At 43.1% G+C, this 205,756-nt stretch overlaps 1 protein-coding gene across 3 annotated transcripts; it reads left to right on the top strand.

Moving 5' to 3' along the window:
* The first annotated feature begins 8,690 nt into the window (after positions 1–8,690).
* Bcl2 (BCL2 apoptosis regulator) lies at positions 8,691–179,974 on the top strand. 3 transcript variants are annotated; one of them, XM_027417862.2, is made up of 2 exons: positions 8,691–10,467; positions 86,846–86,944. In XM_027417862.2, exons 1-2 carry the CDS (start codon positions 9,706–9,708, stop codon positions 86,879–86,881), a joined length of 798 nt encoding a protein of 265 aa, XP_027273663.1. In that variant the 5' UTR covers positions 8,691–9,705; the 3' UTR covers positions 86,882–86,944. The 3 variants fall into 3 exon arrangements, with proteins under 3 accessions (XP_027273663.1, XP_027273664.1, XP_027273662.1); XM_027417863.2 differs by lacking the exon at positions 86,846–86,944 and adding an exon at positions 19,248–19,692 and having other exon boundaries at positions 8,692–10,467; XM_027417861.2 differs by lacking the exon at positions 86,846–86,944 and adding an exon at positions 174,763–179,974 and having other exon boundaries at positions 8,702–10,467.
* Positions 179,975–205,756: the final 25,782 nt, after the last annotated feature.

The raw sequence follows: 205,756 nt of genomic DNA, 5'->3' as shown, positions 1-205,756 counted from the left end.
CTCTTTGAATTTTTCAAGCTCTTGAGTTTATGTTTTAATTAATAAGGCATTTAGTGGCTCCATCTTTATCAAGACCTGAGAAAAACATATTTTAAATATAATTACAGAGACTTTATTATGTGCATTGCTTGTCATAACTTCATTCTGTGGAGAGGAATAGGTAGACAGTGCCAGAATAATTTCAGGACCCCTCCAGTCTGATCTAGCCAAAGTTCACAACTTATGTCACATTGGACAGTTGCTGGGGTGGAGCAGTGGGGATAGGTTCCCAATTCACAGGAAACAAACACATCCCTATGTGGACAGTGTCCAATTTTATTTTCTTAGAAGTATTCCCAGACAGTTCGTACTTTCTACTATTATCTGCTAAAATCTAGTCCAATGTGGAGCCTGACAGAGTACAATTAACTTTTTTCATTATCCCGTTTTCAGACAGTCCTCAGGTAGAGAATGGCTATGTGGATAATGCCAGAAATAAATTGAAAAGCCTTGTTTCATGGTGGGAGATGCTAACCCTATCCCAGTGTAAACTCAGGTTTGCAGACCATGATGCCACGGCATAAGTCTTTTTGTGCAAGATGTTAGTAGAGGCCCCAACATCCTCACTCACAAAAGCTCGGAATGTGCTTTATTTGTTTCTTCTAAAGTTGATACCATCATTCATTTGTCTCATAAGAACTTGAACTTATGAGAGGATTGTAGTTTTTATCCATGTCATATCAGCATCATGTGCCTGTTTGTTAACTTTACCAGACTCCATGCAAATATCGTGGGTATCAGTATGCTTTGAAAAGTCCAACAGACATTGAACTTTGAAATGTGCGTTTGGAATGCAACATTAAAGCAGTGTCCCACAAAACTGTGATTTCATTCGAGATGTGGAAATGCTACATTTTTTCTGCTCAGGAAAAGAATGGTTTGGCAGGGGACAGTCCAATTGTGTTAGGGAAATTATCTGCTTTTTTTTTTTTTTCTTTAGAGTTAACCACGTGTCATTTTTTACTGAATGTTAAGGCAGAGTCCCATCACTGAGTTACTAAACCCAGCCCTAGGTTTACAGGTCTGCTGTAGTGTTTCCTCTGAGTGACCAAGAGCTTGTGGGGTTTCAGTTCTGAATGCCTGCTCTGCTGGCTTGGGTTGTATTATTTTATTGTAATGCATCCTGAAAGTTAATGTCACTCTGCTATGTAAATTCCAACATTAATTTAGGGACCCTTCATAATTGACAATGAATAGGAAACAATCTCCACTTATTTATTTAAAAAAAAGAAAAGAAAAAGAGTCAGGGACCAGGGAAGTGATGGAGTGGGAGAACACTTATGTGCAGGCCTAGGTTTGATTCCTCTTAGTTATTCCTTCCTATAATTTTACAATTTAATAATTTATACAGTTGATTATTTAGAATGTTGTGATCTCTTTCCGCTAATATAATTTAGTGGTATATATTTTTCTGGATCTGTTAAATCAGATATTGATTCCTGAAAGCAAAACTTGTAGATGACTTTCTGGTAGTTAGAAGATGAGGCCATTTCTGTAACGGTTGCTTCAATTCAAACAGTTGTACGCATTTGTTTCAGTGAATTACATCCGTCAACATATTTAAATTTATTATATTGTGTTCTAATTGAAAGATGTCTCACTCAAGGCCACAATTAATACCCATATGTTTTGCTAGAAGATGTGTTGTGTCTCTTATTTCCCTTAATCCTTAGGACCCCAGCTTTCATAAGTTCCTGCTGATTGCCACCCTTCAGTTCTGAACCAAATCCTGCTGTTCTAATGGAGGGCTGTGGGTTTGATATTTTGAAAAGGAGAGAGTTGCCATTATATTTTATACTTGTTTAAGGTGAGAACTCTTAAGACATTTTTACATTGACAAAGAACACATGGCTATTTTGATACATTTTAGGAATGGGTTGCTGCTCTAGAAGCTTTTGTGGCATTACTGTAAAAGAATTTTCATATCTTGTATTTCTGAATTATACCCACAAAATAAATGGGGAACAAGCTTTACTGATCTGAGAATTTATTTTTCTAGAAATTTGTCTTTTTCAAGATACTACTTAGTCAAAATATTAAAGTCTTTTATAGTGTTGTTTCTACTGGGATTCCTAAGCATTTCATAAAGCCTGATTCTTATTATTTTTAGGAAATACTGTTACAATATATACTTAGGAGTCTGAACATTTATTTCAATTGTGCTCTGTTTGTGGGAGTAAAACCTTAAGAAATAAGGAATTTAACTTTTTGAGCAGTTACATTTCATATATAAATAGATATTTTTTATCTGCTTATGCTGTGAACTAAGCTGGGACAGTTAGTAAACAGTGACATGGCACCAGCTGTAAGTAGAAGCGTTTACTCACACTGAGGACAGTCTTTGAACATCTTGTGAGTTGTAGGTTATCCTTCAATTCTTTTCCTTGCTCTTAGAGGGAAATGTGCAACTGTTTCACCAGTCTATATAAAATTAGTTGTAAGATTTTCATAGATTACATTTCTTAGGTTGACAATATCTCCTTTCCTGTTTGCTGAGGGTTCTTCCATATTTTTATTAGTAGGTATCTGTTAAATTATATTATATATTTTCTGCATCTATATGTTTGTTATATGATTTTATTGTTTATACTTTTAAATTACTTTTATTTGTTGTACACAATGATGAGTTTTATAAAGACATTTCATTAAGTATATCATTTTTTGGGCATCCTGAATTGCAATCTGAACTTTCCTTTAAATTTGAGAAATTTTATTCAAATGGCATATGATATCACTTCTATAAATTGTATGTTTGGATGTTTAAAAGAAAAGTTATTTCTTGATTTCCATTTCACTAATGATTTTATGTAAAGCCCCATTTTTTCCTTATTTTGCATATATTGGTTGAATTCCAATGATGAGCCTGCTTGAAAAGAAACACAAACTGTACACAAGGTGTGGTTATTTATGGTATATTATAAGTGATAACAATGAAGACTACGTACACGGGCACTCCGAACCGCCAGGATCCCAGATGCTTCCAGAGACCTGGCTGAACCCCGAGAGAGAGCGAGCCTGGCTCTTCCTCGCCCTTTATCCTACCCTTCAGGATCAACCAGGTGTGATCACTGGTACAGGTATTGGGGTCACTCCCTACACCTGCTAGCTCCAGAGATAAAGACCTGTGTACTTCTCCTCTCTCTCCTGGTGACTTCAGTCCTTTCTTCTTTCTTTTCACCACTCCACCCTTCTGTTACCTTTGCTATAACATCTTCCTGTAGAAAGAAACCACCACCACTCCCATCCCTCTGCATCGACTCATTTGGCTAGAGGCCTTTGAGTTTTATGACAGAAAGATTTAAATGCCAAGTGCATTTGTAGGCAAGGAGTATGCCCAAGACAAATGTAGTCTCATCCCTCAAATGGTTTATAATCTGGTAGAGGATAGCCAGAAAGTCTAAGTGTACCCTGATTGACAGGAGGTCAATTGACTAATACAGAACAGATAGGTTCAAAGCACCATTGGGCACTTTATATCCTTTAATGCAGTGAAACCAAACATGCATACTGTACATATCAGTCTCTAAACCTCTGTTGATGAATGAGAGAACAGGTACAGAGAGGTTCATTGACCAGCTCAAGGTCACAGCTGTCAAATCAGTGAAGCCAGGATTCTGCTCAGGCTTCGGGATTTTCATCTCATAGCCTCCAAAATAAGCTATATCTAAGCAGTACAGGTGGGGTCTGCAGGCTTCCTGGAGAAGTCAAGGCTGGTCTCACAGAAGGAACTGATAGGAATTGCCCAGATGGAAAGTTGGCTGTGTTTTAGAGAAAGGAACAGAATGGGGGGTAGGGAGGGGGCAAAAGATGTTAAGAAACCTGTTTCAGACATAGCTCAGTGGTAGAGCTCTTGCTTGGCATTCAAGGGGCCCTGGGTTTGATCCCTTGTACTGCCACAGGAAAACTAAGAAGGACAAAGAAACCAAGAAAGCCATCAGAAGTTAATGCAGCTATGAGAAAGGACCAGGGTTTTGCCAGATCACATCAGAAAGGAATGAGGGCCTTTGAATTCCCTTAAGCAGAAATGAAATAGTAAATTTCAGTTTCAGAAAGGTTGTAGTAGCCCTTAGAGTTCAGTTTTAATGTTGCCCTATACCTTAGGGATTGCAGCAAGCAATCACCCCAAACTAGCAAACCAGCCACCCCATTAGAGACACACTACTGGTAGAAATGTCACCTCAAAAGATGTTGAAGTGCTTGGCCTTGGGAAATAGGGTTGGTATTGGTGTCAAGTGAAGACATGGTTATTAGGATGGAGCCTTAAACAGCATGACCAATGACCTTATAGGAAAAGGAGAAAAGAGAGCTACACAGGAAGGATGGCATGTCTTATAGGAGAAGCAGAGATGGAGGGATGACAGCACAAGGCAAGAGCATCAGTGTCTGTCGGCCACCAGCAGACCAAGAAACAGGAAAAGACTGTTCAGCCTGAGTAGTATGCCTTGCTGCTTTGGGCTTTTGCCCTCCAAAGCAAAAGCAGAGGAGGAGTACTTGAACCTGTTCTAAGTTACACTGAACACAGAAGCCCTATGAAACAAGCATTCTAACACTGATTATTCTGATTATTTAATTTGCAGTTAATATCCTGGAGACATTGTAAGCTCTGCTAAATAGCAAAAGAGTGTAGTTAGTTATTGCATAGAGGAATGTAAATCCTTCTACCCCTTTGGTCTGGAGGGTGACTTCCCACTTGTTTGTTCAACCACTGCAGTTTCTATCCAAAAACAAGCTGGCTTTGAAAAGTGTCAGACAAGTTCCTCTCCTTGGCCAACTTCGCCTCACACGCAAAGCCATTCATTTGAAAGGCAGAAAAAAAAAAAAAGTGGGTAAAAGTGAGAACCATTTATCCATGTCTTCATTGCTGCTCTGGAGCTGGGTCTGAACCCAGAGCCTCACCAAGGCCAACCCACTGTTAAATTTACACTTCACTGCAACTTATTTCTAGTCCATGTCTAGTTGTAGAGTTCGTGGCTTCTTGTTATAATGTCTTTTCTAGGCTTAGGATCCACCATAACTAATGAGGTGAGTTTCCTGTTAAGGCTAATTTGTTTAGATCTGGTGAAAGTGTTTCCCAGTTACGACAAGAATGGCTGGATGGCGCAGAACACACACTTTCTTCATGGGAGCAAAGATCTAAGTCAGAATGTCCTGGAAACACCAGCACTGGGGCGTATGCAGTGCTTACACACGCAGCCATTGCATTGCTCTGCACAAGAGTCCACGATGCATGCACTTGTGAAATTGAAAGCCAGCACTTTGGCTTTCATTCCAGGCCTGTGATTGTTTCATTTTATTTAGGTTTTATGGAGTACCAGTCAATCTCAACCTCTGTCTGTCTCTGTCTCCCTCATTCATCCATTTTGTTTACAGATTTATTTCTACTCCATTTGTGGTTACAGTTTTTAACCTGAAATAACCAAAAGGTTTTACTTAAAATTCATCTTTCTATTATTTTTTTCTCAGTGAAGGGTTTCTCCCCTGATTTTCAGTTAAAAGTTCCATAGCTGGAAAGATTTGGTATAGACTTACTTTAATCAGTGTTATGTTCATTCTAGAATATTCTTTCTCAATGTCATAAACTTGGGGAACTTTCACATCGATCCTCAAAGGAACTTCCTGAATAATGCTGTGAGGCACCAACCAGCAGGTGGCGAGCATGGCAATGACAGCTTTCTGGTCAGCCGGAGACCAAGGGAGAAAAACAACCCTTCAGATACTTGCTATAGCTCCATTCTCTGATTCTGACCCTTTTTCCTTCTGGTGGGCTGCAACCAGACAGACATGGCAAAGGTTGGTCCCTGAACTCCTAGGAGGTAGGAAACCACCTTGTGAAGTGAAGAGGCCATGATACATTTGTCCAGAAGGCCTCAGTCACTTGTCCTAGGCAGTTATATGGTCAAAGCCAAGATGTCATAGAAGGACCCAGTGTGGGAAAACTGCTAGGTGAAAGTCAGGGAGCATTTCTTTCTCTGGGAATAGGAGATCCTTTTGTTCTGGCTGTCCCCTTAGCAGAAGTACAACCAACAACCCTTCCCCTTGCCTTGTCCTCTCGTTTCCTCACTCCAGTACTGGGTATTAAAAGTGCAAAAGCTTTCAATTCCTCTTAAGTGATTTTGGGGGATTAAGACATGAAGCTCCCTAGACTGTTTCTACTATTTCTATGAGAAAACATACCTCAGTGCCTCCCTCCAGTGGAGGCTACCTCTCCAGCAGTGTCAGAGACATTTCAGAAACAGACTTGTATGAGGGCACCTATTCTCACAGGACAGAGCGTGGTCTGGTGGCTAACAGGGTGAGATAAGTGACCCCCCCCCCAAATGTGATGTGCTGTATATATAATGCGCGCGCGCGCGCGCGCACACACACACACACACACACACACACACACACACACACACACACACACACTTTGGGACCTGAGGATGTAGCTCAGTTGGTACAGTTTACTACCATGCTTACCTAGCATGCATAAAGCCCTAATTTTAATCCCAGCACCATACAAGTGGGTCATTGTGCATGCCTATAATCCTAGCACTCTGGAGGCAGAGACAGGAAAATCATTAAGTTCAAGTTTATCCTTTGTTACATAGCAAATTCAAGGCCCACCTGGGCCATATGAGACCGTACCTCAAATAAATAAAGGTGGGAGGGGGGAACAGACTCCACAGTGTTGTGCTCTGATCTTCATGTATGTATGCCATGGTATATACTCCCCACCACCTCATACATGTACACGCCCACAAAACTTTAAGAACTAAATAAATCTTTTAGACTTGGGAGGAGGAAAAGCTGATATCTGAATGTGTTTATATACTTCATAGGAGCCATCTGTCTTGTTTCTGTAACAATAACCCAGCAAGCCTGTTTGTCTACCCAATACATGCCGTTTGTCCTTAAGCCCTGTGCATCTGTCTGCAGAGCTGTGAGTGTGCAGTTTTTCTTGGTGCTTTACTTATTTATCCACTTGATATCTTCTCTCAGCTGCTCAAGATGGATAGCACTCCTGGGGGGGGGGCAGCCTCCACACAGTGCTAAGACTATTGGCAGAGGAAACAATGTTACTGAATTATTATAAAGCTCTCAACACATGCTGCTCTTCACTGGTCCACTGAGAGTTAGGTCTGTCCTTGGTCACCAAGATGGCCTTGCAGAGATGCAGGTTAAAAGGGCATGGGTGCTCATGATGTGTTCTGTTTGGAGACTTCCACGACATTCAACATACCACTTGGGATTTCCCTTGGCTATTCTTTAACAAGCCAAGGAACATCAATGACTGCCGGCTACCAGCAGACTAGGAAACAAGGGAAGCATGCGTTGATGCTCTGGGCTTCTGCCCTCCAAACCAGAGGAGTACTCAAACCTGTTCCAGATAATGGTGTCTGGACAAAGAAGCCCTAGCAAACAAGTATTCTAACTTTGATTATTCTGATTATTTATTTCATTTGCAATTAATATATAGGAGACTGTGCTAGGAGTCACATCTCTTCGCCCAACGGCTGCACACTGGTTCTGGGGTCAGTAATCTCTCTGGTCACTGAGAGCTGATAACATAGTGTTTTTGTTTTTGTTTGTGTACACTGCACACATGGTTAGCTACGGGTCTGTATGATTGTATACACTCACTGCATGTGGCTGTACACACTACACATAGTTTAAAGGGGCCATGCGATTGTAGATACACTACACACATGCTTGGAGTTGCTAATTGTGCACACACTGCACACACATTTGTAAGGGTCCATTCAACTGTGCACAGTTTTATACACAGAAAAGGTCCATGTGACTATTAACATATTACACATGCAGTTAGAAAAGACTGTGCACACCCTACACACAGTGATTGTGCACACAATACACGTGCATTTAAAAAAGGGTCCATTGAATTGTGCATATCCCATGCACGCGGTTAGATAGGGTCCATGTGACTGTGCACACATTCCACAGAAAAGATTCATGCGATTGTGCACATAGTCCACGTTAGAAAAGATCCATGCAATTGTGCATGCCCCACACTCGGTTAGAAAGGGTCCACGCGACTTGCCACTTGCCCGGCCCTCGCTATGGGCGCGCCCACCCAGCAGCCAGTCCGGCAGGCCCGAGGAGGCCCCTCGCATACCCACCGCGCCGCGGCCGCCCGGGAGGCCCGCGCCACCCACCGTCCCGAGCCCAGCGTAGCCGCGGGTGGCCGCCACCCAGGCCAGTGTCCGCGGCTCGGCGCGCGCTCCCCCGGGCGGCCGCGGCGCCTTTAACCCGGGAGGCGGGCGGAGGCGGCAGGCGGGCGCTCAGAGGAGGGCTCTTTCTTTCTTCTTTTTTTGAATGAACATGACGTACTACAGGAAACCAGGCGCTCCGGCGGAGAATGAAGTAAGAGGCCGGGCCCCCAGCCCCGCGCCCGCCCCCTTCCTCCCCGGACCGCCCTCCCGCCCTGCGTCCGGGTCCCCGCCGAGCAGCCGCCGCCACCACCGAGGTGCCCGGGCCCTCCCGGCCGCAGCCGTCACCGCCGAGCCGGCTGCGCCGCGTGAGCCGGAGGACGCGGCCGCCAGCACCGCACGGAGCCCAGGAGGAGAAAGGGTGCGCAGCCCGGAGGCGGGGTGCGCCGGTGGGGTGCAGCGGAAGAGGGGGCCGGGGGGGGGGAACTTCGTAGCAGTCATCCTTTTTAGGAAAAAGAAGGGGGGGCTAAACCCTCCCCCACCACCTTCTTCTCCCGCAGCGCACCACACACAGCGCGCGGGCTGCTCGCTCGGCACCCGGCGGCCCCGGCGCGTCCCTGCCTGCATTTATCAAGCTGCTCCCCCCCACCCCATTTTTTTCGGAAAACGCATTGGCCTTTTGGAGTTTAATCAGAAGAGGATTTTTGTCCCTGTCCCCCCCCCCCTCTCTTTCATCGTCCCCCTCGCGTGTCTCTGCCGTGGAGGGCTTAAGCAATCCAGTGGAGACGGATCCATGCCTGCGCTCGAGCGTGTGTGTGCGAGTGTAAATTGCCGAGAAGCGGGGGAAATCACAGGACTTCTTCAAATGCTGGACTGAAAATTGTAATTCATCTGCCGCCGCCGCTGCCTTTCCGGCCCCTCTGTCGTGCTCTTGAGATCTCCGGTTGGGATTCCTACGGATTGACATTTTCAGTGAAGCCAAACCGTGGGGACGGGACGCAATCTGGAAACCCTCCTGATTTTACTCTACCTAGCTCTCCCCCACCTCCTCCTCATTGCAAGTTTCAAAGAAGCTTATACCAGGAGACTTCTGAAGATCGATGGTGTCGTTGCCTTATATATTTGTTTGGGTTTTACCAAAAAGCAAAACAAAAAAAGAGGGGGAAACTTGACAGAAGATCATGCTGTCCTTTAAAAATAAGTAAGTTTTTTGCACAGGAATTTGGTTTAGTTTAACTTTCAACGGACGCATTTGATTTTTTTCTTTAAATACATTCGAGCAAATTTAATTTCCAAACAGTTTAATGCAGTCTCTTTAGTGTGTAACTTGTAGCGGATATGCCCTTCCTCCCCTGAGTATATAAAGAACACACCTGTTTTTAACTTGCCAAGTCGTCCCTCCCCTCACCTTTCAGCATTGCGGAGTAAGTAGACTGATATTAACAAAGCTTAATAAATAATGTGCCTCGTGAAATAAAGAACCGAAAGGAATTTGAATAAAAATTTCCTGCATCTAATGCCAAGGGGGAAACACCAGAATCAAGTGTTCCGCGTAACTGAAGACACCCCCTCATCCAGGAATGCAAAAGCACATCCAATAAAAGAGCTGGATTATAACTATTTTTTTTTCTTTTGGGGCTGTGGGGCGGGAGTCAGGACGAGAAGTGCTGTTGATATACCTGCAGCTTTTTTTCGGGGAAGGATGGCTCAAGCTGGGAGAACAGGGTATGATAACCGAGAGATCGTGATGAAGTACATCCATTATAAGCTGTCACAGAGGGGCTACGAGTGGGATGTGGGAGATGTGGACGCCGCGCCCCTGGGCGCCGCCCCCACCCCTGGCATCTTCTCCTTCCAGCCTGAGAGCAACCCAACGCCCGCTGTGCACCGGGACATGGCTGCCAGGACATCGCCACTAAGGCCCATAGTCGCCACCACTGGGCCTACCCTTAGCCCCGTGCCACCTGTGGTCCACCTGACCCTCCGCCGGGCTGGGGATGACTTCTCCCGTCGCTACCGTCGCGACTTCGCGGAGATGTCCAGTCAGCTGCACCTGACGCCCTTCACCGCGAGGGGACGCTTTGCTACGGTGGTGGAGGAACTCTTCAGGGATGGGGTGAACTGGGGGAGGATTGTGGCCTTCTTTGAGTTCGGTGGGGTCATGTGTGTGGAGAGCGTCAACAGGGAGATGTCACCCCTGGTGGACAACATCGCCCTGTGGATGACCGAGTACCTGAACCGGCATCTGCACACCTGGATCCAGGATAACGGAGGCTGGGTAGGTGCATGTCTGACTGAATGAGTCTGGGCTTTGCTCTCAAAGCCAAGATGCAGAGAGGCTGGGGACTTAGTGGATCCTGGGTCAAAATGAGCCATGAGCCAATGAATGAAAATCCAGTTTGTAGCTTTGCTCCCCGTCCCAGTCCCTTTCTCTGGTCAGATCACACCCTGCCAATACTGTGCTAGCTCCTGCCTGCAGGCTGTAAAAGAGCAAAGGTCCAGTATTTTTGATCCAGTAGGATCTGAAGATAAATGGTATCCCTCCAGTGAGTCCCAGAGTTACTTGAAGTCTGAGTAGCTTGTTGCAGATGTTCTGGTTCCTGGGTAGGAACCAGACCTCCAGCTTTCTCTGCATCTTAGGCTACTCTGTTGGACTAATAACTGACAAGGTCCAACTAGACAAATAGGCTCCACCAGAGGACGCAGGCATACCTTTTCTGACTCACTTGGGAACATTTTCCCAAAGAAAAACAATACAGCCCCCTTTCCTGAAAATCATAGCTAAGCTTGTAAAAAAAGGCATGCTGTGTGTGTACATTGAAGAACAGACTGTGAATGCTCTGTTCCATCGTGAGTTTGCAGGGGCTCCAGACTGTGTTCTGTAACTCATGCAAGATTCAGAAGTTTACATCCCCTTTAATGTCCTTTACTTATCTATACCTACAGTCTACATTATTTTACGATCTCCACTGCTGAATGGATTTGCATTTAGGTAACATGTAGCTGTAGAGTGTCTGGCCCTGATTAAGTTGAAACGATTAGTATCCATAGCTTTGATGAGCATCTGTGGGGTGATAGTTTTCTGGTATCTTGGGAGATCAAACTTCTATTATTTTACCATGAGATTTCAGCTTTTCCTGGTTCTTTGGGGGATGGGGAGCAGACTCAAGGCGTGTTATACCTAAAATAATTAAGTTATAAAAAAGCAATAATTATTGTCTGACATTTTTTTAAAGACTTTGTTTTAATGAAAAGGGTTTTTATTTTAGTCCTGCTTTGGATAGTCTCAAAAGAATGACTAATTTTTTATAGCACCTAACAGGAACAAAAAGTCTATAATTGACCACATGTGAATCAAATGTCTAGAAACACATTATGTTTTTACTACAGATTGCAAGATGTTTGCAATCTTTATTTATAAATCTAATATTTATGGACCCCAAAAAGAAAAAAAGCCAAGAAAAATAGATGATTGATGTGAACATCTGATCTTATTTGGCCAAAGTTGACAAAATATTGATGGCACTATTCAAGGTTTAAAAGTAAAATTAATTCAAATGCCCGAGCTTACATGCCTGAAATTCACATGCTCCCTGTGAATTGCTTGTTTGTTGACATCCCACATGATCAGATTGTTAGAGAGGCTGGGAGAATTGGCTGAAGGATGGAAACTAATTTTGTTAGATGTTCCGTTAAGTAGGTGGGCTGATTTTTTTTAGCCACTTTATTCAGAGTTGGGGACTTCAAGCTCCAGAAGAATCATTTTAAAGCCAAAGTAAAACAATTTAATAGTTTTATTATTTCATATTTTTATGAAAAAATATAAATTTGTTTCTTCCTACTTGAAGGAAATCCAAGGCAGTAAGTGTGTGGTATTCACTATCAGGTTGATAAAAATGTGGGAAATGGGACCATATGTTTCTGATGGAACTTCAGATACAACTTGACCTCTGTTGTCGGGTTGCAATATGTTGACAAGGCAGACCACTGAGGTTTCTTTTTAAATGAGGCATCTCTTTTTCCTGTGTTCGTCATCAAGTTTTTGTTGCAGGGCCTATCTTTGTGGTCAGCAGGTATCTGAGGTTGATAAATGCATAGGCTTCATGTTATGAAGCCGAACCGCAATGGCATGCTGGAAGAGATGATAAAAACCATAAGTCATAGAGAACCACAAATGGCTGATGGTAAATAAAAAATTGTCTAATAGTTTTCAGAACAGCCCATAAATGGATGATGGTGCAGGAAAAGAAAGGAATTGACAAGAAAGAGTATGAAGCAGAAAATAGAATCATATGTAAACACTTTGGAATCAAAGTGGTAGTATTTGAGAGTTCTTAGTGATTGGTCTATCAGCCTGCGGTCTCAAATATGTCTTAGTAATTTAAATGTTTATTTTAGGCATTTGGTGTATAGATTTCTCTTTAACTGTATGTTAGTCAGGATAGTATCTCCAGTATGTTGCACATTATAGTGACTTTTAATAACAGAGTATTTTATCTAAGTTTCAGCAGAGAGTTTATTTTCTTGATGTGAGAAAATGACGTGAATGGTGGGAATAATTCCCCATGGTCGGTGGAGCAACTCATCTATAGAAATATATAGGACACTTGGAGCTTTAAACGTGAAATCACTCTTGTCTTCTGCTTCAAAGGCAGAGTACTCCAAGGCTGGGGAAGACTGTGTCCCATGTTTTATTACAAAGAAAACAGCCTTTGGAATGGCCAGCTCCTAATAGAGAGTCCCAGAATCTGCAAATTTAACAGAGAATAAAGAAATAATTGGGAACAAGGCAGAGTATGGCTTATCCCTAGGCCTGCATAAGGGCTTGTGTGCTGTCCAGAGAAAGGCAAGAAAGCTAGAATAGGGAGACAGCAGCAATTCTAGAAAATGTCTGAGACCCTACAGATCAGTCATCTGGGACCTTCTTGGACAGAGACTCACCTTCACTCTAGTGCCACTGGGGTATAATCTTTGGTTTCTCTGTACATTAAAGTCAGAGCTGCTGGCTACCATGCTTGATTCTTTCTGGATGTGGGTGGAGTTTTTGTTTGTATGTTGCTTCTTATTTTGAAGGATCATCCTGTGACAGATTCTATAGCCCTCTTTCTGGTGGCCTTCAGGTTAGAATGTTGCCTAGAATCATGCTTCACAAATGTGCACTACAGCAATTTGACCCCCAGAAGAAGCCGAGAATAAAGGCGAGAGAAACATTAAATAGACACAATTCTACTCTCAAGAATGTTTTTCATGCTGGTTATGAGTGTGTATTGGCATTTTTGGCCTCGTTTAAGTGAGATAGCTTTTCTTCTTCAACTAAAGGGAAACTCATTTCTATGTGCCCAGTAGAGGCCAGCTTCCTTTTTATTAGGTAGTTAGCACATAGTTCCCCCTTTCTGAATACAGTTCACACCCACCAAAACATTTGACTAACTGGAAAGCATTACCATTCTCATGACAGTGGATGATCTACATGAAAGAACATCATTTTTCTAGTGGCCCGTGTCAGCTGCCATGGCCAGTTTTGGCAGCAAAATGATAGGATTAAAAATAGCATTATGATGATCCAGTCTTAAATAATACATCCCCTGATGAACTTTCCTTGGGAAACTGTGTATCTCTATCTGCTAGAAATCCCGTGACCACTTTCAATAATTTATTTTGTAGAAAAAAAAAAAACAATGTTATTGGTCTTAGAGTTTTTGGTCATGTGCTCTTGAGTGATTATGTTTCTGGAACTTCAGACAAGTTTTTAGTTCACTCAATTCTCTTTTCTGTGTCGGAGTTTTTGTTGCTAGTTAGCATCCATGGAAAACATTTCTTTTGTGTGCCCTATTCTTTTAGTTGTGTTTTCAAAAAAGAAAAGATTGCTTATTTTAACAACCCTTGATTGAACTGGTGCATGTCATATTGTTTCAACTCCACAGGCTACATATACCTAGCACATAACAGAAATCCACAGAGAAAGGAGGGAAAGGCAAGCCAAATTCTTGTCATTCTTTTTTTCTTTTTCTTTTGTAAGTCTCCTTCTTGTCCTTGTCCTGTTTTGTGTCTTGGAGGGATGATAAATCCACACAAGCAATAGCATGGGCGGCTCTCCGAGTGCATTACAGTAGGGGTGTCTCCCACAAGTTGCACTACCTCAGTGGCTTTAAGGACACTGACTGTGTCTTCGGAGCAGGTCAGCAAAGGAGTGCATTTGTACAAGGAAACAACACTGCCTTTGTTGTGTACAAGTTCGAAGGTTTTTTCCCCCTAGAAGTTTGAGAGTCAAAAGTTCTGTTAAACCTTTTTAAGGTAATCTGATATTACCCTTTTCAGGTATGGCAGTGCCCTTTCAATCTGGTCACCCTGGCCTCTGACTACATATAGAGACCACTCTGACTTCAGCTCCCTGTGAAGTTTGTCTTCCATTCTCAGTTTAATTCAAACACATTCACTCATCCAAGCAGGTGAAAAATTGTTCAAGGACTAAGTGTCCAGCAGACAAGATGGCAAGTTTCATGAGGGCCAGGCCCTGGATAAGGTTGGGTACGTGTGAAGGAAAGCTAGCCCCAGGCTGGATAAATCACAGGCCAGGGCTTTCTGTGTCTTAGTGAACTTAGAGGAACCAGGAGCCCCGGAGCAAGATCCTGGGCTAAGAAGGAAAGACAAGTATGTCGTTTTACATGTGCTTCAGCCTGATCTTAAAGTTATTTCTAGCCATATGGTTTTTCATGTGTGCATCAGGTGATGTAAACAAGGGGCCAAATGCAGATAATTTGAAAAATAACTAACACAGATATAGGATTAACAGAACTGAAAGGTGGGGGGAGTTCCCTTTTTAAATAGTAACTCACAAAACACTGTTTATGCACATTGAGTAGACTTAATGACTGCTAGTCTACAGTTTTTAAAGAATTTCATTAAAATGTTTTAAGGAAAAGACAGTCAAAGCTAGCTCTAATTAGAACATGGTAGTTTGAAGAAGTGTCTTAAATAAACCTCTCTCATGCACAGAAAGATACAAGTACATTTTGAAGCAGACTAGAGACCCCCCCCCCCCCGGCCTTTGAGAAAAAGAAACGCTTCTATTTTGCTTTGGTTTCGGTCCTAGTACTATGCTGTTATCAGATGTTTCTCTTTTGAAATGTGATTCACAATTTACAGGAATTCGTACTCCACTCTCACTGCGTTCCTAAGCAACAATGTACGGTACCCATGGGCCTCTTTCCTTAGATGCAGATGGGGAAAGTTTTAACATTAAAAGGTACTTTTCCTTCTAAGCTCTTCTGCAGGTGGCAGTTCTGAATGGCCAGTTGTATAGTGCCAGTGTTGACCTCCAGTGAGCACAAGGGTTTAGATGGTTCCTGTCTCTAAGGCCTTTAGATTTTCTCATAGATACCCCAGGTATAGCTAGCTCTTTGTCACCATGCAACAGTTGAAGGATAGGATTCACATGGAGAACATGGCATTGTATCCAGATTCTTCCAGGAGGTAGAAGACAGTGAAAATTCACCAAAGCCACCATGTAGTTCACCAGACCCTGATCTTGCCATAGGCAGGGAGGCAGGTAAAAATTCCATTGACAGGTGCTGTTCCTTCCCTCCAGAGATCATAAATTCCAACTCCAAGCCAAGAAGAACATTAGCTGGTATAGTTTTTACTTGCTGGGATCCCTGTGGTGGGTGACTCCAGTGGACTATTGAGCTTTACAAATGCCTTAACTACCTAAAGTAATGTGACCTATTGTAATGACTACTTCCCCAGACCCACTCTTCTACTTGTTTGAAAGGGACTCTCACTGAAATGCTGGTGTGGCCACTTTGGTTTGGCTCCCTAGGTGATGTTCTTGGGTGATCCAGCACATTCCATGAAGAGGTTAACCATGGAAGTGAACACACCTTCTTTTACACATCACACACATCGAGCATGGACTTCAACAAGAAACCATCAGGAAACCTTGCATTTCTCTTCTGCTGTTTGTTTTGCCTTTAGAATTTTGGGGCCAGAAAGAATTCCCTTTTTAGTTAATAATCTGCTCTCTGGGGTTTCAGCACATGAGTCAGAGGCTTATGACTGACTCCCTCCGCTCTTTATTTCGTCTCCTGAAAACAACTGGAGAAGCCACTGTGTCAAGAGAGCTTTAATTTTTCAAGGGAGATTTTTTTTTCCATTGAGACCCATATATCTTTTCTTGTGACAGTCCCAGTTACTATATTTTTTCCATTTTAAGCTATCAAAAAGGCAGTTAGGCTACAAAAGAATAATGGGGGGTTTACAGGTGTTCATGTATAGTACCCCAAACAAGGTCTGCGTTACAGGTTGTGTTTTGTTGCTCCTTTTCAGCTTTTCATAATAGATGCTAAGACTGCTGCTTTGCAGCATGGTGAATTTTATATCTCTGGCATTGAGTCTGAAATTGAATTTCAGCCAACCCTTCCCCTCTCAGCTGCATCTGAAATTTCCAAAGAAGACAGGACAAATTCTTAGTTCTCTTAATTCAGTGCTTATCTAGTACGTAATGCACATCCTTATTACAATTAGGATAGAAATAAAAATCAACTGAGAATTGTATTGTCAACTGTACAGGTTAATTTATCAGGGTGGGGAAAGTTGCTGTAATTTATAAGAAGCGGCATGAGAGAAGAAGACACCATGTGACAGACTTCCAGTGAAAGGGTTTTTTATTAGGAGAAAGGGAATAGGAAAAGGGGGGAGGGGATGAGGGAGACTGGCCTCTGGAGACAGAAGCAGCAGAAGAGAGGGGCAGAGGGAGGGAGTAGAGGGGGGGTGGGCAGGGTCCTTTTAAAGGGGAACATAGTGAATATGCACAGGTGGTGCTCTTAGTGGCTGCAGCTGAGGGCATATCCTGTCAGAACCCCAAGGGCAGGCCAGTACAGATGCCTGAATACTAACAAAAATAGTTCCATACAGGATTGAAGCTTCAGCACCTCTAAGTTTAAAGCTTCAGGGCCATGGCTAGTTATTTCCTTTTTGGATTCTTGCCAGCATTTTCTTCTTCTTTTTTTTTCTCCACATTTTTTTTCTCCTCTTCCAAAGAAGAGGTTTGAAAGTATTTTATAACAAAATTCTATATCGAGTATATTGAGGCAGAGCCACTTACTGAACATTGAGATGGTAGCAGCACAAGAGTAAGACCATCTGAGGAAACATTAAAAAAAATGAATAGCTGTCAATGAACCATAATGTCAAGTTCCCAGTATCTAGAACAATGATGGGCATGGAAGGATTTAAAGGATCTTGTTATTTAGGAAAACATACATACTAACTTTGTTTTCACAAAAACAAAACAGTTATTGGATACCTACATATAAAAAGCTCAGTGCTAGGTATTTTGGTTAGTAAGTGGTTTTATTGTTTTGTTTTTGGTTTGTTTGTTTGTTTGTTTGTTTTTCGAGACAGGGTTTCTCTGTGGCTTTGGAGGCTGTCCTGGAACTAGCTCTTATAGACCAGTCTGATCTCCAACTCATAGAGATCCGCCTGCTTCTGCCTCCTGAGTGCTGGGAATAAAGCATGCACCACCATGGCCTGGCGGTTAGTAAGTGTTTTAAAGAACAAACATTCAGTCTGGGGTCAAATCTGTAAGTAGCTATAGTCCTTGACATTTTTAGCTGACAGAGATCTACTCTAGTTAGAAGGCACCACAGGCACATAGATAGTTTCTTATGAGAGAGTTTTGAAGCAAACTTTGGAGAAGAGATAAGACATATGGGGAGAGAATATTTAAGGTAGTGGAACCCAGAGCTATCAAGCAGTTAGGGATGTGTGAGGTCTGTAGAGAATTGGGAGGTCTGGCTTGATTAGAGCATCATGAACATCCCAGGAAGAACTTAACTTGAGAATCTAGTCTTTGGTCCTAAACTAAGAGAGTTGTGTTTAATTTGGTGGATGTTGAAATGATCCTGAGGTAGAGCAGGATGTGTATGTTAGAGAAGATTGATGATGGTTGAGGCTAGACCAGAGAGACCAGCTAGGAGTATACCACATTAATGGGAAAGGGGTTATGTAAAAGGCTGGGTGGGTGGGAATTGTGTAGACATAGGCCTAGAGATTGGAATTCCATGAAGAATAGTGGACAGAAAGAATGAGAGGACTTGAGGTGTATATCCCTGGCTCAAACAAAACAAACCCCCCTGTCTTCCAGAAAATGGAAGCCCACTTGCCATGGCAGGTAAACATAATGAGTTTGACTTTAGACTCCTTCATCTTAGGCCCTTATGAGGTTATTCAAGTGGAAGAGCCAAGTAAACAGTGAGACCTAAGGATCAGGCACTCATGGGAAAAACTGAGGGTGAAAAATTAACTGTCTTCATGCCTAAGCTATGTGGGCTTAGGGGAGCTTTGCTCCCCTCAATCCCCAAAGTTGTCCTACATACTACTGCTAAACATGCCATCTTTGATTCCTGTTATTCACATGTCAGCTTTTCCCAGCAGTCTTTACAAGACTGCTGTGGATTGGGTTTCAGGATCAGTCCAAAGGTTACTTTATGAGTTTGTCTTCCCATTCTCAAACAGTAATTGAACTTGAGCTTAACTAGTGCTGTCCTGCTGGGTACTTAGGCCCTCCATTAATGATCTAACTTCAAGGGACTTTGGGAGTCTCTGGGACTTCTGTGTGAACTATTTTATCCTATTAAATTCAAGATGGCATTTTGCATATATAAACAGCAAGTGTTTTATAACAGAGATTAGGTTTATGAAATGAATGAATTAATAAAATTATTATGTTAAAGGCACTTTGGATGTTTAACTCATTCTAACTGACTAGTGCTGTCTTAGTCTCTTAGTGAGCCATTTGTGCCCAACTGTCACATCCTACTTTTTAATTACTACTTACGAGAAACAAAAGAAGAAAACATACCTATGGTTTCCTTGTTACCTTTTTCTTTGAGTTAAGAAAGTAAAAATAGATCCTCTGAATTTTGCATTAAACATTCATCAGATCTTACATGTCCAATGCTGACATCACCGATGGTCACATTCTGTCTGTTGATGCAAAGGTGACATGCCCACAGAATACAGACATGTGCCTTCTTTCCTTTCCCTCTCGTGTTTCAGATCTAAGCCAGACTGCGAAGGTCTTGATGTATGAGATTATTCATCACCTTATCTTTAAAGAAAGCAAGGCTTGTGCAAAGTTCTCACAGAAGGACAAGGTGGATTTTAGCTCTGATCAGTGTGGTAACTCAAATATTGAGAGAATTGTACTGAAGCCATGAAGATAAATGATCTTCTCTGATAAAATCAAGCAGTCTACTGAAGCTGGAAACCAGCTCAGGTCAGCATTCTCAAAGATGAGAGAACTTAAGATTTCACTTCCACAGACACTGACCAATAGGAAGATCATCAGGACTGTCACTGATAACACTATTGGCCCAGTAGCTTTGGCTACACTTGTGTTCTGGTTCAAGCCAGCCTCACAGCCTGTCTGTGGTTTTGAGAACTGGAGGAATTTGTGTTTTGAGAACCCTCATCTCTTGGCATAATGCAAATTTAAAACCTTGTTGCTCATCATTTGTCATCTGTTTGAAAGATCATATGATTTGTTTACTTGTAATGAAGGTTGACCATACTTCTTCAGGGGCTTTTAAAACGAGGGATGTGTCAACTTGCAGATTTGTCCCCATGAATGAAACCACAAACAAATTCTCTTTCTGTCTCCCCTCCCCCTCCCTCTCTTCTTCTGTGGCCATCTGTGCCTCATTCCCATTGCCAGCCCCTCTTCAAGTGGCTTATCTTTGAGTGAATTCAGAAACTTCAAATTATAAAGGACACCCAGATAATTGGCCTGGTCTCTAAACTATCTGTCCCCTGTACAGCTGCCAGATTCCTTCTTAATGAATACATCCACTGACAGAGAGATCTTGAGCTTGCCCATATCCGTGAGAAAATGAGCTCCCCTGCTCTGCAACAGCTTGCAGCACAGGGGAAGCAATGACAGCCATTGCACAAGTTTTCTTTGAATGTAGTTTTCTTTCCCATAAATGATACTTTGAGAATACAGTTAAGGGGTTATTAGTTTTCTATTTCATGCTTGGCCTGTGTGTGAGAATAACACAAGCTGTCACTGCAAATCAGTAGCTTTATCTGGTTAATGTGAGTGTTTAATATTTGGCTCGATTAAAAATTAACTGATGAAAGTCCGTGTCATTGGAATCTGAAAATGCCTTTTGTAAGGACTATTTCAAGGGCATGACCAATGAGCAAATTAGTGGTTTAAAAACATGGAAAATTGAAGGGAGGGGTAATAAGGGTGGAGGCATTTGACTTTGTCTTAAAACCTCTACATGTTTGGGACAGTAAAATGTTGGAAAGGACTGTCCTGGTTGTTGTTGTTAAGGACCAACTTGCAGTTTTGCATTGGGCATTAACTGAACAACTTCTAATTGACCATGTACTTGCTGAGCATAGAACAGTAAATCAACTATTAATTTATATGACTTCTTCACAATACACTGTTAATTATGATGGCTGTATAATGTTGACTATGATACCTGACAGAAACAATACAGGGGAGGAAGATTTGGGGCAGTTCATGGTTTTAGAAGATTCAGTTTGTGATTGATTGGCCCTAGGTGCTTGGCCAGAGCATCATGGTATGGAGAGTGTATGGTGGATACTATTCTTAACAGATGGGGGCAGGGATGAGATAACCTCAATAGCTGACCCATATTATCTACTTCCTCTAACTAGGGCGCACTTGCTGATGTTTCCAGATAGGGACCAAGCATTTAAAATGTGAGCCTGAGACTGAAGAGACTGCTCTGTGGTTAAGAGCACTAGCTTACTCTTCCAGATGAATTGGTTTTGGTTCCCAGCACCCACAAAGTGGCCGACAACTGTCTGTAATTCCAATTCCAGTGGGTCTGATATCCTCTCCGGGCTTTTTCTAGCACTACACATGCAAGTGGTACACAAACATACATGCAAGTAAAACATTCATACACATATAAAATAAAACAATAAAGTAAAACAAATGTGAGCCTATGGGGAACATGTCATATTAATATAAATGATAACATGTGGATAAGCCAGGTCTGGAGCAAGATATCTGACTTTCAGTCCAGGGGTGTGGGGATCCAGAGTCATCCAGGGCAGATAGGCTTGAGGGGGTAGAGGGCAGCCACAGCAGAGGCATTAGTTAAGCCAGGAAGGGATTCCCAGGGAATAACCGAAGACTAGAGGAGGAGCCTAATGAAGAGGGGAATGTGTAACCAACTGACAACACAGGTTGCAGGGACTGAAGAGTACAGCCTGGTTAGAGCAGAGGTCACAGACAATGGGATCCGAGAGCCAATGCTCAAGACCACACACACACACACACACACACACACACACACACACACACAATGCAGTGTCTTGCTTCTGGTTATTTCTCCTCCTTTGGTTCTGTGTTCATAAAGTTTGTTTGTTTGCTTACTTGCTGCAGAGGGAAATCTAAGTGTTTGCCATTTGATGTTCATACATGAGCTCAAGACCCTGTAGGGACTAGTGAGCCAGGTGGTCTTGATCATGTGGCTCCTAAGAGAACAGTTTTAACAGAGTAATTGGAGATCTTGGTCTTATTCCATGAGACAGTTCTATAAACCACCCACTCTGTCAACACAGAGAGAGTGGAGCCTGCTGATTACTGCAGATGATAGCTCTAGGTTGTCACTACCTAACCAGCAGTTGTGTTTTTATTTACTTTTAAAAATGAGCTCCTCTCTAGGTAAACAGTAAAAAAAAAAAAAAAAGGCATTCATTAAATTAAAAAAAAAAAGTGGCACTTTCGGCTTTCATCCTCAGGGTCACATTGAAGTGCATACTGATTCTACTTCACTCATTCAACAAGCACGCACGGATTTAGTGCACAGATTTAGTGCACTACAGGAGTGTTAGCCCAGCAGCATGAGGGTTCTACCTAGAGTGTGGCAAATAATTCTTACTGTTGGGTGTGGTAGCTCATGTCTGCAATTCCAGCACTCAAGAAGCTGGGGCTGGAGAATTGCTGGTTGTTAAAGGTCAGCCTGGGCTTGCAGTGCAGACCTTTAATTCCAGTACTTGAGAGAAGCAAATGCAGACGGGGCTATTTTGATTTGAGACTGGCCAGCATGGTCTACATAGTGAGTCCAGGACAGCCAGAGAGTCACACAGCGAGACCTTGTCTCAAACAACAAAGCAAACGAAATTGTGTACCAGGCACTCACTGTTCTAGGGGACTAGAGCTGAAACAGAAAACACAATGCTCAAGGACTCTCTCCTCCACCCCTTGAGTCCTACAGTGTGAGGGCATCAGAGCAGTAACTGTGGAACTAGCAGAACAGCAGGAGAGCTGCAGGATGAGGAAGGCTATGTGAAGTCGGTGCTCTGAAGGCAAGGGGAACTTGTGTGTCTTGGGGTGTCGCTGCAGTTCACACAGCAAAGAATGAATGCTTTTGTTCACAATACACTCCAAATTTAGTGTTCTCCCCTTAACTTTCCCATCAGTTTGAAGTCAGCTTCTGTGCAACCCAGCATCAATTAAAGAGAGGTACTGTTTTTAGATTATGTGCTTGAAACAGCTCTCCTAAGTGGAACCTCTGATTCTCCTCTCCCAGTTGTATTTATTGCAACTCTGGCCACTGGCCTGGGCATTAAGCAGCAGGAAGGAAGGAAATAAGAATTTATTGAACTCCATAAGTGCCAAACACCAGGTTTAGCCTCAATAACCCCCTAAGAGTGGGAAGCAACATCATAGCCATAGAAACACGGCTGACTTCTCCCACATATCCGCAAGCCCTGGCCTTACATTCAGATAACCCCACTGATAACTAATGGCCTCTGGAATATAGGAAAAATTCAAACATTTAAACAGAGACTTATTAAAAATGACAAATTGATACATGTGGGGTTTTGTTTTTGTTTTGTTTTCTTTGAGATGTCACTTAGTCATCTGTAGTTCAGTAACAAAAAGTCAAAATCTTTCTCACATTATGGGTTCTAAACAGTCTTTCGTAGCTAAGAAAAGTGAACCTCCTAAAGGGGTCTCTTTTGTGCAGTTTCTGTGCAGCTTTTGGAAAAAATAAGTGGTCACCATTGCTTCATACAGGGCCAGACACCTGACTGCTGAGACTCCCAAAGGTCAGCATATTCAGACTAACAACCCCCCAGTACTGTCCTTGATCCAGGCGGTGACTTCACCAGCAAATTGTAACCTGCCTAATGCCTTTAATAAAAAGGTGGGGAAGTCTGTGGCTTCACATCCACTGTGCTCCTGACTCCCCTGTCATTCTTATTTTCGGCATGACCTTTGTGTTTCTTCCCAGAGTCCAGAGATGGAATGACATGTTGCTGAAGTTTACGGGATGATGATGTATCTCTTTTTGGAGTGAGCTATAAATTTTGTTCTACTCAGAAACAAGCCCACCTTCAGCCAAGATACCGTTTCCATGCCTGCATTTTAATTTAGGTGTTTCAGCCCAGAATGGGACAGTGTTTCCATGACAAGGCTTGGACAGGATGCTTGCTGTGTGCTGACTTACAGGGCTAAGGGGGTCCCGAGTGGGCCAGGAAACTCCTTTCTTCAAAGAAATGTAGACACCAAATTCTGACTGGAGAGGAAACTCTTCCTACTTCCTTATCAAATGGCTTTGTTATTGTTTGAGATAAGGTCTCAGTATCCAGCTCAGACAGTCTGGATCTTGTCGTGTAGACCAGGCTGGTTTCAAACTCACAGAGATCTCCCTGCCTCTGCCTCTCTGGTACTAGGATTAAAGGTGTGGATCACCTCACCATACCACACGCGGCCAAATGTCTCTTTTCTTCTCTACTTTTTTATTAGTTGATTTATTTCTTCATTGCTTAGCATAGATGAGTTAAATATTTAATCTATGTCAAGTTCACATGCAGAATGTAAAACTCAAGTCAAAAAAGAAAAAGAAAGAACCACATGTGTTGGGTTTTTTAGTAAAGCATAGATGAATACAAACTTAACTGTTTTTCCCAAGTATAACACATTAACAACCTCTAAGAGCAGGACAGCAGAGTATTTCATAAGAAGCAAAAAAAAAAAAAAAAAAAAAAAATTAAAAAAAAAAAGAGGAAGAGAAATCGTTATTCAGGTCCAGGGAAAATAGTAACCTTTCATTAGGCAAGACACAGTTCAACATGAGGCTCCCCAAATGTCCAACCTCTGTGGTAGTTGACTGAACATGCCAACTGTTTATTCTTGTTTATTGACCGGTGTTTAATTTATAAGGAACAACTCAACAGTGTAGTATTGAAAAGGCTGATGTATTTTTTAACCCCTAATATCCTAGTAAATCCACACCATCAGTATCTTGTTCTTTTAGTAGATTTTGTGTAACAAGTGTAGCTTTTAAGACAGAGGAAGAATTTGGCTTCTGTGTGAAAAGGAGAAAGCCGTGCCCCTTTGACCTCAGTTTTCTTGGGTGTTCTTCCTACTGGCCCTGAGAAGCAGCAACTATTTGTCATAAAACTGTAATTTGTGAATACAATAGTATCACAACTATAAAACACATCAGAGATCTTTACTTGATGATGGCCAATCCACACAACAGCAGCTGTGCAGGGTTTGTTGCTAACATTTACATCTAGAGCTACCGAGGGTTCAGCCACTATTTCCTAGCCACCTCAATAAGAAACAGGTGTGTATTTGTGTTTTAGAATATAAACAACAGGCTGGGAGGTGGTGGCACACGCCTTTAATCCCAATATTCGAGAGGCAGAGGCAGTCCGATCTCTGAATTTGAGGCTAGGCTGGTCTACCGAGTGAGTTCCAGGACAGGCACCAAAACTACAGAGAAACCCTGTCTTGAAAAAAATATATGTATATAATTTACTAATTTTAAACAAGTTTTCGCTCTGTACCTTAGGTTGTTCTGGAATTTACCTTGCATCCAAGGCTGTACTTGAGGTTGCATGTACCCTCTGATCTTTACTTCTTTAGTTCCCGGATAACAGGCATGATTCACCATGCCTACCTAAAAATCATATTTTGTTTGTTTTTGTAGTCCTGCACAAGTACATTAAGTGCCTTGGTTACTATGCTATTGCTGTGAATAGACACCATGACCACAGCACAGCAACCTTCATAAAAGGAATAATTTAATTGGGAGCTTCCTTACAGTTCTACAGAGCTAGTTCAGCAGCAGCAGACAGGCCTGGTCCTGGAGCAGCAGTTGAGAGCTTACATACTGATCTACAGGTAGCAGGTAGAGAGAAAGAGAGCCACTGGTCTTGGCTTGGGCTTTTGAGATCTCAAAGCCCACCCCCAGTGATATAGTTCCCCTAACAATGTTACACCTACTCCAGCTAGGCCATACCTTCTAATCCTTCTAATTTTCCTCAAGTAGTTCCACCCCTGCTGGCTAATAAGAACCCCTGGGAGGCATTCTTATTCAAACCACTACAGTAAGCAAGCCCTCTACCACCGAACTTTATCCCCAACCCATTTTAACAATATTGTTTTCAGTGGTGCACAGTTGTCACCATTATCTCTATCAGTAGAGCTTTCAAGATCCCCAGATGGAACTCTCTTCTCATCAAATAACAACCCTGAGTTCCCTCCTTCCCTTTAGGGGAGCTGCTCTTCTGCTTTCTCTGTCTATAAATTTGACTCTTCCAGCTACCTTATGGCAGTGAAATCACACAGCATTTGTCCTTTTATACCCAGCATATTTTGCTTACTGTGATGAAGCATCTATGAAAATACCAGTCGTTTTCAAGGCAGAATAATATTTTAGCCAATTTGCATTTAAAAGACATTTTCTCACAAGATTGAGTATTGACTTTTTTCCATCAGCCAATCGTGGCAGGAAATACATTAAATCAAAACTGAGTTAAATAATGGAGACCTGAATATTATTAGAAAAATTGTTTTAAAATCTGATTGTTATTCTTTTGTTTAAAAAGAAGAAAAGAGAAATATTGAGACAGACATAAGATTATAAGTTTATTATAAGGCCCGGTAGAATGGGGAGACTAAGAAGAGGAACAGGGTAATGGCTGACCGCCATGGCCGGTCGCCATAGAGAGACAGAGCGGGGAAACAGAGAGAGGGGACAGAGAGCAGGAACAGGGGGAGAGAGCGAGAGAGCGCGAGCGTAAAGGGGCAGAGAGAGAGAGAGAAAGGTGCAGGGGCCTATCTTTTAAAGGGGTCCTCTGCACCTGTGTGCAGACTTCTTTCCCATGGAACCTTGGGCTGACCAGGGTATTGCCTGAGTGGATTCCACCAGGTAACAGGGGCAGGCCAGCATAATGCCTGAACCTTTCACTGATGGTGTTTTTCTTGTCAGTGTAGCCAACTATCTAACTATCTAAAGGTGGTGGTGGGGGATTAGTTTTATTTCTCAGGTTCAGAGTTCTTTTTTTTTAAGATTTTATTTATTTATTACATATACAACATTCTGCTTCCATGTATATCTGCACACCAGAAGAGGGCACCAGGTCTCATAATGGATGGTTGTGAGTTACCATGTGGTTGCTGGAAATTGAACTCTGGACCTATGGAAGAGCAGTCAGTGCTCTTATCCTCTGAACCATCTCTCCAGCCCCAGGTTCAGAGTTCTTAAGTCTACTGGTTCTGGGCTGGTGGTGAGATGGGACATGGTGACAGCAGGAGAGAAGAGGACAAAGCTATTCACCTTGTGACAGGAATCAGAATAGAAACAGGAAGAGGTCTGGCAAGATAACTTTTCAAAGACACACCCTCAGTGACCCGCTTCCTTCAGCCAAACCAACCTTTCACTATCTTCCAATAGTCCATTCAGAGCTTGAATCTATTAATGGATAAAGTACTCATGAGGTCAGAACCCTCATGCTAAGATTGTCTATGGAAATGTTAGATTTTACAATAAATTTTTCCGCCAAAAGCTGCCGAGCCCCACCACCACGTGTGCGCTTTACGCCAGCTGCCCACCTGAGTTAGGGCCCAAATTAATACACAGAAACTTGAATTAGGTTCAAATGCTGCTTGGCCAATGACTAGGATTCTCATCTGTTATCTCAGTCTTAATTATCATAAACCTATATATTTTATAAGACTTATCTTATAGAGGATGCCTTTCGCTGGCACCCTCTCTTGTTGGTGGCTCACATGGCGCCGCTGGAGGAAGAGCGGAGGGGAAAAAGGACACTTCCTGTTTCTCCTTGCTCAAATATGAGTCTCCTTGTTATGTCACTTCCGGCCTGGATCACCACTTCTCTACTACATTTCCCAGAATCCTGTTTGACTCCTAGTCCTGTCTAACTTGCTGTTTCATTGGCCAAACAGAACTTTATTTAACAATCAATAAGATAAACACACACGGTACATTCCCCATCAGTTAGAGGTGTGCTTTGATAAACTCCTGGGCACTTCTCAATCCAAGCAAGTTGTCAGTCAAGACTGATGCCACTGTGCTGTGAAGAGCAAACTGGGAGCTGAACAGCATGATCTTCTGCAGCTCTCTGTGTGGAGTAGACTCCAGGGCCTTAGGGGTCCTTTTGGTCACCCATCTGAATCAGCACAATACTACCCAGACAAGGGGATTTCTCATAGCAACAGTTAGAGAATCCAGGAAAAGTGGGTAATGATTTGCAGAAATATCTCCATTCTAAATGGTTAACATTTTTTGAAAGTTTAGGCTTCAGCCATCTGAAAAATTCACTTAGTGAAATGATTCATTCCAACCCACCGTGAAAGAGAAGGAAAGCAATAACAAAGTTAAGACAGCATTTGTCGACCAGTTCTATTCTTCTTTTCCTACCTCACTCTGGAGGGTGGAGAGTTGGAAAGAACTCTCAAGTGGAAACAGAGTGGTTTTACTACGGGAATTTTGGCTTTACCATTGAGTCTACAATTTTGTCTGTGTACAAAGTCAATAGCACACACACTTACAAGAGTCCCTGGCATTCTGTCAGCTAGAGAGGCTCTTGGGAGACTGCTTCACACAGACTGACCCTTAGCCACCATTTTGTGCAGTAGGGTGTGATGGCTTGTTCATTCTGCCCACATTCTCAGTATTTACTGGCTTTCTGGACATGATCTCTGGCCTGGTTGGAAGGCTTGCCTCTGATGGAGAAACTAACACGTAGATTACAGCTTGTGAGTTGTTCCTGAAAGGAACATTTGGCCTGGCTTTTGGTGGATAAATAGCTTTTCTTTTCTTTTCTTTTTTTTTTAATAAATGGAGTTTGCCATATGAGGATGCAAAAGGATGCCACGTGTATATAGACATTTGGAAGTGTCTGCCAAGTTTAGGAACGGTAAACAGAGCAAAGTGACCAGAATAAGCTGAAGGTGGAACTGAGAGGTCACAAACCTGAAGACAAGACTAACCAAAAAAAAAAAAAAAAAACTGTCACACCAAGTTACAGTCATGCACCATGGTGAAGAAAGCTGTTGATGGCTTTTAGATGGACAGTGAGGGAGCTACTAGAAACTTCACTGACAACAGTATTGCTGACTTTACTGTTTTGATGGGTAGAGGGAAGCAGGAAAGACAGAAAAGTGGGACAAGGGTCCAGAATGAGGTGCTAAACAGCCTGAGCAGTCTGAGGAAGTTAGAACAGCCATGACAAACAGCCTGAAAGGTGTTTCCAAGGTATGCTTATGAAGATGGTGCACAGGGGTTGAGGGAGGTAGGTATGCATGACCAGCGCTGATTGTACATGTTCAGTAGATGTCCAATAAACATTGACTGACGGGACAGCTGGACATGTCCACATTACAGTTAATTGCATGCAAGTGTCCCAGGACACCCCCAGCTGTCTATATGGCAGTAGCAGAGCAGATGTCCTTGGGATGGGTTATACATCTTCTGTCCCTGTTACTGCATTTCTTTCTTGCAGCAGTCTGGGCATGTTGGAGTGGTACATATATCTGCCTGGCAGTGACAGCACTGAGGCTCAGAGAGGTGACTAATGGCAGTGATCGTATGGTGAAGCTGTGTTTGAACTTAGCCTGTATCAGAGTAGTTGGTGTTCTTGAAGACAGAGCCCAGCTGCCTCTCCAGTTTTGGAGTTTCCAGGCAGCTGCTTCTCTCAAGGCTCTGGATGTTATGACTCGGGGCAAACATGACAGCCACAGGATGCTGGGAAGCTTGTTAGGAAACCATTTATCTCACGTAGACAGAGCATCTGAGATGACCTTAGCAGGAATAACAATGGTAGCGATAACAACAGCACAGTCTTTTCCCTGGCACAAGAAACCAGTTTTGTAATGAAAATGGAATTTCCCTGGGGAATAGCCTTCGAAAGAAATGGGCGGGTGAGATAAAAATAACAAAATATAAAATAGTATCTGATTGTGTTCTGTTCTCTCTTCTACATTTGGCCGTGAGTGATTTACTTTGTTCAGCTGTCATGTTCAGTGTCACTCCATTTTACACATGCGTCCCTTGGTCCAGAGGAAGAAAGACGGGTTATCTGGGTTCAGAGGTTTTTAGGTGAGTGTTACCTTGAATTTGCACATCAGTACACCTGGCAAAGAGGGGCAAGTGTCTTTTAGGGTAAGTGTTTGCCTTAGGGATGGAAGCCAAGGATTTTGTGGAATGAGGGGTGATAGGCTTGGTTTCCCACAGTGAGCTCTCTTGCATTCAGGTGTGTGTACAGTCATGGGTCATTAGAACCTCAGCTGAAGCCGTGTTTTCTTGCCATAGGTCAGAGTCTTGTAAATAAAGTCTTGTCATAACAAAGGATTCAGCAGCCAAATGACATGGCTATGCCCCCACTCCCTTGCCAGTTTCCAAGTGGGCATGGGGAGGATTCCGTTTTTATGTTGACTCTAATTGGGGTCTGTCTTGCTGCACCACCCTGGTAAATGGTGATAAACAGTGGTGGCCGTAGCATCATCGTGGTGGAGAAAAGAGTGAGCCTTGCAAACCCAGCCAAGCTCTCTTGGCTCCAATTTTATGCAAATTTGCCTAACAGAATGCAAATGATTTCTCAGTAATTCGGGACCCAGGGACACATGCTCATCTGTTTTCAGCGGTGTTCCTAGGCATTTTGGTGTAGTTACTTTGGAGGCAGGAGGCATATGCAGTGGAGCATGTTAAAGAAGGCTGAGAGGACCTGGCTTCCTCCACCAGCAGATACCATGTCTGGGATTGCATCCTGGAGCAGCTTTTCCACCAGTGGCTACATACTGGCCATACATGTCTGGGGGGACAGGAGAAGGTCAACACAGACAAATGTATTTCCAAAGTCTTTTATTTCTGCTCTTATCCCCAAAAGGTTTCAGTGCCACAGTGCATATTACTTATTCATCATGCACATAATGATTATTTATTGGCTACCAGCATTGCATTAGATATTGAAAAGAAATTACTATGTCCTCCTAAATGTGAAATGTGGCACTCTGTAGCTCTTCCACTGTCCAGCATGATGACTGGCCCCTGTGCATGCTGGGTGTGTGAATATGGTGCCTCTCATTCCAGATGTGTTGAGAATGTAAATCATGTGCCAAGTTTCAAAGATACTTTGTATCAACAAATGCATTCAGAAATGTTTCGTTAGTAATGTTCTTATTAACTACATTTAAAAAGATGTCATTTTGGACATATAGGTTTAAATAGAATACATTCAATGTAGCCACTAGAAGAATTACAATGATATGCATGACTGGCATTGAATTTCCGGTGGGCAACACTAGTGGAGGAGTTGAGCACCTTAGCATGATATAGTCACCTTTTCAGTTTTGTGTTTGGGAGTTATATAGAAAGGTGGAAGAATCTCTTTTCTGCCCCCCACAGATGTGCTATAGTTTAGATATTTTGCAGCATCCTGTATAACCTATAGCAAACTATATCCTATCTATATTTATCCCACTGTCTGTCTACTGAAGTAGTCAAGCAGGCTCTGCCTTATCTTTACAGAGGAAGATGTGGCCTGGGGGTGACTTGCCAATCTGCAGGATTGGAGTTGAGTTTGGAATGGAATTCCAGCCTTTGACTTTCTCTGTTGGATAGAAGATGGTTGGAAATATCCTAAAACTTCTCCAAGGAAGATTTTTTCTCTACCAAAGACAATAGAATGCAGTGCATTCAGAAGAGTGTATGCCAGTTTACACTTAGCTAACATCTATCAGACAGATAGATGTTATATATATATATGCTATTCTACTGCTGGCTAATATGAAATGTTCATCCAAGGTTGTAGCTGATACTCAGTGTCAAGGGTACAATCCCTGTTGGTATTTTAGGTTCGTTAGGAAAGAGCCAGGTAAGGTTAACAGGTTCATTGTTACTATTAGCAGATATTTCCTTCTGTTGGAAATTAGTGACTGACATGTCAAGTTTTTGCCATTATAAAGCAAGGCTGAGACGCTCTGATTGAGGTTCAGTCATCCATGAGATAAAATGAGAAGGCAAGTTCTCTGGAACTTAAGGCAATTCATTGTAACCAGAAAGTCATTTGACATGGGAGGTGGCTTAAACACAGAAAGGTGCAGATCTGGGGAAGAGAAAGGCTGTCTGTCAAGGCAGATGAATGTGGCAGGCGAGAGGTGTGTAGTTGTTGAGGGTACCAAGGACCAGGACATTGGGAGTGCCTTTCTAGCCTCACCAGATCCATGCTGTTGAAGCATGTTACAGACTTTCTGTTTCTTTATCTTCAATTGAGGAAGTTAGATTAGAGAGTGCATGAGTTTTGAAGGCTAGAGAATCAACAAAAAGAATTGTAGTAAGCTATCAATCACAGCACAGAGCTTTTGGCTTTTGCTGCCCTTCCTTCTGCCATCTAGCAGAGAGATGTGTGGTACACATGACCATTGGCTTGAACTGTGCACATGGACCCATGGAACACAAATGTATGCAGAATGACTTTATGTCTGTGACCAAAACATAGCAGTTGCTGTGTGAGACCTAAAAGCATGTTTCTCTGCCTGTCTTTCTGAGCTCACCCTGATCTTCTCCTGACACTTCTGAGTTCAAGTTATTTCTATCACATGTCATTAGTCAACTGTAACACAGGTTCTAACCCCCACATGTCATTGGTCTGCTGTAACACAGGTTCCACAGGTTCTAACTCCCCCCACCCCAACATACATTGATCATAAACTTTAGTAAACCACATCTTGTTCTTTGTCTAAAACAATTTCTCCTACCCTCTACTTTCTACAAATTAGAAAGTTTTCCAGCCAGAGATGAATGACAGAAGGGTTTTCCTACTCTTCCTTCTTAAAGGCAATCTTTTAATTGCTTTTCCTATGTTCAGGGCAACAAAAGCCCTTGGATCTTAGGGTAGCTTTGTGTTGTGGAGAGAGCATTGTCGTCTAGGGCACATTCCCTCAGTGAGGGCTGCAGTTATTTCTTCTGCCTCATTATACTTTGCTTAGCACTGAGAAGCCTGGCGCACTTTCTATGGGAATGAAGAGATTGGCAGAGCCACCCTAGACAGCAGCACCGCAAAACACTGTGGCAGAAGGTTTGGTCTACATACCAAGGCAGCCAGAGTATTAATTGCATTCTGTGATCACAGAAAAGGCGCTGAGTTATGCTCTTCATGTTTTAAGAAAGGCAGGTGTTTGCTTTGCCGTCTCTGTACACACTCCATCACACGGAACAGAGAAGCCAGAGTTCAGAAAAATAAATAGATAAATGAAAGGCATCAAAGCGAAGATCTCTGGTAGCCAGCTAGCTCTTTAAAGGGATCCAAAGATGAACTGTTTCATGATTGGAACCTGGAAAGATCAGAAGTAGGATGAGGAAATGTTTCTAGAAATTTCCATAGTCTAATTAAAGCATATTCCATTTGGAAATCTAATTTCAATTTTGAAATCTAATTTCAAGTTGCCCACTATCATTTGATCCCCTTCCCTTTTGTGTTAGAGTATATATAGGAGAAAAATTGGTCTGCTGTTCCTATATGTGTGTTTCTTCTATGGCCCCTGATAAAGACACCCTCCAAGTGTCCACAGCATTCCAGATTCTTTATGTTGCTTTTCCCTGGAGCCTATTGTTCCATCTTTCAACTATGTACACTCTTCACAACCCAGAGTCATGTATATACCACCCAGTATATCTTTTCTTCCTGACCATCCCTTCAGTCTCTTTATCCATAGAGAGTGGTCCCTAAAGAATTCTGTGTGATTACTTAGCTTGCTTGGGAGAATAGATGAGGCAGATGTCAGCCACTGGGGATTCTCCTACCCTGGGTGCTGTTATGCTGTGCAGCACTATGTCCTCTCTTCGAAAGACTGAAGAGGGGAAGTATTGCCACTGCTACTGTTGAGGCTTTGAGCTGGCTTAATCGTGATTTAAGATGTTAAATGGCTCAGGGAAAGTTTCTTCTGGACAGGGTGTTCCCTGCTGGAGCAGAGTTTTGACTCCATATTAGACGGCATTCCCTGTCACTGTTGTTTGGAAATGTGGAGATGTTACTCTGACACCCTGGCTGGGAGTGCTGCATGAAGGCTGACTCTGTGCCAAGCTTACATGCTGCATGACTTTTCTGGATTGCCCTGTCAGAGCATGTCCTCCAGAGGGAGAGGTCAGGGTTGCCAGGTCTTTGGGTTGAAAGCTAGCTAAGATGCCTTGTTCTCAACAACAGAAGAAAGAAATTCCAGATGCTTGCTGCACCCAGGAGAGCCTCTAAATTTCTTCCTTAATGCTAGGAGTATGAAGATGCTTCAGCTAGTGAGTTCTATGCAACAGTTAACCTCCCTGAGAGCCCTGCCCCCATGCCTCTTGCACTCACAGACTTAAAGTGAAATGTTATACCTTTCCTCTGTGTTCTACCTCTTCTATTTTTGGTTGTGAGCCTAGCCTTCAATGGCTGAGTCATCTCTCCAGCCCTCTATGTTGTATCTCATAGCTGAAGAACCCTCTATGCCAGATGTTGGTCCGTTTATGGAGCACTTGGTTGGCGTCTCACACACACACACTATTGTTTTCCCTATGTGTGGAAGCCCCACCTCTTTATTATCACAATGCAATCCTAATCTAAACTGCTCAGAATGGAAGCTCTTCTGGCAGTGCTTTGATTTGATATTTTCCTTAACCTATTAGATTGACAGTCTTAATTACCAGAATGATTGTATATTTTACTATCTAGAATGGGCGGTGTGGTTAAGCCTGCTCAGAAGTTTCTAGCCTTCTTGGACTCTGTTGGAGCTTCTTTCTAAGCAAGTGTCTATTGTAGTGAGCTATCCACCCCACCCATACCTGTAGCACTGACTGGGAGTGGTCACAAGTGAGGACCTGATGGAGGAGAGGACTAGATATGGAGTCCCAGACCCGAGAGCTGTCTCTTGCTGCTGGTCAGGTAACAGGGAACAGCCTGTGAGGATCCTTGGAGTGGAACCCGTGGCAGTCACCCACTTATGTAGGTGCATTCTCTCTGAATAAACTTCACTTAACCTGTACAGAGTCTAGTGAATCTTGATTCTCACGAAACAGTCTGTTTCCTAAGTTATTTTTTTAAAACTGTTATTTGTAATTATGTATGTGTGTGTGTGTGTGTCTTGCTGGGTATGTGCACATGAGTGCAGGTGTCCATGGAGGCCAGAGGCATGGGATGCCCTGGAGCTGGAGTTACAGGAGCTGTGAGTTGCTTGAAACTGAACTGGAATCCTCTGTAAGGTTCATAGTCTTGTCTTAACTGTTGAGCCATCTCCACAAGCCATCTTCTAAGAATGTCTTTGTCTAAGAATATAAGGCCTCAAGAAAAGTCACAACTGGATACTGATTCTATCTCCACCTTCCTGGATGAAAGAAACAGGTACATCAAAAATACTCTTTCGTCAAGTGTTTCCATTTTATTGAGAAAAACAAAGCAACAAAATCCCAGAGAATGCTCATGTGTACACAAGGGCCGTGTTTGGTGCTGTAGCAAGTAGCCAGTTACAACTGGACTAAGTAATTCCGTGTAGCTGTACTTCTGAACTCTCTGGAGCCTTCCTGGGCATACTTCTAAATCAGATTAGAGCTTCTTCCACTAAATAGCAAACTCCCAACAACAGCTCTGCTTGGTTAACTTTCTCTGCATGATCCCAAGGGCACAGCTGTGGGTCAGTGGATGCTTGGTGACTCCTGGTTACCAGTGCTGGTGACATTCTTTTGGGGAGCAACAGGCACCTTGTGTCTGGGCAGATGCTGAGTAGTTAATAGTCCCATGTACTCCATATTATCGAGAAGATTGATAACTTTTTGAAAAAGAAAAAAATGTAGTTTTCTTTTTTTTTTAAGTTGTTGTTTGTTTTTGATTTTAACCTTGAACTTAAATCACTCCCAGTCAAAAGCCTAGTCTGTTCTGGGAACATTTTAGAAATTTACTGATATACAAGAGTGGAAACCAAGCATGCCTGCATGTCTCAAGGACTCATATTGGAATAAAATTAGCTTTCTCTTACTAAGGAACTCTTGTGAAAACCTTATCCAGTTTTGGCTTTTTTTTTTTTTTTTTTTGGCACTTTTCAATTGAAGCTAAATTAGGCCACAGGAAAAGGACAGTGTACCTTCAAAGTGCCAGTGGGACTGGCTGTGTTCTTTCTTGACAAACAGCTGTGGGTACCGGGTGCAAAAGTGAGGCTTTTGTTCCATGCAAAGGTGGGAAGGATGGTGTTGCGATCTCTCTGCTGTGGAGCTGTTCAGTTTGCAGACTCAAGGAGCTTTATCTGCGCCTCAGAGACGTTTGAAATGTGTCCATAATGAGCTGGGAAAAGAGCCGCTGGGATGAGGGTGGGAGGGGAAGCACCCACCTACACAGAACGGCTCTCTGCTCTTGTTTGTGTGTCCATGCTGACTTGGGTTACTTTTTTCCATCGCCTTCTATGAAACAGAGGCTCACCTTGGGTTGTTTTTCTGTTCAGTGAAGCGCAACCTGGGTTTAGGAAAGGAGAGCTGTGCCTGGAGGCCATGTTCCCGCTTTCCATGATGCTGGCTCTCCCACATGAAGTTCCCACAGTGGGGTGGGCTCTTGGCTTTCCCACACAGCATGGCGGCCATGGTCTTTATTGTGAGTGAGCTGAAGCCGTGCTTCCTTCTCTTTTTGCTATGAAAACTATGGGAAAGAAACTCATCTTCGTTCTGTTCAAAAGATATGTTACGTTATTATTATTCTTATTTATTGTTAAGAGGTGGGGGGGACCACACATGGTACAGGGGAGTGCCTTTGTCATGGCATGCAAGCAGAGGTGAGACGAAGGTTTTATGGAGTCGGTTATCTCCTCCTCCCTTTTCATGGGTTCTGGGGATTGAAATCTGCCCATCAAGCCTACTCAGCATCAAGGGCTTTTATCTACCATGCCATCTCGCTGGCCCCATCATTTCCATTTTTGTATAAGTTGAGTAAGTGATTTGGAAGTTTCTTGAATAGTGTTTATTTGGACTCATTCTCCCTACTCCCCACATTTTCCCCTTGACTCTCGGAGAATGACCCCCTCCACTTCTGTAGCTTCATTATCCACTAGTTGTAGCTTCTTCTGCAAATTCTATTTCATGCTCTTTCCTGGTGATCCTTCCTTTCTGGAGTTCTTGTTGGCAACCGGAGTTAAGCATGCTATCTACCTCCTCAGCCCAGTGCTAAACTCACCCATTGTCCCCACAAAACCTTTCTTGGACTCAGCACCTTCTCTTCGTGTTACTGCCGTGTTCCTGATCTCCCACGCTCAACACCAGCCCATGTGTTTCTTTGGCTGCCTCTACAGGAGTCAGGAGGCTCCGTTGGCATCCCTTGACACTTCTCTGCATTCATCCCTTCCTCACAGTCTTACTGCAACCTCCAGTCATGCTTGTGTCTTCATAAGCCCACTCTACTTGTTCTGCTTTATCTCGTGCCTTCAACCGATTTGTTGAAAATTCTAGTTTGATTTTCTTTTAAAGCTCCAAGTCGCCTACAAGGTCAAGTCGGTATCACCCGTAGTGTGCTGCTCACACCTGCCTGCCCCCTGCTTCATTCCAACGCACCTGAAGTGGATCCAGCACCACTTCCTACTCCTCTGAGCCAGGTGGCCCTTTCTTGAACCTCTCTCCTTGTCACCTCTGTTTTGGAGATTTTTTTTCCCCTTCAACTTGTATATCCCAGAACATTGTGCTTCTGTCCAAGTGTTCTAAAATCCCCATCCCTTCTGACTTGATATATGAAAGCATGGGACTGGCTTCAAAATCTTTGCCTCAGGGACTTCCAACCTTTTGATGTCACCCTGCCAAGTGTGGTCACATGCTGAGTGATATATGCAAATGCTTTCTATACTTTCCCTCCCACCTCCCCTAGGTGTGAAAGTGTTGGAGACTGTGTCTTATGTGTTAAAAATGTTTAAAAATACAGATTTGGACATTAAGCGCTCAGAGGTGTCTACTGAGCGAAGTACAGTGACTGCCAACTTTTACTTTATATTTCCTTGTTTCCTTCCTTCTTTCCTCCTTCCCTTCCTCCTTCTCTCCCTCTCTCCGTCCTCTCTCCCTTCCTTCTGCAGTTCTATACTATAAGTCTACATGTGTCTTGCACTCCGCTAAACATGTGAATTCATTCACTTGCACGCTTACTGAAAGTGCACAGATATTTTTAAATCATCTTAAGACCCACCATATTTTCCAATACTCTGCCTAGCTCCTAAAGAAATAATAGGCAGTTATTTTAAATGCTGTCTGTGTTGTATCTCTGTAGCTTTTATCTATGATCAAACTTTGCTTCCAGAACATCATGTCTTCTCTGTAGTTTGAGGTTCTAATTTATAAGATTGTTATAGATCCAGTGAGCTGCACTGGAGAAGATTGAAACCTGTATCCCATTTTTGTGTTCGTGACTACTAAATGAACCGATTTTCCAAGTTTCTGTGAACTATAGTCAGTCTCCCGATTCCAACCCAAAATGCAACGTAGAAACATTAATCAATGTCTGTTATTCCTTGGATGATTTACTTTATTATAAAATAAAATCACAGAACAAAACAGCAGTGATTGTTACTGTCATCAATAAGAATGGAAAACAATTAGTTTTCAAAGTTTAGTTTCTAAAGTTATTGACAAAGAGGAAAAAGATTTTGTATAGCTAGCTACATAAAGTAGTGGAGAGTTGATGGCAAGAGCATTAGTGGAGAGCATGTGGAGAATTGTTCCTGGCTCAGTATCATTCTCCATGTCAACTTTTAGACTTTGGATGAGTGTCAGTCACAAAACAATGACAATATAGAATAGTCTCATGTGCCATCCTCATGAAGGACTCTGGAGTCACAGCTCCTCTGTTCATAGAAGCTCCAGTGAGCCCGTGTTTGTGAAAAGAGACTGCTCTCAATGCCAAAACCCAACAATTTTGTTTTCAAATTCCTCAAAACTAAAATAAGAAACCTTGGTGACATAAATGTTCCAAATTCAAAATATCCAGAAGTGAACTCATCAACTTCCTGTTTGAGCCTGCTCCTCCTTGTCTGTCTGTCTGGCTAATGACATCATCCATCCAGCGGGACAAAGCCTAAGCTCTTAAACGTTTTCCACTGTTGTTTTTGCTGCCAGATGGAGCTTTCCTGGATGAATTGTATGGTCCTGTTTGACACTGAGCATCTGGATGCTCAGTCCTTCACCCTTCCTCCTCATCTGAACCCCACTGTTTAAACCTCCCAGATCCATCCCTGTTTCTTACTATTCTTGAATTGTTATGGCATTAACTACTCATTTGTTTAGTTCCCTATCTCATCTATCTGCCTATTTATTCATTTATTTAATGATTTATCTATTTATGTGTGTGCTTGTGTGCATGTGTGTGCTTGCATACCTTGCAGTGTGTGTGGCTGTGTGCGTGCGTGCGTGCGTGTGTGTGTGTGTGTGTGTGTGTGTGTGTGTGTGTGCGCGCGTGCGCGCGCACGCGCTCTGTGCATGTGCACATGAAGGCCAGAAATCAACCTTGTGTTTTGAGACAGGACCTCTCAACCTGGATACTGCTGATTTGGCTAAGCTGACTAATGAATGGGCTGCACACCCCCAGCATTGAGATAACAAGTATACACTACAATGCTAGGCTTTTGAATATGAATTCAAAATCATATTAGGCATTTGTGTCTGTATGGAAGTACTTTACCAACTGAGCTATCTCCCTAACCCCAGTCCCGGATTCTTTTTTTTTTTTTTTTTAAAGATTTTATTTATTTATTATTTATACAACATTCTGCTTCCATGTATATCTGCACACCAGAAGAGGGCACCAGATCTCATAACGGATGGTTGTGAGCCACCATATGGTTGCTGGGAATTGAACTCAGGACCTCTGGAAGAGCAGTCAGTGCTTAACCTCTGAGCTATCTCTCCAGCCACCAGTCCTGGATTCTTAAAATTATTTTAAAATTTATATAGTCCAATGCACCATTTTTGTGACTTTGAGGAATAACATGAGCACACTCAGGAGAGGCAGCTTCTCTGCCACTTCTTAAATTCCTTCCTGTCCCCCTTCTGTGCTCACATTCTGTTCTGTGAATGCTGGTCTCTGCTCTGCCCACCATGTTTTGTATTTCCCAGTGTGTCACAAACTAGTCTCCTCATCTTGGAATACTGCCATCCACATATCCTTTTGGCCAGTGCCATAGAATGCTGTTATCACATCTCTATTGTATGCATTGGGAAATGCACAGTTTCTCCAAGCTTAAGTTCCCTTAGTAGTAAATAACCTGCAAGAATATAAAACCAAGAACGTAAAGAATTCTGACATTTTGTAAGGAGGTTGGTCCTTGAGGAAAACCCCCTTTATCTTGCTAGTCAGGATGACTGGTGGAGACACCAGAAAAGCAGTCAGTCTGATGGGAAATGGTGGCTTAGGACTAATTGCAAAGAAAAAAAAATCCAGAAATGGGTAGGAGAGAAAAAAGAAAAGGAAAGAGGCCTGTGAAGATGCTGTGGCCTCATGACACTGCCACTGTGTAGTATGAGGTGTCTTTTGAATGGTCCTTCTATCGAGAAGGATGTCAGAAAAGCCAGGCCTTGATGGGGATAGTAACGTCATTCCTCTTGTCTATCAAGAAGGCACCATGAGGCAGTGCTAGCACCTGGTGTGCCTGGTAGAGTTTGGGAACTAAGGAAATATTGACTTCTTGCCATGTGTCCTATGTCCTTTTGAAGTTCACCCTAAAACCACCCCATCTTTTTAGGCTGATTTCCTCAGTCTTTTTGGTACCTCCCTACCTCTAGTAGGCTCTGTTTTCTTCAAATCATGCCCCTGCCCCACCTGTAACCCAGCAGAATCTCATTTCAAATACAGCCAACTCTCCTTCAATCAAAATCAACATTATTTCTGCATTTCTAAGAAGGGCAACAGGTTTTGAAATTGTTTATTCTTGTTTTTGAGACAGTCTCAGGTAGCCAAAGCTGGACTCAGACTCATTACGTAGCCAACAGCAAATTTGAACTTCTGATCCTCCTGCCACTGTGCCTAGTTTATTCAGTGTTCAAATTGAACTCACGGACTTCTGCATGCTAGTCAAGGACTCTGCCAATTGGACTACACCCTGAGGCCCACACAATAGGTTTGTAGTGTAATTATTCATACATGTCTCTAATGTTCCCTGAACAGTGTAAATGGTGCTCAATTCATATCCGATTAAGAGAACTTTGTAAGTAGTCATGGCAATTCTGAGGACAGTGAGAGGAAAAGGGCATTCATCTTACATGGTGCTCACACACCCTTGTACCTATACTTTTCACTTTACAGGTTTCCTCCACTTGTAAATGTTCCCAAATGACTGTCACATGATCAAAATTCTCATGGTGATGTTTTTTATGAACACACAATCAGAACCCAGGCTAGAATTAGTGAGGGCATGGGACACCTGACTGACAGCTGATGGAGAAAATGAGAGAGAGGATGCTTCCATTTTCAGGAGGGAACTTCAGCCCTCCCCACCCACTCCTCCATCACCCGCAGAGTATATGTGCTGTCAGGTTTAAGTGGCCAGCAGAAGGCTGGAACCTAAAGCCATGCTCATGGAAGCTGAATGAAGAGCACTTTTAGTGCTTCCACACCTACTCTGTGGTGAGAGCTCCCCTCTCCCATGCCCACAGGAAAGCTCCCACCACCTTCACACCATCAGCATGCCCTGCACAAGCCCTGAGGCGAGAGCAGATGGGCCTGGTTATGAAACTCAAGCTTGGCATTCCATTCTTGTGTAAGAAGTGTGCCACGTGACTGACATATGCTCAACTTGTGGCCACTTAGACCATGTCTGGTGCAGTATCTCAGCAGTATTTACCCATCTTGTATTTGCATATGTTCCCCTTTCTCAGATTGAGAGGTTGTAGTCCCAGCTGCCTCGGGTACAGCTCCCTCACGGGCCAGACATTCTTGTGGAGGTGTAAGAAGAATCCAAGGGCCCTTTCCATCCCTGCAAGCACAGGGCCATGGGTCATCCAGACAAAGGACCAGTGAAGACAAAGCTCCCATTGATGTTTTCTTCCCATGCACCTCGTCTCCAGGGTAATGGTCCTTAGTGGGAGTGACAAACTTCTCATTCCTTATGTACAGAGCAAGTGCACACAGGACTGCTTCTTGAGTTTTATTATTCCTTTTAGGTGGGCTCCTTCCTCCAGTTCCCCTATCCCCCCACTGCTTCACACACACCCCTCCTCAATCCCTCTTTCGATGTGGGTGAGTAGCTGTGGGTGGGACCCCAGTGGCTAGACATCGGCTCCCTGAGCTGCTCTGATCTTCTGGTCAACAAGTCTGACACCTGACTTTCTGGCACCCATACTTGAGGGAAACCAATGGGAGCCAGGCTCTCCAGGGCTGCCGTCTGGGGGCATAGTTACATGGGTCTGACCTGGTCCTGGGGAGAGGTTAGCTTTGAATAAAACACCAACAACCCCTCAATATACTTATTGCATCCAAATATTTTTCAATTGTGTGTGTGGGGGGGCACATGTTTGAATGTGGCGAATATGTTTGCATGCATATGTGGAGTCAGAGGCCAATGTTGGGTATCTTCCTCAGCTGATCTACACATTATTATTTGAAGTAGGGCATCTCACTGAACCTGGAGTTCACCAGTATTGCAGAAAAGCAATACTAATTGGCCAGCAAGCTCTGGCCTCTTGCCTTTGCCTCTCCAGTGCTGGGATTACAGGTGTGTGCCATCACATTTGGGTTTGGGGTAAATATTAACAATTAGAACTCAGGTCCTCATGCTTGTACAGCAGCTCTCTACTAGCTGAGTGAAGTCCGCAGCACCCCTCATGCCATTTGAAATAAGATACTCAAACTACTCCTGGAGCCATGGAGTTGATGGTACTGTTTTAGCATTCAAAATTCAAAATAGTGAGCTGTTTAAAGTTCCCCGTTGATCCCTGGGGATGCTTAAGTATTGCTGCATAGTTTGCAGAGGTTGTATGGGGTGTATGTGTCCTGGGCCCTTGCACTGAAGCATATGAATATGGCCCAGAGCACACCCAGCCAAAGGCTGTCTTACTGTGACTTTCAGGAACCCTCCTCAGATCTAATGCAACTCTGATCCTGGAGGTTTCATTGCATCAGCTCCCCCTGGAAATCCCCTTGAAAGGGAGGAAGGCTTTATGAGCTCCCACTCAACCTTCCTTCTTCTGTATCTAGGGGTCTGTATTAAATCCACCAAACCCATGTTATAAATCCCACAGCTAGAGCAATTTAGTCAAGATATCCAGGGACAGGGAGACCCAGAAACTGGTATTTTTAAAGTTCCATTAAACGCTCCCCAGGCCATGGATTCCAATATCACATTCATCAGAGCACTCAGTGGCACAGCGGTACCATTATGTTGTCCAATGCAGTTAGGCAGCCGACGACGCTGAACTGTTTGTCCAGAGGAGTAAGGCTCCTTAGCTGGTACTTGGAGTCTGAGGTCAGATTTTCCTTTGTAACAAGAGGCAAATGCCAAGTTTATTTTAAAAGTGTTCTTGGTCTACCTAAAACTAGAACTTATTCATAAAACATATAAACTTATCCTCACAATGTAATTTGTCTTTGCTTCCTTCAAACCAAACCTTGGATTTTAATCTGTACTCCTTAGGTTCACCCCACGCCCTCACTTGACAGAAACTGGAGACACCCGGGATGAGTGGGGCTCTGCTGAGAAATTTCCTCAGAAATTGCCTGTGGGCATGTCTGTGGAGCATTTTCTTGATTAACAACTGATGTGGGTAGTGCCACCCTTGGGTAGATAAAACTGTATTGAACAATGAAAGCAAGCAGATCAAGCCAGCTAGCAGCATTCCTCCATGGTCTCTGCTTCAGTTCCTGCCCTTGAGTCTCTTCCCTGACTTCCCTCAGTGATGGAATATTAACTGAGAGTATAAGTTAAAATAAAGCCTTTTCTCCCTATCCTATTATATGAAGGTGCCCTGTTGACTTATTAGGAATATATCTGAATTTAAAAAAATCTGCAGTCATATATGAGAAGGGAATTAACCAGTTTTAGCAACATGGGAAAAAATAATTGGGAGGTAGGCTGTAGTGCTCTGTGCCAGGGGACAGTTCCTAGCTGACTTTGTGAAGTGATTATCTGTTTAGGACTTGAAAAGAGAGAAGCAGCTACAGCATCTCTCCACTCATCGAGCCGTGCGAACATTCTAGGCTAAGAAATAAGCAGTTAAGTCATGGTTTGTTCTGTTGTCAGAACAACAGTTTCACAGTCAGAGAAGTGTCTCTTTCCCACACAGGAAAAGGCTAAGTGTTTGTCAAGAAGTTTAAAACTCAGAGAACTTGCCTATCAGTTGAATTTTCCTGAGATTGTAAAGATCCATTTGAAGGCTAGTGACCAAAGACCCCTAGAGATGACACAGGGACTAGCTTTGACTCAAAGGGATGGGCTACACAACTGGACAGATGCCATTTGTTTGGCATTCGGTCCCTTTGCTGTCACGTTTATTACTGCTAGTTCCTAGTGGGAGTACATTCCTGTTCCTAATTAGCCAAAAGGCAAGTAGAAGAAAAAATTAGTTGAATTTAAAACTAAAAGGGGAGAGAGAAAATATGTCTTGAAAGTTCCATTAATTGCAAAATGATGCTAAATGGAACATTCAATAAAAATACTTCTCGGAACCAACAGTCTTCCTCAGAAAGGAGCCATTAAAGCTGGGCTCAAAAGCAGAGTGAATCCTGGGAACAAAACCAAATGCCTGGGAATTGAGTTTTAGAAGAATTTTTGCATTGGTCCTACTTAGTAATTTACAAAATGGGATGGAATCACTGAATTATCTCAAATCTGTTCAGCTGACATGGGACAGTAAGTTCAGTATTCCATGCACAGTCCACTTGTCTATTATTATACTTTTTAGTGCCATTTATTAAGCCATTTTCTCTAATCATGGGCCTAGGATTCCAACTTTTGTAATATAGCTTTGGAAAATGACAAGGACTCTCTGTTTTCCCCAGAAGTTGCTAGTATGTTATGGGAGAGCCATGGTGCCGACTACTGTTTCAAGGAGCTAAGGTTTGTAAAGGCATTTGCAATGATATTCAGACATATGTTAAAGCCAACCTTGAAGATAAGATTTCCATCCCATTGATATTATTTAAAAATTGGACTTCCACTTAGTGGGGGAAAAAAGGAAACTAAATGAATCAACTTTCCTCATTGCTTAAACTGTGGCTAAAGTTAGTGTGTGTACAGAAAGCCTACTGCCTACAAATAAGCATTTTTGAAACTGGGCAGAGGTTCTTATAAGGGTAAATTCTAATCCTTTGCTAAATGAGAGAAGTAATTACTAGCTGCAATTCATGCATTGGAATTGCTGTTGAAGAAATCTGAAGTAGCACTCAGGCATCATCAAAGGGTGACCTGTACCTTAACTTTCTAAATTATACAGGTCAAGAACTTGAGATAACAGTCCTGACTAAAATGAGTGATTGAGTCAAGGCCCTTTTAATCAGTTACAGTCTCTACCTGATCAGCATTAAGCTTGCCTTTGTTTGCAGGGCTATGAACTACTGCCAAATAGAACACCTACAAGTTTGATAATAATTGTTACTACTATGAGACAATTATAGCTAATTTTACTGTACAATATTACTATTGGTATGTATTTTTGAAAGATGAAATTACTAAAGGAAATTGCTCATGGAATATCAGAAATATGACAACATTATAATGATAATAACAAAAATATCAATAATAATTAAACCACCACCAACCAAACAAATTATCAGTCTACAGGGGACACACTGTCTTTGCTGTGTTCTACACATGTTATAATGAACATTTTGATTGGTGGAGGTCCATAAAATAATAATTACTGCTATTCTTTTAAATATTTTTAAATTGTGGTAAAATTAACACACAGTTTATCATTGTAAGCATCTTTAGGTGTTCAATGGCAGTCAGTGCTGCACAATCTGCCTTCAAAATGCTTTTCATCTTTCGGAACATGAGCTTAGCACCTATTTAGACAACTCAACGCTGTTCCCATTCCCCCTCCCCCAGCTGCTAGCTGCTGGCAAGCCCCATGCTGCCTCTATGAATGTGACTAGTCTCAGTGACCCATGTTAGCAAAGCCACACTTGTGAATGTCTTCAAGGTTTATTCATGTTGTGGCATGTGTCAGTATTTGCTTCCTTAAAACCCAAAAGTATTCCACAGTCTGCACAGATCTCAGGCTGCCTGTCAATCACTCACCTGGGGAACTGCAAATTTTTTGTTACTGTAAACAAGGCTTTGGTGAAGGTGCTCGGATTTTTAGATTCTGTACCCAGAAGTGGGGTTCCTGGACCATACGGTGATAGCATTTTTAACTCTTTGAGGAACACCATGCTGTTTTCCACAGCAGCTGTACCATGTTACATCCCTAGCTGCTCACAGGAGTTTTGGCTTCCTTACCAGCCCTCATTACTTTGTTTGTTTGTTTGTTTGTTTTGGACTTCAAATAATGTTTATTTGAAAACATTCATTGGCATACATGATTTTACAACTTATTAATGATGGAAGCAAATTTGCATGCTAATGGGCTGAGATGAATGTGTTTGTTTTTCCATAAAGAATTACATTTTGATTCAGTATTTGGTAGCCTGTCAGGGATCACAGCCCTAGAGAAAACTGGCTCTCCCTCCCCCAACAGCCACTCATCACCAATAGCTCCTCACAAGAAGTGACATTTCAGTGAGGCCCTTCCTCACTCATACTGAGATCTTGCCTGCCTCAGTCTTGTGCAGGTCCTGTGCATTCGGTGTAGCTATTGTAAGTTCATGTTTATAAGGGTCCTGCCATGGCCGACAAATACTGCTTTGCTGCAGACGTCCACTCCTTCTGGTCCTTAGAATCTTTCTTTCTATGAGAAGGAAAGAAGAGAAAGGATGCAGAGGTCATGAGAGAGCAGAAAAGTTGAGTCAGGTGAAGAATAGAAGAAAGGGTAAGTGATAAGTAGGGTCTTAGTTGGGTGGGGGTGGTAGGGGAGGACGGGAGGGAGAAGGGAACTGGGATTGTCATGTAAATCAATCTTGTTTCTAATTCAAATAAAAAATGATAAAAAAGAAATAAGGTAAAGAAAAACATTGAAAAAAAAAAAAAAGAATCTTTCTTTCTGCTCTTCTGTGATGATCCCTGAGCCTGGAAAGAGGGTTGAGATAAATGTCCCATTTAAAGCTGAACACTCCATAGTCTCTTGTTCTCCCAGTAAATTATTTTAAAGAAAACACCTTGCAAGCATTACCTGTGTTAAAGAAACAGCATCACCAGCTCCTAGAAGCCATCCATATGTCCCTTGACAATCACAGCCCCCTGCATCTCACCAAAGGGAAAAATTACAGTAGCTTTCGTCGATAGCTGATTTCTTTCCTTGCCTTATAATTTTCCCCCTAAACATGACCACATAAGTGACCTAAATAGTTGTGTTTATGATTTAACCTTATATACATGACATTAGTATTTGTATCTGTGTGTTTAGGGGCTTGTTTTGTTCACAGTTAAGTTTTGTGAATACTGGTGTGCTTGGATTTTTCCACTTTCCTTCTTGAATTCTGTCGTGAAGTCCTATCTAGTATGTAACACCATCCTGTTGTTCTAGCTATCATGTATAATGCTTCTGGGAACATTATAATGCTGTCCTTTGGTACCCAATGCATATATTTATGTTGGGTACCTGTCAAAGAGAGTTGTTATAGATATATTACCAAACAGTTTTCCAAAATGGTTGTTATCAGTTTACAGTCCCACCAGCATGCATGATTTTGCTTTGTATATATTCCACATTTAGAATTACTAGTCTCTTTCATTTTAGTTATTGTGAGTTTATTGTGCAGTTAATTTATATTTCCCCAATTCCTAATTGGCATACTGACCTCCTTTTCAGGTTTATTGGTTAACCTCTTTTATGGTGTACTTACTCACAACTCTTTCATGGTTTTGGACAGTTGTCTCTTTCTTTCTGTTCTTCATCTATAAGAGCTTCATGAATCCTATGTGTTGTAAAAATCTTTTCCCTGCCTGTGTCTTGCCTTTGTTATCCCTTTGGGAGGAACCTTTTGATGAAAAAGATTTAATTTGAATGTAGCCTGATTTATCACCTTCTCATTTAATCCTTGTCTCTTGTTTCCTACCCTAAAGTCATGAAGAATTTTCTCCTGTGTTAACTCCTAAAAGTTGTAGCATTTGCCTGTCATGTTTATATCCATGAAATGCACCTGGAGTTGAGTTAGGTGAGTGTTTTGAACTTGGGGTCAGGTCATGTTTTTCTTTCTCATAGATGGATATTCCGTTGACTCAGCCACATCTCTAGTAGGGAAATATCTTTTTTTCTAATTCTCTGACATGTTAGATTTGAAAGAAATTAAGTCTCTATATGTGGTAGGGTGGAGTGTGGAAGGACTCTTCATAGAATCTCTTTTCTATCCCATTAGTTTCTAAAACTACATGTCACAGTGCCCCTCTCAACTACAACTTTATAATAAGTCTAGGTATTGTTAAAGGAAAAGTAACTTATGATGTATACTAAAGATGTCAGGGAGGAGTTTGTTCAGTGAGAGGCCATTGATTGTAATAGGTACAGGGACAGCAGCAATGGAATCTTGCTATGTGGGAGAGAAAATTGGCTAGATTCTGACTCCAAGAATACATGGTAATTTATAGCCGGGGAGCAGGGTGGGGTCAGTGTGCAAAAAATAAATAAGAGACATCAGAGTTCTTGTTAGAGCCACTCAGGAGAATTCATGTTGAAGGCAGGCCAAGATGGTAAGATAATGAAGATGAAGGGGGCAGATAATAAGGATGGGAGATTTTGATTCAATTGATTTAGTGGAATTCTCGCTCACACTTGACTCTCTAGGACTGAGAAGGTAGCAGGAGACTGGGGACTATTCAGAAAGAAGAATCAGTGAGATGTGATTCCATTTTGGCCGAGAGAGCATCTTTGTTAATGTACAATAAGTCCTTCACTACATCCTCCTTTCAAACATGCCTTAGCTGAACTTGGCCTCCTGGGTTTCCATGTCACTTTTAGTTTATCAAAACTGACAAAAAATGTTCCTTGAGATTTGAAGTTGAATAGCATTTCTTCCTCATGATTTGTGCATGAAATTCATTTTGAGGAAGTAGAAAAAAATAGGAAAGTCATACCTTTGCCAACAGCAGCCAGTATTTAGTGATTTCTAAATATGTGTGGCCCTAGCTCAACAAGACATTATTTAAGCTGGCTTTTTTTCTAAGGGACTGTACCTTCCAGATTCAAACCACAGCCTTTGTGAATGGGGCAGAGAGGACCAGAACGAGAACACTGCTGAGTGTGTCCACACAGCTGGTTCTAAGGGCACAATCATTTCTAAATGGGCCCTCTGCCCTTCATGAGTCTCGTTGTCCTTCAGTGTTGTTACCTGGGGAAGGGAGATACCAGAGAATGTGGTGGGCAGAAGAAAAAGCAGACTGTGAGCCTAGGATAGCCTATTCTGCTGCTGGTATCGGGGAGAGAGCAGAGATGCTGCTTCCCTGCAAAGCTGAGCTCCTTTCAAGGACCAAATAGTAGCCATTTGCTTGATTGTACCGTTATTCATCACTAGATGTTGGTAAGTACCTTTCTGTATGAGACTCTTTTCTGGTGCCAGGAAAGAAGAAGACCAAGTCCTTAGTCATATGGAACATGATTCTACTCATGGAGTCAATACCTAAAGTACAATATTGAATGCTAGGCAGCGATACATCCTACATAAGAAAAGGGAGGATGAGCGTGTAGAAGGGAAGCAAGGAAGGGAGCTGTGGATGTCTGGAAGACAGAGGGCAAGTAGGAGGTCTCAGAGCAGGAGGTGGGGTGGTGGGAGGAGGATCAGAGCTTGGCTGGATCACCCATCCAAGTGCCTCTCAATGGTAGGGCATCCCCATGGTGTCCTTTTACAGTGCCCCATATCCGTCACAAGACAGATGTTTGCTGTCACCTCAAGCAGGTTTTAGCCACCATTTCCCCCTCCCCAGGACATACTCCCAATCTGTTTTGAACTCCCCTTCCTGTAATAAAAGACAGATTTATGCAAAGTGGCTAGAAGCAGTTTTACAGTTAAACTTCACACTATGGATATTTTGCCAAGAGGTCTCCCCTGGAACATAGCCCTCTTCCAACATCCTAGAACCCTATTGGATCCGCTGCCCTTTACTTCAGGCTTTGCTTGGACCCGTAGGCCTGCAGGTTAGAAATATTTCCTGTAACTGGAATCTTCTATGCTTGGCCTTCCAGACATTGACAGACAATTGGATGAACCCTAAGCTGGGAACTGCAAACACTGAAAAGAAAACTACACACAATTGAGAGTGTGCTGCCTCTCAGTAGGCAGCACATACACAGAACAACTTCAGCACGTCCTTTAGTCTTTGACAACCGGCGAAGCCCATTGTCAGAGTGGACTTCAGGAAAGGGTCAAGGCTCGATGTGTGTTTAGATGCAAAATGGGAATTCAGATTCCAAGCTCTACCCTGTGGCCACCAGCAGGTTTAGGAGTGTCCAGAAAAGTTGGGGTGGTGCTGCTATAACTCGCCATGGCTCACTGAAGGTGTGGTGGGAGTGAAGAGTGTTACTGTTGTAGTGACATTATTTTTGTCATCCAACCTTCAACATGGGCTCATAGCTTAATAATCTTCAGAACATGCAAACTGTAGCAGTCACTAATTTCCCGGGGCTGGGAAGATGGCTCCGTGGGTAAATTGCTTGCCAAGAAGGACAAGAGCCTGAGTGTGGATTCCCAAGCATTGACATCAAAAGCACCTCACTGTGTGCTGTAATCCCAGTACTGGGAGACTAGACAGTGTTCCTCGGGGACCCACTGTCTAGATGACTGACCAGCATGCCTGAGGTTCACTAAGCAATCCTGGTTCAAAAGATGAGGAAGATGCCCAATGTCAGTTACCCAGTGTTGGCTCCCAGTACATACAAACACCCAAACCCCACGCAGCAAACGGATTATTTTTCAGTTCTTCATATCAAAGGATGTTGGAGCAAATGGAAATTGTGTATACCGTAGTGGCCAAATAAATACATCGTTTTCAAAAGATGAGTAGTGACTGAGGAGCAACACACAGCATTGGGAAAATGGAATTGGTTTCTGACCTCATGTGCTCAATGCGATGTTCAACTACAGCGCCACAGTCACTGCACTTTAGACCTGAATCTTCTTTGCTGTGAAGTAAAAGTGTTGACTAGGGACTGTGTGGTTCCTTCCAGATCTAAGTGTCCATGGTTTATGATCAAAGTTGTGGTACTCTTGATTTCTAGGAGACCTGGGTTAATACCCAGCACCCATTATGGCAGCTCACAACCATCTGTAACTCCAGTTCCAGAATATCCAATGCCTTCTTCTGACCTCCTTAGGCATCAGGCATGCACATGATGTACAGACACATATGTAGGAAAAACTTTCATACACATATTATGGTGGTTTCAATGAGAATGGCCCCCGTAGCCTTATATGTTTGAATGTTTGGTCCCCAGTTGGTGGAACTGTTTGGGAAGGATTAAGTGGTGTAGCTTTGTTGGAGGAGTATCACTAGAGGGTAGCTTCGAGGATTCAAACACTCAACCGTTGCCAATGTGCCTCTCTCTACTTCCTGTTTGTGGAGTGGATGTGAGTTCCTAGCTGCTCCAGTTGTCAAGCCTTTGTTCTGCCACAATGGATTCTAACACTAAGAAACCATAAGTCCAACTGAACACTTTATTTTACAAGATGACTTGATCATGGTATTTTGCCATACCAATAGAAAAATATTAATAGATAAAAACTCTTTGTGTAATCTTTCAGTAAATTTGAAATATACAATTTAGCATTATAAGGACTGTCACAGTGCAGTGCAGTGGTATCTAAAACATATCCATCCAGTTTGAGACTTTGGTCTATTCTGTCATCATCTTTCCAGTCCCTGGCCCCTCTATGACCTTAGTGATCACGTTTTTACTTTCCATAGCTAGAAGGATGGTTTAAGCTACATATAATTGAGCTTGTTACACAATCGATGTTATTCTATGACTAACTAGTTTCACTTAGTATAATTTCCTTTTAAAAGTCATGAGACATTCTGCCATGTATTTGTTTTTGTTATCTGTCTATGCATGTAACTTGGGTTATTCTGTACCTTAACTATGATGAATAGTACTTGAAAGAACATAGGAGTGCAAACATCTCTTTGACATATGTATTTCAGTTGTGTTAAATATATGTTAAGAAGAGGGCTTGCTGGACCACCTAGCAATTCTAGTTTTAGGTTTTTGAGGAACCTACATTTTATTTGCCGAAGTGACTATTCTAATGTATGTTTTCACCAACAGTGTTAGAGGTTCCTTTTCCTCCATACCCTCACAGGTAGTTGTTGTCATTTGTCTTTCAAACAGGAACCCCTCTAACATGTTTGTGCTTTTAATTCCAACCAATGTCTCTGATGATTAGAGATGCTAGATATTATTGCCATGCACCTATTGGCCATCTGTATCCCTTCTCAGAAATGTCCATGTAAATCCTTTGCATGCTTTTAAAAACAAAGTTATTTTCTTGCCATTGAGTTATTTGGGTCCCTGGTGTATTCTGAATAGCAGCCCCTCATCGGGTATATGATTTGCAAATATTTATCATGGTCAATTTATTTTCACTTGCCTTTGACCTTCACCACCCCAGCTGGAGAGCATAAATCTTTGATGATAACTTGCTTTTCTTGACACGTTTGTAAGGGACTCTTTTCAAGTAGTCAGTGGGGTTTTATGAGGGAGGAGCATTTTTGTATTCCAAGACTCAATCCAAGAAGGCCTTGGAAGTTCTCAGTCGGCTGACACAAGGCAAGGCCCAGGCTTTGTATTTGAGAAGTTCACATGATGCAATTTTTCATGTATATTGGCTGATTAGTTTTGCTGGTAAAAAAAAATCTCAGGGAAAATGTATTCTGATTCTGAAATAACCTGGCTCTTCACCTTGTACCATCCCATCTCTCTGTAATATCTGCCTCTTAGGAGCTCTTCTTTTATGGAGAACAGTCTTGAAGGCTGCTGTTACTACATGGTCAACCCCAAATAGTTGAAAGCATATTCTTATTTGGTTCCTGTCTTTCCTGTGCTTTTAGGCTAGGTTGTAAACAAGCTATAATACAAAGAGATGTACAACAGAAGCCGCCTTGGAAAGAGAAATTGAATTTATAGGCAGCTAGATAGGATAATTAGTTTTTATATTTAAAAATACCCTCCATCCAGAGGACTCAGCTGTCTCCAGTAGAAAACAGCATGAAGTCTGAATCCTAGTACCTTGAATAATTTCAAGTAATGTAGTGGCAACTGCTAGCTGTACATAAATTATGCACATAAATCTATGTGTAAAAACACAGAAAATATGCATACACATGACATGTATGTGAATTTAAGTCCCACAGCTCAGATTGTGCTAATCCTGTATACTTAGAATTCTCAGGCTTAAATGTTAGTGATACAGCATAAAAATAATCCAATTAGCCCTATGTCTGCCCTTTTTTCTTTCAGTAGTTATTTGGACTTCAAAAATAAACAAATAAGAACTTCACAGCTTCTGAGGTGGAAAGCAACAACTGTGACATTTTGACAAAGCTCATTCACCATGGAATGTATATTTAAAAGCTCAGTGTGGGAAGATAAAGGATACAAGAACATCACCTTCAGCCTGACCTTCTCTAACAGCCAGCTCTTAGCCCTCCATCTCTATCACTCTCAGCAGGCAGAGAGCAGATGGTGGTTTTAGATCTTGAGGGTTTGGGGGAAGTGGGGCTTGCATAACCACTCTTGGGAGGGCATCCTGTCTGAGATGTGCTGTCTACCAAACCTGGGTCTGTGAGGACAGAGAGGAAGAGCATCTGTCAGCCATTCTGAAGTCTCCCACATCTGGAGCCAGTCACTGGGCCCTTGTTTCGGGTTCAGCTAATAATACTGCTGTCCTTTGACCACCCTTGTTTGTGGAGAAAAGCTAAGAACAGGATGAACCTGAAGAGCAGAGCAAATGGATTTGTTCCTCTGCTTTCTCCTTCATGCTTGAGGGAGGACTCATGGGAACGAGCCCTCATGCATGCTTTTGGATCATAGGCTTCATCGACTCTTAAGACCTTTTCCAGGTTCTCTGCCTCCCTTCCTAAGTTTCTGTTTCACAAGTGAAGAAAAGAGATTGTCATTAAAGCATAAACCTGAAGGTCAGCTTTGCTTACAACATGTTCCAAGATCATGGCCAAAACCTTTTGTTGAACTGAAATGCTAAATTGGTTTGGTTTGAAATAACTAAACTATTCATGGCCTAAGGATAGGAAAACTTTGTTGTCCAAAGGTGGTTTGTGGTGTATGGATGCATTTCCTTGCATGGAAAAATGGGATAGATTTGGAACAGCATTTGTGTTGTGGGGGCAGAACAAAGAAAACAGTGACATCCAAAGCACCTAAAGCTAGAAAAAGTCACATGGGCCAGTTTACCCATGCACTTCAGATCACCCCATTCAGAAACTATGCCATCCAGCAGATTGAAGCTTGCAGAGCCAGATCAAGTTCTGCTTTTGGTTCCCCACTATCTGATTTTTGTTTGCCATTGCTGACTCTTGCTTACCAGTGTGACTCAGTGTTAATTAGGACATGTGTCTCTCTGTCATTCATCTGGGGAATCGGATAATGGTGATTTATTTCCTTTTCATTGATTTTTCTCCAAACAGCTATACTTCATTTATAATTACTATTTTCAAAGATTTATTTTTAAATTTTCATTTACTTGTTTTATGTGTATGGACAACATGCGTCTGTGAACTGTATGCATTCCTGGCATCTAAGGAGGCATTGGAACTGAAGTTACAGACAGTCATAAACTGCCATGTAGATGCTGGAAATTAAACCTGGGTCCTCTGGAAAGCAATCTCACTAGCATCCTCCTTTAAAGATTATTATTGTTTTAAAATTGTGTCTGTGTGTGGATATGCACACATAAGAGCAGGTGCCTGCAGAAGCCAGAGGCATCAGATCTCTGGGAGTTACAGGTGGTTGTGAGCCACTTGATGTGGGTGCCGGGGACTGCACTTGGTTCCTCTGCAGGAGCACTATGCATTTGTGGTCACTAACCCATCTCTCCAACCAAGATTTATTTCTATCTTTGTTTTATTTTATGTGTAAGGGTGTTGTGACTACATGTGTGTCTGTGCACTACCTGTGTGTCTGGTGTCACAGAAGGGATCAGATCCCCTGGAACTGGAGTTACTGCTGGTTGTAAGTCACCATGTGGGTGCTGGGAATTGAGCCTGAGTCCTTTGCAAGAGCAGTCAGTGCTCTTAACCACTGAGCTATCTCTACAGCTCCTTCATTTAATTCATAAGAACTCTAGACCTGGAATGGGGATTAGGCTTGTTCTTTTTATACTTTTAGTTAACTGTATTGCTTTAAAGGAAAAGCTCACTTCAAATGTTTAAGATATTATTCTTTCATTTTACCATTGAAAGGTAACATATTTGTAATGAACTTTCTTGTTAGAAAATAATTCATTAGTTACTTTAGTTATTTTAAAATAAGTAATATGTTCCTGAGTTCAATATGCAAGGCGCTGCAGCATGAGTGTGGTGATGCACACCTGTGATCCCTGTGCACACAGAGCTGAGGCAGAGAGGCAAGAATTTGAAAACAGCTTGTTTCAATAAACAAATGATTAACAAGTTCAAGTGGTTCCAAAGGACATCTAGTGAGGGCTTTTGCTTAATACTGTCTCCAGACAAATTTTTTCCCCAGGGATCTGTGCAATCAGGATCTTGTGGCACACACACACACACACACACACACAGAGACACACACACACACACACACACACACACACACACTTTATGTATAGATAGATGATAGATATAACTGGAAACACACACACACTATATATAGAGAGATGATAGGTATAGCTGTCTACACACACACACACACACACACACACACACACACACACACACACTTTATGTATAGACATGATAGACATAACTGGATACACACACACACTTTATATATAGAGAGATGATAGATATAGTTGTCTACACACACAGCTTTTCTCTTTTTGTGCAGAATATAGAGTCCTTTAAATTCATGTTAGAGTGCAGTACATTTCACTGTAGCTTCCTCTCTTTCTAAGAGAAACTGTGCTAGTTGTTCCATGACTTATACCCAGTCCCTTCGTAATCAGCATTTAGGCTGTTTCTACTCTGTGCTAGGATGAACATTACTACACAGTGAACAGTGTTGTGTTGCCTTATTTCGTATAACTCTAGGAAAAAGATCCTCGAAGTAGATTTGTTGTAGCCAAAAATGAGTCCGTTCGTCATTTTGATTGATCCTGTCAATCAAATAGAATGGAAGCTAACCAAGTATAGTTCTATCAGCAGCATGAATAGTCACCTGTCTTTTCTATACTTGTGAAAATAATAAGTATCTGTCTCAGCTTGTGGTTAGTTTGCCTATCCTCTTATTCCAAGTTGTGTTGAATCTAACAAACCCTTTAGAGTAAGAAGATATATTCTTGTAGTTAGAGAAAAGTATGTAGATATATTTCAAAGATCTTTTTGTTTTGTCTTCTACTTTGTTAAAACACCAGCAAATTACATCTGCCTCCTACAGAGTTAACTAGTTTCTATATGGCTGTTTTACTTACAGTAAATAGGCTGCAAATGTTGGACATTTACCCTGTCATATGATTACCAAAAAATGTATTGCTGAAATCTGATTTCAACTGAAGTTTTTTTTTTTAATAATGCATTTCAGATTGACCTAATCAGGTTTTGATTTGTAAGGGTACATCACATGATATGTTCTGAGAGACGATAAGTCAATTAAACTCTGACATACGTTGCCTTTCACAAAAAGTACACAGAAATCACATTGTGACTAACATGATAGAAAAAAGTTAGATAAAATGACTATCTTCTGGCTATTTGTCTTTGTATTGAGCAGTAGATGAAAATTATTGGTGGCTGGTTTTGCTTTTTTGTTTTTCTGTGTGTGTGTTATATGCATGTTCTTGTGCAGGGAGGGGCCTGAGAGTAACTGTGTGTTTTCCTCAGTAGATCTCCACCACATTCACTGAATCAGAGATTCTGTTTAGCTCAGCACTCACTGAAACAGTGAGTATACCCAGGCAGCTTGCTCCAGGAGTCCCTGTTCCCATCTTTTGAGGGCTGTGATTACAGGTGGCTCACTCTTCTCACCTAATACTTATGTGGGTCCTGGGTCTCTGAACTCTGGCTCTCATGACTGTGTAGCGAACACAATAACTACTGAACCATCTCTCTAAGCCCTTTATACTTGAGTTCATCTGATGATCCCCTGTCAGAAGTTAGTAGGGAAGGGTATCTTTTATATGTTGGGCATCTTTGTTCATATTTATTTGCCTGCTCTGGCATCGGGCACATGAGTCTTCATTGTTCATTTCTCGGCAGACTGAACTTTCTATCTCATACTCTTCAAATATAAGCCTGTCATTTACATCACAAAAAGCTGACAACACAATGACTCGAATGGCATTTCTCCCCCCCCCCCCCCGCCGCCCCATGGACCTCCATCTATAATTTCTCCAGGTCATGAACAAAAGGGGGGCTTCTTGGGCAGGTATGAAATTTGAAACCTGACAATATGTCACATTATAATAGTGGATATTTCCCTTAAGGATAAGTATATGATCGTTGTAACAAGTTTGTGACTAATACATGGACATCGTTTCTATTGCGTGGTTAAAATATTCACATATTTCCAAAATGAAATTTCCCTGTATAGCCAATGACAGTTTTACATTTTTGAACTATTCCACACTGTCAAGGCATGCATTAAAAATCCTTTTGTGAAACAGGACTTAAACAACCTTAGTACCAGGAGATTTAGAGATGAGCCTGTTAGCATAAAGTTAATCCTGATTTTATAGGTGAGAAACTGAAGCTGAGGGGGTTTAGAGTCATTGACATGAGTAAGAAAGCCGGTCTTCTTGTTAAAATTGTTTCAGAGATCTTGCTTACATGTGATTTTGTTTTGTTTTTAATTCTGGAAAGGAAAAACGTATGTCCTTTAAGACATCAGTTCTGGGATCTTTTACCCCTTCATGCTTAGGGAAAAATTGGTTTGTTGAAGATTCTCTGAAAACTGCACCAAGCAAAAAAAAAAAAAAAAAAAAAAAAAAAAAAAAAAAAAAAAAAAAAAAAAAAAAACCAACAACAACAACAAAAAACACCTCACCAGTCTGTAGGCAAGAGTCTCCTTCTATGCTGGAAGTTAACACCTCTCTAAAATAAGGGCATCCAGCACCACCATGATCTAAAGGAGCCCTGTGAGTTGCTATAATCATCTCCAAGTGGCCTCCACCACCTGCTCCCCACCCCCAACTTGCCCTGCACACTAGTCAGAGAACTGTTCTAGAAAAGCATGTCTGATCTTAGAGTCCCCCTGCCTAAATTGTGCACCCATAGCAGAACTGCTGAACAGCCAGCCCCCTCAGGGTGTCCTTGGGTACAGGAGGGCATGCCCACTCCCTGACTACTGCATGCTCCAGTCCTGCTTTCCCTACCCATCTCTTCTCTTCTAATTCCTACTTAGCCTTTCAGAGACAGCTTCCCTGGATGACCACTTAACAATCATGTACACTTGTTCACTCTGTGCCTCATTCTAGGATGCTAAATATTGCCCAATTCATCCATCAAAACCCCAAGAAGGAAGGATATTATCCCGATTATACGCTTGCAAAAACTGGAGTCTAAGGTCATACAGCCCTGAGGACCACAAGTCACTTTCTACTTGACACTTTTTTTGTCTGTGGCATGCACATGTGTATATGTATATGCATATAGATGCACATGCATGCATATATATGTATAATTTATGTTTGAATAAGCATATATAAAATGTAAATGATACAGAATATAAGAATACCTCCCAGTCAATTCTCACTAAAAGCATCTTCGTATATCTTTCTTTCCATGGGTGCATACAAGCATATAGGATTTTATTTTTCCATTTGTAATGACATTTCCAGTTTCCATCTTTCATTGGCTTTGTTTCCTTAATGGTGTGCCTTGGGGCTTGTTCCATGTCAATGTACTGAGAGCTTCCTCTTTTCTTTCATGCCTAAATAATAGGCCATGATAGTGATACACTGTAATTTATTTATTAGTGCCTTTTTGTTGGAAATTTAAATTGTTATCAAACTTTGGCTGGTACAAAGAGTGTTCAAACGACAGGTTTCCTTCAGACATAATTGCACACACTTTATGAGTTTACTTGCAGGATATAGTCCTAGAATTAGAATTTTGCATCCAAGGAGTATATGCTTATGACTTTGATACGTATTGATAATTTGTCCTTCATAAAGGATGCACCCATTCCTTCTTCTCAGAGGAACTAAGGAAAGAACCTCATTCCTCATATCCACATATCGTCTGCATATGAAAACATTCTGTGTCTGTTGTTCGGATGTGTTTAATGTGCAGTTCTTTTACAGTGTCTCTCAATGTGTTTCTGAAGTATGTGGAGTCTCTCTGTTAGCCGATTGTCCTTTGGGCTTTGTTGGCTCCATTTTTTGGGGGGGGGTATTGATTTATAGACATTCCTTACAGATTAAGGAAATTTGCCTTTTGTCTGTGATTTATGTTCCAAATAGTTCCCTGATTTGTCACTGGTCTTTTGTCTTCGTTTATGGTGTTGTTTCCCATGCAGAAAATTGTTATTCTCATGTAATCAGATTTATCAGGTTTCCTATTTTATGGCCTCTAGGGTTTGAGTCATCGTTAGACTGACCTTCCCCACTCTTAGACTATAAAATCCTGCTCTCTCTGCATGCCTGTCTGTGTGAGATTGTTTCAAGTAGAGACTCAGCCGAATGTTGTAGCTCAGAAAACACTGTGGAGTCAGACTGACCCAGCTGCCCTGGCTTCATCTTGAATTCATTCTGTAATCTTGGAGAATTTGACCATCAGCTGGTAATAGCTATATTCTAGGGTTGCAGGTTACTATGGAGATCAAATGTGACGATGTAGAGAATGTCAGATACCTACTTGGTTTAGGATCCCTCTGCACTCATTGATTGATAGCTGCAGGAGAAACAGAGCAGTTTCTTCTTTAGACTTTTCCTGATACCTTGGCTGATCCTGCACCTACACCAGAGGAGTGCTCAGAACAGTAGTACCCTGCAGGTAGCGCTTGACTGCTCATTTAGTTTGCTTTGTTGTTTGAGTGGAGAGGAAAAGGCTGGAGTTCTGGCTGGAGCCACCTGGAGTACCACAGGTGCTTCTCTCCCCCCAGCTGAGTCCCAGCCTCTTGAGGACCCTGGTGCCTTGAAGCATCTTGACTTTTGTTTCCATGGGTCACTACTGAGGATCCATTGAGCTGTCTCCTCCTGGCCTCTGTGCAGCCTGCTATGAGCACGTGGCTGTTCTTCCCATGCAAAGAACACTGCCCTTGCTCTCCTGCTGTCGCATCTTAGCCCTGTTCCCTTTCACAGAGATGCCCAGTACATTTGCTTCCAAAGATGAACTGGGAGAAGAGGTTTGTTTGTTGTGATGACTGTAAGAGCCCCAGATTGCTTGGCTTGAGTCTCATTCCTGTTGACTATGTGGAAAAGAATTGTTCATAGTAATGCTTTTTAGTGGATGATTACCCTGAAATTTTCTTCTGGGCCATCTGTTGAGACTTATTAAAGTTTTAGGCACCGTGATTTGAACTCCTGCAAAATGTTTCATAGTAACTACACCATTTAAAAACAGGGGGAATTTGAAGCCAGCTGAGAATGTGGCCTTTGTTCCCTTATTTCTGTCTCCGTTGCTCTCTTCTGTTCTCCATTCCCTCTTTAAATATTTTGCTTCTGTACCCTCCCTCCCTCCTTTCCTTCCTTCCTTCCTTCCTTCCTTCCTTCCTTCCTTCCTTCCTTCCTTCCTTCTCTCCTTTCCTTCCTCTCTCCCTCCTTCTGTCTCTCTCTCTCTCTTTTTTCTTTCTTAACAAAAACACCTTGGAATCCCAGAGGTAGAAGATACAGCTGTATAATGCAGAAGGTCACTGCAGATTTAATTCTGCCACTACCTGACCATTAATTAAAATAATGCTTGGGGGCATGAATGCCTTGCTTATAGGTAAATATCATGTCAGTTGTGTCTAATCTAAAGCACGAGAGTCTCATGCTAGACATAGCATTTAGGCACAAACAAAGAGGGCATATCATTGGAGAGGTGATTTTGCAGTAGATGGTATTTAATGGATCCACAACTGGTCAATGTACAAAGGATAAATGATTATGGAATGGTCAGCTCTAACAGGGACATCTATGTCATATGCTACCACCTGCCTCACACCCAAAGCTCAAGGATCATTACAGAAGAGGAGACAGAAATATTATAAAATCCAGGAGTGGACATCTTCAGTGAAACACTGCTGAACATGACAAGGCCCTTGCATAGGCCAACACACAGCAGCTGTGACAGTGTGCTCAAAACCTCTTCATGACCAAGCCAGCCAAAATCAGAGCATTGACGGGGGAGGGGCTAGTGAAGTTCCATTACTGAGAAGCTAATGCCAGCTGATGGCTTTTGGGGAAGGGAGAGTCAGTGTTCCTTAGGGCAGTGGTGACTGAGAGGCTACCTACAGTCCAGTAGATACACTAAGTAACCTCCTTGAATTAAAAAAAAAGAAAACAGAGCACATGAAGTTGAAAGGGAAAAGTGGGAGATAGGGGAGGAGTTGGAGGAGAGAGGTTTAGAGGAGGATTAGATCAAAACATATTACATGCTTCTATGAAATTCCCAAACGATAAAAAACAACTGGACAGATTAAAATATTCTGCTATTTTGTTAATTTGGCACATCTTTACTAGAGGCAAGTAGAATAGAAAGCAGAAAGAATAAGTCAAGGCCCGTAGAACACAAAGGGAGGACCTACTGGGTGTCAAGCATTCCTCTTGTATTATGATATGTCATTTGTGAGAATCATAAATGCATTTTGTTGCATATTTATAATGATAAAGTTGAGGTGAAGAGAAGGTGAGTGATTGGCCATGGTTCACAGTGTAGTGAGCCTAGGATTTGGATGGGATGAACCTCGTTTGAAAACCTGGGGTCTCCCGTTGAATTGCATCACCTTCTAGACACTGATAGTCCAGTAAAGGGAAGCAGGGGAGGAAAAGAATGTGACTGTTTTCAGTGGAAAGAGAAAAATGATGAACATTTTAGAAAGAGAAACATATTGACACCCTTGAATTTTCTTTCTGGCTGAGGTTTTTCTGCCTTGTGTTCTGTACCACAGTTTAGTATGGTGAATAAGAGGGAGGTAGAGTGGGGACGAGAGAAGAGGTATCAGTTCCCATCCCCCCACGCAGGCTCCACTTGAGAAAGGATCCCTTCTTAGGCCCTGACAGGCCTGTATAGCTCGGGAACAGTTTGGGGGAGTCTGTTGTGAAGGAACAATGCTTGCTCGGCTCTGGCACGAAGCCCAATGGATGGAAGACTGCTCTGGAGTCATGGGCCCAAGGGCTTGGCTGTTTCAAAGTGCCCAAGGCTCCTGAGATTCCATCCAGTGTTACTAGAATGTTCTGCGGCTCCAAAACCTCTCAAGCCTGGTTTCTTGCTGCTCATATGTATTCTTCAGATGGGGGAATCCATGGGCTCACTCCTCACTGTCTGCACATTACCTGACATTCAGTCGGGGCAGTAGATTTTCTTAGAGGCATGTCAGCGCCTCTGTGGAAGATTTTAGTTATCTTTCTCATTTGTTTCTAGAAAGAACTGTTTTTCCCAACTTGAAATCTTGCTGTATTCCTTAATGTTTTGAAAACAAAATGTGCAGTGGGAGAATTCTGGCTTTGTGACGATTGGATCCCTTTGTTCCCTGGCACAATAATCCTTCCTTTGTATTAAACATCTGAAAACAGGGGTTCTAAATAACATTTTCATATTCCCTGTTGAGATGGTTTTTACTCTCCCTTTTAAAATTTGGGAACAACAGTTAAGTCCTTGCTTTTTTATTGAATTCAGATGTACTCTCTTTGATGACAGAGATACCATTAGCTCAAGGCCTGAGACTGTCCTTGTGCAATGGTAGTGGGGTTTCCCTCCCTGTGGGAACTTCTTGTTGGTTTCCTTAGGCTACACAGCGAGTGGCTTCCATCACAGTGAGATGACCAGCTGGTCAGAGCCAGGGTACCTAATCTACTGACTTGACCCTGAGATGAGTGGCAGAACTAGCTAGCCACAAAGAGACAAGATGGGCAGATAGACCAAAATAGCCTTACACCTGCCTCCTTTCCAGAAAGGCAGAAGGGCTGCACCAGAGGTCCAAGAAGACCTAATTTGGTCAGAAAATAAGCACTGACTCCAGTAGAGAGTAGAATCCTGACCCTGGAATGAGCTCTATATTTCTGGTTTTGAAATTTCTTAGCAGTCACATTTGTACATCCTGGAGAGGTAGATAGGTCAGTCACACGGTGACAACTAATTTGCTGTTAGTTAACAAATATCCTTATGCTGAAATCCCTTCTCCTTGATTTTTTTTTAACTTGGGCTTTTATTACAAAGAAAGTAAATGGATGCACTCTCATGTCTAGCAAACCCAGTATTATGAAAAACTAATTCTTCATGACAAAAGAGAACATTTTTATTTTTCAAGAAACTAATAAGGCCTTTCCTTCAAAGGTATTGGTAGTACAATAATGTAATATTATAATATATAATGTAATAAATATAAATTATCCTCTAAGACCAATTTTGTTTCTTCATAAAATTCAAAGCTATTCTTTTTTCTTTTTCACTTATCAAACCCACATTGGTTGAGTTGTTCTAAGAGGCAAAGTTGCCTTGTCTGGCCATCTTTTGGCCAGTGAGAGGAAGGTCAGCCATCACTTGGATTAATTACTTCTTGTTCCTTATTCTTTTAGCAAACATTTGCATTAGGTTTCGTCTGTGCCTAGCGTTATTCTAGCTTTTCCAGTTGGGCACACTTAGTATGATGTCTCTCTGGGCAGAGGGGACAATTATTTTGTCTCATATACCTGAGCATCAGGCTATCAACATCACTGGTCCTGGACTCTTGGGAAGCTGGTGGGCTAACAGGGGTTTCAGTGAGCCCTGGGCGCTGGGTGGATTGAATTATTTTCTAAGTGAAGGAACTTTCTGTGCTTCCAGTATATTTAACTTGCATTTGCACACTGAAATTGGAAAATCTCTTTCTAAACAGATGGCTCCTGTGGTAATACCCTCCCTCTGGAGCAGCCCGACAATGCCCACCTGAGGCAGCCGGTACCAACCTGGTGAACCCATGAGCCTCCTGGGGGGCTTCCTGGATTTCCTTGCTCTTTTAATTTTTTTTGTAAATTGATTGCAGTATAAAGTAGCTTTATCTCTTATGGGCAGTTTACTATACAATACCATTCTTAGCAAAGGGGCATTTCTGCCTGGTTTTGTCCTCCCTACCCCATGCTGTCATGTTTGGTTTTACTTGTAACTTTGTTTCTTACTTAGACATTTTATTTCTTTCTTTCCATGAGCTCCCACTGTCTGCTGAATGAGGACATTTTTAGATCAGTTGCTGCACCTTTTCCTAGTTTGTTACACAATCACAGTTCTCACTCTATAAACCCAAGTGTTGAGAAGTTAAGTTCTGTCCTATTCCTGAGTACAAAAGAACTGTCCTGCCTTGCTGTCCGTTACTGACCTGTGTTGGCATCCACCAGAACAGGCAGGCATCCCCTGATACTGGTCCCTACTGGGTCAAAAGCTCTACAGACTAGTAAGTACTCAAATCTCCTTGGGTAAAATAATGCCTTGAAGTCTTAAATTATATGCCTCAAACAATTTACATAATAGATGAAGAATTTGGGGATCCAAGGAGTATTAGAATGTTTTGGCTTTTGTTGCTAGGGAACTCTGCCTCAGACTTCAAATGATATATTTCTCTCTCTCTCTGAAAACAAATGAGCTCTTTCATGTTTGGGACCATCGTGGAAGACTTAGTAGGTTTATCCAGTGGACAACTTAACTGAGCGCACTTTGTTTATGGTGGAGTAAAAGAACCAAAGAAAAACAGATGAGCAATGGCCAGGCATGTCCAAAGCACAACTAAAACATCAGATTCCTGAAACATCTGAGTTCCAGCGTTTGGTCTTCATCACAATACTCTGAGAGGTGATTTTTTTTTCTTTTAAATAGAGAAAGGCGAGGAGGCCAACTGTATGGAAGGGTAACAGACAACTAGCTACCAGATGTGTGTGACGGAATACAGCTTTAACTGGATCTATAATCTCTCCTGTGTGAGAGACTACGTGGGAAAATTCTGTTAAAGGATCACACAACAAAAACTGAGTCATTTTATTCTTTCTGTTTAGTAGAGCTTCATACAGACAGTGGGACTTTGAAGTGTGACTCTATTTGTCATTGTAATAATTGCCACCTGCCTTGGAAGTCCTTTGCCATGGTGACCTAGTCCCTACATTGTGGAATGGAAGACTCTGACTGAGTCTGGTCCATTGATAAGCAAGTAAGATAATCACTAGGAGGGTGGATGGCTGGAAGGATTGGGGAACCTGCGGACAGCATGCAAAGAAAGACAGACAGTCCCCGCTAGGTGAAGGCAGTAGTCTGGAGTCTACAGTTCCTCCTAAGTGAAGGCAGCAGTTTGGAGTCTACAGCTGATAAAATGCTGCCCCTGTGTTCTGCTTTCTGCATGTTCCTGTGTGATCCCCAGAGGCATTTCATTCAGGTTTCACCCACCTGGCGATGCATCAGTGCCAGGAACTGGCAAGGGGCACCCCAGCTGCCCCCAGGCTGTGTGCAAACACTTCTTAGCAGAGCCCTTTCTGCCTGTATTTGTCTGTCTCCCAGCAGCTGGTTCTCTCTCTAGGCCACACAATAGCAGGCTTCCCTGTGCTAACCCTGCCCTTGCACAGCAATCCACAGGCTGTGGGAAGTGACAGCATTTTGCCACAACATTCTGAGTGGCTGGGTTCAATGTGAGCATTCTTCCTAGAGGCATAATGGGCAAGAGACTGCTGACAGGCAGAAGAGTCTCAGCCTCTCTCTACTACACAGCGAAGACCCTTCACCCTGGCCATGGGAGACCATTAGAGTTTCTTTTTGTGGATTTGGTAAATATGATGAGCAAATGTCTATGAGGAAGCACTTTCGTGAGGTTTTCTGATAATGGATGCTAAATGATTGAGTTTTTGGCTGGGCCATGTTTTCCATTTTTAATCTATTAAAGGAATTTACTGGTGATGAGTCCTCTGCCATTCTCTGTGTTCATTATAGTCAATTCTTAGTCATCCAAGTCAGTATAGAAAATCATCCATGATACAAACCCGGAAAAGGCCCCAGGATAATTTGTATTTGATTTGGAGCTGGAGCCAGGAGGCATGTGAACAGCATACTGCAAGGTCCAGTCGATGCTCTCCATTCTGCCTCCTTTCTTTGTGAAGACAGGGACAGGGTCTGGAGGATTTATATTTATGGTGCAGGTACAGGCACAGGTGGGGACCAGGGTAGCAGATGGAGGACGTGACCATCTGCCCTCACTGTGTACTTAGGTATGGAGATAACTGGCCAGTTTCATTCAGATAATAGCAGATGGGCATTTTATGGGTGCTTTTCTAAAGATCAAAGTAATACCTATGTGTGATTAAAACAACAACCTGGGAGACTTTTAATAAAAAAAATAATAACTACCCTGCCTAACCTGGCTCTTTTCAAGCCCATTTCCCTCAGATACCCTTTACCTTGCTAGACCTGTTTATAGCACTTTGGGTAGGTGCCTTCATCTCTGTAAATGGTACAAGTCTATCCTTCACACTCATCTTCCAGGGCTGCCACAACTAAGTGCATTGGGTGCACAGCACAGAAAAACAGGCATTTGGTCTCCTTTTCTGGAGGCTGGAAGTCCACAGTCAAGAGTGAGCAAGATCATGCTTGCTGAAGGCCCCAGAGAGGACCCTCCCATGCCCCCTTCAGCTCCTGCTGGTGATCTATTCACCCTTCACATTCTGGTTGCTTGCCCTTCAAGTCTCTGTTTTCTTAAGTTAAAAAAAATTATTAGTGTGGCTATGTATACATGCTTGTGTGTGCTTATGTGTAAATGTAGTTGCACAGGCGTGTGTGTTTACATGCATGTGGAGGACAGAGGTCAAGGTCAGGTGTCTCTCTCAATTGTTCTTCACCTTCATTTTTAGACACGGTCCCTTAGTAAACTTGTCTCCATCTCCCAGGCCCTAGAGTGACAAGCACACTCACGCCCAGTTTTGTACATGGCTGCTAGGGATCAGAACCCAGAGCCTCTTACTTTCATGGTAAGTACTTTACCAACTGAGTCATGCCTCTAGCCCTGAGTCTCAGTCTCGAAATGGTGTTTCCCTCCTCTTGTAAGGACTCAGTCATACTAAATTAGAACATAGTGCTTAGCATCTGCAAGGCCTTTACTTCCATATCAAGTCAAGTACTTAGGTTTCAGACACTTTAAAATATCTTTTTTTGGGTTCGTAATCAAACTATGACACCACTGTTTATCATCCCACAGCGATTTGACTGTGTTGTCTTCCATTTAAGGTAAATGGGTTTCTTTCCCTTATTCTGTGCCATCTTCCCAAGCCTTCCATTGCTTCACTTCCTTCCATCCAAATCCTTGTAACCTCATTCCTTATTCCATTGCCCATGCAGAGCATAAACCATTAAAAGCACAAGAACATGTGTTTCTCTGTCCTCCTCCACCCCCAAGTCCCTGCCAGACAATGCCACAGTGGGTAACACCTGTAGTTGTCCTCATCTGCATGGTTCCCATCTCTATCATTTGTCCTTCAGTGCAGAATCACTATTTGTCCATCACTGCTGTGGGTAAAATATAGAATTTGAAGACTGATAAGGTTTTGTTCTTTATTGGTATGACTACGAGTGCTGGGTATGGTGCCTCTGAGTGCTGAGTTTTAGTTAAAACACTTTGTACTATTTGTGGAGTGACAACATAATTTCTGTTTGCATAGTACTTTAGAATGTATATTTTGTTTGAAGTTAGATGGTGGCATAGTTTTCTAGCTCTGATTTGGAAACCTCATTTATTAGTACATTGAAATCTTCCTGTATTACAAGCTGAAATGAGACTTTGTCCTATTATAAAACATTTGATCACTCAAGACAGTGGCCACATGGACCTCTGAATTTTGTATGTTTGTGAGGTTCTAGCATTAGGTGACTGAAATAGTGGAAACAAAACTTCTAGATTTCAAAACTCCTTTAAAAATTTTTGAAGATGAACATAGAGATACTAACTTCTTATGTTGCCCAGTTAGGAAATTAATAGGTCAGCAATTGTTCACTTTCACTAGCAAATAAGGAATACTTAACATCTCCACCAAATGCAAATGGCCTATCTTGGGATAAGTTGTATAATTTAAAATGGAATTAATTTAACTTTCAAAAAACACCTTCTTCTTTCATCAAGTTTTTCCATTTTGTGTAGACTGATAAAGAGTACAGAAGACCAGCCATGTTCCCATGGAACCTCGTTTCTTGTTCTGTTACCCATGCAAATTTGTACTGGACATGTATTTGATTTTAATAGATATAGAGTATACCTGTTAATTACTTCACCTACTCTGTGCATTGAAAGTTGGTTCATTAGGGCCTAGTGTTGAGGATGCGTAGGACAAAGGAAAGCTTTCGTAGGTTGGGTCATGTTATTTTATCTCTCATCCCAAACTAAAAACAGACCAGTATAGTCTTAATTGCACACCCCTACTGCAGGGCAGTTGAGCATCTCCTGATGTATTAGATGTGAACCTAAGTGAGTACTGTCTGTCACCCTGCATTGTGTAGGCCTTCAGTGAGTCACATTTTCCTGTGTGCATTTCTTTTTAATTTCTCTTTCTTTTTCCATAAAGTGATGCTCTTGGGCATATCTTACGAGAGCCATTTTGTAACTTCAGTTGATGTGGCTAATAAAATGCAAGTGTTCAACCTATGCACAGTTGCAGCTGTTTTATAGACTCTCCAAACTCAAAAACAGAATGAATCTACTGAGTGTATCTGTTGATTAGCTACTCAGTAGGTTAATTCCTTTCCTTAATGTATAGATTGGGACAATACCAGTACTAAGGGTCAATATATTACATTGCCACTTTCAGTTGAATTTAATTTTTATAATATTAATGCTTTTAATTGTGACATTTGTGAACCAACCCCAAATAAGAAGAAAGCTAATTTCCTACTCTTGGGGGGTGTAGCATAAAATGTTGAGGGATACCTGCAGCTGATAGAGGACTATAGTGATGGTTCACTCTAGCATATTGAGTTTTAGTAGGACATGGGTTTTAACACATTACTTGGGTAATTGCCACAGCATCCCTGAGAGGTAGTTAGCTGTTGTCTTCCCATGTTCTTTACATAGGAGAAACCCAGTCTAGTGAATAGTCCAAAGTGAGGAAAGGAAGTCAAGATTCCTTCCTACAAGCTCTAGCTCCCACCCAGGCTGACAAATGGTGTGTCTCAATTTATGTTTTCAGCTTTAAGGATTTGTGTACTGAGCTATTTCAGTTTTTCTTCCGCTATGTGTTTGTTTTTAAGACCTGACTTTGAATGACTCATGTGTGACTTTTTAATTACAAGCATTCAAAAGTGTGTTCTGTAAGGTATTGGTAGTGACAGCATTTGAGCCTTGTGACACAAGCCTGTCCCTGCCAAGGGGAAGGGTTGTGGCATCACCAAGCTCTGTTATTCAGTCAGGAATATTGGTTTACACTAAGCAGCCTGGTTTGCTTTCACTTCTCATTGGTGACTGGTAACATATACTACAGCAAAGGTCTGGTTATAATTCATGAAGGTAGAAAAAGTGGCCAGTGCTAAGCGATACGGATATATTCAGTTCTTTCTTTCTTTCTTTCTTTCTTTCTTTCTTTCTTTCGTTCGTTCGTTCGTTCGTTCTTTCCTTTTCTTTTTTTGTTTTTGTTTTTCGAGACAGGGTTTCTCTGAGTAGCTTTGGAGCCTATCCTGGCATTCGCTCTGTAGACCACGTTGGCCTCAAACTCACAGAGATCCACCTGCCTTTGCCTCCCGGGTGCTGGGATTGGATCTATTCAGTTCTTTAGGGCTCAGCCCTTCTGTGAGTAAAGGTGAGATTACCATACGAACTTCCAGGCTCTTCCCTCTGTGTGTTGTCTTTCACATGCCTTTGCTCAGATTAAGCTTGCAACCCCTTGACCTTTAAGTCAGTGCACCCAGCAATTGGGTTCCATCAGACGCACAGACCCAGGTATAGACAGAGCTCGTGTTGGTAGCTTTCTTTACATTTCACCTCTGCCTCATTCCCCAGGACCTTTGGAAGACTTCACACCTTGTCTTTATGTTCTTTTCAGGTCAGCATTGCAGGGATCTGGTGGACTGCCAGGACAGTGCCTTTGACAGATACTCCCTTGAAGATCTGGTCTTTACCTTAGTTGAAATCCCAGTACTTGGTGTGACAAACAAGGGCAGGACCCTCCACATTCAGTACCTTCCCTGTGACTCAGTTTGGATACATGTATTAATTTAGAATGCAAACGTCTAGAAAGTTTTACTAAATTCAGACTGTAAAAAGCCAGCAATGGTGATCATGACCCCAATTCCGAGGAGCGCCCTTCAAAGGAAGCTGGTTTCCATTGAAGCATGCCCTGGTCTTTGTTCAGTCATGTTATACATGGCCATTGTTGTAAACCAGAAAAGCCAGCAGGCAGGCATCCCTTTACCTCCCAGGCAAACATTCTCCATTGTTGGGAGTTTACTGTACATCAAAGACGCTTTCTGTCATGACGAGGCTATCCAAGCGAGCTGTGACTCCTGAAAGTAAAACCCGTGGTGAGAAAACTCCAGCGAGCTCTCTGTGGGTGGGGATAAACAGTGACTTTGTATGTACTCAAAGCACGTGAGACACAGGTGGGGCCTGATCCTGACCAGAGAATGCTTGGCAGAAAAGGAAGCCACAGCAGTTTTTGGAACTTGAAGTCGTAAGAATTTCTTTCCTTTTTTTTTTTTTTCTGGTTAATTCCTCATAGCCACAAGTATGCATATTATTCCCATCTTGCCCACAATTTACTAAGAATCATCTTTCTAATATGCTGGGGAATCCCAAATTTAAAAAAAAAGTCTCATTTTCCTAAAATCGGACAAGACTTTTTAACTCTAGCAATTAAATCATTCATATCTAGACTGTAAAAGGAATTAAGAAAGCGTCTAATGTTCATCTCAAATAATTTTCCTTTACTCAGATTTATACTGCCAATGTCTCAAGTTCTCATGGAGAGATTTTTGCCCTGATGTTTGGAGCCAGGATTCAGAAACCTTGTACAGACTCTCTGGGGCCTAGGCTACCCCTAAGGATGTGTTGTAGTGTTACGATCAGGGATTGTGTGAATTTTTTTCTGAATGCTGCAGTGCACCCTCTGGAAGGCTATGGAAGGATGATGGAGTGCTTTGACTTTGCTGTGTAGCCCCGCATGGCAGGTGGTCATGCAGTGTAAGGAGTTGGTATAGACTGAGCCATTGCCTGAACTCAAACCACAGCTCTGCTCTTGGCTAACTGAAATCTTCAGGGGCTCCCTTTCTCATTTGCACAGTGTCAGGTGAAAGTGTCTTCCTCATGCAGCTGTTCAGAACCTGGAGTAGTGCCTGGTACATAATAAGTGCTGGGGTGCATAATGAGGAAACATACCCAAAGTTGAATGAATGCATTCTGGAAATAATTTTAACTGCTATTGAAATATGGCCTTGTTTAGAGTTAGGTCTGTTGTGGGTCCATTCTCTTACAGGGTGAACCAGCAGTTGGCTGGAGGCTGCTGTCTTTGCCTGGTCCTCTTTATTTTCTGGGAGTATCTCTAGATTGGAACCTGACATTTGTATCTCTACAGAATTTCTCCCATGCAGAACTGACACACACTCTATCATATTTACTTACATACAAAAGTCAAATATCATTAAGGGTTCTTTTAAATTCCTTTTTGAAGACGGGGTCAATGTAGCTCAGGCTAGCCTTAAACTTAATATGTAGCCAAGAATGTCCACCAGAACCTACTGACTCCACCTCCCAAATGCTGGCATTATAGGCATGCATCATCATGGCAGGTTAAATTAAAACACCATTTTGGTAAGAGTTTTGAGACATGAAGACATATGCAGAAAGTGAGTAAATAAGGGGAAATTTTATGTTAATAAGGAAGCAATAGATCAACCAATGCTGGCTTTTGGTGTGTTTTCGACTAACTTAAAAGCAAATTCTCCTTCTAATAAACTATGACATGAATATTAAAATTTAGTAAGTTGTGTAAGGATATTCACTTCTCTATTATACCTAATAATCTTTGTGAGTAAAATCTCAGTGATGTCTTTGAGACACTCAGAACATCAGCATCTTGTGTATCTGGGTAAAATGCTGGTTCAAACACCATGTCTCTGGTGACTTACTGTGGTTTTACCTTCTGGACGGTAAACCTAACCCTGGAGTTCACTCTCCAAGACAGACAAACATTATTTTTTGACAACCACATATATAATATCCTTTTGGCACTAATCACTCTTTATTACTTTGGGTTATAAATGGATGACTTTTAGATGATGAAATTATAAGTTTTCTATATGTATTGAAAATTCATGGTATCTTTAAGTCTGGCTTCATATTAATTATTGTAATAAGCAACATACAATTGTTCCACTCTTCAAAGTTAGCCATGCCACTCTGAGTCATGCTCAAAGTTCCTAAAGAAGTCTGAGCTTTTAGGTTTGCTGTCTGGAAATATTAATATGAAGAAGTGCATGCCTTTAATCCCAGCACTTGGAAGGCAGAGGCAGGTGGATCTCTGTGAATTCAAAGCCAGCCTGGTCTACAGAACAAGTACCAGGACAGGCTCCAAAGTTACAGAAAAAAACCCTGTCTCAAAAAACCAAAACCAAACAAACAAAAACCCTCATGGTTTATCAATTGGATATCCTCAGATGACAGTTCCATTTTCTGGTAAGACTATAATTTTGATATATGTACCTGCATAGGGTAAAAATACACTATAACCACCACCAACATCATAACATTCACCAGATTTTCTCACATTGTATAAATAACCAAAAATAATTTACATTTAATCAGAAAGGTCAATAATCTTTTACACTAAATGTCTTGAATAACTTTGCAGAAACATTATTTATGATCATCAGCAATACTATAATTTAGCTCCCACTACTGTGTGGATGATTCAGTTTTCATTGCTAGTACAAATGCAGTACTGTTCCCTCTTTCAAGAGTGACAGAGTACCTTCGATCTTCCTTGCAGTGGTACTCATACACTGCCACCAAACTTCAAATACGCAGGTTCCTAATATAACCCAGTTAAACCTGCTTTTATCAAGAGCTTCTCTGTTGAGAGGAAGAATAACACAGCAGGAGGAGTATTTGTTCTAGAGTCAAACAGCTCTTAGTTCAAATCCTGGCCCAGCTACTTAGTTGTTTTGTGGTTTGACATGAAGAGCCATTAATGAGTTAAGTGAGAGAATGTTCATAATTGATGGATGCTTCATTTACTTTTGTTTCCCCATCTCTCTCCTTCTGGGACCACTGCTACAACTCCTGCCTTCAAAGAAAACAGCAGGTCCTTGAAATTACCATTGTACACAGTGAGCCAAACATTGGTTTGATGTCAGAAGCCTGTTCCTCCATGGTATGCTTTGGTTAACTACTCTCTGTTGAACTTGAGGTTGACCTTTAGTGTGTGATTATTTCTAAGAGCACTTTGAGGTCTGACCTTCTGAGAAGCTGTGATGTTATGAAGCCACGAGTTAAAGAGCAGAGACTAATGAGAGGGCCCACTGGGTAGTGTCCATCATAGTAATATGAACAAAGAATCAACTGAACTTAGTGGTACATTCAGTAAAATGATTAGACTCGAAAGAGAACTGCTCTAACTTTTAATGCCATGTATGCCCTTTATAACACACCAGCTACCTATACACTTGCAAGCATTCATTGCAAAAGATTTCTGAAAACCTCTTGGGAAATACTGATTTGACAGGTTTCTTAGCTGAATTTCCAAGTCTTTGACATGTTCTTGTGTACAGTGATTATGAAATGAATGTAGCGATAGTATGAGGAGTTTCCAAAATATATCACACTAGGGAGAGAACATTAGTTTGTCCCCAACTAGCATCTTGCCAGACTTGTAGGACTATTTTGTGGAAATAGTGTGCAAAATTCTACCCTATTGTCATAACCCAGAAATGTAGGAGAACATGGATGCCATTTGATTCAACCCAAATGAATATGCAGAGCCTCAGGGGGCTTGGAGGAGTCCAGAGATGAATAAGAAAAAGTCATCTTTGCAACAAGTCTGGGAACTTGCCATCAAGTGTTACACTGCCTATGTGACGAAGGGCTGGGATACACAATGGGAAGCAGCATCCGACCTCATTATTGATTCAGTACAGGTTAAGGGAGTATCCTGAAGGCACATTATTCTCTGTCTTGCTGGAAAGCTCATGTATTCAGGATTCCATTTATTACAGTGAAGCTCTTTGAGAAGAGAAACGTGTGGTATCCAGCTGTGGGTGCTTCTGATGAACTACTCATAAGTTTCTTTGAGCCCACAGTCATCCAACAACTGCCTTCACACTTGAAGTCAAAATAACATGGAAGGGAAGAGTCTGGAAAATTAAACTATACACACAGGTGACCCTCTTCTTTATGAGGGATGTGGCATCCCAGCATTGGTTGAAGCTGATCTTCATGTTTAATTATATTTGATGACATAAGGGCTAGCAGCTTGGTGGCAGACTTCACTGGGAAAGGCCACCTCCTTCATTGGTTAGGTTTCTGGACTTTCCCCCATCGGGCCTTTCTGCCTGTAGGCCTTCAGAAGTGTTCTGGCAGGGTGAGCAGTAATTTTGCTCATGTTGTGAGTAGCATTTCTCTGACCTTTTGTTATTTACTGAAACAGTCCACCCTGTTTTCTTTCAAGAGAAGTGTGAAATGAAGGGAGTTGATCACAACATGCTGACTTTGGGTCAGGAGATTCACTTCCAGGCTGCTTGGCTCATGCCTTCTTTTCCAGGCTTGGGGTTGCTGGTCTCCATGTTTCTTATTCTTATGATTTTTAAGGAGTCTTCTGGAGAATGTGTTTTCCTCACTAGAGCAGATGCATGGAAGGCCAGTAATTGTTTAAACATTTCACTAAATTTAAAAACTCTTCGAGCTGTTAGGATGCCATACAACATGGTGGGTTACCTAAGCCTCACCTCATGTAAGCAGTGACATGAGTTCCGCCTGCTGCCACGTTAAAGTCCCAAGTAACATACAGAGACTTATATTAGGTACAAATGCTGCTTGGCCAACTGACTAGGATTTCTTACTTGTTAGCTCAGTCTTAAGTATCAACCATAAATACTTATCTTATTGGACACCAGTTGCTGGCGTCTTCTCTTGCCGGGATCACATGGCAGCTCCAGAGCAGAGAGCAGGAGAAAGAGAAAAAGGAATGACTTCCTTCTTGCCCTTGCTTATATATGAGTCTGCCTGCTATATGACTTCCTGCCTGTTTCACAAGACTTCCTTTTACTACATTTCCCAGAATCCTCCTTGACTCCTAGTCCTGCCTAACCTGCTTCTTTATTGGCCAACAGTACTTCATTCAACAACCAATAAGATAAACATACACAGAAGGACATTCCCGCATCATTCCCTTGCTTCCCCATGCTCAGAATCTATAATTTTCTCTGGCCCCATTACAGGGCACAGTGTCCCCATTACAAGATAACTTATAAGGTAAAGAAGCATCAAAATTGGAGTATATCTTTGAGGATGAAAAATTGTGCCTTGTGTATATTTTGTAGCTGCCTGCTCCTTGCTCCCCACTCTTCTAGCTACACTGTCTTTACTGCTTACTGTCCTAGTTGAGACAGAAACATTCAACAGGAATCACTTCTTTTTGTTGGGAACCTTACAGGAAATGAACTCAGCTACTCACCTTGAGGACACCATTTAAATTGCCATTGTTCATTCTCTTAGGCAAACAAAATGAGCAACACCTCAAGCTTGAGGAAGATTAATTAATGCTGTGTGTGAATTCATAATCATCAATTTGTTTGAGCATTGCCATTGTCTAATACTGACCATGGCTTAGGAGGCGTTCCTTTTATCCTTTCCATCATTCAGCCAACAAATCCCAATCTGTTGTCAGTGCTGGGGACCAGTGATGAGGCAATGACAAAATGCTTGTGGTGCTCAAATCAGAATACAGAGATCCAGACAATACTACATAAAATGAATACTAAGGTCTTGATAGACAGAATAGATGATGGGGGAAAGGCAGGGGAGGGAAAGACCAGCTTAGATTGCAGTCTATAAACTCTGAATTTACTTTGGCATGGGACTTAGATGAGGAACCAGCCATGAGCAGTCCTGGGATAAGCTTGGAGACAGGAGGAAGGACAAAGCCTTGACTAAATTAGACTATTCTTTCCTCCCTGTCTCTTACAGAATGACCTCTACATATGTCTTCCACTTGAGGCTCCGGCCTGATTTTTCCTTCAACCTCTATGTCATTGAGAACACTCACACAGCATCAAATTCTGTTGTTAGCATGCAGGTGGAGAGGCAGGGATGCTGCTGAGCCCAAATGGGTCTTCCTGGAACCCAGTTAGGGCTTGCTACTCTGTCTCCAGAACCCATTTTCAAAGAGCCTACATTTTGTAAGACCAAATGTAATCTGACTTTATTTCTTAGAGAAATATCTTAGGAAACACTTTAAAATCACGCGACAGACTTAAGAGGTGACTAAGCAGTTAAGAGTGCCTGCTGCTCTTTAGGACACAAGTTCTATTCCTAGCACTCACAACCATGTAACTCACAACTGTCTGTAACTCTAGATCCAGGAGATCAGACACTTCCAGCCTCCTTGGACACTTGCACTTTTGCTTAGATTCACATGCACACACACCCAGCGACTCATACACAATTAAAATAATAAAAATAAATATATTTAAAAATTTTTATAACTCATGTGACTAATAGAAAATAATGTAAAGCTCCAGATGCAATGGAGCCATGTTGAGCAAGCTACTGCCACACATATAGCAGAATCTCTGCAGACATTTTTCAGAAACTTGAAATGCCTTTCATTTTTAAATAATTGTAACTCATGAGAAGATGCACAGATGATATAGAGAGTCCCACGTGTACCCTTTCTTCCTCCCCCTGTGGTGACATCTTAGTAAACGGAATGTGTAAGACCATGTATGTAACACATGTACCAACATCAGGAAAATGAAAGCTTTATCTCCAGATCTTACTTAGATTCCAGTTGGTTCAGCATGTACTCTGTGTGTGTGTGTGTGTGTGTGTGTGTGTGTGTGTGTGTGTGTGTGTGTGTGTGTGTGTTTTACTTCATATCTAGGTTCCTGTAGCCACCACGGCCATCAGGATATAGAGCTGTTTCATTGCTGACAAGAGCTTCCTTGTCTAACAGCAGTTCTATGTATGAGCAATAGCAGCAGATGTTAGCCTCCTTCTAGTGTGGACTGTGTTTTGGATCAATCTGCAGAGAAAGGACTCTGAGCTTTACTGCAGCATGTGGCTGTCATGGAATCTACTTAGTTGACACAGAAATGCAGTTCCTCGCTGTAATTTATACAGAGATATGTGTGAGCCCAGAACAAAAAAGAAACAAACAAAGGAAAAACATTGATTTGGGCTGAGGAGATAGCCTATTCAGAACAGTGCATGCAAGGTCACAAGTTAACTCAGTGTTGAGTAGGCCAAGAGAGGCAGATCCTCGAGGCTCAATGGTCAGTCTCCCTAGGCAGATTGGTGAGTTTCAGAGCAATGATAGGCCCTGTATCAAAAGGGTAAGGTGGATAGCACCTGAGGAGTGACTCAGTTGTTCTGTGACCCCCACATGCATGTACACATACACACCCTCATAGATAACTACACTTGCACACACATGTACATCCACAAGCATACCCATGTGTACATTCACCTGCATATATGTACACTACTCCCCCAACCCCCCAACACACAAAACCAAGTAGGTTTGAGTTGGTTATCCTGACTGGCTATGGGAGCCCATCAGTTGCTACACAGTTGGTTCAAGTTGCTGTGTGGCCTCAATAGTTGACTCCTGAGAGGAACCAAACACTTTATGGTACACAGAACTTGAAGGTTTCGTGATTTTGGTGGGGCATTTACTACAGTGTCTCCGGAAGGTGAATGAGAAAGCAAGCATGCCAGGAAGGGGTTAACAGGTCCCTTGAAGAGGGGGCACATCCCTCACAGAAATCAGAACAAATGATAAAAAAAAACCCACCCCTTTGTGTGTGGAAGCAGGAAACCCTCAGGACGTGAGTTAGCAGTGAGAACCCAAGGTGCAGGCTGAAATGGAAACATGCTATAAACAGAGTGAGGAGACAACAGACTTAAGGAAAAACAGCTGTCTCGGGATCTGACATCCAAAAGCCACATCTGTGGCCTAGGATCAGTCTTGTATGTTTAAAAGAGGAATGTGGAGGGGCCCGATGCAGGCCTTCAAGGAGGGATGCAAGCTCTCCAAGGCCCGATGCAGGCCCTGCAAAGCCAAATGCAAGCTCTCCAAGGCCTGATGCAGGCCCTCCAAAGCCAAATGCAAGCTCTCCAAGGCCTGATGCAGGGCCTGCAAGGTTGGATGCAAGCTCTCCAAGGCCTGATGCAGGGCCTGCAAGGTTGGATGCAAGCTCTTCAAGGCCTAATTCAGGCTCTGCAAATTTCTCTCTTTTTGTTTCCTCGAGATTCTTTGTGTATTCTGCCCAGAGTGCTGCCAGGGATGGATGAAATGAACTCATATTGTCATGTTTCTGAAGTAACAATACTTAGAAGTTAACTTTAGAATGATGTATGGAGAAGGTATTTCACCTGTTTTGTTCTAAAACAAATAAATAAGACAAACAAAAAAAGCACTTATTATTCAAGATGTTTGCTTTGCCAAATGAAACTTCTGGAAATCTCAAGATAGACTCTTCAAATATTTCCTATTTCAGACAAGTGTTAGTGTTGAGGAATTGCCTAAGTGGATAAAATGCTTGCCACATGAGTGTGAGGACTCATGTAGTACTGGGCACAGGAGCATGTGTCTGTAATTCTGGTACTCCTAGGGTGAGCTGAAGGGAGAGAAGAGAATTCCTCAGTCTGTGGGCTAGCCTGACCTAAAGAGAAGTGAGTAAGAGACCCTTACTGAAGGTGAAGACTGGCACCTGAGGTTGTTCTCTGACCTCCACTTGCATGCCTGCACACACAGGCACACAGGCATAAGTGTGCACAAGGACACCCCTCCCCACACACACACGTGTGCACACACACATATGGGGGTTATAACTTGGAAGCTAAAAGTAGATCATGTTCTCATGAAGCCCCAGGGGAAATGAAGAGCATCTATTTCAGTACTAGCACAAGTGTGTTACGCAGGCCCTTGACTTTCTCATTGTGTTTCTTTTTCATGCCATCAAATCCTGGCACATGCTGTAGGAGGCTCGATTAAAGGAAGCAGATCAAGTGTGCTCCATAGATAGGTCAGTTCTGTATCTCTTTTAGTAGATGCAGAGGAGAATAAAGAGTAGAGATTACCTGCCACCCTTGGGTATCCTCCTCCTTCCCCACAATCTTTATAGTGCACTGTGGATACTTCCGTTTCCTCTTCTGTGACTTTTTCATGCCATCTGAAGACTACCATAACTGATGTGGAACTTGGCCTAGGGTCCTGTAAATAATAGCCTGGGAAACTTCATTCTATCTTTATTACTCCCTTTCATTCTCCACTCCATAAAATTCCTCTTTTTAACTTATCTCTGTTTTGCAACAAATACTGCAATAAGAATCTTATGTGCATGGTCACATACGTTTGAGCAATTTGAAATTTTACCCAATATAAACTAAGCCTCTACAAATAATAGTGCTTTGGTTACAGGATGTAACCTTGTTTTGTGGTGAGGAGGAGTGTTTAAATAAGGGATCCCTGGTGATCAGTAATTGTAGTTTGACTGGACAGGTAGAAAATTCAGCAAACAGCGAAAAGAAACAATAGGCAGTGACCCTGGACTCCTAGAAAAAACAGTGTGGGATGGTCCACTGAGAAAATGTCCATCTGGTCTCTGCCCACAGTGTGTGGCTCAGTCCTCTTGCAGTTTCCGCTGGAGAGACGTTATAGGGTCTCAGCATTTGATTAAGTCAATTGGGACCTAAATCATGTGCTTGATTTATTTGTAATAACATGTATTTTCTTCCTCCTTCCCTCCCTCCCTCCTTCTCTTTCTTTCTTTCTTTACTTTTTCAAGGCAGGGTTTCTTTGTGTAGCCCTGTCTGTCCTGGAACTCTGTAGACAAGATTGACCTCACAGAGATCCACCTGCCTCTGCCTCTGCCTCTGCCTCTGCCTCTGCCTCTGCCTCTGCCTCTGCCTCTCTGCCTCTCTGCTCTCTCCTCTCTGCCTCTCTGCCTCTCTGCCTCTCTGCCTCTCTGCCTCTCTGCCTCTCTGCCTCTCTGCCTCTCTGCCTCTCTGCCTCTCTGCCTCTCTGCCTCTCTGCCTCTCTGCCTCTCTGCCTCTCTGCCTCTCCTCTGCCTCTCTGCCTCTCTGCCTCTGCCTCTCTGCCTCTGCCTCTACCTCTCTGCCTCTGCCTCTACCTCTCTGCCTCTGCCTCTGCCTCTACCTCTACCTCTCTGCCCCTACCTCTGCCTCTGCCTCTGCCTCCTGAGTGCTGTGGTTAAAGGCCACAGCCACCACCATGACTGGTTGTATTTCCTCTTCTTGTAATGTAAAGGTGTTGAGTTACATCAAAGTCACTTATCCCTTGAGTTACACAGGCCGAATGTGGTAGATGTGGGCTCTGGTGTCGGGACTATATTGTGTGTCTCCTTTCCTCCTCCTTCTCCTCTCCCTCATCCCTTTCTTTTCTTTCTGTTTGTTTTCCTCCTCTCAATTCCCAATTTATGATTCTTCTGCCTCTACCCTCCTTTGGAGTGCTGAGATTACCAGTATTGGCCAATATACCCAACCACTTCCATTTTCTTAATAGATTCCTTCTGTTTTGTTTTGTTTTTTAACCTCGTCTGATGTTGAAGAGAAACTTGCTGCAATGGAAGGGCTCAGATTGCATAGTTCTTTCTTGGAAGAACTATCTAGAACTGCTTGATCACAATCTGGAGAAAGTAGGTGGATTTTAGTCAGACTACCTGAGAATAATCAGATAGAAAAGAGTCCCCTGGGTGCTCACTTTTTTTGTGTGTGTATGAGTTGTTGATATGTCTCCGTATACCACAGAAGAGAATAATTGTATCTTCCTAAAACAAACACGTAGCCTTAGGACTTCGCATCCTTTTAGTAGCCACACAATTAAAATTTTATTTTGTTCACAGAAAATGACCTGATAGTGAAACAAAGATACATGGTGAGCCAGATTCCTTCCATCTGTCCAGGTGTTCAGCTGGGGACATCTTGGCTTTCCCGGATGCTCATGGCATCCATTAGTATTTTTGTTTGTGGAGCATCTAAGATGATGTAATATTCTTTGCAGTGGTGATCTTCTCTATGGGGTTGTCAAACCAAAGAGTTCTTTGTTAAGGACCTTGGGAAGGGCTTAATAGTCAAACCAGAGACTAAATGACCTGGTGGAGGCTAGAATGGGAGAGTTATCTGGGGAAGTGTCAAATTCACCATGAACTAGCCCCAGATGCAGTGACTCTGAGGTCCAATCAACCCACTATCTCAAGAATGATGGTGTAGATGGCAGAACTACTACCTTTATTTTTTGAGATGAGAATTATTCCCTAAGCATACAGTACACAAATTTACCAACTTGAAATATGTTTGATAGGGCAACTAATTTTCTATGTGTGTTTTGCTTTGTTTTACTGAATTTATTACTGCGAGGGTCCTGAACAACCATTTGCCATTTATATTTTCTGAAACCTAATTATTGAGAAATATAGGGGCCATAAAAATTCAGTATTCTGGGATTATAGAAAGAGAGACAACATGGATCAGAGTCAGAAAACTGGTGTGTTGGCCAAATTTTGCTCACCAATTTTTTTATATATAAAAATCATATATTATACACTATGACAGGTTTCATTATGATATTTTCGAGATTATGTGCATTATATTTTAATCATATTCACTCCCATTGCCGTCTCTTCGCCCTCTACTCCTACCAATCTTTTTCTCTTTCCAGCTATTTCCCCTTTTACGTTTTGTGTGTAATGTAATGCATTTAATCAGGGCTGCTTACAGATGCATGGGTGAGAACTGTTTGCAGGAACACAGGCACCTTATCAGTGGCTACACCATGACAGAAAATGTCTCTGCCAGCCAATATTACCTGCCTGTTGACCTCAGGGAGAGGTGGGGCTTTATGAATCCCTCCCTACCTTATGACAGGAAGTTGGGCCTAATCTTGACATGGTCCTGCGCAGGTTGTCATCGCTACTGTGAGCTCAAGTTCCCAATGACTGTGTCATACCGAGAAACCAACATTCCACAGCAACTTCTTCTCTCTTCGCCTCTCACCACACCCTCTTCTGTGATGTTCCCTGACTCTTGAAGGGAATGAAAAACATGTCCTACTTATGGATGGGTAGTCAACAGTCACATATTCTCAGCACTCTGACCAGTTATGAGTCCCTGACAGTACTGCTACCCACTGCAAAAACTATTGTCCTTGACCAAAGCTGGCAGAACAATAAGCCATCCACTTAAATATAAATGTTTAGAGCAGCAGTTCTCAACCTTCCTAGTACCACAGCCCTTTCCTACAGTTCCTCATGTCGTGGTTACCCCCAACCATAAGTTTATTTTCATTGCTACTTCGTAACTGCAATTTTGCTGTTGCTATGAATGATAATGTAAATGTCTGATATGCAGGATATCTGATATGTGACTCCTGTGAAAGGGTTGTTCAACTCCCAAAGGGGTCATGACCCACAGATTTAGAGAACCACTGATTTAGAGGGCAGCTTGATTGGTACATCCTCATGTCCACTTGGCAAAAGAACAACATAGCTTACCCACTAGTACCTATGACCTCCATAGCCATAGGCATTTGACCATTATAATAACAGATATGAGTTCCATCCTGTAGAGTAGGCCTCCAAATCAATTGAAGAGCAGTTGTCACCGCGCCCCCCCCCCCGCAAAAAGGGGCTTGCTGCTATTGCACCAGGGGACGCATCTTTCTTAGCATATTGGTATTGTAGTATGCAGGGTTTGCACTGACTAAGACTCAGCAGTTGTTTTTGTATATAAAGCTTTATTGAAACATAGCTATGCTCATTTATGTCTTCTTTCTCACTGTAACTGCAGTGATGAATAATTATGATAGAGACCATATGGCTTGGAACATTTACTATCTGGTCCTTTACTAAAAACATCCAACAGTTTCATGAAATTATTCACTCATTCATTTATTCATTATTTTATTGGTCTCCGACTCTGTTAATGACACTGGGGAGTGTAAAGATGAATGAAGCTATCTCTGATACCTGAGGACTTATAGGCTAACAAAGAAAGTCAGCCATCATCTGACAAGGCAGAGTGTAGTGTTTACTATCAAGGAGAAATAACAAAGTTGTTGTGGTAGCTCAGAGATGGTAAGGGGAAGGTATTGAGCTACGCACAGATATTGCTTCCATAACTGTGGCTCTCAGTAATTTCCCAATAGGAACTTCATGAGAAATAAAAGTCATTTCTTTTATGGAGTTTTATAAATTGTAGTATTCAAAGGGTGGAAATGATTTCAGATATTACTTTTGTGCAAATGCCTTTATCTGGATGTAAGCTTCCTGTCACTATGGAGATAATCATACTTATAAAAATGTTGAAGGTTTGAAGGAAGGCTGCAGATAGAAGGAATCCATTTTCACTTTTTACGACTGTTCACTCAATGAAATAAAAATAAATGCCATAGATCTCAAAGGATTTTGAAGGAGAACCACCCAAACATCCAAGGAAGTCTTAAAAACAAGATAGAATTATGGACTACTAGCCATGCAATAGTGTGAGTCAATGGCAATTGCAGCTCTTCCTTCTGTAGAATGGCATTGAGTCTAAGTGTAAGTGAGCTTTTGGTAAACTTCTCCTGGCTTGTTGAAATCCTTTAAGGGTTCATCCACCTACCCCAGGGGAGAATCCCCACATGCAAATCCCCTTTCCAGATTGAGACTGTTGAGATTAGTGCCTACCTTCTCACTTAAACTTAGTTGGTTGATTTGACAAAGGCTTCTAGAATTCCAGGTACTTTAAAAGTGAGATTCCTTCAGTTCTACTTCCAGCAGGATGTCAAAATTGTTGGCTAAATTCCAGCCACTCATTCTTTATATTCTTAGCCCCAAAGGGACCAGAGCTAATGCAATGCAGTCTTCACTTAGGATATAACTCAGAAGTACTACCCGCACAGAGCATAATATTGTGATAGATTAAGTGAGTGCATTTAGTGAGAAAGCTACTGAAAGAAGCTATCAGATACCCAATAAGGTAACAGAAATGGTTTAAGAAGCACCAAGCCCAAGAAGTTCAAGTTCCTCCTAGCCTGAGGCCCCTGCATTTAGCCATCTGACAGCACTGCCTGGGAGCCCCTGCCTTCTCTCACAGAGAAACAGAGAGCAGCTTGGCCCCAGCCCTTTCCCAACCTCTCCAGAGCCCGGTTGCCAAGAGAGCAGAAGCTGCTCAGATAGAGTGCAGAGGAGGAGGACACAGCCGTCTTGCGTGGAAAGCACATGTCAGGGCATTTACTGACAAGTAGGTATAATTACCGCATACACATATGAGGGCTGCATTATATCAAAACTGTCTAAATAAACAGAGACTCCACTGTCTCCTTCCAGCCCCACTGGGTATTTATGAATGGGATTGCTTCCTCATTTTCTTCTAATGTCAGCAGCAGGGAAGTCAGAGAGCACTGCCTCTTAAATGAGGAAGACCGAAAATTCACGTGCTTGCACCCAGTGCTGCAATAATGCTGTAGACTGGCTTTCTCATTCACTCTCCCATTGCCAGGGCTGCCTGCCCCCTTCCAGTCCCTGTGGGAGTTGTCCCGAGTTTTGATTTCCAGGGATCACTTTTGAAGACCCAGCAATGCTTAGGTGATATTGAATTACTGATTACCCTCTGGTTTTGTTCCCACTGGAGGCTTTCTGGACAGCCACTGATGTGTCCCATTTAAAGCCCTCAGTGGCATGAACTCTCTGGGTTTCTGCCCACATCACTGCATTCCTAGGATGCCATTCACAGGCCTTAGCAGATCATCTGACAGTGCCTGTGAGGTCAACTCACTTCATACATAATGAGATGCTCACAGCCACCAGAAAGCCTTTTTGCTCTGTCTCTCCTTGGGCAAGCATACATGCTCCACTGCCCCTGGTTCCTTGGTGAGGAGCCTCTGCGTCCCACTTAGTTTCACATGATTTAGTGCTGAGCAGGGTAGGAAAGTGATTGCATCCTCTACTGGGCCCCACAGAACAGTCACCACCCACACTGTTTATTCAGACTGGGATCTTGGCCATTTGGGGTTTAAGCCAGAAGGAAAGGGGAAAAAACCAACCCTGGAATGAACGCTTTTGAAACTCTGTATTCAGGATGAAATGTGGCCAAGGATTCTTTTTAAAATCTATTTAAAATCAATTAGTGGGATCATATTTTCATGTACAGTGGATTGTTAGCAAAAGCTAATTGTCTCTGTTCTCACCCAGAGTTTGAGCTTGGGGTAGATGCCCTGCCATTAGAATCAGCCCTCTGTTTTGCCCCAGTGGCTGATGCTAGTACCAAACTATGTGTGGGCAGTTGGGTAACCCTGACCTTTGACCAGCTTTCCATATGAGAACAAGGAGAGAGGTGTGAGGAGGAGAGACTGATGTAAACAAGCCTGTTGGGCAGTCCCAGAGCTTCCCTTGGGGGAAGAGACTCCAAGGAGGCTTAGCCCAAAGTGTAGAGTAGGAGACAGCAAGGGGCAGATCACAGGCCTGGGGAGGAGGAGCAGATCACAGGCCTGGGGAGGAGCCTCCAAGAGGTTTCTTGTCCATCTGTCTCTAGTCAGGACAGAAAATTATCGCAGACATGGGAGATTGTATCGTAGTTTTAAAGATCTCAAGAGGAGATTCCGGAACCTCCCTTGGTTACCCACCCTGCTATTTAGCAGTTCCTCCAGCCAGGAAATTCTTTCTTATTTGCAGCCTCAAATGTGCATGCGGTACTGCTTTGGGAGAAGCTCCAGGCCCAGACCACTCCCACAGCATGTTTACTCCTCTGATGGGATGGAGCCTATTACTGGCTTCTCCTTTAACTGCAGGGGCTTAGAAATCCTTCTAGAACAGTCTATAGGCAGCCCAAGATGGAACAGGGCAGAGGGGAGGCTAGGGGCCTGAGGAATGGCATTGATGAGTATTAAACAGGTTATGGATACTACTTCTGGGCACTTTGTGTATTTACTGAACTAAAGAACAAAGTGACAAGCCAGAGAGTGAGCTTTTGACCATGTGCATGTGGAAGAGGCTGAAGCTCCTGCAGATTTTAAAAGAAAAGGAAAAAGAATCACCAAATGGGGCTGGAGAGATGGCCCAGTGGTTAAGAGCACTGACTACTTGTCCAGAGGACTGGGGTTTAATTCCCAGCACCCATATGGCTGCTCACAGCTGATCCGAAGCCCTCACACAGACATATGTGCAGGTAAAGCACCAATGTATATAAAATTAAAAACAATCCCCTCCCCAAATCCCCCTGGAACCTAGAGGCTGGGATTTCACTGGACTCCAGATGAATTCTTTCCCTAGCTTTCAGTACAAGGAGCCAGGTCGGAAAGGGGCTAAGCTGGTGTGTTTGCCTACCATGACAAGGCCCTGGCTTCACTACCAGTAAACCAAGAGCACCTTGTGCTTGTAATCCTAGCATTTGCAAGGTGGAGGCAGGAAGATCAGATCTTCAAGGTCATCCTCAGCTACATAGTGGGTTTCAGAGTAGCAGTGATGCAAATAATACAAACAAGGGGTCTGGAGAGGGCTCGGCCCATGTGTGGTGTACTCCCAGTTTCCAGCATCCAGTACCTCTAGTAGTGCCTCTAGCCCCAGAGGGATCTAACACCCTCTTCTGGCCTTTTCAAGCACCACACACATGTAGCATACACTCATAAATGCACATACAGATAAAGTCTAAAGAAAACAAATAAGTAACTAAGCGCTAAGAACCAGAGAGGGTAAGAGACCCACCACAGGCAAGATCTGGGGTCACATGTCATTGCAGGGGTACTCCTGTCCTTGACTCTACTGACTGAATGCTGCTCTTCTCTCACTTCCCCGTCCTTGTCCTCTTCTTCCTCCTCAGCTGATGTGTAGTGAAGACTCCGCTTCTCCACAGTGAGTTACAGACCCATTGAAAAGACATCAGATGACCCGAGCAGCTGGTTGGTTCCCTTTTTATTGGATTATGTCATTGCTTTTCTTTAGGCAGAGATTTGTCTCCTCCACCCAGCTCCCCAGTGTACTTGCCTCAAGTAGCAGTTCCCAGTGTTAAATGAATGACTCAGTGAGTGACATGGTGTTCCTAGTGTGATGAGTGAGGAGGCTCTGAGCGCTGAAACAGTAAACCGCATGCCCACTGTGGGGGCCACAGGCCCTGCCATTTAATACAATGCTCATGATGATCCTGCCCTGTGCCCCTCAACAGTTCGAGGAGTCTCACAGGCGTGGCCAGAGGAGGTGTTGTCATTGGGTCAGCAGCACCCAACTAAGGTGGCTATTGGCAATTTCTTATGGGACCTCTAAAATACAGGAAGATGGAGGAGAAGGGCAGGTGAATATCATTTGCACACAACCTCTTAAAACATTACCTTCAATCCCAGCACCAGGGAGGCAGGGGCAGGCAGATCTCTGTGAGTTCAAGGCTAGCCTGGTCTACAGAGTGAGTTCCGGGACAGCCAGGGCTACACAGAGAAACCATATCTTGAAAAACCAAACCAACAAAACCTTCAAAAATTATGAAACTTAAAAATGCAAAACAGTGCAGAGAATAATGTAAACACTGAACACCCACAGCTCATTTAATAAATATATTTTTTCTTTTCTTTTCTTTTCTTTTCTTTTTCTCTTTTTCCTTTTTTTTTTTTTTTTTTTGGTAGCCCAGTCTGGCCTGGAACTCACTAGTAAGTTCAGCCTGGCCTTAAAACTCTCACAGTCCTCCTGCCTCTGCCTCCCTAGTGCTGGGATTAGAGTTGTACACCCACCACATCACATTTCAACCACAGTTTATAAAAGATTTGTAGAGAAACTAACTCTTAAGTCTTCCTCTGTAATGCCTGTGATAGTGTCCTACCCCAGTACTCTCAAAAAGGATCCACTCACACCTGTGGTGTTAGTGTCTGATGAATTTTCCTATGCAGTTACCTACTGTAGTGATGCCTATTACTGCTCTCTGACTTTAAAATGCACAGTTATATTCTCACAAGATAATCTACTGCAACTTGTATTATCACTTGAAATATTATTTTCGAAACTTATCCTAAGTTATGTTATCTTGTTCCTTTAACTTCTGTATTGCTGTAGACTGAATATTTGTATTACTGTCAAATTCAGATGTTGAGTCCTAACTCCATTGTGGTGTCATTAGGAGGAGGGACTTTTCCCAGGAGGAGAGGCGATAACAGGAGTAGTGCTTAATGATCAGGGTTAGTGACAGTCTAAAGGATATTCTTGAGATCTTGCTCAGTCCTTTCGGGTGCATCATGAGGAGACGTTGAGTGGGAAAGCCAAGCCCCAGTGAACTTGCCAGCACCCTGGTCTTGGATTTTCAGCCTCCAGAGCTGAGAAATAAATGGCTATTGTCTTGTAGCAGTCCTCCAAACAGTCTCTTCCTATGAATGTGCCACAGTACATCCCTTCCCTCATCATGGGGCTCTGGAGGGTTTCTGCAGTTTTGGTTTGTAAGTAGTGACGGTCATGAGTGTCTCTGGATGCATTTCCAAGTGGGCATGTTGAGTTCTCCGATGTAGAAGGGAATGGGATTCTCAAGTCTTCAAGCAAAGATGTAAGAAACTTTGGAGTTGCCAGAGCCTTCTCAGTGCACCCTGCTGCAGTCCTGTGAGGGCCTGGCTCTCACATCTTTTGCAGCTCTTGGCATGGCTAGGTTTTGAGGTTTGCTGATATGCTGGGTTAGAGGGCATCTTGGCATAGTTCTTTTTATTCTCTTGAGTTTGGACCATCTTCCCCACAGTTTTAAAAGTTGTTTAGGACCTTTTTTTGTACTTATTTGTGGATTTATTTTGGGAGCAAGAATAGTGGATTATTTTTTGTTTTCTTGTAGTTGACCAAATGTTCACTATCCATTATGGGTACTTACAAGAAATGTCTACCTCCTGACTGTATCTTGCTTTTAAATGTTACTTTGGGTTTTCAGCATCTTTTGTCACATAAGAAAATTGGAAATCAGTTATGTCATTTTTTGCTTTATGTTTTATACATTTGTGTAATTCTCTAATCTGAATATATTTTATGTTGAAAACATGTTCTTTTTCTAAATGTTTTAAAGTTCACTGGTTCTATTGGGATTTGAAGCTTATTTGGGGGGAATGTGAGTTAGAGATGGTTTTCTCCTCACATGGATTAACAATTGCCCCACCTGTTAAAAAAATTCAGCCTCATCCTTTTCAATTTTGTGTTATTACCTCTCACATATGAAGATCTCTCTCTCTCTCTTTCCTCTCTCTCTCTCTCTCATAGGTTTAGTCGTCTATGTCTGAACTATGCCATTTTAATTAGAAAATATATGTACATATCAATATCTTAGTCCCTATCTTATTCTTTTCCAAAATTATCTTCACTAGTTTTGAAATCTCACTTTTCTGTATATGGTCAGCTAAACATGACCATAAAACACCCTTTCTGGGACTGAATATGAGCTTCATTTGGCTTATGCACTAGCCTGGGGCTCTTCATGTTGGTGTTGGCTTTCGTGACCTCTGAGCATACTGTACTTCCGTTTATTTAGGCCTCAAAGCTTTCAGCCAAGTTATATGTGTGCGTATATACACAATATTTCATTATATTGCATCTTTCTACACATCTACTCATAGGCACCTGCTAGTCTCTTGCTATCGCTGATGGAATTTTATAAAAATTGCATTTTCTAAAATGTTCATACTAACATATAAGGGCATGTTGATCTTTCCAGAATCCCAGCCAAACTCCTGTAATTATGTGTGATTTATCACGGTTCTCTATATGGGCAACCACCTGTAGACAATGCCACTGTTCCTTTACTCCTCGTCCTGGTGGCTCTTACTCCTTCTCTATTGGATTGCACTACTGGCATGTCTCACACAGTGACAATGGGGTGGTTGGAGAGAGGTGGTGTTTGTTCAGTTCCTAATTTTAGAGTGACTGTTCCTAAGGTGCACTGTATGCTCTCAGTGCAGGAGTTTCTGGACAGACTTCTGTCTGTGCCTTGGTCCTGCCACTGTCCTGGCATCTCTCTTCTCCATAGGCATCCCTCTACTTTACTCTTGCATTCAATCCATTCTGTTCTTTCTTTCTTTCTTTTTTTTTTCTCTCACTTTTGTAGCAGAAGTCTATCAAACTGGATCCATAGGAGATACATTCACAGTTTGGATTTTCTCTATCTCCTCACATGATAGCTTTACAAGAAGATGTATGCCAAAAGTCGGCTGTTGATCTGAGGTTTGAAGACATGGCTCTAATGATGCTATCTGCTAGGGCTACTGTTAGAAGGAGAATCCATCCTGGTGGCTCATGCTTTGCATTGCATTGCTTTACTTTCTGCCTAGAACTGCATAGCCTTTGCACTTCCCTTGTGTTTAAACTTCACATTGGCTTTCTCATTTGTGGGTTTGTTTTCACCTATGTGCTGAGCAATTGGTGAGTTCTTTTCCCCTTTCCCATACTTGCTTTCTCTGTGACCTCTGCTTCCTGAAGTCTTAATTTAGGTGTTGTTGTTCCCTGGCCCTGCCTTCTGATCTTCTCACATTTCACCCCGCCCCCCGTTTCCCATCTATTTGTCATTTTTCAGCATTTTTAGATAATTTCTCTAATTTCAATTTCTAATCCACCAATTTGGTTTTCATTTCTGTAATCTTAAATTTCCTCTTTTCATCTATAAATAAGTTTTTAACACATTCTGTTCTGTTTTCAGAGTGTGTGAGCTTTTGTAATTAGTTTTTTTTTTTTTTTGCAAGTTTCTTTTTCCTCTGCATTGCTGTCTATCTGTGTCTGGGGTTCTAGCTGTCACCTAGAAGCCTTCCTGGTATGTCTTGGCTACCTGCTCACTTTTAAAATGGAAGAATTACAGAACTTATTGGAAACTTTGAGGTTGCCCAAGGATAATGTCAACTTTGAGCATTGCTGTAGAATGATACGTTGATGCCATTTGATTGGAGAACTCATGATGTAAGTCCTGAGGCTCTTTGTCGGTGCCCAGGAAATGCTCTGATTGTTGAGAAAGTCTAAAGGGCCAACACCTATCTGCCCCAGTGCTGGGCATGGAAGGGGGCAATAGGCCTGCAAGGATTAGCCTTCAGCAGGTATATGTCTGTTTCATGTGAAGTAGGATATCTCACTGCCTAGGAACCCTCTCTTCAGAGGAAAAAAACCTCTGACATCACCATATGGGATGAGTAGATGTGGCTAAGAAGAAAGTCTACAGACCTAGGGACTTAATTAGTCCTCAAACAGCATTCTTCTCATCTTTTGGTGGCTCTTCCTGCCTCTCCCAGCTGCAGCTGCAAAGTTGACTAGTGATGCTTCAGAGACTGGTACATGCTGGGTCATCCCAACATCCTAACTCCTGTCTCAGGACTCTGCTTCTTTTGATCTGCTGGTAGTTTGATCACTTATCCATCTTTTCTATCTTCTAAAATCTTGTTATTATCACTCTTCAATGGACCCAGGTATATGTGGCTTGCAGCATGTAGGCCACATTCACTGCCTGAAATTTCAGGATGGCTATGAATGCAGTCCAAGGCAAAATCATAACCTTATTTAGAGCATTATGAGCTTCTTTGCAGCTTCTTTTTGTAACTTGATTGCATGCTTCACAAGCATGCACTTTACCGATGGCAAACTGGGTTACAATGTCAAAGGCTTGACATGTTGGTTAGGCTTTGCAGAGGGTCGCCTTCCTGAACTTTAGTAACTTATCAAGCGTAAACAATAGGACATACAGAGTGTTCAATTATTCACTTCTGCGAGGAACTCACAGATTAAATTTGGGTTTCTTTTCTTCAAATCTGTATTCTAACTCACTGTGTCTATTTTGTGTTGTTCCTCTGCTTTCTAAGCCTTCCCTGGAGTTACTTCCAAGATTTCTGTTTCCTTCTTTTTCAAATATACTTATTTCTTTCTCTTGTTTGACCCTATTGTTTTAGTATCATTCTTGTTTTTTTCTTTGATTACTGTAACAGCACTAAGCACAATAGTGTGCAATGCTGTTTTGTAGCCTTTCTCAATTGTGCTATTTCCAATTTTTAAGATGGGAGTTTTTAAGCTTTTCTTTCTTGGACAGGCCTTCATATCAGTGCTCCTCTGTCCCTTCACGTGTGTGTGTGTGTGTGTGTGTGTGTGTGTGTGTGTGTGTGTGTGTCAATGTGTGTGTGTCAGTGTGTGAGAGAGCATATGTGTGTGTTTATGTGTCTGTGTGTCAGTGAATGTATGCATGTGAGAGTATGTGTGTGGTGCATATGTGTCTCTGTGTGTGCATGTGTGTATGCATATATGTGTGTGTATAGATGTATGTGTGTGTATGTGCAGAGGTGTATGTATGCATGCACACACATGCAGGCATATTGACAAGTCCATTTTCACAGAGATTTGTTTTTTATGGATCTCTTGGCAGTCTTGAATTATGAAGTCTTTTTGTTTGCTTGCTTGTTTTGAGACAAAGTTGCACTATCCAGTGTTGGTAGCCTTAAACTGAAGGTGTAGTCCAGTCCTCAAATTTCCAATACACTTGCTTTAGCCTCCCAAGTGTTCTGCCATGCCCAGCTCTACATTGTGAAACTGTCACTAACTAGTGGTCACATATTTGATATCTCTGGAGACTTAGGGATTTTTAGTATCCTAGATTTGTGTTTACATTAATTTCTTGCCAGGTAGAATGAATTGGGACACTGTAACATCATGTGGCTTACTCTGGGGACTTTCCCAAAAGTGTGCTGAGCCATTGAAATCACTGTACACCTATGGCTTTTTCTACTGTTTACTCAGGACCAATGGGCAATGTTCTTACTCCCTTTTCATGAGAGCTTTTGAGGATTTTTAAGGGGGGGTGGTGTATGGCTGAATCAGGTCCTCCTACTTCATGCATGAACAAGGTCATCTTCCTGCTTGGGCATCAGAGTGCAGGCACCATCCCTGAGTCTCAATTGGGTAGCCGTGTTGGGGACTATGAAGTCAACTTCATTCCCCTCCCCTTCTCCCTTTGTTTACTCCAGGCTTAGTTCTGTGACCGTTTCTTAAGAATTTCACTTCTTTGCAGTAGGAAGGGATCCATACAATCAATCCAATGTTTGCCACTTGGAAATAAATAATACTCAAGTCTACCTTTGAATTAAGCCTGTTGCTTCTTGGTCTTTTGCTTAACATCAAGTGAGATAAACCTAGAGCATACTACACAGAGCCTGGAATTGATTCTAAGAGATCTGGACTGTTAGAGGTAATGCTTCTTTAGGGGCAGGGGAGATGGCTCATTGTTAAAGTGCTTGCTGTGTAAGCAGTAGAACCCAAATTTGAATTCTCCACATTCACGTAAAACCCAAGTGTGGTGGCATCACAATCATGAAACCCCAGTGCTAGGGGACTAGAGAAAGAATGATTGCCAAGTTTGCTGGAACCAAAATGGTAAATTCCAGGTTGAGTGAAAAGCCTTTCTCAAAAACAGAGAAAAGTAAAGAAAGACACCTGATGTTAGCCTCTGAAACCCTCCTCCACTACCACACACACACACACACACACACACTCTCACACACGGTGGAGGGGGCATCTCTCCTACCATCCCACCCTCCACATTCTGTTAGCAGGAAGCTGGGATGAATTAGAAAGATGGCCACTGTTTTCTTACCACATCACAGGAGCACTGTTATACAGCCACCAGCTCTTGGCTGGTTGTCCAGTCACTTGGATCTGATGGTTGTTGAGCCTGAAATCACTCTGACATTTTGGGAAAACCACAGACTCTTTGTATTTTGTTTTTATTTTCTCTTCTGCCATATATGGTAATACTGCTTATAGAGTCCTTTAAGTGGTTTATGACAATCCAATTTTTTTCTCCTTTTAAATGAGATGGGGTGGGTTGTGGGTGTGTGTGTGGTGGGGTGGGGGGTGGATCGTGCACATGCCCATATAGAGATCTGAGATTGAAAGTGTGTCCTCTATCACTTTGTTTTCCTTCCCTCCCTCCCTCCCTCCCTCCCTCTCTTCCTTCCTTCTTTCCTCCCCACTCCTTTTTTCTTTTCTATTTGATGCAATCTCTAACTGGACCTGGAAGTTGCTATTTGGGATAGACTGATGACCAGCAAGTCCATCTGTTTCTGCCCACCTCCGGCTCTTTCCCCAAGTCCTGGGTACAGGCTCACGCTGTCAGGCCTGGTTTTCACATGGGTTCTGAGATCAGAAGTTTGGTTCTTGTGTTTGCACAACAAGTATGTTATCCATTGAGCCATCTCTTTAATACCGCCCCGTAGAAAATTACTCCCTTCCCTTCCCTTCCCTTCCCTTCCCTTCCCTTCCGTTCCCTTCCCTTCCCTTCCCTTCCCTCCCTTCCCCTTCTCTTCCCTCCATTCTCCTTTCCTTTCCTCTCTCCCCTCCAGTTTAGGGACCATCTCACTAAAGACTGAAACCACAGTGCCTTTCTTTCTTTCTACTTCTAACTCCTTTGGAGTCAGTCATTTGAGCTATGTACCTACTGCCATATTGTCCAGTCCGGTTTCATTCCTGTGCTTGTGCTTTAGCTCCACACTGAAACTGAAAGGGCCAGGTCTGCCGAGCCATGGCGTATTTAGTGTCATCACTTCCCCTGTGTTCTTTACCAGATTTGTTGATGAAGAAACAGCCCAAAGGAAATATATTCTCTTAGATAGCACCAGCTGGGTGCCAGGAAGCTGGGATTCTGGCCCTTTGCTGCTCTGTGTTGTGTGGAGCAGACCACTGTCCGTTGTGTGGAGGAGCCACTTGGGTCTAATGGCACTGAAGATGCAGTGTTCATGCAATCCACCACTCAAACTGGGCCTGTTCTGAGAGTGAAGGGGGCACTGTTGATAGCTGTGCAGGAACAACAGGTGTGCACTGGGACTTGCCTGACAAGCCAGGACATATGGCCACCTTATGTTACAGATCACCTTGAGAGCTGCAGGGAAATTTGCACAGCTGCTCTCGAGATACTGATCTTTGAAACAAAAATTATTGTTCATACAAAGGCTTTCCTCCACTGGCTTAACTATGCAGGTAATAAAATATTGAGTTTTTTTTTTCAGATGGTCTTCTTTTCCCAGCTATGTTTGTGGCTCTGATCTCCTGTTATAAGTGAAGTTAAAGTGGGTAGAAGATCTGAGGACTAGGACTGATGAGTGACATACGTCTTCATTTTTGTATAAGCCACTGTGTCCCAGAGGGAACAAGTATCCTTGGTTTACAGAGTTCTATGCTTTCTTGGGTGTTTTTGGAGCACAGGGCTTCAACTCCCAGTATGCCCAGCAAGGTGGGAAGGCCTGTGAATGATGATCTACAGACAGTACTATGTCTTCATCATAATGGGTCCCAGGCGTTGAGTTAGCACTGTGCAATAGAGTTTCAATAGGCACAGAACAAACCCATTGCCTCCTAGCTCCCTTGACCCCTGAAACTCCAGTTAGCATGTTCTGATATGGTAATCATGGATACCTGTTCATGGACACTTGTTGACTGTATATTCTGCATCAAACTTGGAAGACAATATTGCCTGGTGAAATCATCATGGGGCTGACACCTCCTTGGTGCTTGCGTTTGTGTTCGTGGAGAGCTGTCTTGGTTGGAACACCATATTGGAATGTAAAGGAAAGTGGCTAGGAATTGATGGTCCAAAAGTAGCTTCAGAACGGCAGATGACTAAAGCATGGAAAGTTCCAGAAGGGCAATGATCAACTTTACTTGGCTGAGTTTATGGCATTTGAGCTGGGTTTGAAAAGTAGGCCTTTTCTCTATGGCCAATGTGTCATACGACCATCTCACACAGTAGGAATGGCATGAAGTAAACCTTGAGTGAAATTGTATGGGAGACCTAGGAGAGTCTAATATGCACAAAAGACAGCTATCTCTCAGTGGTGAATGTGGAAATCACGTTGTATTATATAGACTGATATTGTATAAGACTCAATTGAGTGTAGTGATGTCAACTGACTCATGATTTAGAATGGCAGTCAGTTGCTGTGAGATCAGAGCTGGGAGACCAGGTCTGCAAAGGCCTGATGTTAGGAGGGAGAAATGAGAGTAAAAAGGTGAGCCAAATATGAAATTCAGAGTCACAGTTGATTGGATGGAAGGCATAAGCAGACACAACTCTAATAGAAGAGCAAAGGGCCAAGTAGAGGGTATTGAGGAACAGATGAATACTACTGGCATCCTTAATGTCTGGTGAAGCTTGTGGAAGAACTGCAACATGGCTTTGCAAAAAGGTTCTCAGTAGACAGCAAGTTAGAAGGAAGGAGGGGAAGAAAAGAAAAAAGGAGGTGGATCTTCGCTTTCTGTTCCTCCTCTATGGCTGGCTGACACTGGTCTGCAGAGTTGATGGGTGGCTGGTTGTCTGGCTCTTGCTAATTGAGCAAAAATGAAGAATGAAAAATAGGTAGAAGTTATTGGTGTCAGACAGAAAAAAAGCTTTCAGCTGCATGAGAAGGAAGAGTGAGAAGTGGGTTGGTGAGGAGACTGGGCCTTGATGGTAGGAGTGTTGTTTCACAGCAGGAATAGACATTCCATCACAGGGAGCTTCTTGATAGGGGACATGGTCCCCTGTGTGAAGAGAAATGCCCTGGACAGGTCATTGGCAAGAGTACCAGCCTACCCCCTCACCAACCTACATGGAGAATCCTGTTTCTCTATAAAAAAATGGCTTTTCATTTTTTTCTAACTGTTGGAAACAGCAGCTAAGTGATGCTTAGAAAAGGTCAAGTCACACCACATTTTTCTGAGGGAAACTAACTCCTTTAAACAATTTCATTACATGTATTTGTGTGTGTGTGTGTGTGTGTGTGTGTGTGTGTGTGTGTGTGTGTGTAATACAACTTGCATGAGTCCAGTTTCCCCTTCCATCATGAGATAGCTGAGGTCAAACTCAAGGTGTCAGTGGCAAACGCTTTTACCCTCTGAGCCATCTCCAAACCCTTCAAGCAATTCTAGTCTATTCTTTTATTGGAAGCTCTGCTCAGAACTTAGCCTTGCAAAAAAATGCCTTTTGTTTTCTTTGTCTCAGCCTTTGATTGTTTAGTGAATGTTTCAGTTTTGTGATGGTCTGCTATTTAGACAGCATTGCATCAGTTGCATTGCTGAGATGATTTGTCTGAGTTGTGTTACATCAGCTTCAAGAATGTCAGCAAACAGAAACGGTTAAGTTAGTGAACCACCTTGGCTAATGCATCTGAGAGAAAGAAGGCGGAAAGGCTGGTGGCTTGCATGGCATCTCATCTTGAGTCAGAATCCGGAAGGTGGGAGGCTCTTTGAAGCTTCCACCTTCTTCAGTACAGTACCGAGATCCTTTCTCTGACTACTTCTAAGGAAAGGGAGGAGGGGTTCCCAGAATTTGCAAACTGCTAGAAAAGAGCAAACCACAACTGAATCAAAGTGTTTATGCTAATTTCTCCTAATGTTGGTGATAAACCTGCTGTGTTGACTGTAACATATAATGAGTCAAGGCAGAAGTTACCCGGGAACAGTTTTACATGATCTATAAGTCCCATTGTTTGTCCTAGGCAATGCTTTCCACAAACATTTGTGGGAACAAAATATCTCACATCTTAAGTATAGGCTTCTATAGTTTCTGCCACATATTGTCTTTTCTTTGGCTGCTATACTTACCTTCCATGCTGGTTCCAAGATGGGGATACATAAAGATTGGATATTAAGAATGGTCCAGTGTCTAAAACCTCTATAGTACGTCATCACTTTTTTTTTATCAAATCATGTGACTTTGACATTTGCTGAGTGTGTGTCAATAGGCACCAGCAAAACTGCACAAAGGGCTACTGGGACTTGTCAGTTCTTCAACCATATCTCACCCATTTATTCTGGTCCTTAGAGAACATTTCAGGCTCACAAAAATCCCATTTTCTTTGCACTGTCTCTATCAGAGCTCTCATCGGTGCCCCTGCTCCATATTGGCTTAACCTCCTTTCTGAGAGCCATTGTGGGCTAACATCTGAAGGCACTCCAGTGTGTTTCACAAAATGAACAAAATAGGATTTTATAGAAGTCTGAAAATAGATAAAACCAATAAGAAATATCACTGCATTTTGCCCTTAATAAGTCTTTTTTTTGCTTAAATAATACTTAACAATTGATGTGGCTATAAGTATTTCAAATGTGCATACAAGAATAACACAAAAATTCTTTAAAGGCAGGCATCCCACCACCTGAAAAGGAATCACTAACATTGCTGGGACACACTGCGCTCACACTCTCACGTGTGTTTGGTCTTCACGCATTGTTTTTTTCAGGTGACCTCACAGCTCTCAAGTGGGTTTCATAGTCATCACCACCTTTCATGTTCCACTTCTTTCCCTCTTTGCTCCTCCTCCATTACTCCCCCCTCCTGTCCTGACTGCTCATGTTTGAAACACATCATTCCATGCATTGCACAGCTCACACAACCACACCAAATGCTTTTAGGTCCATGTACACATATGTCATAACTTTTTTGTCATTTTATAAAAATCAGATTGTATATTCCCTTTCTATACCTTTTCTCTTTACAACAAAATATTGAAATCCCCCTACTCTCTTTTACATTATTACCTTTGATTGCTGGCTGTCATGAATATTTGTTCTTATTCAATGTCAATGTGAATTTATTTAAGGGTTGGAGAGATGGTTCAACTGGTAATGCATGAAGACCCTGAGTTCATATCCCCAGCACCCACACTGAAGCTAGGCGCAGAGTTGCCTATCATGACCCAGTTCTGGGAAAGAGATAGGAGGATCTAAAGGGCTTGCTGGCCTGATAGTCTATCTAATCAATGAGTTTCAGGTTTAGAGAGACACTGTCACAAAACTTAAGGTAGAGAATAATTGAGGAAGACTCTATATGTCAACCTCTGGCATCTAGGTTCATTCGTACACATATCCATGCAGACATATGTATACATCAGACACACACACAGAGAGACACACACACTTATGAAGAGATGGCCTAGCCAGGCTGCTCTTGCAGAGGACTTGGTTTTGGTTCTCAGTGTTCACATCAGCTCACTTACAACTGCCTATACTCCAGTTCCGGGGAACCCAACACCCTCTTCTGGGCTCTGTGAGCACCTGCCCACATGTAGTCCACATATATACCCTCTCAGTCACATGCACATAAAGTAGTATATTATGTGTATATATGGGAAGAATTTTAATGACTTAAATACATTAGAATTTAAGATGCTGCAGAAATACTGGTGAATGATAACAATGCTGAAAGTTAGATGTACTGACAGGGCGATATAATTGGACCACATAAGTCAGTAAGACTAACTGGGACTCTGATCAAACAGTTGACCAAATTACTTGAAAAGAGAATCATAAATGTAGACTTGTAAGTGAACTTAAATATCCCTTTAACTCACCGCTGAGAAAAATAATATAAATTAAGTGGAATAAGAAATAAATTTACCCTCTCTTTCTACTAGAAAATAATTTTAAAATAATCTCAAATATCAAATGTACCATGATTTGTTGAACTGTAGTTTTGTAGCAAACATGCCTGTGCCCATAAGTGTGTGTGAGTGTGTGTGTGTGTGTGTGTGTGTGTGTGTGTGTGTGTGTGTGTGTGTGTGTGTGTGTGTGTGTGTGGCTTGATCAATGACAGCATATCCTTCTGAATGAATATAGATGGTTTCAGGCTGTGTTCTAAATGGTATGCCAACTGACAGTCTCTCTAGCAGCATGTGACAGTTCCTCTTCCTGGAGCAGAAGCCTTTTGATTGCAGGAGAGGAAAGCTCTCAGGTGCCCTGGAAATATGAACATCCAGACAGACGAGGGGCCACACCAGACCCTCTCAATGCCATATGTGAGAGAAGTCACTAAGAGATGACCACAGTTTACTATACTATGTTCTAGGGAAATGTTATTTATAGATATGTATCCTAGGGCCTGCAGTATAATTTTATTTTTATTGTGATTTAGAAAGAAAGAGAGAGAGAGAGAGAGAGAGAGAGAGAGAGAGAGAGAGAGAGAGGAAGGAAGGAAGGAAGGAAGGAAGGAAGGAAGGAAGGAAGGAAGGAAGGAAGGAAGGAAGGAAAAGCCCTGACGTTATTTGGTTCCTGGGGTACTAGAAATTTCCCTCTGAACTTGAATTTGCTCCTTTGGAGTTTTTTTTTTTTTTTCACAAATCTTTGGCTTTGTTCTGACAACTCTGGAATGTGCAGCTCTGACTTAACCACCCAGATGTGCAGGTGCTGCTCTCGGTCCTGCCCTTGTGCCTTCCTCTCTGCATGTCCTCCTCCATGTCACCAGCTGTCTTTCAACACATATTCCCTACCTTCCATCAGCCCCGGTCACTTCTCCTCTTCCTTTTCTCTGTCCCCTCTTCCTCCTCCCATATTCCTCAGCTTTCCAACTCAACCAAGTTTGGTTCTTGGATCATTACCTCTGAGATCACAGGCTTTGGACTGTTGTCCCACCTGTCCACGTCACTCTGGAAGCAACCTCCACGGCTTATCTTAGCTCTTTTCACCCCTACTTTTTCTGTTGACAGACTTTCTGCCTAACACAACTTCTTTGCCCCCGCCTCCCTTGAAATTTTTTCTGATATCGTTCTGAGACCTTGAGGTCTCTGAAGGCGAGAGGCCCTCTCACATTGTGAGATAGGCCATGTAGATTCTGTCACCAAGAGGCCTCTCCATAATCTGTCTTGTGAAAGAATGCCTTCAGTCAGGGCTGAGCAGATACCAATCCCTGGGTGACAGCAGGTCCCAGAGCAGAGAGACCAGCAGATGGGAAATGTGGAAGCTACTTCATCAAGCATCAGGCTGTTCTCAGTGTAAAAGTCTTGCTCCTTAATTCTGAATTGACTGACAGCTTGGATGAGACAGTCTGAGCATCGTTTTGGTATGCATGTGGTTTAATGTGTACAAACCCTCTTGAACACAGTAGCCTTGTGGTTTATCGTTTACCGAGAATTGCTTCTTTTTTCTTCCTTTTCTAAGAAAAGGCTAGGCTCCTGAACTGAGACCTTTCTTGAGAGTTCGTCAGCAATGGGTATTGTGTGGGTACCTAGTGCTGTTAAGATCAAACAGTCACCCAGCCCAGGTGATTTGGTCACCAATCATTGACTACAGTTGTATTGAGTACATGATGTCGGAATGAGACACTGCCAATAAAAGCATCCATGTGGCTGCCACTCCCCAATACTGTAAAAGAAATTTGACTGTTGTCATTTTTTTGAGAACCTGAGAGCAACCCTTACAGTGTGGGAGGGAAATAGCTTATGCAGACAGCCGGCCAGATAGCTGCTGTTTACTTTCCTTGATCCCAGCATTTCTGCACTGTAGCTTCGGCACCTACTCCTAATTGAGAGAAAGAGAGAGCAAAGGCATTCACAAAGGTGAACTCTCTCTGTGTCCTTTCTCTCAATTCCTTCCCACAGCTCATTCTCATGTAAAGGTAGAAACCTTCATTTGGAAAAGGTCTGAATTTTGATCAAAGACACTGAGCCTGGGTTCCTAGGTAGTTTGTGACCAGTGACCAAGAGAGTCTTGATTTCAGATCTCTAAAGTGGGACACCCTGTTTCATGTGACTGTTGGGACATCATTGCTTTCTTCTTTTGGAGAAACTCAGGGGTTTTTGTTGTTGTTTGTTTGTTTTTTAATTGAATGCAGTTTTAGGCATTGGAAGTTTTCTCTGCTAACAGACCATCATGAGAAATGTCATATCCTACAACCCTATGTGTTAGGACCCCTCTCCCTCATAGAAGAAAGAGAGGAGTATAGGATCACACTCCTTACAAAGCCTGATTGCAATCTAATAAAACGGTGGGCAGGAAAGCCATGGAGCACCTGACTTTCACGATGAGACAGCCTCACTCCAGCACTACTGTCAAGGTGTACTGGGCACTGTGTGGCTCCAATATGCTGGTAAAGGGGTTACCAGCTGTGTGGAGACAGTGATTGCATGCAGGATAGCACAGGGCCAAATGTCATGCAGTGTAGCATTCTGGAGGAAGAGAACTAGTAAGGACTGTCCCACCAAAATAAAATGCAAATGGTTAAAGGAATGCTACCCAAACCCCACTGTTCCCACAAGGAAATCTGGTCAAGGTTGAAAGGTGAAAACTTAAAATATAAGCGTCAGCACTGCCAATGAATGATGCCACCCAGTGACTTTGTGGGCTCAGAAAATAGAAATTTGAGTCAAGAGACAATGAGACCAGCTGTCGTCAGCGGGTGTTTATGGAGGACTTTGGAGAGAATGTGAAATGGTGACTGGATAGATTAAGGGCAGCAAGAGAGGATAGGCTTGGTCCTTGGGATCAGGTGAAATGAAAGCAGAGGTGCCAAGGTGTGGAAGTGGGTCAGAGAACAATCAAAGTCTGAGGATGGAGCCTGCAGGGAGGAACCAGTGTTTGGAGCAGGGCAGAGTGTGAAGCCCTGGACCTGCTGAGCGGAGTCCTGTGACCGACACCCAAGGAGACCAAAAAGCTGCACTAGAGAGGCTGGAAAGAAAGCATACCATGGACAAGATAAGCTCATTCTTAGACATATGACTGAACTGAACACAGATAAAAACTGTTATCTTTATACCACTGTCTTTCAGTAGGCAGAAGTTCAGATCCTTCGAACCTCATTCATAAAAGCCATACAGATTTAAATTAATACCTTTTCTCATAGAAGTTTAGATACAGACTCATGGCTGGATACACTACTTCACATCAAAGGTTTTGCTAAACCATGCTTGGAAACTGTAATACGGCGCTAAAATTTTATGCCACTGATAAGATAATCCTCAGTGCTAATACACTAGCTATTTTCTAAAGAACAGCAGACTCTTCTTCCTCAGGCCTGATGCCATCACTACTCACTTCGTCCAGATCTTAGCAACAGGGTGAGCCCCACTGTCTGCCCTCCTGCTTCTCCTATCTGCCATTCACACAGTTCAGGACTTCCTAGTCCCCAAACGCTCCCCAGTTCTAGAGAATAGTGGTTTTAAAACTGTGTCACCTTCTTCATTTCTTTCATGTATGTATGGTGTGTGCATGTGTGTATATACATTTTTGGGGGCTTTTTTTTTGCATGAGTGGGTATGCTAATGCATGCATTGTGTATCTGTGCATGCAGAGGCCTGAGGATATCAGGAATCATCCATGATTGCTCTACTAACTTAATTATTGAAGCAGTTGGTCAATCAAAACCAAAGCTTAGTTATGTGCCTAGGCTTGCTAGCTAGATTGACATTGGAATTCTTCCCTGTGTTTGCCTTCCAAGTCTGAGGTTACAGATGGCCTCCAAGCCCACCTAGCATTTAAATGGATTTCTGTAGATCCAAGATCTGCTCCTCCTGTTTGCATGGTGTGATGGTTGAATAAGAATGGGTCCTGCAGGCTCATCTGTTCGAATACTGGTCTCTGGTTAGTGGAAGGATTAGAAGCTTTGTGTAGTTGTTGGAGGAGGTGTGCCACTGGGGGTGGGCTTTGAGCTTTCACAAGCTCATGACATTTCTAGTTATCTCTGTCTGCTTCTTACTTGCTGATCAAGATGTAAGATCTCAGCTGCTCCAGCATCATGCCTGTTGCTATGTTGTCTGCCATGAAGGTCATGGACTATAGCCCCCTGAAACTGTAAGCCCCAGATTAAATGCTTCCTAACACATAGCAAATGCTCTAACTAACCTGTCTCCCCAGACCTCTGGATCTGTTCTTTGCCCTGCAGTGTGTTACCTCTGTTTGTAAAGTCTCTTAAGCTGTATCCTTATGTTCTGAGTCTACAGCTTTCCTCATCTGGTCCATCCTCCCAGTTTACCACTCTGTCTGTTTACCACTCCAGAGATCGGTGTCAAGCATGCCAATAAAGCTCTTGTCTGGGGAGAAATTTCAGGGCTATTTCAGTGGACATCCAGCATGCTGATCTACCTCTCTACAGTGGCTGGAAGCAGGAGAAAGTCTCTCTTCTATGCTAGACCTTCTTACTTCTATCACAGTGCTTCTCCTTATCCTGCTGAACAGCCACCTCTGCTGAACAGACCTGCTCTTCTTTCTTACCTCAGCTGGAGAAAGTCAGAGGAAGGCCTACAGGAGTCATACCAGGCAGAGCAAAGCCTTGTGGAAGCCATCCTAGTCAGAGGAAGGCTATATAGGAGTCACACCAGGCAACACAGGGCCCTTTGGAGATCAAGTGGACACTCAAGTTTAATTCCCATAGATGCTGCAGGTCCACACAGCCACGGTGGTTTCCTACATGTTATTCAGGCCAAACTTTACCTGCAACTTTTGTATTCCCTGCCTGAGAACTTCCACAGCTACCGTTACAAGGAAAAGGCCCACTTTCCTTCACCTGTGAACTATAGACTCCTCAAAGTGGCCTTCCCTCTGTCCAGCCTTCTTGGCCTCAAAGCCTCACCCAGTACTCTTCCCCTCCCCCAACATCATCCCCAGCAGGGCACATTCTTATTTTTGCTTGAGTCCATGCTTCTTTGTGCCTGGTTTTTCTTTTTGGCTCCCTTCTCTGGATTTCTGTGGTGCCTGTTTTCAGCACAAATATACCATGCTCCCTTGTAAAACGTTTTTCCTTCTCTGTAGCCTTTAACAGCTAGGGAAATTACCAAAATGTGTGGATGGATTAATTTCCCAGTGTTGGGTAAGGAGAGGGTGTCTTTCTATGGATAGGCTGTTAACAGTCTTCATAAACAAAAGATTGCCTTGTTTATACCTTTCGTTAGAGTCAGCATTTCTTAAATCTGCTTAAGGTGAAATAAGTGCTTTTTGTTTAAGGAAATCATATGGGAAACACAGAAATATGAAATGTTCACTTTGTTTAATGTATAAGTCTATTCCCTGACAGGTGGCCTCTCAAAGTGCACAAATAAAACAAAATTGCTTGGCTCAAACCTATCAGAGAAGGAATAGAAGCCAGGTGGTGAGGCCAGGAGCAGATGGGCAATATTTACTTAGAGCTTCATATTTTTTTCTTGCTAAGTGTCCCCCTGATCAAATACCTTCCTTCAGATATCAAATAAACCTCTCATACATGTCTTTGAATAGACTTTTACTGCAAAGGTATATTTCTACACCCAGTTTTCTCCTTTTTCCAAAGTCAGGGGTAGGAAAACCATATGGTGCCCATAGAGTGTGGAGTCTGGGCTAACTCAAACATTCCAAGTCTCCTTCCAGACTTTTCTTTGAAGTTTACAGATTTCACAGTCAAAATTAAAATAGCATAAAAATTAAATTGATACTAGTATCAGTCCCAGGAATTTTATTCTATACCAACTACAAAGGTACCAATTCTGATGGTCTGTGTGAATCTGTACTGTCAAGTAAGAACTTGACCATCAACTTCTCAAGCCACCTCAAGCCACAGCAGCCCTCTGTACCAGGCAGTCTAGACAGTTCAGAGCCACTTAGGTCTTCAGGAAGTATCGTGATCAACCATCTCGAGAGAAGCATCTATCAATACCACAGCACCAGCCTCTGACCATCTTTGAATTCTCCTCTCCCTGGGCTTGTGCACTATGGTTCTGATGTTTGCTTTCTCCCTGTTGCTCAGATTGATGCATTTATGTTTTCTCCAATAAACATTTATGAAGCTTATAGGGAGAAGACAAGTGACCCATCTCTTTTGAGACAATGGGAAACACAATGTTAGTTTCTGTTCTTTCTTATACATACTGTCGTCAGCATGTCTATAATACTTGGCAATTACCCCTCACTGTCCAGATATAATATCAATGCTACATGATGCTGTTTCTTGGTGTGGTCCATGATGTGTAAGGATTGAGTCCTCCATCAATACAGAAGTATAGTTTCAACCATTCAGGGTGCCCTAGACTTCTTTCTGAAAGGAGTTTTTAACCTTCACAGGATTAGACATATAGACAGTGGACTATGGTAGAAGAAGAACTGTAAGACCTACTAGGAAGGCACAGCTTCAAAGGAAGTGGAGGTTTCCAGTGAGAGTTGTCAAGCCCTTGAAAAGGTTTACGGAGAAAGCTGTGGTCTCCCTTTCCTAGAAGTGCTGAAGTCAATACAAGGCAAGTGTTGACTTCTGTTGAGGTGGGATGGAGCCTGCAGCTCAAAGTGTTCAACATTCCACTTATTCTTCTTAAGTTTGCCTTGCTACACATTCCAGTCCACAAGAGTCAGTTTGTAGCTTAAGAGAAATAATAAGACAAATATCTTTTTTCCATTTTTCTAGACTCCCTTTTAAAAAATTTTTTAAAATAAAAGACTCTGTTTTGAATGTTACCTTTCACGGCATTTAGATTTAACTTCTGTATATCTCCCCCTCCCCTGGTAGTTTGAGCCGTGAGGAAGGCTTACCTCTTTCCTGGAAATTTGTGTGTATCCAAAGCATGAGTGCTGCAGAATAAATCAAACTTATCTAGGACTTACCTGTGTTCTGAGGAAATTCCTTTAAGTGATGTCAGGATTATTTATTTTCTTACTTGTGTGGATATACTGCACATATGTGCTGGTCTCTCCTATCATGCAGGTCCTAGAGACTGAACATGGGTCATCTTTCCTGCTAAGCTATCTCACCAGTCCCAGGTTTTGAAAGGTTACAACCCTTAAATGAGTACTTACTTGCTCTACATAGCGCTTGTTGGTTGCTGAAGTGGTTGAGATGCCTGAGATGTGGTTCGTGCTCCAAATGTGCTTACAATCCTGCATAGAAGAGATATATTTAAATAACCACATGTGCTATGAAGAAATGTGGTCCTGTCTCCATGGGATGAAGGATAACTTCTATGTAGAATTTGGATTATGGGTTGAAATTCTGCCTTTCCATGGTATGGCATTTCTCCCTTGCTCCGTCATTGTCACTTTTAAACATTGTCTCTGGATGGGTAATGGATTCTCATGCTTGACACACTGGAGCAATTTAGAAAGTTATTTATTGGTAAGTTTATCCACCCATCCTCAGTTATTCAATTTGTCGTTCTCTTTCTCCATTGATATAGATACTTACATTTAGTTTCTTAAGCATATGTCCAGCGTCTCTTTGTGCAAGAATATATATATTCTTTTTCTGTTCCTTCTTACACAAAACAATGCTATGTTTATTAGTCACATAGCTCGTTAATTTAACAGTGTATTCTTTTTATAGAAGTTTTTTATATCTTAAATCTTCTTTTCCAAATGTTTTATTTAAATTAAAAACAATCCTATTTTACATACCAAATCCTGGTTCTGTGTCCCTCCTGACCTCCAACTCCTCCAACGACCATCTCCTCATCCCACCCCCCATACACGCCTCAGAAAGGCTGAGGCCTCCCATGGGGGATCATCAAAGTCTGTCCCATCATTTGGGGACAGGACCTAGACCCTCCCATTGTATCTAGACTGAGAGAGTATCCCTCCATAGGGAATGGACTCCAAAAAGACAGTTCATGAACTAGGGATAAATACTGGTTCCACTGCCAGCAATCCATAGATTGCCCAAGCCCCCAGCTGACATCTAAGTTCAGGTGGCCTAGTTTAGTCATATGCAGGTTCCCCAGCTGTCAGTCTGGAGTCAGTGAGTTCCTACTTGTTTGGGTCACCTGCTTGTGTGGGTTTCCCCAACATGGTCTTGACCCCTTTGCTCATCACTCCTCCCTCTCTACAACTAGATTCCAGGAGTTTGGCACAATGCTTAGCTGTGAATCTCTGCTTCTGCTTCAGCTACTGGATGAAGGCTCTATGATGGCATTTAAGGAAGTTATCAATCTCATTATAGGAGTAACAGTGTATTCTTGATACAGGATGCCCCTTCTTTTCTTCATGGTTAGTATGTTGCCTTCATAGTTGTGTCAGTTAACAACTCTATAGTGGCTTCAACAACAGCTGTTTTATTGCTTCCTAGTTCTGTGGGTCAGCTATTTTGGATTGGGGTCAGCCAGTGGTTTTTCTGCAGGCCTTGCCAGAATTCACTTGTGTGGATACCATCATAAGGCTATGTAACTCTTCCAACCTCCTTCCACAGGTGCTGGTAGACTGGTACAGCACCTGCCATCAATTCTTTCTTGGAGAAAGAAAATGGCCCAAAAATGGGCCATGCCCTAACGTGGACATACTGAGAAGCCTTCTGTTACCCTTATATTTGCTAACTTCTCATCAGCAAAAACAGAGCCAACCTCAGAGTCAAGGGACAAAGGAATTCAGAATGGGAGTCATTATGTAGCTCCCCACTGCAACGGGTTCAGTTTTAACCACTCCTGTTCATGGACACCTGGCTATTTCAGTCTCTTGCTGTTGCAAATACTGCTCAGTGGGTAGCTTTGTCCGTAATTCAGTTCATATGTGAGCATGACAAATCACGAGAATGGGATTGCTGGGTTAAAGGGCAAATGCGTTCAGAGTTATCTGTGTATTCTGTTTCTGTGGTGATGTTTCTCTGGCTATTTTAAGTCTGTATTTTCTGTCACTGATTTTAGGAACTTTGAAACCATGAGAAGAGTTTAAAATGAATTAATTAAAATCTTATCTTTAGTGAGTCAGTGTGTGTATGTATGCGTGTGCACAAGTATGCTTGATGATTTTCATGACCTGTCCAGACAGTATGCTATAGCCAGGACATATACCTTACAAACTGTGACAAACGTCCCCTAATGGAATCTCCCATTAGTGGAAAATTGTGTTATTTCTCTGACATAGCTTCAGATGATGCCCATTTGCTTGACTCGCTCATTGGCACATTTACACATTACTGGTAGTCCCATGTGATTGTTCCTCAAGAGACTTTTTTATTGAATGTAGTTTATTTCTGATTTCTGAATACTGAAGGACATCCTGGAGTTTTGTTTTGCATGTGACCTAGTGTCTGCTAGGTCTCAGGCTGTGGAGATGTTCAGAAATGAGTGCAACTTGGACTATAGGAAGATTTCTAACAGTTAGATAAAAACCAACATTCTTCAGGAACTTAGAAAACCTGTTCCTACCTGCCCAAAGGAACCATTTCCCTGAGCTCTGGCAGAAGAGACATATGGCTCCATTGACATATTCCTGTTGCTGCATATCAAAGCCTATCCATGCTTCCAGGCTCCCTCACTTCATAGTCACAAATACTTGTTATACATTTCAAATTTCAAAGTCCTGGTAGCACCCTAGTCCTTCTCACCTCTTCAGCTACCCTAAACTCCCTCCAGCTTGTGGACTACCCTCCTCTCATCTACTTACCCTCCCTATAACCCAATGTTCTTACCTCCCTGTCTCTCTTTCTCTCTCTGATCTCTCTTTTCTCTGCTCCCCTACTATTCTCCCTTCTCCCGAAGATAACCCTGGCCATGGCCAAGTCCAGCCTGCTTCTTTTTTCTCTTGCTCTCTATTATTCGCATTAAAAGTCTTAACTATAGAACGGAGTGGTCATGTTGGCAGTTTCTGTACTGCGTCCCTTGCAAACAGTATCTCAGATGAGACTTCCCCTCTGTTGGCAGTAAATCTTGAGAGAGGAATTCTGTCTGAGTCCATGCACTTGCTTTAGGCCTTCAGGAAGGAGGCGTTGTTTTTAAATAAAACCTTGCCGTGGCCTTCTTGCTGCAGACATGGAAAGTACACTGTTTTCCCTCTTCTTTAATTCACTCTCAGACGTTTTCATAGGCACTTGGTCACAGCAAAGCAGGCCCATGTACAAACCGCCCGCTCTCTGAAGCATGATTGATTAGCAAAGCTGTTCTGCTCAAGGGCAGCCTGTTTGCCTGAGCCTGGATGTTGACAGGTCCGACATGCACAGATTTTAAAACAGGTCGCTCGTCCAGGCTGTAGGCTGTGGGCCAAGATGCTGGTTCCTGAGGGAGAAGAGGGGTGGGGGAAAGGACTCAGTTTGGGGAGCAGAGGAAACTCTATGAATGTGGACCTAGAAAGAAAAGAAGCAGCTCAGCGTACCCACCCCTCACTGCAAATGCAGCTCAGTATACCCACACCTTACCAGCTGCCTACTGGTGTTTGGTGCTGGGAAAACTCTGGTTGCAGAGGAAATGCAAAGGAAAAGTGAAGATAGGGACCTGCTGGCAGAGCCTGTGCAAATAGGCAAGAGCCGCGTTTGACTAGGGATCTCTAAACATCAAAGACAGGCATACATTTAAAGAGAAACTTGAGACTGAATCAAAGTAGCTATGATGGAAGTTTGGAAATACAGCCAAGAAATGACAGGATAAACAGGAAGAGGCATGGATCGGATCGTGTCTCTGCTTGTTCATTTGTTGCATGGCATCTAGCAGAGTGTCTTTTGCAGGGCAGAGCTGTGTTAATATTTAGTCATGAAATGATGGGGCTGAAAGTAACTTAGAAACCATTTTGTCCAGGTCTCACTATTTCGTACACAAGTAAGCTGATGCTCAGGCAATTTAGTGACAGTCTCAGGCTGTTCCCTCAAGGTACGGCAAGGTTCTGAACCCTCGTGGCGCGTTAGCTTTTATAAACTTATGATGTCAGTGTTTGAATGATTGAGTGAGTGAATATGCTGTGGTTTGGGTGCCCCCCAAATGCCCATGTTGAAAGATTGGTTGCCAGCCTGCGGCACTATTGGTGGGTGATGGTGGAACCTTTAGGATTTGGGGCATAGTAGAAGGAAGCTGGTCACTGGAGGGTGTGTCCTTAAATAGATATTGGACCCCAATGCATCCTCTCCATTTCTTTGTTTCCTGGTCACCATAGATGAACAGACTTCCCTTCACATGGTGTATTGTGATGCCACCATCCTACAGAGAGATGGTCTAAGGAGCTATGAGCCAAACTAAACCTTTTTCCTAGTAAGCTGATTTATTTCTGGTATTTGGCATTGTTGTTCTTTTGTTTAAGATAAAGGGAAATGGTGCTAGATGGAGATAGAAAACAAAATACAAGATACAACAACCATAGAGTTTATTCCAGGTGGGGGAGAGGAAGAGACGAGAAGAGACAAAGAGGGTTAAGAGCAGAACAGTAAGAGAGAGAGACAGGAAGAAGGTAAGGGAGCAAGAGAGTAAGAGAGCATAAGTGGGCGGGGGTCTGTCTTTTAAAGGGGTCCTTTACACCTGTGTGCAGACTAGTATTGATGGAACCCTGGGCTGACCAGAGTACTTCCTGAGTGCATTCCACCAGGTAACAGAGGCAGGCCAGCATAATGCCTGAACCTTTCAGCCATAGTAGCAAAAAGCTGACTATCTAATAAATAAATTAGTTTCTTTCTTTCTTTTTTTTTTTTTTTTGTTATGTAGCCCTAGTTGACCTTGAACTCACAGAAATTCACCTGCCCCTGTCTCCAGATTTAATCCTGGGATTAAAGGCATTTACCACCACATTTGGCCTTTAATTTCCTGTGTAATGGAACTTTGTACAACAGAAGGTGTGATAGTCTATTTAACTCAGTTACAGATTAGTCATCAGTCTCCCTACGTGTATCTTTGGGAGTGGTGGGCAGAAGGAGGTTTGCGAGGATGAATTGGTCAGTGTCTTTTGAAAGACTTTCAGGAATCGGAGTAAGTTTCAAGACATTCTGACCATATTATAAAGTCTTAAATGTCAGCAGTGGCTGAAAATGAGGGCTCTCCTCATAATGATACAAGCAGTCTGAGGAAGAAATTCTGAATGAGGCTGACAGTGGTCTCTTAGTATACTATGGTCAAGTGGGGGTCAGTGTAGCAGTGGGATCAAGACTCACAAAGAAAGAGCACTTCTTACCTCTGGCAGTGCTTCCCCTCTGTGGCATACCTGTTCTTTGTGCAGGTGGTACAGAAGATGCCCAGATAGGCACACCTTGTAGCAGGCTCCATCGCCTCATGTGAACACTATCCCATGACCTACCATCTTATCTCTGTCATCTTTAGCCTTTGACTATCATACTACCTACAAGAATGAGGACACATTTTTGTGAGTCCCTTCAAAAATTGATTTGGCAGAATTTATTATCCTCAATCAATTCTGACTCATGACAAGAGTGTCTATAATCTTACTTTCCTCTACAAGGTGTCAAGGGTCAGATAATATCCCTTTGGGGACAGAAATCAATTACTAGTCTACTTGTCACAGAGAACATTTTGGAAACCCATGTATTGGTATCTTCACTGGTTGGTTTCCTGTGTCATAAAGAAAGATGTGCATGGGACTAAAAGCAGGGATTCTAATGCAGTGTGGGTTCAGTTTCACTGTTGGTGTGAGGAGCTGTGTGGCTCTAGCTCTAAGAATACCGGTAGTGGTATCTGCTTACATTCTAGGAATTTAAGGAGGTGAGGTTTCTACAGAAGGAAATCACCCAATATATCTGTGAGGCGCTCTGCAGGGTGAAGACAAAAATAAAGTCCAACAAACAAAACAGGAAGTGTCTGCAAGCATAAGGTGTGTGTTCCTCAGACACTGAGGATCCTTGAAAGCGTAGGGGCATTTCTGCCTGCTTCACAGGTGTGTGTGTGTGTGTGTGTGTGTGTGTGTGTGTGTGTGTGTTTAGAGTGTGGGTATTTGTAGAGTGTGTGTATGTAAAGTGTATATGGAGTGTGTGTGTGTGGAATGTGGAGGTGTGTGTAGTGTGTGTATGTGGTGTGTAGGTTATGGAGGCATGTATGTGGATTGTGGGGGTGTTCAGTGTTGTGTGTGTGCAGTGTGGAGGTGGGTGGAGTATAGGAGTGTGTGGAGTGTAGAGAAGTGTGTGTGTGTGGTGTGTGTATGAATGTGTATATGTGGAATGTAGTGTGTGTATGTGTGGACTGTTGTGTATGCATGTAGTGTGTGGAGGTGTGTGTGTAGCTGTGTTTGGAGAGTAGGGCACATGTGAAGGGAATGTGTGAGTAGTGTGTAGTGTAGTGTGGTGTGGAGGAGTGTGCTTGTGTAGTGTAGTATAGTGCAGTGCAGTGTAGTGTAGTGTAGTGTAGTGTACTGTAGTGCAATGTAATGTAGTGTAGTGCAGTGCAGTGTGGTGCAGTGCAATGTAGTGTAGTGTGGCGTAGTTTGGTGCAGTGTGGTGCAGTGCAGTGTGGTGCAGTGTGGTGCAGTGTTGTGCGGTGTAGTGTAGTGCAGTGTAGTATAGTGCAGTGTAGTTCGGTGTAGTGCAGTGCAGTGTAGTGTAGTGTAGTGCAGTGCAGTGTAGTGTAGTGTGGTGTAGTGCGGTGCAGTGTAGTGCAGTGTAGTGCAGTGCAGTGTAATGCAGTGCAGTGTAGTGTAGTGTAGTATGGTGCAGTGTGGTGCAGTGTGGTGCAGTGTAGTGCGTGTGTAGTGTGGTGCAGTGCAGTGTGCAGTGCAGTGTAGTGCAGTGTAGTGTAGTGCAGGGTAGTGTAGTGCAGTGAAGTGTAGTGCAGTGTAGTGTAGTGCAGTGTAGTGTGCAGTGCAGTGTAGTGCAGCGCAGTGTACTGGATAAGTATGTGGCTGTTTTGACTTGTTTGATCGTTTGTCAGTGCGCAGGTTTCCTGGTATGGCCCAGTTCTCTCCTGCAACCTGCCACTACTTTGCTGAGCTACACAAGCAAATATAACTTTCTATAAAATAAAAGCCAAATAACCTACAAAGCTCCAATAGAATCTACCTTTGAAACAATATTGTAATAATATTAAACACACAGAAAATTTCCATAAAGAATCCCATCCCAGACTGAGGAAGACAGCGCTGTTTCCCTGGAGGCTTTGGCTGGCTTAATAGTTCTTCTCTACCCTCTATCCACTCCTGCCAACAAAAGAATGCCTTCTCAAATGGTGCACCTCGCCTCTCCATATCTAACTAAGAATGGTTTTCACTTGCATTTGAAATACTTTGATGACTTTGCAGGGATAAGGATAGGAGACTGAATATTGCATTATCTTACAAAAGGTTTTCCTTCTGTTCTTCCTTCCACCCTCCCTCCCCTTCCCCTCTCTCTGATATTCTTCCTGTAAAGATACAAGAAGCCAACTGTAGCCGTGTCTAACACCTCCAGGTGTTATTCCATTAAAGAAGCCACCACTCCTGGAATTTTACTTCTGGAAACTCGGTGGTTGGCATTAGGCTGCAGGTCACCACAGCAGGTGACACAGAGCCCCCCTTCTGAGCTCTTGAGTCACATTGGGGACTCACCAGAGAGATCATTTCCCTCTGTTCAAAACAGAAGGCAGAAGCTGGAAGACTCTGTGAGAAGTGGGGTGGTCTGCTGAAAATGCCCAGCTCAGGAGGGGCAGCTGAGAACATCCTGTCTAAGCCGGGAAGGGCGCTAAGGTCAGGTTCTAGTCACTTTAGCATTCTCGAGGACCCAAGCCCCTGCTACAGATTGGAATCTATTCCAGCCCAAGAGTGTTTGCCCATGTATCAACAATCTCTGGCTTTCTCACTATGATTTCTGTCTCGCCCATGCATAAATCATTTTATTTTCCAGTCTAAGAAATCAAAATATGGGCAGGAGATAAATTTGAAGAAAATTTGTCACTTCTGGTGGTTAAATGCAATCAAAGATATATGGTCATAATGCTAATACTGACATTTCTTATACACATTTATAATTCTAAAGGTAAAGTTAGGTGCAGTGCAAAATTGAGATACAAGAAATATGAGAAATTCAAGCCAAAGAATCTACACAGCTGGGATGCTCAGAGCTGTGAGAACCCTTGAGTGGTTCTTAGCCCTTGGCCTTCATGGTAGGCTTCTTTTTTAATTAAAAATTAAATATATTTTAAAATTTTAATTTATTTTTACTAACAAATAGAAATCATGTATAGAGGCTTTGGTATTTCATCCCATGTGATAAAGGGCGTGCTGTTCCTTCTTACTGCCTGAGTTAACTCAGCATATTAACCACACGAAGTGAGCAGTTCTCATTAATTTTCCATACACTCGCTTGACTTTGATCTTCCCATTTCAAAGCCAAGAAGACCATCCAGGGAAAGAAATGATCACACTGTGTGTCCTTTTCTCCAGTGTGGGCAGCCTTTTAGTCAGGAAGCCCCTTTGGGTAACCCGGTGACTAAATAGCACACTCAGACTCCCCCTACCCCTTCATCAATATTTAATTAATATTGATTCTTTGCTTAGCCTTGTCTCATTTCAGAACCTTTGCAGATGAATTTCTCCACAAATGAGCCTTTTCAAGTATATATTTGAAATATCTTTAAGCCTCAGAGGGCAGTTTTAAAACAAGTTGTGCATTGATTTTTCTCTGACTCCAACATGTTTCTTGAGTGATTTTCCTGAAAGATTCTTTGGTTCATCGAACACAAAAAACAAACCCTGACTCGAGGTGGTCAAGGTTATAGGGATCTAGGTAATATGGTGTTTGTTCTCAAAGATTTCAGTTTCACTAAAGGATATAAGACACTCCAACAAATAGGCCAGAGAGAATTACACAGCGCTGATTCCTACATACCTACAAGCCAGTTAGATTGCAGTTTTATTGAACGCTAATGAACTCTCACTGCTCTCCCACATAGAATTATAAAAGGTCTTTACTTTCTGGGGTTATAATTATGGTGACTGAATTTTTCCATACCAAAAATTAAAATCCATGGCCCGACAAAGGGTTCTTGTGCCACTTCTAGGTGTGAGACCACCCATAGTTCGACTTTGAAAAGCAGGCATTTTCAGGCAGGCTCCATAAAAGTAGAGATTCGTTAAATAGGCATGTTTTCAGACTTTTCATTAAAAGCCTATAATGCAAGCAGTATTTTATTTTGTATCTGAATCAACACGTTATTTCCTAAAGCACTATTTTATAGCCTTAAGGTATGTGTTAGCCTATTCATAAAAAACAAAGCAGAACAAAACATAGTGCTGCGTAGAGTAATAACACCCACCATTATCCAGGTGGGGTAGAAGGGTCCCAAGTGGCCTACTCCAGGCCTTTAATTTTCCTTTTGAAGATAAAAGTTCCTTATTTCACTTTCAAGGTTCAAGGTTTTTTGAGCCATGCAAGTGATTGCCATTGAGGCGTGCCAGATGTGTACAGTTGTGAGCAGTCACTCTTGAAAAGAGGGGAAGGAGTGACTTTTTCTTCCTTATTTTCTTCCCCTACTATCATCTGTGGTTTCTACACATGTAATTTTTTTTCAGACCATCAAAGTCATGGGGCCAGATTGTTACAGCCTAGGCAGGAGTTCTTGAACTGGGGGGGAATAGGGGAGTGTTGATGGTTTAAAGATGCTGAGACCAGGGCCTTCTTGACCAAACACTAAGTGACTTACCAAAAGCCACATGGTGTCTTGGTGGACAAGCTTGCTAGATGGCACAAGCTGTGAGGTTGTCTCTCTGCTCAGAGTCACTCTAGTGTATTCTCAACTCTGTTGGGGACAGCCCCACAGTGTGATTACATCATTCTAAATCCTGTGCTTGGTGCCTGTACCAACCTAAATTGAAAAGTTTGGAAACCTAATGTCTTCAACCAATGACTTCTTCAGTGAGGTGACTCCAGGTGCCAGGGCTTTTCAACGCTAGCTATAAGCTAGGCTGAAGTTGAGTTCCAGGGAAGTCTCAAGTTTATTATGCTTCCTTCTGCCCTAGGACACCTCCTTGGAGCCAGACCTCTATCAGAGTATAGAGCTGATACATTTCTCTTTTTAGTAGACAATATCCATCATTTATCTTACAAGAGGGCTGCATTTATGAATTGCTTATCAGAGCCCACTTTCTGAATGTCTTCTTTCCATTAAAACATACCAGGTGTGGGGTCACAGTGATGGGTCAATGGTTTAGATACTTTCTGCTTTTCCAGAGTTCAGTTCCCAACACCCACATCAGGCAGCTAACAACCACCTGTAATTCCATCATCTGACACCCTCTTCTGGCTTTCATGCACACACACACACACACACACACACACAGAGAGAGAGAGAGAGAGAGAGAGAGAGAGAGAGAGAGAGAGAGACAGAGAGACAGAGAGACAGAGAGACAGAGAGAGAGAGACATTTAAAATAAAAACAAGTTTTAAGAAAATAAATACCACGTTATCCACTCAAGTAATTTCCAAATTCTGCTTCATTTCCCTGTCCATCTGTTCAGCCAATGACTTTGTTCTGTTTTAACATTTATTTACCTATTCTGTGTGTATGTGTATATATATGTGTACCATAACCCATAACATACATGTGGAGGTTTGAGGACAACCTATGGGAATCAGTTTCACCTTCTACCTTGTGAATCCCAGTGATTGAACTCAGATCATTGGGCTTGACAGCAAGTGCCACCAGCAGCTGAATCATGGCTATTTACTGAGTATGTGCTACAAGAAGGGCACTTTGCTGGCTGTTAGAGATACTGAATGCAGTGACCACCAACAACAAACCACCCCCACCCCCACCAGAGTCATAGCCCTTTTGAGGCTTATATGCCACCAAGTTTTATTAACAAATATACCACTTATTGGCCATCTTTATACTACATTAGTAGGAATTTTTATCCTATGTCAAAATACATTACAGAAACAACTTAGAAGGCAAAGGCTGTATTATTGTACTTCCAGAGTGTTGGGTACATCATGAAAGTCTAGGGGAGCTGCAGAACAGGGTAGCTCACCTCATAGCAGTCAGGAAGCTGGCTAGACTTATTCTCCTTCTTCTATCAGGGTTCCCAGCCTATGGAATAGTCCTTTATAATTAAAGTGAGTCTCCACACTTAGATAATCCTTCCTGAAAATCCCTCAAAGAAGAATGCTAGTGAAGAGGTGTGTTTTCTAAATCTCCTAGGTCCCTCCCAACCCAGTTAAGTTGGCAACCACACTCACACATGTTATGATCACTGCTTTGTTTCATTCTTCTAACCCCATGAAAGCAGAGACCATTCAGTGTGACCTTCCCTGGGCACTCAGGACCTAGATACACATAGAGCATGTGGACATTGGATCTATAGCTGTGAGAGGAGGAAAACACTTGAATTAGAAGAGATTTACAGTCTCTAGTACATTTCTAGATTATCTTAAGAATGCAGAAGAAATAAAACCAGGCCGTTTTTAATTTTTATTCCACATTTTACTTTGAGGCATTTAGGTATTTCTAATTGGGCAAAAGTTAATCGTGTACAACAGCCGAGCTAAATAAACCCACTGTGTTTCTCTTTTCAAACATGCTTTGCTGCCCAACATCTTATTCTCTGGCAGCATTTCAGAGTCTCTACATAATGCATCAGAAACTTTTAGAATATATCCTAAACCACAGGCCAACTTTAAGTCCTCAGCAAGCACTGCTCATGGGCAATACCCACAGCAAACGAGTTCACCAGAAAACCCACCTCCCAGGGTCTCAGGGAGTGAGTGGCATTTCACACATACAAGAAGCACATTTTCATGTGAGGAGGTAGGATACAAATATTCTGTTCTTGAAAAGACTGGAACGTCACACACACACAAACAAACAAAATTCTGGCTAGAAAATGGGATGTGCTTGAATATAGATAGGTCTGTCGCAGCAGAGCAAGATGACTTAGAATTATGAAGACATGGACTCTCCAGGGTACTGTCTTTCACTTACTTGGGCATCCCAGTTGCTTCTGGGGCATGGGGATGATCTCCTGGGGTTTAGCCTTCAGAAAAGAAGAGAGGATCTTTCCCTTTTTACAGGGGTTAAGATGTAGATTCTGACAAGTGTTGTCCATCCAGCTGTGGATGCCAGTAGAGCATGGCTGGACTGGACATCCTAATCTAACTTATTAGGGGTGAGGTAGATGCAGATTGCTCTTCACAAACTTTTCTTCAAAACATTCCACCTTTTTGATTAGAGGAGAGATTGGTTTCATATTATTAAATCACAGAGAATAGATTGTGGCATAAAAATCACTTTTTAAGTTTGCATTCCAAGCCAGCTACTTATTTGCTTTAATTTTGATGATGTAACTGTTAACTTGGAAATTATTATGAAGAGTGGAATTAACAGTCTTACACTTGATTCCATTTAGGGTGCATGGTGAGAAATGGCTCCTCTTTACACATTATCCTGGGAGAAAACATCTGTGCCTTTGCCCAGCTCCACAGTAAGACTGAGCTCAGCAGGGGGACCGGTAGTAGTGGGAGCCACCAAAGATACAGCAGAAACCCAACTTAACTGCAAACCAGTTAGTACTCAGTTTAATGAAGATTGAGGTGTACTGACCAACTCAACATTCTGTCTAACCTCAGCTATCCAGTAGACTTTCTCTATGACCAATCTTTATAAAACTCAAAATTTTATAAATATACTTGACTATGCATTTTACTATGCTAAACACATCTTTTTTTTTAAAAAAATCAGTGTTAAGCAGTGGTTCTCAACCTATGAGTTGTAACCCCTTTGCTGGTCAAATAACCCTGTTACAGGTGTCACCTTAGACCATTGGAAAATACAGATTGTGATTCCTAACAGTAGCAAAATCGGTTATGAAGTAGCAGCAAATATAATTTTATGGTTGGGGTCACCACAACATAGGAACTGTACTAAAGGACTGCAGCACTAGGAAGGTGAGAGTCATTGATGTAAAAGATCTTTGATGATCTCACCAAGTTCCTGGACCATCTTCAAGAATAGCAGGCATCTAAGAAATGGCTGGCAATCAGGAATAAGGACTGATCATAGACTGACTGGTAGTCACTGACTGAAAGTGGCACTTTGCTGGGTGTGGGAGTATGTGTGGGGGGAATACAAGGTCTTCTTTCCCAGGTACCAGCAGGCCATCACTACAGAGACGCAAAGTGAGACAGTATGTGTGGAGGACTGAGGGCTCAGCCCAACAGGGAAAGAAACATTTGCTAAATACAGGAACTTCAATCAACTCATCTGGGATCACTTTGGCTTAGTCTCACTTTTATTGTTTTTATTCTTTTTGGAGTAGGGACTTACTTCCCACAATACTCAGAGTCTCAGTGACAGAAACCTAATGTCCCTAACTCAGGACAAGTAGAAACTTTTGACTTTTGGCAGTGCTTATAATTTAGGTATTTATTTACTTTTATGTATGTATATGTATGACGTGTGCACATGTTTGTGTGGGAGAGCATATATGGGCCACAACACTTTGTAGAGGTCTTAGGACATCCTCAGGCATCTGTTTTTACCCTCCACCTGTGTCTCTTGTTCACCACTGTGCTGTGTACTCCAGGCTAGCTTGTCCTTGAACTTTTGGGGACTCTCCTGTCTTTACCTCCACTCCATCCAGAACAGTGCTAAGATTACAATCATGTGCCCCTGTACTCAGCTTTTACATGGGAATCTAATCTCAGGCTGCTAAACTTGCATGGCAAGTGTTGCCATCCATGTGCTGTCTCTTGCTTATGGTTTTAAATTGAATGTCTACAGAAGATAACTCAAGCCACTATTGTTAGCGAAGAATTAATGTCACAGAGAGACTTTACCAGTCAGTTATACTGTAACTGCAGTCCATAGCCTCTAGGATAAGTCTGGGAAGACAGATCAGAAGCAGATATGAAAAACTTCTGTGACTTCCCTCCATACCCTATTAATGAGAGGGGTATTTAAAATGTTTTTGAGATGCATTTTTATCTCAGTTTTGAAAATACAAATTCCACACATATTTGACATTCAGTAATTCTTCCTGCATGTGTTTAAAGGCTATTATTGATTTTGTTTTCTCAACAAAGACAAAACAAGCTAGGAAAACTGAAAATACTTGTGTGGGAGACTCGTTCAGTTGGCAAATTGATATGAAATAATAGGATATATTATGTAGGCACACACTCACATATATAGAGACACACATGCATACTCATATGTGTAAATTCACACAGAATGATGCCTGTGATTTGTGATTTGAAAAAAATTAGACACAGGTGTATAAACAGCATCTTCTGGAAAGATGTAGAATATATTATCTGGTTATATAGATTCTGAGTATTATAAATTAAAAATAATACTGAACAATGAATGAAAATTATGTTCTTGTACTCGTTGCTTATGGTAAAGTGCACACGATTAAATTATGTAAGTTTGGACTGTCAGATTTATGAAATAGTTTCCAGTTTTTACCTTAATTTCCTTATTCAAACATTTATTCCTGTCACCCATATAAGTAAACATCAATCTGTCTTAACCATTCAATAATTTCTAAGTGAATGCTTGTCCTGTTTTGCCAACAATGCTGATCATAACAGTGATCACCCTGGACTCTATGTGCTAGACACTTGTTCTAGAGAATGTGCTGGAACTGCATGGCTGGGGGAGTCTGGAGCTAGTTCCCACACGGGTTCCATTTCCATACTTCATCAGCCCGAGATAAAGCCTTAGTCAGTTTTTCAGTGTCTTTTTTATAATTAAGACAAATAATTTCAGCATGATGAGTTACCAGAAAATACTCAGGATTATTTGCCATTGTTACTGCTTTTTAGCCTCTTCCAGTCACCATTGTTAACTGTCCCATACTTGACACTCACCTAAATGCTTGATCATGTACATAGGGAACTTTCCAGACACTTCCTGGGCATATTTATTTACCTCCATTGGAGTTCTCATGGTGTGAACACTAACTAGCTTTGTTTGTGAGGCCAGGTGGAGCTTGCCATCTGAAAATTGCCCTGGCTTTCAGGGTAGGACCAGGTTCAGCTGAGCAATGCTGAACTATTGTTTATTTTCATGAGATAAAGAACAAAGACAAACAAAAGAGCAAAGGCTGCTTTCAGAAATGGTCAAGTGATGTAATTTTTATTAGTTGAACTAATGCTAGACGTGGCCTGGTTTTGATTTAAGAGATTTCTATTGTTCCACAGGGTGGGCACACCCAGGGTGGTTGGGTAGTAGTTACAAAAATTATCCTAGGAAGCCATTCCATGCTTCGTCATTCTTGCTCTGCTGACATCCCTCTTTCTGCTGGTACTGAGGCGGGACTCTTGGCAAGTTCTTTCTGATTTTCTCAACTGAGTAGGTTAAGCAGACTGGGACAAAATGCAAATAAGCATAAAGTAGGTTTTCACCCCAGGTTCAGCAATGGCTTTTTGGAGAAAATGATAACTAATCTGAGTCTTGGAGCAGAAGGGACAAAGGTGCCTGGCCCCCTAGAATGGGGGGACAGTGTGTGTGGGCAAAAGAACAGAGAAAAGTATTTCTGTGCATCTGTGAGTCTCTGGAATGGCCTTTATCTTTTGGGGGGGGTCATTGACCACAGATAGCTAAGTTAGTGGCTCATCCTATTAGGTGTGCTGGAACAAAAACATTTCTGGAATAAACAGTTTTGCTCCCAAACATCCCCCAATGTATTAATGATACTGTGGGTGTCTATGAACCCACAGTTCATCTGTTCATACCTGTCTCCTTTTCCTAAATTCACACTAGTGAATGACACACCTGAACAAGAGGGAATCTTTAGAGGCTCATGTAAAATAGAATGGCAACCACTATTTTTGAAACAGATAGTTAGTATAATTCCCATTTTGCAAAACAGGGAAATGCTTAGGGCTAGAGTTTCTGTTTTCAGCAATGAAAAGGGATATTCATAGGAGAAGACAAAAGAAGACAGAAGGCCCCTGCCATAGGCTAAACAGTTTGACTGTTTTTATTTGTCACCGATAGAAACCCCAATTGACAAATCTTCCTTCAATCCTCTTCATGTATCCTAAGGCATTCTACTGAATCTTGGACTCTGTTAGCTCTTGACAGGGTAAACCTATTTTTTCAGTTTATGAACACACAGTTCAGGAGCCCCCCTGTGTCCTCTAGGGAACCTTTCCTATGAAAGACTTTTCTCTAGATGTATTTTTTTTTTAGCCGGGAAAACTGAAATGGTGAAGATGGAATTTGGGGATGCATATGTCCCAGAGCACCGGTCTCTGTGGAAGAAAGAAAGGAAGGAAGGAAGGAAGGAGAAAGGAGGAAGGAAGGGAGAGAGAAGAAAGAAAGAGAAGAAAGAAAAAAGGAATGAAGAAAGGAAGAAAGAAAGAAAAGAAAGAAAGAAAGAAAGAAAGAAAGAAAGAAAGAAAGAAAGAAAGGACATTCAGATTTTGGAAATTAAAGTAGCAGGTCAACAATTATGTACAAGGACTGAGGAGATCTCTCAGAGGGTAAGAACACTTGCTCACAAGCATGAGGAGCTCAGTTTTGGTTCCCAGCACCCGGGTAAAAATGGGGTGTGGCAGCATGTATTTATAAACTCGGTGCTGGGTGAGGCAGAGACAGATGGACCTTAGAGTTCCCTGGCCATCCAATCTGTTGCCTCACTTCAGGTTCAATGAGATACCCCATCTCACAAAACAAGATGGAGGGAGATGAGGGAAGAAACAGACACAGATCCCTGGCTTTCACACATAAGAAAGCATGCCTACACACATACATGTACACACACACACACACACACACACACACACACACAAACATATATATATATAATGTATACGCAAACAAAATAACATGATTAATATTCAATAATGGGCATAATGATATCATGCACTAAAAGGATTAGCTAAAACATAAACAGCAAAGTACAGCTCTTTTCATTGTTAACCCACTCCCTCTAATTATAAATTAAAGGCAGTCAGTGCCATAGAGTCAAAAGCTAGATAGAAAATGAGAGCCCTGTAGTAAACGGTAGGCAGGGCAGAGTGTATTAGACACATGTGTATAATAAAGATGATAAATCTGCATAAGTATAGCTGTGCTGAAATGTGTATAAAGACTTTGAACTGCACAGAAGTAAGCAAAGCATAAATAGATAGCATGCTCAGGCAAAGAGAAATCGAGTGCTATTTTAGCACTTGGGCTAGTGATAATTTATTGTTCAGCCTCTCCCGTTGAGTCAGTGTTTATGCAGTGCTATATATTAACTGAGACCAAAATAGTCTGTGCACATCACAGTCTTGGATAGATTACTGAGAGATCAGCAAAAGCTGCATCAAACAACCACTCCCCATGAGAAATGGATTTATAATATTTAAAACATTCATCCTAAAAACCCAAGCTGTTTGGACAATTTTTTGTCTGTTAATCAGTATGGTTCAAAAAGAGGTGGTATGGCATATGTCACAGAAAAAGATGGTTAAGCAGTTTAGAAGCCGAAGTGAAGGTGGAGATTCTGGCTTACTGGCTGGGCTGGTCTCTGAGCCATATGCCCCTCAGCCAGTGGCATTATGAGGGTGACCACCACTTAGAGTTGATGTGAAGATGAAATGAGCTCATGTAGGTGAGATGGGATATGTTCAGGGTGATGTGACCAGAGACCCGAGAAAACATTTAGTTAGCACTTGCTGGGGTTCACAAAATCAGAGTGAAGGCCTGAAGAGACTGGACCAGACTCAAGATGATGCCATGTATATGCTCCGAAGACTGCATTAGTTAGGTGGTGGGATGGTTACATATGTCAGTTGGATTTAGAATGAGCCAGAAGACACTGCAGTGAGCAGTGTATGTGTGAGGCTATTTCTAGAGAGGATTAACTCAGTGTGTGGAGTCCCCAGACTGTGTGTGGTTCAGGTCAAATGGGACAGAGGGAAGACAGGAGAACTCCAGCCACATGCTAGTATTCCTCTCTCACCTTTCTCGGTTTCCTAGCCACCTCAATGTGAACTGCTATCCTGTGACACTCCCTCCCCCCTGAGGGACTGGCACCTTTGAAATAGTGAACCACTTGGTCACAGCAATGCAAAAATAGTCAAGATGGGTAGCTAATGTTTCTCCAAGGTGTCTTTTTCTTGGCGCTGACTGACAGTCACATGTCTGCATCTGTGTGGTCCTGGAGACTGTTGGTACTTGTGGGGGCAGGGCCCTAGTCGCAGCTCCTTGCTCTGTGGAGTAGAGGGGAGTGTGAGTGCTCTCTGCAGCAAGCTGTCTCTGGAAGAATCACAGTATGAGGGGAGCATGGTTATCCTCACTAAAATAAATTACGCTGCTTAATGTACACAAGAGATGGGACATGAAGAGAGCAAAGGCATTCTCTCCAGGCAAGTGTTTACTGCTGAAACTGTGTGGTTACAGACGTCTAAATGCTTTTCACAGACATATTTGTCTACACCACCATACCATGCAGAGGGTGCTGCCGTAACAAGTCATATTAACTCCTGCCATATAGGCAGTGGTCTCGAAGCCACCCCTCATCTCCAGCCATCTCTTCCAGAGTCAGTTTACTTCTTGGATGTTTTGAGACTTTTCTCACTAGAAGCTGCTTTAGCCTTGTGAAGCACAACTCTAAGCTATTGCCATATGCAGGCCCTATCGGAAGCTGTCTCTCATGAAGAAAGCCTGTCCCCACACCACAGCCTGATAGGGGCCTGTATACCTAGCCAGCTCTTTCTGTGTCCCTTTGACCTTCTCTTGGTAACAATCCAGCTCATGTGATGTTTCCTGCATCTAGGACAAATCTTTCAACAATAGCCCCAATAGGAGAGCCTAGGAGGGACAGACACATTGCCTCTATCTTTCTCACAGGGCACCTAAGAGGGACAGACTCATTGCCTCTGTCCTTCTTTTCCTGGTTCTTGGCCAAGGGTAGGTTGGGAGAGTTTAGTTCCTGACTTCTCTGATGGTTTACCCTGGGAGTAAGTGGCTTCCACCTTCCACACTGCAATCTGCCATGTTTTGGGGGGTTTCTTTGTTTTTTTGCTTTTGTTTTGTTTTGTTTTGTTTTATCCATCTTCAGCATTTCATGGCCCATGGCAAGTAGCAAGTCCAAGCCCCACCTTCAGTGTGATGGGTGTTTATTCACTTAAGGATCAGCAGAGCTTCATCTCTTCAGCAAGTATCATGATTCCAGCCATTTATAGATGCCTCCAGGTAGCTTAGGAAGCCTGCTCTCAAGCCTCATCTCCCCTGGAGGCCATGCTCTACATTATATAAGGAATCCATTTGCAGTGAGTTGTTCTTGTCTGCAGGCAAATGCCCCAGGTAGGCACATGAGTTTTATTGCACTGTGCAATGTTTCCTTAGGAGAGCAACGTGAAGCAGAGTTCTATGCAAAATTTTCTGTCCTTTTCAGGGTATGAGTGTTGTGTGAGCAATAAAACTGGGGAGCTGGTGCAGAATGAGCCAATGAAGTTAGTTTTATAGTCTGGTTTATGGTATGGATCTCCCTGGGAGAGTGGTGTTTGCACAGCCACTCCTTGTTTCAGACCATTCAATGGCTAGGGCAGCTGTAATGGCTGGTCCCCCTCAATGTGCCCACGGTGGCATCCCCTGATCCCAAGGGGGCAATGTGCATTCTCCCAGAGTCCCTTAGCACAGGCCAGCCTACAATGTGCTTTACCCACCAGGTGTTAACAACTCTTGCACTCTTCTGTCAGATGGTTGTAGCTGTGTGGTTTTTGTTTGTTTTGGTTTTTGCCTTGCATGTGGGGGACATGGCTGCACTGTCTCTGGCACTACCCTGGGCATCTTTGCAGTATCCTGATTATATGAGTGTGCTGATGGTCAGCCTCTTTGTTAATCTGAACATATCCTGGTGAATCTCCTTCTGCAGGCTGTAGTTGATAGGCGTAGTATGACAGCTCCCACCTTCAGCTGTGGCTTGGGCATCAGGAGCTTTTGAAACTCTGGAGCCACAGCCCGAACCAGTTTGTCAGTTTCCCTAGGCATATGATGCAGACCCCACTGAATGATTTCATATTTAGCAATACTTGGTATGACTGCTGTACAAGAGAGATGTCGGGGGGACAAAGCAGAGTAGGAAGAAAGGATTAAAATCAGAAAGCAGAGAACAAAGGCCAGAACTGGCCAGGTATGCAGGAGTGGGGGTGTATCAGGCAGCTGCTGGGTGTACCCAGGAAAAGAGCCCCCTGCCCCTGACTTAGAATCCAGGCAGTCCCTGGAGGAAGGATGGGACCCTTGCAGAACCTTCTGAAGGCATTTGATCTTCTGAAACATCGAGAGGACTACTTCCTAGAAGCCCTAATTGAGGGCTCATTTGGATTTCTCCCAGTGCTGGTTTCTCTTCAAAAAACCAGATTTACCACAAGGATTTGGTAGAAGGGTAGTGAGGGTGAAGATATGTTAGGCATTCTGCAAATAGCAGCTTAAAAATCAAGAGCATTGAAGAAATGCACACAGCTGTTTCAGTAAAAACCTTGCTACTCTCTTCAGTTGTTACTCTCCACTGTCCCAAAAGGTAGCAATTGACATGTTGGTTTAGGACAACAGCTTCCCCGCCCCCTTTTTAAAATTTAAATTAGAAACAAACTTGTTTTGCATGTCAATCCCAGTTCCCTCTCCCTCCCCTTCTCCCTGTTCCCCACAGACCCCCTATCCCATCCCCTTTCTGCTCCCCAGGGAGGGTGAGACCTTCCATGGGGGATCTTCAAAGTCTGTCACATCATTTGGAGTAGGGCCTAGACCCTCCCCCATGTGTCTAGGCTGAGAGAGCATCCCTCTATGTGGAATGGGCTTCCAGCGTCCATTCGTGTACTAGGAATAAATACTGATCCACTACCAAAGGCCCCATAGATTAACCAGACCCCCAAACTGACATCCTCGCTCAGGTGGTCTGGAACAGTCTTATGCTGGTTTTCCAGCTATCATTCTGGGGTCTGTGAGCTCCCCCTTGTTCAGCTCAGCTGTTTCTATGGGTTTCTCCATTCCTGGTCTTGACCCCTTTGCTCATCACTCCTCCCTCTCTACAACTGGATTCCGGGAGTTCAGGTCAGTGTTTAGCTATGGGTGTCTGCTTCTGCTTCCATTAGATACTGGTTGAAGACTCTAGGATGGCATATAAGGTAGTCATCAATCTCATTATTGAGGAAGGGCATTTAAGGTAGCCTCTCAATCACTGCTTAGATTGTTAGTTGGGGTCAACCTTGTAGATCTCTGGACATTTCCCCAGAGCCAGGATGCTCTTTAAACCTATAATGGCTCCCTCTATTATGGTATCTCCTTTCTTGCTCTCCTCTATTCTTCCCCTGACTCCATCTTCCTGCTCTCTAATGTCCTCCTCTCCTCTTCTCCCCTTCTCTTTCTCCTAACTCCCTCTCCCCCACCCCATACTCCCAATTAGCTCAGGAGATCTTGTCCCTTTCCCCTTCTCCGGGGAGCCATGTATGTCTCTCTTAGGGTCATCCTTGTTTCCTAGCTTCTCTGGTGGTGTGGATTGTAGACTGGTAATCCTTTGCTCTATGTCTAAAACAGTATATGATGAGTACATACCATGTTTATCTTTTTGTGACTGGATTACCTCACTCAGGATGGTTTCTTCTAGTTTCATCCATTTGCCTGCGAATTTCAAGATTCCATTGTTTTTTTCCGCTGAGTAGTACTCCATTGTGTAAATGTACCACATTTTCTCTATCCATTCTTCAGTTGAGGGGCATCTAGGTTGCTTCCAGGTTCTGGCTATTACAAATAATGCTGCTATGAACATGGTTGAACAGATGTCCTTGTTGTATGAATGTGCATCTTTTGGGTATATGCCTAAGAGTGGAATTGCTGGATCTTGAGGTAGACTGATTCCCATTTTCCTGAGGAACCGCCATACTGATTTCCAAAGTGGCTGTACGAGTTTGCACTCCCACCAGCAGTGGAGGAGTGTTCCTCTTTCTCCACATCCTCTCCAGCATAAACTGTCATTGGTGTTTTTGATTTTGGCCATTCTGACAGGAGTAAGATTGATTTGCATTTCCCTGATGGCTAAGGATGTTGAGCACTTTCTTATGTGTCTTTCAGCCATTTTAGATTCCTCTATTGAGAATTCTCTATTTAGTTCTCTACCCCACTTTTTAATTGGATTATTTGGTGTTTTGGTGGCTAGCTTCTTGAGTTCTTTGTATATTTTGGAATCATCAGCCCGCTGTCAGATGTGGGGTGGGTGAAGATCTTTTCCCATTCTGTGGCCTGCTGTTTTGTCTTGTTGACTGTGTCCTTTGCCTTACAGAAGCTTCTCAGTTTCAGGAGGTCCCATTTATTAATTTTCGATCTCAGTGTCTGTGCTACTGGTGTTATGTTCAGGAAGCTGTCTCCTGCACCAATTCACTCGAGGGTACCACCTACTTTCTCTTCTAAGAGGTTCAGTGTGGCTGGATTTATGTTGAGGTCTTTGATCCATTTGTACTTAAGTTTTGTGCATGGTGATAGATATGGGTCTATCTGCAGTCTTCTACATGCCAGCATCCGGTTACGCCAGCACCATTTGTTGAAGATGCTTTCTTTATTCCATTGTATAATTTTAGCTTCTTTGTCAAAAATCAGGTGAGAACAGCTTTTTTTTTTTTTTTTTTTTAAAGCCCAACATGCATCTGTCATCCCTGCAAGTTCCCAGGTCCTTCTGAGATCCTCAGCAGATGAGGGCAGGGGACCTCAGAGCTGAGCGCACACTTTTATATAGCTGAAGCAGCTTCACTGCCTTCTACTCGCTCTGCTTCTTTTTCTCTTTCTAATAATGTCAGTCATCTGGTCCACATCAGCATGACAAGGAGGGTTATGTGAGGTGGGCTGGGGACAGCAGCCACCCAATAAGGTCATTTTAACAAGGTTCCACCTTTCATTTACAAGTCAAATTGAGATGAGCTCTAAACATGGCATCTTCTAAATTAGTCACCTCACTAAAGGAGGTGACAGTGTTTGCACTTCTGAGTGTAGAGGGCAGAAATAAGTTGTCCCCTCCCTTTCCGTACTCAGTCTGAAAGCCCAGAGTTATCAGCTGTTGAGCACCTAAGGGAACAACACCTTCTCAGCTCCTATTTGTGTCGGAAAGCATAAGACGTCCTTTGGATAACAGTGAACTAAAGGGACTGCTCATTGACGTGTTATGGGAATGCTGGTCTGCAGGAGCCCGCGGACCCATTGGTGGGTTGACTGCTTATTCTTTTTGCTATAGCTATAAAAAGAAAAAAGATGTGTCTGCCTTCAGCTACAGCAGGAACCACAGGAGTTGAGAGTCGGGGAACTCCAACCCTAGTAGGGGGCAAGGAGTATTACTGGAGATGCAGTCACCAGGGGCATTGTAGCTTCAGTCCTCATGCTACTCCAGGCAGAGCTCCCACCAAGGACAACCTCTGCTAGCTGGCAGGGAACCGCTCCTATTGCTGTGGTGGGCCTGGGAAAGTACAAAACACCATGGAGACTAAGCCTGGGGTGCAGTGGGCAGACAGCCCTTGCCTCCTCCTCTCTCTAGGAGGATTGATGTGGCCACAGGAGGCCCTGTAGAGTCAGAGCTGGAGCCCTTTATTCCACTTCACAAAGGAGCAAGAGCATTCCTGTCGCAATTTTTGCTTAAGAACAAGAATTCCTAGCAACACCAAGAGCTGCTCTTGATTATGGAATTTTAACCTCTCTCTTCCCTGTTCTTAGCTGTTTGACTGGGGTCCCATGCTGTGATCGATTCAGAAAGCAACTTTACCAAGTGATAATTATCTTCCTACTAGTTAGACTCATTTTTCAGTCTATGGTTCCTAAAATATCTGCCAGGGATCTTTAAGGAATTTGGAGAGAAGAAAGGGAGAAGAAAAAGAGGAGTGTGCCTAAATGATAACACATAATTCCACAGGCTTTACGGGGGCCTTTTGTGAATGAATGAGATCCATCCCATCACCATTTTGGCACATGCCAAGATGCAGAAATCTCAGTGAGAAAGGAAACAGGAAACTAAATGATTGGTCAAGCAGAGCTTAAGGAGAACGATGCAATCTAACATCTCCTTCTCTGTGTGTTCCCTCATGCACTAAGCACCATCAGCGCTGTTCGCTCATCTTCACAAGAGTTCTCCCCGGGGAGCCAGGTACTGTATTTGTCTCCCACCCTAGAAATGAGCTAGACCTGCCTGACTTGATGGGGCTCTGTTGACTTAAGACAAGTTCTTTGCTTCTGGGTGATTGAGCCAGTGAGTGGCTGCTCCAGTTCTCCCTAGAGTTGCAGCCGGTATGGGGCAGGGCTAACTCTGTACAGTCCTGTCCCCTTCTCTTTTGGCCATATCAGGGGTCAGGGACACCAACAGAGACTGAGGTTGTGTCAAACCAGAAACCCAGACATGGGTCACAGTAGCAGCCCGGGTCCAGACATCACCCTGGCCCTGGGTAGCAATTAAGCCGCTCACCTCAGCCCATTCCCTCTCTCAAATCGTCAGATATGTCTCTGTCCCCAGGACATGAACCACTGCATCTCTCTTTCTCCTCCTTCAAGTAAAGATATATGGACAAAGGGTTTTGCTCTGTGACTGACTGTGTCACACTACAGCTTCCATAATGAGATTTTTAATTTCTTTCCTTTGTCCTTTAATTTTGTTTTATCAGGGAGAGGAGAGTTGCAGGGGCAGATAGCAGATGTGAAGGGATGGGGAAATGAGTGGGCTCAAGATACTTGATGTGGCCAGGAGTTGGTGGCGCATGCCAGCACTCGGGAGGCAGAGGCAGGTGGATCTCTGTGAGTTTGAGACCAGCCTGATCTACAAGAGCTAGTTCCAGGACAGTCTCCAAAGCCACAGAGAAACCCTGTCTTGAAAAACAAAAACAAAAACAAAAACAAAAGATACTTGATGTGAAAGACACATTGAATAAATAACATGAAAGTAGAAAGTGAAAAAAAGAAACCTTAAGAAGACTAGTTTCTTCAGCCCACCCAAAGACCACTATTAATATTCACAAGGAGTGTGACCAAGACCTGTGCTGAAGCTCTTGGGGCCTTCCTCCTGCACCTCAGAATGAGCTTCTGTGGGCACCACACCATAGGTTAGAACTACCACAGTCTCTCCCTCTGTTTAGGAGAAAGCCTGAGAAGAGTTCTGCTTATTCCAGCAGAGCTGGAGCTGGAGCAAGCCATGTGATTCTAGAGGGACCCAGGCTGCCCTTTTGAAAGCCAGGGTTCTCTATGGGTCTGAAAACCTGGGGCTGCGGCCAACCACAGCAGCCTTCACGGAAGGCATTACAAACTGTGCTTTTCTGCCCATGCCTTGGGAACTCTTCCTATTCTCTTACCCTATTTCAAGACCCTTCCTGGGCACTGCTAGGCTCTCAGGCGTCTGTCACCCTCACCTGCTCTCCAAGGCACTACTTTTTTGTGTTAAGAGCTGGAGACTAGGCGACACCACCTTTGCATCTGTGCCTGGCTTCGGGGAAGTCTGAGCAGAGATTACAAAACAGGCTCAAGAATGGAAGCAGAGACAAGCAAGAGGACTCTGCTGTACTTTCAGATTATTTTAAAAGTCTGTTGGTGCCTTTCCACTTTAATTGAATCAGATCCCATGACTTTTGTGATCCCCAAATCCTCCATAAATTCTCTGCAACCAGCTCCCTGACTCCCACCCTCGAAAGCCCCCTCCTCTCCCCTGCCTGGGAACCTGCCCTTTAAATTTGACATGGCTGGGATTTTAATCGCTCCTCAAAGGCACAGTGACAATTTCACAACAAAGCGGGGGTGGGGGGGGGAGTTTTGTTTTCTGCTCTGATTAAGAGAGCAACTGTTCTCTCTTTGTCCCCCAGGGCCAACTCTTGGCACCAGGCTGGGGAGACCTCGAACTTAGTGTTGCAACACCCATCAGATGCAATGAGTCTGGGGCCCTCAAAGGTGAACTGCAGCTGTTTGAATAAAACTCTACAATACTGTTGAGAAGATTCTCAGCCCTTGTTTTATGTATTTTCTTCCTGGCAGAGAAACCAGGAAGTTTTCCTTTCCCAGGGTCCCAGGCAGGTAATTATTTTTTTTAACCCAAACTGAACTTTAATCTGATGCAAATGCTCATTCTTTGCTCTGAGAACCTTCGCCCACATCCATAAACTGTGTCCACCTTGCACATTAGAGAGGGGACTGCAGAATTTCCCCTCCTCCCAGGCACATTTCCAACTCTGGTTATAATTTAGGATCGTTTTCACTTCTCAACAGCACTTATAGACCTTTGCACCATGGAGCACCTTCCTGTCATGTGGACGGCCATGACCAGGTAGTGGCCAATCTTTTGAGGATGACAATTGGAAGCGCTCTTATTTGGTGCCATCATTTATTCATTTATTTTTATGTGTATATGTGTTTTGCCTGCATGTATGTAACTACATTATGTTTGTGCCCAGTGTCATAGAGGCCAGGACCCCTGGGAATGGAATTTACAGATAGTTATAAGCTTCAACTCTGACTAGCTAATAATTTCTCCCACAATCAAGCTAGTGTGGCTCCTGGTCTCTGATTATTTATCACAACGGATCTTGGCTAGGGTGTTGTTCACTCCCTGGGACCTTGTATTTAAGGAAGTAACTGATGACCAAGTGTCTTTTCCTGCTGTGCATAGCTGACACTCCCATGCTGGCTATCTTGGCGATGCCCTTCTTGGTAGAAGGTGTGGTTGGGTTGATTCTTTGCCCTGAAGATGAGAATATACAGGGAACACTTTCCAAATACCTTCCCTAGTTATCGAAGTGAATCAGATATGGCTTAGAAACTAACAGAGCCCTAACTCCACTCCCTAAAAGACCCTTATTACTTTCTTCTTGTTCCAGATTAGGAATTCTGTGTTTTCCGGTGGTCCCTAAAAATGTTAAAGCCAATCATTTAAAAAGAATAGGACTAACTTGCTAAAATGTCTTTGTTATATATCAACCAATCCTAATTTGTTAATACTTATGCTAGGCACTCTGACGCTGGGGAAGTAAGAGTCAATTTAAAACATGGACAAAGATTCCAATTAAAGGTATCAGTCACCGGGCGTTGGTGTCGCACGCCTTTAATCCCAGAACTCAGGAGGCAGAGGCAGGCAGATCTCTGTGAGTTCGAGGACAGCCTACTCTCCAGAGCAAGTGCCAGGATAGGCTCCAAAGCTACACAGAAAAACCCTGTCTCGAAAAAACAACAACAACAAAAAAGTTATCAGTCATCATTAAAAAACAGGGAGGCTGCTGAGATGTGAGTGGATCTCCCGGGAGTTTGATGGCTGGTCTCTGTGACAGTATGAAGGGGGAGGGATCTCTAAGGGGTAGCGTATATGGGAAAGCGCTTACACCATTGCAAACACTGTCCTTCAAAGATCCCAATGAAACTCCCTCCAGGGCTGAGCTAGTTCTCGTGAGAACGGGTTATTATAAAAACAGTGAAACTGGTCTCTCTCTGGTCTCTGACGTCCTCATTTGCCATGTTATCTTCCCCTCTCCTATGTGCCACCACCTATGTAAAGCCACCCTCCATTCACCCCTCACTGGAGAACAAATGGAAGAGGATATGCAATCAGGGACTTTTAACCTCAAGAACCTCTTCTCTTCAAGAGTGTCCATTTGAGGATATTTCATCCTAGCAACAGAAAGCAGGGATGTGGAGGGCTATGATGACAAGTATCCAGGTGACCCAAGAGGGACATCCTCACAGACATCCTTACATCCTCACATAGGATTTGGCTGAAGTTAATCTCATGGAAGGCATTCAGAGTACCACCGTGAAACTCTTGACATAGCACCCTATAGGAGACTTGTCTCTTTAGCCAAAAATTTTGTGTTTTAAGAATTCCTTCCATTGTTTTCATTTTGTAGAGTTGAATCACATAAACTTCACAAAGGCTTGGTTTAGACTTTTTGCATAGTTAGTCCTTCCCCTGGTCTTGGGAATTGCATTTTTAAAACATTCTGCCAAAGGGAACCCAGCAACTTAAGATGACTCTAACTGCTCTCATCCACTTAGTCACACACCTGCTCCTCACTTACTCATTCTCTCATTATCCACTAACTCATTCACCCATTGTTACGTTTCTTCCTTCATTCACTCATCAACTAGTGAAGGTTTTATGAACAAGCCGATGACACACTGGAGGCTGCCAAGCTGATGAGCATCTGACCTTGAATCCACAGCATGAGTTTGTTCTCTAGTGCTGCCCAGACACCTAACCACATGCATTGACTTGCCTGCCTTTTCTTCCTCCTGCTGAGTGCATCCCTGGTACCCAAAATGAGTGCAGAGAGAATGAGAGACATACTAGTTTCTCTGGCCAGTTCTCATCATTGTAGAAAATACTCGACTAGTCTGCAAATGAATTTATCCCACAGGTTCCCAAACACTAATTTCCATCCTGCCCCTGCTCCCCATCTTAATAAAGTCCTAGCCTGTCAGGGGCCTGCGCAGAACAGAATGCTGACTGGGGTACACTGAATGGATCTTCTGGGAGAATGCACAACCAGATGCATAGGCAGGAGCTTGAGTTGAGAACATTTCTTGGATTTAACTTTGCTTGAAAATGCCATCCATAATGCTCATCTTCCTTCTCATCACCTCAAGTAAAATTTTCTCCTCAGCGTAGGGTTGCCATCATAGTGAAGTTGTTCTGAGAAGGGCAGAAAGCTCAAGGCCAGAAGGGGTCAATCCCACGGCTGCTGTGACTCCTTTTTTGTTCTTAAGATTTATTTCTATACATAGGAGTGTTTTGCCTGCACGTATGTAAGGGTATGGTATGCATGCCTGGTACCTGTGGAGGCCAGAAGATGCCATTAGATCCCTGGAAGCAGAGTTACAGAGGGCTGTAAGCCAGCATATGGGTGCCAGGAACTGAACCTGGGTCCTCTGTAAGGACATCAAGTGCTGTTAACTGCTGAGCCATCTCTCTAGCCCCAAGGCTGCTGTGACTTTTAAAGGGTGACTTAGAAGCAGATCATCCCTGGAATGCTAACAGCTTCACTGCCTGATGTCACAGGGGCTCCGAATTGCATTTTGGATACCAGGGTAGTAAGAAGATGATGCAGCAGGTGTTAGAAAACCTGAGCTTGAATCTCATGCCCACCCAACACCATCTACTTGGACCAGACCACCTGTCAGGCTCCCTCACCTTAGCATTGCTGCTTCTGTCTATGGGTGACACAAGGCCACCAGCCTACCCTGGGCTGGCATGTTTGCTGTGCCAACTGTTATTGCAGAACATGTCTGGTCTGCTTTACCTGGAGGTATGCCATGCTGCTTTTAAAAATATTTTGAGTATGGCTCTTGGAAATAATACACACCATTAGGCATTTGAGTAACTGCCACCACCAATCAGACTGAAAGTGTGTCTCCTATATATATTTTTATCAACTAACAAATGAAGTTCTCAAATATGCTTACATGTTCAAAGCTCAGTAAAGGATAGATAATGCCATATTATCTCTTATCACTACTGATATTTGGCACCCTGAGCATTTAGAGAATGAACTGTGTCTGGACAAAAGGACCATACACGGTGGCTTTGTGAAGGAACTTTGAGCAAAATATAAGTGTCATGACAGATATCCCTCAACCTCACTGTGGGTTGGTTGGGATGACACCTTAGGGATGGCACACATCAGTGTTTTTAAAGGTTGTATGGTTCCTAGAAGAACTTCATGAAAACCAGTGTTTGGGTGCAAACAACAGAGACACATTTGCATTGTGGAAGGACCACCAATCCTCTTTTGGCTGCTCATGATGGGAGCATGAATGTCCTCATTCTTCAGATGAGTCTCAGGAAAGAAAAGCCTTGGGGTATGAAATGACAGGAAACCCAAGACACATGCAGAAGAGTAGAGGGTGGAAACAAAAGCAAGCCCAGACATCCATGCATTGCCTGCTAGAAGTGCGACTTCTGTTTCTCAATGAGCAGTGATTCAGCTTCATGGCCTCAGCACGGTCCCTTAGTATTTAGTAAATAATTGCTGACCTAGGAAATAAGGAGTGGCCTGATTTTTAGCTCTAGAAGGACATCTGACTCATCAATCTCTTCTAGACCTCAAAGTATTATCTAAAAAGTGGGTGTCAAAATAATCCTTATTTAATAGATTTACATGATTATATATAAATTACAATAATCACATGATTATATATGAATACAAATATATATACATATATGAATATATTAACATATAATGCTAACAAATCTATAGTATATCTTTTGAGAAAAAAATGGCGTACCTCTACCCCAGAAAAATTCATAAGCATAAGATATTTAGCCTAATATTGTTAAGAGAATTTATGAATTACCTTAAGCCAATAAAGGATTCTTTTATCCAAGAGTAAATTCCTATCTATGATAAAATCCAATGTTTATTTTTTTACTTAAAAGGAACTGCCAACCAAATCTAATCAAAGTCAGTATTCTATAGTAAATGGTTCTTCATGGATACCAGTCCCTAAGACTTCTAAGCTCAGTTATGTCAAGAATATTCCAGAAGAGAAAAAGTCTGGTACAAACAAGAGGTCCTATATGATTTTTGTAAATCTTAGTAATGGGATTGGGTTTATAACATTAGGGAAATGACTATGTGATCAGATACCAACACATTTCTAAGCTTAGTTCCACACAAGGGGTAACTTGTCACTTGTGTGGGGTAGAAATGTACCTTTCTCTTCCACTTTGTTTGCCTAGATCTATTTAGAGCAACCAAAATAGGAGGGCGACTGCATGGGTCCTGAAATGCACTTCCTCTGTCTGTTTTCCATGCTCTGCTCTGGATCTCGGGACTATAGCTTTTTAAACATGTCATTTATTTTTATTTTAGTTTAAATGTCCCCTTCAAAAGCACGAGGGGAAACATTCTCAGCCCCACTGAGAAAACAAACATGTTTAAACAAATAACATTCAAAATGTTCAGGTAGAGTTGGTGTTTTCTGACATGGCTGTATTTTAACAGTGAGCTCAGGAAAATACACCCTGAAAACAGAAGTTTTTCTTCATCTTCATGCTTCAGTCTTTTGGAATAAAACAAAGACATTAAAAGATCATGCCCTTTATATTAGAGCCTGTGTTGTTCTTAGTTCTTATTCCAAAGTAGGCAATGTAATGCCACTGTTGTTTTTTTCAGTTTTTAATCACTGCATAGACACCCTAAGCAGAGTGGATGGAAATGCAGGGCGCAGTGTGTTAATAGTGTAGCCTCTTTTTCTCTGAGCATAGCACATTCACTTATTATGGAGTGGTGAGTGCACCTTGGACCAGTAGCTGTGGCAATTAATCACTCTGATAGTTGGTCTATGGTAATAGGGAGAGGAAATGGCCATAGAATCCTTAACTGGGACTCCAGCCACTACTCCCTGTCCCCTGAAAAGCTAACAGTGATCTTGGGAGGTGCTAGAGGGTATATAAGAAGTGGAAGGTGAACTTGAAAGGGGGACTCCATCATGGTATAAGACTTTGTGGTGATGTAGCTGTTTGGGGGTCACCCCTGCTTCTGACGTAACCCCTCAACCATGATCTGTACAAGTAATCCCAATAAACTCATTGGTTAGCCAATCTGGACTTCGGTGGAATGCTATGTTGGCCTGATGTTGGTGCCCTACTTGGGGTGAACAGATGTTTGTCTGTGTCTCCCCAGAAAAAGTCATGTCGCACGTACAGAGGACCAAAGGTCAGCTGTGAGAGGGAATGGACCCTGACCAGAGAACCACTAGTTCCCCTAGGCGTAGATGTTTTCCTGCTCTCAAGACCTTTTTAGGTCAAGTTTGGTCATTTTAAGCTCAAGTTTGGTCATTTTAAGCTCATTGCTTCCTATTTTTATCTTTGATTCCTCAAAGATCCAAGGTGGGAAAATAGACTTTGAATAAAAATCAAGACTTATCTCACGAGTTCTTCAGGGCCAAGCCTGTGCTATTCTTGCTCACAAACAGCTGAGGTGAGGAGTAATGTGAGAGAGCACGTTTATGTTTATCCGAATTAATGCTGGGAGGATCGGGGAAGCAATTGCCACATTGCTGCTCTGCCAATCTCTGGAATTCTTTCCAGCAATGCTTTCCTTCTCTTGGTTTTGCTGCTTGGGCTCTGGTAGCCCAGTGTGCACTGCATTTTGTAAGTCAGCTTGGATAATCTGCACCTTCTGTTTATTATTAAGCCAGGCATATATCAAGTGGACACTTCTTCCCTAACAAATACACATTTATCTACTATGACATGAGGCATATTTGCCATGCAGAGTTGACCAGTTTTGGTCTGCGAGGCTCTCCATTTCACTTTACCCTTTGCGTGGCAAGGTTGGGTTGTAGGTTCATGTAACAGAATCTTAGAAGACCAAATGTTATAATTGGTTGGTTATCATCACTTACATCCCTTCTCATCTTCTACCTCCCGCCTGAACGCTTAGGGCATCAGTCGCTAAGCATTTTCCTTATACTTTGTCCGAATTTATCAGTATCTCCTTGCCTCTCTGCCTCCAGAAGTGAATTGCCCTCATTCACTTTGTGCTAGTAGAACTGAAGTGTAGGCACTTGGAATGTGTCTACTGGCTATGTAAATCCCTCTCATTTCCTAAAAGGTTTAGGGTCAGATCGTAGAAGTAAAGGTTTGGGATCTCTTCTTTTACCTGTTAAACTGGTTCAGGGCTGAAACTCCAAAGGTTTACAGTAAACTCACACATTACCAGGTGAGAAACATACATCACACATGGCTTGTGAGTGCTTAGGCAAAGGTTTATGTCTCTTTTGGTATAGAATAAAACATTAATAATTACTAGGAGAAAACTCTATTCAAACCCAGTTGATAATTCTAACATAATTTCAAATATGGCTCTTTTCCAGTCTTCTACAAGTGTCTGTTTACTAACCATCTTAGTGAGATTTTTTTTTTTTGGAGTCTCTGGCAGAAGGCCTCACCTTAGTATAATTACCTTCCTGGTAGTTGGCAGCCAGTTAACAAAACAGCAGGAGGAAGACCACGTGTGCCATGAGCTCCACAGGTGTCAGTGAGCAGGCAGTTAATGCATTCATTGTCTCATTGTTTACACCCTCATCCTACATGTAACTCCTCATATATACTCTGAAGTTCAGGCTGAGGATCCACCTCTGAAATTCTTAGGATTAGAAACATTTCAGATATTTTTGGATTTTGGAATATTTACATACTCCTAGTTACATATCTTGTGTATTTGACATAATTCTGAAGATAAGATTCATCATTGCTTCATATGCAGCTTATACATATGACCTGAAGGTAATTTCATGTGTTGACTATGACCCATCCCATGAGGTCAAAACCAGTGTTGTCTTGTTGATGCTCAAATGCTCCTGGATTTAGGGTAGTGGAGATTTGAGGTGTTCACACATTCAACTTGTACTTGGAAATGACATTATAAAGGTTGTATGTGACCCCCAAATTGGAACACTCAATTATAAAGAGGAATGGAGAAGTTAAATAAGGAAAGAAGGCGGAATGGGAAAACTAAAATGTGACCAACCTACTAGCCATGTGTCAGAATGACCTATGAACTCCCAATGCCAGCTGAGGATTCCTTCTGAACTGAGACTGGCACTGGGTCTTTTCTTCCTGAATGACAGAAATGAAAAAGTCAAGGTCAGCTAAAAACTGGCACCCCAGCTATTACTTATTAACATTCAATACTTGCTATATATCAGACACCATTCAGACTGCTCTGCTGTATCCCCGTAAAACTGAGGTTCCCAGTGGCTGCCTTGTCTGTGTGGTGTTGACTGCCTTAATGATTTATTCATTTGTCGTTATGAATACTCTGTTATGAAAGCTAATAGAGTATTGACCATGAACATTAAATTAATTACTGTTAAGTACATTACATTCAGTAATTAATTTAATCCTTGTAAGGACCTAGTGTGCTATATGCTTCACTATCCCACTTTATAGATGAAGAAATTAAGGCCCAGAAATATCAAATAAATTGTCCACAATCACACAGTGATAAGTGGCCAAACCAAGACTGAATGGTTTGGCTTTGGTACTAGACTTGCTCTCATGAAGTAGCCACTGATGCAGTGGTCCTAATGGAGATGCTGATTATGTCAGTTTACATGGAGCATCTCAATTCTTCTCCCTAAATAAAAAAATTCAGATGCAGCCAAGCAGTGATGTTACATGCCTTCAATCCCAGCACTTGGGAGGCAAAGTCAGTTGGATCTCTGTGAGTTTGAGATCAGCCTGAGCTACAGAGCTAGTTGCAGGACAGCTAAGGCTACACGAAGAAACCCTGTCTCAACACTCCTACACCCACTGCCACTAAAAAAGAAGTTTCAAGCTACATAATAAAGCATCTTATTGATTTGGGTCTCTTCATGCCAGTTATGGGTGACTATAAGCCTGATATACCTCTTGGTATACAGTTGGCATCTCTAATAGGATTGTAGCCAGTGGCAACAGTGACCTATAACCATAGAAATGCACACTCTAGGGCTGTCATGCCAGCTTGTGATGATGAGTCAGGCCCAGTATTAAAAGGGAATCAGTTGTCCATGGCTCAAGAAGATTTAACTGTTCTTGGCAATGCAGGGGGCAAGAGACACATGGGAGTCTTTGAAAAGACTAGGGTAGGCCCTCTACTCTTCAGCAGTAGCCCAGCCATCCCATGCAGATGAGAACAATCCTGTAGTCAAAGACCCTGGCAGGGAACTCTGGTGCGCCCATCAGCTTTCACCTTGATAAATGTCATTTGGTATCTGGTAGCATGGCTTTACCTAAGAAGAGAAGCCTGTCTTTAAAAGGAAAGTTACGTATTCAAGATAGATAGGTAGATAGATAGATGGATAGATGGATGATAGAATAGGTAGGTAGACAGACAGACAGATAGATGGATGATGGAGTAGATGGATGGATGGATGGATGGATGGATGGATGATAGAGTAAGTAGGTAGACAGATGGATGATAGAGTAAGTAGGTAGGTAGATAGATGGATGGATGATAGAGAAGACAGACAGATGGATGGATGATAGAGTAGGTAGATGGATGAATGGATGATGGATGATAGAGTAGGCAGACAGACAGACGGATGGATGATGATAGAGATAGATAGATAGATAGATAGATAGATAGATAGATAGATAGATAGATAGATAGATTTGAATGGATTAGACAATAATGGACAGAGGGAGAATGGAAGGGAGAAAGTAGATGGCCATGAGAGCCAGCTGAACACTTTTTCAATGTGACATATTTATTGAAGACTCTAAAAGCCACTCAAAACAGATATCACTTCCATCACATCCCCCTCACACACATTCTGCTGCTGTAACACCTTATCATGTTGCCGTATTCAAATCTGTAGCTCTTGGTGTCCCTGGTTTAAGTGTGAGAATTCAAGGATTATGTCTTATCCTTGTGTCGTCTCAACACTAAGCGCACTGTGCAGCATTTGTAGGTGCTCCCTAGCAGGAAGGACAGAAGGAAGGAGGGGAGAATGAACAATAAACTCATAAGAGACACTGCTGTCATGGGTGATGTCTACTAATATGAGTACAGCTTCCATGATCTGAAGGCTATTGTGTGGCCCCGGCCTGCTGCAGTGAACTGTCTTATTTAAACACTACTGTCTTATTTAAACATCTTCATTTGCCAGTGTTTCATTATTGTTGGAGCATGCATTATTATCCCACATTCTTAGAGACCATGGCCATTCACCTTAGCCAGAATAACTTCCATACTACATCCCCAGGTGTAAACCCTTTCGTCTTTCAAGTCTCACGCCTTGGTTATCAGGTTCCTCCTTCCACAATATATCCTTTCCTCAACTTCAGTGAGGCCTTTCTTCTCCTGATGTCACTTTTTCCCTGTTAACTATCTTTGTCTGGGACAATCTACATGTATGAAGTCCTGAGGACTTTCGGTGACCACAGCTCTCTTTCTGGGAAGACAGCCAGAAAACAGTTCTTGACATAGAGGGCCAGACTTAGTGCCCTAGGGCCTGCAGCCCTGACCATCAGCAAATGGGGGTCTACCACCTGGTTTAACAAGGAGTCAATGGACTTATTCTAGGGTAGAGAGCACAGCTTAAAATGATTGGTCAAGCCCTATGCCCATCTGGAGCACTGATTTCAACACCATGTTGCATTGTTTCTCGTCCTGTCTATTTTCAACACTGCCATGAAGCATGTTTTGTTACTTGAATGTTCCCATGGGCTTGAGTGTTTGTAACATCCTCTATTGCAAGGTCTTTGAGGACAGAGTCTTGACTAATCCTTTATTGTCACTCACTCCATATCTGAGCCATTGACATTCAGTAAATGATTTTTGAACAGGTGAACATAAAATGCCTGGGCTCTTAACCTAAACCTGCAGAGATTTTGGACTTGACCCTGACTGGAGTGATAAGGATATAAAGAAAGGACAGACACACAAATAGAAAAGCTGGGACCTGGTGGGATGTGTGCTGTGATGGAGACACACAGCAGCAGATTAGAAATCAGTGGCTTTATTTTAAATGTCTACTTCAACAAAGAGATGAGGCTATTATATACAGCTGAACAAGGAAGTTGTTTAGCTAACGTCGGTGGGGGGTTGTCTCTGTAGGACAGTGTTTTAGGCTGTAAGCATCTGGGAGGAGGACAGTGAGATGGACATTTTCTTCATATGCTGCCAACATCTGCATATGGACCAGAGGAAGGTTTTGCCATTCCCATGGGTCTGAAACATTGGGGTCCTTACATGGCTGTGTTTATGTTAGATACTACTACACATTCACTCAGGATTCTCTCAACTCCCCATAGTCCTTTGCCTTGATCCTAATTCTCCTCTTTGTCTTTTTCATGTGTAGCATAGTAGAGATATAGGATCAGAGTAATCTCTCCACATCACTGACACGTAGATTCAATACTGAGCAGGGCAACAGGGCTAGAAACAGGTGCTGGTGAGAATATTGTTGGAAAGATGAAAACAGAAGGCCCTTTGTCTGGAAGGTGGGAAGATCTTCTGTGAGGTGCCCAAAAGATGGAGATAAAGGGATCTGACAACAGTGAAACCAGAGCCAAAGACATGAAAGAGGAGAGCATTGAGCCTGGGAGGAGACACAGAAACCCACAGAGTTACACCAAGTGATGTCCACCATTGCACCAATGGTGTCCCAGGGCTATATACCGCCCACCTTTCCGGCAGCGCTACGTGTACTGTCAAGCCCACTCGAGCTTTCTGATAATGATTTCTAACCCAACTGAATTAATGGAAGTAGGTCCTACAGCCTCTCTTGTCAATCTAGCCAATGGACTATGAAGGTTTTGATCACCTTGAACATTATAAAGTTGCCCCACCCCCCAGTCCAACGTTGTTGTTTTGACATAGAGTCTGCTTCTCCTCAAAGGTTTTCTAATGCATGAGGTGGCTTTTCAGTCATCAGGAAGAAGGCATGCTGCATATAGAGCCTGGATTCAATAAAACCAGATTTAAAAAAAAAAAAAAAAAAAAAAAAAAAAAAAAAAAAAAAAAAAAAAAAACAGCTCTTAGCATCTTCTGCTACAGACACTGGTCTGGGCAGAGCTTTTTATTTTATTGAATCCAGCTGAATAGCTTGACTACATTAATAATGGGGCTTCGTTTCCAACCACTGCCTCCCAGTCTTTTCCCCTAAAAGCCTTATGGTTAGCTTAAGCAACTGCTGCTAATACATGAATAATTGTTGGTGGCATCATTTCCTGCCATGATTTTACCACCAGGATGAGGTTTTTTTTTTTTTTTTTCCTTGTTCATAATCTGGAGTTCTATATGTGTGGCTGAATATAACCATTTTTAAAGTATAGTGAAAAGTGCAGTCATGGTATGAGTTGCATTCAGTTTCTTTATATTGAGAAATTAAGGATTTTGAAAGATCATGTTAGATATGTAATCATTTGTCAGAAAAGAGACCTTCTAAAGATCTGCTCAAATCATTGAATCCCACATTTCTGCTGAGAACAGATAGGTAGCACTAACTCTGGATGACCAGGGCAGACAGTCAGATTCTTTTTAACCTCATACATTTCAAAGGAAATTTTCTTCACTTGGATCTCACGATGCTTTGCTTTTTTGGGGAGACAGAAATTGGTTCACCCTGGGTTTCTTATCACTGGCCTTGAGTTTTAGTGACGATGACTCTTGGATTTGTAACTATGACGTGTGTTCTTGTAGAAATCAGGCTCTTTGCTGCCATGAGTGGAAGCAGAAAACACACCTCGCAAACAGCAGCATAGAATAGCTGCAGCAAGCACGTGCTGGGGTCCAGATTCCCCTACGCAGGATCCTGCAGGCACTTTCTTCTTTGTGACTTTAGATAAATTACTAACTGTGCCTCAGTTTCCTCCTCCGTGGAATATGGGTATTTTAGCACCTGTTTTGTTGGGTGAGCATAAAGATTGATGGATTGATAATTTATAAAATATTTAAGTGCTACTTAAATGCTGCTTATTGCCTGTTTCTGTCATTTGATTGAATCTTCCATACATTTATTCCTCCACTTAGTGTCTACTAGGATTAAACAGGGAAGTTTACCTTTTGGATGGCAAGGAATCAGATTTAACAGAGGGCTAACATTTGACAACGACCTTGCATATTATGCCCTTCTGGCAAAAATCAAGTATTTATCTTAACCTGAAGCTTGATTTGACAATTGCTGTGAGTCCACTGAGAAGTAAAGTATGGAATCCCCATACTACCAAACAATAACAAAATACCCTGGCAATCAAACATGATCATATTGAATAGCAACAAAACTAGAGCAGACACAGTAAAGCACTGGGGAGGATGGGCAGAGATAAGTGTTCAAGACAGCTTGGGTTGGGTAAGGAAGGCCACATAGAGGGTTTTCAGGTGGAGTAGGCTGGATGTGTTGAGGAGATGGATTAAGAATTAGGTTCTGAGGGTCACAGGGTACCAGGAGGGTGACAATGTCGAAATTAGTGAAGAAGTGGGGAGTGAGGTTTGGGGGAGCATTGGTGGAAGTATGGGCCGGGGTATCAAAGCACTATGGCTGAAGGTTCCTCTGCCCTCATTAAGGATTCTGGTGAAGATGCTGCTCTGACATTCACTTGAGATAAACTGCAGGATTGACCTCGAAAACATGGAGAAAAGGGCCAGAGTGGTGGTCTTCACAAAGCAGGCAAATGAGGTGGGAGGTGCTTCAATAGAAAATAGGAAGTGAGAAAGAGGTAGGAAATACTCTCTAGAGTTCTTGGCAGCTGTGTCCTTGCATGCCCTCCTCCAACAGACAGTCCCCAGATCTCAGTCTGATGTCATGCTCTAGTGAAGGAAGAATAATGACAAGTTGGGAGATACAATCATTGGGATATACCTGAACTACCCAAAGTGACAGTGGACCCCAGGAATGGGCTTTGGATGAAAATGAAGAAGCATTCATTGGTGGTTTGGTTTCGGGTATGGGGTTCTATACCAACTCTCTCCCATTAGAGCTACATTTTTACTAGTGTAGAAATAGACAGTCCTTAATTTTTATAGTCATGTATCCTCATCCTTTTAGATTTGGGGGAATTTTCTAAAGGTATCCATGGCTACTAAAGCTAAATGTCTTTCTTATTTTCTGTCATTGAGTGATGTCCTTTGCTTCCTCTTCTGGGAGCTTTCCAAGCTCTCAGTGTAGAGCTGGCAGCCCTGGGCAGCTCTTTTCTGTCATTGCTCCCTCCTGTTAAGAGAAGGGACATAAACAGCATGTGTGAAGGGGAATCTGTGTTCTAAGAATTGCCCTGGTTCACACATCTATACTCAACTAGTACTGTAGGTCACATGTACCAGCTGGAGAAACAGGATGAGTCACTTTTCAATTACTGATAGAGAAACATGTTTCTGAAATCCAGCCATTGTTTCCTGACACATGGAGCCTCTCATGCCAGCTGTGTGCGACACATTTCAGGTGGGGAGAAAAGGGCCCCTGTGCTGAGCAATAGACTTCAATATATAGGTTTTTATCTGTAAGACTCTCCCCCCCCAACAACCTCTGATAACAGTCCAGTAAACCTTCTACACCTAAACATGACATGTGTCAATTGACCAGATCATGTTGGGGGAGAGGAAGAGAGAAGGTGGTCTGAAAACATCTAGAAGCAGGGTCTTGGCTTAAGCCTGAGAACACTTAGCCTATTACAAAGAGGATAGAATTCTATTTCTGGGCCAGTGGGCGTGGTGCCGCATGACTGTAATCCCCTCAAGCTAGGGGAATTTGGAGTTCAAGAACAGCAAGATCCCAGGAAAGATGTAAAAGTCACAACCTAAACAAAAAGAAAACATAAATGTCAAAGGCAGCAACTGCAATCCATCTGTTGGGCAACTAAAGTTTTGACATAAAATGTATGCACATATCTGGACTACAAGAAACAACCAGCAAGCCAAAGTAGTGCTCACCAAAGTAGTCCAAGGGAGGGATTTCACCAAATGCAAATGAACAGAGAACAATATATGTTCTCTGAAAATAACCGTTACACTCTGAGCTGGGAGGTGACCTTTTCAAGGGTTGAAAGTTGTAAACTTTTCAACCACATTGTTTTGGTTGCTGGGTGAAAGGATCACCCTGGGTACCACTTTGGAAAAGAGACTTTGACAAAATGACTTCCTGCATAATATTTTGGTGACATATTCCATTTGGGTTTTGCTCCAAAGATACACAACTTAGATATCTGTGATTTAGCTCAACCTTTTATGAGAAATTAATGTCAAGGAGTCTAGAGGTACCTAGCCCCCACTTTGATAGCAGTTCAGTGATGACAAGAGGACAGCAAGAAGTTTGGTCACTAGACTCAGAATACCTTCACTGTGCCCCAAAGGAAGTACACGTGGCTTAAGTTTTCCTCCCAGCCCTGCCCCATCCTGCTGACAGACCACAGGGACAGCAACATCCTGCCAAGATGGATGGAGAAAGGCAGGAGGTGGGGAACAGCCTGAAAGTGTCCATTTTCCCTCGTCCCAGTGGCTACCCTGGGCCAGACATCCCCTGAAGGGATCCTCTGAAATCTGGGAAACAGGAAATGCTAAGAACAGTTCTTATGTGCCTGATCATGTGAACTCATCCTTCAGTGTTGCAACAGACTTTTGGAAGAGGTCTCAGAGTTGTGCTTCTGCCTTCCTAGACAGAGGCTTCGCTCCCGTGAGTACATGGCCAACCTGACTATTGAGCCTCAACGTCCAGTTTTTTGAAATGTAAACCCCATGCTCAAACCAGGAAAGAAAGCCACCCATCCCAGTTGGTGGCCAGGTGCCAGTGGGGCTACTGAGAAGGGACTGTGTCCCTACAGTCTTGTTTGCACACATCTTCACTGCCTTTTATTATACCCTGTTTGTGTAGATAATTAATAATTAGCCACCTCCTACCTTTCCATCCCACTTCTACAAACACATTTGACTTTGATAATTTCCACTCAAAAGTATTTAGATGCAAAAAAGTTTAGGACACAATGACTTTAAGGGATTTCTTTCCTTTTCCCTCCCTCCCTCCCTCCCTCCCTCCCTCCCTCCCTCCCTCCCTCCCTCCCTCCCTCCCTCCCTCCCTCCCTTCCTTCTAGAGTATTGAAATGTTCCACATCTTGATAGGAGAGTGGGTTCCTGGGTTGTACATGGCTGTCAGTATTCTTCAAAATATAATGTAGGTTGTTTTCATTTTGCTCAAGGTGTACACTGAAGTGAAAGTTTTTAAGACAAAATGGGTTGAGTTTGGAAAATAGAAAAAGGGGACAGGAGGTAAACAACCCCATTTAAAGGGATTTGAAAGCCAAAAATTGGCCAGCAAAACTGTTTTTATGTGCAGACTGTGCCTGTTGCATGGAAAGTCTGTTGGAAGGCAGCATCGTCTGCACTCATGCAGTCTTGTGGGTTCTGTATCATTTTGTCCTTTTCTCATTTGACTTATTTCCTCATTCTGATGGATTTGTATTCTTATTTTGTTAGTACAACTCCCCACAGTACCTACCATCCCCGGCCTGTAAAAAGTGAATGTACAATAAATGTCCAATTGGCCATTGGGATGAACTGATTCCCTTCTCTCTGGAACATTCTATGGAAATTAGGCACTGCACATTGGCTTGAAATGCATTTGTAAAAGTGGAAAGCGAAAGGAGACGTAATCCATACTTGCATTCACTTGAGAAAATTCCCAGGTATCTTTGCTTCTAAATAAATCTTCTCATTTCACAACATTTACTTTGGAAAAGTAAAATATGCAATCAGTATACAGTTGTGTTTGCTTTAAAATAAGGAAATGGCACCAAAGACTATGGAAGCATGGAAGCAGTCAAGAGAGTAAAAGCAGTGCTCTCTCTCTCTCTCTCTCTCTCTCTCTCTCTCTCTCTCTCTCTCTCTCCCCCCTTCCCTCTCTTTCTCTCTTTCTCTTTCCCTCCCTCCCTCCCTTTCTCCCACCCCACACACCCCCAGACAAACCAGAAAACCAGGAGTGGAAATTCCGACAAGCTGCAGGGATGCTGGCACTATTTTGCACATTTAGATGATGGTTCCTGCTTCTCTGTGGTTGGATGTTGTTTTTTCTGACAAGTCAGTCTCTGTCATGGTCTCATCTTGAAACTAGAGAGGAAGGGAATGGAAGGCTGAATTGCTAATATCAGAGCCTCTGGAAATTCCCCTTTTATGGTACACAAGTCTTTAAGAATAGCTCTCTTTCAGTTGTGTTTCTGTGATTTGGGTAACAATTGGTGTGCCCAGCCCTACTTCTGGTTGACCCTATTTACATAAGCACATCCCTGTTGTCTTTAGGATGCTGGCTGAAGATGGAGGAAGAGGGTCAGCTTGAAATGACTTCTTAGGAGAAATGACCCAGGACAAGGGTTTTTTGTTTGTTTTTGGTGTCTTTTGTTATTTTAAAAAGCATAACCCGAGCATCACTCTATACTCATATGATTTTCAATAACTAAGTTATTTGTATAGTATGTTTTATAAGCTAAATTTGTAAGATAAATCTCACATGAATTAACAGTCCAGTTTGGCTTAAATGTGTAGAAGACAAGAACTTCTGTTAATTTCTATTGACATTTCATGTGTTAATACGTACAGTCAGTTCCAGTAATAGCTTAACTGACGCTGTCTTCAGGTCAACAGAATGAGAAGTTGTTTTTAAAGAAATGCTTCCCTACTACTATGTTAGGAAGAGCTATACCGAGGATGAACACAGGTCTGGGACCCCAGTGTGGATCTGGGAGACTGCTCTGATTGGGCAGGGCCCCCTGGAGGAAGGACCTCTCACACTGTTCACAGTTTGGCTGGCTGCCTGGGGTCTCAGTGCAGGCTGCTGGTTGGATGTAGGAGAGCCTGTGATGGCCAGTCCTCAACATATGGACTTAGGGACTATGCTAATTATCAAGGGCTCTGCTTGGGTTAGGTAGGCCAGGTTAACAGTATCAGGTTCTTTCTGAGTTGGCAACAGGGACCTGGCTAAATGCCTTCAGTGTGGGGCTGCTCTGGGCAGTTTCTTATTAACTGCATCTCCAGGCATCAATCAGGTTAGACAAGAAAAATACCTCTCATGGACACCGCACTGCCACTATCTCCTCACTGATCCAGCATCCTCAGTCTAGCCTGGGAAACCTGGAAGGAGACTCACCCAGGAGCAGCGTGACCTCCAGGCCAGGGGGTGGTGGGCGGGGGTGGGGGAGTGGGCAGTCAACTTCCAAGGTTCTGGGCCAGGTGAGTTTAAAGCTAGACAAAGTTTTTCATAAGAAATGTTTTGACTTTTGAGTTTCTTCTTCCTGCTGCAATAAGCCCCATAAATGTTTGTTTTTGTTCTAATTTTGGCTTAAGAAAAAAGAATGTTTGGGTACAGCGTAAAAGTTTTCTCATATCCAGACTGGAAACTCCCTAGTAGCTCTGAAACCGGACAGGCTGAGAGTATTCGTTTCTCTGTCAATAAACTGTGCATGCCCGGTCTAGACTTGAACTCAGCCAGGTAGAACAGTGTGCCTAGGCCTATGTCAGGGTTTCAGGGGGGCTGAAAGGCCTGAGTTTAAGAGCAAACCTTCCTGTCACCATTCTTTTTTGATCTTCTAATGGAGACCACACCATGTTCCCTTCATGGTATTTTGATAGCATATGACATAAACACAGGTGTGGCCTCTACGCAGTGTACTGTGCTACAATTAGAATAAACAAGACAAGATGAAGCCAGCTGGAGCCAATGCTGATTTCCACTGACAATAATGTCAAGAGAGGGACGTATCGGTGTCTCTCCCAAGGTCCCCATTCAATAGCCTCTGGTGTGGCTTTTTGTTTTGTTTTGTTTTTCGAGACAGGGTTTCCCTGTGGCTTTGGAGCTGTCCTGGAACTAGCTCTTGTAGACCAGGCTGGTCTCGAACTCACAGATATCTGCCTGCCTCTGCCTCCTGAGTGCTGGGATTAAAGGCGTGTACCACCACTGCCTGGCTTGGTGTGGCTTTATGTGAAGGGCTTGCATGAAGTAAGCCGTCATATCACAGAAATACCTAGTGACAAATTCTCTAAGGACAGCCTCTGCACCCCTCCCAGGAGCATATCCCTGGTCCCTGGCTAGATGGAAGGGGAATATTGGATGACTTCACTTAGATTAAGGTTTTGTGACAGATTTGGTCCTGGCTTTGACTCTGGCTGGCATGTCACTTCTTTGGGGCCTAAAGTCCTGAGAGATTGACCCTATTCTTTCATTTTCTTGCCTTCTGGTTCTCAGCCTGGAAACCTAACCCCAAATGGTACTAAATTCCTCAGGGGAAAAATATTTGTCAAACCCACAATTAACTTAATTGTTTATTTGTGCAGAGGCTGTCTTGTTTAGCGCCAGGACATGAAGGAGGGTGGCTCCAGATTTGTGTTCATATTCTGGCTCTTATTCACTGCACACCAGCTCAGCAGAGACAAAATGGAGGAGAAGGGAGGGAAGAAAATGGAGGACAAGGTCTGCAGGGTTTGTGTCCACTGGAGGCTGCCTCCACTTGTCTGGGAGGTCAGAGTTTGAGTGTGGAGTTCCCTTGGTAGTTATGAGGTTCACAAGATTATAGTATCTGGGCAAAGCATGAGATGGCCCTCAAAACCTACACTTGGGAAGAGTATCTTGGGTTTCTTGGAGACACTTGTATTATTGTCTATGTGAACATATACTGGATGTATACTGGATCTGGCTCATGGTATTGTTGTCGTGGCCAAGCCAGGGCATATGGAAAAGGGATGGAACAACTTTGAGCATTAGTAGAAGTCCTACCAGTCGCAATTGGTATAACTTTGCCTCCCAAGAGACGTTTTAAAATGTATGTGTGTGTACCTTTTTTTTAAAAACATTTATTTATTATGTATGCCTGCATGCCAGAAGAGGATACCAGATCTCACTGTAGATGATACCAGATCAACCATGTGGTTGCTGGGAATTGAACTCAGGACCGCTAGAAGAGCAGCCAGTGCTCTTAACCTCTGAGCTATCTCTCCAGCCCCCAGCTCTCTACCTTTTTAAAGACAGGGTATATCAATTTCCTCAAGCTTGCCAAATAGGCTACATAGACTGGCCAATTCACCCCTGGTTAGGCCTATCTCTGACTCCCCAACACTGGGATTATAAGCCTGTGCCCTTGTATTCTAGCTTTTGAAAATATGAATTTTAGGGAACAAACTCAAATCATGGTGCTTGAATAACAAGCACTTTACTGATTAAGCCATCTTCCCAGCCCTGGAGACATGTTTGGTTGTCACTGATAGACAAGCATTTGTATTGGCATTTAGTGGGCCAAAGCCAAGAACACTGCTGAACACACAGGGCAGCCCTCCCTCTCCCCTAATGAAGAGTCATCTGACTCGGAATGTCACTGATGCAAGTCCTAAGCCTGGCAGTATCACTGGGATGATACACATGGGAAAGTTATTTGAAAATTTCCCCTTGGAACAGTCTGTTGACACTTGACACTGCTTCTTCATGGCTGGAGGAGACTTGGTGTCAACTCTTGCCCTGTTCACCTCCCTATTCTTAGTGGTTTGATACTTTCCCAGCTTTGTTTTTCTTTGCTTCTCAACAAACTTTGTGGACATTGACTGGTCCACATTTAAGCCACATTGAAGGCTAAAGTAGCTTCTAATCTTACTTGAGAAATGTCCTCAAGCAATAGAGAAGAATCCCAGTGAGGCCCAGGGACCAGGGCAATATGACCCTGAGCTCAGGCAAAGGCTACAATGGCTTGCAATTTACAGAGTGCTCAGCATCTGACTAAACCATCCTTCTCTCTTCCTAGCCTCCACCATTTACTCAGATTAGGAAGCAGCATTTCTTGATCCTCTTGTTGGCCTTGCCCCCATCCCCCTTATCTATTGCTGCTCTTCTCCCACCAAAAGGGGGTAGCAGAGAGCAGTAGGCTATTCTCATGCATACTAACCACCTTTTAGCCATTTCCTCCCCTAAGACTATCAGGCTGACTTCCAAATACCTCTCTTTTCCATCTAACTCAACATCACTTGGTGCACAACATGCTTATATGGAAATCCTGTTTGACTCCCTTGAGACTCTCTAACACGACACACCTATTGGGTGGTTTCTCAACTCTAAGTGAGGGAGATGGCTATCACTGGGGCAGGAGTTATACTGTGGCCTAGTCTAGTACCTTTCTCAAAGTCTATTTAATTTCCTGTTGTCATTGATAGAGTAACCACAGTTCCCCTTGGCCTCTATCTAGTCTGTGCCGATTCCTTTGGGATTCTCGACTTGTGACATTCTCACTTTGTACCTGTGTATCATCTACTTATCTCTGGAGAGTGTACTGAGGGTCAGACATTCTGTAGCTTGGCGGAGGTAAAGCTGTGATGTGGTAAATTTGGAATTCAGCTCAGCATCCCAAGTATAATATCCCGGAAGTCTTGAGCTTCTTTCAAAATGTATAACATATCCATTTTCCTTGAGCATAGCACACCTGCTATGGACCTATTTAATTAGCTTTAGTCTGTGTTCATTTATCCACTGTGCAAGCACTTTACCAGGTACCAGGCACTGTTAGAACTCAGAAAAGCAGACAATCAAATGCAGAGGACACAGGCAGGCAGCTGGAAACACTGGATGCTTCTTTAAGACACCAGGTGAGGCTACACGGGAAAAGACTACTCAGTGTGATGGGAGGCAGGGACTTGGTCAGAAAGGGCTTCATGGCGGAAGCAGCCTGTGAGCTGTGTCTAGAATGGGTACAAAGGGGAAAGTGGCAACTCAGCCCAAGGATGGCTTCAGTGCATGGCCCCAGTGGTCATACTGAATGTAAGGCACATAGAGAGGCTAAGCATAGTCATACTCCTGTCACGCCATGCTTGGAAAGCTGAGATAGAAGGATTGCTACAAGTTAGAGGGTAGCTTTAGCTTGGTGTGGTGGGTGACACCCATTTCAGCTCTACTGGGGGGCAGGCTGGCCAAGTGATAACGATTCATTATTTTTTTCTTCAGTTTGTTCCCTTCCCTTTGATGATTGTACCAAGAATACAGAGGCAAGTTACACCCCTAGGAATGCCAAGTTCAAGATCAAGTCTGACTGGTTCTGTTTCTCTCTTTGCCTTTCCATCCCTCTATTTCTCATTCCTCTCCTTTCCCCTCCCCTCTTTTACTCCCTCTATAGAGTAGGAAGGTCAAAGGCCAAGTAAAATAGTTTCTCAGTGGAGTGGGAGCTAGCAGGCAGTGGGTGTTTGTGCTGCATTTTGGAGAACTTTCTTAAAACAGGGATATTTTTAAATTTTTGAGTACCTCAAATTGGGCAAACAAGGTGTTGCCAAGGGACAGCTCTACTATGTGAGCAATGACCACATCAAAGTACCTATTGGGTGAGGTTTACATACTCTGTGCTCCAAACAGTTGCACTGGTTTAGTGTCAGATGCATGTTCTAAGCACTCAAACTTATTTTCTCTTATACAAACAACCTGATCTCTATTTAATAGCTATTGGTTGGGTTGGGGCCTGTCACTTGCAAACAAAATGAGGTAATCAGAAAATGAAGGTAAGATTTGCAGGTTGGCTGGAAACAGAGCCTGTTTTGACTACAGTCTCAGGGTCCCCTACCCAAGCCCCTGCTTGGAGTTCTGAATTAGTATTTCTCCTGATTGTCATCCAGACTACCCTGCCAACCTCTGTAGATTCCTTGTAAGCACAAGCAGTGTTGGCTGCTTCCTGCCGGAAGGAACTAGCCTTGACATTAGCCAGTGAGTCCGTTTAGCCATTTTCTAGCTCAATTATCCAAGGACTCGGTGCAGTACTCAGCCTCCTTCCAACAGAAAGCCAATGTTCAGTGGGCATTTGGTTTCAACTTGCTTGTGTTTGAACATTTATATTTCTAATAGTCTTAATCTCCAAGGGACTTAAATCACATTAAGAGCTTTATCTGGGACTGCCAAGGGAATTAGCATGTATCCACATGACTAGGAACTATGAGAAACTGGGGTGGACTGACAGAAATTTAATAAGCGCCAACTTTCATTTCAATTATCTTTTTCATGAGAATTTGTTTGGAAACTCACAAAGTCATTAGCATTCCCTGTGCATACAGGTACCCCTGCCCCTCCACACAACTCCCTTGCTGAATGGCCTGACCCTTCTGAGATCCCTTACAGCTGTGTCTGGAACACTCGTATGGCAGGATGCTCTTCCTTATCACTTGGCCCTCCTGACTTCACACAGCTAGTCTCTCACCAAAGGGTGAATGGTTATTTCCCCTTGTGTCCACCCTGGAGATCAGTTCGTGTAAGCCATGCCATCAGATGAGTGTTAGTCAGTGGACCCCGGATGGGAAGGTGGAGACGAAAGTACCTTAGGGCTACATATTCCCCATCAATGTGGGGATGGGAGTTTTTTTGGGGGAAATCTAGAGTTTAATTTGACTAATGTAGGTGGCTAATTTATAGAACATGAACAAACAGGGGGAAAGCCTTGGAAATTCAAGAGATGGGAGGGAAGCAGGGGCTGCCCCCTCCCCCCATCACATTACAGAGAGGAAACCAAGATGACTGAAGAAGTAATTTATGGGAACTGCAGTGAGAGCTCAGTGTAGTCAGGATGAAAAGCAGCCCCGTTTGCATGGTTAGTAAACTCAGAGTGTTGCCTGTCAAACTGAAAAGGGACAGGCTGACAGGGCAGGCTGGGGAGCCAGCGCCCCTCCCACCCCCTACCTGTAAAGCTCTTCAGAAGCATCACATTTGGAGTTTCAATCTTTTCCAGAAGCACTTTTTAAAATATGATATAAGCTTCAGAGCCACCACCCCACCACACATTACGCAAACTAAGAATTAATGAACAAAACAACAAAGATGGACATTGCAGTGAAAGAGGAAAAATCACCACACTTCACTTCCCAGTGGACAGAAAATTGAGTTTTCTCCTGCTTTGGGCCTTACTGGGTACACAGCACTCCTTGTATTGTCTTCCTCTTGCGTTTTCCTTTTTTCACTCTACAACAAGTGCTGAGAAGGGAGAACACGGTGCGTTCCATGAGGCCGTTCTTGATGTGGCCCCCTCAACAGCAGAGAGCAGAGCTCATATCTCCATCCCTTCCAGGCTGACCCAAGCCAACGGTGGACTCTCTCTGCACACAGGAAACCTCTCTACCTAAAAATGAAATCCTGTGTCAAGGCAGCCCTTCCCAGACAGCACTTAGTTAGGCCTTGGGCTGCATTCCAAAGAATAACTAGATAAAATGCTGGGAGTTAGGCCTGCTAGTGGTGTTTCCCTCCCTCCTTACTGTCCACCCGCCAGGTCATGATCATAACTGTGATTTTTCATGCCTGAAAGGAAAATTGGAGATCCCATCAAGAAAAGGCTTTTAAGAGAACGCTGAGTTACTAATATTCAGTTGTCTGGATGCTCACTGTTATTCTATAAATGATTCCGGTTGATTTTCATGTGGCTTGAGGTGGCAGATGACTTGATAGAAAGCCTGAAGAGTGACACAGGCAGGAACAAGCGTAATTTCTGCAACATCATTTAGAACATTTAGAATAGAAATGATTTTTCTTTTTCTTCAAACAGATAGAGGTGTTATATACGGAATATATCTCTGTACTCAAGGTATCCACAATATCTCAGCTCCAGACATTTATCTGGAAGTCATGTTTAGGGAGGCTGTGTGACAGAGTGACCTAAGGAACAGAGAGATTATATCAAGACTGAATTCAGTTCTAGGTCCTCTATTAACACGTGTTTGGAAGAGACACATTCTTGTCCATCTGTAAAATGGATGGAAGAACCACAGCGGAAGCTTACTTCTGAGTTGTTGGGAAGGGCACTCTGCTGGCAGAGCTGACTGTACTTTCCAACTTCAGCATGGCATGGGTCTGTTTCTATTTATAATAAGTACCTCTATAACCACAGGAAGGAGATGGGTAGCGCTTCACCTTCGGTGTCTGTTCACTTTTTATGTAATGGTCATTTTGGAGTCCTATGATTTAGGCAATAGACCTGAGACCTCGGAGCTTTGTTGCTACTTGGTAGGATAGCAATGCATCATCATGGGGTTTACTCCTAGTCCAGTGCCAAACGCCAAGTTGGGGTAATGAAGACCAATATGCTAGATAAGGTGGTGTACACCTTGAATCCCAGCACTGGAGATGCAAAGTTAGGCAAATTTTTGTGAGTTTAAGACCATTCTGGTCTACAAGGTGAGTTCCTTGCCAGTCAGGGCTACACAGTGAAGCCCTGTAGAAAAAAATAAAAATAAAAAATTAGAATGAACATCCAGGAGCCAGAAAGATTAAGGAAAAAGCTAATTTCTAAAACAAGTCCTGTTTTGTTTTGGTTTGGTTTTTGCTTGTTTCATTCTGTTGTTTTGTTTTGTTTTTTGTGTTTTTGTTTTTGTTTTTGTTTTTGTTTTGAGACATAATTTCTCTGTGTAGCTTTGTAGACCAAGCTGGCCTCAAACTCACAGAGATCGCCTCCCTCTGCCTCCCGAGTGCCGGGATTACAGACATGTACCACCACTGCCCGGCATACCAAGTCTTTTCTTATATTCTCTTTTCATTTCTGTGGTACTAATAATTTTTAAAATTAGATTTTCCTCTGGTCACTTCACACTAAAAATGGTGTAGTTTCTCATCCTTTGTAATTGCATTTCTTTTTTATTTTCTTTTATTATGACTTTCATATCACAGACACTTTTTTCCTGGAATGTTAAAAGTATACATCATCCAGCTAAAAGGAAAAAATACTGTCTTAATAAAATGGAAAATGGGAGGTGTGTAGATCATCCCCTTTTTGGTTCCAGACTAGCGGAGCCTGGTTTGCTTGCTCTACATGCTCGCCAAGGTTGATGTAATGGATCCCAAACAGTTTTGAGTTATCTGAAATGGAACAAAAGGCAGCTCAACACTCTTTTGAAGCCTGAAAAACCAAATTGTTCTCTGGCCTGATAACCCAAAGACAGCAGAAGGATCTTTCTCTGCAGTGTCTAAGGTGGGACAGGGCAGACATGGGAGACTCATGGAGAAGACTGCGCAGTACAGTTTCAGCAGAACACAGTGTCCTAGTGGACTTAAGAGCTACCTTTCTGAAGAGGCCAGAAAAGGGCCCTGTGGGGACCTTGACACTGTCAGGCTCTACTTTGTGAGGAGCAGTGAGGAACCCAGTCAGCATCTCTGTCGTTGCTGTGACTTGTGGTGACTTACAGTGGCTTGCCACCAAAAGTTGCCAGCAACGAGCTTCCTTGTACCTGACAAGAAGAGCACATGAAGGCAGGCTCCTTTAGTTTTTCATTAACTCATCCCAGTGTTGTCAAGATATGGCTTTTGTTCCATATCACCTGGGGTGCTTCATAGCTATCACGTTGATTCTTATGCAGAAATAGGTAGGTGGGACTCTGACAACCCTGCCGGGGACTCTAATGTCACATCCCATGATGCTGCATTCCATTAGAATTAATCAGGGTCTTTATAGGATCTGGGAAAGCAGTGGTCTCCAGTTAGACCAATGGCTTGTCACTATAGGGATCGCAGGATAGCTGGACATCAAATTGGCATATGTAGTCATCAACCTGGGATAGTTTAAAGAACTGAACAACAGGAGTACACACTACAGAGGAGAGCTGTGTATTTGACTTGTGGGTGTGGTGGCTCAAACCCGTAATTTCAGTACTTGGGAGGCTGAGGCAGGAGGACTGCTGCCAGGCCAGAGATACCTAGGTCAACCCTGTCTAAAAAATTAATTGATTCATCAAAAGTTGAAAGAGAATGCACTTTTTTGCTGACATTAAAATTGTGTATATCTTGCTTTCCCAATAAAATGCACAATAGACACAATGGCAGTGAAATTATGTATTTTTAACATTTAGAATAATTTTTAGGAAAATTATTACCTTTTCTAGATGACATGCCAAGTTAATGAAACATACTTGGTTAATCCTGTCATCAACCATGGACTTAAACCCCAAGGGTCTGGGGTGTGTGGTGTGTGTGTGTGTGTGTGTGTGTGTGTGTGTGTGTGTGTGTGTGTAATTATCATTTGGAACCATCTGTATTACACACACACACACACACACACACACACACACACACACACACACACACCCATTTCCTTGGTATTTCAGGAAGTTAGAATTACTTCCAAAGACATTTAAATGATGTTGCAAGTTCAAATGGACGTGAAAAGCACATAAAATTGTAAGACTTACGGTTTCAAGAATGTGGCAGGAATGAAAACACACCAGGGAAACATGAGATTTAGCATTTTTGTTATATTCTTTATCCACCACAGATTCCTCTTCGTTGCCCTGTAATTACAGCACCAATGCTTAGCTCTGTGCTGAGGGCTGTCTCTGGTGGACTGAACAGGGACCACAGGCTCAGCATCATGTCAGACTTCCATTGTTGGATGGTACCCATGGTGCCTGGCATGGAATGCATTACGTGGCCCCATTTTCTGGGCTGTCAGGAGTAGAGGCTTCAAGTACAGCCAAAGTTCTACATCGATTCCCACTCCAGGGTCCTCTTATCTGGAAGAGGGATGGAGTCCCAGGAAGGCAGGACTCAGCATTTCTTGGGTCTAAAGAGATCTTACTCATTCCAAGTAGCCAGTGGTTTACTCTTTTAAATGAGTGAGCAGTGAAGAATTGCTATTTGTTAATATCAGAAAAGACCCAGATAGAAAATAGATGGGAAAAATCAAAATGGAGAAACAAACTTAGGCAACTAAAACTTGAGGGAAGGAGGGAATAGAAAAACAATGCATGACACAGCCAGAGGAGAAGACTAGAAAGAGACTAAGTGGGGAGAGATGGGGTGTAATAGGGGTGCTCCCATGTGAGTGCTGTTGCACTGGGAAGGCCAAGGCAGGAGACCTCAGAGGGCCCACTTGGGTCTTTTTATCCAGCCTCGTTGGTGTCCCACACACCTGGCTGTTGGGTCAAGAACAGCCCACCGAGGAGGGTTGAGGCCCCATGTGCAGACGTGGAGTAGGACTTGTGGCCATTGTCTATTTACCAGTGTGTCTGGACTCAAACTCAGCTTCTGGTGTGCCAGACAGCTTTCCCTGAACATGTTCTCTTACACATGTGACCACTCCAGAAATGACGTGTTGGGTCTCATTGCTTGAATCTCAGATGGCTACACAAAATTTCAGCCTTCCAGAAACAAGCTGAAAGGACTAATATCCATGAGTATAGATGAGGTCTTGTGAAATGCTGCATGCCTAGGGTCTCAGCGATTTAAAGGCCTTTGTGTAATAGTGAAAAATATAGAACAGTATTGCAGCAGAACAGACTTCCTCATCTGGGACTGCATCTGTAGAGGGAGGCTGCTGGCTGAGTTACAGGCCAGATAACTGGGAGTGTGTCAGGACTGTGGGCTAGCTATGAGCCCTCCACATGCTTCCCTTGGCCCCCATGGTGTGGAAGTTGTCACTGCTCACTCACAGTGTGGACACAACTCCTTTTCATTCTTCACACTAGCTGAACAGATCTCCAGAAAGGAATAAAATCCAATTGTCAATTTGGAGGCTCTTGGGACAGGTGTTTTAATATTCTAAACAAATCTCAGGTGGCGTTTGTTTTTGTGACTCAGGGAAATTTTATTCTTCCCTCCATTCCAGATTTCCCTGTGAAGCAGTCCTGTGACAAGGAGGGCTTTTCCTGAGTTACATGGAAAGAATTCCTTCTTTGGGATTGGTTTCTCTCTCACACAGCGTAAACACTCTGAGGTGGAGAGGTGATACATTTGGTGTCAGCCATCAGGGCCAGACCACAGACTCTGAGAGTCCAGAGTGCACCACACACATGCCCATGAGATCTAGTGCATGCATGGGAGGCCCTGTGACTTGTGATTTCCCGTGGTCACGGGGTCCTTTTTCTGACAATGCAGCCTCAAGGACTGACTGCCCCTGCCTGCATGCTCCAGCTCGTTTTTAGGACCTGACCCAGGGTAATCTGAATCGCCCAAATTAATCCCATGCCCTGGACATCCTCAGCTTTTTCAACATGATTTTTTTTCCCTTCAGTTCTGGAGATTGAACCCAGGGCCTCATGCATGCTAGGCAAAGTTAGCACTTAGCTGTTTGCCCAGCTCTCTTTGAAATCCTCATGGTTTGTGTCCTTAAACTCCTACACACCCCTCCCTGGCTTATCTTTAAAACCCCTCAATGCATTCACTGTCTTTTTTTGTCGGTCGTGAGCACCTCTATTTTCATGGCTTCACTTGTTGTGTGTCTCCCTGAGGACTGTGTCATACATAATTTTTTACCTCCAGCAGGAGAAGCAAAGTGAAGTTGAAGAAGCACATGTATGGGCTTGTGTAGCCTTAAATTGAAATCTCACTGTACCATGGGCCAAGTTGAGGGACCTTTCTGATGTCTCTTGTATCGTTTATGAAAGCTACCCTAGGCTCTCACTCCTCGGATTAGTGTTTGGCCAGAAGTAGACACTACACTACTCTTTGATGAGTGGTCATACTCCCTTCAGGTATGACTCAGATTCCAAAGACAGATCAGAGGAAGTAGAACCAGGGCTTTACTGCCACTGAGAAAAGCCTCCACAAAACAGAAATGTGTGAAGTTAGCACCAATTTTTTTACACATGGACCCAAAATTAGCCAAGGTGCTCCTTGGTAAAAAGAAAAAAATAGCAATTTTCTAGACCTAGTGCCCCCCCACAAAGTTTTCACCTACCCAAACCTGAACTTCTCATGCTCTTAGGGAGAAGCTCACCTGAGTTGGTATTTGTGGAGTACTTGATTTGTGTGGTGAGTGTAGTGTTGTTGTCCGGCTCATTGCCATACAAAGCTGTGGTCACTGGATTCCCTGAAGCACTTATACATTGCCGTGCATAAAGGCAGCTAGTAAATATTGCCTTATTGGCTTCAGCTTCAACAGTCAAACATCAGAGTTTCTGTGCATGAGGTTACTGGAAAGTCATAAGTAGAGACTCGGTGTCACCCTCTGACACGCCAGTCCAGCTCAAGAACTTTCAGACATGCTCTGTGCCTCAGGAATCACCAGGGCACTTGGGCCCAGAGACATGACAACTCTCATTTTTAGTCCAATCAGCAGATATAGGCAGACCTTTGGTAGGCATTGCCTAGCAAGTCAGAGACAGTCACCTTTGAAGTTAAGTACCCAGGGGCACTTCTCACTCAAAGTACCCAATACCAAGAACATTGGTGGGCTGTGGACAGTAAGTGGACCCGTGTGGTTTCCTGGCTTTGCTCATGTCCACGGAGACTCACTTCACTGTAGGACAGTGGCCTTATGTCAGGTCAGCCAACTGTCAGTGTGCCCTGGAAGTTCTGCCGATGGAAGAGCTCTCAACTGCACCCCCTCCCCATTCCTCCATCCCTCTCTCTCCCTCTCCATATATGGCCATCTAGTTCTGGCACCAGACACACTGACTGAGATCCTCTCAGTAAGCATCTATTTGGACAAGCGGCCACGCCAGCATATCTCATCCCTGTGTTAATGAGGTTGAATCCAGAACTCTAGCCTTGACCCTGTTCAGCATTCACATGCTCCATTACTAACAGCTGTTGTCAGCAACAGAGACTGCATTTTCCTTGAGATAGAGCGGTTCCTCAGATGGCTCAGGAGGACCATCTGAGGAAGGAAGAGGCCTGTCAAAGAGCCAGCCAGTGTGTGCCTTGAAGTGCATCTGGTTTTATTCATGCGGAGTCTTTCCAGGTGAAGCCGGCTAAATCGTAAACTACAAACCGAAAGCAGATTTTCCTGAGCACACCCACAAGGAGCACACTGAGTTTACCATCGTGTATCAGGCCCTGATCGAGATGGGAAGATGTAATCGCTCTTCTTTTACTGATGGCTGAATTGATGGTGTGGCTAGGAAACCTCTCTTCTCTCAAGGGTTGCTCCGAGGACATCTCGGTCATTTTGGCTGTCGCAGAGTGAATGGTTCCCTAATGGTTCCCTGAGCTGCAGAGTATGGAGCTAGGAACAGGCTGAGACTCTTATGCTTAGGGGTGCTTGGGGGTGGGATATTAGTAGGCTGTGAGCTTTCAGTAGAGTGTGGGATTTATTTGTCCCAGACAAAAAACAATAGGATCCACTCTGTGGAGGTGCAAAGCTGGTCTTCCAAGGATGCTACAGTTTGCTGTAGGTCATTCAAGCAAGTGCTCGATCCAATATGGCATGGAACTTCCAGGAAAGATGCCCAGTCTTGGAAGGACCTTGTTATGCCAGGCATGGCTGGAAGCTGCCAGTGCCCAGCAGATGTCACCTATAGGAATATTTTCTCCTTTGTGTTCTTTACTCCAACATGACCCCCTCCAGGGTCAACTCGTTTTCAGCAAATCCCCATTAGGAGACACAGGTTCTCTGTACCCTCCTCCCATCAGCTTCAGTCAACACTTACTGATTTGAACAAGTGAAAAATCAAACACTTGGCTCCCAACTCTGGTCTTCCTGTTTAATGGAAGGCGAGCCCCTCTCTTCCCCACCCCACCCCACCCCCACAGCGGTGTACCGATGACAGCGATTAGGCCAAGTCTCAGGACTTAGTAAGCATGTGCTTTCAGTTCCCATTTGTGGCATATTTTCATGAATTAACCCCTTTGTGACATGCGGGGCCACACCACATGTTCATAGGCCACATGGCAGGCACAGCGGGGCACTGTGTGTGTGGCCCAAGTAATCACCTACAGGATAAGTGTGCTCAGCTGCCATTGGTCCTGTAGAGCATCAGTACTTATGCTCACACTCACATACAGAGTGGACACTGGGTGAGTGACCACACAGTAGCCACAGATCCAAAGAAAGACAGTGGTGTGTCTATGTCAATGGTAAACTGCATTCAAGGCATGAAGAATCCCATATGGCATCCAGGAAAGTCAGAGATTCACCCTTTTCTCCCAATCTGAGGCACACTGGCTTCTTGGGACTAATTAAAATTGGCACGAAGGCCAGGCACGATAGTGAATGATTGTAGTCACAGCTACTGGGATGCTGAGGTGGGAGAATCACTTAAACCCACTTGAGACCAACTAGGCAACATAATGATAGTATGCTAGGTGCTGTGTAGAAACATGGGAGTATGGGGAACCTGGGAAAGGTTTATGGCACAAATAACTGACTTATGCTTATAAAGGCAGAGAGATTGGAGGCACAAGGAAACACCAGAGCCAAGGCACCCTTTCCCATGCTGGAGAGAAGAGGGCCACAGAGCAGAGGCTTAGCAGAGGGACCAGGAAGTTCTGAGGCCTCCTAGGGCCTGTGGAAGCAGAGTACAGTTGGGATGGACACTCTGAAAGGAATCCAGAGGTTGCCGGCTGCAACAGTGATGCTAATGTATATCCTTGTATGCACTAGCATATCCCAAGCTATATCCGCAAGGATTAATGAAAAAGAAAGGACAGGGCCAGAACAGCACATGCCTGGATAGTGCAGCCGTTCACAGAGGAAGGAATGGAAGGCCTGCAGGAATGTGAGCCTCTGCCCTCATAGCATGGGATGCTCAGCTGGCCTGAGTCCTCACCCAGAGAAAGTCTTCTGAATTGTCCTACCACTGCTTGGTAGGACAACCATAACAAAAGGGGCCTCACCTCACTAGCCCAAACACCTGTTGAGAGCACACTCAATCCTTCTGTCTAGTTCCATAGGATGTAACATTGTTAATCCTCCCCTTTGTGGATTGCAAGAAATATAATTATTTTTACTTAAATATAGTTCACATACCATGAAATACCACATATTATGATCAATTCACTGTTATTTAGAATATTCAAAAGGGTTTACAACTGTCACTACTACTTAATTTCCAAACTTTTTAATGGATCCAAAAGGATTTCTGTACCCATAGCCCTCCCTCTCCCCAACTCCTTCTCGTTCATCAGATTTCTGTCTCTAAAACTTGCCTATTTGGGACATTTCATGTGAGTAGAACTGTACTGCATTTAAAGTTTATGCCAGTCTTTGCTCATTTAGTTTTGTTTCAAGGTTCACCCAGCCTGTAGTATATACTGGTGCCTCATCCCTTTTATGGATGAATAATATTCCTTTGTCCATTTATCAGTTAGGAGACAGTTGGATTATTTCTGCTCTTTGGCTGTTCCAAATAGTGCTGATGTGAATATTCATGCATTAGTTTTTATATGAGCATATGTTTTCAATTATGTTGATCATATACTAGCAGTTACACTGTTGGTTCATGCAGTAGCTCCATGTAAGCTTTCAAAGAATCATCAAACTGTTTTGTCCCATGGCTGTACCCTTTTACATCCCTGCTGCCACCCTGTGAAGGCTCTAGTACTCTATATCCTAACCAATACTTGTCACTGTCCATTTAAAAATTACAGCCGTCTTGTAGGTCTGAAGTACCAGCTTATTGTAGTTTCAATTGCATTTCCCCAATAACTAATAATCTTAAATGTATTTTCATGTACTTATTGGTCATATCAGGATCATTTAGCAAAATGTCCATTCAAATTCTTTGCCTGTTTTTAAGTTTGGCTAGCTATCTTTTTATTACCTAATTGTAGTAAGAATTTTGCACAGCATACTTACTTTTTTCTTTCTCTCCATTTTTTATTTAAATTAGAAACAAGATTATTTTACATGTCAATCCCAGTTCCCTCTGCTTCTCCTCCTCCTCTGCCCCCCCAACTAACACCCTACCTATCCCATACCCTTTCTGCTCCCCAGGGAGGTTGAGGCCTTCCATAGGGGGGTCTTAAGAGTCTGTCATGTCCTTTAGGAGAGGGTCTAGACCCACCCTCTTGTGTCTAGGCTCAGGGAGTATCCCTCTATGTAGAATGGGTTCCCAAAGTCTATTCCAATGCTAAGGATAAGTACTGATCTACTTACTACAAAAGGCCCCATAGATTTCCAAGGTCTCCTCACTGACACCCATGTTCATGGGGTATGGATCAGTCCCATGCTGGTATGCCAGCTATCAGTCTGGGGACCAAGAGTTCCCCATTTGTTCAGGTCAGCTATTTCTGTGGGTTTCACCAGCCTGTTCTGGACCCCTTTGCTCATCACTCATCCTTCTCTGCAACTGGATTCCAGTTCAGTTCGGTGATTAGTTTGGGTGTCTTCTTCCACTTCCACCAGCTGCTGGATGAAGGCCCTAGGATGGCATATAAGTCAGTCATCAATCTCATTATCAGGGGAGCACAACATACTTTCTTAAATAATACAATATCATAAACTAGTATTCTCCCCCAAATAATAGTATGTCATAAATCCAAAGCCAGAAATGATTGACCAACAGGAAGGTCTCTGGCCAAAGGGAGAAAGAGGAATGAGGAACACAAGTGGAGAAATGTTTTCAAGGCCAAAGCCCTAGGAGGCAGGTTGCTGAGGCCAGTGGTGTGAGGCTCCCAAGAAAAAAAATGCTGCTCTGCGTTAAGTGTAAAGCAGTCCCAACAAAGTCATCTGTCTGCACACCACCAGCTGGTGGTGCTGTTTGGGGAGATTTAAAGCCTGTAAGAGGTGGGGCTTATCAGGATTGGGTACTGGGGGTGGACCCAGCCTTACTCCCGCCCTGGGGGTGGACCTAGCCTTACTCCCCGCCCTGGGGGTGGACCCAGCCTTACTCCCGCCCTACTCTCTCAGCTTCCAATCTATCAGGATGTTAGCAAGCAACTTCACACTTCTCCATCATGCATTCCCCATCACGATGTACAGCTTCCTCAAGTCATGAGTCAAAATAAATCCTTCCTCTCTTGTAGTCAAGAAATTTAGGACCCTAACAAGAAAAGTAACTGTTACCAGAGCCCCCTGCAGAGGCTCTTCGGGCAAACAATGAAAGAGTGCCACAGAAAGAGCGTATTACCTCATGACCAGGACACTGCAACATCAGTCTGCCTACATTCACAAAAGGCTTTCAATGGACTGAGAAAGCTCATGCCCATTAACGCAACTATGTGTTTAGAATATTACCAAGACATTATAGGACAGAGACAGGCCCACAAAGTCACGTTTGGTGACTAAATGAACAAGCAAGCTGAAGATGAGATGCCAGGACTGGGTCCTGATGGAGCCTCCAGTCTCTTTTGTTATGAACCTGGTGAATGGAAGGGCATAGCTGTTGCCCTTCAGCAATATAGCTATACCTATTCCCATGTATGTCTTTTGAAGTATGGGACTGATCACAACTCCCCATGCAGGAGGGACCTGCGCCATAGGTGTCTAGGCAGCTCTCCTTGCAGGGTTTGCATAACTGGTGTGCATCAGGAGCCAGTGTCTGTGCTTGTTTCCAGGTCACATCTCTCACCCAGGCAGGTCAGGTGGTCGGTCAGCCACCAAGTTTCTAGCTGGGGCTTTGGCCATCTCTGGGTGTGTGTATCCTGTACAGCTGGATATGGCTGAGTTGCCTTTGCCCAGCCTTCTGACTGCGTAACCTCTAGAGCATTCACAGACGTACCTTTGTGAAGTACTTTCAAACTCTTCTGCTCAAGATACAAAGCAGCCTTCAGGTTTGTCATCTCACACCCTCTTTGGCTCCTGAGACCCACCACCTCATTTGCATCCTAGCTAAATTTTCATAAGAAAATATACCCCAAAGTTCCCTGGCCTAACCCACTGCAGTCAGGCAAGTTTTATTTTTGGTATATTAGGGCTTTTCATCTCCTGTCATTTGCCCAGCAGGTTTCTAGTTACAACCAAATGATGCTTAGATTAGGTCTCCTTGCATGCATGTCTTTGGCCTGTGTTTCAAAGAGCCCGTCCCCCTGGGCCCAGAGCCTCTCCAAGATTGGCCTGCACTGACTGGGCAATGGGCCTTGCTAGGGTGTCCCTCTACCACTCTGAGGTCAAGCAGCTGTGTGGCCTTCAGTTAGATGCTCATAGGCTTTTTTTCCCTTTCCTTTCCCCTCAAACCTGAAATCAGTATTTTGGGAGGATAGGGGAGGCTCAGGAGGCACAAGGAAGAGATGCCAGCATGCTACCGACAAAGCTGCCCTTTGCTGCAGAGGGGACCCTCAGGGCCCATTCAACACAACGCTCTGCAGAGGAAATCCTGCCCAGCCAAGCGATAAGGGGGAAATGGAGTCACTTCCTCACCAGCTGCTTCACTCAGGTAGAAACGGCCCTCACTTCCTTGTGAGTGCATGCTTCTGCTTTTGCTCAGGGCCAAGCCTGGTGTCAAGACAATCACAGCTTCCTTGTCCTCATAGAGAGCTTCCGGCTCTGGTGATGCCTTGTGTTCTTTCCGCCCTTTGCCTTTGCCTCCCACTCTCACTGGCATCCTCTTGAGCCCAGAGATTTAATGTCAGCAAACAGATGATGTTGGGTGTGAACCTCCTCCCACCTTAGAAACAGCATCTACAATTCAGAACCACCCAACATCCTTGTGTCTGCCCAAATATCCAGAAATAACCCTTGACCTTGGGCCTCTCCCTTGTTTTAGGTAACAGACTTTAGTACAGCCAGCTTCAAAATCCTGGGTTGTTGTGCATTTACTTCTAGTGAGAATTTTATAAATGTATCTTTCCAGTGTGGTTACTACATGACAGGTCTCCCAACAGAGAGTAACTGTAGCAAGAATATTAAAAACCCAGAGAGAGATATTAGGGTTTGAGCTGAAGATCAGAAAATCAAAGCAGCCATTCACCAGAAAGTTCTTACCGCTACCAAGGCTCAGACCAAAGTGGGCGTGGGGGGGGTGTGATCCTGTCCTCAGAGTGACTACAGAATGCAATGCTCTCCACCAAACCTCAGACTGCAATGAGCTCCTTATAGTCCTCTCTAGTGCTGAGATTAAAGGTGTGTCATCCCAAGTGTGAGCTCTGTTTCTCTTATTGTTGACGAAAGCTGTGTGTAGAAAAGGCTCTTCAGGTTTCCGAATGAGCAAGACTTCACTGAAAAGCAGAGGAAACCATAAACAACCAGGCTGGGCCAGAGCCTGGAAGTCTGGGACTTGAAGAATCTGGTCTCAGAGAGTAAGTATGGAGGTGACAGGTTCATAACTAGATGGATCATTCTGGCTACAATAGGAAACAATTTAATGGCAGAGCACAAAGACTGGAGGAAGAGAGCAGTAATTGTGAGAGGTGGCAATGGAGACAGATTAGCTGGTCATCAGTGCTATAGACACCACCCTCCTTACCTTTCAATCTTTCCTCTGTAGTGTTTGCTAATTTCACCTCCAGCTCCAAGCCACGTGAAACCTGTGTTTCTGCTCTAGAGCCCACTTCACCCATGCACACAATGGTACTGGCACTTGTGTAGATAACTTCAAGCTCCAAGTACTAGAAGCTACTGTTGAAATTCCCAGCTCACCATTCCACAATGGCTCATAGGTTTCTCTAACAGGGTTAATCTCCAAAAGGATGGAGCCTGTCTTGCCAGAAGAGGAGATTCTAGTTTGGTGACTCTCCTTTCTCTCACCTCCACTCCTCAGCTACAGTGTCTTGGGGTCAGCTCCCAGATAGACTGCTTACACTCAGTCTTTGTCTCTGGGTCTGTTTGTGGGGGGACCCAACCTAACATGACAATTCTTTCAAGCCAGTGCTACATGCACTGTGGCGGCAGGAAGAGGGGCAGACTTGTTAGAGGGAACGATGCTGGCCTTCACACAGGGCAGGTTTATTGCAATCCCTACAGGACGTATTAGAATGCAACTGGAGGATTAGAGATGACTCAGTTGGCAAAGTACCTGCTGCACAGCATAAGAGTCTAAATCTGAGTCACTGGCACCCACATAAAACCTAGGATGACATCAGGCACCTGTAATCTCAGCTCCAGGGAGGCAGAGACTAGAGGGTTCCTTGAGCTCACCTGCTACCCAGCTCAGCCAAATTGTTGGGCTTTTAGGTTCAGTGTCTCAAAAAATAAGACAGAAAGCAACTGAAGAAGACACCCAGTGTTAACTTCTGACTTTCACATGTGTGTGCACCTGAACACATAATACATACCCCATATATACATATTCATGTAACAAACAAGTATGTATGTGCACCCACATGCAAATATCCACACCCATATGAACATACATATACAACACACACAAGAAAGCTACTGGAATATGAATCTGGAAGTCTGAATGAGAATAGGAATGGAAATAATAACTTTGGACCTTTATCATAGGGCGGTATTTAAGATGGGGACAGGAAAGGGGATTGACAAAGAGAAAGGCAGTGATCCGGGCAGAAGCCAGAAGCATCAAGCATATATCTGGACCATCAGAGGAAGAGGTGTCATGAAGGGTATAGCAGGGAAACTCTTCAGGAAGCAAGAGGAGCCCTCAAAGAATGTGGAACATGGATGATTGGCAATGGCCAAAGGCCCTTGTGTAGTGCTACCTGACAAGCATGGTACAGTTAACCACACAGCAGGTATGACTGCCATGAGGTGGTCTCCGAGGCATAGGAGAGGAATAAATCTTCTGGTGAGATGAAGGTGGGAAGAGAACCAAAAAGGGGTTGGCAGCTTGTCTGGAAGGAGAGAGAGAAGATTCCCGTTCGGGTCGTGGGGGTCATGCATCAGCACAGACATTGTGAGAAAAATCATAATGTTTACATGGCATGGAAGATGGTAGAATCAGGCTCAAGGGTGAAGATTAGTGACCCCAAGCAAGCTCTTGTGGTAGTTTGTGCTCCTTGGTCCCGATCTTCTCAGAAAGGGGTGGCATTGGCTTCTGGGAGGCAAGCAGCACACACAGGAAAAGGGATGGCTGCTGGGGACAGTCACGGGAAAGACAGCTGATGAAGGGCCGAGAAGTGCCCAGTGATTTGGAAGCTGTGACTTGATCGCTTAGTCAGTGGTGTGTTTTAGTGTGGAAGCTCAGCTGAGGCACAGTGTCAATGGAGTAGAGCCTCAGGGGGAAAGCATGTGAGCATGGACGTGTTCACACACATGCACACGAGTGTGTGTGTGACTGGTACGATACACTAGCATGTTTCAAAGTGTATTTCCATTCTCTGGACCCAAAATATGGATGTGGTGATATTATTTTCAGGACTTTAAACTATTTGGGTGTCTTTCTTTAAACACAACTTGTGGATTTTGTTCGTTTTTCAAGGTAACTAACTCCAGTGTGATCATTAAGGAAATGGTGGCATTTGTTAAGTCCTTTGAGGAGCACTCCCAGATTCCAGGAGTCTCCTCATTCACCCTTGCCTGGGGTCAAAGCCTTCTTGGAATGCTCAGTCCCCAGACAGTCCAGCCATACCCTTCTTGGCTCTTGATATTAATTAAATGTTATGCATTTTTTGCCAACCAGCTTACTTTGAGTTTTCCAAGCTTATTTTCTCTTAGCCTAAATGCTGTTTCTTAGAAGATTCTGAGTGGGGGAAGGAAAATTTGGAGGATGAGTGGCCTCCAGAGGGATGTATGAGAGAGACTGAGAATGGAGATTCAGGGACAGGGAAGAGCTATCCCATGGTGCAGTGTAGAGCAATGGGGACACTTGTAGCCCTATCTGCTCTGTGTTTTGGGTACTTAGCCCTGTGGGTAACCCTGGGTGAAGGCAGACTAAGGCTAGCTATGGCCTCTGAGTTTGAAATCCACACAGAAAAAGATTGGGGCTCCCCCCCAGCAGAGGGCAGAAAGACCTTCCCAGGCCTGCGAGCAACCCTAACCCTGCAGATGCAGTACAGGAAGCTTTGCCAGCTTTGACATGAGCAAGGACCCTGTGTCCATTGCATGTGGACAGGATTTAGCCAGAATCGTGTGTCAAAGGCCAGGGTTTCCTTTCCTACCTTTGTGGCTTTTTTCTCAGAAAATATCTATTTTATTTTAAATTATGTTTATTTGGGGGTGGGGATGTGCACATGAGTACAGACCCCACAGAGACCATAGGCATTGATCCCCTAGACCTAGATTTGCAGACAGTTGTGAGTTGCTCAACCTAAGTGTTGGGAACTGAACTTGGGTCCTCTGCAAGAGTAGCAAATGTTCTTAACCCCTGAACCATCGCTCCAGCCCCTACGATGTTTTTAATACATAAAATGATTAAGTACGCATTTTTAAAATGTCTTTCAAACTTAAATAATGACAGGCTATTTAAATAGACTTCAGAAATCTCCCTAATTGGAATGTTTGAGAAAGCAAGACACTCTCTAGAAATGGCTTTTTAGAGGCTTGGTCCTGAACCCACAGGGTCCTTGAATGTTGGAATTACAGATCAGCAGTATCTGAATTCTGCTGAATTCAGCAGGGATTAGGTACCACGTGCAATCCCCAGGGATTAAATGATTCACCACCACCCTGTTCTACAATCCGATGGACTAGTTAGTAATCTATATGGGACAAGGGGTCATTACTACTGCTACTTCCATCTTCAGAGCTAAACATGGCTACTTAGGGAGCTGTACAGCAGCGTCCATGCAGGAGCAAGTAGGCATAACCACAGAAGGGCAGAAGCAGGTAGAGATGGTGCAGAGCTACCAAAGGCCAACACCGGGGCAGACAACAGGACACATTGTTATTACTGTTTTTGTTCCCCTTCTGGACCACACTGACACATGAACTTAAGTAACATGTTACTTTTCCTAGTAGCCTCCAGTTGTAAGGCTATGGCTGAGGTTCAGGCCTGGATACTTTACTTAAGGCCACAAACTGACAGATTTTCAGAGTGGAGGTGGGGGTTGGTTCACCCAAATCCTTCTGTAAGTTCAGAGGCTGTCCTAGACCTTGGGGCTTCAAACCCTGCCCCCACTCTTTGGGCCAGGAGGGACTTATTTTGCACACCTCACTCTCAGAAGGTGTTTTTTTATTTTTTTTATTTTTATTTTTTTGTTGTTGTTGGTTTTTTTTTTTTTTTTTTTTTTTTTTTTTTTTTTTTTACACTGCACTTGACAAATGACCCCTGGGATGCTCTCTGAAGTTGTTTGTGAAGGGGTGGAGCTATAAAAGGCTTATCCAGCTCCAGAAAGGGAGGGGTCTGGAGAGACATTGCTTCAGTCCCCTAGCACTGTGTATCTCCAGAATTGTCTCTGCTTCTGTCACTTTCCCAGATGGCTGTACAACCATGAAGGTCACATGACCAATAGTTCCATTTGTTTTAGATTTTACCACAGAAAACTGAAGGACTTCAAGGAACAGCCTGACCCTGTCAGTGGAAGCTGAATTTAAAACAGCCCAGGAAAGATGCCCTGAGGAACAAGGGTGTCTTTAGCTGGGCCTTTAGGTCTCACACATTCATGGCTATTAAAGAGATGGGAGAGGACCACTGGACGTGATAGCTGTCTTTCTTCTACCTCCACCAGTCAGTGGTCTCCCTCATGTACAGGGAAGGCTGCTTCTTCATGAATCGTCAGGGTGGAACCTGAGCTGTGACTGAGAGAACTGTGCTATGTTTCATTTGTGCTCTTTGCTCTTTTCTGAAACTCAAATTTAGACATGCTCAACAATGGATATGTAAGAGAAATCATTTGCGCCCCCTCCTGGCAAAAATTAATCTAGCCCCTCCAGAGATGCCCAGCATTTGCTTGTGGGCCAGCAATTCAGCCAGCCCTTTGCTAATGTGGCCAACACCACTGATGTTCACCTAAGCTGTTTGTTCTTCTGTGGCCTTGGGTCTGAGTGTCCTGTGAACTGGAACATCTCAGCCATTGGTGCCATTGGTATTTGGATCTGAGTTGTTCTAACAAGTAAAGGTTGTTCAAGTCTTCCAGGATGTTGACATCCCTGACATCTGCCCACTACATACCAATAGCTCCTTTGCTCCAAGTAATGAGGACCAAATATTTTCAGACATCACCAACTGTCCCCTGGGTTACAAGATGGTCCTTCATATGAACCACTGCTTTAAACTACAACTAGCTTTGCAAACAATGCCATTGGTCAGAAGGCCACTATGAGGTGGCAAGGACAATTCAGCACAAACTTGTCATGGTTATTGGCAACAACTCTGATGAATTGTCAATAGAGTTCCAGGAACCTATTATTTTTAAAATGAATGACTAATCACCTTGTATACAAACGTATATCATAATATTGCTTTTAATTCCTAAAGTTTGAAACACTATAAAAATTTGTTTATAAAGTTTACAGGATACCATGCACTCATGAAAAAATATCCATGTAAATATGTAATTCACAACAGAGCAGTTCCCCTCATCATGCCTTTATCCCCCCCTTTAAGGATACTTCAGGATCCTCAGAGGTGGTTACAGATAGAAGGGACAGATTGATAAGCTTGCGGGTGAGGTAGGTCTGACTCACAACAATGTGAGGGCTGAGAAAATAGCCCAGCTGGTAAAGCGCTTGCCGCACCAGCATAAGGAACTGCTTTTAGTCCCCCAGCACTGTGTGAAGCTAGATGTGGTGGCACACATGCAGAGTCCCAGTGCCAGGGAGGGCAGAGCGAAGGGCGTTGGCTTGGGTCTGGGTTCTGATCCTGACACTACCATTTACTACACACATTCCTTAACTTCTCTGAGTCTTGGAGGCTTCCACCACCCCCTTCCTCAGTAGGGTTTTAAAAAGCAAATTCCTAGAAGTGAGCTAGGTTGACTATTCATCAAAACTGCAGCCAGCAATCTAGGCAGTTAGGCTGAGCCATTCTCACTCCCTCACAGCTGTCCTGTGACAGAAAGCCCCTGTTCCAACAGTCAGGCAAGATTTTCATCTTCTGAACAGGAAGAACTAACATGATTTTGTAAGATTGGTATGAATATATAAAATGATGCATGCCAGGCGTCTAGAACAGTGCCCCGGATACAGTACAAACACGGTAAAACTGTGTGGGAGATGTTGCCTGTACTATGCTTTATCATTTTTTATGAATGGCTAAGCTAGCAAAAAAAAAAAAAAAAAAAAGCAAAACTGCCAATTTTCCCCAGTGCCTTTACTGACTTACTTATCGGGAACAGTTTCTTATCCATAGCCCTCTGTGATAGTTACTTGGGTCGAGCCCTGTTTCACAAGAGCTTTGTACAATAAGCGCTTCTAGTCTGCTTTACATATTACACACTGCAGAGTCGAGGAGCACCTGGCATGCATACGGGCTGCCAGGAAACACTTCTTGACTGAGTAATCTGCTTTCCAATCATGGGGGTTGCTTGGCATGCTGGGGGCCCAGGGTACTGCCCTGTTGGTGAGGAGGCCTTCTGAGTTCTCTTGGTGACTAATGTTCTTTTTTTGTCCTTCTTTCTCCACCCCACCCCCCACCCCCCATCCCCGCTACAGGACGCATTTGTGGAACTGTACGGCCCCAGTGTGAGGCCTCTGTTTGATTTCTCTTGGCTGTCTCTGAAGACCCTGCTCAGCCTGGCCCTGGTTGGGGCCTGCATCACTCTGGGTACCTACCTGGGCCACAAGTGAGGTCCACAGACCTGCTCCCCAAAATATGCAAAAGGTTCACTAAAGCAGTAGAAACAGTATGCGTTGTCAACGATGTACCATAAAACAAAGTTGTGATCTTTTTTTTCAAAGCTGAACACACACACACACACACACACACACACACACACACACACACACACACACACATACATTCAGGCAAACGGTCGAATCAGCTATTTACTGCCAAAGGGAAATATCATTTATTTTTTGCATTATTTAGAAAAAAAGAGATTTATTTATTTAAGACAGTTCCATTGAAACTCCAGGCTTTGAAAACCCTACCAGGAACTTTCAAGCATCAATTGTGGCTCAACATGCTAGACTGTGCCAATGGATACCAATCTGTTTTCCATATTGGCCAGACTGGCCCACAATCTAAAGAGCAAATGGCCAGGACCTGACTGCTGGGAAGCCTGTACTCTGGCTGCTGGGAGCTGGGGGGAAGGCCTGCATGGGATCTATATAAACTGGCCATGGGGGCTTGGATACTGTAGGGAGAAGACACCTACAAGGAATTCTGTTCTTCCTTGGGCTGGAAAGGGACTTTGTATATGATTCACATGGTACATACCCAGTCAGAGGACAGAGGCTGGGGACTTCAGATGGACTTGGTACCCATTGAGACGTCCCCACTGAAAGACACTGATGGGAAAATGTCCTTAAACCATAGGAAATTATTTTTTTAAGCTACCAATTGTGCCGAGAAGCATTTTAGCAGTTTATACAGTATCATCCAGTACCTTAAACCCTGATTGTAGATATTCATATATTTTGGATATACCCACCCCTCCTCCAATGCTCACTCTGAGTAGCAAACAAAAGCTTCTGGATTCAAGGAAGTGGACGTGTGGTGACTTCTTCAGCATCAGGAAGAATGGCGTCACCCAGAATGTCAGGCAGCCACAAGTGCCTGCTTTTAGGAGACCAGCACCTGCAGAACCTACCCTGTGACCGAGTGAGGCTTCAACCTGGCTGAGCCTTGGCCCCCAAAAGTCTCATCATGGGGGTTGGAATAGAGTGGTTGGTCTCTGAATGTCTGGAAGCTGACAGAGCTCGGAATTGCACAGTCAAAAAGAGCAAGAGCGAGACTCACTCTGGGGCCTGCTTCATCTGGAACATGAGTGGTATGACTCTTCATAAGACTTTTGCCACTGTAGAGAGAGAAGGCAGGCTCAGTGCCCGTCTGCCAGAGGTGTGGTGAGGGCAGGGACATCACCACACCAGAAAGGAAGCCTGTGACCCTGGATGCATCCACATGTACTTGTTAGCAGTGGTCTGTCATGTTTAAGAAAAGGCTTTAAATTACTTTGGGGAGGGTCACAAATCCTAAAGGAAGCACTGACTTGAGGTCCAAGGATTCAACGGCCTGGCCTGTGTCTATGGAATTACATGTAAAACATTATCTTGTCCTCGCAGTTTGGTTTTATTTAGAAACCTGAAAGAGGGAGAGGAAAAAAAGGTTTCGGGTATGTATGGAATGTAGAGATTATCTGTACATCCTGGGGGGGTAGTTTGTATAGAGGAGTAACAAAAGAAGTGAAATCTCCAGCTAATGAAAAGGGAAACATCTTTTCTCCCGAATTTAGCATTAGTGTGGAGACATTGTGGAGTTACTTTGTGGCATTACATACTCTGTATCATTCATCTGTATTACCTTTGGAATGTACTTCATTAGATGTTTATTGCTGTGGTTGATATTTCAAAAGCTGCTTTCAAAAAGAATACATGCATCTCAGCATTGTTTAAGTTGTATTTAGTTAGGACCTCTAGAATTTTTGTTAGCAAGACAAACAAAAACAGATAATTTTTCCATTTGAGCTATTTGTCTCTTGATTCTTCAAAAGCATTTCGGAGAATGTAGGCTTAACTTGAGAGACATGAAGGGCCTGAGAGAGCCTGGGTCTCATCGCCCCCTCAGCTGCTTTGGACTCAACTCTCCACCTCTATAGACCACCCCCCAACACCCCACCCCTGCCACCGCCATGTTTATAGTGATGGATATAGCTGTTGTTCAGGTGACCTTGTTTCTTCAAGGTTTACTTGTCCCTGGATGATTCAGCATTGAACTCAAGTTACCTAGGATTACATGCATGTTTGGTTAAACCCAGGAGGTTCACTGAGTTGGAAATCCAGATGGGAAGAGAGCAAAGGGTTAGAAGCTGGCAATGGCGGTGGGGCCTTCAGAGAGGTGCTTTGTGTGGCCTGTTCCAACACAGATGCATCAGGAGTCCTCCCAGCCCTTCCCCTTGGCCTGTCTCCCTGAAATACAGAGGTACCTTGCTTCACTGAGAGGGCAGGGAAGTCAGACCTCTCCAGTAGGTCTCGGAGAACAGGAGGGCCAGAACTTTTCAAGTTATCTTAATTTTTATGCAAAATATTATCCTATGAAAGGTTTACATTCTCCACATGATGAATATGGATTAAGAAACCTGTGCTGCTATCCTGCCAAGATCATTACAATGGAGTCAGTTTGCAGTACATGCCGAGTGTCAGGCTCCTTCAAGCTGCTTTAGAACTAACGATGAAGAACATGGACATTTTTAATATAAAACCTGTTTCTTGTTTGGTTTTGTTGTTATTGTTCAAACTGGGATTTGTAAAGTATTTGAAAAAATGTATATACATATATATATTAAAAGAAAGAAAAAGGTCATAGGATTCCTTCAGGTGTGGGATTTTGTTTTCTGATTTGAATGGCAAATTCACCCAGTCACTGGACCCCAGTATTGTGACCCCAGACACAGCATTGCGGCTGCTTTTGCTCTAAAAATAGTTGATGGTGCATTTTTCTTGTTGAAAACATGTTAGAAGAAAAGAGTGTATATAGAAGCCTTGACTAGACTGTTTCTTCCTCCTTCTTAAAAATAGTCTCAATTATTTTGCAATAAGGCAACAGAGAGCCATCCTCATACGTTTCATATTAAGAAGGGTTTCACTCCCAAAATTTGACTCCACTGTAAGCTTTGGAATCTTCTCTACACCATAGTCAAGCAGACATAGAACATACACACTCTCCAAACCACGCTGAGAGGGTTAGAGAAAGCCCATGAGAAAAGCACTCTGATGCCTTCCATTGCTCCAGGAGCCTCATACAGGCACTCTGAAAGAGAGATAGAAAAAATGGAGATAGTGACTTTTCAGGGCCTGAACATGTGTGCAGGCTTGAGCTTTTCTTTCCATGGCAGCAACAGTTAAAGAAGTAATTTCATGTAGTTCAACCAAAACCCTCCATCCTGCCCAGCTCTCTTGTCTCTGCATGTTTGGGTGTGGCCTTCACTCATACATACTTTCTTTTCCACTGGCAAATATTTATTACATCTAAAAGCCTTGCTGTGTTTGAGAGAAGGGATAGCAGGGTTCAGGAAGTACTTATAAATCCACAGGGATTATAATAATCAAGACTGAATGTAGATAATGGGCTAATACTCACACATCTAGTTTCCACACTGAACAGAATGGGCAGAGTTGTGAATCATCTATATTTGTAATCAAACCTAGACTAAAACAACACATAAATGTGAACTTCAGCTCAAACTGGGCTTTGAAGGTGGTGGGTGTCTTTATACTTTCTTATCACTTATGGTTAGAAATGCACACCTACTCTATCAGGAAAAAATAACAGGAAAAGGTTGAAATATAAGCCAGTCTAAGGAAATTAGGGAGCCGCTCAAGTTCTGGTCTGATCTTATTCTATGGTGTCTATTGCAGCCCAGACAAATATGGTTACACACTCCTTTAAGAAATACAATTCTACATTGTCAGGCTCATGAAGGCTCTAATCAGATCTGTATTGTTGCCCAATTTGGATCTTTCAGGGATTTTTCTATGTCATTATTATTATAGGGACAAAGGACATTTGTTATGAGGTGGGAGGGAAGAAGAATTCTTATAGGAGTGGAACATTGCCCAGACTGGACCAGGGGATGATGGTCTTCTGCAAAATCAGAACTGTAGGGAATGAGGGACTTTTATAGGGGTTGATGTTATGTTCCTCTGAAGGCTTTTTGCAAGAAGCAGAGATCATTTATAAGTTCTATGGTATATTTAGATTCCAGGGACACTGACATAGTTCAAAGTCTGGCTTAATATAGCCATGCAGTAGCATATGTTTCAACTTGGATATGGCTAGTGAGTTTTTAACATAAGTTTGACATTTCAACAATGGGATACTTAAACAACCTTCCAGTTGGTAGGGACATCTGTTACTCGATGTTTATTATACACAATGTAGGAAACAATTAAATAAGATTGAATTAAACAAAACATTGTGAGACTGAATTAGGTAAATGATTGTAACTGTCCCTTAGCCTTAACCAGGGAATCATTCAATCCTCCATCTACAGACACCTATGCATTGTGCAACTCACCAGGCAAAAAGAAAATCAGTTGGGGAATGAATGGTATATTACACTTCAGCATGGATACCCAAGAAAAATAGCCTAAAGCCAGTCAATGTTTTGTGCTCCAAGTTCAGTACAGAAGACCAACAACAACAACAACAGTCATGGAAGATGACTTATCAGAAATCCTAGGACTATTACTGTGCTGGCCAGGTGTCTATGCAGCAATACCTCCACCTTCCCACTTGGGGAACCTGCAGGGGGTCCTCCAGGTGGTTCATTTCATTAAATTCTTCCCTCTAAGATAACATCTGAAGGATTGATGGCAGAGTGTTTTTTGGAGAGAGGGGTTGATTATTATATTTTCTTAAGTTTTCAACCAAGCTTTGCTTTGGCTTCAGTCATATTGGGGTTATTCTTAAGTAAACTAAGTGTGTACAAATACGTGTTTTGTATTGGAAGCTTTGTTATTAAGATTTTCATACTTTTATCCACGGGCTGCTTTTAAGGTTAATACTTTTTGGCATGGTTAATGCCTACAGCACTGTACATACAAGAAAATATATAAGTGTACTTTGCATAGTTAAGGTAAAGTAAGTCTCCAGTTGGCTACCATTAAATATAATGGCACTTTGTTTGTGTTATTGGAAAATGTTACATTGCCATTAACTCCCCTTGTCTGTCTGAAGAAAAATAAAGTACAGTGTGCAGCATCAGTTGTCCTCTTGAACTGTTTATAACATGTTAACATGGTGTGCCGGGCATTCATCATTATCAAAAGTGACTTTGGAAATCCTTCTTAACAAGCCACTAGGACCATCATGAACACAGTCTAACAAAGTCCTTGGAGACCCCACTCTGAGGGATTGCCTTACCAGCAAAATCACCTTAGAAGGAATACTTTTTGTTTCTTGGTTGTTAGTCAACTGGAATGGTTCAGGATAGAGCAGCCATGAATTCTATTGCCTGAAAGAATTCATTTTGCTGTTTGGTGAGTTCTTTCATATATATGGATGGGAATTCCAGACTCTATTCCTGTCCTATTTTCATTGCTGTCAGTGTAATAAAATATTCTGACAAAAAACAATTTAGGAAAGGGAGGGTTTATTTGAGATCACAATTCCAAGTTATAGTCCATAGTAGCAGAAAACTCAAGGCCATAAGAACTTAAAACAACTAGTCGAATCCCACTCACAATCAAGGGCAGTGGGCTGCATGTGTGCATGCTGGTGCTCAGCTCAATTTCTTCACTCTTACACAGTGCAAGGCTCTCTGCCTAGGGAGTGGTGTGGCCCACAGTGGGCTGGCTCTTCCAACATTAGTTAACTTAAGAGAATCCCACATAGACATGCCTGTAGACCAACCCAGTGTAGACAATCTCTCAGAGAGACTCTTCCCAGTTAATTTTGGATTGTGTCAAGTTGACAATTAAAGCTAACCATCATCATTCCACAATGAAATACTGTGTGAAAAGGTGAGAAACTGAAAGCTAAAGTTGATAAGACAAACAAAACCAACACTTGCTTGGGAATATGCAAACCCTTAAGTTACAAGCGATTCAGTGTTTCTTATGTTTGGGTCCGGTATCCTAAGCCTCAACTCCACAAGTCTCTGCCCTTCAACAAACTATCTATAGGTTGATAACTCCATCCTGCATCTTAGTCTTGAGCTCCAAATTTATGTATCCAAATAAATATTCAGCATCTCCTCTTGGTTAATCTGTAAATGTGTCAGTTTTAATATGGCCCAAGCAGAATTCTGATCTGAGCCAGCAGAATAGACAGCCAGTGATGAAGGCCTGTAGCTTTATGATGAATGGAGATTTAAAAAAAGAAACAGAGTGGGGCATGGTGGTGCAAACCTTTAATCCCAGCACTCAAGGGAGGCAGAAGCAGGAGGATCTCTGTGAGTTTGAGGCCAGCCTGGTCTACAGAGCTAGTTCTGGACCACACAGAGAAACCCTGTCTCAGAGAGAGAGAGAGACAGAAAGAGAGAGAGAGAGAGAGAGAGAAGTATGACCAGTGGCTTGTTGTGGTAGTGTTTTACTATAATGATTATAATGTCATCCTCTTTAAATTTTATTAAAATCCATAAAGTAGGTGTTATTATCACCCACTTTTATTGGTGTAAATTAATATTTACAATATTGAAGCTAAAGAGGTCTATAAGCTAATGTAGATGAAAGTTAGGCTGCAATAACAAGAAACCTTGAAAATAACAAGAAGATATATGCACAATTGAATGCAATGGTTTCTCATTATGGTAAGTAAAGCCCAAAGTACAGCCCAAAACTAAGATTAAAGAAAACTGATTACCTACAGCAGGTAAGAGGAGCACAGAAGTTACTGTCAAGGCAATGCCATTTTAGACCTCATCTCAGTTAGGGTTTCTATTGCTGTGAAGAGACACCATGACCACAGCAACTCTTATAAAGGAAAATATTTACTGGGCTGGCTTACAGTTCCAGAGGTTTAGTCGTCTATCATCATGGTGGGACATGGCAGCATGCAGGCAGACATGGTGCTGAGGGTTCTAACTCTTGATCTGCAATCAATAGGAAGTGAATTTTGTTACTAGGCACAGCTTGAGCATAGGAGACCTCAAAGCCCACCCCCCGCAGTGACATACTTCCTCCAATAAAGTCGCACCTACTCCAACCAAGCCACACCTTCTAATATTGCCACTCCCTAGGGGGGGCATTTTCTTTCAAAGCACCACAGACCTCAATAAAGAAATCAGGTCAGGGAGACACCACATATAGAAAGTCCTTTAGGGAGGATGTGTTCCTGAACATGCTCAGCTGAAGGTCACAGTTCAAGAAGGGAAAATGGCCAACACATACTGAGGCATGATCAAATAGAGATCATGGAGCATGCATTCAAAAAGTTAAAGTGACAGATATGGATACTTGAACACTCAGCTTGAGTCATAAAGATGGCAGACGGGAACACCTTTGGGCATCTTTAGCTGTCGTCCTTAGCTAAAAGAGGAAAAGACATTTCAAAGATGCATGTATTTGTTCCTAAAGCTGCCTGCTTCTTTAGCAGCCAGCATGCAGTGTGGATGCAAGTGGCCCTTATGAGCCTCTGTCTTCCACCAGTGATCCAAATCTAGCCTCTTTCTATCTTGTTGTTCACCATCTTCAACAGAGACTTACACACAAGCATCGTGGCCTTTCAAGGCTTCTAAAAACCAATAGGGGAAAGTCTTCTTCCCTTCTCAGTGTCTGATCCCCAAATATGGAGACAGTAGAATACCTCCTACTCGGTTTGTTCCTTCACATTGAAAAGATGAAGCTTCCTTAGAATGCACAAGCAAAAACAACCAACACTGCACCCCCCCCCCCGAAAAACCACCTTTAGCCTGTGAGGTTGTCTTGCTTCTATTTCTTTGTCTAACTCTCCAAGTGTGTGCCATCTGAAGAACTGGCAAGATCTTTGTACGTGTCCTTGGTAAGGTTACAGAATAGGTCAGACAACACTTGCTGCTCTCTTATTCTCTCTCCTATTGAAGTAGACCCTGATTTCTTCTTGTTTCATTTCTTGCTTTATAATTTGCAGTATACAGGAAAAAGAGTTTAAGTTTTGTTAATCCCACCTGTTGAGAATAAGACCAATGCCACCATTTAAAGCCAGCTTTAACTACATACCTGGAATTTGAAGCAAACTTTAATTAAATACTGGCCAGGTTGTCAGACTCCGGCTAGGCCCATGCCAGGGTTCCCAGGAAATGGCACTGAGTCACGTTTTGTGTATTTCCCATCAGGTCCAATCAAGGGCAAGCATATACCTTGACATACTTCCTGTCTGCATACATCCCATATACATCCAATCAAGGGGCAAACATACATCCTGATGTATTTCCTATGCACATACCCTCCTGCCCACATGTGATCCAGCATATCATTTGCAGATGTGTCAAACAAAAATAGGACAAACAGGAACTTATTCTTAACTGTCTGAGCTGCAAACAGAACTCTTAACCTGCAAGGTATATGTTCCTGTTTTGGTCTCCCATTAACTTTTAAGGCATATTGTTCTTGTTCCTGGTTTGGTTTCATAGTTTCTTCCTTCCCATGTTTTTTGTAAATATTCCTCCCCCATGTGCGTGCATGTGTTCATGCATGTGTGTATGATAGTGTTTATTACTGTGTGTCAGTGTGTATATATGCGTATGTGCTTGTGACTGTACTGTTACAAATATATTTCAGACCACCATTTGGTTGTTTGCTATCTTTTAAAGTAGCACCTTATTTATCAATAATCTGTATCCTTGAAAACATCATCTTTAACATATAATACTTAACATCTCAGCCTTCACTGTTAACCAAAGCCCCGACTTAATGCAGTGTTTTTGCTTGTTTACATGTTTTATCTTTTCTTACCCATAGCACAATGACTCTCTGACATGATTTTAATGGCGGAACTCTTTCAGGTTCTCCTCCTACAGTTCCTCCGTAAAGCCAGATAAAGAATCTGAAGGGGAATCATCAGATGTTCTGAAAGCCTTGCCAGGTGTTGTGGCACACACCTTTAGTCCAGGCAGATAGAACTCAGTGAGGCCAGACTTCCAGAGCACCAAGGGCTGTATACATAGTGAGACTGTGTCTCAAATCAGACAAACAAACATTACAAGACCCTCCTTGTACACTGGCAAGTCTCTATGCATAGTTTTACAGATGCTATGTGAGAGCAGGGGACCTGAGAGACGAAGGAAGGTTTACTCTTCTCAGTACTCACAGATACCACAATGATTTGTCTTGTTAAACAGGATCCACACACCCCAATTTTTACAAACCAATGTCAAGAGAGGTAGGTGACACATGCAGACACGATTGTAACACAAGACAGGAACTATGACCTTATTTTAGATAATAAGCCTGAATGCCTGTTCCAATGGAGACACTGCCCTGTCCTCTGAGGCTGTTACGTGGATGCACATTCTTGAAACCACAGTGTGAGGCCAGGGGCAGTCGGTTCTTTGATTAAAGCATTAACAGGAACAGAGGAAGGCACAGAGAATTTCTCTCTCCAGTGACACAGAATAAACATGCCAGGCCAAATGCTTAAGACACAAAAGATAGCCCCTAGGGCTTTGTCCCTCAAAGTTAAATGCCCCAGCTACAGTCTCCACCCTGTATTATCCCAGTGTCTGTTTGTAAAGGAAAAGTCCCAATCTCTGACACATGTGACACTAGTCTGAGTCTATTACTCCAATGTACGTATGTACACACACACACACACACACACACACACACACACACACACGTGCATACACACACATGCTTTTTAATGCCAAGGCACTAGACTGAGGGTTCCAACACTAACTGTATTTACTGAGTGTTCAGGGCTTGCAGTCTTTGGAGCTGAGTGTGTAGTAGACTTCTTAGTTAGTATGCATAAGACCTTCAGTTCAGTCCCCAGCACCACATAAACAAACAATGATGGTACATGTCTGTAATGCCAGAAGTTGAGATATGTAGTCAAGAGAGTCAGAAGGTCAAGGTCACCCTCAGCTACATTGCAAGTTCAAAGCCAGCATGAGCTGCCTCAAACAAACAAATCCTAATGTCTAGGACTCAACCTACTTCTGAGTTGTGATAAACAACCTCTTGGGCCAATATCTCTTTAAAACGTCATATACAAACTGTGACCCTAATTTCCGGCCGAAGAGCTGCCTACAGGCTGCTGATCATCTCCTCTGTTCATGGCATCAGAATGTTTGCTAACAACTCTTCTGTGGCCATTCCGGGGTCAATGTCAACATATAAACTCTATCCAAGACCAGGTCCTGGCTCAGCTCATCCTTTCCACCATTTCCCTAGTTCCCATATCAAATACCATGGTCAAACCCATGTACACTCTGCTCATTTTGTGGGTTGATGAATGAAGCCTGTCATTCAATACATTTGTCAAATGCTGTTCTACTTGAAGAATGCCTAGGCTAGATTTCAGGCACCTGAAATTGTGAAGAGCATGGCTTTTAGCACAGGAACACTCACGCTAGTCCCCTGGCACCTTTAATGAATGTTTATCTCAAACCATTTAGTTGATTCATGGTGTTGAGGAAAGACTTGCTACTTAGATTTCTAACTTGGGTTGTTTGGGGGTCACTGCCCACAGGTAAACCATACTCATGTCTCCCTCTGGCCAAGCCTTGAACAATGGGCTCTCCACCATGTGCTTGTAGATTTTTCCATCAGTCTTTTCATACAGAGATTTGGGCCCCCTCCATCTCAGAGCCACAAGCAGAGCTGTGGAAGCTGCACAACTTGAGACTAAAGCAGTGTGGGCCTTCATCCTCTACCCCAAGAGGATAGTCATTGCTCAAACCCATGTGGAAGCTCTTAGCTGGAGAACAACAAGAAAAAATAAAGACAGATAAAATATTTATAGAAAAATTATTTCTCACAAGCAGACATTTGTTCTAAAAAGCTTTTAGAAATATAATTATTGTCTCCTCCTTAGGTCTTTCTGTTTTTAATATGAAACACTTTAAAGCCCTGGTTTGACTTCCAGGAAGCAATAATCTACTGTTGCCTTGGGTGGTGTTTAGGAAAGAAACTAGGTCTCAGAAGAGAAAAAGTTTCCATTGAAATTGCTCCTGGGGCTTCTTCAGTATTCTTGCATAATAAGGTTCCTGTCTCAGGGGCAGAGCCAGCCAAACATCTTTCCTTTGGCACCTCCCAAAGAGTCCCCAGCCTATTGGGGACACAGCTGGATGCTTGGCCTTACACACACTCACCTACCTAGTGACTGTGTCATTCCAACCCAAAGACACAGCTCTGGGCTAGCACTGCCCAACAAAAATAACATGTGAGCCTCATGTGTGATTTTTAACTTTGCAGCAGTCATATTAAATTTTTCAATGTAATCTAATGGAATTAAGCTTAATGATATATCTTAATATATCTTAATGTATCACATCCACCTATAGTGAATCTAAACATTAGTGAGATGGCTTATATTCTTTTCTTACAATGTCTTTGAAATTGCTGTGGATCCAGGAGTTTCAGCTCCTGAGGAGCTCACTGGCTTCATGCAGTTGGTGTCTGCCCTCTTGGAAAGTGACATGCTAGCTCTGACTAGATAGTTTATAGCTCACACTGAGAAACTTTGCCATGATATTTCTCCCTCTCCATGCTACACTGGAGTATTCTGGCTAGTTACATTGCTAAAGTGGGAACGCAAAGTCTTACCTCCATCCACTCCCCTTTGCCAAGCGGTCAAATAGTTTGTTGTTAGTTCTAAATGGAAACTAAGTCTAATTTCTTCCCAACAAATGGACTATTAGTCTAAACTGCATCCAGTGAATGCCTGATATCAGGTCAAGGCTTAGAGGGAAGTGTGTGACTTAAGCCAAAGAATTTGCCTCCTCAATTACTCCTTTTCACAAGTTCAGGAGTGTGCAATGGTTGTCACACTGTGCCCAACCAGCCTCATGGGGTGATGATGTAAAGAAGATAAAATTCATGACTGTTAAGACATTAGGGTAACACATAAAACAGAAACAAACATTATTTATTATTCCAAACCACTAAAAGCTGGGCAACTCCAGAAAACTATCGGCACACAATTGCTACAAAGATGGAGCAAGGACTCAAATGAAGGAATGAAGAACAAATTTCTGCAACTTCCCAATGTCAACAATTTTCTTAACTAGTACCAAACCTTGACTTGTCATTTTTATTTACAGGCAAGAGAGACAGAGAGGAGGTGAGAATGATGAATGATTCCCCAGGATAATAAACAACTGTGGTCCTTGGAGCCAGGTACACATCACGGGAATGTGGCTTGATATTACCCAGCAATAAACTCAGTTGCGATCTTGACAATGGCTCTGCAGAGAGCCTCACATGTGGACCCTATTTTCCAAGATCAACAGTTTGAGGCATCCACAGAGAGCTCCTGCAATATTGCCACCTGGTAACCACTAGGTTATTTCCTCGAACTAATAGCTTTTAGATTAGTGACATTAGCTCCTAACATTCCCTAGGACACCACTTAAAGCTTACCTTCTTTAAAATGAGATTTGAGGGCATGGGAATTGGGACACGTGTTATCTTTGTCCTTAAATCATTTTCTCCCAAGTGTTCCCTGAAAACAGAATCCCATCTGCCTTCACTAATTACTTCCTTTGTGTTCCACCAGATATGCCACACCAACTTCAAGATCAGCTAGAATGCAGTCACTATTCATCTCATCACACCACGGTCTGCCCTGTTCCATGAGAAGCCATGTACTCTATAAGACAGGAGTCAAGGAGAGGGTCCCGGACTTTGTGAGGCTACAAATGTTACTCTGACTTTGTCGCACAAGACAAAGACTGCCTGAGTCAAATAGCATAAAACATATTCTTGTCTCCAAATCCACTCTAGCTAGCTGCACAGTATATAGAAATAAAGACAGGCCACCCAAATGAGAGCCAGTGGAGGGATGGTTACTCAGTGCTTACTGCACACAATGGGGGACTCCATCACTTGCTTTCACTGAGGATGAGGGAGGTAGAAGCAGGTGGGAGAGTGAGTGGTCTTTGAAATGGGACAAAGGCAAGGCTTTGGGCTATACTGATCAGAGAGGGCTAACCTGGGAAAGCTACAGTTGATTGAACTGGAATCAGGGCTCCTTCCCAGGTGATCAATGGAGATGATGCCTGGCTTTCCCTGTTTGGCCCTAAACTGGAAATGGATGGGTAGTAAGGAAGCTGTCAGTTGGCATCCAAATCTCACCATTTAGAGAATTGGTTATTATAGGTGCCATTGCATGGTTTCCTGAATTGTTGCCAGGGTGGTGGTCTGGCTTCCTGTAAGTCAGCTATCTGGCAAGCCAGCTAGATTCCTGGGCTGGTCACTGTGGATAATGGTTGGCATCTTTGATGGATTACTGTAGACTACAGGTCACAAGTCTATTTTTATTCATGGTCTGGTTGGTGTCTATTTATTTGTCTCGTAGGTATGAAACAAAGCCAGTGAGGACTGGAGGAAGCTAGAAAAGCATCAACATGAAGGAATAGGAAATTATCAAAATAGGCCACCAGACTTATGCAATATCCTGGCAGTCACCCAGCAGTCTATTAATGACATCCTTTGTGTCCTGCTCACCCACTTCACAGCCACACAGTTTTGTGGATCTTTCATGTCTACTGCCATGTTATCTAAGAAATGACTTCTAGTGCATAATCCATTCTGCAAGAGGTACCCAGAAGGTGGCTATGCAGAACACAAGCATAGGCATCAGTGGTACATCTGCATTGGGATTCAACAGGTATTCTGAGGGGAACCCAGGATGCCAAGAGTTTTCCGAGTTAAGGACTAAGAAGCATCTCCTTGGGGTGGAGCATTACCCTAAACCCTTGAGGCATTGTATCCACTTCCAACATGGATTGTAGGCTTTATGTCAGAGTCGAGATCCAACTGGGCTCTAATAATGTAGTTTCTAAAAGCACAGGAAAAAAATCTACTGTTTACTTGGTACTAGAGCACTGTAGACACTATGCTAAGCACTTTAGCTCCATGTCTCCTATGATCTGTCACAGCAGTTCTATGTTGGAGGCACCATTATTGATGGACTCTGTGGACACAGCTGGGATCAAATCAAGTTGCCAGCAGAGCCATGTCTATCCTGTAGGCACCAGAGGAGAAGTGACTGCAGGCCTTTTCTACTTCTTATTAGCTATCCACATTCTTGGTTCATAGTCTCTTCCCTGAATCACTCCAAGCTCCACCTGGTGTTCAGTCTCACCTGGTGCTCCTGCTTGCCATTCAAAAGACCCCTGTGATTAGGTTCCACCCACCTGGATGATCCAAAACAACCCATGTCAGGACCCTCAACTCATGCATTTGTAAAATCCACTTCACCTTGTAAAGTAGCATATTCTCCAGTTCTGGAGATCTCAGTGTGGGCAGCCTTTATCCAGCCTACTGCAGTAGGTCATCAGACAGAAGCTCTAAGAAGGTAATTTGTCTTCATGATGCCTCATAGACAGCAGTACTGACGCTGAGGTCAGTTAGGAAAGGCGACTCTCAGAAGCAGTTTCTAAGTCCCTTCCATTTGAATGGCATCCCTGTGTCCTTCACTCCCATCCGACTTATGCAAGCAAGAAAAGTATCAGCCTTCCAATTCACCATGAATTCTGGCTCCTTTGATGCCTGTCACAAGGCTCTGTTCATATCCCAGATATGATCAGGGGAGAAAGATACTGATCATCACTCCTGGCTCTAAGTAAAGCCATGTTCATGGAGAATGTTGAGAACATCTGTGATCACCAGCCCACAGCCTGCATCTGGTAGTAAAGCTGACAGGCCGAGCCCCTGATCACACTGGGTCCTAGTTCCCAGGACACAGCCTATCTGTTATCCTTACAGAACTGAGCCCATCACGTTGGTAGAATGATGCTATCCCTCTCATGATCACAGGTAGGAAAAACCAAAGCACTGTTTCTTGGGCTCCAGAAATAAATCAAGACTTTTTTTCTTGTAAGTTTCCACAGGCTACTACAAATAGGAAAACAATTTGGAAAGAACTGGATATACCCTGATAAGCCTCCAAACAAGGAGACAGTATTTTTATACTTTAAAACTGCTGTTATAGGATAGTATTTTTCTTGGAAAATTCAACTCACCAAGTGGCTAGGCTTGTTTTACTTGTAAAAATCAAGTATATACTTAATGCTAAAATTTTGTTTCAAAAGCAAAACTGAAATAAAGCATAGAAAAGGAACCCAAAAGGTAAACAAATGCAAATGTATTCCCCTGAGTCCTCAGATGTCCTTGGAAGAGTTATTTGATCCTTATAGGCCTCCATCTCTTAAAATTCTGGTGAAATGAAGGGTGATATTCAAGGTAGCACACAGTCCAGCCACATTTTCTATCATGACAAAAGGTCCAGTATCTGCACTGTCTGGTATGGTGACACCTGCCACACACAGCTACTGAGAATTTGAAGATGGCCCCTGTGAGTGAGGAGTGAGATTTTACCTGTTACTTGATTTTGTTCAAGTTTAAAAACTCACACAGCAGTTACTTTTCTTGTTGCTGGCAGAGCACCTGGTGGGAGGAAAGTCTTGGTTTAGCTAATGGTTTTAGAGGCTTCCATCCACTAAAGCTAAGGGGGGAATGGCAGCAGGAGCAGCTGGATCTCTAGCAGAGGGGAGTGAAGCAGTACCATTTATACCGTGCTGATAACCAGGAAACACATCCAAAGGCCTGGCCCAGTGACCTGCTTCCACTGGCTGGGCCACCTCATAAGGGCTGCACAGTCTACCACCATTCAAAATGCCAGCCTGTGCAAGCTTTAGATTCAAACCATAGTACCATACATGCCCAGTGGTTATGTGCTGAACTAGTTGAACGGGGTTCTTTCCCAAAGAGATGGGAAGAAACCTAGAGGTGTGCACCCACAGGCACTTCAACTGAGAAGACAAGAGGACTTCTGTGGGGCCTGGGAAACTCACAGCTGCTTTATGATTATCAGGATTGTGCATGCCTGTGTGCATGCATGCATGGGTGTGTGTGTGTTCATATGTTCTCAGGTGTGTGTGTGTGTGTGTGTGTGTGTGTGTGTGTGTGTGTGTGTGTGTGTGTATGCAGGTGGACATACACATGTATATATGAACAGATGGAGGCCAGAAGACAATCTCTAGCTGCCGTTCCTCAGCTATTGACTGTCTTGTTCTATTTTTTGAGACAGGATCTCTTGATGCCTTGGAACTCACCAAGTGGCTAGGCTGGCTAGCTGGTGAACCTTGGGGACCTGCCTAGCCCTACCACCCCAGCACTGGGATTACAAATCTATGCTGCCATGCCCATTTTTCTAAATGGAACTCAGGTCCTAGCAAGCACTTTGCCACCTATTCTGTGTCTGCCTGCCTCGAAGAGCTTCTTAGAATCCGAAGGAGACTGGAGTAGAAAGGAGAATGCCCTCAGGTACGGGGAACAGCAGCCAGAACTCAGCAAAGAGAACAGAGCGGCCCCTTCCATGCGGCCTTGGCTTTCCTGGATGTTCTTGGTCTCACTCCAGACAGCTGCAGACACCAACGACTCAGCAGCTGGGGAGAACTCAGTCCAGTTAGATAAGAGTGCTGGCCGCCTGCCGCCAATCAATCAGGAAGCTTTTAAGATGGAAGCATATGAAATATGTATTAAATACAAAAAAAGAGAAAGATTGAATGCAATGAAGTTTTCAACTTAGAAACACTCCAGGGAGGAGGGCCCAGCCTCTCTCATAAGGACTGCTTGGAAACCTCACCCCAGGTAGACTAACACACATCTACCTAAGGGGTCAATCAGGCCCTCTGGGTGATGTCCCTTTTGTAGGGGAGGAATGGGAAAGGTTGGAAATTTGGTACTAATTTAGACTCCCCCTGAGTGAATTTCCTCTCTGTAAGAAGCAAGAAAAACACTCACTTGTGCCATCGTGTTTTATACAATCACAGGCCTTCAAACTGCCATATGCGAACCCTCTTCCAAGGCTCTGCGAAGCAAGGTGATCGTGCTTAACCTTGTAGGTTTTGGTTTCATACAGGCCAACAAAGAACATGGAGCTATGTAATTCTAGACGGCTCCAGGACTTGCGCAGATTGGGTCTCAATTAAAATGTTAGTTTACTTATCTGTTAATCTCATTATTTTCTTTAAATTTACTTCTCAGTGAGAGTTCAGAATCCACTGTTCAACCATTTCTGAAATATGACCAAAATGGAAACCTGGAGAAAGAGAACTCCATTCAGCTGGGGGAATGGAATACACAGAGACCCAAACGAATGTCTCCAAGTACCTCTTGCTTAATAGCAAGCCATTTTCTACAGAGAAGGCAAATGCACAAAGGAGTAACTTTTTAGAATTTTACTAGTGATTTTATCATGGTAAAGTAAGCCACAATCCCAAAGAGAATTCTCCCTGTTATTGCTAGAAATGCATAGAGCCTGTATTTATTTTCAGCAGAGTTTGGTATCATTTTTATTATTGCTCCTCACAAAAAGCAAAACAGAAACCACCTGAGCCTCTAAGAGGTAGATCAGATTTTATCTCCCCCTCCCCCTTTCCAAAAACAGAAACCACACAAAGCCATTTGCTCTGGGGTCAGCCAGCCTGTTAGTGGCTGGGCTGGGGCTAGAGGTTCTGGTCTCTAGTTGTCTATTCTACTGAATTGTCCCTGGAGTTGGGTCCTCAAGCCCTCCCTGGAGACACCCAGGAGGCACTATGTACCTGGTAACTATGCCGACAGACAGCCTTTCTCCCTAATACTCCCAGTTGCACCAAGTGGAGTCCCTGTGGCTCTCGCTGCCTCACCACCACTGGGACTTGAAAGGAGGTCCTTCTGGTCCCAATGTAACTAATACCCCTTGGATGGAGTTCAAGATCCTCCTTGTTCCAAAGTGTCTTCTATAATAAATAAGTCACGATATTTTTGCTATGATCTGGTTATGTTCCTTGGGCTAGTGTCTTCCCCAAGGCAGCACGTTCTTCACACTGAGAACCTCTCTTTGTGTCTGTCAGAATATATATGTAGTAGAGAGTTGTGAGGAGCACTCCTCAGCCTCAGGGCCAGCTTCACACTGTGCTCATGATAGTTAGAGCAGGGCCATTGCCAAGGCCAGTTCTTCTCCCCTGCAGGCCCTGTCAATGGGTAGAGATGTCTTCTGGAAGGTTCCTCAGTGGCAGGTACTGGAGAGAGAGAGAGAGCACAGCGGCCCGGGGTGGGAGTGTACAAAGCAGGAACAGAATAAACAAAGCTAACAAGAAAACTCACCATGCCAGTAAGCTAAGAGGTAAGCTGTGCCTCCTATTTCTGAGCTGGTGTGTTACACACGTCACTCATGCAAGAACTGACCATAGTGATGCTGCACAGAGAGCCCTGTGGGTACCAGCTGCACTGGAAGTGCCCCACAGAGACTCGCCTGTCAAGTAGATGTGAGAAGCACCACACATTCCATTTCCCTCTTCAGAATCACAGGGCACATCAAAGGCCATGTGGAGGTTCCCAATACAGAACCCTATTCTCAAGGTAGTGCATCTACGGGCACACAGGGAGGAAGAGGGCTATGGAGACAGGGCAGGACAATAATCATAGGTGGCTTCTGCCTTTCAGTGTGTGATTTCCCTTTGATAAATGTGTCTCATTTGATAACAATAACGTTGACTCAGTGAAATGTTTATATCATTTTGGGAGTCCCCAGAGACCGCTCAGCCACCATCCCCATTAGCTCCTGCTCTGGCTGGAGTCATTCCAAAACTGATGCAGTGTTTCTGGGATCAGTGGGCCTGGGGTCACTCCCATCCAAAGAAGTCCCTGACCTTCTGATCCTTTATAGGATTTCTAAGGTCTGAATGTCTGCCTATGTCTGAATCGGAATCCACGTTTATATGTGCTAAAATCCCAAGGCAGGGAGATGAAGCATTGAAGACTTTGGGTAGTGATTGGAACATAAGGATGGTACTCTCATAATTCAGATTAATGCCCATGGATTATTTTTAGATAAAATTTATTGTGCATGTGTGTGTGTGTGTGTGTGTGTGTGAGAGAGAGAGAGAGAGAGAGAGAGAGAGAGAGAGAGAGAGAGAGAGAGAGAGAGAGCAGAGGCAGAGGCAGAGGCAGAGGCAGAGGCAGAGGCAGGCAGATCTCTGTGAACTGGATTGGAGGCCAGTCTGGTTTGCAGAGAGAGTTCCAGGACAGCCAGGACTACACAGAGAAATTCTATCTTGAAAAACAAAACCAAAAAAGAGTTAAAAGATGGCTGACATAATTCACTTTTAGCACTTGCCTGGCATGAATGAGATTCTAGGTCCACCCCCCAGTACTGTGAGAGAAGGAAAGAAAGGGAAGGAGGCAGGCAGGAAGAGAAGAAAGACTAATAGAGTCTCCTGAGCTGCCTAGCCATCCTCCAGGAAAGCCACAGTGAGAAGATGCCTCTGGGGACAGGATACAAGGCTACCAGGTGGGGATCTACCGGAGCCCCCAGAACCATTAGAAATAGATGGTTTTTATCTTTATGACATTTTGTTTCTACAGACCAAATCAAGGATATTTTGTTTAATTCCCATTTTATCAAAAAGACTGGTCTTTGTGAACATGATGCCAAGAGAATTCCTGAGCCAGGTCCTCATCAGTACAAGAGGTTTGTTTCCTGTTCTCTTCCGAGTTCTCAGTCCTCCACTTCGGCTTCCCAGGACCATATGCCACCCCTTCTCAATGACCCCCTTTGATCCTTTAAAGTAATCCATCTGGCCTCGCTAATACTGGACCCTCTCTTCCCAGTCTCTCTCTCTCTCTCTCTCTCTCTCTCTCTCTCTCTCTCTCTCTCTCTCTCTCTCTCTCTCTCTCTTCCCCTCTCCTTTGACACTCAACAGTTTTCATCACTTCCCCATTTCGCTCTTCGACACCGTCCTCCTTCCAGCCCTGTTCCTAAGTGCGGACAACTTTGCAGTCTACACTGGAATGCTGGGGAACTGAGGCTGGGATTTCTTACCTGTCTGTCCGCACCTCTTCATTGTGCCTTAGCTCATTTGAAATGGAGAGTGCCCTTGCCTCCCACCTCCATGTCATTGGACGATCCTCTTAGTCAACAAATATTCATCTACTTGATCATGACAAGGTACTCTGATGGCTCAAATAGGCCCAGTTGGGAAAGCTCCAGTCTGTGCCCTTGGTACACTAAGAGCCTTGGTGTGGAATGAAAAAGCCAAGCAGTATTTGTTTTCTTCACAATTCCATAGTGGGGATGGGTTTCCAGGAATCTCATACAAGTCACCAGTCAACTTCTCCATTATCAAATGCACACTCTTGCTTTGTTTGTTTGTTTGTTTGCTTGTTTCTCAATTTTAGTTCTTGGTATCATTCACACCAGATAAACTGCTGACCCAAAGGACAGTTTTCTCTGTTACAAAAGACAGTTTCAAATTATTGATAAGCAACTGGTGGTGGTGGCTGAGAAGAAAGAAGAGATGGGTGGTAAGACAGAGAGATGATCAATTGAGGGGGTCTGGGAATTAGACATGCATAGCAGAGCCAAAGAGGTCATCCTGAAAGATCCACCCTGGGCCCCAACTGTTCAAATTCAGCAATAGCAGCATATCTGATAAGGCTGTCCCCACCAGGATAGGTAAGGGTGAAGTCCTGAGGCCCCAGCCTCCCAGCCGAGTACAGACTAGGAAGCACAGCATCCTCAGAGAAGATGTAGGTAAAATGGAAAACCCCAAATCAGACAGAGAAACTGGAGCTTCACCCATGGCCTTCAGCTGGGGGTGTGTGACAGCCTGAAGAAGTAGGAGTTCAGAATCACTTTGTAGAGGTCTATTTGACAGCATTCCAGTCCCCAAGGTTTTATTCAGCCTGGGGCTTTAACATCTTTCATCAAGCCTCACGATCTGCCAAATGCTATTATGTTAGGATCTTGGTACTTCATGTAGTCTCCTCCTGTTGTTTGTGAGGTCTCACAAGACTGCCACAAGCTCTGGCCCTGGACCCTCCTGCCCTACAGGACCTTAGCCATCTGCCCCCACATCTGAGAATCAAGGATCAGACAGCAAGAAGCCATGAAGCCTCCAAGATGCTCATGCCCACCCTCCCAGTGCCCTCAAGCCCAGAGACACAAGGTCAGCATTGTGAACATTGCAGCATTGTGTACAATGACCCATGGTGCTGTGGCACACGTGCAAATGAGGCGTGAAGTGTGACACTTGGCATCCTCTCCTCGCTGTCTTCTCTACTCTGCTTGTTCAGCCTCTCTTGGCTACTCATAGGTTTGCTTGCCTTTCCAGTTCTTTGTCTTTGTTCTTACATTAGGCCTATCCTTGTGGCCATAGTTCTGACTTCCCAGATCTGGGAATTTAAAGAAGAAATTATTGTTACCTACATTGGATGCTTCCACAGCTGCCCTAAGATCTCTCAAAATGTCATCCTCAGGAGAAGCTGAAGTACCAGGGCTACCATCACTCAAGGTTGAAGGCTGAATTAGAAACTGTAGCAGAGGTTAAATGCAAGTCCAGTGACTGCACAGGGTAGACAGCAGCCAACTGTCATTGGAGACTGGGGTGGCATTTGGAAGAGGGAAGGTAGACTGATCTTAATAGGGAGTTTCACATCCAGGTCAGAGACCTGACTGGAGAGTTGAGCATTGTGACTTTAGGGACACAGCTGTCACAGAAAATATATTTTCCTTCTGCGAGAGGAAGGCTTTGTGAACCTGCTGGTCATGCCCTGGTTTCAGTGCCCCACAGCTCGTCTGCTCATCACAAATGGGAGTGGCCTTGGCCTTGACTTAGTGGGCACCCAGCCCTGACAAGAATGTGCAACCATTCTGCATGCATATTCTGAGCCGTGAAAGGAAGCCAAGGGCCAGATACCAGGCTGATGCCTGCATGACTAAAGGGAACAGCAGCTAGCACCCTCCCCTCCACAGAAACCAAAGCCTAACTAAAACCAACCTGAGCACTAAAAATAGGAAAGGGAGAGGAGGAGATGAGGCAGAAACGAAATCCGTTTCTGACCATAGGGGCGAGAAAGTCTTGTCTCTTCCCTAGGTTGACAACAGAGTGGTTTGTTGTGCAACCTGTGGGCCTTAGCACTGTGCTTCTTATCTGGGTGGCAGTTAAACTGACAGCAGAGGTCTCCCCACAGTGGAGCTGAAATAGCCCAGGCCCAGAGCCAGGCCTGGCACAGGACAGGTTGTTTGCAGGTTATGTACTTAGAAGGAACCAGCTCCTGCAACAGTTCCCTGCAGTAGACCCTCCCCTGACCACATTAAGAGGTCCTGGAACTGAACATACACGGTACTGTGGATATCATAGTGGCAGCAATGACCACACACACACACACACACACACACACACACACACACACACACACACACCTTGCAGATCCATTTAGTCCTCTGCGTTCCAGGGAGAATGGAAAGCTGAGTTAATAAGTTAAGTAGTTGGGGCCTTTGGAAGATAAGAAAAGCTAGCAACTGGCAAAAAGCACCATCCTTGGTCAGAAATCTGGAGATACTCTTGAAAATCAATGCTTATTGTGGTCAGGGTATAGAGACAGACTCTGTGCTCACTGGCCTGGCCTACCCACTCAACAAGGGGTCTTGGCTGTGCACTGGAGGTTACTCGGCCATACAGACCATCCATCCCTGGTCTTTCTCATGGATTTCAATATCCCAAGCTGGAATGAGACCACCGCTCTTCTGGCTATTGGCTTCCTTCCCCTGAACATTCAGAAGGAATGCATTTGATAATTGAAATCAAGAGGTTGGAGGACAGCTCAGTGGTAGAGCCCTTGTAAGGTCCTGGGTTTCGTTCCTGGCACCCACCTTCTCCACATCCTAAGATTGAGAAGTCCTGAAAGAGCTGGGGTTTTTATATGATGACTTCTTCTTATGACTTCTTTTAAAATTCTTTTATTTAAAAATTTTAAATAAATATATATATATATATATATATATATATATATATATAGTGTGTGTGTGTGTGTGTGTGTGTGTGTGTGTGTGTGTGTGTAGAGGTATTTGCACATGTATGCAAAGGTCTCCTGTAGGCAGAGTTACGATGGTTGTGAGCCACATTGGTACTGGGAACCCAACCTGAGTCCTCTATAAGACCAAGAAGTGTTAGCCACTGAGCCATCTCTTTAGCCCCAGAATGACCTCCTGAATGTTACTGCTCCTGCCATCTCCTCCTCCTTGTTCGCTTCTGCCTCCCCCTTTTCTACCTTCTGTCTTTACCTCCCTTTCTTTCTTTTCCACTTCAAGTATCAAATTCCTTCAATATGTTTACTCTGTTTTCTATTTTTATTTGTGGTTTTGAGAGGTATAGTATTTCTAGATGGTCCAGTTTGGCTTTGAATTCATGATCCTCCTGCCTCTACCTCCCCATTGTTAGGACACCTAGGTGTGTGCCACACCTTACTCACCCTTAAAATAATGTGGTGTCCTTGCTCATCTGACACCTTTAGGATGACTTCCTTGTTGTTTACTAACCCAGCCAGTGTTGGCCTTTCCCTGGCTTTTTACACAGTGTCTACCTATGAGATGCATTCTTTGATCACCAGGACCAAACTCAGTCACTAAGACCAACTCCTCAGTTCAATGAAAAATTATAGACCTGGACCCAACTGTGTCTTAGAGCAATGCTGACTGAGGTTCTGGTCTAGCTTCTGCCCGTCAGGCTGCCCCTGGACTATATCTCCTCATCTATAAAGTGACTAGAATGTCTCTCTGTCCTTACCACCTATGGGAGGCGACATCCTTGGTATCAGTCAGCTTCAGGCCCTGAACTAGGTGAGTACAGCCCCTCCATGAGTGCATCATTGACCTTCTTGCCTCAGGCTTGATTTTCTTGTAGGTGGAAGCTATGGTTAAGTTGGTGACCGCAGGCCAAGTATCAGCCTTCTCTGCAGATGGGGAGCTGGCTTCAGTCGGGGAGGGAGAGCTTACCTGATGGGTGACCACTGGATGATTTTCACTTCTGTGAAACAGACCTATGCTATTGCTTGGCCCAGAAGCCTGCCACATCTTAGAGCCACCAGTGTCACGAGCCGGTTGTGGAAAGTGGAAATGGGCAGGATGTGGTTTGAACTGACAAAAGTGGAGCAAATCACTCATCTCTGGGGGTTGTCAGGGATACTGGGGGGAGGGAGAGGCTGTGCTTATTGCACAGCCAGCTGGCTATTGTAGGTCTAGGGCAGCCCAGCCACATTCTTCATACTAGGATGGTACCAACGTTGACAACTATCATACACCCAACTACCAAAAGACAACAGCAAAGTGACAGTGTTTCTCCTTTCAATAAAGAACCCTTTGTATCAAAATAGTGTCTAACACTCAACAAATTTTTGTGTACATTTGTTTTTTATAGCAGCCGAAATAGCTGTGTTCATAGACATAACTTTAGATAAAAATCTTAAATAAGACTATGACTGTGACCTTAGAAGGTCTAGAGCAGAGTCATTGTGGGCATGCCAGTCTCAAGTCAGGTGGGACTGGGCCTGACTAATTCTTGGATAGAAGGACATAACAAAGTAAGCTTCAGAATCTCAAGACCTTTGATGCTTGACCCAAAGCTATTAAATGCTTCTTCTGGACTACAAACAGAAGCCCAAACTCAGAAAAAATCTGGTCCTCAACAGCCAGGTTCCACTATGCCATCACATCACTCACCATAGCTTTGATTTGGACCTGCCTCTATGTCTCCAAGCCATGTGAGAGCCTTACCATGTGCCCCCACAGCATGGCCTCTGGCTGGCCTATGGAGACAACCAACAAGTAACAGATAAATGAACAGTTAATTTTAAACAATGTGAACATCTGTGAGTCTACTAGTGCACTGCTTGGTTTTTGACAACTTGGCAAAATCTAGACACAGTTAGAAAGAGGGAATCATAGCTGAGAAAATGCTTCCATGAGATTGGCTTGTAGGGCATTTTCCTAATTAATGATTGATGTGGGAGAGCCCAGCCCACTGGCAGCAGTGCCACCCATGGCAGGTGGCCCCAGAATATCTAAGAGGATAGTCTGAACAAGCCATGGGGAAGAAGCCAGGAAGCAGTGTTCATGGACTCTGCTTCAGTTACTGCTTCTAGGTCACTGTCTTGGGCTCCTGCCCTGACTTCTCTTCAAGCTGGTTTCATCCTCCAGCTGTTTTTGGTCAGAAACATAACTAAGAGAAGTAGACTCACCAAAAATTCAACTACTGAATTCTCTGGGCCATAACAAGGTCTTGTGAGGGTGGAGTCTATCCTGCCTTCATAAGCCTATTGGAGGAAAAGCTCTCTGCATCTCCTGCGAAAGTGGCAGGGTGGTGTGCAAAGACAGGGGGTACACGATTAGCTGCTGTCCACATTTCTTAGAACCACAGAGATGGCCGAGCTTCATCCCTTTACATCCCAGAGCCACACCCATGGACAAACACAGCTGCCCCGTGTAGCCTCTACCAGGACTGTCCATGGCATACTTGTCATCATCTGATATATTTGTTGAGAAGAATAGCTCATACAAAGAACCATCCTAGCATCCCAGCTGATTGGATGCTTTTGCTGCATCTTGGGTAGGGTCCCTTCTGACTGATGTGGGAGAAGCCACATGGTATATCTGGGCCCCAGCATCCTCAGGTCTAAAAATCTAAGTGATGATACAAAATACCTCATCATGGGTGGTCGTGGGGATGACATCATTGGTGAAACTGCTCACATAGAGCTGGGTATGGAGTAAGCACCCAAAAGAAGGCAGCTCATTTGTTAAGGCTCTTTCAACAGCATAATAGTCTTTAAATCATGCAATCTTATCCTGCTTTTTCCTGGCATAAACATGATCCTGCACAGCCAACTTTGTTTAATGCTTGCCTGGCTTCCTTCCCTCTGTTTTCTGTCTCTGGGGAGGACAGGAGAGGAAGGACATCCACTTTCACAAACACTCCTCTGAGTGCCTCGGCGTAATGTGCAGCACTGCATTGAGCTGACTTTTCATTTTAGCATACATGAGAATTTAATGCATAAAACAGTTTTTAAGTATACATCAGTGAGGAAGGAAAGACCTCTCAAGAAATGGAAGTGGAGTTAGCTGGCTGATTATTTAGGAAAATGTGAATCGATAAAACAAACAAAACCCAACATTTACCCTACAGTCAAAACTTCAAGATGGATCAGAAAGTATTCTGTTAAATCTATATACTTCAGCATGAGGAGCTGTGCTTGTCCATGGGTGTGGCCCTGGGATGTAGAGAGATGAAGCTCGGCCATCTCTGTGGTTCTAAGGAATGTGGACAGCAGCTAATCGTGTACCCCCTGTCTTTGCACACCACCCTGCCTGCTTCTCAGGACATGCAGAGAGCCTGTTATCCAACAGACGTAAGAAGGCCGGATACAACCTCCCCCTCTCCTCAAGACCTCCTGGTGGCCCAGAGAATTCAATACTTGAATTTTTGGTGAACTAGGATATCTAACAATATGAGTAATAGAAAGCACAGAAATTTGACCTCATAAAATTAAAGTGCTTAAAAAATTACAAATGAAAAAAAATCAAAGGGCAAACGTCAAACTGATTTCAACTTATTCTGCTGGGCTCTTTATTGTTTTATTCACTTTAAAGAGTTCTTTGTACGAGAAGGAATTAGCACTTTGGCTCCAGCAAATATCATATACCACATCTCTACTTGTTTGCGGTATTACTTTTTGTCTCATAGAAGCTTGGAAGCTCTTTGCAGTTAAATTTCTAAATCTAACAAATTAATTATAAGATGACTTCACTGTCCATATATCTACACAGTCACCTTTAGTGTCACCTGAGACCAGAACCTTTTGGTGTAACAAAGTGCACTGCAGAGCTGTGAGCAGCTCACAGTCTTCCTGGAGGATTACACACAGTTTTAGATCTATGTTCTGCTGCCTTAGAGGAGGAGAAAGCGCTAATAACGACTTTTGTCAGAATTTAGACAGACAGACAGTTGTCAGTCTTACAGGCCTATCTGCTTTTTGAAGCATGTGTTCATTCCCCCCTGAATGCCAAGTAACTACCTACCATTCACTGAAGGCTGTCAGGGCCAGAACCAGAAGGCTGTCACACCCAGAAGTGGCCAGCTCCGTGGACTGGAAGCCCTGAGTGTTCGGAGATGTCTCCCTTCAGTGTCTTCTCCATCCTTGCAGCCAGGTCATCAATGTGCCCCCTTCTTGTTTAGCAAAGTTAGGCAAGTGGAAGTCCGTTAACCCCTCCCCCCCCAGAAAAAAAGTACAGGACTGTGTCCCAACTGCTCAGAGGCAGAGATAGGAAAATGGTCAATTCAAGGCCGGCCTGCACTGCAGACAGAGTTCAAGGCCAGGTTGGGCAGTTTAGTGCAACCTTATCTCAAAATTTTCAAAAGTAAAACAGGGACTTGGGGATAGAGTTCAGTGGTAGCATACTTGCTTAGTATGCTTAAGTATCTAGGTTCCATTACCACTACAGAAAATAAATAAATATATCAAGAAATAAATTTAACTGAATGACTTTTAAAAATCCAAACAAGCAAAACAAGAACAAAGTAAAGTAGATAAGCACAGAATACAGTACCCCTTATGCCATTCATTGTCTGTGAATCACATGATTGGCATCTATTTACTGATAAACACATTTTGTTTTAAAGACAGCAGGTGTTTTGTTAAAGTCAGAAGCTGAACTAAATATACAAGATCCTTTAGTTGACCTGTCGGATGCATAGATCAGCCACTCTTATGTCTAGGATACAGAGAAGATGTCTGGCTCCCAAGCAAATCTGTTTGCTCATGAATTTCCTGGCTAGGAGAAGGGCCTGTGCCCACACCCAGACTGTGTATTAGCTATAGTATGCCCTTCATTGAAGTTAATATCATGACTGAAAGTACATTCAGTCTGGGTGACACAATATGTAAATCGAAAAATAAATTCACAGCCTGATTCCAAGAGATCAATTTATGAGCCTGGTGGAAGCTGGAAGCCACCAAAGTTGAAGCTATGATGCTATTGGAAGCAGGAACTAGATGACATCACGCTGCCTACTGCAGGATGCCTTGCTTTTAGTACATCAATGCCCCTTGCAGGAAATCACTGTGAAGCACTTAATTCAGCTTAGCTTTCTCACATGAAACTGGCCAGCATTAGAGGACATATCTCCAGGACATCAAAACAATGGTTCAGGTGTCTGTTCAGAAAGAGGAACAGCTGCTCATAGATGCTTTGTGGAACTTGAGGTTTATTTAACAACTGTTCCACTCTTGAGCTGTTGAAAGTAGAGGTACATGGACAACATATGCCTCATTTACTGTATCATGCTCCTGTCTTAAGCAAGCAAAAGCATCTTGATGTTCTTTTCTATTAAGAAAAACATGTAAAAGAATGGGCTTCTTCCTACCATGTGTAAGTAAAAACCTTCAGCCACCAGGAAGCACCAAGAGAGAAGGAAACAAGCAAACCCTTTTGTGAAGGATGTGGGATGTGTGTGAGGGTCCTTCACAAAAGCCTTTTAGGGTTTTTGTTTTGTTTTGCTTTGTTTTGTTTTTAAACAGAGCTAGAGCTAGACAAGGAAGCACTTCTACTATTCCTCGGTCTGGTGTTATTTTTCTAGCTCCAGAAGGGCACTGTCCAGGGGTCTTGGATTTCGTACAAATCCCTGATCTGATGGTTCATGTTGTGTGGTCCTACATTGTATCTCCTGTATACTAGGAGCACAGCCTCTTGAGCACCAAGAGTCAAGGCCACCGAGAATGGGAAATGTCTGGGATGAACAGTGGCGTGAGTCTCCTCTCTTCTGTCCCCTTGGGGGCTATGACAATCTCCCTCCCCTCCTCTTTGCCTCAGCCTCCAGGCTGTGAGGAAGCACCACAGACGTCTCAGCTGCCATGTTGCCCACACATGGTTTCCTGCCACAGTCTCTCTCCCTCTCCTCCCCACTCACTGTTCTTGCATTTCCTGTTCTCTCGCTTCTTTTGCCTTGTGGATGCTTCTATAGCCATTTTCTGTATTAGATCTTATTTGCTTAAAATACTTAGTAGAGGGCTGGAAAGATGGCTCAGTGGTCAAGAACACTTTCTGCTCTTCCAAAAGACCGGAGTTCAGTTCCCAGCACCTACATCAGGAAACTCACAACTGCCTGTAATCACACACAGTTTCAGGGAATCCGACAGCCCTTTCTGGCCTCCGTAGACACTCACATTCATGTGTATACATTCACACAGACATACACACATACACTGGACCCTGATGAAGACACCATCTCCGAGCTCCTCAGATCCTCGGTCCAAACCCTCCTTTTTATCTGTTTCTTGTGGGAATTAGGAACTGGGGCTAATCAGGGAATTTTAGACAAGAAAATAAAGCATATGATGTGTCAGAGACAGACAACAAGGAGGAGAGACAGCCACAACCACAAGTCAGGAATAAGCCAAGAAGGGTCCTTTCTGGCATTTCAAGTGGCATCACAGATCTGCTACAGCCCATTTCCTAGCTTCTAGAATTGCAAGAAGAGGATATCTGATGGTGAAGCCATCCGTTTTGTGGCGCGTGTCTGCATCAGCTCTAGAAAGCTGAGACTTTAGCTTCACCTCATTTATAAAGGTCAGCTTGTAGGGCAGCCTAGAGACCCAAAGAGTAAAATGCAGTGACAGATGCAAAGCATCTCTGTGGTAGAGGCAAGTGAGATGTAGACGGTCCCATCACCCTCCTCAAATGAGGGAGCTGCTTCTCCACAGCACTCTCTTCCTGGCCATGGTGCCTGGTTCCCTCACACCCACCAAGAACACGTATGCCAGACATATCACATATACATCACACACAGTTTACATATGCCAGACATATCACACATACACCACACACACACTGCATATAAGCGCCAGGCACATCAACACACCACATACATAGAACACACCCATTACATACAAGCACCATACATACCACACATTTCACATCATGTACACATACCACACTATGCATACTGTACCACAGACATCACAAACACACACATCGCAACATGTCATTCCATACCATGCACATGCTGCATGTACCACAGTACACATCCATACCTCAGATCCATCAATCACACACGCCACACACACATTCCACATTTTACATATGCACACATACCACACAGTGCACACACCACCCTATACCATACATACTATACCACACCACACCAAACACATCCTACATATCACAAATACACCACACACATGCCTCATCCAAATCTACATAGTAACACACACACACACACACACACACTGAGAGGCTCCATTTTATATAAAACTTTCTACCATGTGGTAGCAAAAGTTGATGCACTCCTGTCCTGTAGAACTTCCAGGGTGCTCATTTCGGCCAGATATCCACTGTAAATAATTTGGGAATATAGGAGGGATCCAAATCTGGTGATGGCTGATGGGGGATGTCTTTCTGTATGCTGTGAATATATGTTTTTCTTATTGGTTGATGAATGAAGCTGTTTCAGCCAATGGACAGGCAGGATTTAGCCAGGTGGGTATTCCAAACTGGGATAGAGAAAAGTAGTAGGTGGAGTCAGGGAGACCCATGGAACTGCCGAGGAAGAGAGAGATCCGGGCATCACCCTTAAGCTAAGACCACGTGGAGATAAACAGATTAATAGAAATGGGCTAATAATTAAGAGAGAGCTAGCCAATAGGAAGCCTTAGCAGTAGGCCAAATAGTTTATATTTAATATAAGCCCCTGTGTGTTTATTTGTGACTGACTGGCTGCAGGACCAGGCAGGACAGAAACTTCTTCATCAGATGGCCCTAGGAGGAAGGTAAACATCTAGACTGATCCCGCCCATCTGAAAGTATTTATCCTTGTGGCTTTACATCTTCAGCCTTAAAACCACAAAAAGCTGCCAGTCTAGAACAACGGGATAAATTGGGCACTTATTGTTCACTTGCTAATGTGTTTGTTCCTGCTAGATATAAATGGACAGAATTTCTGGTCCTTTTCTGACCTGAGAAAGAAATGGCAAATGGACATAACAGGAGACAAACAGAGGGAAGGAGGCCATAAACATTCATGGA

This window comes from Cricetulus griseus, chromosome 5 (assembly GCF_003668045.3).
Source record: "Cricetulus griseus strain 17A/GY chromosome 5, alternate assembly CriGri-PICRH-1.0, whole genome shotgun sequence".
Taxonomy (NCBI): Eukaryota; Metazoa; Chordata; class Mammalia; order Rodentia; family Cricetidae; genus Cricetulus; species Cricetulus griseus.
This window is presented reverse-complemented; position numbering and strand designations above follow the sequence as displayed.

Excerpts from the sequence above, each read along its gene's own strand:
- Bcl2 (XM_027417861.2), top strand. The coding sequence starts at position 9,706 with ATGCCAAGGGGGAAACACCAGAATCAAGTGTTCCGCGTAACTGAAGAC. Across the intron at positions 10,468-174,762 it reads TCCAGGATAACGGAGGCTGG|GACGCATTTGTGGAACTGTA; the intron begins GTAGGTGCATGT and ends TCCCCGCTACAG.